At 40.2% G+C, this 288,358-nt stretch overlaps 5 protein-coding genes and 1 non-coding gene across 21 annotated transcripts; 4 read left to right on the plus strand and 2 right to left on the minus strand.

Moving 5' to 3' along the window:
- Positions 1-1,069: 1,069 nt before the first annotated feature.
- SKP2 (S-phase kinase associated protein 2) lies at positions 1,070-35,739 on the minus strand. Of its 6 annotated transcripts, none has more exons than XM_078365602.1 (11): positions 35,564-35,739; positions 34,781-35,080; positions 24,128-24,239; positions 21,188-21,331; positions 19,405-19,539; positions 17,398-17,496; positions 16,101-16,231; positions 7,711-7,762; positions 7,432-7,539; positions 5,929-6,134; positions 1,070-2,938 (listed from the first exon to the last, which is right to left on the minus strand). In XM_078365602.1, exons 2-10 carry the CDS (start codon positions 34,953-34,955, stop codon positions 5,933-5,935), a joined length of 1,158 nt encoding a protein of 385 aa, XP_078221728.1. In that variant the 5' UTR covers positions 34,956-35,080; positions 35,564-35,739; the 3' UTR covers positions 1,070-2,938; positions 5,929-5,932. The 6 variants fall into 6 exon arrangements, with proteins under 6 accessions (XP_078221728.1, XP_035147570.1, XP_078221726.1 ...); XM_035291679.3 differs by lacking the exon at positions 5,929-6,134 and adding an exon at positions 35,259-35,284 and having other exon boundaries at positions 34,781-35,052; XM_078365600.1 differs by having other exon boundaries at positions 34,781-35,052; positions 35,259-35,739.
- Positions 32,623-32,727, minus strand: LOC118151861 (U6 spliceosomal RNA). The gene has a single exon (XR_004740266.1). It is a non-coding gene; the product is annotated as a U6 spliceosomal RNA (small nuclear RNA).
- A 208-nt stretch (positions 35,740-35,947) lies between the features above and the next one.
- Positions 35,948-88,941, plus strand: LMBRD2 (LMBR1 domain containing 2). Of its 7 annotated transcripts, none has more exons than XM_035291675.3 (19): positions 35,948-36,286; positions 43,321-43,401; positions 44,829-45,059; positions 45,321-45,418; positions 46,756-46,851; positions 51,372-51,539; positions 52,597-52,807; positions 61,908-61,982; positions 63,121-63,234; positions 63,763-63,946; positions 67,344-67,525; positions 68,707-68,840; positions 71,881-71,986; positions 72,478-72,575; positions 75,549-75,652; positions 77,126-77,172; positions 78,471-78,576; positions 81,813-81,942; positions 82,906-88,941. In XM_035291675.3, the coding sequence occupies exons 3-19, from the start codon at positions 44,886-44,888 to the stop codon at positions 82,964-82,966; spliced, it is 2,088 nt and encodes a 695-aa protein (XP_035147566.1). In that variant the 5' UTR covers positions 35,948-36,286; positions 43,321-43,401; positions 44,829-44,885; the 3' UTR covers positions 82,967-88,941. The 7 variants fall into 7 exon arrangements, with proteins under 7 accessions (XP_035147566.1, XP_035147567.1, XP_078221725.1 ...); XM_035291676.3 differs by having other exon boundaries at positions 35,948-36,120; XM_078365599.1 differs by lacking the exon at positions 45,321-45,418.
- A 17,667-nt stretch (positions 88,942-106,608) lies between these two features.
- Positions 106,609-131,333, plus strand: UGT3A2 (UDP glycosyltransferase family 3 member A2). The gene is made up of 7 exons (XM_002745060.6): positions 106,609-106,811; positions 109,439-109,540; positions 115,424-115,538; positions 117,945-118,476; positions 127,266-127,497; positions 128,987-129,206; positions 130,109-131,333. The coding sequence occupies exons 1-7, from the start codon at positions 106,718-106,720 to the stop codon at positions 130,383-130,385; spliced, it is 1,572 nt and encodes a 523-aa protein (XP_002745106.3). The 5' UTR covers positions 106,609-106,717; the 3' UTR covers positions 130,386-131,333.
- Positions 131,334-160,751: 29,418 nt separating this feature from the next.
- LOC100399428 (UDP-glucuronosyltransferase 3A1) lies at positions 160,752-237,759 on the plus strand. Of its 3 annotated transcripts, none has more exons than XM_035291684.3 (8): positions 160,752-160,878; positions 162,851-162,952; positions 207,727-207,841; positions 210,224-210,755; positions 225,740-225,971; positions 227,284-227,503; positions 234,963-235,189; positions 237,491-237,759. In XM_035291684.3, the coding sequence occupies exons 1-8, from the start codon at positions 160,779-160,781 to the stop codon at positions 237,589-237,591; spliced, it is 1,629 nt and encodes a 542-aa protein (XP_035147575.2). In that variant the 5' UTR covers positions 160,752-160,778; the 3' UTR covers positions 237,592-237,759. The 3 variants fall into 3 exon arrangements, with proteins under 3 accessions (XP_035147575.2, XP_078221729.1, XP_035147576.2); XM_078365603.1 differs by having other exon boundaries at positions 210,224-210,248; XM_035291685.3 differs by lacking the exon at positions 237,491-237,759 and having other exon boundaries at positions 210,224-210,248; positions 234,963-236,345.
- Positions 237,760-251,282: 13,523 nt separating this feature from the next.
- Positions 251,283-286,127, plus strand: CAPSL (calcyphosine like). 3 transcript variants are annotated; one of them, XM_054252301.2, is made up of 5 exons: positions 251,283-251,313; positions 266,984-267,120; positions 271,553-271,730; positions 272,021-272,230; positions 277,451-279,236. In XM_054252301.2, exons 2-5 carry the CDS (start codon positions 266,984-266,986, stop codon positions 277,550-277,552), a joined length of 627 nt encoding a protein of 208 aa, XP_054108276.1. In that variant the 5' UTR covers positions 251,283-251,313; the 3' UTR covers positions 277,553-279,236. The 3 variants fall into 3 exon arrangements, with proteins under 3 accessions (XP_054108276.1, XP_078221730.1, XP_017825450.1); XM_078365604.1 differs by lacking the exons at positions 251,283-251,313; positions 277,451-279,236 and adding exons at positions 251,343-251,425; positions 285,535-286,127; XM_017969961.4 differs by lacking the exon at positions 251,283-251,313 and adding an exon at positions 251,343-251,425.
- The last annotated feature ends 2,231 nt before the right edge of the window (positions 286,128-288,358 follow it).

Below are 288,358 nucleotides of genomic sequence, written 5' to 3' on the forward strand. Positions count from 1 at the left end.
GCCAATAGCACTTCTCTTGTGATCACCAAAAATGTCTTCAGATGTTACCAAATATCTCCTGGGTCAGGGGAAGTCACCCCTGGTCTAGAGCTTTTGTTGCTAGATCTAACTATGAGTTTATGGAAATAGGGGACACCTTAACCTATCACTCCAGGGATAGATGCAAAATCCAGAATGTGGAACACAGAACAGATAACATTTTCTTTAATAAATTACAAGGAAGAAATCTTATGATTAAGATTTAGAGAATTTAAATCAAATGCAATGTGTACACCGTGTTTAGGTTTTGAGCAAAATAAACCCACTGAAGAATTGAGGATTTTTCAATATCATCTTGATATATAATGCTTCAGGATTCATGCAGGAGAATCCCTATCTTTTAGAGGTCTATACTGAAATAGGAAATTATGGGACTGGGTTTTGCTTCAAAATTACCTGTGTTGGAGGGGAATGGTTGAGATCATGGATAAAGAGAGATTGGCCAGGAGTCAATGATAGTTGAAATTGGATGATGGGGTTCATCATATTCTTTTTTTTTTTTTAAACATATTTGATGTTTTTCATCATTAAAAACAAGGCATAACGGTGATAATGTAAAAGGAATCACCATTCTACCATTCGAATGGAAAGGTTCAAAAGGAATGGAATTCTTGAAGGACCTCTGGGCACACAATGAACATTCAAATAGTTTCTGAATGACATTAAAACACATAGTATAGTCTGATCAAATATATTTAAAAACTGCTACTAGCTGACTTTTATTGATAGTACTTGAGTATCACCTTTGTCACTTGAATTCAAATGTTTTTGTAGATACATTACTACTGGATGCACTTTAAAGATAATGAGCCTGTATTAACCCCTTTTCAAAAAGCATTATAAACTATCATTTTTTTTTTTTATGTGACAAGCATATAAAGTAGATGGGTCGAAAAGGACCATCCCAGGGCTCTGTTTTGAAGGTTATTATTTAGAGGCCTCTATGGCATACCACACTAAATGCTTTCAAATTTTAATCACAGTACTTAAAATAAGAGAAAAAAGGAATACAACTTAGCTTAAGTACTCATTTTTATAAAAATGTGTTTTATTATTTTAAAACAAGTCTATAAAAGTAGAAATCACATACAAAAATACAGATTACTCTGACATGTTGGCAAAATAGCTTATGGCTGGACTTGAGTTTGGAAGTTCTGTATGTTTGAGGGCATCCGGATGTCAGAGTCCAACTGAATCCTAACCCCAGCTCTTGTCACTAATCTGTAAACAATAATTTCAAGTAGTATTTAGCACTGTTTACTAAGAAATTTAAGCATAATCATTTCCTGTGTAACCCAACTTTAAAATCTTCCTTAGGTCTAAGCAGATTAAAGCACTTCATACTATGTTTCTAACGTTAACAATTTTTGATTAAAAAAAAAGTTAATACAAATGATGGGTTTTGGCTTTTCTTGGCGTTACATTTTGAACCTAAGAAGAAGTCAATTTAAACTAGTTTTTTGTGATTTTTCAGAAGTAGAACTTAATCTTTTCACTTCTATGTACCAGTTTATAAAAAATATCACGGATGGTATCAAAAGGTCCCACATCTGGATTTTAACTCTTACATAGGTATAAGTAGTGCATACTACTGAAACTGCATGAAACATATACCTGCTTCTATTGTATATTTCTGATTGAAGGGAGTGCAGTTCCTCGGACTTTAGGTCCGATACCCTTATAAATAGATAGTTTCAAACAATTATTGGTGAGAGATCATTAAAAAAAAAAGAATTTAAAATACTTGATTTTAGAATACAAAAGTAACCTTAAGAACCTCAGCGCTAAAGGAAAACAGCAGGCAACTTCAGAATTCTTCCATCCAAATGTTCAAGAATAGAGACTAGATTAATAGCACCTTTCTAAAACAAAGCAAGTCATTTAAAAATCTTAAAGACCCATGTTCACATAATTTGATTATCAAGTTAGAAAACAATTATATTTCTCATCTAATTTAGAAGTCTGGAAACACAGTAACTTAATGAACATTATGAGATACTTCAAATTAACCTGTCGTAGAAAGCTGTCTCCTGGGCCTTCAAATCCTATACCAATTCTATACCTCTGGTTTTTGTAATGTTTGGTCTTTTGTAAGTTTTAAGGTGAATTAAGTGGCTACTAATTTCTATTAACATAATTTCAAATCTAAAGACAAAATTAAAACGCATTTTTCTCTTCCTCATTACCAGAAAAGATGGCCTCATATGCTACTATCCTATGATTCTCTTTTTGTTCATCTCATAATACAAATAGCTTATTGTTCTTCTAAGCTGTCTTATAAAGCAATACTATAAAATTAAATAGATAAAACTTATATAAGCTATGAAGATTGTTTGCTGGTGGTAATTTTTAAGCTTGATTCTTAATAGACTTAATAAGAAGGGTACTTGGAAAAGGTGGCTCAAATTTTGCTCTTTAAGGTATCTTGAAATTATAGGCTCACTCTCCCAAGATTTCAAAAGGCCTACAACTTTGGCTCTTAAGAGCAAAGCAGTGATAGAAGCTTTTAGAATCATTTCAAAAAGCAAGATTGCATAGTTTTCCCTCTCAAATGGTTCCCTAATATACTTGCAGAATGAAGGCAAAGGGAAAACCAAGAATAAAACTAGCTAAGTACTCCATCAATTGGGCTTCCTGCCTACTTTCCCTGTTCTAAAGAAGAGACACCATCCTGCAATAAATGCTTCAGAGACAACTGGGCTTTTGCAGGGTCAGTCGGCATTTGATGCCCCATATCTCCTGGTTCTTTTGGTTGTCAATAGTTGGCCTAGCAATGGTGGTGAAATGGGAGCAATTAATCTGTAGATGAGGAAGGGCTTCCTTTAACAGTTGAAGGGTACCATCTGGCACAATTCCAAAAACTTGTAGTGTTTTTAGTGTGGGAATTTCTCCAAGTTCACTGGAAAGGAAGAAAAGACTTTTAGAATAGCAGTATCTATGGAAGCTGTTTGACTAGAGTTATATGACCCAAATTTTACAATTTGTATCATCTACAAAATGCAGTCTGAAAATACAATTTATAATAAATGACTTGAGAAAATAGCAAATTAAACTGGAAAGCACAGACCATATAGCTTGAGCAACATGGTTTTAGGAAATGCACTGGTGCATTTTATTGAATGAGGCTCCTAATAACCTTAGAAACTCAGGTTTATTTAAAATCCAACCATATTTGCTTCCTTTCTCCAGCTGTCATTTATACAGTGATCTGAATGGGGTTACTGTGTTGTGAGAAGAAACTAGCAAGCTAGTGATGGTAAAAAGCAAATGTTTTACTGAGGTGCCAGTTGTAACCACCAAAGGTTACATGCAAATTAAGGATATAAACTTAACCTTTATGTGAACTAGGCTCACCTCTCAAAAGGAGATGTTATCAGGATTCATGAACTTCTTAATAATGGTTCATAGTCAACAAGTCCATTCTGTGTGATGAAAACTACCACTGACTTCCCTAAGATACTTTAGATAGGGTTAGGTAGTTGGGTACAGGTGGAAAACATGGGTGAAAAATCACATCCTTTAAGGAGGCAATAGCCATCTTACCTCTCTACGTATTATCATTTTTTTTCTGCATAGATAAGCCAGTCCCTTTAGGTATTTCACATGAGTTGAAATTCAACTCTGTTAACAGTGAAATTCTGTTTTACAAAAAAGGAAACCTATTTCTGCGAAGTAAACACTGTGTGGTGTTGGTAATGATGTTTTTCTTCTTAACTCAGATCTATGTGCCTAGAAATTCACCTCTCTGATCTGTATTTGCTGAAGGTTGGGACACACAGTACAAAGTCTTGGGAAAGGGAACATTTATTTTGGAATTTCAACAAAATCCTACCACAGATCAATGAGCACATCCATGACCTAGAGTCAGAAACATCCTTTGTATTTTCACATTGTCAATAATTACTTTTAAAAAAGCCCCAAACTTGCCTTACAATAACTGTCACCTGACCTTCAGTCTTTCTTCTTTCTAGCCTATTCTACATGCCAATTTCCAAGGCATCCTCCTAAAGCCTAGCTCAGATTAGTCATTCAACTGCTCCAAAACCTTGGATGCTTCCCTGTGTTTATAGAACCCAGGCTGTTCAGCTAGCCTGAAGACCTTCTGTGTTTAACCTGCTCTTCCAGTCTTCCCATGGCTCCCCTAAATGTATTTTACATTCCACAAGGTGTCTCAAACCCCACAAATGTTTATTATACGTTAGCTGAGTACAAGATGAAGGCTAATTTATAAAATAAAAGAACTCCAAATGAAATAAATATACTTGTTCACAAGGGGACAATAAGATCTAAAGGTACAACCAAAGAAAATCAGAAAGAACAAATTGTCATTCTTTAAGTAAACTGCTTTCTGGAATGTAGAAACGGTATCAAGGTAAGATCACAGTACACAGATGTTTATACTTATCACTTATAATGACAGCAATCCAGCTCCGACTTTGAATCCCTCATGTGAAATTTGAGAAATGTTATGAGAATTCTGGTTCTGGGATATCCAAATTAGCCAAATTGTGAGCCATTCTGCACTGGAGAATATTTAAAGGAAGAAACTGTAGGAGGAAGTAAGAAAAGGAGGAATGGCAGATGGCAGAGGAGGGAATGTTCTTGCAACAGCATTGGGAAAGAGATTTGGTGAGGAAAGAAATTAAGAGCAGACTCTGAGAACACACTCGAGTGTTATATATAAGAAGGGGCTTATATAAGATAAGACATAAGACGATGGATGAAGAACCAGTTCCCAAGTAAAAAATCCAGAAAGTCTCTAAAATTTTAAGGAGAAGACAAAAAATAAAAAATGCCTCCTGCTTTGTGCATTTCCTACAACCCAGAATAAAAACTTTGCAAGCATCTTTTAAAAACTACAGTGGAGAGACTGAAGAGCAAACTAAGGAATAGTAAATAGAAATAAGTAGCTCAAGAGCCATTATTTCTAATGTAAGAAGTATAAAATGACACCAATGTCTTCTGTTATCTTGAATTTTAGAAAATAAAAGATTTATGATCTCTTTCACGGGATTGTTCCTTACCTCATCTATATAATAATTTTGTTTTTCTTATAAAATCTTAAAGGCCTCAACTACAAATGCTCCTACCACAGAAGTTTTTTACTCTTCTGTAATCTCAGATTAGGTTTACTACCTCCAGCTTGGGTTTCTTACTTGAATGAGAAATAGGGAAGAATTAGGAGGAGTTTAGACACAGAGGAGAAGACCAATTAAGAAGGGAATAAATACAATGGGAAAGGTCCTGGGGAAGAAAAATTTACAGTTTCTCAAGTATTAAAACATTACTACAGAAGAAAGACATTCAAATTGTATTTTCCCACTTTCTGAGAAACAAATAGCCTTAAGTTCTTTAGCATAGATGGTTCTCTGGAAATTCTTACTGAAGCATCCTGGAATTTTTACTATAAACCTCAAATACATCAGCTGCCAAAATGATTGAAATTAGTCATTCTAATTCTCATTTTATCTTGAGAAACTTTTAAGTATCAACAAACTCATCTTAAGGATTCACAATGCAAATTAGTGTACAATTTACACAATGCCTAAAGAAATATACTCTTTAACCTTAAAGTTCAAGGACAGGATCTTTCTTCTTGTCTATTTAGTGGTCTGACTTGTAACTAAACTCCTAATGTCCCTGTTTCTCTTATTTCATAAGATTTGTACATAAAAGAAATAAGAATGCAGTGAAGGTTCACAGCTAGTTCTGTGACTTCAGGCCCATGTTTGTAACCATCAATTCACACTGCCTCCAGGTATTACCATGCGATTATTATGCAGGTATTACAATTACTGTTACTATTATCCCACTGGATAAAAATATTAAAATGAAGAGCTCACAGCCTTCCCCTTGGCTCTGCTTGAGAAAAAGCATTTGGGTAATTACCTGCTTAGCTTCTTTCTGCACAGGAACAAAAGCAAGACACATGGATAGATTCTCTTAAAAAAAGCAACCCAAAAAGAATTATCACCACACTCCCCAGGGGGCTGCACATGCAAAGAAGCAGGAGCCCAGATGACAAGAACAGGAAAGAATGGATGACAGGGAAGCCTTCTTGGATAGATGCTAAAAGCTCGTAGGAGTTCTGGATTCTAGAAAATAGAGAGGGCAGGGATTTCAATAAGTTTTATGCACATGAGTTTAAACCCCAACATTTGAGAGCTGGGAAAGTAAATCCTACCACCCTATTTTAGGCAGTCCTTTCCCAAATGAGATACCAGCTCAGACCCTGAACCCTAAAATTAATTAAAATGATTAACTGAAATGCATAATTACCAGATTTCCTAATACTACTAGCTAACTCTGTGTAGCTAAAGTATCAGATTTATTCATTAATTCTTGAAATGAACTTAAAAGATCCAAACTATGATTCTGGGGACTAAAATTCTTTGTTCAAATTCACCACTGTTCCTAGGTAGGAGCTGGAAGCTAAATTAACCATCATTTAAATAGTGAGCTACATAAATGAGTCCAGCAGCCGCACTGAGGGCATGCCGGGCACCTGACCTACTCTAAGATACCGACCTCTTGTGGTTTTCAATAAAATTGCTACAAATTTACATTTGCCATTAGGGAGACTTTTCCAGCCCTTTGGGATGAAATACAGGAAACCTTTTAAAACAATAGAAGTATGATTCCCAGGAGGAGTTGGGTATGGTGCTTCCCAAAGAAAAGATAGACCAGGCTGCTTCTTTCTTGCACTCCCTTGATTCCGTGGAAGTTGCTGAGCAGGTAAAACGAACCCTTGTGTGAACTACTGGATTACATAGTGACTATTTTGCTTCTGTCTAGGAGACCTAGGATTTAGACCCAGGTCAGTTACCAACTCACCATAAGGCTTGAAGAAGTCACTTCACTTTTTAGACCTTAACACAACCCTATTCAAAAACAGCATCAGACTTACAATACATACCATCTACAGGCTTATATCCTTCCTATTCCTTGACTATCCAGGATAGATCAGGATAAGATACAGAACTTTAAGCCCAGATGAAAGCTTCTGGGATAAACTGGAGTTAATCCAAAAAAATTGGGAAGAAAAAAAGACACTCACATTGGGTCTGCCTTCCTAATTATACTCTGAGTTTCCTGGAGGAAAAGGTTATCTTCTGCTTCTTTGCTAAGTCCTCTAACAGATACTAAGACAGCAGGCTACTCATTAAAACTGCTTACAGCTAGTCAATAAATGTTTAGTGAACCATCTGAATCAACTCAATTTCTCCAGACAGTTTAAGCAACACTCTGCTAGTCTTTCATAGCCAGTCTTTGGTATACTAATCACTAATGTTTCCGTTTCATATGTCTATTAATAATAATGGATTTTCACACCAAGGGGCAGCTCTGTTGTTTCCTGCCTTCTATTAAGCATTAAAAACAAAACATACTTACAGTAAAGTTTCAGGTATTATATCATAGCACCGACTGAGAGACAGGTGTTGGAGGTAGTTGAGCTGGAAAAATTCCGGGAAGCAATCATTCTTCAGCATGATACTGTCACTGTAAGAGACCAGAAAAAAAAAAATATTGAAAATCACACATTGATCCTAGATAAAGATAGAAATAACCCACTGCTTAGTTCCTTCAATTCAACATTATGATCCTTTCTCCATTAAATGAGAAATAAAAAATTTTCAACTTTTGATCTAAAATAAACAAATAAAAAAATACCTTAAGTCTAGGTGGACAAGATTGGGGCATCTTCTAACTAAAGTAGAGAGATCTAGGAAAAACAAACAAACATGATGGTCACTCTTAAGTGAGGAACAAGACAAGGATATTTGCTATCACTCTATCATTGAACATCCTGCTGGAAGTTCAGAACAATGCAGTTAGAAGCACACACTATTAGAAAAAATGATCATCTTGGAATATAAAATTTTCTACCACAAAAGCCCAAGAGAATCACCTGAAAAAGAGAACTGTGTAAAATGACTGGTTAACAACAATTTTTAGTTTATCTATGTATCAGAAATAGCAGGCTAGAAAAATAATGGGAAAAAAATCCCATTCACAATAGCAAAAAGCAAATTAAACACCAGTATATATAAGCAAACAATATATTACAAAAGTAACACCTCAGATCAACGAGAGAAATAGCCGATCAGTAAAAAGAAATAGGAGGTGGCTGGCAAGATGGTTGAATAGGAACAGCTCTGGTCTGCAGGTCCCAGTGAGATCAACACAGAAGGCAATGTACCTGAAAGTGTTGGGGAAATAAAACCAAGTTGGAAAACACTCTTCAGGATATTATCCAGGAGAACTTCCCCAACCAAGCAAGACAGGCCAATATTCAAATTCAGGAAATACAGAGAATACCACAAAGATAATCCTTGAGAAGACCACCACCAAGATACTAATCATCAGATTCACCAAGGTTGAACTGAAGGAAAAAATGTTAAGGGCAGCCAGAGAGAAAAATCAGGTTACCCACAAAGGGAAGCCTATCAGACTCACATCAGATTTTTCTGCAGAAACCCTACAGGCCAGAAAAGAACGGGGGCCAATATTCAACATTCTTAAAAAAGTTTCTTTAGGCTGGGCGCGGTGGCTCATGCCTGTAATCCTAGCACTTTGGAAGACTGAGATGGGTGTATGACCTGAGGTTCAAGATCAGCCTGGCCATCATGGTGAAACCCCATCTTATAAAAAAAAATTTATATATAAAAAAAAAGTTTCTACTCAGAATTTCATATCCAGCCAAACTAAGCTTCATAAGCAAAGGAGAAAGAAAATCCTTTACAGACATGCAAATGCTGAGAGATTTTGTCACCACCAGGCCTGCCTTACAAGAGCTCCTGAAGGAGGCACTAAATATGGAAAGGAAAAACTGGTACCAGCCATGGCAAAAACATACCAAATTGTAAAGACCATCAACAATATGAAGAAACTGCATTAACTAATGGGCAAAATAACCAGCTAGCATCATAATGGCAGAATCAAATTGACGCCTAACAATTCACACCTTAAATGTAAACGGGCTAAATGTCCCAATTAAAAGATACAGACTGGCAAACTGGATAAAGAGTCAAGACTCATTCATATGCTGTATTCAGGAGACCTATCTCATGTGCAAAGACACACACAAGCCCAAAATAAAGCGGTGGAGGAATATTTACCAAGCAAATGGAAAGCAAATAAAAAGCAGGGATTGCAATCCTAGTAGCTGATAAAATAGATTTTAAACCAACGAAGATCAAAAAAGACAAAGAAGGGCATTACATAACAGTAACAGATAAACAGAAAGCTAAATCATAAGTGAACACCCATTACCAATTGCTACTAAGAGAATAAAATACCTATTAATACAACTAATAAGGGGTGTAAAGGATCTCTTCAAGGAGAACTACAAACCACTGCTCAAGGAAATAAGACCCAAACAAATGGAAAAACATTGCATGTTCACGGATAGGAAGAATCAATATTGTGAAAATGGTCATACTGCCCAAAGTAATTTGTAGATTCAATGCTAACCCCTTCAAGCTACCATTGAATTTCTTCACAGAATTAGAAAAAACTACTTTAAATTTCTTATGGAACAAAAAAAGAGCCCACAGAGCCAAGACAATCCTAAGTGAAAAGAACAAAGCTGGAGGCATCATGCTACCTGACTTCAAACTATACTACAAGGCTACAGTAATCAAAACACCATGGTACTGGTACCAAAACAGAGATATAGACCAATGGAACAGAACAGAGGGCTCAGAAATAAAGCCAGGCATCTGTTCTTTGACAAACCTGACAAAAACAAGCAATGGGGAAAGAATTCCCTATTTAATAAATGGTGCTGGGAAAACTGGCTAGCCATATGTAGAAAACTGAAACTGGACCCAATTACACCTTATACAAAAATTAACTCAAGATAGATTAAAGACTTAAATGTAATACCTAAAACCCACAAAAACTGCAGGAGAAAACCAAGGCAATACCATTCAGGACATAGGCATGGGCAAAGACTTTGACTACAACAGCAAAAGCAATGGCAATAAAGGCCAAATTGACAAATGGGATCTCATTAAGCTAAAAAGCTTCTGCATAATGAAAGAAACTATCATTAGAGTGAACAGGTAACCTACAGAATGAGAGAAAATGTTTGCAATCTACCTATCTGACAAAGGGCTCATATCCAGAATCTACAAAGAACTTAAACAAATTTACAAGAAAAAAAACGACCCCATCAAAAAGTGGGTGAAGGATATGAACAGACACTTCTAAAAGAAGACATTTATGTGGCCAACAAACATGAGAAAAAAAAGCTCATCATCACTGGTCATGAGAGAAATGCAAATCAAAACCACAATGAGATACCATCTCACACCAGTTAGAATGGCAATCATTAAAAAAGTCAGGAAATAACAGATGCTGGAGAGGATATGGAGAAATAGGAATGCTTTTACACTGTCAGTGGGACTGTCAATTAGTTCAACTACTGTGGAAGACAGTGTGGCAATTCCTGAAGGATCTAGAACCAGAAATACTGTATAACCCAGCAATCCCATTACTGGGTATATACCCAAAGGATTATAAATCATTCTACTATAAAGACACATGCACACATATGTTTACTGCAACACTCTTCACAATAGCAAAGACTTGGAACCAACCCAAATGCCCATCAATGAAAGACTGGATAAAGAAAATGTGGCATATATACACCATGGAACTATGCAGCCATAAAAAAGGATGAGTTCATGTATTTTGCAGGGACATGGATGAAGCTGGAAACCATCATACTCAGCAAAGTAACACAGATCAGAAAACCAAACACCACATTTCTCACTCATAAGTGGGAGTTGAACAATGAGAATACATAGACACAAGAAGGGGAACATCACACACCAGGGCCTGTTGCAGGGTTGGGGGATGGGGAAGCATAGCATTAGGAGAAATTCCTAATGTAGATGATGGGGTGATGGATGCAGCCAACTGCCATGGCACATGTATACCTATGTAATAAATCTGCATGTTCTGCACATGCACCCCAGAATTTATAGTTAAAAAAAAGTGTTACTATAACTGGAAAAAATTATTTCTCCAACTCAAATAACATATTTAAATACTTTCCACCTAAGTAGTTCTAAATACAAAAATATTTTTGTATATTTAGGGCAACAATAAATACTAAAAATTATTAATAATTTAGGATGATTATTTAATTGAATCTTGGGATAAGGCATTTCTAAACATAAAAGAAAACATAGGGAACACATAAATTTACTACATAAAATTTTAAAACTCTACCATATTAAAACAAAATTTAAAAAGTATCAGAAAACTGGGAATAAATGTTTTCAACATACATTAAAAAGGGAGTTAATCTTAAAGAGAAAAAAGATAAATCAAAAATAGACAACAAACATAAACAAATCTACATTATAAAATACCAATAAAAAGGAGTAAGAAATACAAAAGAAAATTAGAAATATTGCTTCTCAGCCATCAAGTGAAAAACAATTCTATCATAAAGTATGCTACAGGTATAGATACTTGATTTTATTCATGGGCTTTCAGGAGCCTGAACTGATTATTTTTGGATAGCGAACTAATTTTTTTTTTTTTTATGAATTTAGAGAATTACACACTTTACTTTTGGTCCAGTTATTCCACTTTTAGAAAAGTATAGATGTGTATGAATGTATTCAGTGTGGCAACAGTTATATTAGTCCCTCCTCCAATTAGTTTAATATGTTAATCATATCCATTCCATGAAATACATGCTAATCATTATTAAAAAGTTTTCTGGGCTGGGCGCGGTGGCTCAAGCCTGTAATCCCAGCACTTCGGGAGGCCGAGGCAGGTGGATCACGAGGTCAAGAGATCGAGACCATCCTGGTCAACATGGTGAAACCCCGTCTCTACTAAACATACAAAAAAATTAGCTGAGTGTGGTGGCACGTGCCTGTAATCGCAGCTATTCAGGAGACTGAGGCAGGAGAATTGCCTGAACCCAGGAGGCGGAGGTTGCGGTGACCCGAGATCGCGCCATTGCACTCCAGCCTGGGTAACAAGAGCGAAACTCTGTCTCAAAAAAAAAAAAAAAAAAGTTTTCTGATAACATTTTATACGGAAAAAAATACTAAGAAAGATTGTAAACAGAATATATACAATGCATTATAATTTCAACTTAGCCAAAACACACTCCAACTCACATTTACACACAAACACATATACAGAAAGAAAGAGAAAAGAAAAAAAAAAAGGCTGGAAGAAAATACATCCAAAATGTTAACTTCAGTATTCAAAGGTGTCAGGATTACAGACAACTTTTCAGAATTTGGAAGAAAGTCAGGCGAACCACTTGGCAATCACAAAATAAATCAATAAATGTTACTTATTTAGAACCACAGGCAAACATTTGAGGGTTTTTTCATCTCACAGGTATATCCCCTCCCCTAAATGCTGAACTTGTATTTCCAACTGCCTCCTCAACATACTGTTTGGATATGTAATAGGCCTCCAAGTTTATGTCTAAAACCGAACACTCAAATTTCTCCCCAAAATTTCCTCCTTCGGTAAACTCTTTCCCATCTCAGCAAGTGATAATTTCATGAATCCAGGGGCTTCAGCCAAAACCCTTGAAATCATAGTGGACTGTTTTTCTCACATCCCACATTCATTCTGTGATCAAATCTCATGATGTTGGTTTTAAAAATCTGCCCAAATCTGATCATTTCTTACCACCTTAAGTGTCATCGCCCTAGTCTCCTAACTGGTCTCCCTGCTTCATGCTTCCCCATACAGCCTTTTCTCAGCACAGCACCAGCTTGAGTCTTTTAAAATTAAGTCAGTCATATCATTGTTCTGCTCGAAATATGCCAATGGCTTCCCATCTCACATGGAAAATTCAAAGCTTTTGTCTTGGCTTAGACAGCCCTTGGCCATCTCTCTCCTCTCACTGTTCTCCCTGCTCCCTCTCACAAACTGGTTCCCTGTCAAGGTCTTAGCACTCGCAGGTCCTTATTCCTTAAATATTCTCTCATTATATGCATGTGGATTCCTCTTTCACTAATCAGGTCCCTGGCTCCAGTGTAGCCTCCTCAGAGACCTGTCTTTATTCCATCTAAAAGTCATCCCCTTTCTCCATATTCTACCTGGTTACTCTGCTTTGCTTTTCTTCTTTTCGTAACATTCATGAAATATGTTCACTTTGGCTACCCTACTAGAAAGTAAGCTTCATAAGGGTGACTTTCTCTGTTTTGTTCAAGGCTACCTCTCCTGGGTCTGGAACAGAGCTTCAATCATTGTAGGTGCTCAATAAACATTTAATGAATGACCAAAACATAAAAAAAGCACACAATAAAGTTTTGAGGGACCGATCATCTAGCCAGCCAACTTAGCCATCAGCAAAATCAAATGCAATCATACTTTGACACCACTGGAGAAAGAACTAAACATTTGGGGATAAAGTGATTAGTCTCCTTCTCTGCCCCACACTTAAGCTCTGTCCTCCCTGGGCAGGAAGGGTTAGTAAACAGTAGTCACTGCCAAGCTTCCCTCTTCACTGTCCCCTTAATTTCACCACAACCTGAGCTAGAAGGGATCTTAGAAACCATGTAATCTAATCTGTCACTTCAAAGGAGAGGTGATTTCAGCTACATAAGTCAAGGTCAAATCCAAAACCAAAAGATTTCTGTGCCTCATCCATTGCTCCATGGAAACGTAGTGATGTGGGTAGTGGGGAAGGAGCAGTAATAACAGCCAACAGTAACTGAACTCTTACCATGTGCCAAGAAATGTTCCACATGCTGTACGTATCTAAAGTCATTTATTCTTTCCTGTAACTCTAAGAGGTGAGTTCTACTTATCTCCATTTTACTGTTGAGAGAACTAGGGAACAGGTAAGTTTAGCAACTTGCCCAAATCTACCCAGTAAATGGCACAGTGGATATTTGAACCCAGGCCATCTGGTACCAGTCTATGAGCTAAAACCAAATCCATATTATCTCTGACATAATGAAATGGTGTGTGCTATGGTTAGTGACATTAAAAACCTTTGTATCCCCATTGAATAATTAAAAAACAAACACTTCGATTTATATTGTCTCTCTTTCCTGAATGTATCTAGTAAGCAGAATTTTAATACCTACTATTTCTGCCAAAAACTCAGTAAACAGGCTCTCTGTTCTCTTTCTTGGAGAAACAAAGAGAAAGGTTTTAAGCCAAACTTGGACAAAACCAACAGTACTTTGCCTACAGCAGTTTCTCAACCTTGCACCCAGAGCCTCAGTTCATGTCAGAAAATCTTTCAGTAAAGTAGTGGAAGATCCAGATGTGGGCAAGAAATATAAACAAGGCACTGCCTTCCCTTCACCTGTGGATGAACAGAGAAGAGCTAAGAGTGATGGGATTTCACACCAAGAGGATGGCTCGTGGGTGGGAATTTAAACTCTTGGAGGAAAATTTGACAAAAGCTATCCAAAACTTGAGGATAGTACCTAATGCTGGACTCAGCAATTCCACTTTTAGGAATCCATCCTTAGAAATGCATCCAAAGATTTTTCTCTGTCACTCATAAAATTGTTTATAGGAGACAAAAACTGGGAAGATTCTGAATGTCAATTAGAAGGTGATCAATTGCATAAACTGTTATATTGATTTAATATAAATTATTCCATATCTATTTGATGGACTATCACATAGCCACTGATGATAATATAATGTAGCCACTGAAAATGGGGTTTTGGGGGGGGGGGTGGAGAAAAGCGTATTACAAAGTATTCCATGTATTATGTTCCATTTAAATAAAACTGCTTTTATACAGAAAAAAAGCCTAGCAAGATGTTAATTATTGGTGATTTGCTTCCTTTGTGTTTTTCCATATTTTACATACTTTTGAAAAAGACTACATAACACTATGATCAGGTTTAAAATAGTACTTATAAATACTGGGTGGGGAGATTGGTAAAAAATAAAGACATGATTCCTACTTTTATGGCTCACTAAAGAAAGTGTTTACTTGTCTGAAAATGCAAGTGTTGGAATGGCAGTAGCCCAGATTTGAGTCCCTGCACAGGCGAAAGACTCAAATCTCTACCCACCCATGAGAGTCTAGCAATTATTTTCTATAGCTTTATAACTCTTACTAGAGGACGTCTGTCCTAGAGAAGTAGTTTTACACTACTTAAATTTTAAGATATATTCTGCAGATGTTTGCTTCCAATTTTTTTCAGAATAATAAAAACTATAATAAACAAAACACACTCAAATAAGCTAGTACTAACATCAAGATATGGCGACGTGGGTGGCTGGTTTAACCAGGTTTTGTATAGCCCACAGACTGAATGTTAGCCTGAGATGGTGAAGCCATTTAAAAAACTTGCCATTTGCAAGCACTTGCCTTTACAAATCAGGATTTTCTCATTAACATACAAATAAAATAAAGTATAACTAAATATTAAGGTTTGTAAAGACCATTACCTGCTACCACGACTTCTAATGCCTGTCTTCATCTAAAAAACCTCATTGCCCTCTTGGACTGAATACAAAGTAAAAGTCATAAATATGAACTTATTAACAGGGTTTATAACAGAGTTTTTCAACCTTGCCACTGATGCTTGGACCAGATTATTGTGCGTGCTGTTCTCCTATCCTATACATCATCTGGCAGCATTCCTGCTTCCGCCCATGAGAGACCAGCAGCACTCCCATAGCTGTGACAACAAAAACTGTCTCCAGACATTCACAAATGTCCCCGTACAGACAAAATAGCCCCTAATGAAGAACCACTACTTCATAATAATCCAATGCTACATTTATGCATTTTTATGTTGGGATTTACCTCATCATTTAGTTGATTAAAAGTTTTTGTGCTTAAAAATACATTGTTTTTAAATACAAAGGTTTCTACTGTTCGATCCTGAATTCAAACCTTGGCTCTAGTTCACTAGCTGTGTACCTTTACCTAATCGTCAGATCTGCAGCTACCCCATCTGAAAGAGGGGAGTAACACAGGCACTGGATTAAATCAGAAAACACATGTGGAGGAACAATTAGGAGAAGCTCAATGAATCTAATCTGTTATGCTGTGAAGGCCTCAGTGGTCCAGGCTTGGAAGCTCTAACCTGATTTCTGGAGATTCTTTCTGTAGCCACTAAGATTCAGCTGGGTGATGGTCTCTGACACATGCGCAACAGCCACCTGCACATGCTTCTCAGTAAAATCAAAGCACCAGGAGAGGTTCAGCTCATCCAGTCTGCACAAAAGAGGGGCAACAAAGAAAATATGAAACCATCACATGGGAATGAGTTTGTCTTAAACCACAAAGAAAGAAAATGCAAAGCCACTGATTCCTTATTTCACACACAGAACACCCACTTCTTTAATGGCAGCTACTTTTTGTCACCTGAGTATACCCTGTTTACCCTTGAAAGTTGCCAGAGGGTCAGAGCAAAGGCCTTGGTGAATGCTGCCTCCTTCTGGAAATGGAGGGAAGCACTCGCTTCCTGATGGTTCAAACCTTATTCCAGTATTGCAGGTAGAAATGCTAGTCTTTTGTTTGCTTTCTCAAACTACCAACTACACAACACAGATGATCAATAACTTGGGATGTTTTAAACAACTGATGGAATGCACCAAGGATTCTTAATAAAGAGATGCTGACATTGCAAAAAGCCACTTCATCTTACTGTGCCTCTGCTAAGTAAGCAAAATTGAGTGTTTCAGAGACAACATACAACCATTAATCCCCACTCCCCATTTCCTGGCACTGCTGATGAAATACAGGACTATACATTTGATCTCAGTGATAACATTCATATCCGGAGGCAATCTATTTTAAATGGACCATTAACAAGACACACAGATACAAATGCTGTACCATGGAGACCAAGAGATATCTTTTAAAAACACACATATGCATAGTACTGTGTATTCCAAAAACCATATATTCCCCTCACTTAGCAATATTTGTAATTCTGTATCCTTTATGTGCTGACATTATTATAAGAGATATTGTTAATAGAACTGCCCAAATTTATTTATGGTATATATTTATAACACACCAAATTTCATAAAAAATTTTAAGTTAGGTCTACAAATACCATAGGGGAAAAAACCTGACTGTATAGTTAAGTGTGAGCAGATTTCTTACAACCATACAGTTGATAGACACTACTGTATTTCCCTTATTTTAACAGTTACAAATAAGCAAAAAAGAGATCACAATACTAGTAACACTTGCAAACTGAACTGACTTGGCTCCTGAGTTTGAACAGGAAGTCTGGAGGGCAAAATATTTTGCATTCACAAAATCAAGAGCCTGGAAAGTTGCAAAAAGCTCACAAAGTTCATCCAATTTTATATAGATGTGAGGGATCATTTGATATAAGAGTCTGTAATCAAGTCGCATATCTTTCGTACCTGGAACAGCCACTTAGCAAAGTCTGCAGGGCAAATTCAGAGAATCCAGAACACCCACAAAGGTTAAGTCGAACTAAATTTGAGTTTTGCGCAAGATTACTGGAAAAAGAGAAAAACATCAGAAGAAAAAGACCAATAAGATACTATTTATTCATCAACATTTACATGAAAGCAGGCAAGTGGAGTTAAGCTCACAGCTCTTTGAGTCAGAGTGAGTTGAAAATGTATATTATTTTAAATATACATTTAGTATTTAAATTATCTCACTATTTCTGAGACATTAAACAGGATAACTTAGTTTACTCATCTGTGAAATGATATTATCAAACCTTCTTGGTAGAGTTAAACGATAATGTAATAAAAGACTTACTACAAAGCAAATACACACGTATTTCAATCAGTGTATTTTTTGAGTTGAAAAGACAATGGAATAAACATATATCCATTTCATTCAGAATTAGCTTGCAGACAAACTTCTACTTCTAAAACCACAAGGTTCTTTTGACTATACATCTCTCAAATTTGCTATCTTCTCTACAACATCCCCAAATGTCCTGTAAACCTTGTGATTAAGAGCAAGAATTCTGGAATATTATATCGCTAGGTTCATATCTTGGTTCAGCCACCTACTAACAGTGTGACCCTGGAAAAGTTATTCAGTCTCCCCGTGTCTCAGTTTCCACAGCTATAAAAAGGAAACAAGTAAGATCATACTCCATGGGGTTACTGTCAGAATTAAATGAGAACACATTAACAAAATTCACTGTCTGGCACATAATACATGCCCCAAAACATTATCTGCTATTATTGCTATCTGTTTTATGTTAGACTTCATCTTTTCTCCCCTGAATGAACACAGCAGTATCCTTAACTACTCTAGCTTCTTCTATCCTCAGTGGACCCTTCATGGTGCCTGGCAGGTTAATTTCCTAAATTTCAACTCTTGACATGTTCCTTGCATTCTCAGAACCACTCTCTCCACCATGCTTCCCTCTTTTTTTTTTTCTTCTTTTTTTTTTGAGGCTGAGTTTTGCTCTTGTCACCCAGGCTGGAATCCAATGGCATGGTCTCAGCTCACGGCAACCTCTGCCTCCTGGGTTCAAGCGATTCTCCTGCCTCAGCCTCCTGAGTGGCTGGGATTACAGGCATCTGCCACTATGCCCAGTTAATTTTTGTACTTTTAGTAGAGATGTGGTTTTACCACGTGGGCCAGGCTGGTCTCGAACTCCGAATCTCAGGTGATCCGCCCACCTCAGTCTCCCAAAGTGCTTGCAGGTGTCAGCCACCACGACCGGCCCATGCTTCCCTCTTGATGGAAGAGTCCATTCTTCTTACAGTAAGACATACAGGCCCATTACAATCTGGTCCCTGACTCTCCTCACCTCCTGTCACTCCCCTTCCTGAGTCCTGTGCGCCAGCAACTTCCAACTACTTACGAGTTTAGAACCACACAGAAAGCTTTACCTAGGCTGGTTCCTTTGTCTTATTACCTGGAGATCTCCTACCTAGATATCTTCAATACTCAGCTTAAGAGTCACTTCCTCTAAGAAGGCCGCCCGTGTGTTGCCACATATTCACCGAAACATTTAATAAACACACTGCATGGTAATTATCTGTCTTGCTCATAAATAGTTTACCTTCTTGCAAGAGGAAACAGACATGTCTTGCTCAATGTTTCCTCTTGCAAGAAGGTAAACTATAGCTTAATCAGCATTCACTAACAACCTGGAAAACGTTTTGGAACATTCGTTTTCTTCCCAAATAATACACATGCATTATTTGTTCACCCTTGTATCTCTAGAACCTAGCACAGGGCCTGGCATATAGTTAGAATTCAAGCTTTTGTTGCTTCAACGAGTCCTGAAAAGTTCTGCAGAAGCTTGAGCACTGTACTAGATACTTTATGTATCCACCTGGATGTGGCTAGAAGGGCACCCTAGTTACATACAGGAAAAAATTCATACACATAAAAACAACTGCCTTTGTGACACTCTGGCTGCCACTCACTTGACAATGGGATCCGACAGCCGCAGGCCTTCCAGGCTTAGATTCTGCAACTTGGAACACTGAGACAGAATGCCCTGGAGGGTGGACACTTCAATAACCGAGTTTGACAGGTCCATGTGCTGCACACGAAAAGGGCTAAACAGGGAGAGAAAAAAGGGTCTCCATAGGTGGCTCTCACAGGTACATTCAGATCAAATCAGACCCCTCCTGCTCCCCAAATGAGCAGCCAATCACCAACAAGACCCGAAATACACACTTCAAGCATTAACTATAGCTTTCGTCATAAAACAAATTGCTACTAGTGTATTCCCACTCTCATTCATTTTAAAATTCAAGGGGATTTTTTGCCAAGTACAGATGTTGCTGCCAATATAGTCCCACATAGGAAACAATGAGTGGGCATCACAACAAGGAGCTGGATGTGGGTGATAAGGAGAGATTAAGACTATAATGGCTCCTGGTTTCTGGCAAGGGTGAGTGGGTGAGCAGCGGTGGAACAGGGAAGACAGTGGAAGAGCAAGTTTTAAACGGAGGCCAGGCCAGGCACAGTGGCTCACGCTTGTAATCCCAGCACTTTGGGAGGCAGAGGCGGGTCGATCACAAGGTCAGGAGTTTGAGACCAGCCTGGCCAGCATGGTGAAACCCCATCTTGACTAAAAATACAAAAAAGTAGCCAGGAGTGTTGGAGGACACCCATAGTCCCAGCTACTAGAGAGGCTGAAACAGGAGAATTGCTTGAGCCCAGTAGGCGGAGGTTGCAGAGAGCCAAGATTGCGCCACTGCACTCCAGCCTGGGTGACAGAGTGAGACTCCGTCTTGCAGAAGGGGAGGGAAAGGAAGCCAAATTGGATTTTAGTTATGTTAATATTGAAGTACTTGTAAGAAATTCAGGTACAGAAGTTTTTAGGTAATTAGAAATTTGGGAGTTTGAAAGAGGGCCAAGCTATAGATGAGGAACTGAGAGTCCTGGGCATAAATGTGGGTGTATAGGACACAGCTTGTCCAAGGACAGCATTTGGATTTGAAAAAGGCGGCAGCCAGGAACCAACCCTGGAGTAAACAAAGGAAATCACACGTGTGAAGGAGATCGAGAAGGTACAGCCACAGGAGAATGGGATTAAAAAGCAGAGGGAAACGTGATTCTGACTATAGAAAGAAAGGAAAAAGTATTGAAGTCAAGAGACATGTTTTATCTTTAGCTCTGCAGTCCTCAGTTTGTTTTCTGTTCAGTACCTAGTTATTCTACTCAAGTATGTGATAGCAGTAACCTTAGTATTACAACATTACCAGTAACAGAAAATTCTTTTTCAAAATATTCTACAAAACGAACAAAAAGAGGGCAATGTTTTTTCAGGTTCCAAATTTCTCCCCAACAAAATCATAAACCCCAAGCTACAAATAAGAAAACACTCCTCATTTTTTTTTTTTTTATCAGAAATGGGTGGTGGGAAAATATCCGGGCAGCCTTGCATCTGCCAGTGAGTGCTTTACTTGTGCCTGCCCTGTGGGACTCACGGCCCCCATCAGTTGAGGACTTGAGAAGACAACTGTGCTTCTTTTACCCTAGGAAGAGATTAACAATAACCTCGAATGAAATGGGAACAGTGTCATTGAAATCTATGCTGTTTCAGCACAAAGTCCTCAAAGTATAGTATGCAATTAATATCCCACACTGCAAAGATAACCTATCATAGGCTATAAGGCTGAATTAAGAAAAAAAGCTTTGATCTGTTTCTACCTCAAAATTTAGAAATCATCTTTTCCAGAGATTTTTCATCTTTACCTGAAATGTTCAGCTAATGGTTGGTCCATAAATGATCGTGGGCAGCGGAAGGCAATCACCCCTTGAGACAGCAACCGACCAGTAACATCCGGGTGCAGATTTTTACCTGTGAGGTCTAAGGTTTGCCACAGAGACTCGTCAAACCTAGAAAAGAGGAGGTGCTTAATTTGGCCAGTCAGTCACACTAAATGCTGGAGACCCTCAACATTACTAATAAGGAGAGCACTGCTGTTAAATCCCCTTTACGCACATTCTGAAAGAACCTTTGTTTTTAAGTTGACTATACAATTAGTTATGATATTTTTGAGGTACTAGAAAATTTTTCTCGATCTCACCAAGGATAAGCTTCCATCTTTCTCTTTCTATATATACTTCCAATTTAGATGGTTCAATGTGAATATTAGCACTGCCATAATCTAGAACCAGAGAATAATATTCCAGCATTCAAGCTGATAAATTTAAGAAATGATTGCTCAAATCAATTAATTATTATATTACTAGGCAAGTAGATTAAAAACTTCTTAGAGGATTCTATTAGCCACTTTTGTTAAGCAATTACCACGACTACTGTAGTAACATGAAAATATTACTAAACAAAGGAAAGTTAGCGTTATTTTATTGTGAAATAAGGTTGTCATAGATAGCCAGTAGGAACAGCCATAGTTCAGCTGTGCCTTATAATATCTTTTAAGCTTAACTAATGTGAAAACAGAAAGGAAAAATACAACTTTTTGTTATATTTTTATAAAAGATTATATAAAAAATGGTGTTTCTAAAACAAAAAGGACATTCAAAAACTGTACTGAATAGCACAGTAAGAGAGTTTTAATATCTTGAATTCAATTTAAAAAAAGAAAATGTAAAATACAAGCACATGAAGGAACTTTTTAAATGTTTAAGTGTTCTAGAATCTTCTTTTTTAATAGTGCTCGAAATAAGAGGACCACTGGCCAGAGTTATGAAATAATTTCATCATAGAGAAATTGTCAGTGTGTGATTTGACCTTTATCATTAAAAAGGTGGACTGTAGATAAGATATCCTTAAGAGAGTAGCACACTTTTGTATCTTTCTTGCCCAGACAGAAATCCATTTTGGCCTCCAAGGTCAGCACTGATAGGCACCAGATCAGCACTGCTCTGGTTGTCTTGAATCTCATGCTTGATGTCTCCTCTTGCAAGAAGGCAAACTATAGGTTAACTAGCATTCAATAACAACCTAGGAAAAGTTTTGGAACATTCATTTTCTTCCTAAACAATATACATTTTTCAGGAAGATGAACACCTCACAGAAAAGTGAATTTGGGAGCTACCTGAACCCTAAGCCAAGCAAAACTAGATATGCTGTGATGGTTAAGACTGGAATTAGCCAGACTTTAGATTCCTGTCTTTCCACTTATGTATCAACCCACTATTCCTGACCCAGTTTCCTCATCTCTGAAACTGAGATGATCAAACACCGTCACTTAAGTGACAAGGATTAAACTGCAAACACTGCAACTGTCACATAGCAAGTGCTTAATAAATGTCAGTTATTACTTTTATGCAACTGAGATGAAATTTAATGGATTCTGGGGGAGATGTAGGTCAAAGAATACAAAGCCACAGATACGCAGGATGAACACATCCCAAGATGTAGTGTACAACAGGAGGATTACAGTCAATAATACAGTATCGTAGTCAGGATTTTTGCTAAAAGAGTATATTTCAGGTGCTTTTGCCACAAAAAAGGGGTAACTGTGATATCATGAATATGTTAATGTATTTGATCACAGCAGCCATTTCACTTGCATACACACACACACACACACACACACACAATAAAATCTTAAAATGGGATTAATAGATGCTGCAAGAAGAGGACATATGCACAGCTGGCAGAAAAAGAAAGTGGGGTTCCTTGAGTGGAGTGAGGGTAAGTGAAACTTGCCTGCCACTTGCACTAGTATTCCAGGTGTGTAAACCTCTCTGCAGCTCTTCCAAGCAAAAACCCACACCTGTAAATACCAGCACACCCTTGAAGGCAAGAGGCTCCTGCTATCTCACAAAGGGAATTCTAGGTATGTGGAGAAAGAAGCCAGACGGATGGCCTTTAAACACAAAGCAAAGAACGACCAGAGAGTAGAATAGGGTTGAGAGGGGGTGAAGATAGTAAAAGTTCCAGTTGAAAAACAAAGCCTTTTTCTTGCTCCAGGCCTGTGATTGCCTCCCAGGTCACCAAGTCTTTCCACGGGCAGCTCACCTTCAACACCTGAAAAGTGTTGCCAAAAAAAATCAGCAAAACCGTACCGATGGCTACTCTGTGCTGAATATGTCCATGGGTCAGGTATTGCACCAGCATCTTCACATTTCATCCTCATAACCAGTGGTTTCATCTTCATAACCATTATCCCCATTTACATATGGGGAGACTAAGTCTCAGCAGTGTCAAGTAACTCGCTTAGGTCATGCAGAACGTAAGCAGCAAAGGCTGGGTGTGCACTTGGGTCTAACATCAAGCCTGTGTTCCCTCTCCCCATTGTGCTCACTGCTCAGCCCACCAGCGTGAGGAACCGCTGCCTGCATGCACCTCTGTAACTCCCTCTGCTCTTAGAGCACACTTTCTGGCCCACAGTCAGCATCCAATAAACACATGCTGCACTGAATACAGGGCAAAGAGGTTTCCAAGCATTAGTAAGTTTACACCTCCCAGGAAATTCCTCTTCCACTGAGAAATGGGGCACTTATTAATAAAAATATGAAGATAGGAGCCTTGTTAAACTTTTAAATAATTACCATTGGCTTTGTAGAATCTTTATTAGATCCCCTTCCATTTGATCTCCCCTAGTTTGCTTTGTGCTGCTCTATTTTTCTTGGTTTTTAGTTTCATCAGACCAAAGTGAATAAACAACCTTCCTCTCCTCTTCCTCCCCTACATATGCCAAAGGGGTGAAAAATACTTACGCTAGGCGATACCATCTCCTACAAACACCAGAGACCTTTAGCAGCTCAGGGAGGCACAGACAGGAAAAGATCCCCAAAAGCAGCTCATCCGGAAGGGAGTCCCATGAAACACCTTTGATGAGGGAAAACATGTTTGCCATCACCATTCTTTCACACTATCAAGTCTACTGAGTCTTTTCAATCGCATAATCTACAACATTTAGCTTAAATGGGGAATTTAGCACAAATTAAATTACTCATCGCTACAATTATCTTTCTGTTTAACACTCTCCCAGCAAATGAAAAGAGAAAACCAAGAAGACTTTTCCTATTCTTCTTCCCTTCAGTTCTAGCCGGCCAATCAGAGGCTGGGACATGAACAGTGGTGCAGAGCAAGTCCCACCCTCTCAAGTGTCGTTCAATGATGGCTAAGATATTGTGGTGCTCCTGGGTGCAAAGGAAGGCCTCTGATATGACTCAGAAGTGACCTTATTTAAAAGGCAAATAAATCTTTTTCCCTTTCTGATATGGTTTGGCTGTGTCCCCACCCAAATCTCATCTTAGACTGTAGTTCCCATAATCCCCATATGTTGTGGGAGGGACCCATGGGAGATCATCAAATCACAGGACGGTTATCTGGTGATAACCACCCCTATGATTTGATGCTGTTCTGGTGATAAGTGAGTGAATTCTAACAAGATCAGATGGTTTTATAAGGGGCTTCCTCACCCCCTTCACTGCACTTCTTGATGCTGCCATGTGAAGAAGGACATGTTTGCTTCCCGTTCCACCATGCTTGTAAGTTTCCTGAGGCTTCCCCAGTCATACTGAACTGGGAGTCAATTAAACCTCTTTCCTTTATTAATTACCAAGTCTTGGATGTGTCTTTATTAGCAGCATGAGAACAGACTAATACTCTTTCTTTCCAGTTTACAGAGAGCAGTTTACCTCAAAGAGCAATACAAAAAGGTGCTCTCATTTCTTAATTCAACAAGTATTTACTGAGCTCCTACTATGGTACCAGGTATCATTTTCGGTGTTGGGAAAGAGCAGTAAATCAGACCTAAAACACTACCTTCATGGAGCTTCATTCCAGTAATGGAGAACAGATAATCACACACCAAAAAGTAAGTACATCATATGATACAGTAAAATTGATCGGTGCTGTGCAGAAAAATTAAACAGGGTAAAGGAGAGAGCAGAGAGTTAGGGCAGATGATATTAAGTTTGAACACAACGGTCAGGGAAGGCCTGAGATAACAATCACTAAACAAAGGGTTGAACAAAGTGGGGGAATATGCCCTGTGTGTATCTGGGGTGTGTTCTGGATGGAAGGAACAGCATATGTGTTTTGAGGAATAGCAAGAAGGCCAGTGTAGAGGACCAGAGTGAGCAAGGAGGGTGGTAGAAAAGAAATCAGAAAGCAGCCAGGTCATGCAGGCTTCCTATGTCATGATAAAGCCTTTGGCTTTGACTCTGATCTTGATGAGGAGACAGAAGATTCTGAGCACAGGAACGACAGGCACTCATGTAAGTTCAAAAAGGATCACTCTGGCTGCTGTGTTTAGAACAGGAGAAAGGTGGATGTAGGAAGATCAGTTTTCTTTTTTATAAAAGCAATCTATAAATAACTATTAAACAAGTATGAAACTCTGACATATGAATATATAGAATAATCCCACAAAGTCAGGATAACATGACAACTGCCAAGAAGGAAATAAATGCACAATGAAGGACCCTGAAAAATGGTCAGATAAGTTCAATGACTACCTTCCCACTCTTTCCACCTCTGATGGATCTTCTACACCAATTCTGGTGATATTCACTCCTTCCACTCCCATTTAAAGATGCCAGTATTTACTGAGCATGTCAATTGTACCAGGCCCTGTGTAGGCAGGTTTGAGGACACAAGGCTGAAAAGCACTGAGGAGTGTGACAAATACCTGCTGCCCTGGGCAGACTTTCTAAACCACCATGTCTTTCTCTGAATTAGAATCCTTGAGTGGTACACCTCAGATATTTGGGCCAGAGTCCACAGTGCTTAGTACAGAGTTAAAAGCTTTCAGCCAGGTCCCAACTTGTTTTTCTAGGTTTGTTATCTAGAAATGTGTTCCAGCTGTTTGAAGCTACCTGTAATTCTTAGAATGAGTCATTCTGTGTCATATCTCAATGCCTCTGCACATGCCGTTCTCTCTTCCAACTGCTATTCATTTAAAATTAAATTGAAGCCCCAGTTCCTACAGAAGGCCTCCCACGATATCAACAAGGACAGGTCACTTATGTACCATAATTTCATTATTTACTTACTCATCTCTCTAGACCCCCAGGGGCTCTTGAGAACAAAACCCCATTTTTTTTTTTTTTTTTTTTTTTACAATTTGGTATTTCTAAGAACTAACATAAAGTTGATGCATTCATCCACTCCCATATTTATAAAATATGTACTATACATGGAGGTCTATTCTAGGTTTTAGGGACAAAACAATATATAAGGTACAATGCTGACCCTTATTCTGCTCAGAGTTTGAGAGTTATAGACAAATGAATAAACAGGAAATTTCAATAAACTATCCTGATGGGCTACAGTAGGATTCAGGATGCTGCGCAGTTTATGGGAATGATGCAGGAGTTAGGGAAGCTTTCCGGGAGGAAGGGGCCTCTCCTGAAGAATGAACAGGAGACACACAATTGCTCAATTAATTACTGTTCTCCTCGCATACCCTGCCCCCCAACCCACTACCCTTCAGGGATCAAAATTAAAGGACTGACTGAAACCCTGAAAGCTAAGGGTAGAAAGCTGAAGGCAGATAACCCCTGCTGACCTGGGGAGGCAGCTGGAAGTTGTGAGGAGGCTCCTCAATGTGGCAGCTGTTCCATGACTGCCACAAAGTTCCTCCAAAGTCAACATGGGCAGGGGACAAAGGTTCTCAAACCAGGCTCTTGCCCTGCTCACCAAATTGAAAACAAAGTTGAATGACAGGATTTTCTCCATTTTTCTCCCATTAATTCAACTCTCTTAGACCTCTGTTGCCTCTTACATATCTAGATCAGAATCTAGTAATTGAGCATAACTATATTTAGCTGTAAGTCTAGTCATCCACTCACATATTTATTAAATATGTACTATACGCTGAGGTCTGTTCTCGGTTTTGGGACATAACGATAAGAAAGGTACAATCCTGACCCTTATTCTACTCAGAGTTTGAGAGATATAGGCAAACAATTAAACAGGAAATTTCAATAAACTATCCTGATGGGCTACAGCAGGATTCAGGGTGCGGTGCAGCATATGGGAATGCTGCAGGGGTTAAGGAAGCCTTCCTGGAGGAAGTGGCCTCTATGGAAGAGTGAGCTTAACTATACTTAAATAACATACTTAGCTATTTTGAATCTAATATGTTGATATTTTACTATGATCTGTAAAAATCATACTGAAACCATGAGCTTGGCCTCCTCAACATGTCTGAGAACTACTGGACTGAGAAAGCAGCACAGCTTTGACTTGTCCCAAGCCTGTGACTTGGGCAAGTCACTTAATCTTTCTGGTCTCAGTTTCTTTACCTGTAGGAAAGGAAACTGACAGATTTATCTTGCAAAGTTCTTCAGTTAAGAGTAAATGAGATACAAGAAAAGATTAAATAATGCAGCAGGGAGTAAAACTTTCTTTTCTATGTTCCTCTCCTTTCCCACTGAAGTCTGCATATTTTCTTCATGCAATGTCCTTCCCTGTGCTGCTCTGAGTTTTCACTCATGAGCAGACATTCAAGGTCTGAATAGGGTTTGGACAAGGTCTGCATGGTATGACTTACCAAAACCCCATATCTGCCCTCTATTTAAGATTGGGTCTCCCAGAACCAGATTCTGAAGATCTGACTTCAAGTAGTTTATTTAGGAAATGATGCCTGGAAGCACTAGAAAGAGGATAGAAGGTGGAAGGGAAGAAAGCCAACCTGGAGTAGGCTAATAAGCAGATTATCACTATATGCAATTGGGGTTCAAAGCTTCTGTCAGTCACTGATCGGGGGTTCAAGTGCTGTCACTCACTATTTGGGTACTCCCCAGCATTCCTGCCCAGAGAAAGCTCTAAGGCATGGAATCTCATCTATGTGTAGGCAAGAGCTTTGGCATGTATGGGAATGGTGGGCTTCAAGGGGCTATAGATAGGGCACCAACAGAAATTCTAGCTGGGGAAAGGAAATTAGAAAAGCCTGCTATGAAGTACACGGCAGGAGAAATTAATTTAAAAACTTGGTGCTTTCTATTTTATTAGGAAGACATGAGAAATCAGGAACAATTAAAAGAGCAATAGCAGCTAGTAATTAAAGTGCTAGAGGAAAATTTGGCATAATGATGAATGCAGAGGTCAGCAGACCTAACCAATGAAGAACCGCACGTGGGACTCCAGAGTTTGGAGGACTTTGTGTTGCAACTTCCATCTTTGCCTTCCCAACTCCTCCAGATTCAGCTTAAATAGCATCTGCTTAAAGAAGCATTCCCACCCAGGATACCACCACAGATCCCATGTCCAGATTTACACATCCCTTGTCTAATACAATGCCTGGCACATTAACAGGAATCTATAAATATTTGCTAAATGTATTTATTGTCCCCTTTAATGCAAATGGTGAATGTGCTAATTCTTTATTAGTGTGATTGGCCAACCCTTGTTAACCCATTAACAACTACGTGCACAGCACTATTGGCATATGGAGGGGATGGGGCTGAAGACAAAAACCCAGAGCAGAAGGGAATGTCCTCTATCAGTATACCAGTAGTCTCTGGGAGATGGGGGCTGGGCTTCAAGAGAACATGAAACTATGACAAAAGAGACAAGGTCACACAATCAGTAAGTAACAGAGAGGGAATTCAAAATCAGGTCTGATTTCCAATCATGCCCTTTCCATCCTAGCGGGTTCTAATATTCTGTGCTCTCCTCTGTTGTGAGTACAAATTTTGAAAAGGTGAGAATTAATCCTAACTCGCTATGGAAAAAGAAATCAATCAGGGCTAGAGAGTGAGTGGAAGAGGAGACAGGAAATAAAACAAAGATGCTGAAAGATATCAATGGGTTCACCACCAAATGGAAGCAGCAAGGGCCTAGAAAACACAGAGCCTCAGCTAGCAGCCAAGTACCCAGTGCTCTACTCCACTGACCACAGGATGACACTAATCCTAGGGGCCCTGGGTGGGGGTGCCAGGGCCTGATATGGGCTGCTGTCTTAGCAAATGGGGCAGAAGTTTGTCTTTCATAGCTACTCTAGTAACAGGCATCCAGGCTGTGATATGCTTAATCTAATTTTCCTTGCCATATTTAATTCTCAAAACATTAGCCATCTGTTTCCTGAATTCTTGATGACACTGCTGCCTGGTCTGTTTTCAGAGAGCGGAAGGAAAAATCCAGGGGTCTTTTCTCCACTTGCCTCTGCTAAATCCAGCAAGGCTGCAGCTGCATTCCAGCCCCACATTAAAAGATATAATTACTGAGCCCAAGGTCTCCAGTCTTCAATGACATCGATAGAAGTTAAACGGACTTCAAGGCCAGGAAAGGGTGAAAACTGGGCCAAACCAGCAAACCTGCTACAATCACCCTCACCTACCACTGTTTCCAATTATTTCTCCATTGGAAACCCGGTTTCTCACTTCTGTAACTTTATCACCTCTCATGCTTCCTGATACTCTCTGGGAAGAGGGCCTTGTTGGAGCGTCTTCTACACATTCCATCTTTGCAGTGTAGGTAATTCATCTTACTTGATATATTTATTTTTCAGAACATCACTCAGATTCAAGAAAATCCAAAGTAATCCTAATCATAATCAAACTTTTGACTTCAAAAATTGCTCTTCTCTTTAAGCATAGACAATCAAATTTTACTTGCAGTAGAATTGTGCACTGAGGACCTGGTATTCACACTTGTTTGTGTTTGTGTACATTTTTTTTTTCAGGGAGTTAGGAGGTGCTCACCTCATTGCTTTTGTGGCTTGTTTTAAGTAGCAATACCCCATGCTTTCTTTCTGGGGAACTACAAACAGATTGTGCCATCCCAGATGAGTTCTCCTTCCTCTTTCCACAAACCATAAAGAACAAACTTGAGACCATGCTAGTTTTGGGTGTTTTTGGTGTTTTAGCTAGGTGGGCAAAACTGGAAAAAGCAAAACGCAACCAAACTTAACAAGGATTCCCCCACATACCCTTCAGTCCCACAACCCTTCAATTATATGAAAGACTTGCTCAACCCTGAGGTGTAGGGGGTGTAGTGAAGAAACAACAGAAGCTGGGATTTGGAAAAATATGGAACAATATATAAGCACTAGGAGGGCACGGTCTCTTGCCTGTTAGGTTCGGTGTTGTAGTCCCAATCCCTAGAATGGTGCTCAAGAAATATTTGCTTAATGAATGAATGAAAGGAAGCTGTGGAACAAATAATGACTGGGAAAGATTCCATAAAGGCTCTTCCAGTGCTGAGTTTAGTAACTGTAGGCTGAGATTCACATAGGTCATGAAATCAATTTAGTGAGTTTGACTAGCATATATATATTTTTTTTTTTTTTAAGGAAGGAACTAGAACAGAATAGAAAATATCTTAGTAAGGGGAAATATAGTTTTGTAAAACTGCTGTTTCAGACACATACCTAGGATTGCAATGTAAAATATGTTTCTTACTGGTTAAAAAAAAAGTTGGAGAAAAATGCTTGCCTAAGGGTATTAAGACACAGATTCCCAGGCTCAGGCCAGGACTTCCTGGATCAGAATCTCAGGAATTTTGCACTTTGAACAAGTTCCCGTGGGGATTCTGATATACTCTAAATTTTAGTATCTCCAGTCTGAAAGCCATTGTAGGATCTGAAATTTCAAGCATTTAACAGTCATAGAAGAGCTGATCAACAAATTAGTTCAATTCCATTTTCATGCTATCACCTGTTTAAAGGGTGGGAGACAGGCATTTCATGACCATAAATAAAATGCTATTGTCCTCTTTCCGCCTGTTACTGACCTCATTGCTGGACCATTTCCTCCCCAACTCTTTTCATACACTCACTTCAAGGGCCAATCGGACCTGTTGTGCTACAGGTTGGCAACAGAGCTTTCATCTTCCAAGATAAACAGATGAAGAGGATTTAGTTGCCAGATGTAAGGCTGGACTGGGGCCTGAGGGAGAGACTGCTTAGCAAAGAACTAACAAAAACTTGCAGCCCAGAACCAGTCATCAGATATCTATATACAGCAGGTGTGGCCTGCTCTACCCTAATCCTGGCAAAGCTAATAGCCACCTGTCCTGACAACTGCAGACAAAACTCCTTGGAATGACAATCCGGCTCCACTGGAGGCCAAGGCTTCCAAAGGCCCATTGGGAATCCTCTATACCAGCTGTCCCTCATCCTGCAACATGGGGTTCACCCTTCCCCCTCCATACCAATTAAGCAACCTCTGCCTAAGTCCACGTACATTGGTTTCCCTCTGTGCCTCTCCTTAGGCAATAAACAAAAAAGTCACTATTCTCTCTCTCTCACTTCAGATACATACTTTTCAAGTCAACTTAAAACAGTCAAGACACTGATGACACCATTTTCAGATACTTCTCTTTCCGCAGAACCTCCATTTTTGTTGAGTGGAAGGAGGAAGATCTTCCACATCCACCTGAATGGGAATCACTGCAGGAGGCCTCCGCCTCTGGGAGGCTTTGGGCTACTTGTGCACAGAAGGCTTCCTCCCTCTGGCCCCCTACAGCACTCACAGCCTAAGCTACTCATCTGCTGCTAATCTATTAGTCTCCATGTATTGTTTTGTGTGAACTGCTCTTATTTTTTATTGTATTTTCTACTCGACTTGCAAATCCCTGGGAGACAGCAAAGACTCCAGAAACTTCTATCTTGTTCCCACAGTGCCTTGCTTAAAAAAAAAGTTGTTTTCACTTGTGGAAGGGCATATGGCAATCACACTCTACGTCGAAGGGTATCGGCACAGGACAAGTTAATAAAAATCTGTTCATCTAAGCAGGAAGTATCTTTCACCATATTTGGTTGGTCAAACACAAAATTATTAGGGCTACATTCCAGACATGAAAAACAGCGGTGAGCATTAAATTTTGAAGGAAAAAAATTCTACACTAACAGGGTCAGACTAACAGTATTAAAAACAAAAAAAATAAAATAAAAGCCCATTAGCCTCCAAAATTGGTGTCAGGAATTTTGTTGGTTTATTTATTGAGCGTTACGGGTGAGTGGCATGCTAAGGGCTTTACGTCACTTTCATTTAATCTTCACAATGACCTGTGAAGTGGGTATTATTACAGAACTCCATTTCACAGATGAAGGAACTAAGGCACAGAAAGCAACATTCCAAGGCTGGTAAACAGCAGAATAAGGATTCAAACTCAGAACTGACTTCACTACAACCTTCTACTGCCTCTCTAATTAATCCAGTCAGTTCCTGATATATATTCCCAGACCATAAATTGGACAATGTTCTCTTTCCTAAAGAAAAGGCTGAAAACAAATTTTTTTTTTTTTTTAATTAAGAAAGTAGAGGAACACTTCACAAATCTGCATGTAATCCTTGCGCAGGGGCCATGCTAATCTTCTCTGTACCTCCACTTTTGGTATATGCGCTGCCGAAGCGAGCGAGCAACCAACCAACTAAAACAACCAATTTATCAACCCTTCTGCAAAGGAAACCAGATGGGAGGATTTATGAACATAATTAATTACCTTGGGTCTGCAAGACTTCATCTTTAAACCTTTAATCTGTTTCTGCGTCACCATCATCCTCCACCTGATTTCAATTTAGACTCTGATCACCTCTTCCACAGATAATTTCAATAGCCTCCTAAATTCTGTTGACTTTAACATCAGAATATATCTGGAATCTGACCACCTTCACCCCCAACAAGACTCCAAGCTTTGGCCAGGTGTGGTGGCTCATGCCTGTAAGCCTAGCATTTTGGGAGGCCAAGGCTGGAGGATTGCCCGAGTCCAGGAGTTTGAGACCAGCCTGGGCAAGATGGTGAGACCCCATCTCTATAAAAAATAAAAATTAGCTGGGTGTGGTGGTGCATGCCTGTAGTCTTAGTTACATGGGAAGCTGAGGCAGGAGAATCACTTGAATCCAGGAGGTGAAGACAGTGAGCCAAAAGCTGAAATCATGCCACTGCACGCCAGCCTCGGCGACAGAGCAAGACTCCGTCTTGAAAATATAAAATTTTAAAAAGCTCCAAGTTTCTACCCTTGGCACAACTGCAATTGAGTCTCAACACATCAGTGTGTCCTTTTTCAAAGGTTAAACTGGGTCCCATCACAACTCTGCTCAACATTACCTCCAGCCTGATCTCCCCGACTCTCCCCTTTGCTCCTTCCACTCTTAGAATACGGCCTCCCTGTTCCTGGAACAAGCATGTCACATTTATGCACCAGGGTCTTTGCAATGGCTGTTCCTTCTGCATGGAGCTCTTTTCTTCAAAATATTTGCATGGCACACTCCCTGGCCTCCTTTACATCTTTGCTTAAAGCTCACTGTCTAATTGAGGCTTTCCCTCAATACCTGGTTTAAAAGTGCACTCTATCTTCCCACCCAAGGACCTGCAATCCCTCTTGGCTTGTTCTATTTGTGTTTTTAGCCATAGCACTTATCACCTTCTAACATACTACCTCAACATATTTATTGTGTTTATTGTATTCTCTCACTAGAATGGATGCTCCCTGAGAGCAGAAATGTTTATGTTGTATTCACTCCTGTATTTCCAGCACCTGGAACACTGCCTAGCACATGGTATGTGCTCAGCAAATATTTGCTGTATTACTGTTTTAAACGTCTTACTAGCAAGAAAAACTGATAACCCCAGGTCAATGCCCTATGTTTACCCTATGGCTTTTGCATACTCCAGGGTTCTGGTTCACTCTGGGAGGCACCCGTTCACCTGCTTGAGAAACTAGGGGATGGGGAGCTATTAAGGAGGGAAGATATGGCGAGTTCTACATTTCAGTCAATCCATTCTGGTTCTGTGGGATAGATCTGGGGAGAAAAGGTTGAAATTATAAATCTACTCCAATAGTTCAGGCAAGAGATGATGAGAACTTGAGAAATAGTTACCAGAGAAGAGGACAAGATGTGATGAACGACTGGATATTGTGGGAAGGTGGGAATCTTACTGACTCCAGGTTTTTGGGTTGGGTAATTAAACAAGATAGTATCAGCAGTAATGGAGACAGAACACACAGGAGAAGCCAATATGGGAGTGGGAGCGAACCTGGGGAGATAAATCTCCTCCACTTAGGTAAACATTCACTTTAGCAATCCACTGATAAATACCTAAAGTGATTAAGACAAAAAGCTCACTCAGGGGTACAAAGCAAAAGGAATCCTACAAGAAGACCACTGTTTATGTTTCTATTCATCAGTGGCACCGAGCTGGCCTTTGGGCAGGCAGATTCCCTTCTAAGGATAAAGGCAGGAGTGTCTTCTCACGGGTTAAAATTTTCAAGGTGATTGTGCACCAGAACATATATACCCACCAAGATTCCTGCATATTTGACGACTTCCCCCATTTTGTTGAAAAAATAACTTCGGAATTAGGCAATCTTAAAAGGAACCCATGGTAAAGATCCCTGAACAAAGGTTTCCCAACAGCATAGCTAAATCCACCCTTTGCGTAACTGACATTTTTTACCCTCATAGCCTTACCTGGAAAGTTCTCTCGATTTAGCTTAGGCCTGCGGATAATCACAAAGTCTTTGTCACTCCCTTTGCTCTTCAGCCGTTTCCTTGGGGGGCTCTGCGGGATGCCCAGGTTTGAGAGCAGTTCCTGGGGGATGTTCTCACTGTCGGGCTCCTCTTTCTCCAGGGCGGAGACCCCCATGCCTGAGAGCAGTTCAGAAGTCTTGCTGGAATCCCATCCCCACGTGAAGCTAGTGGCAACGTTGCTACTCAGGTCTGGAATCTCCTGGAGGTGCTTCCTGCAGAAGTGCACAATACCCCCGGTTCCTTTCGAAAACACCCATAAATAATCCCAAGTGAGGCATTAAAGAAGCTGGAATTTATGCATTGTAGAGAACCTTCACAGTGGCTAACAGAATCGCCTTTTTTACATGCTCGCGGCGAGTTTTCAAGAAAAAAAAAAAAAGAAATTCAAAGAACAAATCGAAAAGGCTTTTTGACTTACGATCCTGCAGAAGGCCTCAAGAATTTCTCCCAGTGGAGGGAACAGACAAGGAAAGAGAGAGAGAGAGGGCAATCATACACTGATTGAAAACGGTGGCAGAAAAGCCCAATTAAGGAAGCCAAATAAAACCGCACGCTGATCCCCGCACTAAAGCATCCAACCATTCACACTTTTCCCAAGAAGGGGCTAAGCAACCATTCACTTAACAGCATTACTAACAATATTAGCCAGTAGCGATATTCGCGGCCTAAAAGAATTATTAAGAGGGTCCATTCATGCTCTTCCACTTTTTGCAATCTGTTTACCTGTGCATAGCGTCCTCAGGTTCGGGAGTTTAAAATACGTGCATTAATTGCAGAGCCTCCCGCCTCCCGGATTCCCGCTTTGGCGCGCGGCGGCTCCGAGCGTGGTGCTCGGGCCCCCAGCAGCTAGACCCGCTAAGTCTAGCAACGTTCCATCCCAGCAGCGCGCGCAAGACTCTGCAAGCCCGCTCTGCTTCGCGGGGCACTGCGGCCCTACGGCCTCCTGGGAATTGTAGTTTCCGTCCTGTTTCGTAGTCCGACTGGCTCGCCCTTACTTCCTTCCCTGGCAGTTTTGCCCGCCTTCGAGATACCCACAACCCCCCGCGGGAGCGGGACTGGCTGGTCCACGGGGTAGGCGGGGAGGCGGAAGCGGGCGGCGCTAAGACTGACTGGGAAATGTCAGCCACTTGACTGCAGACGGATATTCCTTTCCCGGGAGCCTGCAGGCCTTCTGGTGATCGCCAGCGCTGTCGTCTCTGAGTGTGGATCCCAGAACCTGGACAGCTGTGGCGGCCGCCGTTTCATGGTCCCATCCAGACGTTGTCTGGCGAGATCGGACGGTGAGCCTGAGAGGGAACGCGTGAGACGCTTTGGTGTCTGGGGACCGGGGCCGAGAGCAGGCGGCAAAAGAGGAGACCCGGGAGACCCCGAGTGGCCGCCGCCGCCCGCCGCGGGGCCCACGTCCCTGGCCGCTGAGTGGTGGCTGTAGCCCAGCTCGCCAGCCAGGTGAGAGGCTGCGAACCGCGGGCGTCACACCTGTTTGTCCCTTTGCCAGGAAGCTGCTTCCTCCTTCGGGGAGAAGGCGGCCCTTAGCATTGGGTCTGTGGACAGGATCCTTCCTTTATCTGTAAAATACGCACAATAGCTAAAAACGCAGTTGGTCTTGAACTCCTGACCTTAGGTGATCCACCCATCTCGGCCTCCCAAAGTGCTGGGATTACTGGCGTGAGCCACAGCGCCCGGCCTAAAAACGCAGTTGGAACGAAAAACAGTGGTTTAATTTTAGGGGAGCCGAAGACCCCAGCGGGTCCTGGGTGGTGGGAAGGCTGCGCATGCCCTTGCAGCCTTGACAGCTCTCATAAATAGTAGCATGGGAATAAATGAAAGGACTGTATTTTGCAACGGGCTTTACCCATGCAACGCAGGGGTCCTCCAGCAAAGACTTTTGGTTGCTCGCTGACGCTCAACGGGCTACGTGTGTTTGCGTCGCCGCCTAAAAGCGAGCTGTTTTCAGCCTATCTGCTGAGAAGATTTTGGAGGTGGTTAAAGTAGGGAGGGTGACATATTCTAGGTACAATGACCATGCGAAATCCATTGGGCAAACTATACTACAACTGTGATCCCGAGAAAACAGTGGAAGAGGGAAGGGGGATGAATTCTAAACCTCATAAAAAAGACTTATAAAGTTCCTAAGGAAGCATAACATCTTCATCGCATATTAGAATATTCGGTGATGCTGTATGACATACCCTCTGGTTTCCTTGAAAAAATGATTCTCTCTGTAGTGAAATTAAACCTCCCTTGCCCAGGTATGTGCTTGTTTCAGTCTTGGTCCTTAGCTTGAAAAGTAACTGCCTCTTGAGGGAGGAAGGAATTCATGAACCTTTAGCTTGTTCTTGAAAGGTGAGATTGGTGTAAATAACGAATCTGTTCACAACTTGATTTTGATTGGAATTAGGTGCAGAATACTAGGCTGAGCCGTTCATTAAACTAATGTTGCATGGAAAACATTTAAAAATGCAATATCCTTATTTTTTACACAAAGTAATCTTTATGTTACTTTGGCTAAGGAGAAAGCGGTTACCTTAGTTTGACTCTACATCCTTTCCCTTAAGATTGCAAATCATAGGAGAAAATATTGACACAAAAAATTATAATTTCCTTCAGGAAAGGGAACAAAACAGAACCTGTAAGCTAATGGAGGAGAAAGAATAAACAAAAATATGTAAGATGTCATAATATGCCAAAATAATGAGAATAAACAGTTTTGAGATGTAAAATAAATATAGATCTCATAAATATAGATCTATAGATATAGATCTCATAGATAGGAAGGTCTAATTGATGAAATGATTCTAAATTTAAAGATGAGAAATATTTTTGTTCAGTCTTGGTTTTACTAGGAAGTTTACCTGAGAACTAGAATACTTGCAACTTTTCTAGGAAGTTTACCTGAGAACTAGAATACTTGCAACATCTCAGTTAGTGAACACAAGGTCCTCTGTAGGACTTCAGGGAGAGCCTGTCAACTTTGAAAATTAGTCTAATAGTTTGCCCCAGTAACAGAAATACTTTGTCTTCCTAATATGGGAATAATTTTTTTGCATTCCTTCTAATCATGGCTATGACCTTAGTATAATTAATACAAGTTTAAATTGGTATAATCAATTCTTTTTAACTTAAGGAATTGTGTCCATTGAAGATGAGATTAGTAGGTACATAGAGGTTGCTCTCTGGTGACAAAGAACTGCGTTGTGATTGCTATTGATGCATCTTATTTTTTCTGATTAATTTCATTGGTTTCATTTTACTCAATGCACTCCATGTTCCGTTTTAATAAGAGAGATATACCATTTTTCTAGAATTGGAATTACTCAATCAGTATCCAAGACAAAAGCCATTTTTAAAATAATGCAAATGAAATTAGGATGAGTAATTACTAGTACCCTTTTGGAAGCTTCAGATAGAATACAAAGTGACTGTAAATCGGCAAATCTACAGTGACTGTTTATCATACAACATGAGATGCTTGAGAGAGGCAAAAGCAATGTCAGTTAAGCAGTCAAAACCACACCATAATTAAAAGAGGATCAATATCAGGGAACAGGAGGGGCCAAAAAGGACTGGCAACTGACTATAAGTTGTAAATATATATTCAGTAGGTATGCCATTATTGGAGATGAAATATGACAGAACAGATTTTATTTGAACAGAAGGGCTGTATATTTTTCTTTAGTTCCATCATAACAGGAAGTAAATGCTAAAATTTCTTTAGTTTTTTACTTATGTTATTTAGCTTAGGGGAGCAAATGGCTGAGAAACATTACGTATCAAGAAGTTTCTATCTGGCAATAAAATTTTAAGAGGATCTTTTTTCTTTGATTAATTTTAAAGTAGATCTTTAATTCATTGCAATTTAATGCTCTATGATAAGCAGATTGGGGCAAGAACAAAAGGGTTCTAATTTGCTCTGTGTTTTCCACTTTTCCCATGTAGAGTCGAGTCATATATTACCCTTAAATCAAGTAATGGTAGTATAATCTTAAGGTAAAAAGTTTGTGTTAAATTCTGTATTAAACACGACTTAGCATTCTGTCTTGCTATATCTAAAAGAATCATGGGATTTGTTTCTAATTTGTTCTCTGTGAAGACCGAACAAGATAAATCATTAAGGAATTTAAATTGCATTAAGAAGGTATGTCTAGATTGGAGAAGAGACGTGTAATTATAATTCAGGCTCTATGGTGACGATGCCTCTCTTTGAATCCTAGCTTTACCATTCACCAACTCTGTTAACTTGGACAAATTACTCACCCTCTCTACACTGTTTTTTTCTGTTAAGCAAGGAAACAAACAGTTCTTTCTTACTAGATTGTGATGTCTAATTTGATAAAGCATGGTAGGTACTAGTATTAATACAATGCTTAAAATTTAGTAAACACATACTAAATGTTAGATATTCATTTTTTAAAAATTATTTATTATTAGGAAACACTTTACAGATTATTCTCTATCAAGATGACTTGCAATTTCTATATATGAAATCTTTAAGAATTCAGTAAAATTTCAGTTCTTTTTTCTTATATGCTTACATGATTGCTACCTCTTCTCTTCATGCCTTGCAAAAGGTAAAGCAGTTTGTATGTATGCTTTACCTCAGGGGCTTGTCACATTTTCGAATTCAAGTTACCTGGTTGGTTTGCCAACTCAGCTCTTAGATACCTTTAAGAAATAATTATGACTTTTTTTTTCATTTTTAGAGTGGGAGTAATAGTCTTCTTGCAGTAGTCTATGTCTTAAACTGAACTCTCTCTGTACCTGAAATTTTTGAGAATAACAATTATGTTTGGAAGATTTAAATTTTGATTTTTGGTGGAAAATTGTTGACTTATTCACTTCTGGTTCTGGTTCTTTTGATTTTTCATTATGATTTTGAGTTGTCTCTTAGTTTTTATTTCGTATATCTGAGTAAAAATACAGACACATTAAGTTAGATAAAATTTCTGATAGGTCCCTAATGATCATAGACTCAGATATTTAAGTTAACAGTATTTGAGTCTGATGAATCATTAGGTTCCAATCATAAATTTTTCATTTGGTTTCAGGATCTTTGGTTTTGACAAAATTTTTGTCAGTGTTTTGCTTGTATTCTGATCAATTGCTACCCATTCTCTCTCTGTCTCTCAAAACATTTGGAATTCTTCAAACTTCGAAATTATCTTAACCTCTAAAATTCCATCAAAGGGTATTTGACCTGAAAAACTATTATCAGCCTTAAAGTACTCAGGGAACAGTACTTCAAGTCAGTAACATTAACATGCTAATTATGAAACCATTATAAATGCATTTGAAAGTAATCTTAAATAATATTTTGAGGATTGGAAAAAGATTGAATTGGATTTTAAATATTTAAGACTTTCAGAACTGATATTTTCAAGGGTACAATAAGCCCACACATCAGACACTAAAATCTGGTAGTTTTAATTAATTGGCATTTTGATTTCAAGTATAATCAAGTTTTGCTACTGTGGGGCTTAATCACATGGCACTGAATTTTTATTTGCCTCCTCATTTTAGTATCGTCCTTGTCGTCGTCGTCATCATCATCATCATCATCATCATCTCCCTTCTTCTTTCCTAAACCTTGCAACTCATCACTTGAATGTTGGTATAGGGCTAAAGATATGGACTTTGAAACTTTATTTTCTCATCTCAAGTTAGGAAAACCCCAATTTTTATCTCCAATTTCATGGGATCACTGGTCGTAGCTGTATGTCATAAGAAGGCAATATATTTCAGCCTCAACAGAAATAGATGGTATGGTAAACAGAATAATGTTTACCCTAAGAATGTCTGTCCCTTAATCTCTGGAACCAGTAAAAATGACTAGCTTATTCAGGTAGGCCCAGTGTAATGAGATGAGCCCTAAAAAATAGAGATTTCAGGCATGAAGAGAAGTTGACAAGCCATTGCTCTTTTGAAATATACAGGACCACACACACATACATGGAGAGACAAGTATGTTAGGACATAGTTATGTTAATTTGTTTGACTATGGTTAGTATTTCACTGTATATGTACAGTATATTAAAACATTACTGTTGTGTACTTTAAATGTATACAATTAGAAAAAGATATACAGAGCCATATGCAAAGACTGGGGAGAGGCCTCTAAAGCTAAGGTCAAATGCCAACTGTCAGCTTGCAGGGGAACAGGGAATCTCAGTCCTATAACCATAAAGAACTGAGTTTTGGCTTGGCTAGGTGGGTCACACCTGTAATCTCAGTGCTTTGGGAGGCCAAGGTTGGAGGATCACTTGAGGCCAGGTCATTTGAGTCCAGCCTGGGCAACATAGCAAGGCCCTGCCTCTACAAAAAAAAATTTTTTTTTTTTTTAAATTAGCCAGGCATGGTGGTGTGCACCTATAATCCTAGCTACTCTGGAAGCTGAAGTGGGAGGATCAGTTGAGTCCAGGAGCTCAAGGTTATGCTGAGCCATGATCATTTCACTGCACTCCAGCCTGGGCTAGTGTGAGACCCTGCCAGGAGCCTGAATAAGCTTCAGAATGGATTCTTCTTCAGAGAAAAATGCAAACCTGCTGACCTTGATTTTAAACTTGTGTTACCCTAAGCAGAGAACTAAACTGAACTATGCTTTGTTTGAATTTCTGACCTACGGAAACTGTAAGATATTAATAATAAATGGGTGTTGTTTAAAGTCACTAAGTTTGTAGCAATTTGTTACAGCTGTGGTAGGAGACCAACACTCTAAGTGTGGAAAGGGATGTAACCAAATCATTTATTACTAGAATAAAAGATCCATAATTCTATTTATTCATCCACAACCCTTTTAAGTGCTGACTATGAGTCAGACTAAAAAATTGAGTGTCATAGTAAAAAAATTAATAGCTAGTGTCAGGTTTATAACTGATTTTGTTGTTTGCTCTTTTTTTTTTTTTAAGACGGAGTCTCACTCTGTTGCCCAAGCTGGAGTGCAGTGGTGTGATCTTGGCTCACTGCAACCTCTGCCTCCCAGGTTCAAGTGATTCTCCAGCCTCAACCTCCCAAGTAGCTGGGACTACAGGTGTGTGCTACCACACCTGCCTAATTTTTTATTTTTAGTAGAGATGGGGTTTCACCATGTTGACCAGGCTGGTCTCAAACTCCTGATCTCAGGTGATCCGCCTGCCTCAACCTCCCAAAATGCTGGGATTACAGGTGTGAGCCACTGTGCCCAGCCTGTTGTTTGCTTATTATGCCCATATCTTACCACCTAAAGATTATTGATATTTTAATATATTTCATTGTTACTGTATTCTTTTTTATGCTTATGTAAAAATATGTGTTAAATTTTCAATTGCTGTTAGGGTAATTTTTAGATATTATTAAATCTTAACAAATATAATTTTTTATACTACAGTATTATGTCATCATTTGGCTCTGTCATACTTTACTTAGCATTCCTTTGGTAATCTCTAATATTTAGTCTTTTTTCCTTATGATTGTCATATTCCTTGCACTGGATAATTTCAGGTCTAGTTCACATCATAAAAGGATTTTCAGATAATAATTATATTTAAACATCTAATGGGTTTTTGTTAAAGGAAAAAAAAACCTAGATCTTGAAGATGGTTTTGTCATCAGCACATTCTGCATTGAGCTTTCAGCCAAGTGCTTAATCTATGGTTGGCTTAAAAATTTTGACTGGGTGCTGTCGCACATGCCTGTAATTGCAGCACCTTGGGAGCTGAGGCAGGTGGATCACTTGAGCTCAGGAGTTCAGTACCAGCCTGGGCAACATGATAAAACCTTGTCTATTTTTTAAAAAATAAGATTTGACTTACTCTTGTTGTGGTATAAGTTGTTCCATAGAATATGAAATTTGAGAATTTGAGTGGTATTTGGTAATGTTCACAATTTTAAGGGTTTTGAGTTGTAGTAAGTATTTGTAAAATTAGTTTACCATTACAAGAGTTTTACGTTGCCTTTGAAGTTAGCAGTAATAGAAAAATAGTGTATGTATTAAAGTAACAGTATTTTTTATTTCAACAAATATTTATTGATATTACTATATGCCAGGAACTACATTCGACTAGAATATAGTGTGGAATAAAATAGTCAAGTCTGTGCTCTCATAGAGTCTCTGGTGTAAGGGGAGAGGTTCAGAGAGACAATTAATAAATATAAAGAATATGTATCATATTAGATGGATAAGTGCATTGAAGAAAAATATAGCAGGATAAGAGGGTAGAAAGTGATGAAAGAGGTTCAATTTTAGACATATAAGAAAAATGAAAGTATTGATAGTTGAAATGGAAACTTCAACGATGTAAAGAAATACTGAAGAAAATTGTTTATTAAATGTGATTTTTGTTTGTGATATTTCATGTAGGAGTATTTTGTATATAAATTTAAATTTAATCCTTTAAAGTACTCAAACTTTCTTTTTTATTACTCTAACTAGTTTTAGAGATGTTTGTTGATTTTAAGTATTTTATTGATTCTCCCTTATTTTATTTTTTGTTTATTTATTTTTTGAGATGGAGTTTTGCTCTCGTTGCCCAGGCTTGAGTGCAATGGTGTGATCTCGGCTCACTGCAGCCTCCACCTCCCAGGATCAAGTGAGTCTCCTACCTCAGCCTCCCAAGTAGCTGGGATTACAGACGACCGCTACCATGCCTGGCTAATTTTTGTATTTTTAGTAGAGACAAGGTTTCACCAGGTTGGCCTGGCTGATCTTGAACTCCTGACCTCAGGTGATCCGCCTGCCTGGGCCTCACAAAGTGCTGGAATTACAGGTGTGAGCCACCGTGCCCAGCCCCTTATTTTATTTTGTTGCGTTGTATCACAATCTTGATTCTCTATGTTAGGATAGTAATCAATTCCTTGGAATATTGTAGTATGTAGATAAACAAAAGTCTAACAAAGGTGAAAAGTTTGTATTGCCTTCAATTAGTAAATTTTTTTAAGTATAGAGAGATATCAATTTTTTTTTTACACAGAGCTTTGCCCAGGCTGGAGTGCAGTGACATGATTTTGGCTCACCCCAACCTCCGCCTCCTGGGGTTCAAATGATCCTCCTGCCTCAGGCTTCCGAGCAGCTGGGATGCACCACTAGGCTTGGCTAATTTTGTTTTTTTTAAGTAAAGATGGGGTTTCTCTATGTTGGTCTCCCGGTCTTAGGTGATCTACCTGCCTCAGCCTCCCAGATTGCTGGGATTGCAGGTCTGAGCCACTTTGCCTGGCCTCAGATTTTTTAATTTTAAAATAGAGACTTTATGCTCTAATTTTTTTGAGTAGAGAGATATTAGATAAACTATTTGCTTATGACTGTATCATAAAATTAAGAATGTTTTCAAATTTATGACTTTATTCAATAGTCATTGATAAATTTTCTGCATATAAAATAGTAAAAAATTAAAAATGAGAATTTGTTAAAGTTTAAAGATTCATGTAGATAAATAGGAAGTAATAAATATATTTTGTGAAGCAGTGAGTAATAATTTTGAGTCATGAAAGTTGTTAGGCAAAATTAGCACTAAAGAAAAATACTGTTTCAAAGGAAAGGTTGCTTTTAAATGGTGTATTTCCATTTTTTCCTCCCTCTCTTTTAGACAATCTTATAGAGGATGAATAATCTTAGAAAAATGTATTTTACTAAGTATCTAATTTTCTAGGATTTAGTCAATGGCTTATTTGTATAAGCTATTCTGTTAGAACTTATAGCATTAAGAAACAAACTCCAAATGACACTGTATTAAAACTGTTGACATCTAAATTAAGAACTTCTGAATTTGTAATATTGTAAGAACTAGTATAATTTTTGTTAAGTTTTTGAAAATACAAGGCATATGAAAATTTTTAAGTGTGCTTTAAAAAATAAAATATAAGGGCTGGCGGATAGGAATTACTCTTTCAATCTTATTCATAGTCCAATATGAAGCATGACATTTCTCCAAAGAGTTTATTAATGTATTAATATTTAGGAAATTTCCAAGTGTCATTTCCTATGTTAATGCTGCATTTTAATTTTCTTTTCACTTCACAGATATGGTCCAGACCTGTACATGAATAACTTTGATTAGTCAGAGTGAAATATTTAATAATGAGTGGTGCAGCTTTGGGACTTGAAATTGTTTTTGTCTTTTTTCTGGCATTATTTCTACTTCATCGATATGGAGACTTTAAGAAACAGCATAGACTTGTAATTATTGGAACACTGCTTGCTTGGTATCTCTGCTTTCTTATTGTCTTCATACTGCCTCTGGATGTTAGTACGGTAAGGAGTGAAACTTATTTTCACAGTTTAAAAGACAATTGTAATCATACAGCATGTTGGAAATAATGTTATTTCTTAAGACAGTTAAGTTATGTCAATTTGTACTTATATTTTGAATTAAAAGATTATGTCGGCATTTGATCATTAAAAAGCATAGCCGGGAAGGTAAGTTTAAATAGATAGAATTATAAACTCTGATATCCTTTAAGTACTTGGTAACCTTTTGATTCTGATTTTTAAACCATACGTTCATTGCTTTAGACAATATACAACCGGTGCAAGCATGCTGCTGCAAATTCAAGCCCTCCTGAGAATAGCAACATTACAGGATTGTTCGCAACTGCTAACCCTGTTCCAAGGTATTTCCTTTTTTAAAAAAAATATATGAAAATTATAGGGGACAAATTCTTTAAAAATGGAAAGTTTTTACCATCCAGATTTTATATTTTTGTAAGTATTCTCATTTCTACTGATTCCCGCCACCTCTGTTCTTTGCTAGTAGACTTTTTATTACATCGTATTCTAATTAAATCTAATTTTTAATATTTTTTGGTCCACAAGGCCCTTCAGTAGATGGTACTGAGAAACTTGAAGAAGACCTGATTTTTTAGGTCTGGTTCTTCTTTACTGAGTGTGTAATTTCTAAAACCTATTTTTCCTCTCAGCCTATCTCTAATTTAAAAATGTGGCATGCATTTTCACTTTTGCATAATTTACAAGGTTATAATAAAGGACAAGTATTTCTGTACTTATGGTATTCCTTTCATATTGCACATCCTTCAAAAACATTATAGGTTTACATAAAAAATGAATCAAGTTCAAATTGTCCAAAGATTATACTGAATTCTCATCAAACTTTTAAGTAAAAAGCATATATATGTTGCCTGTAGCCTTTAAGAATGCTTTCAGTAGTATTTGCATGTTTCTTTATGCATATTTTTTAAAAAATATAACTTGAGAAAAGGTAAATTTAAAATACAGGTGTTACTTTCATTTGAAGCATTATTTAAAAAAATGGATAAAGATCAGCAGCAACTACAGATTGTTGGATGTTCTTGGGATAGCCTTATAGCTTAGGAATATGGCTACATGAATGAATTTATGATCGAGACTCATCATGTCTTCAGAAAGTTAAACAGAATTATGTATGGATGGTAGCATGCATCCCCATAGAAGCTATGGTATAGTGAGTGATTTAATTAGCATTCTAATTTTCAGGAATTAATCGCCTATTGTTTTCCCCTCCCAACCCCTGTGCCCTGCAAGGCGTTGGCGGGGGCGGTTTGTGTGTGGGGGGGAACCTAACCTCATAAATAGGGTGAGTGTGTATTTTAAAGGTAATCATCAGAAATGTTATTTTATAATACATTTGTTTTTAATGATTGTTGCACTTTTAATCTATTAGTTGAACATTAAGTTTTCTTTTTACCCAATGACTAAAAATACACTGAAAGTTGAAAACTTAAATGATATATTCAGAACAAAATATTTTGTTGACTTAGTGGGTTTTTTTTTTTAGTTTGACAGTAAGCTTTGAATTTTAAAATTTATTTGGAATTTTATGGGTTATTGATTATTAGAGTCAGTAATTTAAAATCTGAATGTAAATTAACTTGGCCACATGCAAATTAATTGTGTAATTCATTTAAGTAGTCATTGTTTATGATTAATTGGCTTTACATTTTTAATTTGACAGCCAGCATCCATGTTTCAAGCCATGGAGTTACATTCCTGATGGAATCATGCCAATTTTCTGGAGGGTAGTGTATTGGACATCACAGTTTTTAACTTGGTAAGTTACAGTAAAGGATAAAATTTTTAAAATTTTGGCTAATGGAATAAAACATTATTTTTCAGTGAATCTTTAACTTTTGGAATTTGTTTAATTTTTTCCTTAAATCTCTATTTTCTCCCTTTCTGCTCTCTCAAGTTTGACCCATCTTACAGGAAAAAGAAAAAGAAAAAAAACCACACAAATAGAAAATAGAAAACAGCAACAAAGGTTTTTTTGTTACTATTTCCTTCCCGTTATTGCCTTCTCTTTTGCCCTTCAGTCCAATCTTCAGCCCCATTATTATGTGAAATTTCCCTTGCTAAGGTCATTTTACTCTGGTTTTCTTTCTGTCGGCTTTCCCCAACCTTCTGAATTTCCTTTATGGATGCCATTTCTGTTGCCCATTTTCTAAATGTTGATCTTCTCTAGAGTCCTATCTTGGTCATCTTGTCAGACTCTCCCTGCATAGCTGTAATTATAGCCATGGTTTCATCAACCAATAATGGATTCTGAATCTACCAATTACAGCTTTATCTTTCTGCTATGCTCCAATCTCATACTTATCCACTGCCTACTAAGCATCTCTTAGATCTGCAAACAACTGCACTCTAAAACTGGAGGTACTGAACATTGCAAGAGAAAAATCACATAGTAGAGTAGTGCTCTTGTATATTCATGTCTATTAAATTCAACTGGGCCCTCAACATTGCCAGACTTTCCTACTTTGTTTTTTTAGTTTGCTTTCTCTCCATTTTCTACAAGAAATATTTCTAGTCACTTCAAACTTCTGTCCTCTTTGTGGCTTTCTCTCTTGTACTCCCTAACAGCAACGACAAGAACAACAACATAATCATCTTTACTTTTAGCAGATGACTACTTCCATCCAGCAGTGAAAACAGGAGTCATCAGATGGCAGCTCTTTCAACTTCTCACCAACAAATCTACATACCTACTCATCTTTTTTTCTTTCCCCTCCAAAGATGGAAGAGTCATGCTTGTTAAAGACAGTCCTTCTGTCAAAGGATTCTTAGGGGTGTTTTGCCAGCCGGAAACCTCTGTAGCCAGTAGTGCCTTTGCCTGAGTTTTAAGTAGGCTTGCTGGGCTCATTCCGCCCACTCACCCTGGCAGATTGCACTCAGCTCCTGCTTCTAGCTCTGATCCCACACCTACCAAGGGCGAGCCAGGCGTGGAGTGGCAAGGGATGTGTGTGAGCGAGTAAGCATGGGTTCCGGCCACTGAGCACAGCCAGGCACGCTGGCTGCTGTGGCAGGGTGGGCAGCTCCAGGCACCAGCACAGGCGCCAGCTCTGCAAGCCTGCAGCTGGGTCAGATGCACTGCAAGCAGCTTCTGCTGTGGGCACCCACATCAGGATGAGGAGAATGTGGTAGTATCCAGAAGCTTGGAGATGCCAGAAACCTCAGAGCCCCAAAGAGGGTGTCACAGCCCTGGCTTGGGGAGCCCCTAGGTCTGGGCTCCCAGAAGGGCCACAGCTCTTCTCTTCTCTCCTGCAACATGGCGAGTGGCAGGGGCGTGTTTCAGCCCTGTTTGTGTTATAGCTCTTTCAGTTCCACCATTCGGCGGGTCCTGAGTTCTTGTCCTGCATCCAGGAAGAATGAAGTATGCGGACAACTGGAGGGTGAGCAAGGTGAAAAGGTGCTTTTTTCAATGATAGTACTGCTTTCAGGAGACCCAAAGTGGGTAGCTCCTTTCTGTGGGCAGGTTGTCCTGACAATTGCAGCTCTCAGTGGAGAGGAGATTTATAGTGGGTAGCGCTCCTACTTGCAGGCTGGTTATCCCATTGTCTGTGCAGCCATCAGCAGAGAGGAGACTGGAGTAGATAGCTCTTATCTGAGACAGGTTGCCCCTTCATCTGCCTGAATCCAGCTTGGCTGGGGTTTTTATGGGCTTCAAAGTGGAGGAAGTGTGTGCTGATTGGGTCATGGGTGGGCCTGGAAAAAGCATCCTAAGTTCTCACTCTGGTCCACAGAACTGGTGGCCTGGCCCCCAGGCTTCAGCCTGTCCGTGGCTTGAAGGTGGGGCTTCACCTGAGACCTGCCCCCTTTTGCCCAGGAGCCTGTCTGCCTCCTGCCACCATCAATCATATCGTTCATGGCACCCAGGCTGTTCATACCAAATGGTTCCTGCAGGCCCACGCTGAGCTGCCCTCAGCCCCACTCTCAGCCTCCCTCCCATGCTTGTTGATGTCCAAATACCAGAGGGGCTGAGGCAGCAGGGGGCTGGTGTGTCAGTGCTCTCCTGAGTATGTGTGCACACCCAGCTGGGTTGCAACAGTGCCTAGATTCAGTCACAACTTTTTTCCAAAATCAGAGGATCTGTTAGGTGCAGAGAGAGGCCAGGCAGCAGGAGCAGGTACTTCCAAACCTGTGAGGGGCTTCCTGGGTCCCTGAGAGTGCAGGATGCCTGGGTCCGCAGCCACAGCTGGGCAGCTGCAGCTGTGCTCGAGAGGGCAGGGCTCCTGCCCCACCAACTCGGAAGTGGGTGGGGCTCCCACCTCTTTCCAGCTCCTGCCAACTCCATGGATCGCACAGCCCCCACCAGGCCTCCTCCGTTGCAGCCAGTATCTTTGCAGGGGCCGCTCCAGACAGGCTGCTGCTGCCATCACTTCTTCCTAAAATATGGATCCATCCCCTTCAGCTCTTTTTACATACTTGTAGCTTTCAAGTTCAACAATGCATGCACATTCATCCTTTGAAAGGAAAACAGGAACAAAAATAAGTCTCTTAATTCAGATCCCTTTCCAGCTCTGCCTTTTTGATCTGATCACAACTAAATTTTTTTAGAAACATTCTAAAATTGAAGCATAAATTCATACCAAAAAAATGCATGGATTGTGTTTAGTTTGACTTTTTTTTTTTTTTTGAGACAGAGTTTCGCTCTTGTTACCCACGCTGGAGTGCAATGGCGCGATCTCGGCTCACCGCACCCGCCGCCTCCTGGGTTCAGGCGATTCTCCTGCCTCAGCCTTCTGAGTAGCTGGGATTACAGGCACGCGTTTTGTATTTTTAGTAGAGACGGGGTTTCACCATGTTGACCAGGATGGTCTCGATCTCTTGACCTCGTGATCCACCCGCCTCGGCCTCCCAAAGTGCTGGGATTACAGGCTTGAGCCACCGCGCCTGGCCAGTTTGACTTTTTACAAAGTGAATACACTCATACACCGGCACTCAGATGATGATATAGAACATTAGCAATGCCCCAGAAGCCTTGCTCACACTTTCCTGTGTAGTCATCCCACACTCCCCAAAAGTAACGATGATTCTGACTTCCATCACCATAGATTAGTTTTTACCTGTTTATGAACTTTGTAACCATGATTCTGACTTCCATCACCGTAGATTAGTTTTTACCTGTTTATGAACTTGATAAGCATAGAATTATACACTGTGGACTTTTTTGCATCTCTCTTTGCTCACATATTTGGGAGACTCATCTATGTTGTGCTGTATGTATCATTATTCTGTTCTTTTCCATTTCTGTAAAATACCCCATTACATGTATATACCATAGTTTATCCTAACTTCTTAAATGGATTCTCTATATTTGATATCTCCACTTACTCATTGTTTACTTATTCCTCAACCCACAGTACTCTGCTTTCTATTCTCACTCCGCCACTCATACATACAGGCTCTTAATTTACTTCACCTCTTGGCAGCATTTGATTCTATTGTTCTCTGTCTCTCTCCACTTTCACTTTCCTCTCCTAGTTCCTAATCCACATGCTCTGATTTTCTTCCTTGCCCCACTACTATTCTGTCTTGTTTTCTTTTGCTGGTCCATCCTCCTTCTGTTGCTCTACCTCTATCTTAAAAGTTGGTATTTTTCAGAGATCTGTCTCAGTTCTTTCCTTCACATTCTCCATACTTATGCTTCCAGATGAGTATCTATTGATGTTATTTCAGTGCTGTTGATACAGTGATGACTCTAGAAGCTATCCATATTTTTAGTTCTCTCTCCTGAACTCTGAAGCTGGTAGCAAACTACTTTGTGTGCAGCTTCTCTTGGATGTCTCCTAGGGACTACTTCAAAGTCAGTATGCTGTCAACCAATCTTCTCCCTTTTCGGTTTGTACCACCATCACCACCCTTCCCCCTCTCAACTAATTCCAGCTTTGCTTTCCTTTTATCCATTCTCCATGCTGAAGCCTTAGAAAACTAAAATTTGATTCAAAATGTTTTCTTTGAATGCAGTCCAGACTCTTCATAAAGGCTTTAAAGGCCCATTTTAGACTCATCTTCAGTCATTCACACTTGCTGGTCATTGTAGCCTCCTTTGATTCCAGGAATGTGCCTTGCTTTCTCCTGCCTTAGAGCCTTTGCTTTCCCTAAAATTTTATATTACAAAAATACTTAATCATCTATTATAGTTTATTAAGTATTAATGATTAGTCATAAACATATTTATTAATGAAAAGAACTATACATTAAAATTGAGATTCACATATTTCTGGTGTTTTGAGATTAAACAGACATATCAATTGTTTTGATTTTTAATCATATTTTTTTCTATCCATCTAGGATTCTCTTACCTTTTATGCAGTCGTATGCAAGATCAGGAGGGTTTTCCATCACTGGAAAGATCAAAACTGCACTAATTGAGAATGCAATCTACTATGGCACCTATTTGCTGATTTTTGGAGCATTTTTAATTTATGTAGCTGTAAACCCACATTTACATTTAGAATGGTAAGAAAAGTAGTCTTCTTAACATTGCTTTTGTGTATGTTTGCATTTCTAAAAATTCATTTTTAACTTCATATGTGCAGATTTAAACAGACATTTCATTGAAAAACATTTTGTTATATAATTTTATTCAAAAGAATATGTGAATAATCTATATTACTAAGTGAGAAAATATGGAATGACATTTTTAAATGCAGATTTTAGACAAAAGATTAATGGTTAGTCTAATAGCTATATATTAAAAGTGATAACTCTTATGATTTTTTAATAGAATTTCAATTTTTTTTTTCCTGAGACAGAGTTTCACTCTTGCTGTCCAGGCTGGAGTCCAATGGTGCAATCTCAGCTCATTGCAACCTCCGCCTTCCAAGTTCAAGCAATTCTCCTGTTTCAGCCTCTCAAGTAGTTAGGATTATAGGCATGTGCCACCATGCCTGGCTAACTTTTGTATTTTTAGTAGAGATGGGTTTTCTCCATGTTGGTCAGGCTGGTCTTGAACTCCCGACCCCGGGTGATCTGCCCACCTCAGCCTCCCAAAATGCTGGGATTACAGGGGTGAGCCACCGCACCTGGCCTTCAAAATTTTTATATGATAAAATAACTGGTTTTATTTTTTATTGGAACTTGTGGGGTTTTTTTCCCCCCTTGTTTTGGTTATAATTTGAGGGCATATTTGTTCTTTGTTCTTACTGTTATCTTAGATTTAGATATTTCAATAAAATTGAAATCTGTTTTATACTTATGACTTGTAATATATGTGAAGGTCTACCTCTGAAAATTTAGGAATAGATTAGCAGTGCTAGGTCTCACTATTGCATTCATGAGATTTGCTAGGTAAGCAACAAACTTAATTTGAAACCTTTTGAGGCTTCTTAAGGAAGCACCTAATGAAAAATGTTTCCTTTGGGAAAATATATACATATTATCGCTATGAATTATTCTAGATGCTAATTTTAACTGCAGTGGAAGCAGTGGGTCTCTTTTGTAAGAGTTGGTTTATGCAGTCACATTTTATCTTTCCATTAAAATATGCATATTATATGCTGTTTCTCTTTCTTAGGAACCAGCTTCAGACAATTGGGATAGCTGCTGCAAATACATGGGGTCTGTTTCTTCTTGTGCTGCTGTTGGGGTATGGCTTGGTGGAAATTCCTCGGTCGTACTGGAATGGAGCAAAAAGGGGTTATCTACTTATGAAAACATATTTTAAGGCAGCCAAACTGATGACAGAGAAAGCAGATGCAGAAGAGAATTTAGAAGATGCCATGGAGGTAAACAAGTTTGAACCTTATAAACAATAGTCACCAAGTCATGTGAATCTTCTTTTAGTCACTTTTGGTTTGTTGTTGTTAGCGCATTGATGTGCTTCAGACTGCAAAACTGCTATTGTGCGATTCTTCAGGATGTCTCATCCAGGATGACTTTTTAGCCATTCAGCCTCATGATGTGTCTTGTCCATCTTCTATCTGACAAGGATTCATGGAAAAAAATTCAATAGTTCAGGGTTATGCCTATTATTTTGAGGTAACTTTTAATGGTACCCTCTTTTATTTTCAAAAGTCTCCCAGATTAAATGATAAATTCTATAGTTACCCTAACATAGTAGAAGTGAGAATAATGACCAGAGGACGCTTATTTCTAAAAGTTTAACCTAAGGTACTCCTACTAAGTCTGGAAACCTCTTTAAAGAACAATTCACATGGGAGTTTATCTACTAAGTTTTGTTTCCTATCTGTAATCTTAATCAGACACTTCATTTTACTTGATGACTTGAACCAGTTTCACAAAGTTGTTGTGAGTTTATCTTTCAATACTGTACATAAAAATATACAACAAATTCCCAGCACTTTGGGAGGCTGAGGCGGGTGGATCATGAGGTCAAGAGATCGAGACCATCCTGGTCAACATGGTGAAACCCCGTCTCTACTAAAAATACAAAAAATTAGCTGGGCATGTTGGCGCGTGCCTGTAATCCTAGCTACTCAGGAGGCCGAGGCGGGAGAATTGCCTGAACCTAGGAGGCGGAGGTTGCGGTGAACCGAGATCGTGCCATTGCACTCCAGCCTGGGTAACGGGAGCGAAACTCCGTCTCAAAAAAAAAAAAACAACAACAAATTATAAAATTTTTCTGTAAGTAAAAATTTTGTTATGGATTTAAAGAGATTATTACAGTCACCTTACATTTTTGCTCCCCTGGGAGAATATCCTACTCAGCTGATGTTACTCTCCAAACAAACTCCTGTTGAATGCTTTTCATTCATGTTAGAATAAGCTCCAAAATGTTTTAATGCAGCCTGCAGAAAAATAATTTGGCCTATATTTAGCTCTCCAGCTATATCCCACACCTCTGTCTTCCTCACACTGGTCATCTTTGGTTTCTCAAACTTGCTAATGGTGATGAGATAATAAACAATTTTATAGACTTAATATTTGCCTAACACTCAACTTTGGTTCTTCACGCTTAGTAATGGTGATACTTATAGTAAATAATTATATAGAATTACTAGTTGACTAAGACTTTCTAAGCACTATACATATATTTAATTCTCATGACTTTATGATAGAGATTTTTTTAAATCCCCATTCCATAAGTGAAGAATATGAGGCACAGAGAGATTAAGTAACTTCCCCATGTCTACATGGCTAAGAAGTGATAGAAGCCAGGCAATCTTTGCTTTAACAGGGACTGACAAACTTTTTCTATAAAGGGCCAGATAGTAAATATTTTAGGATTTGTGTGCAATATCATTTCTATTGCAACTACTCTGTCATTGCAGCATGAAAGCAGCCATAGCCAGTAAATAAATGAATGAGTGTGGGTGTGTTTCAGTATGAGAACAAATACTGGACTGAATTGATCTGGCTTGATGACCCTATGCTTAATCATTACACACATTGCCTTTCTTTTCTATCTTTGAGCATGCTATTACCAAACCATTAGAATGTTCTTTTCAGCACTTCCTTCAGCTAATTCCTATTTCATTTTTAGGTCTTAACATAAATGAGAATTCTTCAGGGAAGTTTTCTTTATTAGCTTCCTAGGGCTGCTATAACAAAACTACCACAAACTGGGTGACTTAATCAATAGAAAATTATTGGCTCACAGTTTGGAGACTAAAAGTTCAAGATTAAGGTGCCTGCAGGGTTGGTTCCTTCTGAGGGCTCAGGGAAAATCTGCTCCATGTTTGTCTTCTAGCTTCTGGTGGTTTGTGATCTTTGGCTTTCCTTGACTTTTAGACCTCTGCCTTCGCCTTCACTTGGTGTTCCCTCTGTGTGCCTGTGTCCAAACTTTATTGTTTTGTAAGGACACCAGTCATATTGGATTAGAATTCATCCCACTTTAGTATAAGCTCATCATATCTTAGCTAATTAAATCTGCAACAGCCCTATTCCAAATAGGATCCCATGTTAAGATACTGGAGGTTAGGTTTCAGGGGCACAGCTGAACCCATAACATCTTCCCTGGTCCTCCAGACTCTTAAACACTCAGCAACCATTTTTGAAGTGAATGAATAAATGAACAAATGAATGTATAGTGTGATTAGAAAATTTCATTTGGGCTTTGCAGCATTTATTCACTACAAAATGTAAGAACTACAGCAGAAAATATTGATTCAAATGTAGGAGTAAGTCTATGAATAGTATTATTTAAATTTATTATATTTCCTGTTATATTCAACATTCCTATGATGAATGTTATTACATCTTTTGAAAGAAGATAATTTATATTTGATAAATTTTATAATTATATTTGAAATTTTGAATTTTTTAAAAAATTGAAGTAGTTGAAAACTGATATTTTGATAAGATACTTATACTTGATAAAAGAAATTAATATATTTTAAATTTGATAGTGTTCCATCCAGAAGTTGGTATTAAATTAAGTTGTTTCAGATTAGAGGAATTTGGATTTCACTAATTTATTAAACATTCCTGCAAAAAAAATAAACCCGGTTATTATTTGAGCTCTGGATTTTCCCTAGGAGGAAGCTTTGCTCTCTGAATAAAATAGATTTTATTCTTGTTATTTTTAAATAGGACCCCTCTACTTAGAAATAAGATGTGGAAAATTAAGGGCCAGGATTGATTACTTCTGCTCTATTTTAGTATAGTATTCCTACGTTTTAAACTGTGTAAAAAATATTAGATAAGAAACCACTCTTTAAAAATGGATGTTTTGTAAATAGCAGTTGGAACACATATATAGCAGGAAAACTCTGAACCTCTTTCCATCAAAAACGGTGCATGATTTCTCAGGTATGAATTTCTTTTTTGTTTGTTTGCATTCCTGGGGTTTTTTAAATTTTTTGTATGTATCCATCACCTCAAACATTTATTTTTCTTGACGTTACAAATAATCCAGTTATACTCATTTAGCTATTTTTAAATGTACAATTACATTGTTATTGACTGTAGTCACTCTGTTCTATCAAATACTGATATTATTCACTCTAACTATAATTTTGTACCCATTAACCATTCCCATTTCCCACCCTCCCCCTACCCACATCCCTTCCCAGCCCTATAAATAAGTAGGAGCATGTGAAGTTTGGTTTTGTGCCTGGCTTATTTCACTTAACATAATGACCTCTAGCTCTACCCACATTACTGCAAATGACTGGATCTCATTCTTTTTTATGACCTTAGGGAGTTTGATTTTAAAATGGCTTGAGATAGTCTTATATGGGATAACTCTGCTTGGTGTTCTAGAACCTTCTTGTACTTGAATATTGATATCTTTCTCTGGGTTTGGGAAGCTCTCTGTTATTAGCACTTTGAATAAACTTTCTACCCTTATCTCTTGCTCTGTCTCTTCATTAAGGCCAGTAACTCTTGGATTTGCCCTTTTGAGGCTATCTTCTAGCATTTGTAGACATTCGTTATTCTTTTTTTTTAATTACTTTTTGTCATCTCTAACTGTTTTTTTAAATAGCCAAATTTTCAAGTGTCTTCTAGCTCACTAATTCTTTCTTCTGCTTGGTCAGTTCTGCTGTTAAGAGACTCATGCATTCTTCAATATGTCAGTCTGTTTTTCAACTCTAGAATTTCTACTTGATTATTTTTAATTCCTTCAACAGCTTTGTTCACTGTATCTAATAGGATTCTAAATTCCTTCTCTGTGTTACCTTCAATTTTGTTGAGTTTCCTCAAAACAGCTATTTTGAATTATCTATCTGAAAGGGCGTCTATCTCTGTGTCTTCAGTATTGGTCCCTGGTGCCTTGTTATTTATTTTATTTAATTTTTTTGAGGTAGGGTCTCACTATATTGCCCAGGCTGGAGTGCAGGGGCATGTTCTTGGCTCACTGCAGCTTCTACCTCCAGGGCTCAAGTTATCCTCTCACCTCAGCCTCCCAAGTAGCTGGTAGCTGCTACTATAGGCACACACCACCACACTCAGCTAGTTTTTGTATTTTTGAAGAGATGAGGTTTCACCATGTTGCCCAGGCTGTTCTCAACTCCTGAGCTCAAGTGACCTCCAGCGTCAGCCTCCCATTGTGCTGGGATTACAGGAGTGAGCAACTGTGCTCGGCCCTGGTGCCTTATTTAGTGTGTTTGTTGAGGTCATGTTTTTCTGGATGGTCTTGATTCTTGTGGATGTTCATCGGTGTCTGAACATTGAAGTTAGTCTTTGCAATATGGGCTTATTTGTAGCCATCCTTCTTGGGAAGCCTTTCCAGGTATTTGAAGGGACTTGGGTATTGTAATCTGAGTTTTTGGTCACTGCAACTGTCTCTATATTAGGGGACACCCTAAGCCCCTTAATGCTGTGGTTCTTATAGACTTTTAGGAATGTGCCATCTTCATGGTCTTGGATAAGATCTGGAAGAATTCTCTGGAGTACCAGACAGAGACTCTTGCTCTCTATTACTTTCTCCTGAATAACTAGAGTCTCTCTCTCTCTGCCCCAAGCTGCCTGGAGGTAGGGCAGGAGTGTCATAAGCACCTCTGTGGCCACCACCACTGGGACTGTACTGGGTTAGACCTGAAGTTATCATGGCCCTGGGTCTTGTCCAAGGCCCACGATAACCACTTCCTGGCTACTGCCTATGTTTGCTCAAGACCCTGGTTCTCTACAGTTAGCAGGTGGTGAAGCCAACTCAGCTTATGTTCTTCCCTTCGGAGTGGCAAGTTCTCCCTGAGTTGGGGTGTGTCCACAGAGATGCTGTCTGGAAGCTAGGGCCTAAAGCTAGAAACTATAGGAATTTACTTGTGGCTAAACTGGCACCCAAGCCACAAGACAAAGTCCTTCCCATACTTTCCTCCCCTTACAGAAGCAGAGGAGTCTCCACCCATGGCCACTACTGCCCCAGGGCCACGGTGAATACATCCTCACTACCCCCAGTGTTCATTCAACGCCTGACATCTCTTCAGTCAGCTTGTGGTGAATGCTGCAATGCCCAGGGTTTTTCCTTCAGGGCACTAGGCTCCCCTCTACCCAGAGAAGGTTCAACAATGCTGTCTAAGAGCTATAGCCTGCAATCTGGGACCCCAAAAGCCCACCTGGTGCTATACCCAACAGTGGCTGAGGTTGTACCTTGTGTTTTTGTTTTTTATGAAGGTAATTTTTGTGTGGATAGTTGCTTAATTTAGTGTTCCTGTAGGGAGGACAATCGGTAGACACTTCTTGCTCCACTTCCTGTGTATGAATTTCTTTGACCACATACTTCAAGGTTTTTTTGGGGATTCTTTCTGCCTTTCTGAACATCTGGAAACTTATAAACTTGATGATAAATATATTTATCATTTAAAAAGTACTTTTTGTCTTCCTTCCATGTTAAGTGCTATGCAGAACTGGTCAGAAGAGAAATTTCTGTTCTAACTTTTAGAGTAGAAAATTGGACAGAGCCCCTTATAGTATGTAGTCAATGTGGCATGAATGATAAAAAGAAAATGCTCTAGTATGGAGAGGTATCGCTTCTGAATAGTGGTCAGAAGACATGAAGTATGACCTGGGCCTTGAAAGATGGGTAGAATTTTGATAGCTGATGTCATTCCAGGCAGATATCAGAAGTCTTAAAACCAAATCAATTTGAGCATAAAGTTTACATTGGAAAGATAAAGCTATATCATGGCTTTAAATGCCATACTGAAAAGTCCAGTCATTTGACAGATAACAAAGTTCAATCACTTCATTGTTAATTATTTTTTCAGTTATCCATTTAATCTCCCAAATGAAGTTTTATAAAAACTGTTTGGTATTTTTATGATATATTTATTTCTAAAATTGATAGATGCATTTGTATGTCTATTACCTTTCTTTGAAGCATTAATAAAACTTATAAGCTACATTAAATCATTAAAAGTTATTTGCTAGAAGACCTAAAAGGTCACCTCTACCTTTTGTTATTTTCTAGATAATTTTAGGGAGGGAGAAACAGCTACTTATTTCCACTGAAAGCTGCCTATTAGCCTCCCTTCATGAATGTTGTCTGACCTGCTTAGAAAAGAATTTGACAAGGCACAATAATGAAAGAGCTCAGTTATGTTATTTTGTATGAAGAAAGCAAGTAGTATATTTCAAATACCTGCCATGCTTAATTTAAATTATGAACTTTTGAAGGAATCCTAAATTTATAACAGATATAGCAAATGTTAATTGTTTCAGTACTTGCTTTTTAATAAGCTAAATAATCTAAAGAATAAAAGCATAGTTCACATCATATATAAACAAATTGTATAGTTCATTTTCCAAGTGTGATAAATTTGTGCTAACAAGTCAAAAAACTTTAAGGCAGCTTAGTAATGGAAAATAGATGTAATGATGCTTCCATGTGACCTTTTAAAAACCCCAGTCTTATCTTGTCACTGTCATATGTAGGCCTCACACATTAACCTCAAAATAAACCACGATTAAGGCCTTCTAGGAGCACTTTGATCTTGCTCTTTCAGCCTGATCCAGTGCTATGCAGACCCTTGATCTTCCTTTCCATGTAATCACACTGGACTTTTTTCAGTCTCTTCAAGTAATGTGCTCACTTAGGCCTGGAGGCCTTTTTATGTGCTGTCTCTGTCTCTCTGCCTGAAATATTCTTGTCTCTCCCTTTGGTTGACTGAGTCCAGTACATTTTGTTTAATCTCATTTTAAATAATCAATTAATTAGAATATCTCCCAGTCTACATTATCCCTTGTCAAAGCATCTCATACTTTTCTCTGATAATAGTTTTCTATGTTTGCTTTCTTCATTAAGTTAAATTCCTGTACAAGAATAGTGTCTACTGGTGCAGATTATTTATAGAGTATACATATTCTAAATTTTAATAGATGTTGTGAAATTAAATAGAATATATTACTTTTTACTGTGTATAAGAGGGCGTGTTTTCTCACCTCTTTATATGGTATCAATTTTGAAAAAAAAACTTATTTTAAAAATTTGTAACTGTTTTTAGTGAGCTCAAATATCTTTTTAGACATTTATTGGCCAATTGTATTTTTTTAATGCTCCCATTTTCTGTTGATTTGTAAGAGTTCATCACATATTAAGGATAATAAGTCTTTGTCACATAAATTACAAATATTTTTTCACAGTTTTGTTTATGTGCTAGATGGCTTCTCTGCCTTCAGTTTTGTATCCCTTAAAACCCTGCTCTACTCTATGCCTCAGAATGTTCTTTTAAATATCCTGGGCAGTTCTCTTATGCTTTTAGGCTGTGAATATGCTATTTCATCTGACTAAAACAGTGGTTTCAACTTTTTAAAAATTTCATGAATATTATAGAATATTGTGATTCTGTAGGAACTACTAGTTCTAAAGAGTCTTTAACCCTTTTATGCCTTTTTATACTCAGAATTGTTTATATAATTATCTCATTACTGGACTGAAATTTTAAGACTGACAATTCCCTAGCTTCTCTCTCTACCTTCCAGTATGGATTATGGGGGCCTTACACTTAGTATAGTACTAGCAAATAGTGCATTGTTTTTTTTTTTTTTAATTGTACTTTGGGCTCTGGGGTACATGTGCACATCCTGCATTCTGCAGGATTGTTGCATAGGTACATACATAGCAATGTGGTTTGCTGTCTCCATCCCCCCTGCTGCTCCATCACCTACATCAGGTATTTCTTCCTGTGTTATCCCTTCTCATCCTCGCTGCCCCCCAACTGCGTCACTGTCTCTCCCTTCTCCTCCAACCCCTCCCCCAACCTAGCCCAGTGAATGTTGTTCTTTGCTCTCTTCCCTGTGCCCAAGTGTTCTCATTGTTCATCACCTGCCTATGAGTGAAAACATGCAGTATTTGGTTTTCTGTTCTTGTGTCAGTTTGCTGAGAATTATGGTTTCCAGATTCATCCAAGTCTCTACAAAGGCAGGAACTCATTGTTTTTATGGCTGCATAGTATTCCATGGTGTATATGCTACTTTTCTTTGTCCAGTCTATCATCCATGGGCATTTGGGTTGGTTCCAGGTCTTTGCTATTGTAAACAGCGCCACAATGAACATACATGTTCACGTGTCTTTATAATAGAATGATTTATAATCCTTTGGGTATATTCCCAGTAATGGGATTGCTGGGTCAAATAGAATTTCTATTTCTAGCTCCTTGAGGACTTGCCGCACTGTCTTCCACAATGGTTGAACTAATTTACACTCCCACCAACAGTGTAAAAGTGCATCTGTTGTCTCCAGATTTTTTAATGATTGCCATTCTAACTGGAGTGAGTTGTTTTTATTTTATTCTATTTTAAAATTTTAATTAATTAATTTATTTCGAGATCGAGTTATGAGATTGGCTAATGTTTGTATTTTTGGTAGAGACAGGGTTTCACCATGTTGCCAAAGCTGGTCTCAGACTCCGGGGCTCAAGCAATCTATCTGCCTCAGCATCCCAAAGTGCTGGGATTATAGGCCTGAGCCACTGCACCTGGCCAGCAGATAGTGTGCTCCTAATAAGCAAGTATGGAGTTAATCAATCACGACTGCTCTAGAGCACTCTTCTATTGGAAAGGAGCTGCAACTTTGTCACATTTGTAGCCTTTTCTACTTCCTCTGGTTTTTACTATATTTTAGATAATGAGATAATTGATCTTGATGAGTAAGGTGGAGGAACATAGCCCTTTTCTTTTAGAACCACAATGTTTGTCTGATTTTTTGCAGATTTTTAAATAATGCTTATTCTTTTTTTGTGTACCAAGTAATGAAGTGATGAGAGAGTGAATTTAGAAAGTAAGAAAAAGTTTAGGGTATGGAAATGCCTTACAGTGACTTTGTATTTTTACTTGTGTTCTTAAGAACTTTTATTCATGTAATGCAAAGTAATTTGGGTCAAACTTGAACTTGTGAGAAAATATATTGTACCTAAGGCATTCTCATTTGGAATATGTGATCTGTAGAAATAGAAATATTTTTATTTATTTTACTGTTTTTAATAGGAGGTTCGTAAAGTGAATGAAAGCATCAAGTATAACCACCCATTGAGAAAATGTGTTGATACAATACTTAAAAAGGTAATGAAATAATGTTTTCTTTTGAAATATGCATTTATATAATATTATACCAAAAGTATGAGAAAAGTATAAATACAGCCTATAGCTGAGTAACTCATTTTCTTCTAAACTAATTTTCATAGAAATATTAACCATAAACCATCTGTACTTTGAAGTTTTTTTTAATTACTACAAGTTTAACACTAATTATTGGCAGTATTTTCTGTTGAAATACGGAGATAGAGGTTGACTAATGCATAAGAATTGCCGTGACAGTGATGGAAATAAACCTTTAAAGTGTCATTTTATATGTTCACTAAAGGCGTATCTCCTATAAGAAAATAAATTAAGGCCTCCATTATAATCAGCTTCCAACATGTTATTTTACAAATATATTTCATTAATATATTCATGAAATATATCATAAAAAGAGTGACATTAACATAGGTATTTAATAAACCATACAGTTAAGGTTTTGATGCATTGGTATTGAATTAGGGATATTGCAGTTCCCCAATGTCTTAAACTTACAGAACCATGGAAATATTTATTTTCTTGGATTTTAATCTGTTATACTGATTGTTGTCTAGTGTTCTGTTTTGTTGAGATAATACTCATAGGAATCACTTTTCTAACTATTGGTCTCACATTTGCTACTTTTTGAGAACTACTAAGAGAGGTTAACTAACTTGCCCAAGTTCATATAGGTCATAAATGAGTAGTGGTGTGGAAGATGACTTTAAATTCATGTATTTATTTCTCTGTGCTATGCCTTTCAAAAATTCAGCATCTTGAATTTGTCATGAAGCTTCTTCATTCTTCAGCTAGAAAAATAATTTACCCTACTTAGAATAATCCTCTCAAATACAAGTTGCTTTCTGTAGGTAAGCTCCCTGCTGATTGCCATACATATATATCTAGTATATATGAGCATAAAGATTAATATAATACAGGTGAGAAGAAACTCAGTACACCTTTTAAGACATTTTCAAGAAAATATTAGCGAGTAGAAGTCTAACTAGAGATTACAATAAAGTAGGAAGAGGTTTTTGAGAAAATTAGAACTCAAAATGATGCTCAAGAATGAAAGATTTTTAATAAAAAAAATCTTTTACCTTTTTACAATTAAGATTTTAAAAAATCTACTTGTTCCTTTTAGTGCCCTACAGAGTATCAGGAAAAAATGGGTAGGAACATGGATGATTATGAAGATTTTGATGAAAAGCATAATATCTACCCAAGTGAAAAAAGTCTGGTAAAACTGCATAAACAGGTAATTTTGTTAATTATAAATATTTCACTTACTGATGATTTTAGTTAAACTTATAATCATTGCTGATCAAAAAAAGGAATTTTTTTTTTTTTTTGAGACAAAGTCTTGCTCTGTCTGTTGCCAGGCGCAAGGCTGGAGTGCAGTGGCGCAGTCTCGACTCACTGCAACCTCCGCTTCCCGCATTCAAGCAATTCTTCTGCCTCAGCCATAAAAGGAATTTTTAGTGAACGTGTATTTAAAACTTTATTTTGTTCCTGTCTTTATCATTATTCCTTGAAATCGTTTATCTTTGTGTATACCAACAGGAGTACTGTTGGCATTTGGGGAGGGAGAATTCTTCACTGAGCATAACTGTGACATTATATAAAACTGGTATATCATTTTAGAACATCTAATATTCTCAGTATGACCCAGTAAATGCACTAGCACTTCCCCATTGATGCGACAATCAAAACATGCTCCCTAGTGGGGAGGTGAACCACTGTTGGATCAGAACACTGTCAGGTCTACCCCCATTCTCTTTTTTAGGTGATTTATTCAGTTCAGAGACACCGTCGAACTCAAGTACAATGGCAAATTCTTTTGGAACAAGCATTTTATCTAGAAGATGTAGCAAAAAATGAAACTAGTGCTACTCGTCAGTTTGTTCACACCTTTCAATCGCCAGAGCCAGAAAATCGATTTGTCCAATATTTTTATAATCCTACATTTGGTATGTAATTTGATATAATATTATAAACTTTAATGATGAAAAGTTTTCTGTAGAAAAAAATTATGTATTTTCACCAATGCAAAGTTGAATTTTATTTGTATTATTTGATTTATACTTTGTGATATTAAGTATTTGATAACATTTCCCCAAAATAACTATTTTACCAGTTTCCAAAATAAACCAGTTTCCACTGTTACATCACAAGTAATAAAAATTCTATTTAAAAACATGTATACATGAAGCATATTTTGTATAATGCATAATGTATACAATTATGCATTACTTAATGACTGGAATTCATCCTGAGAAATGTGTAGTTAGTCAATTTCATCATTACAAGAGCATCATAGAGTATGTATGAAACCTAGATGTTATAGCCCACTACACATGTAGGCTATATGGTATGGCTTATTACTCCTAGGCTACAAACCTATACAGTATGTTACTATACTGAATATTGTAGGCAGCTGTAACCCAGTGGTATTTGTGTATCTAAACATAGAAAAGATAATCATAAACATGTAGTGTTGTAATTTTATGGGATCACCATTGGATATGCAGTCCATCATTGACTGGAATGTTGTTATGTGACACATGACTGTACTTAAAATAGTTAGAATTTTAAGTAATTTTATATCACAAGCATGGGACTCTTTTTCAGTCTTGACATACTACTGAAATATTCCCCTAAGTAGTCCTCTTTATTAGTCTTGTTATAAAACCTATACTCTGTAGTCATCCTTATTTTTCTCCTTTTTGATAATTTATGACACTCCCTTCAAGTGTTGTTAAATGTAGTGTGAAGAAACTTAATGCAAGTACCAAAGTGTCACAGTATTAAAACTTATTAAACCTTATTTATTCAAATAAATGGTTATATTCACGTGTTCCTCCTTTGCATGTTTGGTTTTTAGTATGAAGACCTAATGGCTATAATAAATATCTCAGAAAACTTCTTTAACAAAAATCCTTCCTAGTTAAATGAGGGAATGATGTAGTATCTGTTTTTATTCATTCAACAAATATTTGGGTACATTAGTGTAATATATTGTTGGGCGCTTGGTAGCTTGGCATATATCGATTTAAAAAGACAAAAGTTCCTGCTTTTGTGGAGTGAGGAAAACAGACAATGAACATATAAAGGCATAGAGATGCTGAATAGGCAGTTGATCAGAGAAATTGAAGTTCAGGGAAAAAGTCTGAACTGCAGGTATGAATTAGGGTGCGATCAATGTATAGCAAACCATGGGGTCAGGATCAAATCAATAAAGAAGTAATTGAGATAGAGAAAAGAGAAAAGTCTGAGGACCAAGCCTGAGGCACTCCAGAATTTAGAGATTAGGTCGATGAGAAGTAACCAGCAGAAAAGACTATAAAAGGAGGGAATGAAATAGGAAAATAAGGACAATGAAGTGTTTAGAGGAAAAGAGTATGTAAAGTACCTTTTCAAATGTTGCACATAGATTAAGGATCATAAATACTAAGACTTGACCATTGGGTTTTAGAGAAGTGAGGATAAAAAAGCCTGACTAAAGTTTAAAAGAAATAAGAAGAGGATCAATTGGAGACAGAGGAGAAAACTCTAAAAATGTTTTCCTTATAAAAGAGAACAGAGATAAGGTGTAGTAGCTGATAGAGGATTGGGGGCATAGTCAAGAGAAATTATCACATGTAATTAGTAAATGATATAATAGAATTTGATAAGACAATAGAGAATTTCTAGGACAATGTTCATGATTAGTAGAGATGAGATGGGAAATAGTGAACAATGAAGAGAATAGTGAGGTAAGGCACAGATATAACTAGATAAGAAGGTGTAGTGTTAGAAACTTCGGAAAATTCTGATCACTTCTATTTTCTCAGTGAAATGTGGAGAGTAAGTATAGGAGGGCAGATTTTAGAGATTTGAAGAAGGAAGAGAAGGTGCAAAATAGTTGCCTAGGAGAGTGGTCATGGGAGAAGATTGGGGAATTATAGTAGGCTAACTAGGTAATATAGTACGGAGGACCCACTTGAAGCTAGTGATTAAGAATTTAAAGTGAGACCAGTCAACAAAGTTGTGTGCCTTTTTCCTGCAATGTGCAGCTATGTGGATGCAGGCACAGACCAGCCAGGGAGTTGGATCTAACCAGATGTGGTTTAGCTAAGCAGGTACCGTGAAGCAAGGTGGGGCAAAGGAAGTGGGATACCGTCCTCAAAGACTGGAATCTGGGCCGCATGAGGAAGGAAGGACATCAAAGTGTTAAATAACAGTAAAAAGGTGATAGAATAAATTGATTTTTGGTCTAGGTGTGGTCAGTGGGTGTTGAAATATTGTACTAGATGAATGTATTGTTTGGAGACAAGGATGCTGAAATGAGATAATATGGAAGGGTTGGAGATACTGATAATAAAAGGTTTAGGCATTACTATGGCAGCAAGTAATTGAGGTAGGGTGGAGGAAAAGTTCATTAGAGGAGAGGAGGTCAAGGAAATGAGAGACAAGGGTATTGAAAGGGGAATCATTTACGTGGATATTGAAATCACTAGGAATTATTATGAGAGGAAGGTTGTAAAGAATTAAAGTGAGCCAGAAGTTCAACTATTTAATAAATGAAATAAAAATACAGCTTTTTCAATTTATTGAGCTTTCTTTTTTTAATTTTTAGTTTTACCTAAATTCAGACTTAAAACCAAAATAATATAAAATATTCCCACATAGCCTTCAACCAGGTTCTTTAAATGTTAACATTTTACCATATTGATTTGCTTTATCTGTATATATTTTTTCTTATGATTTTAGAGTTGTATGCAGCAGACACGATGCCTCCTTATTCCTAAATGTTTCAGTATATATTTTCTAAAATAAAAATATTTTCTTACGTAGCCAAATACAGCTATCAAAATCAAAAATTAATATTGTACTATTTACAGACCCTATTCAGATTTTGCTATAAATATCCCAATAATATTCTTTGTATAAAATTCCAGATCATGCATCACATTCAGTTGTTACGTTTCCTTATTTTCCTCTAATCTGACACAGTTTCTCAGTCTTTGTATTTTATGATACAGATGTTTTTGGGAGTATAGGCCAGTTTCTTGTTGAATGTCCTTGAATTTGACTTTGATGTTTCTTTAAAATTAGATGCAGGTTCTGCATTTTTTTTTTGTAGGAATACCACAGCAGCAATGTCATGTTCCTTTCAGTACATAATAGCATGAGGTACATGATATCAGCTTGTCCCATTATGGGTGATCATTCGGTTAGGGTGGTATTTGCCTGGTTTCTCCACTGTAAAATTGTTGTTTTTCTCTTCATAATTAAGTATCTTATTGGGAGATATTTTGAAGACAATGTAAATACTCCGTTACTCTTTTATAGTTTTCCTAATCATTTTTTTCTTTTATCTTCTAGAGTGGTACTGGGAATGTCTTTTGCGACCATGGTTTTACAAGATACTTGCTGTGGTTCTGTCCATCTTCTCTGTGATTGTTGTGTGGTCAGAGTGCACATTCTTTAGCACTACTCCTGTCTTATCCCTCTTTGCAGTCTTCATACAGCTGGCAGAAAAAACATATAATTATATTTATATTGAGGTCAGTTTATTTTATATCTATCATAAATAGATGTCACTTCATAGCATAATCCTTAACTGTTTTCTCCATGTATTTCTTCTACTGAAAATGAAATCAGTGAAGTTTTTGGCAGTGTTGTTATTCAGACTTCCAAAAATGTGCTTCATTGTTTTACCCACATTATAGAAACTAAGAACTGTATTTGAGGAGACGTAAAAAGTTGCAGGATAGTGCAAAAATCTGAGAATATTTTTTTCTTTTCTTTCTTTCTTTTTTTTTTTTTTTGGAGGCAAAGTCTTGCTGTCACCCAGGCTAGAGTACAGTGGCGTGAACATGGCTCACTGTAACCTTGACTTTCCGGTCTCAAGAGATCCTCTCACCTTAGCCTCCCAAGTAGCTGGGCCTACAGCAATGTACCCCCATCCCCTGCTAAATTTTGTATTTTTTGTAGAATCAGGGTTTCACCATTTTGCCCAAGCTGATCTGGAGCTCTTGGGCTTAAGTGATCCTCCTGCCTCAGCCTCCCAAAGTGCTAGGATTACAGACCTGAACCATCACACTCAGCCCTGGGAATACTTTGATTATATTTATGCCAGTAAAGCTACATAACTTATAGGCCTCATGTGAAGAGTTGCCAAGGGAATGGGAAAATAGGCTCACTTTAGGAGATAGATTAGAAACTTATGGATCTAAGATATTAAACAGTTTGAAGTATAGATTTTTTTCTATAATCTTAGTAGGTGATTAAAAAATTCTCTGTTACACCCATATTTCAATTACAGCGTCAATAAATGTTAGCTAGAAATGAAGGCTAGGCTGGGCGCAGTGGCTCACACCTGTAATCCCATCACTTTGGGAGGCCAAGGTTGGCAGATCACAAGGTTAGGAGTTTGAGACCAGCCTGGCTAACATGGTGAAATCCCATCTCTATTAAAGATACAAAAAATTAGACAGTCATGGTGGTGCATGCCTGTTATCCCAGCTACTCGGGAGGCTGAGGCAGGAGAATCATTTGAACCTAGGAGGTGGAGGTTGCAGTTAGCCGATATCATACCACTGCACTCCAGCCTGGGCAACAGGATGAGAGCATGAGACACTATCTCAAAAAAAAAAAAAAAAAAAGGAAGGATAATACTTATAATTGTTAAGTGCTAAAGTCTCTTTGTTTTAAACAAATGGTTTTGTTTTTGTTTTTTTTCCAGATTGCTTGCTTCCTTTCCATCTTCTTCTTAAGTATCTGTGTTTATTCTACTGTGTTCAGGATTCGTGTATTTAACTATTATTACTTGGCTTCACATCACCAGACTGATGCTTATAGCCTTCTTTTCAGTGGCATGTAAGTAGGATTGTGTTTAGAAACAACAGAAATTATTTCATTTAGTGTATTTTTATGGATCTTTTATTTTTTTGTTGTTTACAGGTGTTAACTACTAACATCTGTATTTCTATGAGCTAATAGATTAGGTTTAAATATTAAATTCATGTTTGTTGATTGCCAACTAACTTCTGCTTGAGGTTTAAGGTTAAAGTAGGTGTACTAGGTTAGGCTAGAAGGCAGAAAAAACAATACTTAGTGAGCCTGGATTTACCAACCAGAGATTAGCAAGGAGCAGGAACAATGGAGAGTTTAGAGACTAAGTCAGACCTAGATGGTGTTCTAAGATTCAGTGGTCCCTCACTGAGTTGATGAAGACTGAGAAAACCAACAAGAACAATTTTTCCTGCAGAATTTAGGGAGGATTTAGAGAGGTATCTTCAACTTGGGCAAGATTATACAATCCATTACTTGTTCTTATTGTTAAATGAGTCCTATTAGGTATTTATAAAGGATGAAATCCGATAATATAGGGGAATTGACATCTAAAGTATTTTTAAGCATCTTTTTTATTGTTTTCCAAATAATTATGGAATCACAGGAAGTTGCAAAAACAGTACAAAAAGTCCTATGTAACCTTTGCCACACTTTGATACCCCCAGTGATATCAAAACCAGGAAATGAGAGTAAAACATGATTATTAACTATACTACAAACTTTATTTAGTTCTCACCATTTTTTTATCCTTTATTCATTTGTGTGTGTGTGTCTGTCTGTGTATATAGATTCCTATAGCCACCAACACAAGATTTAGAACAGTTCTATCATCACAAAAGATTTCTCTCATTATGTCTTTTTTATTCATACCTGGGGTCACCACCTGCAGGGATCTGTCCTGCAGACCCTGACTTAGTGACAGATGTATAAAGTACACTGACACACAAATATGCTTTGCCAGTTCGACTGAGTGTGTCTGGGTGGCTTACAGACTCTCTAGAGAGTGCTATAAACAGTTGTGAATACCAGCCTGCACCAGCCAGTAAGACTCACATTTATTTTATTTTTATTTATTTATTTATTTATTTTTGTTGTACTTTAGATTCTGGGGTACATGTGCATGTTATGCTAGGTTGTTGCATAGGTGCATACATAACCAGGTGGTTTGCTGCCTCCATTTCCCTTTCATCTATATCTGGCATTTCTCCCCATGTTATCCCTCCCCACCCCCACTGCTCCCAGTGTGTGATGCTCCTCTCCCTGAGTCCACCTGTTCTCATTATTCAACACCCGCCTATGAGTGAGAACATGTGGTGTTTGGTTTTCTGTTCTTGTTTCAGTTTGCTGAGAATGATGGTTTCCAGATTCATCCAAGTCCCTGCAAAGACACAAACTCATCGTTTTTTTTTATGGCTGCATAGTATTCCATGGTGTATACGTGCCACATTTTTTTGGTCCAGTCTATCACTGATGGGCATTTGGGCTGGTTCCAGGTCTTTGCTATTGTACAACAGTGCTGTAATGAACATACATGTGCATGTGTCTTTATAATAGAATGATTTATAATCCTTTGGGTATATACCCAGTAATGGGATTGCTGGGTCAAATAGAATTTCTATTTCTAGCTTCTTGAGGACTTGTCACACTGTTTTCCACAATGGTTGAACTAATATACAATCCCACTGACAGTGTTAAGAGTGCTCCTATTTCTCCACATTCTCTCCAGCATCCGTTGTCTCCAGATTTTTTAATGATCGCTATTCTAACTGGCATGAGACGATAGCTCAATCTAGTTTTGATTTGCATTTCTCTAATGACCAGTGATGATGAGCATTTTTTCATATATTTGTTGGCCTCATATATGTCTTCTTTTGAGAAGTGTCTATTCATATCCTTTGCCATTTTTGAATGGGTTTGTTTTTTTTTTCTTGTAAGTCTGTTTTAGTTCTTTGTAAATTCCAGATATTAGCCCTTTGTCAGATGGGTAGATGGCAAAATTTTTTCCCATTCTGTTGGCTGCTGGTTCACTCTACTGATTGTTTCTTTTGCTGTACAGCAGCTCTGAAGTTTAATTAGATACCATTCGTCTATCTTGGCTTTTGCTTCCATTGCTTTTGGTGTTTTAGTCATAAGACTCACATTTATTCAGTAAAGTTTAATTGACAAAGGCTTGAGTCAACACCACTAGAGATTGAAGATTAAAGGAGAGGTTCCAATGCCCGAAGCAAACACTGTTAGCGGGTAATATGCCTGGTCAACCTCCCCCTGAGAGGGCCATCCGGCTCAAAGGTTAGTTTTAAGACCACATGAGGAAACAAGTTATTCAGATAAACTCCCCTACATACCCTAGCTATTTGCTTTTCTTATTAACTAGATGTAAAGGGGATTTAGGCTACCTTCAGCTGAAACTTCTACTGAAACTATGCAAACTTCTTGGCCTTCCAAGAAGGTTTGTGACTATATTCTATAACTCTCTCTAATATTTTCCTTTAATATTTTTGCTACCATCCTGAGTGAATCCCTATACATATCTACACTTTATTCTCTTCAGCCCCAATTCTCCAAGTCTGTGGGTATGTAAGGCACTGTTTTTATTTGGACAGAATTGAACAACTCTGTACCTATACTTGTCAGAATGACATAATGTTGATACAACTTCAGTTCTTTTATGTACTGAATACAATTCACCTTGAGGACGTTACTGTCCTTGTCATGCTGGGAGATGCATTTTATGGATGATTTAGTTGTAGGAGATGCATGCAAAGGCACTCCACAATTTGTGGGGGTAAAGCAATGGCAGAAACCGTAAAAGCAAGGAGCTTGAGGCTATAGTTATATAGGCATTAATATGACCATTTTCAGAATATCCTCCCAAGTAAGTAAGGGCAGGTCACATTAAGAATTTTCTAGATATATATATAAAACACACACATATATATATATAACAAATAGATGAATATTTTATATATAATTATTGGAAATGTCTTTAATACACCTCAGTATAGATAAAAATGTATTTTGCTGCTTTACTTTTTATATATGTATTTGTAAATGTTTATTGCAGGCTATTTTGCCGTTTGACACCTCCTTTATGTCTTAATTTCTTGGGTTTGACCCATATGGATTCATCCATCTCTCACAAGAATACTCAGCCAACTGCTTATACATCTGTACGTATGGTCACAAAACTAATTCCTTAGGTTCACTATCTATATGAGATGCTATTATTGTGAAATTTCTTTTAATGCTAGCAGAAAAGTTTTTTAGTGTTACTGGTAAAACTTTCTCTTAAATATTGTATATATATTACTATTGACTAGATGAACATGATTTTACTTCTCTTATTACATAAATGTGTTTTGGTTTGTATAGGTTGTCTAGATGAGCAGTATCAAAAGAATTTACCTATACTAACATTAACTTTATATTTATAGTCAATGTATATGATAATATTGAGTAATAATTACATTAATTTTCCTTAAGAGAAAAACCTCAATAAAAAGCAGATTTAAAAAAAATAGTTCATTTACTGCTTTGTTTCTACTTTTTAATAGGTTCAAGTGGGTTGGTATAACTGGTTTTGGGCAAATTTTCTAATGATGGAAAGGAATGGAAATTATAGAACTATTCCAATTTAACTTACTTTTTTCTTGCTCTTCAGATTATGGGTTCCATGAAAGTTTTATCCTTTATTGCAGATGGATTCTATATATATTATCCTATGTTGGTGGTAATTCTCTGCATTGCTACTTATTTTAGGTAAGAAACATATTATTTTTTTTTTTGCTCTTAAATCTGGATATCCTTTCTCTTTAAAGTTCTGTTAAGTATTTACTGATGGAGTTTCAGTTTGTTTTATTCTGGCTTTAGAGAAGCTGGGGATAGTTTGAAGAGACTACTGAGTGATCAGGTCACATTCTCCCTCTAAAAATTTTAAAGAAAGAAAAAAGAGGTAGAGTTATTATTCTATTACAATAAATAGTTTTATTTTAGCATTATTCTATTTAGGCTAAAAAGTGATAGGATTAATTTCAGAACGTTAACTCTAAGTCCTGGCTTTTGACATTCACAGCTAGTCTAGCCTGCAAAGCACCCTTATGTCCAGCTTCTTGCGGGCTGTCTAGTTGCTTTAGCCCATGGCCAGCACAAAGGGTCAGGGAGGAGCAATTGTAATCAAGTTGTACATTAAAACTAGAGAAGAAATTTTCTCCTGTGTCGGAAAGTACACAGGATGCTCTTTTCATGGAATTAGAATGAATGGTAGAATCTAGGCAGGGTTGAGATTCACGTGGGGTTAAAGGATAGGTGTACTTGACTTCTAGCATCTGTCTTTCCTAGTTTTTACATGTCAAGTTTCCTCATCCTGTACTCTGTCTACCCTCTTTCATTGCTTAAGTGCTCCATAACATACCCAAAATGCCACTTTTTCAAAAAACACTTAAAAATGTTCATTACTTACTCCTCTGAGAAAAATAAATTTCATCTACCTACTTTATTTAAATCTTCCAATAGGGGCTGGGTGCGGTGGCTCACACCTGTAATCCTAGCACTTTGGGAGGCTGATGCAGATGGATCACGAGGTCAGAAGTTTGAGACCAGCCTGACTAACATGGTGAAACTCTGTCTCTACTAAAAATACAAAAGCTAGCATGGTGTGGTGACATGTGCCTGTAATGCCAGCTACTCAGGAGGCTGAGGCAGGAGAATATCTTGAAAACCCAGGAGGCAGAGGTTGCAGTGAGCTGAGATCACACCACTGCACTCCAGCCTGGGATACAGAGTGAGACTCAGTTTCAAAAAAAAACTAAAGAAAAAGCTTTCAATATTATTTGATGGTTGTTACAGATAATATATACTAACAGGGTAATGAGTAAACAAATATTGTTTAAAATAAATTCTCTATTGCATTTAAAAAAATATATTTTACTTCCTTTAAAATAACTAAAAGATTATAACTTCAAATAATACTTTTAATATGAACTGATCAATAATATCAAATCTAGTATTTTGAATGTTTTCTTTAAAGTGGAGAAGACAGTAACAAATCTACAGTGTGAAAATGATGTATTAAAAGAAGAGATTAGTCATACTTTGTGTGTCTGAAACTAAGTTTTTATTACATGCTTACTCATTTGAAAAGTTTGTAAAGTAGAACATTAAGAACTTGTAATGTAAAATGATTTTTTAATGTTAGCAGTTATGTTGGCAAGATTAGCATTTCTTCTTACCTTATTAAATGGTTATATAGATCAAGTGATATGTGGTAGAGTAGTGCTCTGTCAACTATAAAATCTTAGCTATAAGGAATCACTATGTCTGAAAGGAAAATTGTTAAACTTAAGTATCATTAAAAGTGTCTTTCTAGAGTTAATCTGATAAATTTTGAGTTCTATTTTATCTTTAAGAGAAAAAAAGATTGTATTTTTAAATTTTCAGATTAACTCACAAAATAGATGTTCTGTTATAGAAATACATGGAACAATGCCTTACTGACATCTCAATGATAGGTTGATTTTATAAATTCATTTTCATTTGAAATGCTGCCATAATTAGATTGATTTCTACACTATTAGCAGTAAAGCCACACACAAAGTGAATATCCAGACTCACCTGCTTAGAGAGTATAATGTTGTTTCCTGACACTTAGACAAAGATAAAACCTTCCCAGAGAGGATGATCTAATTCTGAGCTTCTCATCTGGGAGTTTAGTACTCCCATAAGGATATGAAGATGGTAAGGAAATGTTTGAAGTCAGAGAATTAACATGATCATCTACAAAACCCCAATTTTACCCAATGGTAATACATAAAAATCATTTTTATATGAATGAAACAAGTAGATATATTCTGGATTAGCTAAATATTTACACATTTTGACTGCAAAATGGAATGGAGATCTTCACTTTTTCTGAATTGCTTTTCTGTTTTTCCTTTGTCTCTCTCTGTCTCTCTCCTTCACCACTTTCTCCTCCTTCCTTTGCCTTCCTCTGTGTACATCATTGAAAAATTTGAGAACTAATATAATTTTAAAAAGCTGCTTGATTTGTGTTTTGGCTGGGATAAGATATGTCATTTATTAAGTAATCTTTAGCAAAGTATTTACTTAACCACTTAGGCCTATTTTCTCATCTGTAAAGTGATATTTATCTCTTAGAATGATAGTAAAAATGAAATAAGAAGGCATCTGTAAATTGTCTGATGTATAGTTGGATCTTAACAAATATTAATCCTGTCTATTCACCTATCATTTCCTTCCTTGTGTTCCATATTTTCAGTATGATTGTCTTGAATGACAATCAAATTTAAAGTAAATAGCAAATAAGATACAATGTAGTAGTCTTCAGATAAGATATAGTAATCAATTGATAGTATATAAAGCTATTTAAATGGTTAACTAGATCAGAGGAAAAAAGTTGCTCTTACATTATTATAGTTATTATTTTAGTATCTTGGTATAATTGTTTTCTGAAGGTATGCTGATAACTTAATTGACATCTATAAGAAACCTGAATATAGTGCATACCCTAATCAGTGAAGTACAGGGCATACGCTTCTTAGAAAGGGAGATAAGTGGTACTTCCTGAAGCATGTCAGATGTGACTGTAGATAACTGTATGATAACAGATAATGAAGCATAGTCTTCTTTGGGAGTGACATTGCTAAGGAATAATTCATCTAAATACTTACAATGTGAAATAATGCTTGTCTTTTAAAAAAAATCTTCTTTTATTAGTTTGGGAACCCGTTGTTTGAATCTGCTTGGTTTCCAGCAGTTTATGGGAGATGATGATATGACATCAGACTTAGTTAATGAAGGAAAAGAATTAATCAGAAAAGGTAAGGTTTGTCTTTTAAAATAAATGAAGAGAAAATACTAAATGTTAAGCTCAAAATACAAAATTAATATTTGTATAATTTGTGAATAATTTGTACTCTATCCTAAAAAATTATAAACTAATGCAAATTTTTAGCTAAACATGTACATATAGCCTTCCTAGCAAAAATAATTTGTAAACATAAATAATTGTTTTATCTGTCTTTAAGAAATTCTGAAACTTAAGGCTGCGTGTGGTGGCTCACACCTGTAATCCCAGCACTTTGGGAGGCTGAGGTAGGTGGACCCACCTGAGGTCTGAGTTTGAGACCAGCCTGACCAACATGGAGACACCCTGTCTCTACTAAAAATACAAAATTAGCCGGGTGTGGTGGTACATGCCTGTAATCCCAGCTATTCGGGAGGCTGAGGCAGGAGAATGGCTTGAACCCAGAGGCGGAGGTTGAGGTGAGCCGAGATCGTGCCATTGCACTCCAGCCTGGGCGACAAAAGCAAAACTCCATCTCAAAAAAAAAAAGAAATTCTGAAACTTAAATATTAGTATGTTTGCAGCTAGATAACATCCTTGTATGGTCTTGGAATCATTTTCATGTTTACCTTGAAGCCTATTTGCCAAGTTCTGTATAACTATAAAACTCATAAATTTAAAGAATCATCAGTTTGATACTGCATAGAAGATCATTCAGGCAAAGACTACTTTTTTAGAATGTGATGATCATTAACAGCCTGTTAGAATACATGGCACTCTAGTAGAATCAAATCACAAAACTGAGTGTATTAAATTTGTTGATGTTCAAAGTGATGGTACCATGGAGGGAAAAAAATCTTGACTTTTGGGACATTGGTTCTTAGACATTCTCCCTACTTGAGTCTGGGGCTTTTGTGTGATTATGAGTTGAATATAAGCCAAAATATATTACAGCTCCCAAATAATCTAGTGTAGCCTTCACATGTTCTTCTGTTAGACCTCATGACATAACACATCCAGTCCTAGGTAAGATTTTAAAGAATAAGACTGATAAATTAGAAAGTATTTAGAGAAGGACAGCTAGAATTATGAGTCTGTAGAGTGTATCCTATGGGAAAAAAGTGAAAAATATCATGTCCGTAACCTAAAGAGAGTAACATAGAAAGAGACTCATACAGAAAGAAAGGAAGTATGAACTTAACTTAGAAGACAGGAATAAAAGAGAATATGATTTACAGAGAAATAAATTTCATTGTGAGAAAGAGCTGTCTCTTCCCTAAAGTTATTTAAACAGAGACTACAGGGTCATCTCCAACAAAAATAGAGAAGGCATTCACTATTTATTGAGTGAGGTAACTTCTCAAAATTCTTTCCAGCAATAACCTATAACATTTGATTTTGTGGTAATTTAAAATAAATATCACATAGTTCGATATCTTTAGTTCGGTTGCACTATGTCTGATTAAACCATGTTATGCCATATTTGACACTATTTTTCTGTGTTTAGAGAAGAGAAAAAGACAAAGGCAAGAAGAAGGTGAAAATCGAAGAAGAGTAAGTACAGTATTAATTTTCTGTAATCAAGATTAATTTGAAATAAAATTTCTTAAGATATTAATTTGGAATAATTAGCTAAAGATGGAAAAAAGTGGGACAATGTTAAAATATATATTTTTAAAGGAAGGGAATTGTAATACTTTCAGATGTACACACTAAGTATCCTGACAGACCTGTTCTAAAAGTCATTAGTAATAAATTACTTCCTATTTAACATCGAGCGCTTCTTGCCTAAAGTAGCTGCTCAATGAATATTTGTTGAATGAATAAATACATATATTCTTGCTGTTAAAGTGGCTTTGATTGCTTTAAAATTGTTTCTCTTTTTTGATGTGACATTAATTTTATTTCTCCTTAATTTTTCTTTAAGCCTCCATTTTCTGAGCTAAACTAACCTAGAAAGTGAAAAGGCAAAAAATGTGTAAAATCTAATTATAATTACCACACATTTTTAACAAATGGGTGTATATACTGGCAAAGACTAACAGGAAGCTTTATAGTTGTCTTTGTGTATCTTCATATATGTGTATCTTCTTTATTTTAGAAGGCAGAACTAGAACCAGAGTAGAAGTTACTAGAGATAGATTTCTCCTCTCTATGAGAATTTCTAATTTATGCAATTTACCAGAATTGCAATAGGCTTCTCAGACATAGAAAACTGCATGCTGTCTAGTCAGAGAGCCAAAAAGCATCTGGCGAGGAGGTTTTATAAAGAGACCCTGCGCTGCATGGAAAGTTGCCTTAGGTGACTTCTGATGTCCCTTTCAATTCTAAGAATTTCATGAGTGGAATCCAGTTAATGTGGTTTTACTGCATTTAGGATAACTCATAATGCCATGTGAGTCATAGACTATGTTTGTATACAACTTTAAGTGTTGATGTTTTACCTCTTTAATACTTTAGCTCTTTAATACTCAAATAGTTTATTTGAGTGAAAGAAAATTGTGTTAGCATCTATTAGTCATTATGGGTTCTCATAACTTTTGTATGGTCAAGGCAAACTTGTCATAGTAATATTGTTTTACATTTTAGATAGATGAGTAACAATCAAAGTTAGCAGAATGTCTCTATGTCTTTGTAAAAGTTAAAGTATATAGAGACTGTGACTTCAGTAAATCATGGAAAAATGAAAACATTGACCTATGATTTTTAAAGATGCTAGGATAATTATATTGATTACTAATGAATTTCTGATGAAAATAATTAAGTTATATTTCATTGCATATGTCATCTCTTGACATTAATGAATTATTTTCTGTTCTCTTGTTATATATTTACTTGTGTTTCTTTTCTAGGAATGGAAAGAACGTTATGGACACAATAGAGAAGATTCCACTAGGAACAGAAATATTCATACTGACCCAAAAGAGTCAAACTTCTCAGATGTTAATACCAACCGGTGTAAGTAGTTTATCTTCTAGTTCACTTGGAAAGTGTTTTCTTATGCTTGCTTGCGTAGAGATTGAGTATTAGAATACTCATCCAGAAATGCCTTTGTAGAATTATAAATGTGTATTTGCAGTGACTTTTTTTTTTTAACATTTCTCTGTATATAGAAGGAAGGGAAGTTCAAATATGTACTCTGGTAGGGAAAGGAGAAACTGGGGCATCAAATGAGTAGTTGTAAGTATACTAACCCTACGTAATGTAAGCACTCATCCCAGGTATTTTCTAGGCAGGTGTTTATTTCTACCATTTCCCTTGATGTTTTTCTTTCCTATTAGTAAGTTTAGGTTATTCGATCATTTTTATAATAATTTATTGACTGACCCATATAACTTAGGCATATTCCCAGGTATACAGAAATACAAAGAAGGTATATTTCTTGTCCTCAGGATGTCATAACTGAGTGAGGGACTGATAACGGACAGAAGTCATCTGCCATCAGGCGGATTAGGAAACCTTCCTGTATCACTGATCCCACACTGACACGGGGCAGAAGCTATTTAGGAGGTACCAAGAAACCAGTTTTTGCCTAGGACCTTGAGTTGAGTAGGAGGAGGAGGTTGTTTTTGGGAGAGATGTAAGATTGCTGAAAGAGCCCCACCAGTGAGGCTTTAGTGCACAGGATTTAAGACTGAGGATGGGGGAGGAAAAACTGAGCACCCTCTCCCACTCAGCTATGAGTTTTGCACTGAGTACCAATGGATGAGGAATAGAAACATGGAGAAGACTCCCTCTGTGGAATATCCATGCAAGGACTACTGAAATCTGACAGTGGAAAAAGAATGCTGAGAGAAACCATCTGACACTTGAGACCCTGCTAAGTACAAGGTCATAGCATTTCATCACTAGAGAAATGTGAAGTCTGTGGGGACTTAAAGAAACTAAAGCAATAACCAAGTCCAAACTCGGATCAACTATATCAGCTCTCAACAGTGATGATCTAATAGAAGGGGTGTGCCCAATTTGGGCATAAAACTTTGATTTCTCTACATTTTTTTCTTTCTTTACACATAATGTATGGCTTTTAACCCAAAATTATGAGAAATACAATAAAGTAAGATATTATGAGCCATTTTCAAAACATAAAATAGTGAACATACCAGACCCAGAGGTGGCTCAAATGTTGAAATTATCAGACAGTGCAGTGACTTTAAAATAACCAATTAGTATGTTAAATAATCTGATGGAAAGCTTGGACAATGTGCATGAACAGATGGGGGGAATTTCACCAGAGAGATGGAAACTATACAAAAGAGCTAAATAGAAATGTTAAAAGTATTTTAATTACAGACTATGTATGATATTGTAGACTTCTCATGACAGCTCTGATGGAAGGATGCACACCTGATGCAGAAGGAATTCAGCTTGGGGAATGGAAAAAGAGGGCTTATCTTAGGAAAGAGTTTTTATAATGAAGAAATATTTCTGTAATGAGGATATGCTTAGATGAGTATTTAGGAATGAATAGTACTTAGCCAGGTGAAGGGTATTTTAATTAGAAGGGAGACTAAGTACAGGACGCTGTGTCATAAGAGAACCTTTGGGAAAATGTATGTTTTTCTCTGCAACTAAAGCCTAAGCATGAAGAGGCTAACAAGAGAGGAGGTCATAGAGATAATTGGGGAACAGATATTGTCATGCTCCAAAGTTTGGATTTGGGGCCAGGTGTGGTGGCTCACACCTGTGAGGCTGACGTGGGCAGATCACCTGAGGTCAGGACTTTGAGAACAGCCTGGGCAACATGGTGAAACCCCATCTATAGTAAAAATACTAAAAGTAGCTTGGCATGGTAGCAGGCACCTGTAATCCCAGCTACTCAGGAGGCTGAGACAGGAGAATATCTTGAACCCAGGAGACAGAGGTGGCAGTGAGCTGAGATTGCATCACTGCACTCTAGACTTGGTGACAGAGCAAGATTCCATCTCAAAAAAAAAAAGGTTTGGATTTTGACCTAATGATAAGATTTCAATCTGGGAAGAAGCATGATAAGATTTTTGGTTTAGAAAGATGAATTTGATGGCAGTGTAAACCATAATTTTTAGGGAAGTGAGACGTAGAAACCATTTAAGAGACTGTTTTGGTGATGCAGTCAAGAAATGATTAGGGTCTAAAATAAGGCAGTGGTCCTGGAGATGAAAAAGATTTATTTGAAGGACTTCAGGGTAGAATAAATAGGAAAGAGCTAAAGCTTTAGTTAAATCTAGGAAATAGTGAGGATTCTGTAAAGGGATTTGGATACTTGCTTACCATAGAGTGGAAGGAAGTTTACAGAATGGAAAGCTCTGGCAATGCTTAGAAGGGAGTCACAAAGCTATAGGATGATAAATTAGAGGGAATCTTGCATGTATTGGGCAATTGCAATTTGCTGAATGAGTGAGAGAAAAGATGAAGAGACTTGCATTTAGGACAAAGTCCAAGCTTACAGAAATATAAAAATGTGATAGAATTGGCTTGGCTTAAGTTTTCAGAAAGAACTCTATCATAAAGCTAGTGTAAAGCTCCTTGGATTCCTCTGGACAACATTGTGAAAATTTGGTTTGTTTATAAAGAAATCGACATCCACATAGAGAAAGGAGAGTTTTCTATATCTGCTGTCTGGTATGATAATCATTAGCCACGTGCAACTTGAGCAGTTGCAACATATTGAAATGATAATATTTGGGATATATTGTGTTAAATTAAATATATTAAAATTAATTTCATTTGTTTCTTTTTACTTTTTAACATAGCTACTAGAAAATTTCTAATTAAATATTGGCATGCATTCTATTTATGTTGGCTAGTGCTACCCATACTCTTGCCTTATGGTAAAAAGACATACCTTTTTTTAAGAGTTTGAACTGATTACACCTTAAAGTCCTAGCCAAGAAATAAGGTTAACTATAAAACCAACTAAAACTACTTTTGTTAATGAACAGTTTCTCCATTGTGATACCATAGTTAAATGTTAATTCTGAGTTATATTATTGAAATGTTTGCACTGTATCTGCTTTTCCTTGCCATATTCTATCATACTGCTTATAATTTTAATCTGATTTTAAGTAAACATGTAGTTATCTTATGTTCTTTGTCTTCACAATTAAAATTCAGATTCCTTGGAATTTTGATTTTTCTCTCTGTAGCTCCATAGACTGTGACCCATAAATTAAAGGACAGTAGGGAAGTAGACATTTTTCCTCCTTCCTTTGCAGCTGCATTCAAATATACCAGGGCTAATAACAGGACTGAAAGGGACCGGATAGAACTTCTCCAAGATGCAGAACCTTTGGACTTTAATGCAGAAACATTCACTGATGATCCTCTTGAATCTGAATCAGGAAGGTAAGTTCTGGCTGTGACATTTTAGCTCTAGCATTCCTCTGCAATTTTAATAACTTATCAACAAGGTTGAAAACAAGCGAGTAAAGGCAAAAGTAAACAAGTTATAAGTAAAGGAAAATGTTCATTTTCTCTAATAATAAAAAATGTATTAAGTATTTTTTGATTTTTTTTAGACTTTCTAATGCTTTTATATTTTAAAAATTATTATCCAGTAGCGGTAAGTGAAATTGTTATCTGCACACAATACTAGTGGTGTTATAAATAAAAAAGAATAATTGAAATATATAGCAAAGGATGGGGACAATATTTATATGCCTATTTCTGACTGTGCCATTTGTGAAATTTATTATATTTAGTAACTGCCGCATCGCAGGGTCTAGATGCCAGAACTATTCTAAGCTCTTTAACAAAAATATTGTAATTGCATGGTTGCAAATTCAATTGGATTTAAATCCAGAGAGGCTCAGTAAACTGCCTAGAGTCACACAATTTGTAAATGGCAAGTCAGGCATTCAAACCCCAGTAATCTGGCTGCAGAGTCTGTTCTTTCAACCATTGTGCATTGAGGACATAATTAAATAAAAGCAAAATATCATGTGCATGAAAATGTTTACCATAGTATTGCCTATATGCAGTAAAAACCTAGGTTATATTTATATGCAACAATTGAGAGTGGTTATTAAATTGATTAATCTCCCAGATGTGTCTTACATCCCCGCCCCTTCTTTTTATATCTGTCACTCTGTCATGCATATATTCTAGGCTCTAAAACTGTTGGTGGTTGATTTATAATTAAGTCCTTTGGATAATGTAATTGGAGGGTAAGTTTCTGCTTTCAGCTACTGACTAGATTTTACAGTGCTTACAAATTATGTGGCCACTTCCTTTTAATGTATTCTTGTTTTTGTCTCTTCCTTTATTATTTTTGACCCTTCAGATTGTTTCTTTATGTTCACCTTTTAGGTATCAGCCTGGTGGACGATATCTCTCAATGTCTCGCAGTGACATATTTAATGATGTTTGAAGTCTGAAAAAGTTTGTGGGGCCATTAACCAAGGTCAACACATCAGATCGGTCTTGATGAACATCTGTGTACCCTAGAATTTCCTCTATACGCTCAGTAAAAAGTGTCAAGATAACAAAAAAAGCACTGAGAACTAATTATATCTTAGGAATAATATTTTAAGGTTCACTGAATACAGTATCATCTTTTCCAACAAGATTTATTACATATCATTTCCTAAGTATCTGCCTTAGAAGTACAGTTACAGTGGAAGAATTGTTTAAAAGATCAACATATGTTAAGAACATGCAGTTCAGTTTGTTTCAGATTAATTTTTTTTTCAGGAGAGTTATTTTAAAGATTCAAGAAAGCCATAAGTCATACTAAATAATATATACAGTTTTATTGTTACCTTTTTGTTATTTCTAAAAACTATATTCAACTTGTATTTCCCAAAGAAATGTGAGTGGAGACCTTAAATAATAACTGTTTTTGTAAAACTCGTGTCTTAAAAACAAGGCTTACTTACTAGACATAACTGAATGTTAAAAGTACTTTTTCAAATCTGTTTGCAAATTAGTGGGGGATTTTTGCATGTATAAGATTAAGATTATACTTCGACTGATAAGTGTTTGCGTATTTAGCATGTATACTGTAATCAGGTGATATAGGATTCCTTCAGTCTTTGTAGTAACTCGATTTTTTTCTGCTTCTGGTATTGCTTTATAAAAAGTTTTCAAATCAGAAAGCTATGTTCACATTTATCATTTAATATATTGATTTAAATCTTGCCATTCAAGGATAAATTCTAGGCATTAATGGAAAATAGTTTTTCTTTTTTAGTAAAAAGTCCAACAAAATTCTTTAATATTTAAATGTACCTGTTTATACTTTTGAGAAAAAATTTGGCTATTCAAAGGTAAAAAGTGAATCCATTTACTGTTATTACTGATACTTAATTTGTGGTTTATATAAAACAAAACTATATTAGAATGGAAATGTGTAATAACTTGTTGGTTATACATTCTTATTAGATTATTTTTTAACCTTTGTGTTTAAGCTAAATTTATGTATTATATTTTAAAGCACTAGTGTTTTATTGCAAAGTGAACATGTTTGATTACAGCATGCTTGCAGAGAGTTTTTTATGTTCCTAGAATATTTGCAACTCTTACTGAATCCATGCTACATTAGGTGACCATACTTCAGCTTGCTTAATACAGTCTCAGTGTAACACCTAGTATTCTGTTTATTACTAGTGCTCAGTTTCACCCTCAAGTATCCCAGTTTGAAAATGAATTATATGGCTCCCCTAACTTGAGGTTAATCTTTCTCCAATACATAAATTTAAACTTTTTACTTTTCTATTTAATAAATATTATGTGCGTTTTTAAAAAAGCATAGCTCTATACAGATATTGAAAGGAATAGAGCATAATTCTCATCTGAAAATTTTGATCTTTGAGTTTTTATGATCTTTGAGATTACATCCTTTTAAAAATAATTATCGGTGGATAGACTTACTCTGAATTGAAGGCCATATAGACAACACATGAGGACACATACATACAGTCTTTTAATGTGAAGTGTGGTCAGAGAGCAATATGCCAGGAGCAGAGATAATTTGATGCTGAGTTTGTAATTTCATGATTGACTCATTGAATATCTTGGGCAAATCATGTAGCTTTTCGGTGCTTCAAGAGCTTCATTCTGCACCTTCATTTGCAGAATGAAGATACTTGCTATTTACCTGCTGATCTACCTTACAGAGCTATCAAAAGGAAGTCGAGTTGGTGTTTATGTACTGCAGTTTAGAATTGTGCTGTTTTTCCTAGTGATACTTGAAAATATTAGATGGGGGAAATGATCATCCCAGAAAGGGGTCTAGTTTCTTGTTATTACAGAAAAGTTTACAAGTCCCTAAAGCCAAAATGCTTTTCGGACTAATTCATCAAAAGTCCTGTGAAAGTAGTTTTGTTTTATTTAGTCTTTGGGTTTACTTTGGAATCATTTCTTAAGTATAATGTGATTTCTCATCAGGTTTTGTCATGAAATTCAGATGCTGTTATTGAAATAGAAGCAGAAAAGGAAAAGAAATTAACCAATTACTTTTATAACTTTTATAATGCCCTAAGATAATTGATAGGAATGTATAAAGTAATGTTACCACTTTCCTTAAGTATTAAATTTTTTATGTTTATAATAATTGAAGTATATACATGCATATACTTCACAAACAGTATAGATTCCTCTATGACTTTAACGTTATATTTAAAATAACGTTTTGTTGTTTTAGTGATTCAGATTATTCAGCTTTTTAAGCAGAATTTGTCTTATAGAATATTACATATTATCATGTAAAAGTGTTATTTTATTGGATAAATTTGAATTCAGAAGGCAATGACTTGACCCCTGAAGACTGAGTTTATTGCTGGGGAACCAAGTTAATATTTGTTAAGCCACCTTGTGTAAAAAAAAAACTGTAGTGGGTACAAATTTTCTGTTTTGAGAAGCTTATTAAAATATAATGACATCTACTGTAAAATAGTACTACTAAATTCATGTACTTTACATGCAAAGTAAATTTCTTTCTTTTCTTTTTTTTTTTTTTTTTTGAGATGGAGTCTCCCTCTGTCACCAGGCTAGAGTGCAGTAGTGTGATCTCAGCTCAATCTCTGCCTCTCGGTTTCAAGTAATTCTCCTGCCTCAGCCTCCCAAGTAGTTGGGACTACTGGCACACACCACCACACCCAGCTAATTTTTGTATTTTTAGTAGAGATGGGGTTTCACCATGTTGTCTAGGATGGTCTCAATCTCTTGACCTCAGGCAATCCGCCCACCTTGGCTTCCCAAAGTACTGGGATTACAGGTGTGAGCCACTGTGCCCAGCTGGAAAGTACATTTCTTAAAGAATTATTTTCAGTAATTTTTGATGACTTTATTACTCGATAATAAATATCTGTTTAAAAATTTTCAAATTATTTTGTAAATAGTTGTTAGGTAAGAATTTCAGTAAGCCAATAATTCAGAATAACTATTGCAGAAAATAAGAATAATCTATGATTTCATGAATCATCTCTAAATTACTAATTAGCTTCATTTACAACATAAATAACTTGTTATCAATAGAGCATTTTTGCAAAAAAACAAAAGAAAGTATAAGTTTAAATTATTAAAATTTGCTCTCTTACCAAATGAATACAAAGGCTTTTGAATAATCTCATTGCATCAGAGGCCCTCATTTTACAAAAATGGTAAGAACAAAATCAAAACATTCAAGAGTTTTCCCTTTATAAAGAATAGATCAGAAAATTTGACAATCCAGACATTCAAAAAAAGATTCTGCCAGTTGTTTTTTTTTGATTACTATTTGATTAGATGATCAGTTCTGAAATTTAAGCTGGATGTATGCCCAAAGTAAATTAGCATAGGAAAATCAATGTGTGTTTTTTTTGTTTTGTTTTGTTTTTTATTGAGACGGAGTTTCGCTCTTGTTACCCAGGCTGGAGTGCAATGGCGCGATCTCGGCTCACCGCAACCTCCGCCTCCTGGGTTCAAGCAATCTCCTGCCTCAGCCTCCTGAGTAGCTGGGATTATAGGCGCGCACCACCATGCCCAGCTGATTTTTTGTATTTTTAGTAGAGAAGGGGTTTCACCATGTTGACCAGGATAGTCTCGATCTCTTGACCTCGTGATCCACCTGCCTCGGCCTCCCAAAGTGCTGGGATTACAGGTGTGAGTCACCGCGCCCAGCCCGTGTGTGTGTTTTTAAAAGTATATTTTAGCATATTAATGGAGAAGTTTAGTTTATGTTCAGTAACCTCATTTTTATAGCATTAATAGGCTTAGGAAACGTTCTTGATGATGTACTGATTACTATATTAGAGAAAAAATAAACTCTCCATATTGCAATTCACACTGTTTAGTAGGGTGAGTTTTGTGCTTATGATTTGAGTGGGTTATGCCTAAAAATTGTAAATGTATTTGCACTAAGTGACAAAATATGTCCCTGAAAAATCTTAGCATACTTGAATCTCCAAATGTAATAGATCTGTGTTAAATTCTGAATGTTAAGAAGTAAATGGATTTAGGGTTTTGTCATCTTTTCTTATGTCCTCTCTCATTCCTTTATACCTTTTTCCTTTCTGAGGCCTATGTTTATAGATGACTTGTGCTGAAAGATTTCCTTCTGTTTTGTGTAGGTAGTTGTTTTTGATGAGTGGTGTACTAAGAAAAATTTCTTTTAGGTCACTAAAAGAAATGTCCTTCTTAGTGACCTAAAAGAAATTATTTTCAGTGTAGTATTTTTACAGAAAATAGATTTCAAAACATTTTAAGATTTATTTAGATTCTTGAGACATGTTTTTATGAAGAGGAATTAATAAATGATATACATCATCAAAACTTTTATTAGGAAAGTTGAAACAATATAAGAAGGTTACAGAAGGCCTTCTAAAATATGAATTCCCCTCTATATGAGGTACTTCTTTCCAACTCAGTGACTTTTTACCCAGAGACTCGGAAGACCAGGCAATGTTTTCCCCTTTCCCAATTCCTAGAGGCCAGGGCCTAGGAGCTATTTCCCCCAGCAGGGCAGGCTGTAGTCCAGCTCTCTCTTCCTTCCCACTGCAGCAGGAACATGTCTTCACCTCTGATTCCTTCCATACCCAGATTGATTTAACTAAAATTTTATTTCTGTTTTCAAAAGATTTGTCCATTGAGGTCAATTGAGGACTCATTGTAATTTTTAAAATCTGTTAATAAAACAAGAATATTGGCATGTTCCTCTTCTCATCAATATCCTAAAAGACATTTGTTTTTTACATACTCCTTGGGAAAAATTAAAATTCTTGGTCTCAAATCATTTTGTGGAAGAATTTTACTGTACTTAGTTCAAAAGAATAGAAAGAATGGTTTACTATGGCAGACATATGTAGGGTAAAATCATAATTTATTTAAACTGACTGTATAACACCATTTAGAGTTGATACTGACATAAATGTTATTAGCCTACTCATTTGGAACTGTATTTCTCAACAATGCTGGCAAGCATCTTCCCTATTTAGGATACCAAGTTGTAGGGGAGAGACTGTATTTATTTTTTAAAAGCAATCCAATGGATTTGTTTTTGTTCATATTTTAAAAACAACTTGAAGGATTTTTCTTATTTTAGAAGGTAGAAAATATGTGGTTCTGTGTTTTAAATTACTATAATCTAATATGTATTTATAAATTATAACATGGAATAATACCAGAGTTCTAATACTGATGTTCTCACTTTCTGATATTTAATTTTTATAAATTTTTTTTATAAGTAACTAATTGTAGCATTGCTTTTAAATAGTTTTAAAATCTTCTTCAAATAAGTTCTGCCCAGACCTATTTCCTTAGGATTATATTCTAAAGTTCAGTAGTCCAGAATGAGCTTAAAATACTCCTATTTCCCTTGATTTTTATGTATACCAATATTCAAGCAAATTATTAATATATCAAAAACCTAATTTCTGCATTGCATTAATAAAATACTTGTTGTTTTGCCTTTATCTAATTCAGTTGATTAGGTGAAATGAAAAAGTAATCTTTTCAAATGTGCATATGATCATAATTTTTCAAAATGTTACTGTAGTCATTCTTGGTGCATGATGCCAAATTTACCTTTAGTCAGCCATTGCTACCTGATATGTAATGACAAATGTTTTATTATCTGATCATTGAGTTGTAGATTTAACTATTTTTTTCTCTGTTGATTCTCACTGCGTTTTCAAATATGTATTTGGAAAAAGCTGCAAAGTGCTACCTATAAGCAAATTAGTAACTTTAGCCTTATTTATGCATAGTGTTCTCTCAGTTTGGTTTTGATAAATTCATTGACTTGCAGTTCCTTTTTAGTATTTTAATTTATTGTGATGTAATGAATTTTTGAAATGTTCGATTAGCTGTTAAAATATATGAAAGTATGTAGCTTTGCATGAAATAAACTACATTTCTGCAAGTTAATAAGAATTTTGCTGATTATATATTTTACTTCATTTGAGGTTAAGGTCTTTTTTTATTGCATTTTAGGTTTTGGGGTGCAGTGAAGAACATGCAAGATTATTGCATAGGTACACACATGGCAGTGTGATTTGCTGCCTTCCTCCCCATCACCTATATCTGGCATTTCTCCCCATGCTATCTCTCCCCAACTCCCCACCCCTTGCTGTCCCTTTCCTATTTCCCCTCAACAGACCCCAGTGTGTGATGCTCCCCTTCCTGTGTCCATGTGTTCTCATTGTTCAACACCCACCTATAAGTGAGAACATGTGGTGTTTGAGTTTGCTGAGAATGATGGCTTCCAGGTTCATCCATGTCCCTACAAAGGACACAAACTCATTTTTTTTATGGCTGCATAGTATTCCATGGTGTATATGTGCCACATTTTCCCTGTCCAGTCTATCATCAATGGGCATTTGGGTTGGTTCTAGGTCTTTGCTATTGTAAACAGTGCTGCAATGAACATTTGTGTGCAAGGTCTTTTAAGTAGATTCAAGCATTCTTTGTTCCTTACAAATTTATTAGCAAGTATCACAAAATAAATGTTTTAAAATAAATACGTGTACTTTAGTTTCCACATTAATTTTTCTTAAATTTAAAAGTAATTATGTATTGAAACATACTGTACCTCATAAATACAGATACTTATGTATCAATTTGAAACTAAATATTTTAAATATTTTTAAAAAGAGAACCCCCTCACTACAAGATATTTAAAGAAAATTAGATCAGAAACCAACGAAATGAAAATGGGAGAACAGTGGAGAAAACAAAACCAAAACCTGGGATTTAAAAAAGATCAATAAATTTGATGAAATTTTAACCAGGCTAACCAAGAAGACAGAGTAGGCTACTTTCCTGTGTACCAAAAATGAACCATTGGAATTTAAAATTAAAAACACAACACCATTTGCATTAGTCTTAGCTAATACAATAAGAGAAGAAAGGGAAATAAAAAGTGTACAGATGCTTTTTTACTCACAGATGACATAATTGTCTACGTAGAAAGTCCAAAAATAGAGACAAAATAACTCTTAGAACAATAAACCATTATAGCAAGGTTACAAGAAACAAGATTAATATACAAAAGTTAATCACTTCCTATGTAGCAGCAATGGACAAGTGGAATTTGAAATTAAAATCACAATAACAACCATATTGTCATCCCCAAAAATAAAATACTTAGGTATAAATCTAATGAAACTTCTATGGGATCTGTATAATGGAAACTAACCAAAGAAGTAAATAAATGGAGAAATAGTCCATGTTTATGGATAGGAAGATGCAGTATTATCAATATGTCAGTTCTTCCAAAATTGATCTATAGATTCAATGCAAGTTATTTTGTGGATATTGACAGGCTGATTCTGAAGTTTATATAGACAGGCAAAAGACCTAGGAGAGCCAACACAACATTGAAGAACAAAGTCAGGACTAACACTACTCAATTTCAAGTCTTACTATAAATCTCCACTCCAGAAGTTAAGGCATTGTGGTATTGGTGAAGAATTAACAGATCAATGAACCAGAATAGAGAGCCCAGAAATAGACCCATATAAATGTAGTCCATTGATATTTGACAAAGGAACAAAGACAATTTAATGGAGATAGTCTTTTTAACAAATGGTCCTGGAACATCCACATTCAAAGAGATAAGGTAGATACTGAATAATTCAAAGCTGATCATAGACATGAAAGTAAAACAAAACTACAAAACTTCTAGAAAATAAGAGAAAATGTAGATGATCTTGGGTTTGGCAATGAGTTTCTAGATACAGCACCAAAATCACAATCCATGGAAGAAAACTTGCAAGTTGGACTTTACTAAAATTAAAACTTCTGCTCCACAAAAGACCCTGTTAAAGGAATAAAAGCTAAAAAGCCAAGCCACAGACTGAGAAAAATATTTGCAAAATAGATACATCTTATAAAAGATTTATATCCAAGATATACAAAAGAACTCTTAAAACTCAAAAATAAACCCAATTAAAAAGTGGGCAAAGGATCTGAACAGACACCTTGCAAGATATATGGATGGCTAATGAGCATATGAAAAGATGCTTAAGGGAATATATGATAAGGTAATTGTGAATTAAAACAACAGTAATATACCACTTACTAGAATGGCTAAAATCCAAAACACTAAATAGCATCGAATGCTGGCAAGGGTGTGAAGCAACAGATACTGTCATTCATTGCAAGCCACTTTGGAAGACAGTTTAAGAGTTTCTTACAAAGCTAACATGTTCTTTCCATGCGATTCAGCAATCATGTTCATAGGTATTTACCCAAATGAATGGAAAACTTATGTCCACTCAGAAACCTACACACAAATGTTTATAGCAGTTATATTCATAATTGCCCCAGACTGGAAACAACCAAGATGTCCTTCAGCAGATGAATAAATAAACAAACTGTTGTACATCCATAAAATGGAATAGTATTCAACCCAAAAAATGAACCATCAAACCATAAGAAGACAAGGAGGAATATTGAATACATATTACTAAGTGAAAGAAGCCAGTCTGAAAAGTATATACACTGTGTGATTCCAACTATATGACATTCTGAAAAAGGCAAAACAATGGAAGCAGTAAAAACATCAGAGTTCCAGTGTTGGTAGGGTGGAAGTGAAAGGATAAATAGGTGGAGCTCGAGATATTTAGGGCAGTGAAATTATTTTCTATGATACTGTAATGGTAGATGTGTGATGTTACACATTTGGTAAAACCCATAAAATTGTCCAAAGCATGAACCCAAATGTAGATTGTGTGCTTTAGTTAACATATCAATATTGGCTTATCAAAGGCAACAGATATACTAACGCAAGATGTTAATTAACAGGGAAACAGGTGGGGGTTTGCCGCACTTTCTGCTCCATTTTTTTGTAAACCTAAAACTGCTCTAACAAATAAAGTCTCAGCCAGGTGCTTACATGAGATTACAAGCTCATGCTTATAATCTCAGCACTTTGGGAGACTGGGGTGGGTGGATCACTTGAGCTCAGGAGTTCCAGACAAGTCTGGGAAACACAGTAAGACCCCCATTGCTACAAAAAAAAAAAAAAAAAAAAAATTACTCAGGCATGGTGGTGACCATCTGTAGTCCCAGCTACTGGGGAGGCTGAGTTGGGAGAATGGCTTGAAACCTGGAGGCAGAGGTTACTATGAGCAAAGATCCCACCTCTGCACTTCAGCTTGGATGACAGAGCAGGACCGTTTCTCAAAATTAAAGAGAATAACCATTTTTAAATCTCTTAACTTTGAGCCGGGTGAAGTGACTCACGCCTGTAATATCAGCACTTTGAGAGGTTGAGGTGGGTGGATTGCCTAAGGAGTTTGAGACCAGATTTACTTTCAAGCTACCTATTATGAAGGCAGTATGATATTAGGATAAGCTATCAAGGTCAATCAATGAAATAGGACAGTAGTATTCAGAAATAACCCCACAATAAACGATCTTTATTTACGTATTTATTTATTTATTTTGAGATGGAATCTGGCTCTGTAGCCCAGGCTGGAGTGCAGTGGTGCGATCTTGGCTCACTGCAACCTCTGCTTCTTGGGTCCCAGTTCAAGCAATTCTCCTACCTCAGCCTCCCAAGTATCTGGGATTACACCATGCCCAGCTAATTTTTGTATATTTTAGTAGAGATGGGGTTTCACCATGTTGGCCAGTCTGGTCTTGAACTCCTGACCTCGTGATCCTCCCGCCTGGGCCTCCCAAAGTGCTGGCATTACGATCATTTGTTTTACGACCAAAACCCCAATGCAATTCAACGTGAAAATAAAAGTTTAAAAATTTTTCCCAATAAATGTTGCTGAAGCAATTATATATTCATGTGGAAAGAATAGCCAGCACTATATACAGAAAATTTGAAATGAATCATAGAACTAAGTATAATAGATAATAAAGAGTTTTGAAAAAGCAAGTGATACATTTTTGAACTCAGAATATGCAAGGTATTTTGTATTGGTCAGTATAAAAAGCACTAATCTAAAAATAATAAATACCTTAGAATTATGATTAGAAAATTCCATTTATCAAAAGATACCATTAAGCAAATAAAGGACCGGCCATATTAGGAGAAAACAATGCCCAATGTATATTGGACAAAGGACTCTGATCCAGAATATATATAAATTCCTACAAAAAAAATAAGACAGGCCGGTGTGGTGGCTCACACCTGTAATCCCAGCACTTTGGGAGGCTGAGGCAGGCGGATCACCTGAGGTCGGGAGTTCGAGACCAGCCTGCCCAACATGGCGAAAACCTGTCTCTACTTAAAAAAAATACAAAAATTAGCCAGGCATGGTGGTGGGTGCCTGTAATCCCAGCTACTCAGGAGGCTGAGGCAGGAGGATTGCTTGAACCCGGGAGGCAGAGGTTGCAGTGAGCCAAGATCACACCACTGCACTCCAGCCTGGGCAACAGAGTGAGACTGTCTCAAAAAAAAAAAAAAAAAAAAAGACAAAAAATCCCACATAATTTGAAAAATGAACGAAATGCTTTATTAGGCATTTCATAAACAAGGCTACTCAAATTGGCAATAATATATTTCAGAAGTATGGAACATCATTAGTAATCAGCAAGTTAAAACAAGGAGATATTAATAACTAACACTAAAAAGATTGACAATTCCAGAGTTGGCAAGGTTGTGGGGCAAGCTGAACTCTCATATATTGCCGGTGGTTGTGGAAACTGGTACAAGCCTTAGAATAACACTTTAGTAATATCTAAGAAAGCTTAATCTATCCTACCTTGTGATCAAGGAATTCCACTTCTAGATTTATACTAAGATAAATGACTGCAGATTTCCAACAAAAGGAATGCATAAGAATGTTCATTGTAGCTTTATTTATAATGCTAAGAATTGGTAACAACTAGATTCTCATTAACAATAGAATGGGATGAAGGGTGGGGTTCAACTTCCCCTCCCTACATAGAGCAGCCGTGCCCTGGCAACTGAGGACACATCATGAAGTTGCCTGCCCTGGACTGGGGGAAGTTCTCCCCTGAGCCGCATACTAGTGGGAGCCATCAGAGAGGTCAATCTACAGTGTATAGTCACACTGTGGCTGGGAACCAAAGAACAAAGCCTTTGTAAATGGGTCGTGAGCGCTCTGACAGGGGCATGATATGAAAGCAGATATATCGCGTTCCTGCCAGCTCAACTCAAGGGGCTGGTGCACTTCCTGCTCCACCTTCCCCTGAAACTTCAGCAGACTCCAACAGGATCTTTTCCCACTACCCGCATCAGGGAGCGGTGTACACTGGGTATCAGCCTACCTGGTAGCTCTTACTCTTTAGCGCCATCTACTGGGCAACTCCACAGCTAAACAAAAATAGATCTCTACAACAAACAGCGTCTGAGATAGGTTCTGGATAGGTTCCACTGCCTAGAACCCATTCACAACCCCGTACAAAATAGTTGCCTCCTGAAAGTACGTAGAAGCTAAGCCAAATGACCATACACAATATACACCACAGTCGTACACTCCCAAGGGAAAAAATTAAAGCCTCACCCAAATGACTGCAAATTCAAAACAAAAAGTTACAGTATCTTTAGATGAGAAGGAATCAGCACAGGAACTCCAAAAAGCGACGGTGTTTTAACACCTCCAAAGGATCATACCAGCTGCCTAGTAATGGATCCTAACTAGATGGAAATGTCTGAAATGAAAGATAACCTAAAATATGAATTGCGAGGAAACGCAATGAGATCCAAGAGAAAGTTGAAATTTAATACAAAGAAATCAGGAAAATGATCCAGAATATGAAAGCTGACATAATTATATTAAGGAAGAACCAAACAATTTCTGGAATAGAAAAATTCAGTACAGAAATTTAAAAATACAGTTCGAAGACATAACAATAGAATAGACCAAGCAGAAGAGATGGCTCCAGATGGCCTGCCACTGCCATCATGCAGGCCGCAGCAGAGAGGTGTGGCCAGAGTTGCAGGATCCAGGAGCAGGCAGGAGCCACAGGCCCCATGAAGCAGGCAGAGCTATGGCCCCACGGAACAGGCAGATCTAAGGCTCACTGTGCTCTTGAGGACCAGGAGCAGGCCAGGAACCCTGCCCTCCCATGTGCCAATGTAGCTGCCCAAACTGCAGCTGCAGACCCAGGCCTCCTGCTCCTCGGAGCAGGCTGAAAGGAATTCTAAACATGGAACAGTACCTGCTCAACAAAAGTACCTATAAGTAAAACCCATAGACTCTACCTAAAGCTACTACATAATTGAAACTACAAAGCAACCAGCTAACAACTAGCAACTGGCTAACAATTCCACAACAGAAACAAAACCTCACATATTAATATTAACCTTGAACTAAATGGCCTAAATGCACCCCTTAAAAGAGATAGAATGGCAAAATGGGTAAAAAACAGATCTAACTTCTGCTATCTTTAAGACATCCATTTCATGTGTAATGACTCCCATAGGTTCAAAGTGAAAGAATAGGGAAAGATCTATCACTGAAATGGAAAACAGAAAAGAGCAGGGGTAGCAATTCTTGTAGCAGATAAAATGGACTTTAAATCAACAATAGTAGAAGAGAACAAAGAAGGGCATTATACAAAGGTAAATGGTTCAATTCGACAAGATGATTTAAACATCCTAGGTACATAGACATTCAATATTGGAGCACCCAGATTTATAAGACTATTACTTCCAGAACTAAGAGATAAACATCCATATAATAACATAATAACAGCATTAGATAGAGCACAGAGACAGAAAACTAACAAATTCTGTACTTAAATTTGATACTTGACCAAACAGACCTAATAGACATCTAGTGAATACTCCACCTAACAACCACAGAGTATGTATTATTCTCATCTGTACACAGAACCTTCTCAAAGATTGGCCACATGCTCAGTCATAAAGCAAATTCTAATAAATTTTTAAAAATTGAAATTGTACCAAGTATCATAATGGACTGCAGTGGAATAAAATTAGACATCAATACCAAGAGGAACTCTGAAAACCATACAATTACATGGAGACTAAACAACTTGTTCCTGAAAGATTTAAGAGTACACAACAGAATTAAGGGAGGAATAAGAAATTATTTGAAATGAATGAAAATAGAGGCATAATATACTGAAATCTCTGGAATACAGCACAAGCAGTGGTAAGAGGAAAGTTTATAGTGCTAAATGCCTACATCAAAAAGATAGAGAAATCTCAAATTAACATTTAATGTTGTACCTGAAAGAACAAGAACAAACAAAATAACTAGAACAAACATACAAGAACAAACTAAACTCAAAGCTAGCAGAAGAAAAGAAATAACTAAAATCAGAGCAGAAATAAATGAAATTGAGAACCCCAAAGCCATACAAAGGATCAATGAAATAAAAAGTTAGTTGTTTGAAAAGATAAACAAGATTGATAGACCACTAACAAGATACAGGAAAAAAGAGAGAAGAGCCAAATAACTACAATCAGAAATGGTAAAGGTGACATTATGACTGATTCCACAGAAATACAAAAGATCCTCAGAGACTACTATGAACATCTCTGTGTGCACAAACAAGAACATTTAGAGGAAATGAATACATTCCTGGAAATACCCAAACTCCAAAAGTTGAACCAGGAAGAAATAGAAATCATGAATAGACCAATAATAAATTTTTGAGCTGTGTAAATAATAAAAAATTAACCCACTTTAAAAAATTGGGTCAGGTGCAGTGGCTTATGTCTGTAATCCCAACACTTCGGGAGGCTGAGGTGGGTGGAATGCTTGAACCCTGGAGTTTGAGACCAGCCTGGGCACCATGGCAAAACCCCATCTCTACAAAATATACAAAATTTAGCCAATCGTGGTGGTGTGTGCCAGTAGTCTCAGCTACTTGGGAGGCTGAGGTAGGAAGATTGCTTGGGCCCAGAAAGTCAGGGCTGCAATGAGCTATGATCATTCCACTTCACTGCAGCCTGGGTAACAGAGTGAGACCATTTTTGCTTGTTTGTTTTTGTTTTCTTTTAACTCCTGGAGTAGATGGATTTACAGTCGAATTCTAGCAGACATACAAAGAAAAGCTGGTACCAGTCTTACTGAAATTATTCAAAAACGTAGAGGAGGATAGATTTCTCCATAACTCAGATTCTAAGAAGCCAGTGTCATCTTGATACAAAATCTTGCAAGGACACAACAAAAAAAGGAAACGATAGGCCAATATCACTGGTGAACATAGATGCAAAAAATCCTAAACAAACTACTAGCAAACCAAATCAGCAGCACATCAAAAATATAATTCACCATGATCAAGCAGGCTGTATTCCTGAGAAGCAATGATGTTTCAAGATGTGCAAATCAGTAAATGAGATTCACCACATAAACAGAATTAAAACCAAATACCATTCAATATACACAGGAAAGCTTTTGATCAATCCAACATCCCTTCATGATAAAAACATTAAAGAAATTAGGCATTAAAGAAGCATACATGAGAACCGTCTATGATAAACCCACACCCAACATCATACTGAGTGAACAAAAGTTGAAAGCGTTTCCCCTAATAACTGGAAAAAGGAAAGGCTATCCACTCTTACCATTTCTATTCAACATAGTCCTAGAAGTCCCAGCCAGAGCCATCAGGCAAGGTAAAAAAATAAGACATCCACATTTTAAAAAAGAAAGTAAAATTATCTTTTTTCAATGGCAATATGATTCTATGCCTAGAAAATCCTAAAGCTTATTCCAATAGGCTCCTAGACTAGATAAATGACCAGTAAGGTTTCAGGATACAAAATCAAAGTACAAAATTATTAACATTTTTACACATCAACAATGTTCAAGCTGAGAGCCAAATAAAAAATGCAATCCTAATTATTATGCATTGCATGTCTATACCAAAATACCTTATGTACCCCATAAATATATATACCTACTATGTACCCACAAAAGTTAAAATTTTAAAATTAAAAAAAAATGCCCTAGGCCAGGCACAGTGGCTCACGCCTGTAATCCCAGCACTTTGGGAGGCCAACAGGGGCAGATCACATCCCTTGAGGTCAGGAGTTCGAGACCAGCCTGACCAACATGGTGAAAAATTAGCTGGGCATGGTGGTGGGCACCTGTAATCCCCACTACTCAGGAGGCTGACACAGGAGAATTGCTTAAACCTTGGAGATGGAGGTTGCAGTGAGCTGAGATCATGCTGGGTCTCCAGACTGGGTTTCAAAAAAGAAGGCAATCCTATTCACGATCACCAATAGAACTCCACAAAATACCCAAGAATACATCTAAACAAGGAGATGAAAGATCACTACAAAAAGAACTACAAAACACTGCAAAACAACTCATAGACAACACAAACAAATGGAAAAGCATGCCATGCTCATGGATTAAGAATCAATGTTGTTAAAATGTCCACACTGCCCAAAGCAATCCACAGATTCAACACTATTTATATCAAATTACCAACATGATTTCTTACAGGATTAGAAAAAAACTCTTCCAAGATTCATATTGAACCAGAAAAAGAACCCAAACAGCCAAAGCAATCTTTAATGAAACAACAACAAAGCCAGGCATCACATTACCCAACTTCAAACTATACTGCAAGTCTATAGTAATCAAAACAGCATGGTACTGGTACAGAAATAGACACATAGATAAATGGAACAGAATGGAGAATCTAGAAATAAAGCCACACACCTATAACCAACTGATCTTTGGCAAGTGGACAAAAATGAACAGTGGAGAAAGGATACTCTATTCAATAAATGGTGCTGGAAAATTGGCTAGTGATATGCAGAAGAATGAAACTGGACCCCTACATCTCACCATGTACAAAAATTGACAAAAGATGAATAAAATGCTCAGTGTAAGATCTGTGACTATAAAAATCCTAGATAAAAATCTAGATAAAACTTCTGGACATTGGCCTAGGCACTATGTCCTCAAAATCAAGTGCAATAAAACAGAAATTGACAAATAGGACCTAATGAAACTAAAGAGCTTCTGTACAGCAAAAAAAACCCAAACCAAAACAACAACAAAACTATCAACAGAGTAAACAAACAACAGAGGAAGAAAGTATTTGTAAAAGATTCATCTGACCAAGGGTTAATGTTCACAGTAACAAGAAAAACACAAATAACCTCATTAAAAATTGGGCAAATGACATGAACAGACCCTTCTCAAAGGAAAATACACAAACAGCAAACAAACATATAAAAAATTGCTCATCTATAATCATCAGAGAAATGCAAATGAAAACTACAGTGAGATGCTATCTTACACCAGTCAGAATGGTTATTACTAAAAAGTCTAAGAATAACAGATGTCGATCAGGATATGGAGAAATGGGAAGGCTTATACACTGTTGGTGGGGATGTAAATTACTTCAGTCCCTGTGGAAAGCAGTTTGTTCTGCCTAGGGACCTAGACTCCACCCTTGACTCCCTGCATCACCAGACCACCAGCCAGACACATTCCACAGCCTATTATGACTCTTACAAGCACAGGAATTGGTATATCACCAGGGTGTTGTGGGTCTCCTAGTGACTTAACCCTTGGCTGGGACTGGCCCTAAGGTATGAGGGAGCACAGCCTTTCAAAATCCCCCTTGACGCAAAGGAAATGTGGATGCAGTGCTGGTAGTTGAAGGATATATCACCAAGGCCTGGGAGCAGACTCAGAAAATAAATCATTTCTCACCCCTGCTTCCCTTCTCCAGAGCACTGTTGCCAACGTACTGTACAACAAAAGGGGTGCCTGGCTGAGGAAGAACCTGTCTGTGGGCCTTACATTAAGTGCCATCTACTGGACTGCAGCTTGAATTACACCACCAAACAAGGCAATGCCTCTGAAACCCAAGGCAGGAACCCATCTACAACCTAGGAACCCATTCAGAGCCTCGGCCCTCTGAAAGCACCCAGCAAGGAAGCAACCAACTAAACTTAACATTAATCGCATTCAAACACTCAAGGGAAAAAAGAATATAAAAACAAAAAGGCCCATCCAAATTCAAAAAGAAAATGAAATCCCAGTTGAAAAGGAACCAGTGCAAGAACTCTGACAATTGGAAAAGTCAAAGTGTTTCCTAACCTCCAAAGAACTGCACTAGCTCCCTAGCAATGAACCCTAACCAGCTTGAAATGTCTGAAAAGATGGAGGCCCAATTCAGAATCTGTGAAAAATTTCTTTTTCAAAGAAAGCTCAATGAGATCCAAAAGGTTGAAATTCAATCCAAGGAAGCCAGAAAATCAATCCAATATATGAAAGACATCATAGCTAGAAGGTTAAAACCAAATTGAACTTCTGTAATAGAGAAAAACACTGCAGGAATTTCAAAATATATTTGGAAGCCTTGACAACAGACTATTCTGAACAGAGGAAATAATGTAAGAGCTCAAAGATGGATCCTTTAAATCAACCCAGTCAGACAAAAATAAAGAAAAATTTTTTTCTAATGAACAGAGCAAAAGAATTTATGACTAAGTTCTCAAAAGCAATTGTAACAATAGCAAAAATTGACAAGTGGGACCTAATTAAACCAAAGAGTTTCTGCACAGCAAAAGACACTATCAACAGAGTAAACAGGCAAGCTATGGATTGGGAGAAAATATTTACAAAATATCCCTTTGACAAAGGACTAATATTCACAAGCTATAAGGAACTCAACAAGATCAAGCAACTAATTAAAAAGTGGGAAAGGACATGAATAGACCCTTTTCAGAAGACATACGAGCAGCCAGCAAACATAGACAAAATGCTCAGCATCACTAAATATCAGAGAAATGTGAATCAAAAGTACAATGAAATACCATCTCACATCAATCAGAATGGCTATTTTTAAACGGTCTAAACATAACAGATGAACATAAGGCTGTGGAGAAAAGGGAATGCTTATATACCGTTGGTAATGTAAATTACTTCAGCCTTTGTGGAAAGCATTTGGAGATTTCCCAAAAGCTGAAAACAGAACTACCATTCAACCTAGCCATCCCATTACTGGGTATATATCGAAAATAAAAGGAATAATTCTACCAAAAAGACACAAGTGCTTGCATGTTCATTTTAGGACTATTCACAATAGCAAAGATGTGGAGAAAGAGATGTAGAGATTTATATATGGAATATCTATAAGCACATCTGCATGTATAAACGTCCTGACTCTATCCACTGACAGAACTACTAACAGCAGTGCTTCCTTAGCAAGAGCACACGTAGGAACCGTACAGGTGTTTCTTGGTCTAGCAGATCATAAGCTCCATGAAAGCAGGAACTGACTCATGCGCATCCTTACCTTTCAGCATTAAGTTCAATTTCATAAACATGGGGATCTTTAGAAAACTGAATGGTTTGTAGGCACCCAGCTAGTGAATTTCAGGGTGCCTTCAGGCTATAATTGTCTGAAAATCAGCCTCTGTGTCAAGCCTAAACTGCTGAGAGCTGTCACTGAATGCTGCTCCCACCCTTCTGTTTCTGAAAACAGGTGCAAATCTGCAGCCATGACCACCAGCATCATCAGGTGTTCCCAAACTCTGAGGCCATCAGTGGCTGGTGGGGTGGAGTGACTACTACAACCTCCAGATGGGGTGGGGACGAGGGATGAGCAGCGCACCTCAAGTTTTATGCCTTCCTGCAGCCCTGGAATGAGGAGAACCTGCTCGACATCTTTATGTTCCTCCTGGGGCTCACTCTGGGCACTATATAGCTTCGTGGGAAGCTGCTGGGCATGGCCTGACAGCTGGGTGGCTGCCTGGGGCTAGAAAGGTGATGGGGATGTGAGACCAGGTACAACCTTGGCAGAGTGTGTTTCTTGGGCATTGTCACCATTTCTCAGGGCTTCCCACCAGTTCTGGCAACCCTGTTCTCCACATCATCTCCTCTTGCTAATTTTGCTACAAATTCCTCCTCAGGAGCTCCTGCCTGTTAGCAGAATTCTTTCCAGTCTCCTAGTTCTCCTTGATTTGCCATCAGCAAGGGCTGTGCTGTGATTCTTTCTCTGAGTGAGTTGGACCGTTGACCCTCAGATTTCCAGCCTTAAAATCCACCTTCCTTCTCATGCGCCTCCGCCTCTCTGAATCACACCCTGGCTGTTCCAGCCTCCATGTCCAGATCTTCTCAGTCTCTTTCCATCACTCCTGCCCCTACCATCTGTCACAGAGCAACATCTGAGAAAGACACCTTGCATATTCTTTCAGTTTGTGTTTGCTTCTCCCGCATATTCTCTTCAATGCTCAGGAAGCTTGCCCTGTGCTTGTGAGTTCAGGGCCAGACATACACTTGCAGGTCTCCACATTGGGTCTGTCTCTGGTGCCCACAGAGAACTCCTTCTTTGCTGATCAGGCATGGAGACTATAGGTTTCCAGATTTCCTGAAAAGTAAAATTTTACAGGCTTATCTCTCCACAGCCTCACTAAATGATTGGCCAAGAGATTTCTGTCCTAGTTGCTCAGAATTCTGTCCTCTGGCTACTCAAGGCTATTGGGAAATGGAGAAAGTCTGCACTGGCAGCTGGCCAGGAAGAAGGCTGCTCGATGTGGGTGGAGAGTTAGCCAACCTGTAGGGTCTAAAGAATGAAAAAGTGGCCAAAAATCCTCCAGAATGCTTGACCTGTCGAACCAGAATGTTTTTCTATTTAGTCTTGGCCTATATTCATGCACTTACGCAGCAAGTAATCATGGGCATGCTGACGAAGAAACACTTCTGTTTCCTGGTTACCGTCTCCAGCTGGACCTCAGGAAGCACTAAGTTTGCTTCATCGACTTTTTTTTTTTTTTTTTGAGACAGAGTCTCTGTCGCCCAAGCTGGAGTATAAGTGGCACACTTTCAGCTCACGGAAACCTTTGCTTCCTGGGTTCAAGTGATTCTCCTGCTTTAGCTTCCTGAGTAGCTGGGATTACAGGTGCCCACCACCATGCCTGGCTAGATTTTTTGTATTTTTAGTAGAGATTGGGTTTTATCATGTTGGCCAGACTGGTCTCGAACTCCTGACCTCAGGTTAACTGCCTGCCTTGGCCTCCCAAAGCACTGAGGTTACAGGTGTGAGCCACTGCACCCAGGCTTCAATGACTTTCTAAGTGTGATGGGGACAGCGAGGTAGGCAGCCAAAGCAGATGGTTTCAATCATGGAGCCCCAGATCCATGTACATAAGAAGGTGGAAGGCAATTGTAGCTTTGGTTCCAAGGACAGCACAGAGAGGACTGTGTATTATCCCTTGAGGGACCATTGCTACAAACCAGTGAGTGCTAAACCTTAAGTCCTATAAGAAAGGTGAAACCCACTTTATTTGGGTTCTGTAGAAAATGTAATTTGCAAATGGACTCTCTTTAGTCTGTGTGGTTCTGAAGTTCTCTGTGCAAAGGATTTTGTACTGAGTAGGAGGTATGTATCCACATCAAAATGTCCCCACGTGTACACGAGAATGGAGACTTTAGGCTTAGTAAGAGGTGCTGAATTAATCTGAGCATTCATGTGTACCGTTCCTTTGTGATTCCTCTGCCACTCTTTGGCAATCTCCCACGTTTTGACTGGTATTAAGGTTTAGAAAATGCGTAGGCTGGTATCGGGATGGAGCAAAGAGAGTACACTGTAGGGAGTTTCCCTTCTGGGGCCTCCACAATCTGCATGTAATTAAATGCTGCGTATAAGATAAACATAAACAAGAAGAGTACATAACACCCACAGAACCCATAGCTGCCCATAAGTAGAAAAGAAGACACCAGATTGTAGCAGAGCGATCTCCTGAACTCCTGCCGCAAGCCTTCATGGAGACCTAATGAGTCTGGAAATATTGTACATAGGAAGCAGGTTCACTGTGAATGGGTTATCAGTTTGTGTGACTCCAGTGAGATGAAGCGTCCTCCAAGTTATATGAAGGGAATTAGTGGCCTAAAATAATAAAGTCTTCAAAGGAAGCCAAAAAGTAGAGGAAATGTAACAGACTAAGTGGGAGAAATAGCAACCTGGTAGACAAGCACATACACTAGGATTGAAATATAAGATTGATAGGCTTGAATAAAAATTTCAAGCTGATTGCTCTTTCAAGAGACATACCTAAAATATGAGGATACAGGAGGGTTGAACAGGAAAGGATAGGAAAAGATAGCTCTTTTTACACAATGGAAAATAAAATTGGAATGGTTAGCAGTAATGGCAAACCAAATAGACTTTGGGTGCAAAGTATTACCAGACGCAAAATAGGTCCTTTTATAATGAGAATTAACTTCCCTGGAAGGTATAACACCTAAAACTATAATTGTTCATATATATGCATTTAATGAGTAGTCTATGTGTATAGAGGAAAAACTGCTGTAACACCAAGACAAAATAGAATTATAGTGGAAGAGCTATAAAAACATCTTAATGAAAAATTTCAAACATTCACAGAAGTAGAGCTCTGTTATGCCAAACATTCAGTTTCAATGATTACTAACTCCTTGCAAATTCTCTTTTCTTGTATTACCACCCACATTTAACCTTGTTTACCCCCAAAACCTATTAGTTTGAAGCAAGTCTCAGAAATCATAAGAGTGAATCTGTAAATGTTTTAGAATGTATCTTAAGGTCCAAGAATTTTCTTTCTTTCTTTCTTTTCTTTTTTTTACGGGGAGAGGAAGTCTCCTTCTGTTGCCCAAGCTGGAATTCAGTGGCGCGATCTCAGCTTACTGCAACCTCCACCTCCCGGTTTCAAGTGATTCTCTCGCCTCAGCCTCCTGAGTAGGTGGGACCACAGGCACACACCATCATGCCTGGCTAATTTTTGCATTTTTAGTAGAGATGGGTTTTCACTATGTTGGCCAGGCTGCTCTTGAACTTCTGACCTCATGATCCCCCTGCCTCAGCCTCCAAAAGTGGTGCTGAGATTACAGGCATGAGCCACTGCGCCCAGCTGGAATTTCTTTATTTTTACAACCATAATTACTTAGAACTCTTCTTCAAAGCAACAATAACTACTTAATATAATCAAATTTTGGGTTCAAGTATCTCTGATACTCCTATAATATTTTAGAGTTCTTTGGAATCATGCTATTTAAAACATTAATGAATCTGATAACTAACTCTTCATATCTCTTTCCATTTGATTTTTCTTAGTAACATTTGCCATTAATGTACTATATATTTTATTTCATAGTGTGTTTAGTATCAGTTTGCCTGGCAGAACAATGCCTTGTATAATAAATAGCTATCAGTTGGGCGTGGCAGTTCACGCCTATAATCCTAGCACTCTGGGGGGCCAAAACAGGTGGATCACTTGAGGTCAGGAGTTCAAGACCTGCCTGGCCAACAATGGTGAAACCTGTTTCTACCAAAAAAATACAAAAATCAGTTGTGGTGATGGGCACCTATAATCCCAGCTACTTGGGAAGCTAACACCAGAGTATTGCTTGCACCTGGGAGGCAGAGGTTTCAGTGAGCCGAGATCGTGCCATTGCACTCCAGCCTGGGTAACAGAGGAAGACTCCATCTTCCTCCCTCCCCGGCCCCCCAAAAAAGCTATCAATATAATTTTTGAATAAATAAAAATCTTGGCGTTTGATAACAAATCCTTCATTTTGCTAATGTATTATGAGCAATACAAGAATAATAGACGAACTGGAGCCCCGTGATATCTGGTAAACCTTGCCCTTCTCACACTTCTCTCTCTTTTTAGGCGTGGTTAGGTGACGGATGCACAAATGCATAAGAATGTAATGCTTTAAATTCCAATGAGAAAAAATAACACCTGTAGACTGAAGAAGGCAGGGAGAATACAAGCAGAATTCAAGGACCCACTGCAATCAAGGATTTCTCTGCTTGTTTAGAGTTGCACTGAAAGCCTTTCCTAAAGCAAGTTTTAGTTCGAGGAGAGAGTGTGTAAAGGGGATACCGGACACAGAGATCTCTGCCCTCCCTAGGGCTGACATTGCAAGGAGGCAGAATTACAAGCTGTCTTGAGCATGTGCTCTTGGAAATTATGGAAAGATTCACCAGTCCTATTTCAGGATACTCATTCAGAATGATAGTCTCAGCTTTTGAATTTCAGCCCCCAGGTACAGACCTAGATTTCCAGAGTTAGGACTCTAGCCTTCGGGAGGTTACCTTCTAAAGAGGCACTAGGAGAGATGGTAGACTGATTTCCCTTGGGGATTCCCTTCTAGGGTGGTCTTGGGCTTAGGACATCAGCTCAAAATTAAGATTTTTTTGGAGAGGACGTCTCATTCTGTTGCCCAAGCTGGAGTGCAGTGGTGCAGTCTCGGCTCACTGCAACCCCCACCTCCCGGTTTCAAGTGATTCTCTTGAATTAAGATTAAGCAAGTGTCTCAGGAAGTAGATCATGGGGCTGGCAGTATAAGGTAATAAATAGAGGCAGTTAGACGGGAACTAGAGGAGGTAAATTCACACAGCCTTGGCAAAAGAGAATTGGGTCCCAGGGAGATAGAGCTTTCTTCAGCGCGATTTACTGAGGTCCCTGCTATTCCTGGCTCACAGTAAGGATTTTCCAGGCGGGAGGCCTGTGATCGGACGGGCAGAGAAGGGTTAAGGATGGGCTCACCGACCCCTCCTACTGACTGCTGGTAGTTTGGTAGAGTGGGAATAGATTATCCAATGGAGCACGAGGGAGGAGGGGCAGAGGGCAAGAGAGGATGGACAGAACAGAAGACTGGCAGGATCCTCTCTCTTACTTTCTCCCCCAGCCAGTGACTTTGGCGCACTAAGGTGCACTGGATCCCTTAGCCCGGCGCAGAGCGCGCAGCCCAGGCTGAGATCCGCGGCTCCTGTGGAAGTGAGCATGGCTGGGCAGCGCGTGCTGCTTCTAGTGGGGTTCCTTCTCCCTGGGGTCCTGCTCTCAGAGGCCGCCAAAATCCTGACAATATCTACAGTAGGTGAGTGCTTGGCCAGAGAATTCCCAGATAGGCACATCCCGGATACCTGCACTGCCAGGGGTTCCGCGAACAGCGCTTGATCAGAGTCATCCAAGTGATTTTCCAGGCTAGGCTTGCGGACCCGGCTGGAGGACGGAGAAGCCTATCCAGCTGTGGGACAGAGAGGGGCCTCTCTTGCTGAGAGGGGGGAAATAGTTTTGGAAAAAAGAGACCCTCCTCTCCTATCTCTTCCTGTTCAGGACGCGCTCCCCATCGGACAGGGCTGGGGCCAGAAATTTGAGATTAACCCCAGAACTTGAGACCCTGGGCTGCCTTCTCCAGGGTGCAGTGGGACTTTCAGAGGCTCACCCTAAGCTCCACAGGGTGTGTGTTTGGGAGTGCGCAGTAGCTTCCAGTGCAAACAACAGGGAGTGTTTTCAGGCTCTTGGAGACCAGGGAAAGGCGCTCTTGAGGGCAGCACTGCAAATTCTGCGAAGCTCATCCGGAGCCAGGGTGGCGCAGGCAGGTATTTCAGGGCTGCAAGGCCAGTGGAGTGTTTTCCTCCAGAGGAGACCTGGAGAACCGCCCAGGGCTGAGGAGAGGACCCAGGTCATTCGGATCTTTCTTCCTTTTACCTGTGCCGCTGACAGTTTTTCAGCGATTCATGGGACTATTAATTCTGCATTTTGGGCCTCAGCTTTATTTCTTTTATTTTTACCCCAAAGGGAATAGAAGATGAAAGAGAAACATATATGAGCATAAAGGGATCATCCCAGGAACGAGCTTCCCCAAGACTTTACTTCAATCCATAGTGGATTCTAATGGATTCCTTTTAGATCACAGAGAATCAGGTCTCATTGAGCTGGAAGAACCCACAGATCATCTAATTCAGTGCCAATTTTGATTTCCTGAGAGGGCAACTGAGGGACGGGGAGTGAGATGCATTTCTTAAGAGTACATGTGGCCTTCCTAATGTCCCAAGAGGAATTAACTTAGGGTTTCTTGCCGCGAGACCACACTCCGGAACTTCCACTCTGAAGCCCTTTTCACTGGGATTTTCAAAAATCACTGTTTAAGAAACCATGCCAGGGCCGGATGTGGTGGCTCAAGCCTGTAATCCCAGCACTTTGGGAGGCCGAGGCGGGTGGATCACGAGGTCAAGAGATCGAGACCATCCTGGTCAACATGGTGAAACCCCGTCTCTACTAAAAATACAAAAAATTAGCTGGGCATGGTGGCACGCGCCTGTAATCCCAGCTACTCAGGAGGCTGAGGCAGGAATTGCCTGAACCCAGGAGGCGGAGGTTGCGGTGAGCCGAGATCACGCCATTGCACTCCAGCCTGGGTAACAAGAGCGAAACTCTGTCTCAAAAAAAAAAAAAAAGAAAGAAAAGAAAAGAAAAGAAACCATGCCAGTCCATCTGAAGACTCTCCCCTCTTTCTGGGTGTTAGTAGCAGTAAAGCAACAGAACTTCTTAACTTCTTGAAAGTACATGGCCCTCCTCCCTCAGACTCCCAAGAGGGAGATGGTGTTGTTCCTGAGGTGCTGGAATCCTGGTCTTTGCCCCAGAATGCCATCTGACTCCCCAGGTTCCACCATGAATGGGTGTTTCTGTGGGACCCCCTTTTTTCCTGACCACCTGTTCTCACATGGATTAAAGTGAGCAAGAGCCGTGGCAGATTTGTACTTGTTGCTTTACATTATTCAAGTCTGGGTATAAGTAAACTGAGTCATTCAGAGAGCTGCACACCACTTCTCTACTCCCCTTGCACCCCCACCCCCAAACGTCTGGTGTTTACCATTATATTACCTTCTCTTCTGATCTTCCTTTCTCTACTCTGAGATCCTTAGAGTCAAACGAAGGCTGTGTTATTAGAACATGTACTAAGAGAAGACATTGATTTCATGAAACTTGTACCTCTTTTGAGGATCAAGTTTCTCTTTCCTTAGAATGGTAGGACTTTTGTGGAATCAGTGGTTCCCTAGTCTCTTGTGCAACCAGGATCCAGCAGGCCCACCATGAGGGCTCCCCAGTTGTCCTCAAATGTTTTAATTAGAACTTGATCATTGTTTGCCTAAATTAAGTACATTCTTTTCAAATACATTAGAATCTTAAGGATTTTGGTTCTAAGTAGTGGTCCCACATTCCTTCTGTCCCAGTGATGATTTCTTGGACTGATCTCTTAAGATTTCTATCTCCTATAGCAGCATAAATGTCCAAAGAGCGGGATCTCAGAAACAGCTCTCATTGATTGTATTTTAGGAACCATTCACATTCATATGTACAATGCCATACCTGTATTTCCATCAACGCAGTTATTTCTTTTGGACTCTGTGTCTCCATAAGGCCTCAGTTAGAATGTACATGTACCTTAGGATGAGGAACTCCCACGGCCTAAGTACATAGTAGCTCATTACACTGACATGGATGCCATGAATCACAAGAGGTGGCAAGCCACAGATAAGGATTTGCGCAGCCATGCTCTGGGTGAGTGGGCTGAGTTTTACCCAGAGGGATATGAGACTGGTTTCCTCCACTCACTATCCACGTCCTGTTTCCCTACCTTTCCTCTCCTGGAGTTATCACTACTGACTTCAGACACTGTGTTCCAATCATTACAGAACTAAAGCTGTTCATTACTCCTAGGTGGAAGCCATCATCTACTGATGGACCGGGTTTCTCAGATTCTTCAGGATCATGGTCATAACGTCACCATGCTTAACCACAAAAGAGGGCCTTTTATGCCAGGTATCTTTCCTCAATTTTCTTGATTTCTCCTACTCCAAGCAAAGAGCAAAATGCCTTTTGCATAGAAAGGCTTAGCAAAATATTTTTTAAAAATGGAATTCAATTGGAAAAATGAAAAGGGTGTGTGTGTGTGTGTGTGTGTGTGTGTGTGTGTGCATGCATGCGTGCACATAAAGTGCCAAAAAGCTTCTTAGGCTCTGATTACCAGGACTCAACACTCCATACTCCCATATTTTTTTCCCTTTAACTTGACTTCTACTCCATCCCAAGCAGCCATCTGCTCATTATTACAGATTATTTTAACAATACTACTTTATCATATGGCTTAAAAAATATATTGAGCAGGGATGGGTGAGATGTAATCCCAGCACTTTAGGAGGCCGAGACAGGTGGATCACTTGAACCCAGGAGTTTGAGACCAGTCTGGTCAATATAGGGAGCCTTTGTCTCTAAAAAGATACAAAAATTAGCAGAACATGGTGGCACCCACTTGTAATTTCAGCTGCTTGGGAGGCTGAGGGTGGAGAATCATTTGAACCAGGAGGCAGAAGTTGTGGTGAGCTGGGAATGCACCACTGCACTCCAGCCGGGGCAACAGAGAAAGACTCCATCTCAGACTCTCTCTCTGTATATACAGATGGAACAGAAATATTCAGCCTTATTTAACACTTCTTTTGTGTAAGAATCACTTTTCTTTTTATAGATTACTGTTCCTCTTTTTGTGATACCTGGAATTTAAGTAAGCTTTCTCAGGGGGCCCCTTATTTCTGCAGCTGAGTTAGCAGTCTATCACTGAGATGGTCTTGCATCCTTAAAAAATAAATGGCTGCCCACGAGTTTCCACATAGTGATTTCAGATGGTCTTAATGGAGTCATTGAATCCAAAGAATCTCAGCCAAAATGAAGCTCGTAAATCTTATCAACTCTTCTGTTGATCCACAAGGAAACAGAAATCCTGAGAACTTAATAGATTTGCTCAAGATTTGGTTGATAACAGAGTTCGGTGGATTTAGGAATTTATGCTCCAAATTGCTCGATATGGAAGTGTTGCTCAGGGAAAAGCCCAAACCCCAGCATCATGCAGTATACCCATGCAACACACCTGGACATGCCCCTCCTAAAGCTATAATTTAAAAAAGAAAAAAAATCCAAAAGTTAGCATCTTTGAGGAACAAAATTCTGAGATATTATAAATCTTTGAAGGTAACATCAAGCTTTGCTATTGTTCATTTTTTTTTTTTTTTTTTTTGGTGACAGTCTCACTCTGTCAGCCAGGCTGGAGTGCAGTGGGACAATCTTGGCTCACTGCAACTTCTGTCTTCTGGGCTCAAGCAATTCTCCTGCCTCATCCTCTAGAGTAGCTGGGATTATAGGCATGCACCACCATGCCTGGCTAATTTTTGTATTTTTATTAGAGACAAGGTTTCACCATGTTGCCCAGGCTGGTCTTGAACTCCTGACCTCAGGTAATCCGCCCGCCTCCGCCTCCCAAAGTGCTGGGATTATAGGCATGAGCCACCATGCCTGGCCAAAACTGTTTTTTAATCTACATTTTTTTCCTTTAAATTTTAAAATTTCATTGTGGTAAAATATGTATAACCATTTTAACCATTTTCTTTCTTTCTTTCTTTTTTTTTTAAATTGAGACAGAGTCTCTCTCTGTTGCCCAGGCTGGAGTGCCATGGCGTGATCTTGGCTCACTGCAACCTCCGTCGCCTAGGTTCAAGTGATTCTCATGTCTTAGCCTCCCAAGTAACTGGGACTGTAGGTGGGTGCCATTAGGCGTGTGCCACCATTCCCAGCTAATTTTTTTGTATTTTTAGTAGAGACAGCATTTCACCATGTTGGCCAGGCTGGTCTCAAACTTCTGACCTCAGGTGATCTGCTTACCTTGGCCTTCCAAAGTGCCGGGATTACAGTCAGAAGCCACAACACTGGGCCTCATTTTCAAATGCACAGTTTAGAGGCTTTAAGGACATTCACATTGCTGAACGACCATGGTCACCGTCCTTCTTCAGAAGCTTTTCATCATCATGAAGTGGAGCTCTACCTATTAAACAGTGACTTTCATTATTTACCCTCTACTTTCAGCCCCTGATAACCATTATTCTATCTATTTCTCTATTAATTTGACTATTCTGGGTACTGCATATAAGTAAAATGATACAATGTTTGTCCTTTTATGTCTGGCTTGCTTCACTTAGCATAATATCTTCCAGGTTCATTCATATTGTAGCATGTGTTAGAACTTCTTTTGTGTGGTTGGATAAATATTCAATTTTATGGATACAGCACATTTTGTTTATCCATTAATCCACTGATGGATATAGCAAAAGGCTGTTCAGCCACGTAATTGGCTTTCTCTATTGTGACTATTTTTTGACTATTATGAACAATGCTGGTACGAACACTGGTATACAAATGTCTTTTTGAGTCCCTGCTTAAAACCATTTTAATATCTTTTAATTAGGTTTCATATTCTCCACTGAATGTCATTTAGTTCCCTTCATATCTGCCTTAACTGGATACTGATTAAATAGTTGCAGTATGCTCATTTTGAAGACAATTATTTCTTAATTTCAAAAAGTGTAACTAAATTAAATTGATTTAAATTAAAAGTTTGATTAAAAATGAATGGTGGCAGTTCCAATAAACTTTGAGAAACTACTGGCCAGGTGTAATGGCTCACATCTGTAATCCCAGCACTTTGGGAGGCTGAGGTGGGAGGATAACTTGAGCCCAGGAGTTGAGACCAGCCTGGGCAATATAGTGAGACTTCATCTCTGCTAAAAATAAAAATAAAATATTAGCTGGGCATGGTGGCATGCTCCTGTGGTCTCAGCTACTTGGGAAGCTGAGACAGGAGGATCGTGTGAGCCCTAGCGGCCAGAGCTGCAGTGAGCCATTATCACACCATTGCGCTCCAGCCTGGCCAGCATAGTGAAACCCACTGGATGGATTGCAGCCAGACTCTCACCCACACTTGATGTAGATTATTCGGATGATGTGATTTAGGAATTCTGAGCTGATGAGCTTTAGATGAGATTTTTCACTTTGAACTGATGATATAATTGTTTGAGACTTTGAGGGATGTTGGGATAGAATGAACACATTTTCATTCCATGAGGGATGTATATGAATGTCTGGGATCTAGAGAACACAGTGTGGTAGGCAAATAATGTCCCCCCTGAAAGTAAACATGTCTGAATTCCTGTAATTATGATTGTGCTATTTTGCATAGCAAAAGGATCTTTGCAGATGTGATTAATATAAGGATTTTGGGACAGGGAGATTATCATGGATTCCCCAGGTGAGTCCAATGTAATTACAAGAGTTCTTATAAAGCAAGCTTGTCCAGCTCATAACCCACCAGCTGCAGGCGGCCCAGGACTGCTTTGAATGTGGCCCAGCACAAATTCATAAACTTTCTTAAAACATGATGAGATTGTTTTTGCTATTTTTTTTTTAGCTCATTAGCTATCATTAATGTATTTTATATGTGGCCCAAGACAATTCTTCTTCTTCCAATGTGGCCCAGGGAAGACAAAAGATTGGACATCCCTGTTATAAAGGAAAGAAAATGGTAGGAGAGTTAAAGAAGTGATGATGAAAGAAGAAATCGGAGCGATGTGATTGACTTTTGGAAGTGGGCCATGATCCAGAGATGCAGTCAGCGTCAAGAAGCTGGAAAAGGCAAGAAAATGGATTGTTCCCTAGAGCCTTCAGAAGAAATGCGGCTCTTCCCACAGCTTGATTTTATTCTAATGAGACCCATTTTGGACTTCTGAGCTCCCAAACTATAAGATAATATCTTGTGTTGTGTTAAGCCAATGACTTTGTTGTAATTTGTTAAAGCAACAATAGGAAATGCAAACAGCCATAACAGGTGCTCAGAAGAACTCCAGGTGGCATGAAAGGAGGATGGTAAAGCTTTACAGTGCAGATGTCTCTGGGAGGCCCTGATGAGAGAGCCTGTTATAGTGCAACTTGGATAGATTCTGGAGCCTTCTGTTACAGAAGATCCTATTCAATGTGGGCTGGTTTTTAAGTAATAAACATGAGCGGACCTAAGTAAAACTTACAAATAAGGACTATGTTGTCTTTAGAATGCAAAAAGGCCTAAAAGATGTTGGACTTGTAACCTTATGGGCACAGGGAGGCTCAATAGTTGTTTCTTAATAGTATTGGGGATGGAGAGGTCTTCAACTAACCAAATGATCATTTGGAATGTAATTGAGGGCCTGAGTCTGATACTTTGCATAGGACAATGGCTTATCCTCTTCGTGAGCTCCTTTTTGAATGTTTCTATGTCTTAAATGAGTGTGGCAAATGAATCTCCTCAGAGGAGGACACCCTCAATGTAATATTATATCTATACTCCTGAAGAAAACTAGAAGCAGTAGATCTTGCTGGCAGATTGTGGGCAATAGTAAGGCTGCTGAAGTATACCATGGGTAGCCATGCATTGTGTTTCTTCCAAGGTAAAGACACACTGTGACTGTTAAAATCAGCATGGAAAAGAACATACTAGCTAACTCTATGACTGCAAAGGATTTACCGGTAGACACTTGAATAGAGTCTTTCATTTCAATTAGCTTGAGTGTAAGGACCTTAATATGTGTGGGACTATGTGTTAATATACTCACAATCCTTACACAGAATTTGGTTTGGATGTCATCTGATGAAGGCACATTATGAAAGGTTTATGATTCATAGGGTGAGGGTATTGTTTTTCCTTATTTATTTATTTATTTATTTATTTTTGGAATAGCGGGACAGGCTACCAGGCAAATCCGAAAAATGGCTTTAGAGAACAGGGAGGGATGACTGGCTTGAGTTTTTATTGTGAGGAGGGGTTAGGATGGGCTGATGATTTCCCTTCATTGTCCTGACTTGCATGGGTTGAAACTCCTACCAGGGATAAGAGAGAAGGTGTAGGTTTTCTTACCAGTTTGCTCAAATGAAGCATAGGAAGGGGAAGGGGAAATAGGGCTTGAAATTTGTCAAGAGGCAAACAGCAAAAATGGAGTCAGACTTCTTATTACACGTGGGTAATGAAGAAGGGCCAAGCTTGTCAGTCGAGGTGATGGGGACTACTCTTTCAATGAAGTCTGTTAGTACTTTTTGACTGAATTTAAAAATTATTTGCATGTATCAGTTTAAATAATAAAAATAATTGTTTTGTAAAACAGAAAGAACAGAGGCTCTGGAATCAAACAGACATAGTGTATTTAAATACAAACTCTACCACTTTCTATGCGTGTAATTTTGACAAATTATTTTAAACTAAATTAACCTTTGTTTTCTTGACCTGTAAAATGAAACAAATAGCTATACTTTTAAATTGAAACTTCTATAACTAAACTGAAAAGGAAATCTTGAATTACTGTAACAATTTCAATAAATTTTCATCAGTTTATAAGATTGAATGAGAAAGCAGCGAAATGAGATAAAAAAGGAAGGCTGGGCCCAGTGGCTCACACCTGTAATTCTGTGGTTTGTGAGGCTGAAAGCAGGAGAATCACTTGAGGCCAAAAGTTTGGATCCAGCCTAGGCAGCATAGCGAGACCGTGTCTCTACAAAAAATTTTAAAAATTAGCCAGGTGTGGTCATGTGTGCCTGTATTTCCAGCTACTTGGGAGACTGAGGTAGGAGGACTGCTTGAACTCAGAAGCCTGAGACTGTAAATCGTGCTATTGTACTCCAGCCTAGATGACAGAGTAAGACTCTGTCTCAAATTAATGAATGCATACGTTAAAAAACACTTAAAGAAGCAACCATTCAAATAAATAATCTTTGAAATAAGTTTTGATATTGTTACGCTAATGTCACTCTTTTGTGTAGCATATTTAACTTGCTTTAACCTGTTACTGCTTTATTAAGATTTTAAAAAGGAGGAAAAATCTTACCAAGTTATCAGTTGGCTTGCACCCGAAGATCATCAAAGAGAATTTAAGAAGAGTTTCAATTTCTTTCTGGAAGAAACTTTATCTGGAAGGTAACTGTTTTTTTAATTCTTTGAACCAAAGAGTCACTATTTTAATTATACAAATGAATGGATGGATGCATAGGTACTTGGAAAGAGGATAAGAGGAAGTGATGGATGGGTGGATGAATGGATGGATGATGCATAGATAGATGGATGGATGGATGGATTGATAGATGGAGAGACAGATGATAGGGGGAGTAGATGAGTATTGTATGCCACATCATCCAGTAAAGTCACTGGAAATTCTTTACTCTGTACCGTCTTCCTTACACGTTTTCTGTAGAAAGTGGGAAATTGTTTCTTCTGCATTTCCTTGCAACATTTCACCTACAATCATTGCCTGTAATTTCCCCAACACAGAAATGTGGATAGGCCCCTCAACTTTTCATTGTTGGTGGGAAAATTAGAGTCACCTTTTCCCACTTACTGTCTTCCTTTCTTCTCATATATATTCATAAATACAAAGAAGGCTTATGAATATTGCTTTTATAGAAGTTAAACATATAGCCATGCAAAGTTCTTTTAAAAAATCAATCAACCTGGTACAAAATGAAACATGAAACAGACTCATTTTGCTTAACCTGGATGGGAAAGAACACGTAACTTTTTAATTTTAGACATAAAAGAGAAAACACAGAAATCCAGGCCTATCTTTGTTAATCACAGTGGCCTTACCTACTCGTCTTTCCTTGAAAATTCTACTCAGTAGTCGAGGTAGTGCTCATATCTGACTTTTTCCATAAAGTCTCCCTCCTCACCCAAGCTGGAGCACTACATTCTCTCCTCTATACGTCAGATATAACCCACCTATTTGACACTTAGCCTTATCATCTTGCATAGTTAGTTACATATTTTAAGCATATGCCTTGCTCTTCTTACCCAGTTTAATATTTTTAAGGACAGGTGTGGTAAGAGTGCATTCTTAAAATATTTTATTAGCTTAATTATAAATATGACTAATGAACTACATTCTAATAAGTTTTACTACATTACTAAATTTTTTTTTTTTTTGAGATAGAGTTTTTCTTCTGTCACCCAGGCTGGAGTGCAATGGTGCGACCTCGGCTCACTGCAACCTCCGCTTCCAGGGTTCAATCTATTCTCCTGCATCAGCCTCCCAAGTAGCTGAGATTACAGGTGTGCACCATCACGCCCAGCTAATTTTTGTATTATTAGTATTGATGAAGTTTCACCATGTTGGCCAGGCTGGTTTTAAATTCTTAACCTCAGGTGATCCACCCATCTTGGCGTCCCAAAGTACTGGGATACAGGCGTGAGCCACCGTGCCTAGCCCATTACTGAAACTTTAAGAAATGTTTGGCAACCATTCCTTTGTTATGTGAATCTTTAAACACGTACAGCAGAGGATGATTTCAGCCAATCTGCATATCACTAGTGAGAGACCTTCTCTAACTGGAGGGCAATGGTACAGTGGTGTACGGGTTACAGGTGTGTTAGGGAATTGATTCTCTCAGTCTTCCATGCAGTCAGTAGTTTTCTGATATCTAGAGCTCTTGCACTTATTTCAGCTGGCCTAGGCATCCTCAACTGTTTCTTCAACATTCTGTAAAATAGAATCATATTCTATGCAGGCATTATTGGAAATGCATTGCAAAAGAATTGTCCCTTTGCATAGGCACATGTCAGTAAAGCTTTGACATTATCTTATCTGAATACTACAGGTTGCATTGAGGTGGAAAGAAATAGTAATAATAAATAATTAAATAAATAATAAATACAAATTTGTAAAATAAAAATATAAGTAAACAATAAAGAAATAAATAATAAAGAAAACAAATAATGTGTTTCAAAAATCATGTTCCCTATGTTTTTGTTTTTTCCATTGCTTAACTCCCAGGGTTGGAAAGGTGGAATTCTCATTTTCAGCTGAGATTTTTGGTTGTAATGTAATCAAAGAGTTCCTTGGTTGAGGAAATCTCTCATATGCAAACACACAGTGCTAAAAACATAGCACATATCAATACTGACAAACTCTATCATCAAGTTACTTACACAGTTTGGCTGGGTAAATAAGAAAATCACTCATAAAAAGTGTGTATGTAAATGAGGGCTAAACAGAATGTCACCTAATTTATCAAGGAGACAGAACTGTGAGATCTGCTACAGTCTGAGATGGCTATCAGAGTAGAAGGACCTTGAATCAGCATGGATGGTGGTTGGAATTTGGATGAGGGGAGAAAAGGAGAAGGGAGAGAGGTATGCTCTAGGGAGTAGAAGCATTTCAGCCAGGATGATCATGGCAGAGAGTGTTTGTGGGAAACTGGTTGTATATGTGGGTGACTGTTAGAAAGGTTGTTGCTTCTCTGGGATATTTTTCTTTGTATCTCAAGGTACTTTTATGTATTGTAAATTTAACACTTCCATGAATATTCATTACTTATTTTTTTCTTACAGAGAAAAATTTGAAAACTTATTAAACATTCTAGAATACTTGGCGTTGCAGTGCAGTCATTTTTTAAGGAGAAAGGATATCATGGATTCCTTAAAGAATGAGAACTTCGACATGGTGATAGTTGAAACTTTTGACTACTGTCCTTTCCTGATTGCTGAGAAGCTTGAGAAGCGATTTGTGGCCATTCTTCCCACCTCATTCAGCTCTGTGGAATTTGGGCTACCAAGCCCTCTGTCTTATGTGCCAGTATTCCATTCCTTTCTGACTGATCACATGGACTTCTGGGGCCGAGTAAAGAATTTTCTGATGTTCTTTAGTTTCTGCAGGAGGCAATGGCACAAGCAGTCTACATTTGACAACACCATCCAGGAGCATTTCACAGAAGACTCTAGGCCTGTTTTGTCTCATCTTCTATTGAAAGCAGAGTTGTGGTTCGTTAACTCTGACTTTGCCTTTGATTTTGCTCGGCCCCTGCTTCCCAACACTGTTTATGTTGGGGGCTTGATGGAAAAACCTATTAAACCAGTTCCGCAAGTAAGTGAATCCTTAGCATTCAGTTTGGAATTCACACAGAGGCCTTCAGTGCATAGTTGGTGGCTGCCACCTGCCTTGGGATCCTGAGGCTGAAGTGGGGATAGGCAAGGGAGCACCTAGGGCATGATTTTAAAGGAAGTGCTGAATTTCAGGGTGGGGCAAGTACAGTGTTAGGCCTTGCACCATCTTGAGATCAAGGGCAACTTCATATGAGTTCCTCTGTCTCCTCTCTTGCCACACCCTAGTTCTAGCCTTGGTAAAACAAGCCCTATAGTTAAAATTTTATTTTTTGTTTGCATTTTTATTTTGTATGATCACGTGTACAATAAATATGTAGTTAGTGCCCATTACATGCAATAATTATTAAGGAGATAAGTTACTCACAATGAAACAGACAACAATGTGGATTCAGAGTAAGCAGGGTGGGACTGGAGGGACTGACAGCAAGAATTTCCAGTGTTATCTGCCTATAGAGCCCTGGCTCTGGGCTCCACCTACATCTTCTGACTTGATTTGTCTGGGGTGGACCCCTGCCACTGTAATTTGCAATTCAGGTGATTTGAAAATGCACAGCAGTTTCACAACTCAGAACCTCTGCTAGAGAAATTTTCCAAAGGGAGGAGAGCTAAGATGAGTTAACCAGCTGTTGCCTCTGAGCACTGGGTTCCCATTTTACAGAAGTTATCATATTTAATATCCTGCCACCAGTAGGGAGGTGTGATCATCTTTTATAAATGGAGAAGGACAGAAGCTCAGGTGATGTAGGTAACTTTCCCACCACCATGTATTTCAGAGGCCCTGCGGGCCTGGGCTTTCCAGATACCAAAATGTTCATCCTTCCTCCTCTGAACTTGCATTGGGTGAGCAGGAAGAGTTGGAGAATGATCTATGGGTGATATCAGCCTTGCATTGGTGGCAGAAAGTTTTAAGAATGAAGCCAAGAGGGAAAGCACCCCAGGTTGGGGAGCAGGAGGCCCAGTGTGTGATGATGTAATTGACATGGCCATGAGGCTGGGTTCCCTGGGCAGTGCTGGCTAGACTAGTGCAGTAGAAGATTCAATTGCATGAGTAAAACTGGGGATTTACCAGAAACCTTAGCTATCAGGTGAGTGGGTCAGGCCTCCACCATGGAGTAAGGGGAGGACATTGTTAAGAGGATAACAATGGGAGTAAGTGTTGTAATGATTGTGAGACAATATACATTAAAAAAAAAAAGTTTCTTCACTGCATTTTCCAATTTTTATATAATGGTTTATGTTGCCTTATAATTATAAAAATAATGACAAGGCTGTTTCAAAGAGGTCCTTTGGAATGGTAAGTGGTATGCTGGCTGGAATCCAGCAGGGGCTGAATCACTTAATAGAATGATGGGTTGGGAGCTGGGGTGAGCCCCTATAGGGCAGAGAGAATTAGAATCAGAGTTGAAAGAAATATTTGGAAGTAAGAATTGACAAAATTGTGCTCAACACAAAATTAAGACATCAGATACTGTGAGCCCAAAATATATGTCACTGGTCTTAACAATTTAGAAACTTTATTGGTCAAGGTTAAGGATGCACCCATGACAGCTTCAGGAGGTCCTAACGACATGTGCCCAAGGTGGTCAGGGCACAGGCTGGTTTTAGATATTTTAGGGAGACATGAGACAACCATCAATATGTGTAAGATAAACATTGGTTTGGTCTGGAAAGGCAAGAGAGGGGGATTCTAGGTCACAGGCATACAAGAGACAAACGGTTGCATTTTTTGGAGTCTCTGATTAGCCTTTCACTGAATGCACAATTTACAGATATAGTCACTTATGCCTAGTCTGGCTTAGTGAAACAATAGGGCAAAGGAAGCAAGTTGACATATATTTGTCAGCGAGCAGTGGGATGCTTTTGAGTTCCGTCTACACTTTGTCCACAAGGAATTTTCTTGTGGGCAAATGGTGAAGGAGGTATGCAGCTTTTTTTTTCCCCAAATATTTGTAGCTACCATATTTAGGAATGGAATGGGAGGCAGTTTTGCCTGATGAGTTCCCAGCTTGACTTTTCTCTTTGGCATAACAATTTAAGGATCCTGAGATTTATTTTCCTTTCACAACACTAACTTTGTTAAGCACTGCCGAGGGGACTTTGATATAAGCTGCCCAGGTCTGCTTTTGAGAAAGAGCATTACTGCTTTTTGTGTGTGTGTGTGTGTGTGATCCACCTCCTCAAGGCATTGATCATTTCTTTATGTTATGAACATTCCAATGATAGGCTTTTAGTTACTTGAAAATGTATCATAAATTTTTATTGACTGTAGTCCCCCTGTTGTGCTATAATGTGCTATAATGTTGTTGTAAATGACAGTATCCCTTTCTTTTCATGACTAATGAGTACTCTATTCTGTACATATACTATATTTTCTTTATTCATTCATCTGATGTTGAACATTTAGATTGATTCTATATCTTGGCTATTGCGAATAGTACTGTAATAAACATGGAATTGCAGATATCTCTTCAATATAGTGACTTCTTTTCTTTTGGATATATACCTAGCAGTGAGATTGCTTAATCATATGGTAGTTCTATTTTTAATTTTTCAATGAGCCTCTAAACTGCTCTCATAGAGTTGTTTGAGCTTTTATGTATTCTGGTTATTAATCCCTTGTCAGAAGAAGAATTTGCACATTTTTTCCCATTCCATGGGTTATCTCTTCACTTTGTTGATCATTTTCTTTGTTGTATAGAAGCTTTCTAACTTAATGTGAATTCATTTGTCCATTTTTGCTTTGGTTGTCTGTGCTTTAGAGATATTACACAAGAAAAAGAAATCTTTGCCCAGATCAACATCCTGGAGTGTTTCCCTGATGTTATCTTTTAGTAGTTTAATAGCTTGAGGCCTTACAGTTAAGTCTCTTTCTATTCTTTTTCTTTCTTTCTTTTTTTTTTTTTTTGAGATGGAGTTTTGCTCTTGTTGCCCAGGCTGGAGTGCAATAGTGCAGCACTCTTGGCTCACTGCAACCTCTGCCTCCTGGATTCAAGCGATTCTTTGCCTCAGCCTCCTGAGTAGCTGGGATTAAACGCACCTGCCAACACATTCACCTAATTTTTTGTATTTTTATTAGAGACGGGGTTTCACCATATTGGTCAGGCTGGTCTCGAACTCCTGACCTCAGGTGATTCACCCACCTTGGCCTCCCAAAGTGTTAGATTTAAGTCTTTAATACATTTTGATTTGGTTTTTGTATGTTGAGATATAGAGGTCTAGTTTTATTTTTCTGTGTATAAACATCTAGGGGTTTTTTTTGGCATCATTCATTGAAGAGATTGTCCTTATGTTCTTGGCACCCTTGTCAAAAATGAGTTCACCATGGACGTATGAATTTATTACTGGGTTATCCATTCTGTTCTGCTGGTCTATGTGTCTGCTTTAATGCTAGTACCATACTGTTTTGGTTACTATAGGCTTGTAGTATAACTTGAAGTCAGGTAATGTGATTTTTCCAGTTTTGTTCTTTTTGCTTGGGATAGTTTTGGCTATTCTGGGTCTTTTGTGGCTCCATATAAATTTTAGGATTATTTTTTCTCCTTCTGTGAAGGATGCGACTGGTATTTTGATAGAGATTGGGTTGAATCTGTATATTGCTTTGGGTAGTATGGACATTTTAACAATATTGATTCTTCCAGTGCATGAACGTGGAATAGCTTTCTATTTTTAAAAATGTCCTCTTTGATTAATTGCATCAATTCTTTATAGATTTCGTTGTAGAGATCTTTTACTTCTTTGTTTAACTTTATTCCTAAGTATTTTATTTTGTTTGTGGGCATTATAAATGAAATTCCTTTCTTGATTTCTTTTTCAGATTATTCACTGTCGGTATATAGAAAGGCTACTAATTTATATATGTTGATTTTGTATCCTGCAACTTTACTGAATTTGTTGATCAGTTCTAATAATTTCTTCAATAGAGTTTTTAAGTTTTTCCAAATATAAGATTACATCATCTGCAAACTAGGATAATTTAACTTCTTTTCCATTTTAACTGCCCTTTATTTCTTTCTCTTTTCTGATTGCTCTAGCTAGAACTTCCAGTATTATGTTAAATAACGATGGTGAAAGTCAGCATCCTTGTCACATTAGAGGAAAGGTGTTTAGTTTTTCCCCCATTCAGTGTGATACTAGTCTGGGATCTGTCATATATGACCTTTATAATGTTGAGGTATGTTCCTTCTATTCTCAGTTTTTTGAGGATTTTTATCATGAAGGGACTTTGAATTTTATTGAATGCTTTTTCAGCATCAATTGAAATGATCATATTTTTCCCTTCATTCTGTTGATATGATGAATCACATTAATTGATTTGCACATGTTGAATTATCCTTGCATTCCTGGTATAAATCCCCCTTGGTCATGATGAATGATCTATTTAATGTGTTATTGATTTTGATTTGCTAGTATTTTGTTGAGGATTTTTGCCTCAATGTTTATCAGAGATATTAGCCCGTAGTTTCCTTTTTCTATGTGTATTTGTCTAGTTTTGGTATAAAGGTAATACAGGGCTTGTATTTCCTTCTCTTTAGAATTGTCTGAGTAGGATTGGTATTAGTTCTTTCAATGTTTGGTAAAATTCAGCATTGATGCCATTGGGTCCTAGGCTTTTCTTTGCTAGGAGACTTTTTGTTACAACTTCAGTCTCGTTACTTGTTATGGTCTGTTCAGGTTCAGGATTTCTTCATGGATTGATTTTGGTAAGTTGTATGTGTTTAGGAACATATTCATTTCTTCTGGGTTTTCCAATTTATTGGCATATAGTTGCTCATAGACGTCTCTAATGATCCTTTGAATTTCTGTAGCGTCTCTAAAAAAAAGATGCTAGAGAATGTCTTTTTTAGCTCTGATTTTATTTATTTGGGTTTTTTCTCTCTTCTTAGTTTGGCTAAAGGTTTGTTTATTTTGTTTATCTTTTCAAAAAACAAACTTTTCATTTCATTAATCTTCTATATTTTTAAATTTTAAATTTCATGCTGTGATCTTTATTTTTTCTTTCTTCTATTAATTTTGGGTTTGGTTTGCTCTTGATTTTCCAATTCTTTAAGATACATCCTAAATTGTTTATTTGAAGTCTTTTACTCTTTTGATGTAGGCACTTATAGCTATAAATTTTCCTCTTAGTATTTTCACTGTATCTCATAGGTTTCGGTATGTTGTGTTTTCATTATCATTTGTTTCAATAATTTTTTGAATTTTCTTCTTAATTTCTTCATGACCTACTGGTCACTCAGGAGCATACTGTTTATTTTCCATGCATTTGTATAGTATCCAGAGTTCTTCTTTTTATTGACTTATAGTTTTACTCCATTGTGGTCTAAAAAGATACCTCATATAATTTCAATATTTTGAATTTCTTAAGAGTTGTTTTATGGCCTGATGTATGGTCTATGCTTAAATATGGTCCATGTGCTGAGGAGAAAAATGCCTTTTTTACAGTCATTGGAAGAAAATTTCTACAAATATTATTAGGTTCATTTAATCTGTAGTTCAGATTAAGTTTAATGTTTCTTTGTTGATTTTCTGTCTGGATGATGTGTCGAATGCTGAAAGTGTTACGTTTTCCATCTGTTACTGTATTGGGGTCTATCTATCTCTCTCTTTACCTCTAATAATGTTTTCTTTATATGTCTGGGTGCTCCAATTTTGAGTGCCTGTATATTTATAATTGTTACTTGTGCTTGCTGAATCAACCTTTTTAAAATCATATAATAACCTTTGTCTGTTTTCATGGTTTTTGTCTTGATATCTATTTTATCTGATGTAAGTATAGCTACTCCTTCTTTTTTCTTGGTTTCCACTTGCATGGAATAGATTTTTCTATCCCTTTATTTTCAGTCTATGTGTTTTTATAGGTTGTATGTTTCTTGAAGGCAACAATGTTAAGTCTCTTTTTTCATTCATTCAGTCAGTCTCTTTTGATTGGAGAGTTTTAGTCCATTTACATTCAATGTTATTATTTGTAAGTAAGGTCTTACTCCTGCCATTTTGTTATTTGTTTTCTGGTTGTTTTGTGATCTACTCTTTCTTCTTTCCTTTCTTCTTGTCTTCCTTTTAGTGAAAAAGATTTTCTTTAGTTGTATGTTTTAATTTCTCACAGCTTTTTTTGGTCTATCTGTTGTAGGTTTTGTGATTTGAGGTTACTACAAGTAGCATATAACCCATTATTTTAAACTGATGACAACTTAACTTTGATTGCAAAAAGAAACAAACTAATAAGCAAAAAAGAACAGTAATAAAAATTCTACACTTTAACTTTATATCCCAGTCCACTAAGGTTTTGTTGTTTCTATTTAGATCTATATTGTCTAAGCTCATTTATTCTTTCTTCCACTTGATCAATTCTTTTAAGATACTCTGATGCATTCTTCAATATGTCGATTGCATTTTCTACTCCAGAATTTTTACTTTTTTATTTTTAATTCTTTCAATCTCTTTGCTAAATTTATCTGATGGGATTCTGAACTTCTTCTCCGTGTTATCTTGAATTTCATTGAACTTCCTGAAAATGATTATTTTGAATTCCCTGTCCAAAAGATCACATTTTTCTTTGTCTCCAGGATTAGTCACTGGTGCCTTATTTGGTTTGCTGGGTGAAGTCATGTTTTCCTGGATGGTCTTGATGCTTGTAACTTGTTCATCAATGTCTGGGCATTGAAGAGTTAAGTATTTATTCTAATCTTTGCAGTCTGGGCTTCTTTGTGCCTGTCCTTGAGAAAACTTTCCTATTCGAGGGAATTGAGTGTTGTAATCTAAGTCTTTTGTCACTGCACCTGTGTCTGCATTAGGGTGCACTCCAAGCTCAGTCATGCCAACTCTTGCAGACTTGCAGAAGTACTGCCTTGGTGGTCTTAGTTAAAAGCCAGGAGAATTCCTTGGATTACCCGGCAGAGTCTCTTGTTCTCTTCCCTTACTTTCCCACACATCAACAGAGTTTCTCTCTCTCCCTGTGCTGAACTGCCTGGAGTTGGGGGAGGGGTGACACAAATACTCTCATGGCCACCTCCACTGAAACTATGCTGGATTACACTTGAAACCAACACAGCACTAGGCCTCATCTAAGGCCTGTGATAACTATTGCCTGGTTAGTGCTGATGTTTATTCAAGGCTCAAGATCTCTTTAGTCAGCAGGTGGTGAATTCTTCTAAGCTTATACCTTTCCCTTTAGGGCAGTAGGTTCCCTTCTGGCCCAGGTTGGGTCTAGCAAATCTGTCTGGGAACTGGCTCCTGGAATTGGGAATTGTAGGGATCTACTTACTCTACCTCCTCCCTTTCTAAAGCGGGAGTCTTTGCCCATGGCCTCCTCACACCAAGCCCATGAGAAGTACTGCCTGGCTACTGCTGATGTTTATTTGAGGCCCAAGGGCTTTTTAGTTAGCAGGTGATGGATCCTGCCAGGCTTAGGTCTCTCCCTTCAGGGCAGCAGGTTCTCTTTTGACCCAGGGCATATATAGCAGTGTTGTCCAGGAGCTAAGGCTGAGATATGGAGATATTAGGATTCTTCTTGGTGCTTAATTTTACTGTGGCCAAACTAGTACCCAAGTTGCAAGACAAAGACTTTTTCACTCTTCCTTTTCCTCTCCTGGAGGAAAGAATCTCTCCTGGAGCTGTGAGCTGTCCTGTCTGGAGTTGGGGGAGGGGTGACACAAGCCCTCTCTTGGCTGCCCTGGCTGGTTTCTCACCAGGTCACATGCACTCTAGGAATTTTAGTTCTTGTGGCCTAGATAGCCTTTCAAGTTTATTTAGAACCCCAGAGCACTTTAGCCTGCGGTGGTTGGTCTAACAAGCACTGAGGTTCCTACTGCTGAGGTGGATGCTTTTCCTCTGGCAAAGGCTGATCTAAATGCTCCCTGCATGGGTGCCAGCTGAATTCTTCCCTGTGTTGCTTTGTTCTGTGACTGCAGGGCACTGACTTCCAGTGCAAAGTGTATAGTCACTGGGCTCTGCCTCCCTAAGCACACAGATTCTCTCTCTGCACCACGTGGTAATTCAAGTCTGTCTTTCCTACCTTCTCAGTGCCTCATTCCTCGTTATGATGTTAGGACCAGGAATGGTGGTTGCTCATCTGATTTTTTTGATCTTATGAAGGTGTTTTCTTGTGGATAGTTGCTAATTTCGTTTTCCTGAGGGGGGCACAATCACTTCAGGCCTCTATTCTGCCATCTTCCTCCACCTCCCTATGACATTGCTGCTTTTAAAAAATCTTTCTCTGTGGTTATAATTTGTAGTCCTGTGAGTGAACTACTGAGGTACAGGATGAAGTATACACAAAAAGATCAGTGACTGAGACTATCATAAAACACTGGAGGAAAACACACTAAAATGGTACCTTTTGTGTAGATGGAGAGGAGCCTTATCTTATTCTGCCACCATTTCTGCCTGCAGCAGAGCTTCTCCATTCCAGCCTCCGGAAGTCCCACTCCTCATGTAGGACCCTGGCTACCTAGTAATGCTCTTCCAGATACTATTACCTCTAGTGTGACCTTGGAAAACTCCTGTGACTCCCTGGGCCTATAATGGGTGGAAGATCAAGAAAGGCCCGGAAACGAGGGTCAGGGCTTCAAGGAAGAAAGATGTTCTTCCTTGTCATGTTCACCAACACATGACCACAATGCAGCCAGTATTGAGCTATACTAAGAGCTATGATAATAGCTTTGGGACAGTGAGGACAAGGCACTGTGTTAGTAAATAATCTGATTTTCATTTTGTGGTCAACTAAGCTTTCACCAACAATTTTGTCACCTCTCTACCTTGGTAATCTTTCTCCAGGACTTGGAGAACTTCATTGCCAAGTTTGGGGACTCTGGTTTTGTCCTTGTGACCTTGGGCTCCATGGTGAACACCTGTCAGAATCGGGAAATCTTCGAGGAGATGAACAATGCCTTTGCCCACCTATCCCAAGGGGTGATATGGAAGTGTCAGTATTCTCATTTGCCCAAAGATGTCCACCTGGCTGCAAATGTGAAAATTGTGGACTGGCTTCCTCAGAGTGACCTCCTGGGTAAGAGCTGCCAAGGTCTGCTCCTCTCCTTACACTGACCTGTCTTTGGGGCTCAGTGGGGCTCTGACTTTTAGCTGAGCATTTGTACCAACCTCAGAAGGAGCTATTGAAAGGTACAGGTGAGGCTCAGTGGACAGAAAAGTAGCAGCCAATTAGAGTTCTTGGGAAACCAGGCTTTACTTCCAGTGGGATCAGATGCCAAAACGGCCATCCTTCCTTCATTCTTTTCTATCCCAGGCCTGATGTCTGTAGCCCTATGTGATATTCCTGTCAAGTCTCTTTAACTACTCCATTTGGTCTTGGACAATGTCCCCCCAAACAAAATTCAAGACAACCTGTCAACTCTGAATGTATATAGCAGAGGCTGGGAGAGTTAACCACTCTCTTCAGTGATTTTGTGAGCACGAGTTTGGCTACCTGCACCCACAGAAGCACACATCCATCCATAAATGTGGACACATCCTCTTAATTTACTAAGGGTCTGAGCAGCTTCTACCATCACATCATTAATGCCAACGATGTCTTTAGGATGTGCCAATATACCTGTGTGCCAAGCTTGACAACTTCACAGTTGGTGATTTTGTCTACTGAGTTGTTTGGGACCAGAGAGAGCTTCCTCGCCCCAAACAGGTTTTCTCTGTGCCCAGTGCAGCTTCTTAAAGACACCACACTGCCATAGCCACTGGCTAGAGCAGAAGTTCACAACCAAGATTACGGCTCAAAAGAATCTGGGAAATTTACGTTGCAGATTCCTGGTCCTACTTCTGTAAATATATTTTTTAAAATTCTAGGGTGGGGCACTTGCCTTCCATTTCAGAGAAAAGACAAGGAGTGTGATGCACACTGCAGTTGAGTGACCCAGGTTGAGACGTGTTTGTCATTATCAACAGCCACTTCAGTTAGCTCTAAGTAATGCTGGCATGGAAAGACAGGAACTGGAAATACAGGGGTGAAGGATCCAGTCTACTTTCAAGGGGCTTCTTTTCTAATTGAGGATACCATACAATCAATATGAGTTTTATGAGTGACACATGAGTTGTGATGTCAACGAATATGTCAGGAATACAAGAAAAGGGAAATCAGCTGTCATTGGGTAAAAAAGGGCTCAACATAGACAAAGGAGGTAAAAACAGAGAGGGACACACAGAATAGAGGTGAGGGAAACAGAGGTACAGGGAAGACACAGAGAATGAAGAATGGATGGACAGATAGAGATGTGTGCCTTGCTCAACACTCTTCTCTATAGAATCACTCAATGCTAAGCCTGAGCTGAATTTCTAGCTGAGGAGAGATGTTTCCATGAGATAGCAATGCTTGGAATCCTGTATCTTGGAACTGTAACCTTGGATGTGACCCAAGCACAGTCATGAGATGCAATGGCTCCAACACATCACTAGATCCCCTTGGCATTTTCTATGCCCTGAATTTCTGCCTGATGTTTTGAAAGTTTCATCCTGAAATGTCCCACCCTCTTTCTTATTTACAACAGCTCACCCCAGCATCCGTCTATTTGTCACTCATGGTGGGCAGAATAGCATAATGGAGGCCATCCAGCATGGTGTGCCCATGGTGGGGATCCCTGTCTTTGGAGACCAGCCTGAAAACATGATCCGAGTAGAAGCCAAAAAGTTTGGTGTCTCTATTTCGTTAAAGAAGCTCAAGGCAGAGACACTGGCTCTGAAGATGAAACAAATCATGGAAGACAAGAGGTATGCAGCTCTCTGGGGTTGTGGTCATAATGATGAATGAAGGCAAAACACTAAGGGCACTATGGGAGTCTTTTTTGTTATTGTTGTTTGGTTGGTTTTGTTTTGCTTTAGATTAAAACTGTATTTTCTAGGACATGGAATAGTATGTGTGTGATGCCAACAGCTGACCTGTGTTCTCTGAGAGCAAGAGCATTTAAGTTAGATGCTAAGAATCATTTCCTACCTTTTCATTTTGGGGAAATGCGAAGCCTGTGCCTGATATTCCCCAGGATGAGGTTTGCCGCCCCATTTAGAGACTGGCACAGTGTCGGTGCTCCATGTATACATATAATAATTACATTGACATACTTTTCCTAGGCTGCATCATAAGACTCCTTGTGGACTTAGTTACTTTTTTTGTAGTTTAAGACTTAAAAAAAAAATTTCTTTTTTAAAGATGAAATCTTGCTCTGTCACCCAGGCTGGAGTTCAGTGGCTTTGGCTCACTGCAACCTCTGCCTCCTGGATTCAAGCTATTCTCCTGCCTCAGTCTCCCGAGTAGCTGGGATTACAGGCATGTGCCACCATGCTCGGTTAATTTTTGCATTTCTAGTAGAGACCGGGTTTCACCATGTTTGTCAGGCTGGTCTCAAACTCCTGACCTTGTGGTCCACCTGTCTCAGCCTCCCAAAGTGCTGGCATTACCGCGCCCTGCCATAGTTAAGACTTTTAGCATTAAACATGGATCTTTGCATGTAGGTGTCATGATTAAACTTTTCAAGGGAGCCCAGATAGATTATTGCAAAGCCAGGCCAACAAAATTTCCTTGAAACTCAGTCTTTAGTGCATCATATAGAATGGATCACACATTCTAACTCTCGTGAGGTCACATTAGTAATGCCCCTCTCTTCCTCTCCCAACAGGTACAAATCTGCAGCAGTGGCTGCCAGCGTCATCCTGCGTTCCCACCCTCTCAGCCCCACACAGCGGCTAGTGGGCTGGATTGACCATGTCCTCAAAACAGGCGGGGCAGCGCATCTCAAGCCCTATGTGTTCCAGCAGCCCTGGCATGAACAATACCTGTTGGATGTCTTTGTGTTTCTGCTGGGGCTCACTCTGGCCACTCTGTGGCTTTGTAGGGGGCTGCTGGGCATGGTTGTCTGGTGGCTGCGTGGGGCCAGAAAGGTGAAGGAGACATAAGGCCAGGTACAACCTTGGCGGGGTCTGTTTGGTGGACAACGCCACCGTTTCTAGGGGGCTCCCCACTAGTTTTGGCAGCTCTGTTCTCCAGTCCTTCTAGTTAGCTCCTGTTTTCTTGAAGAACAGAAAAAACAGCCAAAAATCATTATCTCCACTTGCTAATTTTGCTACAAATTCCTCCTCAGGAGCTCCTGCCTGTTAGCAGAATTCTTTCCAGTCTCCTAGTTCTCCTTGATTTGCCATCAGCCAGGGCTGTGCTGTGATTCTTTCTCTGAGTGAGTTGGACCGTTGACCCTCAGATTTCCAGCCTTAAAATCCACCTTCCTTCTCATGCGCCTCCGCCTCTCTGAATCACACCCCGGCTGTTCCAGCCTCCATGTCCATATCTTCTCAGTCTCTTTCCATCACTCCTGCCCCTACCATCTGTCACAGAGCAACATCTGAGAAAGACACCTTGCATATTCTTTCAGTTTGTGTTTGCTTCTCCCGCATATTCTCTTCAATGCTCAGGAAGCTTGCCCTGTGCTTGTGAGTTCAGGGCCAGACACACACTTGCAGGTCTCCACATTGGGTCTGTCTCTGGTGCCCACAGAGAACTGCTTCTTTGCTGATCAGGCATGGAGACTATAGGTTTCCAGATTTCCTGAAAAGTAAAATTTTACAGGCTTATCTCTCCACAGCCTCACTAAATGATTGGCCAAGAATTCTGTCATCTGGCTACTCAAGGCTATTGGGGATTGGGGGGGGAGTTGTACACTGGCAACTGGCCATGAGGAAGGCGGCTGGATGTGGGTGGAGAGTTAGCCAACCTGTAGGGTCTGAAGAATGAAAAAGTGGCCAAAAATCCTCCAGAATGCTTGACCTGTCGAACCGGAATGTTTTTCTATTTAGTCTTGGCCTATATTCATGCACTTATGCAGCAAGTAATCATGGGCATGCTGACGAACACTTCTGTTTCCTGGTTACAGTCTCTGGCTGGTCTTGAGGAAGCACTCAGTTGTCTTCAGTGACTTTCTAAGTGTGATGGGGACAGTGAGGTAGGCAGCCAGAGCGGATGAGTTCAGTCGTGGAGCCCCAGATCCGTGTACATGAGAAGGGGGAAGGCAGTTGTAGCTCTGGTTCCAAGGACAGCAAGATAGGACTATGTGTTATCCCTTGAGGGACCATTGCCACAAACCAGTGGGCACTAAACTAAATAGGATAAAAGACACCCTATTTAGTGTTCTGTAGAAAATATAATTTGCAAATTGACTCTTTTCAGTCAGTGTGGCTCTGAAGTTCTCAGTGCAAAGGATTTTGTACTAATGAGTAGGAGGTATGTATCCACATCAAAATGTCTCCACAGGTATGTGAGAATGGAGACTTTAGGCTTACTACTGGGTGCTAGAATTAATCTTAGCATTCATATTTACTGGTTCCTTGTGAAGCCTACCCACTCTTCGCTTATCTCCTCCAATTTGACTAGCATTAAGGCTTAGAAAATATGTAGGTTGGTATCGGGGTGGAGAAAGGAGCACACCACTGGGACTTTTTTCTTCTGGGCCCTCCACAATCTGCATGTAATGAAATGCTGAATGTGTGATAAAGGTAAACAAGAAGAGCACATAACACCCACAGAACCCATAGTTGCCCAAGAGATGAAACACCAGATTGTAGCAGAGCTATCTCCTGAAATCCTGCTGCCAGTTTTTATGGGGAGCTAATGAGTCTGTAAATATTGTGCTCGTGAAGCAGGCTCACTGTGTGCTGGTTCCCAGTTTTTCTGAGTCTAGTGAGACAGCTCATTTCTACACACACAAGTTAGATGAAGTGGGCCTGTTATTTACAGATTGGCAGCAGGGGACAGCAGAAGTCTGGGCTTCATTGCCAGCTGATGCCCCAAGGCTCAGGGACTTCCCCAGAGTGGATGGCATCTCATCTGCCTGTGCCTCATTTGCACCACAGCTGAGCCACACGGGGAAGCAGCCCACCCTGGTTTTATACTGCAGGAACAGCATGACATACTGGGCTACAGTACTGAAGGACCTCCTGTTTTGGGGGGACTGGAACAGAGCTCTGGCTGTTTTAGCCAGACCCTCCCTATATCCAGATGTTGCAGACCCAGTACACTCTCCATTATTCTTGTGACCTGCAAAGCAAAGCTACACTACTGTTCACCAGGGCCAAGTGGACTACTACTACAAGGAGGATGCGCAGGCCTGCCTGGGGGCAGTAACCTGGCCTGGAATCCCTGGGATCTGGGTTAGAAGTTGCTAAAGGGCTCAGAGAAGATTCCTTCAGTGGCCCCACTGTCCGCAGTCAGATCTGCTCTACTTGTGTTTGAGCAATGCCTGAGTTGTTTATCCAGGTACAGTGGGAGGTGTTGGCAGTTGCATACACTCTTCCCAGTTGGGCTAAAAGGCAGTCTAGAGCAATTGTGTTGTCTAAAATAATCTTCCCAGGAGAGTTCAAAGCTACCAAAGTAAAGGAAGCACCACCTGCCATGGTCAGGGACAGGTTACGATTATTTCTTTAGGAGAGCTGACTCCTATGCATGCTATCGAAGATCTCATAAAGAATGTAAACCTAGAGTCAGTGATTCCTTCTGATATAGCTCTAGGCGTCCTGGTGTACAGCTTTAGGCTGCTGGCCCAGTGATGTGTCTCATTCCCAGGAGTGGTTTATATGGGCACGCCCAGCATACAAGACCCCACCAGCCACTAGCTTTTCAGGCACAGACATTGCCCATCTCATTTTTTGGTCACCCTCAGACTGCCCATCGAGAAATATGTAGCTCCCAGGTGTACATAGCACCCTTTCTCCCAGTTTGTTGTTCAGTGACCTACCCATGGGTATGGAGGCATAGCCATTCACAGCTAAGTCATGTTGCATGAGCTCAGTTTCACTCCGACACTGTTGTTTATAAAGTCCCTTCAGAAGGCTAGCATTGTTGCAGTCCTTGTGTTCGTCATTGCCCCTGGGACACTTATTGTTCACGTAATCAAATGAAAGTAGTGTGTTGAGCTGGGCGTGGTGGCTCACACCTGTAATCTCAGCACTTTGGAGGCTGAGGCTGGTGGATCACCAGAGGTCAAGAGTTCAAAAACCACCCTGGTCAACATGGCAAAAACCTGTCTCTACTAAAAATACAAAATCAGCCGGGTGTTGTGGTGCAGGCCTGTAATCCCAGCTACTTGGGAAGCTGAGGCAGGAAAATCACTTGAACCCAGGAGGCAGAGGTTGCAGTGAGTTGAGATCATGCCACTGCACTCCAGCCTGGGCAACAGAGCAAGATTCCATCTCAAAAAAAGAAGAAAACAAGAAAGTAGTAAGTTAAACTCTTAGCCCATCATGGTTTTACTAATTGTGCTTATGACATTTTGCCACCTTAGGCCAGTTAAGTTAAAATGGGGCACCTCTGGTTCCCTTTCATGAGGCAGGTGCCAGATCCTTACTTGGCAAGCTAGGGCTTGGTGCCTGTTGGTTTGCCCTACGGTGTTAGGAATGCTGGTGTCATTTGCCACTGGCAGGATGAGAGGACCACTGTGGTCTGTGACAGAATAAGATCCAGGATGGCCAGTCCAACACTTCATCCGTTGATCCATGGTATTAGGCCACTCCTGCATCACTATGAAGGAAAATCTCAGACTGGGCACCTTACAAGAGAAAAATGTAATTGGCTCATGATTCTGCAGGTTTTACGGGAAATATGGCATCAACGTCTGTTTCTGGGGAGGCCTCAGGAAGCTTTCACTCAGGGCGGAAGTTGAAGTGGGAGCAGGCACTTCACATGGCCAAAGCAGGAGCAGGGTTGGCGGGAGGTGCCACACTTGACAACAACCAGATCTTGTGAGACCTCACTCGCTATTGCGAGGCAAGGCCAGCACCAAGCCTTGAGGGATCCTCCCCCGAGACTCAAACACCTCTCACTGGCCTGTGCCTCCAACACTGGGGATTACATTTCAACATAAGATTTGGTGGGGACACAGATCCAACACCTATCACCCATGGTGACCACAGCTTGGGAGGACCTAAAGAAGGCATTGTGCTTCTAGGCCTCTGCTGCCATGTCTTTGTGGAGAAAATAGAACGACAGGTTGGTGCCCCACCACCACCCCTTCTGGAGTATCTCGTGTTCCCTATCTATTGGATAGGAGTTGGGCTCAGTTGGTGCAGCACCCAGTCCAGAGTGTACTACCTCTTTGGGACCCACTGTCCTTTTTGGTTAACTAAGACCTTTCAGCCTCTGTCTTTCAGTCCAGAAAGGGAGGAAATATCCTGTATAAACTTGACATGTCTGAAAACACCACTCACCCGACTAGAAAGATCAGATATCCCTGGAGCCAGTAGAGGAACCTGTGCACTGTGGTGTTCCTTGGTCCCATGTGTTACTCTATGAGTTTCCATATATGAGAGTGTTCAGGGGGAAGCCTCACCTCCAGGTTAGATTTCACAAGGCCTGTCTGGGGTACTATGGAGGCCCAAACCACAAGCCAACCCTGGGAAGTGCACTCTAAAGGGAGAAAGGAAGAAGAATGGTTGAGAATACAGTGATTGGGATTTCACAGGTACACCCTCATCAAGCAGCTGCCTGATCCACCTGCAGCCTCACCAAGCCCGATATTCCCCAACATGCGCTCAGGGCTGTGCTTCCCTGGTACTGGAGCGCAGTGTTTAGTGGCCTTACTGCCTTAGTCGGATAGGGGTCCTATCCCACTAGCAGACCATTCCTTGGTCAGAGTGAAGTCCTGCAGTGTATGCAATAAGATGATATAAATTCTTTTCATTGGTGGCCATAGTAATTCCAGCATCCACGCAAGTGACAGATATTTCCCCTTTTCGGCAGCGAACTGGCTGTAGTCTTTGTTCTCCACATATAATTCCTTTAATAGTTCAGTCACTCAGTGGCCATTTTCCTGATCTGATAGTGAAGCTCTTAGGAAACAGAAATGATGGGTCAAAAAATATGTATTAAGATATGGTAGCAGGGGTGGCTGGCATGGCCATCACCACTGTGTGAAGTTGGCCCATCCAGGCTGGCATGGATGCCTTCTCTCCTCTGGGAGGGTAGGGAGAGATGATCTATGTCCAGTATAAGTCAAGAGGTGGCCATTCACTGGCTGGCCATCTGTAAATTATATCTGGGAAACTACAAGAGTCCCCATCTGCTTGTAGTTTCCCAGAGCCATCTGTAAATCAAGAAATGCCAAGTAGCCTTGGCATTCAGCCTGCAATAATCCGTTGTTAGTCTTCATGCCCCGAAGGCCTTTATGACCAGTCAAATTGGGCTGTTACATTGCAATAGGTTGTTTTGTATCAAATCCAGAATTAACAAAGCAATGTGCAGTTCTGCACTCAGTATGCAGTTTGGCTTTTGTTGAATAACCCACTGGGACTTGGGGAGCTTAGGTGACAGGCAGGAGTGGATATGTCCCATTGTTATGGCTGAAATTCTTGGCTGTGAGGGCCCTAGCTTCTCAGGCAGCAGTGATGTTCTGTACCCGAGCAGCCAGTGTGCCAGTGCCTATAATAATGCACTCAGGGGATAGGAACCACAGTCACTGGCACACAAAACGGCACGAAAAACCCTCATCCAAAGCAAATAAGCACCTTCAGTCACTGTGTTCATCCTAAAACTTCCTGATGTCATCAGTTTAATTTTTCTCTTTCCTCCTTTTAGCTTGACAGCAGTATAGGACCACCGGTCTCTGGTGGGCACCTGGAGACCTTAACCTTACCTCTAATTGCACCATCCAGCTAGAGTTTGAGTCTGCATTACCCCTTATCAAACAACCACACTAACCATGCTGTGCGAGACTTCCCTGGGCTTTCTCCGTATCTGCCCTTTGAAAAGGAGCTCTCCCTCTTGTTCAGGTCCCACATGTCGTGTTGGTTCTCACTCAGAGACCTCAGGGATCATCTGAGACTCTCTTTCTTATTCCTTCTCAAGTGCCTCAGTTTGCTGCTGAGTTCCCACTCCACCCTACCACATAGAAGATTCTTAAAATTGAAGGAAAAGCATCAGTGAAAATCCCAAGTGAAAAATGGGCAGGAAGCCAGGCTCCTTGCCACCATGTCTCAGCTGGAGCAGCCACCAAAGCTTTGTGGGTCCCTGAGTCCAAGGGAATGCCCACCTTGCCACCTGTCATGTCCCAGAGCCTGCTGGAGTCTCTGAGGGCTCCCAGGCTCTCAGGCCTGGCTTGGTGCAGGCCTCCTCTTTTCTTTGCCACCGCAGGCTGGCATGGATGCCTTCTCTCCTCCGGGAGGGTGGGGAGAGATGCCTGGTTGTTGCCTCATTCCTCTGATGAGGATGGGGGGGACAGGAAGGTGAGGGTCACTGGGTGCTCCCCAGGCTCCCTGCCAACTTCTCCATAAAAAAGTTGTTGGTGTTAAACAAGAGAAAATAACTAAACACTGGTGGGTCTGTTCTATTCTATTGTGTTCTGTTTTAGGGTGTGCAAGGGTGGAAGAGGTGTGACCTTGCTATGGTGTGACCCTGATGAGGAAGCAGCCTACCAGACCTCGTTTCAGAATCTTGCTGGATTTTGCTTCCTCAGGCCCGATGCTGAACTCTACTGGGCCTTACAATTGAGCTGAAGCAGACATTTGGATGGTTCAATCAAATCTGCTTTCCACAGCTTCCAAGCTCACTGAGCACAGAGACCATCTGTTTTCTGGACACTCTGTTTATCTAACTGCAATTGTACTCTCGTTTGAGGATTCTCGACACTAGAGTTATTCAGATACCCTAATAGACTAACAAATGAGAAGAAACCTGAAAAAAATGGGCAAAATCTAAGAGCATAAAATTTACACACTCACGTCTCCTGTGCACATACACATCACATAAGTGCCCCTTAAACATGTGAAACAATGCTTGCCTTTGCTCACTTTGAGAGCAAGGCAAGTTAAAACTACATTGTGATACCATTTTTCATCAGATTGGCAAAAATTACAAAGATTTAGTAACCCTCTGTGGTGAGGCTGCGAGGATACAGGCTCTGTTAGCATTGCTGGTGGGGAAACAAAATGATAAAACCTTATGGAGGAGAACTTGGAGATATTTAACAAAACGACACAACACATGCATTTATCTTTTGACCCAGGATTCTCACATCTAGGAATTTTTCTTGAAGATATACCTTCAACAAGATCCAAATACCTCTGCTTATTGCAGCATTATTTACCATGCATTGAAAACTACTAGGAACAACTGAAGTGCCCATAAATAGAAGGCTAGTTGAAGAAACCATGGTGCAACCACACAATGGAATACTATACAGTCATGTAAAAGAATTAGAAAGATTTCCACAGAGTGAGGTGTTGTGGGTTCTAGGAGTGGTTTATTCTGTGAAAGAATATATAATACCTTTCGTGTATCTGCTTATTTTTGCAAAAAAAAATAAGAAAGAATAAATTAGAAAAGAATGAGACTGTTTATCTCGAGGGGCTGGGTGGAAACAGGGAAAGGATTGGGGAGGAAGTGACATTTCCTTTCTAGATAGGTTTGACATCTATAATTATATTATTATTTTACATAGTTTTAAGCTTAAATGAACAAGAATGGAGACTAAATGGAATAAAAATAAAAATAAATTGGCTATATTTAAAAAATAATATAATCTTACTTAAAAAGAAGATAAGTAATATATGTAGATTTTGAATCTATCTATCTATCTATCTACCTACCTACCTATCTATCGCTCCATCTTTTCCCAGTCTAAAGACAAAAACAACTACAAATAAATCTTGAAGTCTAACCAGTGTTGTAGTGTTGTTTAAATCAGGATAAAATATGCATTACGTAGAATTTACTACTTCAATCATTGAAAAGTGCACAATTCCGTGGCATTGCATAGAGTCTTATTGATTGTAGCCATCACTACTATCTATCTTCAGAACGGCAACTTTTTACCTATTAAACAATAACTACCCTTACTTCTCCCCGCTAGCCCCTGGTAGTCTGCAGTCTACTTTCTGTCTCTATGAATTGACTATTCTCCATACCTCATCAAATAGAATTAGGTTTGGTTTTACCAGTGGCATGAGTTAGAAAATTTGGCACTCTGTTCTGATTATAGGATTGAGCAAATGTGTAGATATATTGAAGATGTCAGGAGTCAGGTTGCTCACTGTCAGAAAGAAGACACAATATAGAAAGAAAGAAACAAACCCTGTGGTGTTGAATTGGAATAATGGAACTTGAGTTGTTAGTATGAACTCATGATTTTTAATAAAGATATATAAATAGATGTAAATATATTTGCGTATCTGTACACTTCAGAGCCTAGAGCTTTTTTTCTGACTAGAAAGTAAGAAAGTGCTTAAAAACAGAATAAGGATCTTAGCATACCTAACAAAAAACCATAGGGGTCAGTTTTGTGAGGTTACAACAACTCAAATCTGGGACAATCTTAGCATTAAAATAAATATGATAGTTCTTGCACTGCTGACTTGGTAGTGGTGAATTCTCTCTGCATTTCTTTGTCTGAAAAAGACTTTATCTTTTATTTATTATGAAGTGTAGTTTCTCTGGATACAGAATTCTTGGCTGTAAATTGTTTTGTTTCAGGAAGCTAAAGATAGGTCCCCAATCCCTTCTAATAGCTTGCAGCGTTTCTGATGAGAAATTGGGTCATCTGATAGATTTTCCTTGATAGGTTACGTGGTGCTTTATCCTCACAGCTCTTAAGATTCTTTCCATTATCTTGACTTTAGATAACATGAGGATTATGTGCCTAGGTGATGATCTTTTTGCGGTATATTTCCCAGGTGTTTTTTAAGCTTCTTGTAGTTGGATGTCTAGATCTCTGCCAAGGCTGGGGATGTTTTCCTCAATTATTCCCTCAAATATACAAATATATTTTTCAAATCTTTAGATTTCTCTTCTTCCTGGGGAACACCAATTATTCTTAGGTTTGGTATTTAACATAATCCAAAACTTCTTGTAGGCTTTGTTCATCTTTTTAAGTTCTTTTTCTTTTGTCTTTGTGGGTTGGATTAATTTGCAAGTCTTGTCTTTGAGCTCTGAAGTTATTTCTTCTACTTATTTGATTCTATTGCTAAGACTTTCCAGTGCATTTTGCAATTATCTGTGTCCTTTATTTCCAGAAGTTGAGATTGTTTTTATTTATGCTATTTATTTCACTGGAGATTTTTCCATTCATATCCTGTATCACTTTTTGATTGCTTTAAGTTGGGTTTCACTTTTCTCTGTTGTTTGCTTAATAGTCAACTTTTTGAATTCTTTTTCTGATAAATCCGAGATTTTCATCTTGGTTTGGATCCATTGCTCATGAACTAGTGTGATCTTTTGGGAGTGTAAAAGAACCTTATTTTGTCATATTACCAGAATTGTTCTTCTGGTTCTTTCTCATTTGGGTAAACTATGTCAGAGGGAAGATCTAGGACACAAGGGCTACTGTTCAGGTTGTTTTTTCCCACAGGGTTCTCCCTTGATATAGTGCTGTCCCCTTTCCCCTAGGGATGTGGCTTTTGTTACCCAGGCTGGAGTACAATGGCGCGATCTCGGCTCACGGCAACCTCCGCCTCCCGGGGTCAGGCAATTCTCCTGCTTCAACCTCCCGAGTACCTGGGATTACAGGCATGCACCACCATGCCCAGGTATTTTTTTTTTTGTATTTTTAGTAGAGACGGGGTTTTACCATGTTGACCAGGATGGTCTCGATCTCTCGACCTCATGATCCACCCACCTTGGCCTCCCAAAGTGCTGGGATTACAGGCGTGAGCCACCGCACCCGGCCCAAGACTGGGTAATTTATAAAGAAAAGAGGTTTAATTGGTTCATGGTTCTGCAGGCTGTACAGAAAGCATAATTCTGGCATTTTCTTAGCTTCTGGGGAGGCCTCAGGAAACTTACACTTTGAAGAAGGCAAAGGGGGAGCAAGGCATTTCACATGGTGAGAGCAGGAGCAAGATAGTGGGGAGGTGCTACACACTTCTGAACAACCAGATGTCATGAGAACCCACTATCACTGTACAGCATCAAGGGGAAATGTGTTAAACCATGAGAAACTGCCCCTAGTACCCAATCACCTCACACCAGGCCCACTTCTAACATTAGGAATTACCGTTTGAATTAGATTTGGGCAGGGACACAGATTCAAACCATATCAGAGAGCATAATACAGGATGTGGGCACCAGGGAATGGGAACCTCCAGAGCCATTTTTATAATTCTTTCTGCTAGAAATATGAAAAAAATCACAATTACAAAAGCTGTTGTTGTAAAAACACATAGAAATTGCAGATTATTTGCTATATAATTCTGTATGTCTCTAGATATCTATATCTGTCTATCACTCTCTGCAAATCATTTAATTTGTTCTCAGACTGGATGAAGAAATACCTGAGAGTAAGTAATTTATAAATGAAAGGGTTTTAATTGATTCACAGTTCTGCATTGCTTGGGGGGAGGCCTCAGGAAACTGACAATTATGGCAGAAGGCAGCTCTTCACAGGGCATCAGTGAGAGAATGAGGGCCAACAGGGAAAACGCCAGATGCTTAAAAAACCATCAGATGTCATGAGAACTCACTCGCTATCATGAGAACCGCATGGGAGAAACTGCCCCCAAGATTCAATTGCCTCCCACCAGGTGTGGATTACGGGGATTACAATTGAAGATGAGATTAAGGTGGGGACACGGTCAAATCTTATCATACATTATTCATGTATGAATGAGGGGATGCTTGGAACTTCCTAAAGACTTGTTAAATAGTTGTGACCAAAATGCTAATTGTGATATGGACAGTGAAGTCCTGGCTGAGAAGGTCTCAGATAGAAATATGTAACTTACCGGGAACTGGCTCAAAGGTAACTTTTGTTATTTATTAACAATTAACTTGGAGGCATTGGACCCTTTAGGAAACTGAAACTTTGAACTTGAGAGTAATGATTTCAGGTATGTGGTAGAAAAAAATCTAAGCAGCAACGTGTTCCAGAGACAACCTGGCTGCTTATAATGTCCTATGCTCATATGTGAGCAAATAAGTTACCTTATAAGGTAATTTAATATATAAGCCTTATGCTATAAGGTAATTATAAGGAACTTATAATTTTTGAGTCAGAGTCTCACTCTGTTGCCAGGTGAGACTGAGTCAGAGTCTCACTCTGTTTCCCTTTGGAGGGGAAGCAGAGTGTGAAAATTTGGAAAATTTGTAGCTTGGTTACGTGGTAAAGAAGAAAAAGATTTTCAGGGAAGGAATTCAGGGAGGCTGCTGAAATATGCATAACTAAAAGGAAGGAAAATGCTGGTAGACAAAACAATGGGGAAAAGGACTCCAAGACGTTCCAGACCTTCCCGGAAGCCCTCCCATCACAGGCAAAGAGGCCTAGAAAGGAAGAATGGTTTAATGGACCAGGTCTAGGGCTTCACCATCCTGTGTAGTATCCAACACTGTGTCCCAGCTGCTCCAGGTTCAGCCATGGCTAAAAGGTGAGCATTAACTTTGATGTTAATGCTGAAATGAGTTACGACTTTGGAGGACTGTTGGGAAGACATGATTGTATTTTGCAACGTGAGAAGGACATGAGATTTGGAGGAGCCACGGGGTGGAATGATATAATTTAAAACTTGTCCCCACCCAAATGTCATGTTAAATTGTAAATCCAATGTTGGAGGTCGGGCCTGGTGTAAGGTGACTAAATCATGAGAGCAGATTGTCATCTAGGTACTGTGTTGCAATATTCAGTGACTTCTCAATAAATCTGGCAGTTTAAAAGTGTGTGCCACCTCCCCGCTGCTCTCTTCCTTTTTCTCTGGCCACGTTATTATTGGCTGATTCCCCTTCACCTTCCACAGATATTGTAATATTTCTAAGGCTTCTTCAGAAGCAGAAGCAACTACGCTTCCTGCATAGTCTGCAGATCTGTGAGCCAATTAAACCTCTTTTAAAAAAGTACCCAGTCTTGGCTGGGCATGGTGGCTCACATCTGTAATCCTAGCACTTTGGGAGGCCAAAGGGGGCGGATCACGACGTCAGGAGTTTGAGACCAGCCTGGCCAATATGGTGAAACCCCGTCTCTACTAAAAATACAAAAATTAACTGGGTATGGGGGCATGTGCCTGCAGTCCCAGCTACTGGGGAGGCTGAGGCAGAAGAATCGCTTGAACCTGGAAGGCAGAGGTTGCAGTGAGCCGAGATTGCACCATTGCACTCCAGCCTGGCAACAGAGTGAGACTCTGACTCAAAAAAAAAAAAAATTACCCAACCTCAGATATTTCTTAATTGCAACATGATAATTTTCTAATGCAAACAATTTTTGATGGGCCATGGTGGTTCATGCCTGTAATCCTAGCATTTTAGGAGGACTCGGCTGGTGTATCACTTTAGGTCAAAAGTTCATGATCAGCCTGGCCAACACAGTGAAACCTTGTCTCTTCTAAAAATGTAAAAGTAGTCTGGGCACAGTGGCTTACGTCTGTAATCCCAGCACTTTGGGAGGCTGAAGTGGGTGGATCATGTGGTCAAGACCAGTCTGGCCAATATGGTGAAACCCCATCTCCACTAAAAATACAAAAATTAGCCGGGTGTGGTGGTATGAGCTTGTAGTCCCAGCTACTCGGGAGGTTGAGGCAGTGAGGCAGAAGAATTGCTGAAACCCGAGAGGTGGAGGTTGCAGTGAGCTGAAATTGCGCCACTGCATTTCAGCCTGGTAGACAGAGTGAGACTCCGTCTCAAAAAAGAAAAAATTACCTGAGCATGGTGCTGCATGTCTGTAATCCCAGCTACTCAAGAGGCTGAGGCAGGAGAATCACTTGAATCCAGAAGGAGGAGGTTGCAGTAAGCTGAGATTGCACCACTGCACTCCGTCCTGGGCAATGAGAGTGAAACTCATCTCAAAATAAATAAATAAAATGAAAATATAAAAACTAGCTGTGCATAGTAGTGCACACTTGTAATTCCAGATGCTCGGATGGCTGAAGCATGAGAATCACTTGAGCCTGGGAGGCGGAGGTTGCGGTGAGCCGAGATGGCGCCATTGCACTCCAGCCTGGGTGACAAGAGTGAAACTCCGTCTCAAAAAAAAAAAAAAGTGGTACTGAAGAGGGGGTGTTGCTATAAAGATATCAAAACATATCAAAGCAATTTTGGAACTGGGTGATGGGCAGAGGCTGGAAGAGTGTGGAGGACTCAGAAGCATATAGGAAGACAAGGGAAAGTTTGGAACTTCCTAGAGACTTGTTGAATGGTTGTGACCAAATACTAATTGTGATATAAACAGTGAAGGCCACACTGAGGAGGTCTTGAAAGAAATGAGAAACTTACTGGGAACTGGACAAAAGGTAACTTTTATTACAGATTAGCAAAGGACTTGGAGCCATGGACCCCCTTTCCTAGAAAACTGTGGAACTTTGAACTTGAGAGTGATGATTTAAGGTATCTGGTGAAAGAAGTTTCTAAGCAGTTAAGTGTTCTGGAGGTAGCCTGGTGGCTTGTAACATCCTATGCTTATGTGTGTGAGCAAACAAATTACCTGAAATTGGAACTTTATAAGAGAAGCAGAGCATAAAACTTTGAAAAATTCTCAGCTTGGCCATATTGTAGAGATGAAAAGCTCATTTTCAGGGGAGAAATTCAAGCAGGCTGCACAAATTTGCATAATTAAAAAAAGTAAATGCTCATAGCCAAAACAATAGGAAAAAGGTTTTGAAGGCATTTCAGAGACCTTTGTGGCAGTGCCTCCCATCAGGGGCAGGAAGGCGTAGGAGGGAAGAATCGTTATGGACCAGATCCAGGTCCTCACCACCCTGTGAAGCCTTGGGACACTGCTTCTCACAACCCAGCTGCTCCAACTCCAGATGTGGCTAAAAGGTGCCCAGGTACACCTTAAGCCATTGCTTCAGAGGGTGCAAGTCATAAGCTTTTGGAGCTTCCACATGACATTAAGCCTGTGGGTGTGTGTAGTGCAAGAGGTGAGAATTAGGAGCCTCTGTATAAATTTCAGAGAATACATAGAAAAACTTGGATGGCTAGGCAGAAGCTGCTGCAGGGTGGAACCCTCATTGAGAACCACTTCTAGGGTAGTGTAGAGGAGAAATGTGCAATTGGAGCCTCCACACAGAGTCCCCATTGAGGTACTGCCTAGTAGAGCTGTGAGAAGAGGGCCACCATTCTCCAGACCCTAGAATAGTAGATCCATTGGCAGCTTGCACCCTGCCCTGGAAAAGCTATAGGAATTCAATGCCGGCCCATGAGAGCAGCCTTTGGTGTTGAATCCTATAAAGTCACAGGGGTGGATCTGCCCAAGATGTTGGTAGCCCACCCCTTGCCCCAGTTACTTGCCCTGGATATGTGATGTAAAGTCAAAGAAAATTATTTTGGGGCTTTGAGGTTTAAAGACTGCTCTGCTGGGTTTTGGACTTGTGTGGGGCTAACAACCCTTCAGTTTTGGCTGATTTCTTTCTTTTGGGATGCGAGTATTTAGCCACTGCCTGTACTGTCACCGTATCTTGGAAGTAACTACTTGCTTTTGATTTTACAGGATCGTGGGTGGAAGGAACCAGCCTGGACAACATAGTGAAACCTTGTCTATACTGCAAATATAAACATTAGCTGTGCATAGTAGTGCACGCCTGTAATAACAGATTCTCAAATGGCTGAGGCATGCGAGTTGGCTTGAGCCTGGGAGGCGGAGGACTTCGCTTTTCTCAGGTGAGACTTTGGACTTGGAACATTGATGTTAACTTTGGCATGAATACCGTGGCAGGCCAGTCCTCACTAACAACTGTTTCAGCACTGACTAAATGGTTAAGTTAAATATTAAAAGCCAGTGCCCTTATACAAAGACTGGGATGTAATGAAAAAACATCAAGGATTTTGCCCAGACCTTTCCTGGGCCTTAAAGCATGACAAAATAATGAAGGAAATCTGAATAGGACCCAGTTAGGATTAAACAATGTTTTATTATGAGTCTGAAGAAACTCCCCAGGCTTCCACAATCAAGTTTATTGAGGGTCTGAAGGAACTCCTCAAGCCTCTGTGATTTAGTAGGAGACAAGATAAGGATAATCACCCCAGCACCTGGATCCATTCAGATTAAATTTACTGAGGCCCGAGGGGAAGGTCTTCAGGACTCAGACCTGAGTTATATATTAAAAGAAGTTAATCACTTATGTCTTTAGATGAATGCACAGTTACATGTAGACATATAGCTTAGAATGTATATAAGCTCTGGAAAACTTTGTAATTTCGAGTTGGTCTGGTGATAATTTCCAGGCCTTCTCACTGTAAGCAGCTACAGAAATAAAAACTTTCTTCCTCCCCAGTTAATCTGCATCTCAATTTTGGGTCATGAGAAAAAGCAGCTTGATCCTCAGTTTGGTCTGGGAACATTATGACTTCGGAGGACTGCTGGGAAGGCATGATTGTATTTTGCAATGTGTGAAGGACATGAGATTTTCCGGGGCCGGGGGTGGAATGATATTGTTCGAATCTGTATCCTTTCCCAAAACTCAATTCTAATTGTAATCCCCAGTTTTGGAGGTGGGGCATGGTGGGAGGTGATTGGATCATTAGGGTGGATTTTCTGCTGGGTACTGTGTCACAGTATTGAGTGAGTTCTAGTGAGACATGTTAGTTTAAAAGTGTGTGGCATCTCCCCTGCCCCTTCTTCTTTCTGTTCTGGTCATGTAAGATGTAGCTGCTTCCCCTTCACCTTCTACAATGATTCTAAGTTTCCTGAGCCTTCCTAAGAAGTATAAGCTGCTATACTCCTTGTACAACCTGCAGAACCATGAGCCAATTAAGCCTCTTTTTTTAAAAAAAAAATATATATACTGTCTGGTCTCAGGTAACTCTTTATAGCAGCGTGAGAGTGGCCTAATACAGCTATATTGCCCGAAGTGACTTAGCTGGAGTTCTGGCTCCAGAAACATCAGGCCAGTCACCTCAGTAATTGAGCTGGTGTCTCTCAGCTTTGATCCCACCTTTCCATGTCCTGCTTGTGAAGATAGAGTGAAGACTCTGAAGACTGCATCCCAGTTCACTTCCCACTGGGCTCTGTTGATAGTGGACATATAGGGATACTGGGTGGCTTCAGGGGCCAGAAAAGTGTTTTTATTTTAAATTTATTGTGGCAGTGATGGTTTTAAGACCAGGAGCTTTTTTCTGTTTGCAGCTTTTCTAAATAACTGGAGCTAGCCTCACTGGGCCCATTCACAGATATTAGAACTGGCAGGCTGGTGATCCCTCCTCAGAGGTCTAATTTCAGCTCTGTGGATTCCCTCTCTGGGTTCCTAAGGCATTAGTACTAGCTAAGCAGGATTATTCTTCTCTTTCCTCACAAGCCTTGCAGAACCCATACGTGCAAGGCTCTAACTCTTAACAATTACTTCTTCTACCTTTTGTTTCCTTAGCCTTAGGAGTGATAGTTGCTTTCTTTAGCTACTAACTCTAATATCTCCGTGTCTCTCATTTACCTTCTCAGTTCTCCAGTATCTATTTAAGGAGTCTTTATTTTAAATTTCCTTGGTTAGAATAATTGAATAGTTAAATAATTGAATGTGGCTTCTGTCTATTACAGAGTTCAAAAACTCTGTAAAATATTTAAAAAGATTTATTCTGAGCCAAATATGAGTGACTGTGGCCCATTTCACAGCCCTCAGGAGGTCCTGAGAACATGTGCCCAAGGTGGTTTGGGTGCAGCTTGGTTTTATACATTTTAGAGAAGCATGAAACATCATTAAGAAATACATTAGTTTGGTCCAGAAAGGTGGGACAACTTGATGTGGGGGGCGGTGGGAAGTGCAGGGATGGTGCTTCCAGGATGTAGATACATTTAAACATTTTCGGGTTTACAAATGGTTGAGTTTGTCTAAGGACCTGGGATCAAAGAAAGAAATGTCTGGGTTGAGGTTGTGGAGACCAAAATTTTATCATGCAGATAAAGCCTCCAGATAGCAGGCTTCAGAGAGAACAGGTTTTGACATGTTTCCTCTCAGACTTAAAGTCGGTGTTGATGTTCATGCTGGAGAGGTAGAATGAGGCATGTCGGATCCCCACTTCCTGACATGGCCTGAGCCAGTCTTTGAGGTTGAGTGTTAAAAGAACCTTGGCTGAGTCAGATGGCTTATGGCGGGGGTGGGGGTGGAGCCCTTAGAATTTCATTTTTGGTTTACACTTCTCTCTTCATACTGAAGTTCAACTGAGATATCAAGTTATTCAGACCATTCTTCCACAGAAAATAAAGTTTAAAAGCTGGATAAAATAGAAAAAAAAAAATCTTAAAAGCACCAAAGAGCTAACAGCATAATAAAAAATTAACAAGCCAAATTCAAAAGAAAAGCTAAAATTCTTGGAGGGAAAAGGAGGAAGACCCTTTGCCCCAAGGGTTTGTTGATCCCTGGTAGACCTGGACTTAGGTTTTGGTTGCGAGAGGAGTAAAAGTCAAACGCAGAGACGAAACGGCTGCGTTTTCAAATTAACGGTGAACTAGAGATAATTCTATCCCTCCTCCCCTACCCCTGTGGATCTGCGGGGGTAAAGTAGGAGAAAAAATAAATAAATAAGAAAAGAAAAAAGAAGAAAAAAGATATCTTATCCCTGAGAAGCTGTCATTACGAGTGTGGAAGGAAAGATAAAATGGGACAGAGAATTATGTAGAGGAATAATAAAAATGTTTGGATAATTTTCTAGAACTGATAAAATGATACCAATGCATAGATTCAAGAGGACAAAGTAAGAGACACATTACACAGAAATTTTAGAATCCCAACGACAAAAGAAACTTCTTTATAGCTGCCATGGGTGGGGGCTGAGGGAGATAGATTAAATTTGCAGAGCCCCAGTTAGGCTCACAGAAATTTTTCATGATACACAAAAATGGTAGCAAAAAAGATAGTGGAAGAATATTTTCAATGTGCTAAAAGCAGTAGTAAATTTTTCTTTTAATCAATTACAAGATGAAAAAAGTCATTATCAGGGAGAAGAAAAGGAGAAAATTCTCACTGGCCGACTCTCAATAAACGAAACACCATAGGATGTACTTTAGGAAGAAATGATCCCAGAAAGAAGGTCACGGTGGAAAGAAATAAAAGGAATGGGCAGGGCACGGTGGCTCACACCTGCAATCCCAGCATTTTGGGAGGCCAAGGTGGGTGGATCAATTGAGCTCAGGAGTTCAAGACCAGTCTGGCCAACATGGTAAAACCCCATCTCTACTAAACATACAGAAAAAATTAGCTGGGCAGGGTAGTGGGCACCTGATATTCCAGCTACTTGGGAGGCTGAGACACTCTTGAACCCAGGAGGCAGAGGTTGCACTAAACCTCAGCAACAGAGTGAGACTCCATCTTAAAAAAAACCAAAGGGAATGAAAAATACATGGATAGACCGAAGTAAGCATTGGGAGTACAAACTGTAAGTAATAATATATGATGAATAAAATCATTAAATTATATATAATTTGATTGGGTACAGTAGCTCATGACTGTAATCCCAGCACTTTGGGAGGCTGAGGCAGGTGGATTGTGTAAGCTCAAGAGTTTGAGACCAGTCTGGGAAACATGGTGAAACCCCATCTCTACAAGAAATACAAACATTAGCCAGGCATGGTGGCTGGCACCTGTAGTACCAGCTACTCGGGAGGCTGAGGTGTAAGGATGAGCCCGGGAGGCAGAGGTTGTAGTGGCATGAAATCATTCCAGTGCACTCCAGCCTGGGTGACAGAGCCAGATCCTCTCTCAACACACACACACACACACACACACACACACACACGCACACTTGACATAATATAGTTCATAATAAAGTTTATACATTAGGTATTCCAATGGTGTGATTACTTAGCTTCAATCTTTGTACCACAGATAATTATTGAAGATGTTAAATGGCATATGGGGCATTAACAAATTATACCCCCAAATCCCTAAATGATAGCTGCATGAGTATCTATCTCTGCTAAACAATGAGGTCATGCTTATGAAGAAAGCTGTGCGGCTATGGCTTTAAATAGACAGCACCAGTGGGAACCTGCGTCATCATAGAAACAGAATATTGTGTTTATATTCCAGATGAGTCTAAGAACATAACCTGACTTATGACTAATATGAAAACCTACTTAACCAATCTGTTAGATTCAAAACTCTCACTAGTCAATTGGTTGAATGGTTGGTTTGAATCCTGGGGAACTTGGTGGCAGAAGCTAAGTGATCATACCATTGGAATACAGAAAGTGTCCAACAAGATTGTAAATGAAGAAGGTTTGCTGATTTTATCAGGGTTTGAATTACTTGTCCTTGTGTCCAAGTGTAACCTAAAAAAACATTGTCTTAACCACCCTGGAAGTAACCCAGCCATAAGTTAGTGCCACATAGCCAATGTGTCCTATTTGGAGCTAGCCGACAAATACCTCCTCGCTGCACCCAATCAGTGGCATGCCACTCAGTGTCTTGTAATATGATAATGTGGTCACAGCATTCTCCAAATGCTGGATTGGTTACATTCAATTAAAAGTTGGGTTGGCAAATGGAGAGTAAAAATAAATAAATAAATAAAAAGCAGGAGTTGCAATTCTAGTATCTGATAAAATAGATTTTAAAGCAACAAAGATATAGTGGTAAAAGGATCAATGCAACAACAAGAGTTAACAATCCTAACGCCCAGATACATAGAGACTTAGACTCAATGAGACAGAAAATTAATAAGGATATGCAGGACTCGAACTCAGATTTATAAGTAAACTTAATAAATATTTATAGAGCTCTCCACTTTAAATACACAAAATATACATTCTTGTCAATACACATCACACCTACTCATAGGTTTAAATGAAATATTGATTGGCCATTATTAGTACCCATTTTTTTTAGAAAAAAGCAACATTTCCGTTCTCTCTCCCTCTTTTTCTTCCTCTTTCTTCCTCTCCTTCCTCCCTTTTTTTCTTTCCTTCTCTCTCAAAAAAAAAAGAAAGAAATCAACTTGTAGACCTCTAGATCCAGGTCGACAATGTCTCTCTCACTGCCTGATTTCCTTCCTTCCCTTCTCGGGAGAATCTTTTCCTCCCTCCCTCCCTCCCTTCCTCCTTTCCTCCCTTCCTCCCTTCCTAAAAAAAAAAAATAAAAGTTGGGTTGGTTATATTCATTTCCATACACATGGGTCTTCCTGTTCCAGGTGTCCACCCATATCTCTTGTACTTTTTGGCCATAGGTCCTTAGGTGTAATTTCTTTGCTCCCAGTACAAATAAGCATTTTGGCTGAGTTGGTCAAATGAAGGGGTGAGCCAGAAAAATCTATCCCAAATTTGCATTATTCCATTTTGAAATGGGAATAATGTTTGTTTGGGATCTGGTTACTACCTCCTGTTTTTGTTGGGATATGCTAAAGTGAGAGTTAATGAGCTGATCCTTTCCATTGAAGAACTTTTCCTATGTCCCTTGTTCTTAAACGTGTTTTTAATGGGCCAATTATATATATTGTCTTTTGTTATACCACTACAAAGTATACCAGGCCATTTCTGTGGTGTAATAAATATTTGGTATTCTGTCCAGTCCTGACCTTGGAAGGGGGATACCCACCATGGCAGACCAGAGCCTCTGGAAAGAGGCATGAGTCCACATATCCAGCAGGTGTTCTTTTGTAATCTGTCTGCATAATCCTGAGCCCATTGTAGAAACAGGTTCATTTCACTGGCATCTGCGAGTGGCAGTGGCAAGAAGGTGTAGAGACATAAGATAATGATAGCAAGATTGTGAAAATCACTGTGGTTACTAAAGGATGTAAATTAAATCAGACAATTTAAGTGCTCTGTTCTTTATAAGACAAGAGTTGCTATTACATATAGGATAATAATTGTAATGGTTATTATATAATAAACATAGGCATTCCTTTGTATGCAGACCTGGTCCTGTGTCTTGGGGTTAAGCAGTCCACAACAGCTGCCATCTGCTTCTAATCCTGGGTTGAAAGTTGATGTTTAGTAAACTGGAGGTAAAGGTCTTTGTTTGGAGTTACAGTCCACTCAGGAGGTTGTGCCTTTCTAAGATGAGAGATGTGAATCTATGAATCTATATCATCTAATTTTGCAGCACATGGATTTGTCAGTGGTACCTGGTCCGGGACCTTCCATCATGGTTGAAGGGAATCCGTTATCAGATGTCTTTTCCAATAGACAAAATCTCTGGGTTGCAGATCATGACCAGGCACCTCACCTTCAGGGAGCGCACTATAAAGGGAATTCTTTACCAAATCTTGGCTTTTTAAAGAGATGATAAATGAATCCCTCACAATATTGCAATACATCTTCCTTGAGAACAGTTGGGTTGGTTATATTCATTTCCATACACATGTGTCTTCCTGTTCTAATTTCATAAGGGGACACTTAATGTTTACCAAAAAGGTTGGATTGGATGGAATATAAGCAGCACTGGGGGGGGTGCTTTGGGTCAGGGTTGACGAAATGTCTTCGTAAACTTAGATAAATATGTTTTAATTAATCCATTGGTCCTCTCCACCAGGCCTGAGGACTGGGAATAGTAGACACAATGAACATGTTAAAATGTGGGCCGAATTTTACAAATATTTTGAATAACCTGCCCAGTAAAGTGAGTTCTCCTGTCACTGTGTAGTTCACAGGGGACTCCCTAAGGTGGAATACTTTTTTTTCTAATAGGATTTTTCCAACTGCCATGGCTGTTGCTTGCCTGCAGGGAAAAACTTCAACTCAATGGGAAAACATGTAGACCATTACTAAAACATACTTGTAATTTTGAGATGATGGCAGCTGGTAAAATCAATCAATACCTCAAAAGTCCAGCTGGAAAAGGAAAATGACACCCTGATCCCATGGAGGGAATTTCCTGGGTTATATTTGGGGCAAATAACACATCAAGGGTAAACCTTTTGTGCCACTGTAGAGGATGGTTTCCAGTAATGTTTTTTACACCGGGGTTTCATTTTATCTGCATCCCAATGGGTTAGATTATGAACATATTCCATAAGGGCACCTGATATCCCATTGGAATAATGGGTTTATTATTAGGTCCACATCATATTTTAGTTTTGGGAGATGAGTATCCCCCTGCTTGTTTCCACGTAGATTTCTCTTTTGTAGGCACTATGCTCCGGGTTTCTTTCAACATGTTTTTGAGTGTTTTAGGTTTTATGGGCATTTCATGGTTTGGGGTTGGTGGCTCGAATGCTGCTCTTTCAGCTGTGGCATCAGCCAGTTGGTTACCCTGACTTTCTGCGGTATCTAGTTTTGAGTGACCTGGGATTTTTATAACTCAAACATTCGGTTTTAGAATAACTCTAACAGCACTGATATTTATTGTACATTTTTTACGGGTTTCTTTGAGTAGGTGAAATATTCTCTCTCTTTCCATAGCATCCCAAAGGCATGAGCAACCCCGAAAGCTGTCAGTGTAAATATTTACAGCCTTCTCTTTTACCAATTGACAAGCTCAGGTCAGTCAGGGCAATCAATTTGGGCACTTGAGCAGATCTGGCTTAGGGAAGAGGACCACCTTCAATTACCTCTAGTAAGGAAACCACATCATATCCTGCTCTAAAATTTCCATTCTCTCCTCTTAAATAAGATCTGTCCATGTGTATTGCTGTCCTTTCCAAGTAAAGGCAAACAGATCTCTGCTGTCTGGATCTATGGGATTACTAAAGAAGTTGCTGCAGAGACAGTAACTGAGAAATACTGGCTGTAGTGGGTATAGTTGACAGGAGGGTATGTGGGTTGGGGACTAATGGGTGGCTGAGTATTACGACATTGTTTATTGCCCTCAAGTCCTGCACAAATCTCCATCTTTTCCCACTTGGTTTCTTTACAGGGAATATAAGGCTGTTACAGGGGCTTGTGCAGGAAATAATGAGCCCCTTTTTCAGATAATCTTGTGTGATGGGAACAATTTCATCTATGGTTTCCTATCATAGAGGATACTGTTTAAGATTGAGTAGAGGTTTCTTTGGGTTTTTCTCTGTCTTTATTGGAGTGACTGAGAATATTTTTTCTATATCTATTTGATTAAGACCATAAGTGGGGAAGGACGTCCTTGAGCAAGGGCTCTGCTTCTGTTGTTAACAGGAAGATAGGGAAGCTAAAAGGAGTTTTACTGCTTTCTGCTCTTTATTCCAATGTTCTTTCTTCCCCCCTAATACTTCCTTCTCTGTCTCCACTTCACTTTCCTGGTCCCAAGATGATGTTTTAACATTACTGGTACTAAGTTGTGGTACATTGTCAGGACATTTTTTAATTTGGTATTTTTGGTCTCCTGGCTCAAATTCTTTGAAATGTTCACCTTTTGATGCAAAAGAGATAGGGTGCTATGAATGTTGAGGAGATCATAGGCCAAAAGGTTGACAGGGGTCCCAGGGCATATTAGAAACATATGGGACCTACTAAGCGTGTCACACTGAGAGACTGGGGTAAGGATCTGATTCCCGTGAAATTATAAGGTATAGGTTTTGACTTAAACATGAGATTGTTTTGTTAGACACACCCAACATGTTAATTATTTCATTACTCTGAAGAATGGGGCTTCTAAATAAGGTGGGATTTATCAGCGAGATAGTCATGCCTGTGTCAATGAAGGCAGTTATAGGCTCATGGTTTATTATTATATTAATCTCTCCCAATTTGTTTGTCAGTGTAAAATATTTGGAGAGGTGAAACCCCTGTACTTCCTCAAAGCATCCCTAGTCTTCCTGAGTTGCATTCTCCTGCCTTTTCTTTTGTTTCGGTCTAAGACGATCTTTCTTAAGGTGTCCTGGTCTTTTACAGTAGTAACAGACTGGGAGGGAAAAGTCTTCAGTTGTAGGGAATTGAAATCTCTGTGGGGTTGAGAGGTTTTGAAGCAGGAGGGATTGCAAACAAACCTCTCAAACACTAAACTGGGAAGAAAATGGCGTTTTATTTGGCCAGCAGCTGTGGCGGCATAGATGCCTAACAACTGAGCTCGCCAACAGAGAAAATCCTTGCCCTTTAAAAGGCTTTCAGCTCTAGAAATGACATGTGAAAGGGTCTTGATCCATGAAGTAGGTGTGCGGTATGTGACTTAGGGGGGAGTCTGATTGTGCTTAAGCAAAAACAATGCCTTCTGGAAAGATTCCTCCTTACCATATCTGTGATCTATAGATGGGATTGTGGTTAGCAATAGGGGTCTTATCCTTAACCTGGCCCTCCTCTGGCTGACTTCTAACTCCTCCTTTTGAGATGCAATGTAGAAGGCTGAAGGGGAAATGGCCTTAGAAGCTGAAGAGGATTAAGGGTCTCCTTCCTCAGTTTGAGAAGTCAATTTTTTTTTTGAGACGGAGTTTCGCTCTTGTTACCCCGGCTGGAGTGCAATGGCGCCATCTCGGCTCACCACAACCTCCGCCTCTGGGTTCAGGCAATTCTCCTGCCTCAGCCTCCTGAGTAGCTGGGATTACAGGCACACGCCACCATGCCCAGCTAATTTTTTTGTATTTTTAGTAGAGACAGGGTTTCACCATGTTGACCAGGATGGTCTCGATCTCTTGACCTCGTGATCCACCCGCCTCGGCCTCCCAAAGTGCTGGGATTACAGGCTTGAGCCACCGTGCCCAGCCGAGAAGTTAATTCTTTAGCTGTGAATGCATTACTCAGGATATCTTCTATTTTTTCTTTTCCTTTTTTTTTTTTTTTTTTAGTCATACTGCAGGATAATTGCTCAGCTAAGTTAACTAGTTCATTAGTTCTGGCCATGGCCCAATATATCATGTTGCATTTTACATCATCTAGTGGCTAAATCATCATCCAGTCTGTTTAAGAAATATGCATTTTATAATGTATCACTTTTATTGATTTCAAAGCAAACAGCTGACAACCTGCATTACTGTCTTAAAGTTATCGAAATGTGTTAAATAATTTAAAACTGATTCATTTGCTCTTTAGTAGCATTGTTGGATTTTACTCCAATTCACAACCCTTTGGAACACTGAATGAATAATATTTAACAGAGCAGTCACTCACTCATTCCTTTGTCTCTTTATGCCTGTCATCTGGATTTTGGGGGGACTGGTTGTTGTGGCTCTCTTGGGACTTTAGGGGTTAAATCTGCTATAGGGTCTAACCACTGTGCTTTTCCTAGCCATTCCTTAGCTTTAGCTTTTGAGACCAACATGTGGACTGAAAGGTCTGAATGACCTGGGTCATAGGTTCTGATAATGAGCTCATATTCTTGGGAAAAACCAACTGGATCTTTATCCAATTGGATAAAGGTCAGGAAATTCTCCAACTATGCCTCATAAGTCAGCCTCTGATCAGGGTTTGTATACAATAGCTAGGGATCCCCTATCTCTTACTGGTTGTTCCTGAAATGGGGTGATCATGAGAGATGTCTCTGCAGGGTCCCCCTTTTTCACATCTTCCAGATGAGACACTGCCATCGGGGCTGTGGGAATCGTCAGGGAGTGGGGTCTTTGGAGTCGCATTACTGACTGCCTTCCCTTGAGTGAGCGGTAGACATGCAGGAGAAGGGGAACCAGATCTGATCTGGGAAGTTCCAGAAGTCAGGGTAGAGTGTGGGTGGAGCTGGAGGTGAAGGAGGTGCCAGTAGGGAAGTAAAGGATTTCTTTAAGAGAGATAAAAGGTTATAGAGTTCTTGATTAGCATTTCTAAGTTGTTTGTTGGCCTCTTGTAGGGGGATGAGGCAGTCTTCCACACTTTTGCTGCTCTCCAGATACCACTAAAAGTAGCCCCCCCATTCTGGTTGTTTAGTTTTAGTGCCTGCATTTTCCATCCTGGTTCACAGGTACACTAATCTGGGCATCTCAAAAGATCCCCACTTAGGCCATTGTAATTCAGAATCTGCTTTAGATATAGTGGTCCACTTGGTTAAATATTTGCAAGACTATTTGCCACACGTATTTTGCATATACCCATCCAGAGTTTCTGAAGGGGGAATTTTATGTTCATCTGGGGTCTTAGAGATCTCATTCCCCAAAATTTAGAGTTCCTTTTTGGATTTCACCAAGTCGGGACATGTGTTGGACCTCAAATGTGCTACTTGCAGACCTAGCTTTTCAGGGTCATTACACCCTGAACTGGTTTGGTCCACCCATGTCACAGCTATCTGGTATATGTGTCAGGGGCTCAAGGTGTGGGAGGGATCAGCTCCTTATATGCACCTGTCAGCTCAGATTAGACCCTAAGTATGTTCTTCTGAGGGGGAAACCTATTTAGAGACACTGCGCAGCTTAGGGAGCATTTCTCCCAGTCACCCTCACGTGATTCTCAGTCAGCTGAGAATGCCCCAAGAGGCCGAGGGGAGCAAGGTGCTCTTATTTCTTTTTCAGAGTGGAAGATTCCACCTTCATGAGCTAGAGGGTTTGGAGTTGGTCAGATCTGATAGGGGAAATAACGGACACACACACACACACACACACACACACACTACACACTCCAAACAAGCAAACAGAACTAGAAACAAACAACAAAACAGTTAAGCAAAACTGACAATAATGACATAAATTACAGGATTTCTGAGTGCTCTAAGTGTTAAGTGGGAAATTAACCCAGCTGGTTGTTAATGCTAATTTTAGTCATTTAAAAGAGTTTGCAGGACACAATCCCAAATCAGTTCTTTACCTAGTGATGGAGGCACAAGCTGAAGACCACTTTCTGCTGACAGAGAAGCAACAGAAGCAGACAGGCTCACCCTCCTTGATGAAAACGAGGGGAAACTCCCACAAAAAATGAGTTTTATGTATTTTTTTATTTTTGTAGCAAATAAACCTCAGACCCCCGGATCCTGGAAAAACTTGGAAGATCAGGGATCCCTGGAGGAAAGAGGTCTTGGACTTCAGAAAATTGTCCTATTGGTTTGGGCTATGAGGTGCCCAAGTAGGTAGCAAACATCGAGAGATGAGAGGTTGCAGGCTGGGTCACTTTGACTCAGGATTCCTCCATGGTTACCAGATGTCAATAGAGAAAAATGATGAGACAAACCTCAATCATTTTAGGAGATTTATTTGCCAAAGTTAAGGGCACACACCTGGGAGATAGGCTTATGCTTTTCTGCAAAGATGACTTTGAGGATTCCAAATTTAGAGTGGAAAGGGTGGGATATTGAGAAGTACCCAATTTTCATGTAAGGGGGGGTAGGGAAAAATAGTCGTTCATGCCTTTGTCTGCCTCAGTGAATCTACGTTTTTAACATAAGATGACATAAAACAAACGGGACAGAGAAAAAAATGCAGAGAATTTTCCATTACATGGGTGACTGCACCTGTAAAAATAAGCTATCAATTTGCATTGCCATAATGAAATTTTAAGAGCTCACTAGGAATTTCCTTGTGGGAAACATATGGGGGAGGTGTATAGCTTTCCATGTTGCAATCATCGTATTTAGGAACCAAAAGGGAGGGGCAGGTTTGTGTGACCCAGTTCCCAGATTGGCTTTTCCCTTTGACCAATGGGTTTGGGGTCCCCACATTTAATTTCCTTTCTCAATAACATAGAATTCTTCAAAGCAATAGTAACTACTTAATATCATTAAATATTGTGCTCATATTTCTCTGATACTCAATTCATTTTTTCAGAGTTGGTTTAAATCATACTATTTAATCTAATACCTGAACTTTCATATCTCTTTCCTTGTTTGTTTTTTCTTACCAGCATTTCCCATGAATCTATTAAGTATTTCACTTCTTATTGTGTTTAGCCTCTGTCTGTCCAGCAAACAATATCTGGTATAATAAGTACCTGTCAAAATAATTGTTGAGTAAATGAAGAGCTTGGAGCTTAATAGCAAGTCCTTTATTTTGCTAGTGCATTTTGAAAGGTATAAGAATAGATGGACTGAAGTCTTGTGATGCCTGGTAAACCTTCCTTCCTCCCACACTTCTCCCTTTTGCTCCCCTCACCCTGAGTGTGTGTGTGTGTATGCGTGTGCGTGCGCGCGTGCAGGTGTGTGTGTGTGTGTCTGTCTCTCTGTCTGTCTCTCTTTGTCATTTCCTCCCTCTCCACAATGGACATGGCTAGGTGAGGGATGCACAAATGTATAAAAATGTAATGCTTTAAATTCAGATGAAAAATATAATACCTGTAGACTGAAGACAGGAATAGTACAAGCAGAATTCAAGGGCTCCATAGCAGCCTGTCGATGTAATCCATTGAAGGTTTTCTCTGCCTGTCTAGAGTTGTACTGACAGCCTTTCCTAAAGCAAGTTTTCGTTTGAGGATAGAGAATGCAAAGGTGACTATATCTGGTGTAGTGATCCCTGTCCTCCCCAGGGTTGACCTTTCAAGGGGGCAGAATTACAAGCTATCCTCAGTTTGTGCTTTGGAGATATTATCAAAATAACCCCAGTTTTATTTTATGATACACATTCAGAATCATAGTCTTTGTGTTTGAATTTGAATTTCCGTCTCCAGGTACAGACCCATAGTGACTTTCAGAATTAGTACACTAATTCCTTTGTAGATTCTGGATATCAGCCCTTTGTCAGATGGGTAGATTGCAAGTTTTTTTCCCATTCTGTTGGTTGCCAGTTCACTCTAATGATTGTTTCCTTTGCTGTGCAGAAGCTCTGGGGTTTAATTAGGTCCCATTTGTGTATTTTGGCTTTTGTTGCCAATGCTTTTGGTGCTTTAGTCATGAAGTCCTTGCCTACTCCTATGTCCGGAATGGTTTTGCCTAGGTTTTCTTCTAGGATTTTTATGGCATTAGGTCTTATGTTTAAGTCTTTAATCCATCTGGAGTTAATTTTAGTGTAAGATGTCAGGAAGGGGTCCAGTTTCTGCTTTCTGCACATGGCTAGCCAGTTTTCCCAACACCATTTATTCAACAGGGAATCCTTTCCCCATTGCTTGTTTTTGTCAGGTTTGTCAAAGATCAGATTTACAAGAAAAAAAACAAACCCATTCAAAATTGGGTGAAGGATACTTTTGGGTGAACAGATACTTTTCAAAAGAAGACATTTATGAGGCCAACAAACATATGAAAAAGTACTCATCATCACTGGTCATTAGAGAAATGCAAATCAAAACCAGATTGAGATACCATCTCACGTCAGTTAGAATGGTGATCATTAAAAAATCTGGAGACAACAGATGCTGGAGAGGATGTGAAAAAATAGGAACACTTTTACACTGTTTGTGGGAGTGCAAATTAGTTCAACCATTGTGGAAGACAGTGTGGTGATTCCTCAAGGACCTAGAATAGAAATTCCATTTGACCCAGCAATCCCATTACTAGGTATATATCCAAAGGACTATAAATCGTTCTACTATAAGGACACATGCACACGAATGTTCATTGCAGCACAGTTTACAATAGCAAAGACCTGGAACCAACCTAAATGCCCATCGATGATAGACTGGACAGGGAAAACGTGGCACATATACACCATGGAATACTATGAAGACATAAAAAATGATGAGTTTGTGTCCTTTGTAGGGACATGGATGAATCTGGAAACCATCATTCTCAGCAAACTGACACAAGAAGAGAAAATCAAACATCACATGTTCTCACTCATAGGCAAGTGTTGAACAGTGAGAACAAATGGACACAGGGAGGGGAGCATCACACACTGGGGTCTGTTGGGGGGGAATGGGGAGGGACAGCAGGGGGTAGGGAGGTGGGGAAGGATAACATGGGAAGAAATGCCAGATACAGGTGACGGGGGTGTGGAGGCAGCAAACCACATTGCCATGTATGTACCTGTGCAACAATCCTGCATGTTCTACACATGTACCCCAGAACCTAAAGTGCAATAATATATATATTATAATATATATAATACATATATATATAATATATATAGAGGTTCTGGGTGCAATAATATATATGTGTGTGTGTGTGTGTATATATATATATATATATATATGAATACTAGCTCCTCTTCATGAATATTACCTTCTAAAGAGGCCCTCAGGGTAGATCAAATTCCCTTGTGGATTCCCTCTAAGGGACGACTTGAGCTTGGGACACCAGTTGGAGATTTCCAGCAGTTTTCTGGGGGAAAATGGGGCATGAAGATGGCAATTGAGGTAACAGAGGCAGCTGGGATGGAAGTAGATAGAGTACCATAAGTTCAGACAGCTCCACAAAAGACGGGTGGTTTCCTTGGGGATGGAGCCTTCATTACGGTGGTTTACTGAGGCCCCTGCCGTTACCGGCTCTTAGTAAGGATTTTCCACGTGAAAGAGCTGTGATTACAGGGGCAGGCAAAGGTTAAGGATCAGATTACCCATTCCCTCCTAGTTGACTTCAGGTAGTTTGATAGGGCAGGACAGATTATCCCTTGGAGCATGCACTGAGGGAGGAGGGGTAGAGGGAAAGAGAACAAACATGAGAGCAAGAGAATTGGCAGGATCCTCCCTCCTACCTCTTCCTAGGCCCACACCCAGTGAGTTTTGCGCGTTAAGACGCCAAGATCCCTTAGCCGCGCCCAGGCTGAGATCCGTGGCTCCTGTGGAAATGAGCATGGCTGGGCACCGCGTGCTGCTTCTAGTGGGCTTCCTTCTCCCTAGGGTCCTGCTCTCAGAGGCTGCCAAAATCCTGACAATATCTACACTGGGTGAGTGCTTGGCCAGAGAATTCCCAGACAGGCGCGTCCCGGATACCTGCACTGCCAGGGCTCCAGCGAACCGCAATTGATCAGAGTCATCTAGGCGGTTTTCCGGGTTGGGCTTGCGGACCGGGCTGGAGGAGGGAGAAGCCCATCCAGCTGTGGGTCAGAGAGGGGCCTCTATTGCTGAGGTAGGGAAAATAGTTTTGGAAAAAAGAGACTCTCCTTTCCTCTCTCTTCCTGTTCAGGACGCGCTCCCCATAGGGCAGGGCTGGGGCCAGAAATTTGAGACCCACACCAGACCTTGAGTTCCTGGGCTGATTTTCCAGAGCGCAAGCTCATCCGGAGCCAGGGTGGCGCAGGCAGGTATTTCAGGGCTGCAAGGCCAGTGGAGTGTTTTTCTTCAGAGGAGACCCGGAGAACCGCCCAGGTCATTCGGATCTTTCTGAGCCTCCTTCCTTTTACCTGTGCCATTGACAGTTTTTGAGGGATTCATGGGACTGTTAATTCTGCATTTGGGGCCTCAGTTTTATTTTGTTTTTATTCCAAAGGAAGTAGAAGATGAAAGAGAATCACATATGAGCTTAAATCGATCCTCCAAGGATCGAGCTTCCCCAAGACTTTATTTCAATCCACAGTGGGTTTTAATGGATTCCTTTTCGATCACGGAGAATCAGTCAGGGCTCAAGACAGCTGGAAGGAACCATAGATCATCTAATTCAGTGCCCTTTTGATTTTGAGAGGGCAACTGAGGGATGGGGAGTGAGATGCCTTTCTTAAGAGGACATGTGTCCTCTCTAATGTCCCATGAAGAATTGACTCAGGGCGTCTTACCCCAAGACCACACTCACCACAGCTTCCACTCTGAGGCCCTTTTCACTAAGAATTTTGAAAAATCACTAAGAAACTGTTAGTCCATTTGAAGACTTTTCCCTCCTTTCTGAATGTTAGTCGCAGTGAAGCAATAGAGCTTGCAAATTTCTTGAAAGTACACTGTCCTTCCTCAGACTCCAAAAGGGAGCTGGTGTAGTTTCTGAATCCTGGTGCTGGAATCCTGGTCTTTGCCCTAGAATGCTATCTGACTCCTTAAGACACACCATGAATGGCTATTTCTGTGAGGACCCCCTTCTTCCGGGCGCCCTGTTCTTACATGGATTAAAATGTGAGCAAGACCTGTGGCAGATTTGTACTTTATATATCCCTTGTTGCTTTAGACTATTCAAGTCTGGATATAAGTAAACTGACTCATTCAGAGAGCTGCACACCACTTCTCTACTCCCCTTCCACCTCTACCTTCAAACTCTTGGCATTTTTTTTATAAATTTCTCTTCTGATCTTCCTTTTTCTGCTGCTGAGACCATTAGATTCCAGTGAAGGCTCTGTGTTGGAACAGGTACTAAGAGAAGACATTAATATGACCAAGCTTCTCTTTTCCTAGCTTGGTGGAATTTTCCGAGAATCAGTGATTCCTTAGTTTCTGGTCCAACCAGGATCTAGTAGGCTCATCCCAAGGGCTCCACAGTTGTCCTCAGATATCTTACTTGTAAGTTGAATACTGGCCCAAATTGAGTAATTTCCTGCTAAGTACATTTGAATCTCAATGATTTGGGCTCTAAGTAATAGCTTCTGTCCAATGGCTGTTTCTTAGACTCACCTTGTAACGTCTATATTTCTGTCTCCTACAATAGCATACATTACCAGAATAGGACAGCAGTTAGCTCTGACTGATTGCCCATTAGGAACCCTGTATACTAATGTGCACACCTACTGTACTATATTTTCTACCATTGCACTTATATTTTGGAGACAATGTCTCTCTAAGACACCAATTAACATGCAGCACGTACCTTAAGATGAGCAACTTTTACAGGCCTTTCATCTTCCCTGTATTTGTTCTACTGGATTTCCATTCCTCCCTCCCATATTGTCATCAGAAACTCTATTTTCATTTTTACAAAACGACACTGTGCTTTGTTTCTAGGTGGAAGCCATTACCTACTGTTGGACCGGGTGTCCCAGATTCTTCTAGAGCATGGTCATAATGTGACCATGCTTCTTTTAAGTGGAAAGCATTTAGCTTCAGGTAACGTTTTTTAAAACTAATTTTTATATTCTTTTACTCTAAGCAAAAAGTGACAATATCTTTTTATAGGACTGCATAATAAAAACATCTTTGAATCTAGTCTTATTTCGGGTTGAATAAATGTGTGTGTGTGTGTGTGTGTGTGTGTGTTCATGTTAAGTATTGGAAATCTTATTGGGGTCTGTAGACAAAGACTTCATATGCCAAACTTCCATATTTTACCACTTACCTGGGTGTCATTCTATTCTAGGCAACTCTCCACACATTATTATTAATTACTTTGAGAAATACCACACAATAGTATGGCTTAAATTTTTTTTGAACGGAAATGTTTAGCCATATTTAAGGCTTTTACTATGTAAGTATAGATGTCCTTCCTATCCCACAGGTTACTTTCTATTCTTGTGATCCTTAAAATTTATGAAATATTTCCCAGGGAGCCTCTTAATTATGAACTAAGATGAGAATATATAATTAATATGACCTCACATGCTTGAAAAATTAGTAGCTATGCATAAGTTGTGCATAATGATGTCAGAAGTTCTTAATTGATTCATTGCCTCCAAAGAATTGTAACTAAAATGAAGCTCATCAGTTCCTGTTGACAGATAAGGACACAGAGGCCCAGAGAACTTAAGTAATTTGTTTAATGTCAAATGGAAAATTGATAACAGAGTTGGGTGAATCTGGGACTTCAGGCTCTGGCTTTCTCAATCTGAGTGTTTCGGAAGCTTTGAACAAAATCTGAAATTAACCATCTCCAGAGAAAAAGTCTGAGTAATTATAAAGTTCTGAAGGTAAACTTCAGGCTTTGTTATTGTTCTGATAGTTTGAAAGCACTTTTGATCACCTTCTAAATTGAGTTTCATAATGTTCACAGAATATCCTTTTTACACATTTCCCTTTTATCTGCCTTTATAGTCAGTCTGATTTCCCAGCAGTAATATATGGTCATCTTATTTTGGTGGTTCTAATAGCCTTTGAGTAACTGCTGAAAGCTATAGACTCACTACTTTAGCGAAACATGCACACCAAAATCTACAAACAATTCTGTGCATTCATGGATCCGTTCAGTTTTATCTTTGGGTTCAAAGTGTTGGGGTTCACGTGTTCTAGAGTTTCTTTCAGTATTCCTCAGTCTTTGGACATTTTTGAGGTTGAGATGAAATATTCTTTCTTCTATTTTGCAGTAGTATTTGGGTAGAGCTCTTAAACTAGGAAAAACACTTGATCGAGTTGTTTTCGTTAGTCTGATAGCCAAATCAGTGTATCAAAATATTTGAACATGTGTTTACTACATGTTTCCATCACTTACTTATTTAAAACTTTAGTAAATAAATGACTCTGGAGATACTAAAGAAGTGTGGGTTTCTGGTGTTCACATGTAATGTTTTTCCAATTCATAACTGAAATTTCAAGTGTGGGATAGCAGCCTAAAGGAGAACTTAATTATTTGAGGTTCTGACTCCTTTCCTTTTTTTTTTAAAAAAAATTAGTTTTATATTGCTAGATAATAGATGTACATATTTTCAGGGTACATGTGATAACATAATACACTTTATATAATTTGTTACAATCAGTGTAATTGGGATACGCATGACCTTGAATATTTGTTTTTTCTTCTAGAAGCATTTAAATTATTCTCTTCTAGCTACTTTGAAATATACAATAGATTATTGTAAACTATAGTCACCCTACTGATCTATCAAACACTAGATCTTATTTCATCTGTAAAGCTATAGATGTGTACTCATTAATCAACCTCTATCCATCTCCCCTCTCCAGTACCATTTCTAGTCTCTAGTAACCGCCAATCTACTCTCTATTTTTATAAGATCCACTTTTTAAAGCTGTTACATATGTGTGAGAACATGGGATATTTTTCTTTCTATGCTTGGCTTATTTCACTTAATATAATGGCCTTCAATTCCATCCATGTTGCTGTAAATTACAGTATTTCATTATTTTCTATAGCTGAATAATATTTCATTGTGGATTTAAATCACATTTTCTTTACCTATTAGTCCACTGATGTGCACTTAGGTTGATTCCTTTATTTTGGCTATTGTAAACAATGCTGCAATAAACATGGGAATGCAGCTGTCTCTTCAATATATTGATTTTTTAAAATTTTGAATTACATATCCAGTAGTGAAATTGCTGCATCATATAATAGTTCTGTCTTTAGTTTTTTGAGGAACCTTGATAGAATTTTCCATAGTGGCTGTACTAATTAAGAGTGTATGAGGATTCCCCTTTCTCGGCTTTCTGGTCAGCTTTCATTATTCCCTGTCTTTCTGATAAAAGCCATTTTAACTGTGATGAGATGATACCACATTGTGATTTCGATTTGCATTTTTCTGATTATAAACGATGCTGAACATTTCCTTATATACTGTTGGTTATTTGTATGTTGCCTTTTGAGAACTGTCTATTCAGATTTTTTCCCCATTTTTAACTGAATTATTTATTTGCTATTAAGTTGTTTGAGCTGCTTATATATTCTGGTTATTAATCCATTATGAAATGGATAGTTTGCAAATATTTTTTCAACTCTTTGGGTTGTCTTTTCATTTTGTCGACTGTTTCCTTTGCTGTGCAGAAGCTTTTTGGCTCAATGTACTACCATTTGTCCATTTTTGCTTTGGTTGCCTATACTTTTGACGTATTACTAAAAAGTCTTTGCTGAGACCGATGTCTTGAAATAGTTCCTCAATGTCTCCTTCTAGTAGTTTCATAGTTTCAAGTCTTAGAATAAGTTTTAAATCCATTTTGACCTTATTTTTTTGTATGAGAGGTAGTGCCTTGGTTTTATTCTTCTGTATATATTCAGTTTTCCAGTTTCTCCAGCACCATTTATTGTAAAGACTCTCCTTTCCCCATTGTATGTTCTTGGTGTTTTTGTTGAAGATGAGGTTGCTATAAATGTGTGAGTTATTACCTGGGCTCTTCTGTTCTGTTAGCCTGTGTCTGTTTTCATGCCAGTACCATGCAGATTTGGTTACAGGTTTGCAGTATATTTTGAAGTCATGTAGTTTGATGCCTCTGGCTTTAATTTATTTGCTCAAGATTTCTTTGGCTACTCAGGGTCTTTAATGGTTTTATATACATTTTATAATTTTTTTCTATTTCTGTGAATGATGTCATTGATATTTTGATAATAATTGCATTGCATCTGTAAGTTTTCTTTGGGTAGTATTGTGATTTTAACAATATTGATTCTTCTAGTCCATGAATAAGGAATAGCTTTCAATTTCTTGTGTCCTCTTCAATTTATTTCATTGGAGTTTTATAGTTTTCCTTGTATCTGGCTTTTACATCTTTTGCTAAATTGATTTATAGGTATTTTATGTTTCTTGCTGCTATTATACATGGAATTGTGTTATTGGTTTCTTTTTTAGATTGGTATATAGAATTTTTGTATATTGATTTTTTAATCCTGCAACTTTACTGAATTTGCTTATGAATTCTAATAGTTTTTTTCTGGCATTTCTAGGTTTTTAAAGTGTAAGATCATGTCTTCTGTGAACAAGGCTAATTCCATTACTTCCTTTCTAATTTGGATATCTTTATCTATTTCTGTTGCCTAACTTCTCTGTCCAGAACTTCCAATATAATGTTGAATAAAAGTAGTGAAAGTGGGCATCATTGTCTTATTTCAGATCTTAGAGGAAAGGCTTTCAATTTTTCCCATTTAGTAAGATGTTAGTTGTGATGTGTCATATATTGCCTTTATGATTTTGAGGTATGTTCCTTCTATACCTAGTTTGTTGAGGGTTTTTAAAAAATTATATAAAGGTGTTGAATTTTACTGCATGCTTTTATGCATCTGTTGAAATGATCATATGGTTTTTGTTCTTGGTTCTGTTACTGTGATGTATCATGTTTGTTGATTTGCATATGTTGAACTACCCTTGCATCCCTGGGATGAATCCCACTTGATCATGGTGAATGATCTTTTTCATGTGTTGTTGAATTTGGTTTGCTAGTATTTTGTTGAGGATTTTTGCATCTATCTTTGTCAGTTATATTGGCCTATAGTTTTTGTTTTTCTTATTGTGCTCTTGTCTGATTTTGGTATCAGAGTATGGCTTGTGCTATAGAATGAGTTTGAAAGTAGTCCCTTGTCTTCAATTGTTTTGAAGACTTTGAATAGAATTGCTATCAGTTATTTAGCTCTTTGGTAGAATTTGTCAGTGAATTCATCAGGTCCTGGGCTTTTATTTAATGGGAGATTCTTTATTATGGCTTTGATCTCATTCCTCATCATAAGTTTGTTGAGGTTTTCCTATTGCTTGATGGTCGGTCTTGGTAGGTTTTATGTGCCTTGGAATTTATCCTTTTCTTCTAGGTTTTCCAATTCATTGGCATACTGTTGTTTGTAAGAATATAGACTTTTAATGATTCTTTATATTTCTGTGGTCTCAGTTGTTATATCTCTTTTTCTGTTTCTGATTTTATTTATTTGGATCTTCTCTTTTTATTTTTCAGTCTGGTGTACTAGTCTGTTTTCACACTGCTCTAAAGAGCTACCTGAGACTGGGTAATTTATGAAGAAAAGAGGGGTAATTGTCTCACAGTCCCACAGGCTATAGAGGAAGCATGGCTGGAAGGCCTTAGGAAACTTACAATTATGGCAGGAAGTGAAAGGAAAGCAAGCACATCTTACCATGGTGCAGCAGGAGAGACAGAAGGCAAATGGGGAGGTGCTACACACTTTCAAACAACCAGACCTCATGGGAACTCAACACTGTTACGAGAACAACAAGGAGGAAATCTGCACACATCCAATTACTTCCCATCAGGACTTTCCTCCAACACTAAGGATCACAACTTGAGATGAGGTTGGGTGGGGACACAAAGCCAAGCTATGCCATTCCACTCTGGCCCCTTCCAAATCTCATGTCCTTCTTATAATTCAAAACAAAACCATGCCTTTTCAACAGTCTTTCAAAATTTTAACTCATTCCAGCCTTAATTCAAAGTCCAAGTCCAAAGTCTCATCAGAGGCAAGACAAGTCCCTTCTGCCTATGAGCCTTTTAGATCCAAAACAAGTCAGTTACTGCCAAGATACTATGAGGATATAGGCATTGGGTAAATACTTTCATTCCAAATGGGAGAAATTGTCCTGAACAAAGGGGCTATAGGCCCCATGCAAGTCTGAAACCCAGCAGGGCAGTCACTAAATCTTAAAGCTCCAAAATCTCTTTTGATTCTATGTCTCACATCCAGGGCATGCTGATGCAAGGGGTGGGTTTCCAGGGCCTTGGGCAGCTCTTCCTTTGAGGGTTTGTAGGGTAGAGCCCCCATGGCTGCTTTCATGATCTGGTGTTGAGTGCCTGCAGCTTTTGCAAGAGTATGGTGCGAGCTATTGGTGGATCTACCATTCTGGGTTCTGGAGGACAGCTCCACCAGGCAGTGCCCCAGGTTAGACTTTGTGTGAAGGCTCCAGCCCAACATTTCTCCTCTGCACTGCCCTCCTAGAGTTTCTCCATGAGCACTCCACCCTTGCAGCAGACTTCTGCTTGGACATCAGGCATTTTCATATATCCTCTGAAATCTAGGGGGAGGTTCCTAAACCTCAACTCTTGTCTTCTGCACACCTGCAGGCCTAACTCCACACGGAAGCCACCAAGGTTTGGGGCTTACACCCTCTGAAGCAATGACCTGAGCTGTACCTGGGCCTCTTTTAGCCATGGCTGGAGCTGGAGGAGCTGGGTCAAGGTGTCATGTCCCAAGACTCACAGAGCAGTGGTGTCCTGGGCTTAGCCCACAAAATTTTCCCATCCTAGGCCTCTGGGCCTGAAATGGGAGGGGTTGCCAGGAAGTTCTCTGACAAGCCCTGGATATATTTTCCCCATTGTATTGTTTTGGTTATTTACATTTGGCTCCTCTTTACTATGCAAATTTCTGTAGGTATCTGCTTGAATTTCTCCTCAGTAAATAGGTTTTTCTTTTCTCCCACATGGTCAGGCTGCAAATTTTTCAAACGTTTATGCTCTACTTCCCTTTGAAATTTAAGTTCTCTTTGCTTATCCAAATAAATGTAGGCTTTCAGAAGCAGCCAGACCATGTCTCCAATGCTTTGCTGCTTAGAAATTTCTTCTGCTGGATACCCTAATCATCTCTCTCAAGTTCAAAGTTCCACAAATCTCTAGAGCCAGGCACAATGCCTCGTTTCTTTGCTAAAGCATAGCAAGAGTGACCTTTGCTTCAGTTCCCAACAAGTTTCTCATCTCCACCTGAGACCATCTCAGCTTGGACTTCATTGTACACGTCACTATCAGCATTTTGGTTGAAACCACTCAACAAGTCTCCAGAAAGTTCCAAACTTTTCCACATCTTTCTGTTTCCTTCTGAGTCTTCCAAACTGTTCCAATCTTTGCCTGTTACTCAGCTGCAAAGTCACTTCTACATTTTCAGGAATTTTTATAGAAATGCCTCACTTTTCTGGTACTAGTTATCTGTATTAGATTGTTTTCACACTGCTATAAAGAACTACCTGAGACTGGGTAATTTATGAAGAAAAGAGGTATAATTGACTCACAAGTCCAAAGGCTGTGCAGGAAGCATGGCTGGGAGGCCTCAGGGAACTTACTATTACAGCAGAAGGCAAAGAGGAAGCCCATATGTCTTACCATGGTGGAGCAGGAGAGAAAAATAGCAAAGGAGGAAGTGCTATATACACTTAGAAACAGCAAGATATTTCGAGAACCACTTACTTTTATGAGAATAGGCAGGGGGAAATCTGCCCCCATAATCCAATCATCTCTCACCAGGTCCCACTTCCAACACTAAGGATCACAACTTGAGATAAGATTTGGGTGGGGACAAAGCCACATCGTATCATCTGGCTAAAGGTTAATTGATTTGTTTATCCTTTCAAAAAGTCAACTTTTTGTTTTATTGATCTTCTGTCTTTGATTTATTCTCAATTTCATTTATTTCTGCTCTGATGTTTATTACTCTTTTCTTTCTAGCAATTTTGGACTTGTTTTGTTCTTGTTTTTAGAGTTCCTTTAAGCGTATGATTAATTGCTTATATGAAGCCTTTCAAATTTTGAGTATAGGCATTTATTGCGATTAACTTAACTCCAGTGTTTCTTTGTTGATTTTCTGTCTGGATAATCTGTCGATTACTGAGTGTGGGATATTGAAGTCTCCTACTATTATAGTATTGCAGTCTGTCTGTCCCTTCAGATCTATTAATGTTTGCTTTGTATACTTGGGAGCTCTTGGTGTAGGGTACATAGATATTTAAAATTGTTACATATTTTTGCTGAATTGACCTTTTAATTATTCTATAGAAACCTTCTTTATCTCTTTGCACAGTATTTTATTTAATCTGATATGTAAGTATAGTATTCCTGCTCTTTTTTGATTTTCAGTTGCGTGACATATCTTTTTCTGTCCCTTCACTTTTACTCTACTGTGTGTAGTGAGTGTACTGGGTGTAGTGAGTTGTTTTGCATTCAGCATATAGTCGAGTCTTGTTTCTTTCTCCATTCAGATACTTATACCTTTTAAATGGAGAACTGAGTCCATTTACATTCAGTGTTTTTTTTTGATATGTAATTACTTACTATTGCCATTTCTTTGCTTGTTTTATGGCTGTTTTGTAACTCTTTTCTTTCTTCCTTCCTTTTTGTAACTCCTTTCTTTCCCTTCCCTTCCCTCCCTCCCTCCCTCCCTCCTTCCCTCCTTCCCTCCTTCCCTCCTTCCCTCCTTCCCTCCTTCCCTCCTTCCCTCCTTCCCTCCTTCCCTCCTTCCCTCCTTCCCTCCTTCCTTCCTTCCTTCCTTCCTTCCTTCCTTCCTTCCTTCCTTCCTTCCTTCCTTCCTTCCTTCCTTCCTTCCTTTTCTGTTGTCTTCGTTTGTGAATAAGTTGCTTTCTCTGGTAGTATGTTTAATTTATTGCTTTTTATTTTTAATGAATCCATTCTACATTTTTTCATTGTGGTTGCTGTGAGGTTTCTAAAAAATCTTATAGACATAACAAATTATTTTAAAGAAATGACAACTTAGGTCACAAAGAAAAGAATACGAACAACCGAAAAAGAGAAAAAAGACCTCTGTCTTTAACTTCATCTCTGCTTCATTTTGACTTCATGCTATCTCAATTTGTATACTTTTATATTGCCTATCTATTAATAGATTGCTGTGGCTATTATTGTTTTCAATAGATTTGTCTTTTGGGCTTTATACTAGAGTAATGAGTGGATTTCACACAACAATTACAGTATAGAGTACTCTGGGTGTGTCCATGCACTTAATTTTACTAGTGAATTTTATACCTTCAAGTATTTGGCTTTTGCATGTTAATGGATTTTTTTCCAGATTGGAGAACTCTCTTTTACCTTTCTGGTAAGACAGATCTGGTAATCTAGTGGTGGTGAATTCTCACAGCTTTTGTCTGGGAGATATACCAGTTCAGCAAATGTGTTTCTCAGTTCCAATATTTTCTTTTTTTTCCTACTACTTCATTGGAAACATTCTTTAGAGATAAGTCTTTCTCTGTCAGTTTGGCTGGAGTTCAGTGGTGGTGCAAACATAGCTCATTGCAGCCCTGAACTTCTGAGTTCAAGAGATTCTCTGCCTCAGCTTCCTGAGTAGCTAGGACTACAGGCCTGTGCCACCACATTCAGCTAATTTATTCTTAGATTTCTTTTTTTAAAAGATGGGGTCTCTTTGTGTTGCTCAGGCTGGTCTTGAACTCTTGGCCTCAAGCAATCTTCCCATTTCAACTACTGAGTAGCTGGCATTATAGGCATGAACCACTGTGACTGGCCTAATTCAATTTTTTAAAAATTAAATTTATCTGATAAATTTTTGAATTGCTTTTCTGTATTATCTTTGAGATTGCTGATTTTTTTTTTTTTTTTGATTTCTCTTTTGACTTCTTGGTCAGAGACTTTGCATACAGCTATCTTATTAGGGTCAGTCACTGATTTCTTGTTGTATCTGTCTAGGGAGGTCACGGTTCTCTATTTCTTGTTGTTTCTTGTGGATATAGGTCTATGTCTTTGCACTAAAGGATTAGTTATTTTTTCCAGTTTTCTTCATTTGTCTTGTCTTGGTTTCAGTTGGATATGTTAGGTTAGAGGTTCTTTGCATTTTGCCTGTTGATTTTTTTTTTTTTTTTTTTGCTTTTTTCCTTTTACCACTAGGTTACTGCCTCCTTTCAGCTCTAGATGGCACCTTAATCCCAGGTTTGACTTGGTTCTGGCACAGAGTGCCACTCATCCTGAATGGGGAAAGTCCCAAAAGGGGTATCTTCATAGTGTAGGAAGGCTGGTTAGGGATTTGTGTTCAGAAGACCTGTGGAATGGACCTTCAACAGCGTGATGCTGCTGAACATCCACTCTGATTTGGCATCTCCTTTTTCTGAGTTACAGAGCAGAGTATCCAGAGCAGGGAGTGGCAGTCCTCTCTGGGTGTCCTCAAGGATATTTCTCCTTTCAGACACTCTCAATGCTTCTTGTGGGTTGAGGTAGGGACAGATCTTCTGCCAGGGTATCCAAGATGGCAGGAAAGTTGGTTGTCCACTGCAACTTCACTTTTTTCAGTGAAGAGAAAGGGGAAAATTTTCTGCATGCTTGGTGCTGGGCAGATATGGGGGAGGAGCATAATAGATATGAATTTCAATTCTCTTAATGTCTATTTGGAGTTTTTTTCATTTTTCTTTGGCCCTTGGGATTGTCTCATTCTCATATTTGAATTCTGGAATATTGCAAGTGATAATCTTAGTGCTGTATATTTATTTTTTGTTTTCTGTAATTGGGAAGCTAGCTTGAATCTCTGATACCATTTTGGAACCAGAATGGTTTCTTTAAGACAGTTTTCTGTACCTCACTGTCCGCCTGGCATACTTTTCTCCAAGTGACAGATCCTCATTGTTTTTGGGTGACTGCCCAAGTTACATCAGTGATCTTTGTGGGCTGGCTCCAAACATTCAGGCCAGTGATTTTCTTCTCCTGGCCAGAAAATTCTCATCCTGACCAGCAGGTCTGTTTTGGCTTTTTTTTTTTTAGTGACTAGGTAGGAGAACAGATCAACAGCTAATATAAGGAAATCTCTAATTATAATTCAGGTTTCTAATTCAGCCACCAGGCTTTTCTCTTTCTCGGTAAGTGGTGTTCACTGTAGCCCTGAGGAGGTGAAATGTACAGTGTTTTTATCTGCCATAAAAGGTAAAGTAAATTTCATATTGTTAAGATTTATGGAACTTAATAAAGTAAAATTGTGTTTCTTCTGAATATCAGAACCCATGGATAGGTAATGACAGGAGTTAGACAGATGATGATTAGAATGCCACACCTTTTCCAGCTGCTTGGAAAGCTTATCTTTAGATCTTTACTAAATATCAAGTGTTGAATCAAAGATGATTAGGAGTTTGGAGAGAGGCCTTGTATGATGCACGGGCATTATTCTACCTGATTATTTCTGGTAGTCATTCCTGGCATCGGTAGTCTTCTGGCATATATGTACTAAACTGTTCTCTGGAACACTCTAGTTTGAATTTTCTCTCTGTAGCTCTCTCTCCTCTGGTATTGTTTTGTGAATTCTGTCTGCCTTGTTCTCTCTGAAATCTGAATTTTGGTCTCCTCCATTCAGGGAGAAGGCCCGGCCCAATGTGGCTACCTTCTCCATGAGCTCTATTATGAAAATTTTCTCCAGTCAGTCATAAATGTTCTGCACTCTCTGGTGTTCAGTGTTTAAAAACATTTTTTTTCCATAAATTGTGTCTTCTTTTGTTTTTAGTTGTTTAAATGAGGAAGGTAAATCTGCTCTATTATTTCCTCATGACCACAGATTGGACTTCCTTTTCTTCATTTTTAAAACATTTTACAGAGTAATATTGACTTATAAATAATAAACTGCATATATTCAAAATACACAATTTGAAGCTGGGCACAGTATGATATGGTTTGGCTATGTCCCCACCAAAATCTTATCTTGAATTCCCACATCATGGAAGGGACCTGGTGGGAAGTAATTGAATCATGAGGGCAGGTCTTTCCTGTGCTGTTCTTGTGATAATGAATACATCCCATGAGATCTGATAGTTTGAAGAAAGGGGAGTTTCCCTACACAATCTCTCTCTCTGTTGCCTCTTGAAATGTAAGAAATGCCTTCTGCCTTCTGCCATGACTGGAGGCCTCCCCAGTCATGTGAAACTGTGAGTCTATGAAATCTCTTTTTCTTTGTAAATTACCCAGTCTCAAATAGGTCTTTATCAGCAGCACGAAAACAGACTAATACGGTAAATTGGTTCTGGTAGAGTGGGATGCTGCTGTAAAGATATCCAAAAATGTGAAAGCGACTTTGGAACTGGGTTACAGGCAGAGGTTGGAACAGTTTGGAGGGCTCAGTAGGAGATAGGAAGATGTGGAAAAGTTTGTAACCTCTGGAAACTTGTTGAATGGTTTTGACCAAAATGATGATAGTAATATGGACCATGAAGTCCAGGCTGAGGTGGTTTCAGATGGAAATGAGGAACTTATTGGGAACTGAAGCAAAGGTCACTCTTGCTATGTTTTGGTAAAGTGATGGGGGCATTTTGCCCCTGCTCTAGAGATTTGTGGAACTTTGACCTTGAGGGAGATGATTTAGGGTATCTGGCAGATACCCTAAATCATCTAACAAATTTCTAAGCAACAAAGCAGTCAGAAGTAATTTTTAAGCAATAAAGCAGCCAAGAGGTGATTTGGGTGATGTTAAAAGCATTCAGTTTTATAAGGGAAGCAAAGCATAAAAGTTCAAAAATTTGTGGCCTGGCAATGCGATAGAAAAGAAAACCCCATTTTCTGAGGAGAAAGTCAAGAGCTGCAGAAACGTGCATAAATAAGGAGAAGCCCAGTGTTAATCCCAAAGACAGTGGGGAAAATGTCTCTAGGGCATGTTGGAGGTCTTCACAGCAGCCCCTCCCCTCACAGGCCCAGAGGCCTAGGCAGAAAAAATGGTTTCATGGACCAGGCCCAGAATTCCAGTGCTGTCTGTAGTCTAGGAACTTGGTGCCCTGCATCCCGGGTGCACCAGCCATGACTAAAAGGGGCCAAGGTATAGCTTGAGCCATGGCTTCAGAGAATGCAAGCCCCAAGCCTTGGCAGCCTCCATGTGGCATTGAACTTGCAGGTTACAGGACTCAAGAATTGAGGTTTGGGAACCTTTGCCTAGATTTCAGAGGATGTATGGAAATGCCTGTATTTTCAGGCAGAAGTTTGCTGTAGAAGCAGGGATCTCATGGAGAACCTCTGCTAGGGCAGTGTGGAAGAGAAATGTGGGTTGAAGCTCCCACACAGTCTCCACTGAGGCACTGCCTAGTGGAGCTCTGAGAAGGGGGCCACCATACCCTGGACCCTAGAATGGTAGATCCACTGATCGCTTGCACTGTGTGCCTGGAAAAGCCACAAACACCCAACAGCTGCCCATGAAACCAGCCAGGAGAGAGGCTATACCCTGCAAAGCCACAGGAGCAGAGCTGTCTGAGACCATGGGAACCCACCTCTTGCATCAGTGTGACCCGGCTGTGAGGCATGGAGTCAAAACAGATCATTTTGGAGCTTTAAGATTTGACTGCCTTGCTGGATTTTGGACCCACATGGGGTCCCCTTTGTTTTGGCCAATTTCACCCATTTGGAATGGCTGTATTTACCCAGTGTCTGCACCCCTATTGTACATAGGAAGTAACTAACTTGCTTTTGATTTTGCAGGCTCACAGGCAGAGGGGACTTGCCTTGTATCAGATGAGACGTTGGACTGTGGGCTTTTGAGTTAATGCTGAAATGAGTTAAGACTTTGGAGGACTGTTGGGAAGGCATAATTGGTTTTGAAAAGTGAGGACATGAGATTTGGAAGGGGCCAGTTGCACAATGATATGAGTTGACTGTGCTCTCACCCAAATCTCATCTTGAGCTCCCACATGTTGTGGGAAGAACCTGGTGGGAGGTAATTGAGTCATGAGACAGGTCTTTCCCATGCTGTTCTTGTGTAGTGAATAAGTCTCACAAGATCTGATGGTTTTATAAAAATTTGTGTGTTTTGCTGCACAAGTTCTCTCTTTCTTGCCAGCTGTGATGTAAGATATGCCTTTTGCCTTCTGCCGTAATTGTATGGCTTCCCAAGCCATTCAGAACTGTGAGTCCATTAAATCTTTTTCTCTTTTTATCAGCAGCATGAAAACTAACACACAGTGGTTCACATTTGTAATCCCAGCACATTGAGAGACCGAGGCGGGTGGATCACTTGATGTCAGGAGTTCAAGTCCAGCCTGGCCAGCATGGCAAAACCCCATTTCTACCAAAAATACAAAAATTAGCTAGGCCTGGAGGTGTGTACCTGTAATCCCAACTACTCAAGAGGCCAAGGCAGGAGAACAGCTTGAATCCAGGAAGCAGAGGTTGCAGTGAACCAAATCATACCACTGCACTCCAGCCTGGGTAACAAAGTAAGACTCTATCTCAAATAGAAAAAAAAGTAAAAATATGTACAGTTTGATGTTTGAACATATGTATATACTTGCGAATCCATCAACATAATTAGGATATGAATATATCCATCATTCAAGGAAAATTTCTCTTATCCCTTTGCAATCCCCATTATGGCCCACCTTCCAATTCCCATTTCCTGCTAGTCACTAATATATCACTGTGTATTAATTTGTATCTTTTAAATTTTATGTAAATGGGATTATAAGGTATGTATTCTTTTATTTTGCCTTGTTTTAATTAACATTATTGTATTAGTCCATTTTGCATTGCTATAACATAATGTCTATTGCCTGAGGCATAATTTATAAAGAAGAGAAGTTTATTTGACTTATAGTTCTGTAGGCTGTACAAGCATGGCACCAGCATCTTCACAGCCTCTGATGAGGCCTCAGGAAGTTTACAGTCATAGCAGAAGACAAAGGGGGAGCTGGCTAGTTACATGATGAGAGAGGGCACTAGAAAGTGTGGGTAGAGCTGCTAAGCTGTTTTAAATAACCAGCTCCTATGTGAATTCACTACCATAGTGACAGCAGCAAGCCATCCATGAGGTAGATTATCTGATCTCAAAACTCAAAACACCTTTCACTAGGCACACCTCCAACATTGGAGGTTACACTTCAATGAGATTTGGAGGGGACAGACATTCCAAAGAAATCAATTATTATTTAAAGATTCATTCATACTGTGTTTATGAGTTCTTTTTTCATTTTTATTGGTTACTAGTATTCTATTGTGTCCATTACTATAATGTGTTTATTTAGTTTTCTGTTGATAGACATTTGGGTTATTTTCAGTTTGGGACTATTACAAATAAACCTGCTTTGATTGTTTTGTGTACAAGTCTGTTATAACTTACTTTTTCTCTCTTTCTTTCTTTCTCTCTCTCCTTTTTTCTTTTTTTCCTTTCTTTCTTTCTCTTGTTTCTCTCTCTCGGTTTTTCTCTCTCCTTTCTTTCTTTTCTCCCTCCCTCCCTCCCTCTCTCCCTCCCTCCCTCCTTCCTTCTTTTTTCCTTCCTTTCTTTCTTTCATCTTTCTTTCTCCTGAGACAGACTTCTGCTCTGTTGCCCAGGATAGAGTGCAGTGGCACCATCATAGCTCACTGCAGCCTCAAACTACTGGGCTCAAGCTATCCACTCACCTCAGCCTCTTGAGTAGCTTAAACCAGAGGTGTGCACCACCAAGCCCAGCTAATTTATTTTTTGTAGAGTTGCTGTCTAACTATGTTGCTCAGGCTACTCTCAAACTTCTGGTCTCAGGTTATCCTCTCACGTTGGCCTCTCAAGGTGCTGGTATTACAGGCATGAGCCACTATGCCTGACCTACATTACTTTCCCTGGGTTAACAACTAGGAATGCAGTGGCTGAATCATAAGGTAGGTGATTGTTTAACTTTTTCAAAAATGGACAAACTTTTCCCAAAGTGGCTGTACCATTTTAAATTCTCACCAGAAGAGAAAGTAGGGAATGAACCATTAGCTATCCTTCTTAAATTGGGTTGTTGAAGTTTTTTCATTAATTTTAATCACAGGGCATATTAATACTTAGAAATGCCCTAAGAGAGCTTCTATATTGCAAACTTACCCTTTTTCTAGCTTCAATGTGTAGGAGCAACACAATTTCAACTTGATAATGAGGATCACTGATTCCAACCAGTACAGTAACTACTTTATTTGCCGTTTGATTTAAAGGCATGGGGAACCAAAAGCGGCTGGATTACATTCTTATTTTTCTGTTTAATAGCATTATTTTTGTGTCTCTTGATGGAAACACTCCTCCCTTTGGAACTAAAACCTCTAGTCTGAAAGAGTATAAGGCGGCAGGAACAGGAAACAAAAACATTGATAGTGGATCGCTAGGTGAAACAGTGCGTGGCGATGCTTCTATCCCTTGATACCTGAACCCATGAATCCTGGCTACAGGAGAAGCAACATCATATATTAGATGTGATTAAGCACATATATAGTCTCCTGAAGAACACTGCTCCAGCCTTGCAATGTATTTCCACCACCTGGAGCTATAACTGTGTCTTTAAAAAGTCCTTCACTGTTTCATTAAGTCAGCCACTTTAGGATGGTGGGGAACATGGTAGGACCATGAATTCCATAATTATGCCCTAATGCTGTAGTTCATTTGCAGTGAATTGATTTTCTTTGTCAGAGTCAATGCTGTGTAGAATTCTATGTCAGTAGATAGGGCATTTTGTAAGTGCATGAATGGTAGCTTTGGTGGAAGCATTGCATTAAGGTAAAGCAAGTCCTATCTAAAGTAAGTGGCTTTTTGAGTAAGAACAAAGTTCTACCTCTTTCATAATGGAATTGGTCCATTGTAATCAATCTGCTCTCAGATAGCTGACTGGTTACCCTGAAGAATGATGCCAATCAGACAATCAATGTTGTTCTCTGTCACTGGCTGATTGGGTATTCTACAGTGGTAGTATCCAGGTCAACTTGGTGAGTGGAAGTCCGGTTTGATGTGCTTATACATAAACTCCATCCCTGCTACCTTGGTCCCTATATTTATGAAACCATTAGGTAAATGTCAGGGTTGGCTGAAGACGGAATCTGGCTATTATCCACAGAACAGGCCAACCTCTCCACTTGATTATTAAAGTTCTTGCCTGCTGAGGTCATCCTTAAGTGAGCATTTACATAGGACACAAATACGTTTACCTTTTGCCCATTCAGATAGGTCTTAGCATATACCTCTTCCTCTTCTTTCCACCAATTTTTAAGTTATGTTCCTTGCAAGTCCATGGTAAACTGGCAAAACCATTGGCCACAGGCAATGCAATGACCAAGTGTTGTGATGTGTTGTGGAAGAGAAATGTGAACAAGTTCCATGCAGTCTAAATGATGTCACAGGGCTGGGGTATTGATATATCCTTGAGGTTAGAGAGTGAAAGTGTATTGCCGGCCTTGTTAGATAAAAGCAAACTGCCCTTGATGGCCTTGACTAATGGGTGTCAAGAAAAATTTGCCAGATCAATAGTTGCATATCAGGTGCCAGGGATTGTGCTAGTTTGCTCAAGCAATGAAACTATTATCTGGAAGAGCAACTGCAATTAGAGTTTTCTATGTGGTTATGCTTATAACATCTATCATTCTCCAAGATCCACATGTTTTCTGCAGAGGTCAAAAATGCAAGTTGAATAGAGATGTGCTGGGACTCACCACTCTTGCAATCTTTAAGTCCTTAATGGTAACACGAGTCTTTGAAATCTCTGTAGAGTGAAATATTGCTTTGGTTTTTTGTTTTTCTAGATACAGGTCATTCTAGTGACTTCTACCTGGACTTTCCAACCGTGATAGCTTACACTCCACACTTCAGGGAACCAGCATGATTATTCTGCCAATGCTGAGTATGTCTACTCCAATTATGCATTTCAAATCTGGAGAAATAATTACAGTCAGTTTGGGGAATTAGACCCTTGGAATTAGGGTCTAATTCTAAGATCTAATGTTCAGTATTCTCTCAAAAATAGAATTATTTATATTTCCCCAGTGCACAGCCACACTGTAAAAAGCTGTAGGCTCCTTTGGAGAAGGCAGGAGAAAGATTAACAGTATACATGTCTGGTAGTGCAATGGGGTCTTTTCCCAAGAGACTTTGCCTCCTCTTGGTTCCAGGGCTTCTGTATCTATAAATTGTCTAGTCTGTGTTTTTATAATTGAAATTATACTTTTGTTTAATCTATTTAGGACTCCTTTCCTTGTACCAATCAAGTAACAATTTGTAAACTGCCATTATTCTTTTCTTTTAGGGACACCATAATTAATTAGCTAATGCTTTGACTCTACTATTTCTCATAGTGACCATGCCTACCTTGATTTTAGTGCTTAAGTTCTACTGCTTGACCCCAGACACCCTAAGATGCAATTAACTCCATTACATTTATGAATCACGCTTCAATTTCATCATAATTTCTGACCTATGAAGAAGAGAAAACATAGAGTTCTCTGGTGGTGCTGGGGAGCCTCTCACAAATTTGTTTCTCACAGTCATGGTGAAAACATGTGTCCTCTGGTTCTATTTCCTTCTTGCAGTGGGTTAGCAGTCCTTACATCTTCATTTCCCTAAGCTGTTTGATACTTTTCAGGGTACCAAGGCAGATCTGGTATTTTATTTTTATTTAGTGTAGGCCACTATTTCATCCATGTTTAATTCAACTAACCAAACAGAGCCCCTTTTAACCTATTGAGCTACAACGATGTGTCAAGAATCTCTGTTTGGTGGCCCCATATCAACAAATTCAATCTAATTAAACTTTTCATACAGTTCACCATCGCCTCAATACTTTCTGGCACATGTACCCCAGATATTTGTTATATGTATTTTTTGGTATATATTGAACCTTCTTATGTGTAACCTTTGATACTTCCTGGAACTTGAGTTTATTTTTGAATCTAAAAATAAACAGTGATACTAAAACAGTATCTTTCAGCAAAATAACTCAGAAAGAGACTGTATAGTTTCTCATTTGCATGCGATGAAAAAGAAGATTCAGCAGAAGTTAGGGGTTCAGTATCCCCAGATTCATAGGATCAGCCCGTATGTCCCCATCCCAGTTTTTAGGATCTTCTTTCCCAATCATTGCATGGAATTTAGCAGAAAATACCTTGCAAGGTGGGGGATCAAATTTCATTGTAATTCAGCCACTGTCAGGAGGAGACTCTGGGTTTGATTTTCAGAAACATCTGCTCTGTAGCTACAGGAGACTTTTTTTGTTTTTCAGGACAAAGAAACTTTCAGGTCATTAATGTGGAGACTGAGCTTAGAATTTAAAGCCTTGGTCTCATTTTTTTTTTTCCATCCTACTTTCTATATCAAATTAGGAGTTGCCAGCTACCCTTATTATACTCATTAGTTTGATTTAAATGTCCTGGAACATTGCATTTTATAAGCATTTGCTTAGGAGTATCCAATGAAGATATTTTGCCACATCTCTATTGCCAGTTAATGCCACAGGATGAGTGGCCTCTTTACCACTGAAGAGTTACTGATTTCAAATATAATCAGTGTTTAAATCAATTGGTTCTCATAAGAGAGAACCAATAATAGGAAACCACATCTCATTAAGAATTACAGTAGCAATTGAAGACACACACACACACACACGCGCACACACACACACACACTTCAATAACTTGATTTACCTAATTTGAAGTGTTCAGAGGTTCAAAGTCTATAGGTCAGGTAGGTAGGCTGGAAAGTCTCAAGCAAGATATGATGTTGCAGTCTTTTTAAAAATATTCTTTACATTCTGGGGTATGTGTGCAGATTGTGCAGGTTTGTTACATAGGTATACACATGCCATGGTGGTTTGCTGCACCCATCAACCTGTCATCTACATTAGGTATTTCTCATAATGCTATACCTCCCCTAGCCCCCCACCCCCTGACAGGCCCTGATGTGTGATATTCCCCTCCCTGTGTTCATGTGTTCTCATCATTGAACTCTCACTTATGAGTGAGAACATGTGGTGTTTTGTTTTCTGTTTTTGTGTCAGTTTGCTGAGAATGATTGTTTCCAGCTTCATCCATGTCCCTGCAAAGGACATGAACTCATCTTTTTTATGGATGTGCAGTATTCCATGTTATATATGTGCCACATTTTCTTTAGTTTATCATTGATGGGCATTTGAGTTGGTTCCAAATCTTTGCTGTTGTGAACAGTGCCACAATAAACATATGTGTGCATGTGTCTTTATAGTAGAACGATTTATAATCCTTTGTATATATACCCAGCAATGCTATTGCTGTTTCAAATGGTTTTTCTAGTTCTAGATCCTTGAGGAATCACCACACTGTCTTTCACAATGGTTGAACTAATTTACACTCCCACTAACAGTGTAAAAGCATTCCTATTTCTCCACATCCTCTCCAGCATCTGTTGTGTTTTGACTTTTTAATGATTGGCATTCTAACTGGCATGAGATGGTATCTCATTATGGTTTTAATTTGCATTTCTCTAATGACTAGTGATGATGAGCTTTTTTTCATATGTTTGTTGGCTGCATATATGTCTTCTTTTGAGAAATGTATGTTTATATCCGTTGCCTACATTTTGATGTTTTTTTTCTTGTAAATTTGTTTAAGTTCTTTGTAGATTCTGGATATTTTCCTTTGTCAGATGGATAGATTGCAAAAATTTCTCCCATTCTGTAGGTTGCCTGCTCACTCTGATGATAGTTTCTTTTGCTGTGCAGAAGCTCTTTAGTTTAATGAGATCCTATTTGTCTATTTTGGCTTTTGTTGCCATTGCTTTTAGTGTTTTAGTCATGAAGCCTTTGCCCATGCCTATGTCCTGAATGGTATTTCCTAGGCTTTCTTCTGGGTTTTAGGTCTTAGGTTTAAGTCTTTAATCCATCTTCAGTTAATTTTTTGTATAAGGTGTAAGGAAAAGATCTAGTTTCATCTATCTGCATATGGCTAGCCAGTTTTCCCAACACCATTTATTAAGTAGGGAATCCTTTCCCCATTGTTTGTTTTTGTCACATTTGTCAAATATCAGATAGTTATAGATGTGTGGCATTGTTTCTGAGGCCTCTATTCTGTTACATTGGTCTATATATCTATTTTGGTACCAGTACCATGCTGTTTTGGTTACTCTAGCCTTGTAGTATAATTTGACGTCAGGTAGCATGAGGCCTCCAGCTTTGCTAGGAAAAAGCCTTTGCTTAGGGTTGCCTTGGCTATGTAGGCTCTTTTTTGTTCCATATAATATTTAAAGTAGTTTTTTCCAATTCTGTGAAAAATTCAACGGTAGCTAGATGGGGATAGCATTGAATCTATAAATTACTTTGGGAAGTATGTCTATTTTCACGATACTGATTCTTCCTATCCATGAGCATGGAATGTTTTTCCATTTGTTTGTGTCGTCTCTTATTTCCTTAAGCCATAGTTTGTAGTTCTCCTTGAAGAGGTCCTTCGCATCCCTTGTAAGTTGTTTTCCTAGGTATCTTATTCTTTTTGTAGCAATTGTGAATGGGAGTTCACTCATGATTTGGCTGTTTGTCTGTTAGTGGTGTATAGGAATGCTTGTGATTTTTGCACATTGATTTTATATCCTCAGACTTTGCTGAAGTTGCTTATCAGCTTAAGGAGATTTTAGTCTGAGATAATGGGGTTTTCTAAATATACAATCATGTCATCTGCAACAGAGACAATTCGACTTCCTCTTTTCCTATTTGAATACCCTTTATTTCTTTCTCTTGCCAGATTGCCCTAGCCAGAACTTCGAATGCTATGTTAAATAGGAGTGGTGAGAGAGGGGCTTCTTGTCTTGTGCCAGTTTTCAGAGCGAATTGTAAGGCCGGTTGCCTTGCCGGGAGTCAAACGAACACATTCATCACTCTCCGCACCTGATAAGTGTGTCATCACCCAAGCTCATTATCTGGCTTCCCCACAAAGCTTCCCCGCACCCACCTCTGCATACCATGCCCAAGCCCACACTCAGCACTAAATTATGCATCCAACCTCCAGCCCACTGTTAAAAAACCCTGCAGAGAAATTTTTTTTAAAGAAGCCCCACCATTCCCTGCCCAGCAACAGCCTGCCCTGTACACCCCCGGCAGGCCCACGTACCCAAGGTCCTGCCCACCTACCAATGGCAGCTAGTCTCATGTACTTCCTACTTTAACTCCATGTACTTCCTGCTCCTCAACAGCCAATAGAAATGCCTTCTCTTTGTTTCCCCAGTAACCAATCAATTGCCTGCACTCCCCATAAAACCCCATGCCCTGAACAGCTGGGTGCGACTTCTCTGGCCCCCACTTGGGCCACTGAAGTTTGCCCAAGATTTATTCACTGGAGCTGAATAAATTGGCTTCTCACTTTTTTATACCTGCCTCAGTTTCCTCATTTTACCTCGGCAATAAATCTTACATTTGGTGCCGAAACCCGGGACGAGTTGTGAGACCCCCCCCCCCCCGGGGAGGGAAACTGACTCCTCCACTCGAGGCCAGATCAGGAGCCGCTCCGCCACAAGGTAAGACTTCTGTTGCCCATACCTTTTCCTGCTGCCTGCTCTCTGGACTCCCTGCTCATAATCGTGGCTGCATTGGGGACTCCTTCTCATTACTCGCCATGGGCCCAGGGCCCTGGCCTCATTCCGAGGACCTGAACATAGTGGAGACGTCCCTATGCTCTTGTCTTCTCCCCATAAGGGGTCTCTCAGGGCCAGGAATCTGAGGGAGATGTCCCCACCTTCCTGAACCCTCTCATAATCTCCGGTGTTTGGGGGGACAGCCCAGGACACTGAGCTGCTCTTTGGATCATCACAACAGTGGCTAAGGTTTGGGTGATAAGAAGCCCTGTTCACAAGCCCAGGCTCTGCCTGCCCAGGACTGAAACAGACCTCTGGCTTTCAATCTCAGATTTTCCCTTTGGCAGGTCAGCTCCCACTTAGGCACTTTTAGTTCGTTCTCTCTCTCTCTCTCTCTCTCTCTCTCTCTCTCTCTCTCTCTCTCTCTCTCTCTCTCTCTCTCTCTCTCTCCCTCTCCCCCCCCCGAGCGAGTGTGTGAGTAAGTGAGTCTATGTGTAGTCCCACAGCTTAACGGCTACGGGGCTTGTGTAGGCCTCCACCCGTGGTTCCACGGGAATGTCATAAGGCATAACGGTGATTCACCTCAGGACCAACAGTACTGAAGTGACCATCAGACTGGTCTCCCATCTGAGGGGGGGCACCCACCCATTGTTCATCAATTCTATATGTGGCCCTGTCTTTATTGTAGATTCACCAGCTTTGTTAGGCTCTTACTTGCTGATATACACTGGTTCAGGCCTGCCTCCCTGAAGGTACTGGATATTCTGCAGGGGGTAACAGACCACTAGCTTCAGGGGACCTTCCTTGAGTTCCTGCCTCTACACATAACTCTGTTCTCCTTTTTCCTTCTATTCTTCTTCTACCACTGAAACCCCACTTCCCACTTCCACTAGTTTCACTTCCTCTAACTCTACCATGTGGCAAATAGCTCTAGCCCTGTCCCTATTTATTTTCTTCCTTATTGTCATCATTGCAGCCTGTAAGTTCTCTCAGCCTCCCCCTCCAGGAAAGGACCTTTTCTGCCAGTGTTGGGTTTAATTGCTTTTCGTGTCCACTTCTTGCCCTTAAGCAACAGAAGAAGATAAAATATGGGTAATCAGAACTCCCGCCCAGACCCCAAGTCACCACTAAGATGCCTAGTCCAAAATCTACCTAAACTGAGTCTTTCTATAGAAAAGAAAAGATTACTCTTCCCCTGCTCTATGGCCTGGCCACAGTATCCTCTAGAAAACCAGTCCAAGTGGCCTCCTGGGGGCACCCTCGACTTGAACATTCTAACAGATTTAGACAACTTCTGCCAAAGAAATGGCAAGTGGGCAGAGGTTCCCTATATTCAGGCTTTCTGGCACCTCTGTTCCCACCCCAGCCTCTGCTCATCCTGCAGTATTGGCCAAGTACTCCTGGCAAAAAAACGTCCCCCCACTGCTCTCAGACCCTTTGCTGACCTCCTTCTCTTCTTTTTCTGACCCCAATCTGCCTGAAAAACTCTTCTTACCCTCCACTCAATCCACTAATCCCCCACCATATGCGGACCCCCAACCTCCTGCTCCTCTTCCTCTTCCAAGTTCGGATGTGGACTCTCCTGTTAGTGCTCACACTCACTCATACAGCATTCCCAGTGACAAAAACTCCCTCCTTTGTTCTCTCTGTGAGGTGGCCGGAGCAGAGGGTGTTGTCCGAGTGCACATTTCCTTCTCCTTTACTGATCTGTCCACCATTGAGAAGTGCTTAGGGTCATTCTCTGCCAACCCTACTGCTTACATTAAGGAATTTCGTTATCTCACTCAGGTATGACTTAACCTGGCATGACACTTATGTAATCCTGTCCTCTACCCATACTCCTGACGAGTGTAACCACATCCTCATGGCAGCCAGGGCACACGCTGATCAAGTACATCTCACTAATAATCAGATGCCAGTAGGTGCAGTGGCAGTCCCTGAGGCCAATCCTAACTGGGACTATCAAACTGGACAAAATGGCCACCGCCGCCAAGACTAAATGCTACAGTGCCTCCTAGCGGGCATGCATGACGGAGCCCAAAAAGTAGTTAATTATGGTAAACTGCAGGAAATAACTCAAGGTCCTATTGAAAATCCAGCTGCCTTCCTAGACTGGCTAACTAACGCTATGGTCCTTCATACCCTAGTAGATCCAGACTCTTTAGCTGGGGCTACCCTCCTACCGGCTCATTTTATTTCCCAGTCAGCACCAGATATTAAAAAAAAAACTAAAGAAGGCAGAGGAGGGCCCCCAAACTCCCATACGAGACCTGGTAAACATGACATTTAAAGTTTTTAATGGCTGAGAGGAAAAGGCTGAGGCTGCCCGTCAAGCCCAGCTACAGCAACAGGTAAGCCTCCAAACCCAAGCTCTTGTAGCAGCTCTGAGGCCGGCAACTCACCAAGTGTCTGGTGTAAGGGCTCCAAAAGGGTCCTTCAGAACCCTCTGGACCCACCCAGACTGCTTCCAAGGTCCTGCCCAGGCCCTGTTTCAAATGCGGCCAGGAAGGACACTGGGCCCGACAGTGCCCCTGTCCGCGTTCAGCCCCTGGACCCTTTCCTACCTTCAAATGGACCAGACATTGGAAGGTAGACTGCCTATCCCAGACTACAGGCTCACCTCCATGTGAGGGGCAGGCTGGTTCGAAGGATACAGTCCCTATGTTTCAACTCCTCAGCCTCCTGGATGACTGATGTGGCCCAGACTCAGAGACCCCTATCACCCTTGCTGAGCCCAGAATAATGCTACAGGGAGTGGGTAAGTCCATTTCCTTTTTAGTGGATGTGGGGGCTACCTATTCTGTATTGTCTTCCTACTCAGGACCTAGCACACCTTCCCAGGTGTCAGTTATAATTGATGAAAAGCCCTCCTGCCCCAACCAGACTCCTCCCTTAGCCTGTAACCTTGAGGGGCACCCATTCTCTCACTCTTTCCTAATCATGCCTTCATGCCCAGTTCCCCTACTAGGGTAGGACATCCTCCAAACTCTAGGGGCCACCCTCCAACTCATTAGCCCCTCACAGCCAAGCTCATTCCCCACCCATCTTCTAATACCCTAAATGGCAATGCCCCTAGTCATAACCCTTCCCCTCAACCCCCTATCTCTCCTGAGATAATTAGCCCCTCAGTATAGGATATCTCCAAGCCTGTAGTGGCCACACATCACACACCAGTTAAAATATTTCTCAAAAACCCTACCCACTTTCCCTCCCGTCCTCAGTTTCCCATCTCAAAAACCACCATCAAGGCCTAAAACCAATCATTACTCGACTTTTGGCCCAGGGACTCCTTATCCCCACCAGTTCCCCTTGTAATACTCCTAACTTACAGCCATCCAGCAACTACCACTTAATTCAAGACCTCTGTCTAATCAATGAGGTGGTAGTACCTCTCCACCCAGTAGTACCCAATCCTTACACCCTACTATCCAATATTCCTTCCACTACCTCTCATTTTACAGTTGTGGACCTCAAAGATGCCTTCTTTACTATTCCCCTTCACCCAGAGTCTTACTTTCTCTTTGCCTTCACCTAAACCGACAAGGTATCAACATGTTAAATTTAGCCAAATACAAAAATTTCACCAACTGTTTTTTATGTGCCTCCCTCAACAAAACCCCTTAACAGACATCCCCCTGTTTAAAGTACACTCTCAAGGACTCATTAAAAAAAAAAAAAAAAAAGAAGAAAAGAGAAAAAAGAAAAAGCCTTAAGCCACAGTTTCCTATTTACCAAATGCATGGCAACCTGCAGGCCCAAGACTGGCAAATTAATTTTACTCATATGCCCACCCACAAAAAACTTCACTACCTCCTAACCTTTATAAATACTTTTTCTAGATGGATTAAAGCCTTTCCCACCTCCGGGGAAACTGCAGACACAGTGGCCTCCCTCTTAATTCAAAAAATCATCCCTTTTATCATTATTTGTCTTTTACTTAATGTTAGCCCCTTTCTTTCTCAGGTTTTTACAAACTCACGTAAAGAAAATTTCCAGGGTAGCCATAAATCAAATGCTGCTTCACCTCTCCATCCAACTCACAACCGAGACACCAACCAACTGAACCCCCATTCCGCCTCTGTTCAGCAGGAAGTAGTCAGAGAGTAGCGGCATCCTATATCATCAAAAAGGTCAGAATGTAAGGCCGGTTGCCTTGCCGGGAGTCAAACGGACACATTCATCACTTTCCGCACCTGATAACTGCGTCATCACCTGAGCTCATTATCTGGCTTCCCCACAAAGCTTCCCCGCATCCACCTCTGCATACCATACCCAAGCCACACTCAGCACTAAATTATGCATCCAACCTCCAGCCCACTGTTAAAAAACCCTGCAGAGAAATTTTTTTTTAAAGAAGCCCCACTGTTCCCTGCCCAGCAACAGCCTGCCCTGTACACCCCCAGCAGGCCCACGTACCCAAGGTCTGCCTACCAATGGCAGCTAGTCTCATGTACTTCCTACTTTAACTCCATGTACTTCCTACTCCTCAACAGCCAATAGAAATGCCTTCTCTTTGTTTCCCCAGTAACCAATCAATTGCCTGCACTCCCCATAAAACCCCATGACCTGAAGAGCCGGGTGCGACTTCTCTGGCCCCCACTTGGTCCACTGAAGCTTGCCCAGGAGCTGAATAAATTGGCTTCTCACTTTTTTATACCTGCCTCAGTTTCCTCATTTTACCTCGGCAATAAATCTTACAAGAATGCTTCTAGCTTTTGCCCATTCAGTGTGATATTGGCTGTGGATTTGTCATAAATAGCTTATTATTTTGAGATTCATTCCATTAATGTCTAGTTTATTGAGAGTTTTTAGCATAAAGGCTGTTGAATTTTGTTGAAGGCCTCTTATGCATTTATTGAGATAATCATGTGGTTTTTGTCATTGGTTCGATTTATGTGATAGATTATGTTTATTTATTTGTGTATGTTGAACCAGCCTTGCATCCCAGGGATGAAGTCGACTTGATCGTTGTGGAGTTTTTTGATGTGCTGCTGAATTCAGTTTGCCAGTATTTTATTGAGGATTTTTGCATCAATGTTCATCAGAGATATTGGCCTGAAATTTTCTTTTTTGTTGTGTCTCTGCCAGGTTTGGTATCAGGATGACTCCGGCCTCATAAAATGAGTTAGGGAGGATTCCCTCTTTTTCTATTGTTTGGAATAGTTTCAAAAAGAATGGTACCAGCTCCTCTTTGTATGTCTGGTAGAATTCTGCTGTGAACCATCTGGTCCTGGACTCTTTTTGGTTGGTAGGCTATTAATTACTGCCTCAATTTCAGAACTTCTTATTGGTCTATTCAGGGATTTGACTTCTTCCTGGTTTAGTCTTGGGAGGGTGTATGTGTCCAGGAGTTTATTCATTTCTTCTAGATTTTCTAGTTTATTTGTGTAGAGGTCTTTATAGTATTCTCTGATGGTAGTTTATATTTCTCTGGGTTCAATGGTGATAATCCCCTATATCATTCTTTATTGTGTCTATTTGATTCTTCTTTCTTTTCTTCTTTATTAGTCTGGCTAGTGATCTCTCCATTTTGTTGATCTTTTCAAAAAATCACCTCCTGGCTTCATTGATTTTTTTGAAGGTATTTTTGTGTCTCTATCTCCTTCAGTTCTGCTCTGATCTTAGTTATTTCTTGTCTTCTGCTAGCTTTTGAATTTTTTGGGGTTTGCTTCTCTAGTTATTTTAATTGTGATGTTTGGGTGTCTATTTTAGATCTTTCCTGCTTTAGTCCTATAAATTGCCCTCTACACACTGCTTTAAATGTGTCCCAGATATTCTGGCATGTTGTATCTTTGTTCCTTTTGGTTTCAAATAACATTTTTATTTCTGTCTTAATTTTGTAATTTACCCAGTAGTCATTCAGGAGCAGGTTTTTCAGTTTCCATGTAGTTGTGTGCTTTTGAGTGAGTTTGTTAATGCTGAGTTCTAATTTGATTGCATTGTGGTCACCCGCCTTCTGTGTTGATCTCATTGGGAGCTGCAGACAGGGGCTGCAGACTGGAACTGTTCCTATTCAGTCGTCTTGCCAGCAACCTTCTCCATCTTGCCCAATGTTGCAGTCTTGAAGCAGAATTTCTTCTCCCTCTGGGAAACCTCAGGGTTTGTTTTCAGTCTCAACTGATTGGTTAAGACCTAGGTACATTATTGAGGGCAATCTATTTTACTTAAAGTCAACTGATTGTAGATAATAAAAATAAAATATTTTTATATCAACACTTAGATGACTGTTTGATTAAATAACCATGTACTCTATCCTAGCCAAGTTTACACATAAAACTAACCATCATAGAAGAAAATTTGGAGTGCTCTGTTTTATGGCTTTCTTCTCTAGCTGGGAAAAAATCTTTGAAATACAGCTCTGGACCTAAGGGTGGTGCGCTTCTTTTGGAATTATCTCTACTTTGGGATCTGAGTGCAATGTGGAGGGGTAGACAGTAGGACTAGGTCTCCTTACTTTCCTCCCCCAGCAGGAAACCTCACACTTACAAGGTAAGGCATGGTTAAGTGGCACCCCAGTATTCACTACAGTGCTGTGCCCAAGGTAGAGCTCATGCCTCACAAGTAGGGGCTGGTTGGTAGAAAGGGAGCCCCCACCTCTTGGACACATTTGGCTAGAACTTAGCTACAGCAACAGGTAGAAGAGGGCAGAGTGAGACACATTTACATCCTGCCCCTCCCAGAAAAATACCTCTCTGGCTGAAAGCTGGGGTTGGGCCAAGAGGGAGGGAGTCTGCATTCTTAACTACAGTTTGGGAGTTGGAGGGAGCAGGTAGAGGAAGTCTGCCTCTCAGAGTTGGTTGAGTAAAGGAAGAGAGTGAGTCTTCATTCAAATACCAGAGACCATAGCCTCAGTTTTCAGTGAATTTTGGTAGATTTTCTTGAATAAATATTTCTTCTTTTTCTGGATGCCCTAGGACCATTTCCAGCATATCTCTCTCTCTCTCTCTCTCTCTCTCTCTCTCTCTCTCTCTCTCTCTCTCTCTCTCTCTCTCTCTCTCTCCCTCCCTCTCCATGTGTGTGTAGCATCTGTGTGTGTGTGTGTCTGTGTGTGATTTTCACCAGTTTTGGTATGAACAATGTCTGGAGAGTTACTCATGCTATTATGCTGGGAGTGGAATGCTAGTAATGATGGAGCATTGTTAAACTTACCAAGCAATTCTTCTCAGGAATGTAACTGATGCCTTCTCCTTTTTTTTAATTGCATTTTAGGTTTTGGGGTACATGTGAACAATGTGCAAGATTGTTGCATAAGTACACACATGGCAGTGTGATTTGATGCCTTCCTCCTCTTCACCTATATATGGCATTTCTCCTCATGCTATCTCTCCCCAACTCCCCATCCCCCACTGTCCCTCCCCTATTCCCCCCAACAGACCCCAGTGTTTAGTGCTCTCCTCCCTGTGTCCATGTGTTCTCATTGGTCAACACCCGCCTATGAGTGAGAACATGTGGTATTTCATTTTCTGTTCTTGTGTCAGTTTGCTGAGAATGATGGTGTCCAGCTTCATCCACGTCCCTACAAAGGACACAAACTCATCGTTTTTGATGGCTGCATAATATTCCATGGTGTATATGTGCCACATCTTTTCTGTCCAGTCTATCATAGATGGGCACTTGTGTTGGTTCCAGGTATTTGCTATTGTAAACTGTGCTGCAATGAACATTCGTGCACATGTGTCCTTATAGTAGAATGATTTATAATCCTTTGGATATATACCCAGTAATGGGATTGCTGGGTCAAATGGAATTTCTATTTCTAGGTCCTTGAGGAATTGCCACGGTCTTCCACAATGGTTGAATTAATTTACACTCCCACCAGCAGTGTAAAAGTGTTCTTATTTCTCCACATTCTCTCCAGCATCTGTTGTCTCCAGATTTTTTAATGATCACCATTCTAACTGGTGTGAAATGGTATCTCAGTGTAGTTTTGATTTGCATTTCTCTAATGACAAGTGATGATGAGCATTTTTTCATATGTTTGTTGGCCTCATGTATGTCTACTTTTGTAAAGTGTCTGTTCATATCCTTTGCCCACTTTTGAATGGGCTTGTTTTTTTTCTTGTAAATCTGTTTTGTTCTTTGTAAATTCTGGATATCAGCCCTGTGTCAGATGGGTAAACTGTAAAAAAATTTTTCCCATTCTGTTGGTTGCCAATTCACTCTAATGACTGTTTATTTTGCCGTGCAGAAGCTGTGGAGTTTCATTAGGTCCCATTTGTCTATTTTGGCTTTTGTTGCCAATGCTTTTGGTGTTTTGTTCATGAAGTCCTTGCCTATTCCTATGTCCTGAATGGTTTTGCCTAGATTTTCTTGTAGGGTTTCTTTGGTGTTAGGTCTTATGTTTAAGTGTTTAATCCATCTGGAGTTAATTTTAGTGTAACGTGTCAGGAAGGGGTCCAGTTTCTGCTTTCTGCACATAGCTAGCCAGTTTTCCCAACACCATTTGTTAAACAGGGACTCCTTTCCCCATTGCTTGTTTTTGTGAGGTTTGTCAAAGATTGGATGGTTGTAGATATGTTGTGTTGCATCCGATGCCTCTGTTCTGTTCCATTGGTCTATATCTCTGTTTTGGTACCAGTACCATGCTGTTTTGATTACTGTAGCTTTGTAGTATAGTTTGAAGTCTGGTAGTGTGATACCTCCTGCTGTGGTCTTTTTGCTTAGAATTGGCTTGGCTATGTGGGCTCTCTTTTGGTTCCATATGAAGTTTAAGGTAGTTTTTTCCAGTTCTGTGAAGAAGGTCATTGGCAGCTTGATGGGGACAGCATTGAATTGGTAAGTTACTTTGGGCACTATGGCCATTTTCACGATATTGATTCTTCCTAACCATGAATATGGAATGTTTCTCCATGTGTTTGTGTCCTCTCTTATTTCATTGAGCAGTGGTTTGTAGTTCTCCTTGAAGAGGTCCCTTACGTTCCTTGTGAGTTGTATTCCTAGGTATTTTATTCTGTTTGTAGCAATTGTGAATGGCAGTTCATTCTTGATTTGGCTCTCTTTAAGTCTTTTATCAGTGCATAGAAATGCTTGTGATTTTTGCACACTGATTTTATATCCTGAGACTTTGCTGAAGTTGCTTATCAGTTTCAGGAGATTTTGGGCTCCTGAAACTGATAAGCAACTGATTTACAAGATGATGGGTTTTGTAAATATACAATCAGGTTGTCTGCAAATAGAGACAATTTCACTTCCTCCTTTCCTATTTGAATATGCTTTATTTCTTTTTCTTGCCTGATTGCTCTGGCTAGAACTTCCAATACTATATTGAATAGGAGTGGTGAGAGAGGGCATCCTTGTCTAGTCCCAGATTTCAAAGGGAATGCTTCCAGCTTTTGCCCATTCAGTATGATATTGGCTGTTGGTTTGTGGTAAATAGCTTTTATTATTTTGAGAAATGTTCCATCAATACCTAGTTTATTGAGGGTTTTTAGCATAAAGGGCTGTTGTATTTTGTCAAAGGCCTTCTCTGCATCAATTGAGATAATCATGTGGTTTTTGTCTTTGGTTCTGTTTATGTGGTGAATTATGTATATAGACTTACGTATGTTGAACCAGCCTTGCATCCCTGGGATGAAGCCTACTTGATCATGGTGGATAAGCTTTTTGATGTGCTGTTGCAATCAGTTTGTCAGTATTTTATTGAAGATTTTGTGTCTATGCTCATCATGGATATTGGCCTGAGGTATTCTTTTCAAAACCTGAGTTTCTGCTAGGTTTTGATATTAGGATGATGTAGGTTTCATAAAATGATATGGGAAGGAGTCCCTCTTTTTGGATGGTTTGGAATAGTTTTAGAAGGAATGGTACCAGCTTTTCCCTGTATGTCTGGTAGAATTCAGCTGTGAACTCATCTGGACCCAGGCTTTTTTTGGGTGGTAGGCTTTTCATTGCTGCCCCAACTTCAGACCTTGTTATTGGTCTATTTAGGGTTTTAACTTCTTCTTGGTTTAGGTTTGGGAGGGTGCAAGTGTCCAGGAATTTATATATTTCTTCCAGGTTTACTAGTTCATGTGCACAGAGTTGTTTGTAATAATCTCTGATGATGGTTTGTATTTCTATGGAATCTGTGGTGATATCCCCTTTATCTTTTTTTAATTGGATCTATTTGATTATTCTCTCTATTTTTTTTCTTAATCTGACTAGTGGTCTCTCTGTTTTGTTGATCTTTTTGAAAAACCAGCTCCAGGATTTATTGATTTTTTTAAAGGGTTTTTTTTGTGTCTCTATCTCCTTCAGTTCTGCTCTGATCTTAGTTATTTCTTGTATTCTGCTAGTGTTTGAGTTTTTTTGAACTTGCTCCTCTAGCTCTTTCAATTTTGATGATAGGGTGTCAATTTTAGATCTTTTCTTGCTTCTCATGTGGGCATTTATTGCTATAAATTTTCCTCTAGAGACTGCTTTAAATGTGTCCCAGAGATTCTGGTACGTTGGGTCTTCGTTCTTATTGGTTTTGCAGAACATCTTTATTTCTGCCTTTATTTCATCATTTAACCAGTCAACATTCAACAGCCAGTTGTTCAGTTCCCATGAATCTGTGTGGTTCTGTGTTAGTTTCTGAATTCTGAATTCTAACTTGATTGCACTGTGGTCTGAGAGAATGTTTGTTATGATTTCTGTTCTTTTGCATTTTCTGAGGAGTGATTTACTTCCAATTATGTGGTCACTTTTAGAGTAGGTATGATGTGGTGTTGAGAAGAATGTATATTCTGTGGATTTTCAGTGGAGAGTTCTGTAAATGTCTATTAGGTTCGTTTGGTCCAGGTCTGAGTTCAAATCCTGGATATTCTTGTTAATTTTCTGCCTCATTGATCTGTCTAATATTGACAATGGGGTGTTAAAGTCTCCCACTATTATTGTGTGGGAGTCTAAGTCTTTTTGTAAGTCATTAAGAACTTGCTTTATGTATCCGGGTGCTCCTGAATTGGGTGCATATATATTTAGAATCATTAGCTCTTCTTGTTGCATTAATCCTTGTACCATTATATAATGTCCTTCTTTGTCTCTTTTGATCTTTGTTTGTTTGAAGGCTGTTTTATCAGAAATGAGAATTGCAACTCCTGTTTTTTTTTTTTCCTCTCCATTTGCTTGGTAAATCTTCCTCTATCCCTTAATTTTGAGGCTTTGTGTATCCTTGCATGTGAAATGCATTTCCTGGATAGAGCACACCAATGGGTTTTGGCTTTTTATCCAATTTGCCAGTCTGTGTCTTTTGATTGGGGTGTTTAGCACATTTACATTTAGGGTTAATATTGTTATGTGTGAATTTGATCCTGCTATTTTGATGCTAGCTGGCTGTTTTGCCCATTAGTTGATGCAGTGTCTTCACTGTGTTGATTCTTTTTACCATTTGGCATGTTTTTGGAGTGGCTGGTACTGTTTTTTCCTTTCTATGTGTAGTGCCTCTTTCAGGAGCTCTTGTAAAGCAGGCCTGGTGGTGATGAAATCTCTGAGTACTTGCTTGTTCATGAAGGATTTTATTTTTCCTTCACTTATGAAGTTTAGTTTGGCTGGATATGAAATTCTGGGTTGAAAGTTCCTTTCTTTACGGATGTTGAATATTGTTCCCCACTCTCTTCTGGCTTGTAGGGTTTCTGCTGAGAGATCAGCTGTGAGTCTGATGGGCTTCCCTTTGTGGGTAATCCGACCTTTCTCTCTGGCTGCCCTTAGCATTTTCTCCTTCATTTCAACCATGGTGAATCTGACGATTATGTGCCTTGGGGTTGCTCTTCTTGCAGAATATCTTTGTGGTGTTCTCTGTATTTCCTGGACTTGAATATTGGCCTGCCTTGCTAGGTTGGGGAAGTTTTTCTGGATAATATCCTGAAGAGTATTTTTCAGCTTGGATTCATTCTCTCTGTCACATTCAGGTACACCTATCAAATGTAGATTAGGTCTTTTCACATAGTCCCATATTTCTTGGAGACTTTCTTCATTCCTTTTTACACTTTTTTCTCTAATCTTGCCTTCTCCTTTTATTTTATTGAGTTGATCTTCAACCTCTGATATCGTTTCTTCTGCTTGGTCAATTCAGCTCTTGAAGCTTGTGCATGCTTTGTGAAGTTCTTGTGTTGTGTTTTTCAGCTCCATCAAATCATCTATATTTCTCTCCAAGTTGTTTATTCTCATTAGCATTTTTTCAAATCTTTTTAAAGTGTTCTTAGTTTATTTGCATTGGGTTAGAACATGTTACTTTAGCTCAGAGAAGTTTCTTATTACCCACCTTCCGAAGCCTGATTCTGTCAATTCATTGCACTCATTCTTCATCCAGCCTTGTTCCCTTGCTGGGGAGGAGTTGTGTGATCCCTTGTAGGAGGAGAAGTGTTCTGGTTTTGGGTGTTTTCATCCTTTTTGCACTGGTTTCTTCCCATCTTTGTGGATTTATCCACCTGTCATCTTTGTAGTTGTTGACTTTCAGATTGGGTCTCTGAGTGGATGTCCAGTTTGTTGACCATGTCTTTCCCTTTCTTAGTTTTCCTTCTAACATTCAGGCCCCTCTGCTATAGGAATGCTGAGGTCCACTCCAGGTCCTGCTTGCTGGGGGATCACCTGAAGCTGCTGCAGAATGGTAAGGGTTGCTGCCAGTTTCTTCTTCTGCTATCTTTGTCCCAGAAGGATACCCACCAGATGTCAGTCTGAGCGCTCCTTTGTGAGGTGACTCTTTGGATATACAGGGGTCAGGGAGCTGCTTGAAGAGACAGTCTGTCCTTTGTAGGAACTTAGGTGCTGAGCTGTGAGCTCCATGTTTATTCAGAGCTGCTGGGCAGATATGTTTAAGTCTGTTGTAGCAGAACTCATAAACCCCTTTTATTGTTTTCCCAGGAGCTCTTTCCTGGATATTTAGGGCTTTATTTATGAGTTTCTGTTGTGCTGCTGCCTTTTTTCAGGGCTGCCCTGCCCAGCCAGGAGACAGCCTAGTCAGTTACTGCCTGCAGAGGCTTTGGTGAGCGCCCAGCTGCCATATGAACTTCCCTGCAGTCCTGTTTATATGGGTATAGTTAGAACTGCCTTGGCAATGGTGGCCCACCTCTATAATGGCAGACTCTCTCTGTAGTAGTGGACTGCCTCAGTAATGGCAGATGCCCCTCCCCCACAGAGCTGACCATCCCAGGTTCAGCTGTGCTTGCTGTGAAACTCTCAATCCAGAGCAATTCAGATTGTTGTTTTTTTGTGAGGGGGTGGGGCCAGCCAAGCCTGATCGCCTGGTTCCCTGCCTCAGAGCCCTTTTTTTTTAGTTGAATGGGTGACTCTGTTTTCCAGGTGTTCCAGTCGCTGGTCGAAAAGGCACCAGGATCTGTGTGATTTCTTGTGCAGTGATGCAGTGCATCAGCTGAAACAGCTGCGCTGAGATTCACGGTGCTTCTTTGCCCGGGAATCTCCTGGCCTGGCTCCCTGTTTCAATCCCCCCTTTTTTTTATCTGTTGATTGGTTGACTCCGTATCCCAGGAGCTCCAATCAGCAGCTAAAATGGCACCTGGACTTATGTATTTTGTGTGGAAAACTGCCATACTGGCCAAAACTGCCTGCACCAGCAAAAACAGCTGCACTGGTGACCTGTGGGTCTCCACTGCCTGGGAATCTCCTGGTCTTTGGGCAATAAAAATCCATCTGGAAATGCGGCATCCACTCACCCTCTGCACTTTCTCTGGGAGCTGCAATCCAGAGCTGCTCCTAATCGGCCATCTTGGATCTGTCCTCCACATCTTCTACTTTGTATGTGGCAATGACACATCCCTTTTTGTGAGTTATTTGTTTATATATAGTATGTCTTGAATAAGTGCACCCTATGTATATCTTGAATAATTGTGCTGGATGAGTCTCCTCCAAGGAGGATGTCCTCATTGTAATGTCATGACTGCTCCTGGGGAAAGTTGGATATGGTGATAGTCTTGCTGGCAGTTATTGTGGGTCAGGATATTGAAGTACTCCATAGTTTGCCAGTTATAGGTGATTTATGGCCTTTTAAAGATAAAGAAAAAGGGAAACTGACTGAGATCTTGTTGAAATAGGCATTGAATGAAGCATACTTATCAAATATATGATTGCAAAGTATTTGTTAGTATTCAAATATATTAAGAAGTTTTTAATAACCATGGGTATGAGGTTCTAAATATGATGAGCCCTGGAATTAAGACTATAGTAAAATGTGAGGAATCATTAATTCTTGCTAGTTTTAAAAATAGTTCAGGTTGGGCTTTTAAAGGGAGAAAGAATGGAGACAATCAACACTTTTCTAAATAGATCTTTCATAATGGAGTTTAATCCTTAAAGGCCCCATTTAAATCTATTTTGTACAGTGCTAATAATTTTAATATGTTGAATCAGATCCATGGCATCCCTTTTTGTCAAGCCAATTCTAAAGAAATAATTTTATGTTAGTTTATTAATTGTTAGATAAGAGTAGCCATGCCTAGAATGGAATGGAATATTTTAGGAAATGAGTCTTAAGACTATGGAGTATATGGTTTGGCTGTGTCCCCACCCAAATCGTATCTTGAATTCTCACTTGTTGTGGGAGGGACCTGGTGGCGGGTAATTAAATCATGGGGACAGGTTTTTCCTGTGCTGTTCTTGTGATAGTGAATAAGTCTCATGAGATCCAATGGTTTTATAAGGGGGAGTTTCCCTGCACGAGCTTTCTCTTTTTGCCTGTTGCCATCCAAGTAAGACATGACTTGCTCCTCCTTGCCTTCTGCCATGATTGTGAGGCCTCCTCAGTCATGTGGAATTATAAGTCCATTAAATCCTTTTTCCTGTGTAAATTACCCAGTCTCAAGTATGTCTTTATCAGCAGCGTGAAAACAGACTAATACAGGTATTTAGTACTAATGCTTAAGATGGGACATATGCATAATAATGTCTATATTATATTGGGTAACTCCTCAAGAGTACAGAAGTGATATTACTTAAATTTAATGAAATATTCTGATCTACCTGCAACTTTTGCCCCATTGTTAATTAAGGCTATTATGGTTTACATTGGTGCATCTGATCTGATGTTAATCTAGAACCTATGATGTGGAAAGAAAATAGCCAATCAGTGTCCTTTTAATTTTTCTGTAAAAATAAATGTTAGATTTCCATAGGGTTAAATTTTAAAGCACTTTGAGAGGCCAAGGTGGGTGGATCACAAGGTCAGGAGTTTGAGACATGCCCGACCAACATGACGAAAACCCATCTCTACTAAAAATACAAAAATTAGCCAGGCATGGTGGTGCATGCCTGTAATCTCAGCTACTCTCAGGAGACTGAGGCAGGACAATCGCTTGAACCTGGGAGGTGCAGGTTGCAGTGAGCTGAGATCACACCATTGCACTCCAGCCTGGGCAACAGAGCAAGACTCCATCTCAAAAAAATTTTTTTATTTTTTATTGGATTATAGGTTTTGGGGTACATGAGCAGAGCATGCAAGACAGTTGTGTAGGTACACACAGGGCAGTGTGCTTTGCTTTTCTTCTCCCCTTCACCCACATTTGGCATTTCTCCCCAGGCTATCCCTCCCCACCTCCCCCTCCCACTGGCCCTCCCCTTTTCCCCCCAATAGACCCCACTGTTTAGTACTCCCCTTTCTGTGTCCATGTGTTCTCATTTTTCATCACCCACCTATGAGTGAGAATATGCGGTGTTTCATTTTCTGTTCTTGTGTCAGTTTGCTGAGAATGATGTTCTCCAGATTCATCCATGTCCCTACAAACGACACAAACTCATCATTTCTGATTGCTGCATAATATTCCATGGTGTATATGTGCCACATTTTTCCAATCCAGTCTATTATCAATGGGCATTTGGGTTGATTCCAGGTCTTTGCTATTGTAAACAGTGCTGCAATGAACATTCGTGTACATGTGTCCTTATAGTAGAACGATTTATAGTCTTTTGGATATATACCCAGTAATGGGATTGCTGGGTCAAATGGAATTTCTATTTCTAAGGCCTTGAGGAATGGCCACACTGTCTTCCACAATGGTTGAACTAATTTACACTCCCACCAACAGTGTAAAAGTGTTCCTTTTTCTCCACATCCTCTCCAACATCTGTTGTCTCCAGATTTTTTAATGATCGCCATTCTAACTGGCATGAGATGGTATCTCAATGTGGTTTTGATTTGCATCTCTTTGATGACCAGTGACGATGAGCATTTTTTCATATGATTGTTGGCCTCATATATGTCTTCTTTCGTAAAGCATCTGTTCATATCCTTTGCCCAATTTTGAATGGGCTTGTTTGTTTTTTTCCTGTAGATCTGTTTGAGTTCTTTGTAAATTCTGGATATCAGCCCTTTGTCAGATGGGTAGACTGCAAAAATTTTTTCCCATTCTGTTGGTTGCCGATCCACTCTAGTGACTGTTTCTTTTGCCGTGCAGAAGCTGTGGAGTTTGATTAGGTCCCATTTGTCTATTTTGGCTTTTGTTGCCAATGCTTTTGGTGTTTTGTTCATGAAGTCCTTGCCTACTCCTATGTCCTGGATGGTTTTGCCTAGATTTCCTTCTAGGGTTTTTATGGTGCCAGGTCTTATGTTTAAGTGTTTAATCCATCTGGAGTTAATTTTAGTGTAAGGTGTCAGGAAGGGGTCCAGTTTCTGCTTTCTGCACATGGCTAGCCAGTTTTCCCAACACCATTTGTTAAACATGGAATCCTTTCCCCATTGCTTGTTTTTGTCAGGTTTATCAAAGATTGTATAGTTGTATGTATGTTGTGTTGCCTCCGGTGCCTCTGTTCTGTTCCATTGGTCTATATCTCTGTTTTGGTACCAGTACCATGCTGTTTTGATTACTGTAGCCTTGTAGTATAGTTTGAAATCCGGTAGTGTGATGCCCCCCGCTGTGTTCTTTTTGCTTAGAATTGACTTGGCTATGCGGGCTCTCTTTTGGTTCCATATGAAGTTCATGGTGGTTTTTTCCAGTTCTGTGAAGAAAGTCGATGGTAGCTTGATGGAGATAGCGTTGATTCTGTAAATTACTTTGGGCAGTATAGCCATTTTCACGATGTTAATTCTTCCTAACCATGAACATGGAATGTTTCTCCATCTGTTTGTGTCCTCTCTGATTTCATTGAGCAGTGGTTTGTAGTTCTCCTTGAAGAGGTCCCTTACGTTCCTTGTGAGTTGTATTCCAAGGTATTTTATTCTTTTTGTAGCAATTGCGAATGGCAGTTCGCTCTTGATTTGGCTTTCTTTAAGTCTGTTATTGGTGTAGACGAATGCTTGTGATTTTTGCACATTGATTTTATATCCTGAGACTTTGCTGAAGTTGCTTATCAGTTTCAGGAGTTTTTGGGCTGAGGCAATGGGGTCTTCTAGGTATACTATCATGTCGTCTGCAAATAGAGACAATTTGGCTTCCTCCTTTCCTATTTGAATACCCTTTATTTCTTTTTCTTGCCTGATTGCTCTGGCTAGAACTTCCAGTACTATATTGAATAGGAGTGGTGAGAGAGGGCATCCTTGTCTAGTGCCAGATTTTAAAGGGAATGCTTCCAGTTTTTGCCCATTCAGTATGATATTGGCTGTTGGTTTGTCATAAATAGCTTTTATTACTTTGAGATACGTTCCATCGATACCGAGTTGATTGAGGGTTTTTAGCATAAAGTGCTGTTGAATTTTGTCAAATGCCTTCTCTGCGTCAATTGAGACAATCATGTGGTTTTTGTTTTTGGTTCTGTTTATGTGGTGAATTACGTTTATAGACTTGCGTATGTTGAACCAGCCTTGCATCCCTGGGATGAATCCTACTTGATCATGATGAATAAGTTTTTTGATTTGCTGTGCAATCGGCTTGCCAATATTTTATTGAAGATTTTTGCATCTATGTTCATCATGGATATTGGCCTGAAGTTTTCTTTTCTCGTTGGGTCTCTGCCGGGTTTTGGTATCAGGATGATGTTGGTCTCATAAAATGATTTGGGAAGGATTCCCTCTTTTTGGATTGTTTGAAATAGTTTTAGAAGGAATGGTACCAGCTCCTCCTTGTGCGTCTGGTAGAATTCGGCTGTGAACCCGTCTGGACCTGGGCTTTTTTTGTGAGGTAGGCTCTTAATTGCTGCCTCAACTTCAGACCTTGTTATTGGTCTATTCATAGTTTCAGCTTCCTCCTGGTTTAGGCTTGGGAGGACACAGGAGTCCAGGAATTTATCCATTTCTTCCAGGTTTACTAGTTTATGCGCATAGAGTTGTTTGTAATATTCTCTGATGATGGTTTGAATTTCTGTGGAATCTGTGGTGATTTCCCCTTTATCATTTCTTATTGCATCTATTTGGTTGTTCTCTCTTTTCTTTTTAATCAATCTGGCTAGTGGTCTGTCTATTTTGTTGATCTTTTCAAAAAACCTGCTCTTGGATATATTGATTTTTTGAAGGGTTTTTCGTGTCTCAATCTCCTTCAGCTCAGCTCTGATCTTAGTTATTTCTTGTCTTCTGCTGGGTTTTGAGTTTTTTTGATCTTGCTCCTCTAGCTCTTTCAATTTTGACGATAGGGTGTCAATTTTGGATCTCTCCATTCTCCTCATATGGGCACTTATTGCTATATACTTTCCTCTAGAGACTGCTTTAAATGTGTCCCAGAGGTTCTGGCACATTGTGTCTTCGTTCTCATTGGTTTCGAAGAACTTCTTTATTTCTGACTTCATTTCGTTGTTTACCCAGTCAACATTCAAGAGCCAGTTGTTCAGTTTCCATGAAGCTGTGCGGTTCTGGGTCGGTTTCTGAATTCTGAGTTCTAACTTGATTGCAGTATGGTCTGAGAGGCTGTTTGTTATGATTTCAGTTGTTTTGCATTTTTTGAGCAGTGCTTTACTTCCGATTATGTGGTCAATTTTAGAGTAGGTGTGATGTGGTGCTGAGAAGAATGTGTATTCTGTGGATTTGGGGTGGAGAGTTCTGTAAATGTTTATCAGGTTTGCTTGCTCCAGGTCTGAGTTCAAGCCCTGGATATTCTTGTTAATTTTCTGTCTGGTTGATCTGTCTAGTATTGACAGTGGAGTGTTAAAGTCTCCCACTATTATTGTGTGGGAGTCTAAGTCCTTTTGTAAGTCATTAAGAACTTGCCTTATGTATCTGGGTGCTCCTGCATTGGGTCCATATATGTTTGGGATCGTTAGCTCTTCTTGTTGTATTGATCCTTTTACCAGTATGTAATGGCCTTCTTTGTCTCTTTTGATCTTTGTTGCTTTAAAGTCTATTTTATCAGAGATGAGAATTGCAACTCCTGCTTTTTTTTGCTTTCCATTAGCTTGGTAAATCTTCCTCCATCCCTTTATTTTGAGCCTTTGTGTATCCTTGCATGTGAGATGGGTTTCCTGGATACAGCACACTGATGGGTTTTGGATTTTTATCCAATTTGCCAGTCTGCGTCTTTTGATTGGTGCATTTAGTCCATTTACATTTAGGGTTAATATTGTTATGTGTGAATTTGATACTGCCATTTTGATGCTAAGTGGCTGTTTTGCCTGTTAGTTGTTGTAGATTCTTCATTATATTGAAGCTCTTTAGCATTCAGTGTGATTTTGGAATGGCTGGTACTGGTTGATCCTTTCTATGTGTAGTGCCTCTTTTAGGAGCTCTTGTAAAGCAGGCCTGGTGGTGACAAAATCTCTGAGTACTTGCTTGTTCGCAAAGGATTTTATTTTTTCTTCACTTCTGAAGCTCAGTTTGGCTGGATATGAAATTCTGGGTTGAAAGTTCTTTTCTTTAAGAATGTTGAATATTGGCCCCCACTCTCTTCTGGCTTGTAGTGTTTCTGCCGAGAGATCTGCTGTGAGTCTGATGGGCTTCCCTTTGTGGGTGACCTGACCTTTCTCTCTGGCTGCCCTTAGTATTCTCTCCTTTATTTCAACCCTGTTGAATCTGACGATTATGTGCCTTGGGGTTGCTCTTTTTGCGGAATATCTTTGTGGTGTTCTCTGTATTTGCTGCATTTGAGTGTTGGTCTGTCTTGCTAGGTGGGGGAAATTTTCCTGGATGATGTCCTGAAGAGTATTTTCCAGCTTGGATTCATTCTCTTCGTCCCCTTCTGGTACACCTATCAAACGTAGGTTAGGTCTTTTCACATAGTCCCACATTTCTTGGAGACTTTGTTCATTCCCTTTTGCGCTTTTTTCTCTGATCTTGGTTTCTCGTTTTATTTCATTGAGTTGGTCTTCGACTTCAGATATTCTTTCTTCTGCTTGGTCAATTCGGCTATTGAAACTTGTGTTTGCTTCGCGAAGTTCTCGTATTGTGTTTTTCAGCTCCTTTAATTCATGCATATTCCTCTCTATGTTATCCATTCTTGTTATCATTTCCTCGAATCTTTTTTCAAATCTTTTTTCAAGGTTCTTAGTTTCTTTGCATTGATTTAATACATGATCTTTTAGCTCACAAAAGTTTCTCATTATCCATCTTCTGAAGTCTAATTCCGTCATTTCGTCACAGTCATTCTTCGTCCAGCTTTGTTCCCTTGCTGGTGAGGAGTTTTGGTCCTTTCTAGGAGGCGAGGTGTTCTGGTTTCGGGTGTTTTCCTCCTTTTTGCACTGGTTTCTTCCCATCTTTGTGGATTTGTCCGCTGGTCGTTTGCGTGGTTGCTGACTTTTCGATTGGGTCTCTGAGTGGACACCTGGAATGTTGATGATGAAGTATTTCTGTTGCTTGGTTTTCCTTCTACCAGTCTAGCCCCTTTGCTGTACGACTGCTGAGGTCCGCTCCAGACCCTGCTTGTCTGGGGTGCACCTCTAGCAGCTGTGGCACTGCGAGGGATGCTACCAGTTTCTTTTTCTGCTATCTTTGTCCCAGGATGATGCCTGCCTAATGTCAGTCTTTTGGATATAGAGGGGTCAGGGAGCTGCTTGAGGAGACAGTTTGTACTTTATACGAGCTTAATTGCTGAGCTGTGCGCTCTGTTGTTCATTCAGGGCTGTTAGGCTGCTATGTTTGATTCTGCTGCAACACAGCTCATTAAACAACCCTTTTTTTTTCTCAAATGCTCTGTGTTGAGGGGTTCAGGCTTTATTTTTGGATGTTCGATGAGGTGTCCTGCCAAGCTAGAAGGCAGACTAGCCACTGTTTGGCTGCCGAGGCTCCGCCCTGCTGTTGTGTGATTCGCCCTATTCCTGCAGGCTCTGCTGTGGTCTCCGCCATGCCCTGTAGCGGAGTCTCTTCATTGTAGCGTGTTGCCTCAGCAATGGCAGGCTGCGTCAGCAGTGGGCATGTATCTCAGTAGGAACGGGTTGCCTCGGCAACGGCTGGCTGCGTCAGCAGTGGGCGTGTATCTCAGTTGGGGCGGGTTGCCTCGGCAATGGCTGGCTGCGTCAGCAGTGGGTGTGTATCTCAGTTGGGGCGGGTTGCCTCGGTAGTGGTGGACGCCCCTCCCCCACAGAGCGTCTCGGACCATCTGCTCTGGATAGTTTGAAATCGTGGTTTTGTTCGTCCCACTGGGTATCCCAAACTATCTGTCCCTGCAATCCCCTGGGCTGGGCTACTGTCCAAGTCTCGTTCAGTCTCAAGTCCAGCCCTCTCAAGTCTCAGGTTGCCGGTTCAACAGGGCACCTGGACACGCGCGCCCTGTGGGGATTGCTGGGTAGGGCCGGCCGCCGCCGCCCCGGCTGCCGGCTTCGCCAGGCAGACCTACTGCCTGGCGTCCCGTGTCTTTTTGTACTTGGGAGTTTCCCCGTTCTGTGGGCAACAAAGATCAGTCTGTAAATGCAGCTTTGACTCACCGTTTGTGGATTCAACGCGAGCTCCAATCCTGGGTTGTTCTCACAGCGCCATCTTCATTCAAAAAAAAATTTTTTTAACCTTTGTTTTAGATTTTGTTCTTGCATCTCACCTGCTCCCCTCACCACCCCTACTGGCTAACCTAATTCTCTCTTTCTCTTTTTGGTTGTTATCAGGTATACTTTGGTGGTGGTGGGTGGGTGTCCTCTCTAACACACTCATCTTTGTAAGTTTCTTTCTGAGAGAGTTTCCATCAGTATCAGCAAGGTGAGAGACTTTCTTTTTGGTAATTTTTGATAGACCCAGGTCTTAAATTGGGTTTGAATGAACTCCTTGGCTGTACAGTGTTGTATGGGTGCTCTTCCATGTAACTCTGTTTATCAGGACCATTTTTAGCTACACAGATATAATCAACAGGAGTAGCAAAGGCATTTTCTGAGGTCCCAGTGGACCATCTATATTTAGGAGTGTGGATGTGAGTATGCCGCACAATGACTACCATTCTTCATACCATTCAGTGGGATCATATATTGCACTGATGTTAGTCTTAACCCTGAGTGCTCTTTACAGTGATGTATGTGTGTGTGTGGGGGGGGGGTAATATCTGGTTGAGACACATAGCCAGTGCTCACAGGGTAAGAGTTATTCCACTGAGCTAGTGTCAGCCACAGCTCATGCTGTAATTGAGAAACACAATTCCATCTGAGACATATAGATAGCTTTGGTTTGAGTCACATGACCCAGAGCCACTGAAAGGAGGGTCCCAGTTTGTCATTCCTGTCTCACAGTGAAAATTACTGAAACTTCTGATTGAAACTTGAATTGAGGTGAGAATTCTTCCACTTTGGCCTGGCTTGCTTGGTTTGAAGTTCTCATTGGTAACAAGGGAGAAGGAGTTGAAGCTTTGTTCTCAGTTTGCCCAGATGAGGCACAGAAAGTAAAGTAGGAGCTGGGTCTGGAAAACAGTTAGCAATCAAACTCCAAGAATGGAGTCAGACTTTTTACTACACATGGATTATGGGGGGAGTGGGGGCAGGGCTGGCAAGCAGAATAAAGGGGACTACTATTTTTTTTATTTTGCCTTTTAGAACTTTTTGACTGAATAAAAACCTATTTGTAGTATCATTTTAAGCAATGAAAATGAATTTTTCTAAAAGAGAAAAGAGAATGGGCTCTGAAATCAACCTTAGCTATATGTAAACACAAGCCCTATAGCTTATTATGTGTGCAAAGTGGACAAATAACCTCACACTGCTTTAGTCTCTGTTGTCTTACTTATAAAACAAGTGTAATAGCTGTTTCTTTAAATGAAAGTTTTAAGTGGAAACTTTTATAACTTTAAATTCAATAAAAGTGCCTATATAATTATCAAGTCTCAATAAATATTAGGTTGTCCAATTGAATGAATAAAAAAGAAAAACAAAACCAAATCAACACACAACTTTAAAAGTAAACATTTCCATAAATGTAAAATTAATAGAATAAAACTTCAATGTCATCATACTAATGTCAATCCATGTTGTATGATATATTTACCTTTCTAACCAATTGGTGTTTTCTTAGATACTAAAGACAAGGAAAAATCATACCAAGTTATAAGGTGGTTTCCTCCTGAAGATTATCAAAAAACAGTTAAGGAGCGTTTCAATAACTACATAGAAAAAGCTTTGGATGGCAGGTAACTTCTTTTTATTCTATGAACCAGAGTCACTATTTTAGTGATACAAATGAATAGAGAGATGCATGGTATTTGGAGTGAGATTTAGAGAAATGGATGGGTGGGTGATGGATAGATGGAGGAATAGATGATGTGTGAGTGGATGAATGAATAGATGAATGGATGGTTGGATAAATGAGGGGATGGAGAAATAGAGGACACGTGGATGGTTGGATGGATAGAGCAGTCATGGTTTGCATTCCCAACAATTGAGTCTGTATTGTCCTTCTTCCATCATAAGGGTTCTATAGAAAGTGGGAGATTGCTCCTCTGAGCCTTCCTTACAACACTTCACCTATAATCTTTCTATGTATTCTCCCCAACATAGAAGCTAAGATCTTCAACTTTACTGTTTGTCAAGGAAAAAGAAACACCTCTTCTCACTTATTTCCCCTCCTTTGCCTCTCATAGATTCATTAATGGAGAAAACTCTTATGAACATTGATTTTTTCACACCTTGATCCTTCACCTTTTAAACTCTTTAAGAACAATCAAATACCCTGTTGATACACAGTGAGAGATGAGCCTGAGACGTTTTGCCATCATCTGGAATACAAAGAATCTCCATCTGCCTCATAAAAGAGAAGAAACACAAATCCATGCCTCTCTTAGTTAATTACAGTGGCTTCATCCTCTTTTCTTTCCCTGAAAATTCTACTCAATAGTCAAGGTGGTGCTCAAATCTAATTTTTCCATAATGCTTGCTTCCTCACTCCAGCTGGAAGACCACATTCTCTCCTCTATAGGTTTGTCATATAGCACTCATTTGATACTTAGTCTATGGCATCTTGTGCTGTTAGTTATATTATATTTTTAAAGGATATGTCTTGTCTTTTCTCTTTAGCCTGATTTCTCTGAAGACAGTTTCTACATACATGTTAAATGTGGTCTAAGTTACTGGGATTATTGCTTTTCTGTGATTTGTTTTCACTTTATTTACTTGAAATATGAATAATGTTATACTCTTGAGAATTTTATCCTGGATATATTGAATTTATCCACAATATTTAAAAATCATTCTTCATTTAAATTATTTTAAGAAATGAAGTAGCAGGTAATTTCAAAGAATCACTCTTGTTGTAATTTAAAGTTGATTCTAAAGAACAGGCAGAGATCTGCCTATCACTCATGAGTTCTCAAGCTGTAAACCTGTAGGCCTCCTTTTTTTAAAAACAATTTTACTTTAAGTTCTGGGGTACATGTGCAGATCTTACAGGATTGTTACATAGGTATACATACGCCATGGTGGTTTGCTGCCTCCAGCCCCCGTCACTTACATTAGGTATTTCTCTTAATGTTATCCCTCCCCAACCTCCTCACCCCCTGCTATTCCTCCCCTAGTACCCCACTCTACCTGTAGGCCTTCTTTATGTGAAGTGACATGGCATTGCTGGTGTATGGGTTACAGGATTGCTGGGCTATTGCTTCTTTCCATTCTTCATGTGGCTAGGAGGTCTGTAGCCTCCTGAGTACCTGTACCTATCACCACTGCTCATGAAATTCTTCATCTGTTCTCCTGTATTCTATGCATTCTATCATTTTATACATGCAAGCAAAGATGGGAAGACATTGCATAGGATCATTTTCTATGCAAGCAACCATGGGAAGACATTGAAGGGCAACAGCTTCTGGAATAGTGCCATAGGCAACACTCTCAACTCAGTGTCAGTAAAACTTTGGCATTATTTTATATGAATGTTCCAGGCAGTATGAAGTGAAAAGACTGATAATAAACTTCAAGCCAGGCTTTTATTTTATTTTATTTTTTTTACTGCTTAACTCCTAGGCTAGGAAGATGAATTTCATTTCAGCTGAGATTTTGGATTTTAATATTGTCATCAAAAAGTTCATTGCATGAGACAATCTGTCAAATGCAAGATATACAGCATTTTGAAAAAGACTACATCATCAATATTTAAGGAAACTGTCAAATTACTTACGTAGACTTCTAGAGAAAAGATAGTCACTCATACAAAGTCAGTATATAAATGAGGGTTAACAGAGCATCACAGGAGCTATAAAAAAGACATAGAACTCTGAGATCTGCTACAGTCAGAGATGGCTCCCAGAGCAGAAGGATGCTGAATTGGCATTAATGGTGGATGGGAATTGGGCCAGAGGAGGAAACAGAATGGAGCAAGTGGGAACATTTTAGAAAGCAGAAATATCTGGAACAGAGTGACCAGAGCTGAGAGGATTTGTCGAAACATTGTAGAATGAATGAATGGATGGATACTGATTATAATCTTACATACCTGAAATATTTTTTTAAGTCTAACATTCTCCCAAATACTGTAGAATTATACCTTCCCAAATATTTATTATTTATTTTCTTTATTACAGAGAAGAAACTGAAGGCCTTGTAAAGGTAATGGAAATATTTGGGACTCAATGTAGTTATTTGCTAAGCAGAAAGGACATAATGGATTCCTTAAATAATGAGAACGTTGATCTGGTATTTGTTGAAGGCTTTGATTTCTGTTCTTTCCTGATTGCTGAGAAGCTTGAGAAGCCATTTGTGGCCATTCTTCCCGCCTCATTTGGCTCGCTGGAATTTGGGCTACCAAGCCCTTTGTCTTATGTGCCAGTATTCTATTCCTTGCTGACTGATCGCATGGACTTCTGGGGCCGAGTGAAGAATGTTTTCATGTTCTTTCGTTTCTCCACGATGCAACGGTGCCTACACTCTACATTTGACAACACCATCAAGGAGCATTTCACAGAAGGCTCTAGGCCGGTTTTGTCTCATCTTCTGCGGAAAGCAGAGTTGTGGTTCGTTAACTCTGACTTTGCCTTTGATTTTGCTCGGCCCCTGCTTCCCAACACTGTTTATGTTGGGGGCTTGATGGAAAAACCTATTAAACCAGTTCCACAAGTAAGTGAACCCTTAGCATTCAGTTTGGAATTCACACAGAGGCCTTCAGTGCATAGTTAACTGGTGGCTGCCACCTGCCCGTGGGATCCTGAGGCTGAAGTGGGGATAGGCAAGGGAGCACCTAGGGCATGACTTTAAAGGAAGTGCTGAATTTCAGGGTGGGGCAGGTACAGTGCTAGGCCTTGCAGGATCCTGAGACAGATCGCCTTACATTGGCTCCTCTCTTGCCATGCCCTGGTCTTAGAATCAGTGGGATGAGCCCTTTAATTAAAGTTGCTATTTTCATTTTACTTTTTATTTTGTATGACTATGTGTAAAATACATATGTAGTTCATGCCTATTACATGCAATAATTGTCAAGGAGATGAGCCGGTGTAGTGGCAGGTGCCTGTAACCCCAGCTACTCGGGAGGCTGAGACAGGAGAATCGCTTGAATCCAATGTGGCAGAGATTGCAGTAGGCCGAGATTGTGCTACTGCACTTCAGCCTGGGTAACAGAGCGAGACTCCCTCTCAAAAAAGAAAAAAAAAAGAGATCAGGGGAGGAAGAGTTTCACAGTGAAACAGACAACACTGTGGATTCGGAGTAAGCAGGGTGGGACTGCATGGGACTGACAGCAAGAACTGCTGGTGTTATCTCTAGTGTTCCCTGCCTGTAGAACCCTAGCTCCTGGCTCCAGCTAGACTTTCTGACTTGATTTGTCTGGGGTGGGCTCCTGCCATTGTAATTTGTAAATGCTGCCCAGTTGATTCTAATGCACAGAGCAGATTCAGAACCACCACTATAGAAGGTTTTCAAAGGGAGGAGAGCTAAAATGAGTCGACAGTCTATTGCCTCTGAGCACTGGGTTGCCATTTTACAGAAGTCATATTTAATATCTTGCCATCTATATGGAGGTGTGGTTATCTTCATTTTTATTAATGGCGGAGGACAGAAGCACAGGATGTAGGTGACCTTCCCACCACCGTGTAGTGCAGAGGCCTCGAGACCCTGGATTTGGCCTGGACTTTCCAGGTACCGAAGTGACCACTCTTCCTCCCCTGATCTTTTTTGAGATGGAGTCTCACTCTGTCACTCAAGCTGAAGTGCAGTGGCACGATCTCGGCTCACTGCAATCTCTGCCGCACTGGGTTCAAGCAATTCTCCTGTGTCAGCCTCCCAAGTAGCTGGGATTACAGGCGCCTGCCACCGTACCAGTTAATTTTGTATTTTTAGTAGAGATGTGGTTTCACCAACTTGGCCAGGCTGGTCTTGAACTCCTGACCTCATGATCCACTTGCCTCGGCCTCCCAAGGTACTGGGACTACAGGCATGGGCTACGTGCCTGGCCTCCTCCCTTGATCTTATATTGAGTGAGTACGAAGATTTGGGGAATGATCTATGGATGAGATGGACTTTGCATTGGTGGTAGGTGTTTTTAGGAATGAAGCTGAGAGGAAAAGCACTCCAGGTCAGGGAGCAGGGGGGCTAACTTGTAGAGGTGCAAATGAGATGGCTATGACACTGGGTTCTCTGGGTGACACTAGCTAGATTATAGTAGTACAAGATTCAATTGCATGAATAAAGCCGTGGGGACTTACCAGAGGTCTTACCTATCAGAAGGGTGGGTCAGGTCTTGGCATTGCGTAGTTGTGGAAATTGTTAAGAAGAGAATAATGGCAGTTGAGACTTTGAGATAACAGATGCTTGTTTTCCATTTTGTTCTCTTCTTTTTGATTATTTTAATTGTGGTCATATATATAATATAAAATATACCACATTACTTATTTTTAAGGGTATGCTTCAGTGGCATTTAGTACATTTATATTTTTGGGCAACTATCATTATCTTCTATCTCCAGAATTTTTTTTATATCCCCAAATGGAAACTTCGTATGCATTAAGCAATGTATTAAATAGAATGAGCATTTCGCTCAGTCATCACAGGTGCGATTTAGAACAACGTGGTTTCCATTTTTTTCTCGGCAATGCCATCCCCACGCCCACTCTGATAACTAAAGTGCACAGCACCTCCCCTTCTCATCCCCTCCCTTCCCAGCTTGGTACCTGGCTGTGTCCACAGCATGTCCAACAGCCACAAGGGGTGGGAAAAAAAAATGGGGCTGCCACTGGGGCCCCATGAACCAGTTGGCCAGCGCCTCCCAGTGGAACTTTTTCTTCCTTGGCGAAGGAGTTCAGCCTGGCCTGCTCTGGGGGAAGGCTACAATGATTAAAGGAATCCATTTGTGCAGAGCAAGAGGTTATTTCCCCCAGTGCCTCCCCCGTTTTACTCCTTAAGCTGTTTTTTTAATTTCTTTTCTGTTTTTCCTTTTCTAAGTGAGAGGGTTCCTGTCCTCAGCAGGCAGCTTCTGATAGGGAAAATAATGGAGGAGCGACCCCTGCTGGCTGATAACTGCAAATTCGGCAGGGCCCATTTGAGACAATCTAAACAGACACATGCAACCCCTGAAATGCATTTTTGTCCCAAACTCAATTCCAAGTCTCAGACTGAGGCCCTAGAAAGGAAAACCCGATCTGAGGGATCAAAATCTGAACAGGCACAATGTAAATGGCATGACCAATTCCTGCCGACTAAACCCCCCATTTCGTGGAGGGAGGCCATGCTCCATGGCATAAATGAGGCCCAGGGAACTCAAAAGTTTTCAACAGCAGAGAAAATGAAGGCATTTCAATAACAGAGAAAAAGGGCCGATAATTACTATTCTCTAGGCACCCTTGCTTCACGGGTGCAAACCACAATGGCACCTTTGGGTGGCATCCATCTAAGGTTACCCGGACTTGGGGACAAAAAGATGGAAGAGAAAGTCTCTCGCTTTCCCTCTTCCTTACATCCTGATTTTTCACAGAAAGAAGGAAGGGAAATGAGGGATGCTTCTATTTCCCTGTCTTTCAGAATGGGCAACCAGTTCCCTTCATCACCCCCAGCTTATTCTCCTCTGGAGTGCATCCCGAGACACTGAGACTGCTTTGACCCTCAGAATCTGGGGGAAAAACACCTCATAGCCCTCTGAACAAAGATTTGGCCGAATTATTTCTGTCTTGGCCTCAGGAAGGAACCATTCATTTTGATACCATTTGGCAGCTGGATCTTTTCTGTAGTCGCGAGGACAAATGGTCTGAAGCCCCATATGTGCAGGCTTTCTATACCTTGCAGGGAAATCCAGACCTTTGCCAACAGTGTAGGATTGATCCAGCCCTCCTACTTGTCATTTCAGGAGAGACTGCAAAGGGCAATCCCGGGGAACTAAAGAAACAAATCCCAGAGGCACTCCCAACAGAGGAGCCAGTTCCCTCCAGCTCTGCTCTTCCGGGTCCACGTCAACCTCACTATCTAGCTTCAGTCTCTCGCTTGCCTGCTCCTAGAAAGCCTCACCCTAGACCAGCCCCAGTTTTACTCCTGCCCTTCCCACAAATGCCTGGTGAATTTGGCCCCAGTAAGGTCCAGGTCCCCTTCTCCCTACGGGACTTAAAGTAAATTAAGGATGATTTTGGCAAGTTCTCACATGACCCTGACAGATATATAGAGACTTTCCAGAATTTAACACAAGTATTTGAACTCTCTTGGAGAGAAGTTGTGTTACTTTTGAATCAGACCCCGATAAACACTGAAAAGCAGGCTGTTCTGGAAGTAGCAGGAAGATTTAGGGATGAGCTTTCTATCACACTGTGTCAGGAAAGGAGGCAAACTTTATCCAACTGGAAGAGAAGCAGTACCGGTAAATGACCCTGGATGGAATCCCATTGATGAGATGGGGGACTGGAAGAGGAGACGCTTTCAGGTGTGCATAACGGAGGGCTTATGTAGGACTAGGACCAAGCCTCTCAATGATAGCAAGCTAACTATGACAGACTAGGAATTAAATGAAAATCCCACTGCCTTCTTGGAGAAGGTAAGAGGAGACTTGTTAAAGCACACCTCTCTATTTTCTGATTCTGTTGAGGGACAACTAATTCTGAAGAACGAATTTATTACTCAGGCAGCCCCTAGTATCAGGAGGAAGTTGCTGAAATGGGCCCTGGGACCAGACAGTACTTTAGAGGACTAATTGAAAGTGACTACCTTGGCCTTTTACAATAGAGATGGGGGACACAAGAAAGAGGCAGATGCTTTAATGGCCACCATGTAAGCCCACAAACTCCAGAATTCCCAGGGTATACATGTTAACTGCTACAGATGTGACAAGAACAATTAAATCTTTTCTAAAGTTAAACCACTGCCATATCAGGTTTAATTTCTTTCACCAGGGTGAAACAGCTTGAAGCACAATGTTGTTAGTATTTTCACTTGTTATTTCTGTGATCTTTGGCACTAGATTATTTCCTTGTACAATGCACATGTTTAACCCATGCATACTCAACCTTATAAAACTTGTTTTTTCTCTCATCTAGGAAATGGTCAGGCAAGTTTTCTCTCAAACTCCAAATGGTCAGGCAACTGGAACCTCAGACAATGGCTCTCTTTTGCAAAGACCCTTAGATAAATCTCTGGGAGGAATCTGACTGCATTTTCCCCAAAATGATGCCCCCTGTCAGCAAAAATTAGCTAAATTGGTCACTGTCCATATTCTAATGATAGTTAGATGTGCCTCTTCAGAGAGGGGAGATGATATGGCTAGGAGACAGGGAAATACTTGGTAGAAGAGGGCAGTTCCCTGGCAAAGGTCCCACCCTCAAGCCTGGAAACCTGTGGCTCTAAATGAGAACATGCATTCCTATTTTCACACTCAAAAGTGGCCTTTTGGCTGTCCACACCCCTCTCTCCTTTACCCATTTAAACCTCAGACCCTAGGCTCTGGAAGCAGATGAAAAGGAGATGAACAGAGAACAGAAGACTGGCAGAATGGTGTGGCAGAGAGAAGAGAGGAGAGTCTGAACATTAAGAGGAATTTGGCTGGGGGCAATTGGAGAGGAAATTGGCCACTGGATGGCTGAACTCCAGGATGACCACCTTCTCACTCCATCTCCTTTCCAGCTCTCCATCCATCCCATTGAGAGCCACCTCTACCACTCATAAAAACCCCACATTCACCATCTGCAAGTCCATGTGCCACCTGATTCTTTCTGGATGCTGGACAAGGACTTGGGTAGTAAAAGCGCATTGAGCTGATTAACTCTTAAGCTGTCTGTAGACAGCAAAGCTAAAAGAGTGCACTGTAACACATGCCATGCTCACTTAGGATTTAGGAGTTGCAGGCACCCACCCTTATACACTGCTGTGGGGCCAGAGCCCCAAAGTGCTTACCCAAACTCCTGCACCTCCCCATCTGCATGCTCTCCCTTCTGTAGAAGGTTTGAGCAGCAGTGGTGCAGCCAAACTGACAAAGCCACACCTTTGTCACATATTTGTGAGGGGGGTCAGGGAAACTTCCCATTTCACTGTCATCAAAATTTATTTGACCATAATGCAAGAATCTATTTCTGGGCTCTCTCTTCTATTCCACTGGTCTATGTGTCTATCTTTATGGCAGTACTACATTACTTGGATCACTGTAACTTTGTAATATGTTTTGAAATCAGCAAGCGTGAGAACTCCTTCTCTGCTCTTTTTCAATATTGTTTTGGATATTCAGGGTTCTTGATAGTTCTTATACATTTCAGAATAATTTTTCTGTTGCAAAGGAAGTCATTGGGATTTTGATAGGGTTTGTATGGAATATGTATATCCCTTTGGGTAGTACTGACATCTTAATAAGTTTTTCAATTCATGAGGCCAGAATGCCTTTCCATTTTGTGGTATGTGTCTTTAATTTCTTTGAGCAAAATATGGATGTTTTCAATGTAAAATCTTTCACTTTCTTGGTTAAGTTTATTTTATTATTTTTGATGTTATTGTTGATGAAATTGCTTTCCTAATTATTTTTGAATTGTTAATTGTTAGTGTATAGAAATGCAGCTGACTTTGGAGACGACTTTTTTTCGCTTCAACTATGTTAAATTTGTTCATTAGTTCTAACAGATTTTTAATTTTTAGTGTGTGTGTATATGTTTTCTTTAAGGTTTTCAATATATAGAATCATGTTATCTGCCATTATTTCTTCGAATGGCCTTTCTTTACCTTTCATTTTCTCTCATATTGCATATACTGTTCCACATGATAATATCCTATATATTCTTTACATTTTGTTTATTCTTTTTTCTTTTTCTTTCTCAGACTTGACAGTTTCAAATAATTTGTATTCCAAGTTTACTGATCATTTCTTTTGCCTGTTTGAGTTATCTACTGAAACTCTCCAGAAAAAATTACAGTTTAATTATTGCATATTTTAGCTCCAAAAATTACTTCTTTTTTAAATTAAAAAACTTTCTCTTTGCTGATATTCTAAATTTGTTTGTATATTGTTTTTCTTGTTTATTTTATTTTTTTCCCCATGTTTTCCTTGAGCTCTTTTGGCATATTTAAAAGTTTCTTTAAAAATCTTTGTCTAATAAGTCCAATGCCTGTGTTTCTTCAGGGAGGGTTTCTGGAGATTTATTTTATTTTTCTAAATGGTGCATTTGGATTAGTTCTTTGCATGCCTTGTGACCTTTTGTTGAAAATTGGGCATTTGGTGCCAAATAGGAACAGCTCTGGAATGCAGTTCCCAGTGAGAACAATGCAGAGGGTCAGTGATCATTGCATTTCCAAACAAGTTGTTAGTGCCCACAGACTAGGAGATTCCAGGGCTGAAAATTGCCTCGAGTTTCCAGCACTGCTGTTTCTGCCGGTGCAGCAGGTCTCCCCACAAAAACTCACACAAATCTGGGTGGCCATTTCAACTGGTGCCTGGAATGGCTAGGAGACAGGGCTGTCCATTCAACTGAAAGAAAGGGGGCTGAAACAGGGAGCCAGATGATCTGGCTTGGTGGGTCCCACTCCGACAAAGACCAGCAATCTGAAACGCTCTGGATTGAGAGTTTCCCAACAAGTGCAGCTGGACCCAGGATGGTCTAGCTCTGTCGGGGGAAGGGCATCTGCCATTACTGAGGCAGTCCATCACTACTGAGGCAGTCTGTAATTATGGAGTCAGGGCACCATTACCAAGGCAATCTGCCATTATTGAGGCAGTCTGCCATTACAGAGGCCATTCTAACTATACCTCTATAAACAAAACCTCAAGAAAGTGCACACAGCAGCTGGCAGAGCCCATGGTAGTTCAGCAACACCTCTGCTGACAGACTGAGTAGGCTGCCTCCTTTCTGGGCAGGGCATCTCTGAAAAAAGGCAGCAACACATAAGGAACTTATAAATAAAGCCCCACCTTCCCAGGACAGTGCACCTGGGAAAAAAGGTGGTTATGAGTTCTGCTGCAGCAGACTTAAACATACCTGTCCAGCAGCTCTGAATGGAACAGTGGCGCTCACAGCCTAGCAGCTGAGCTCCTACAAGGGACAGACTGTTTCTTCAAGCAGCACCCCAACCCCTGTGTACCCAAAGAGATACCTCATAAAGGAGAGCTCAGGCTGACATCTGGCAGGTATCCTTCTGGCACGAAGATAACAGAAGTAGAAACTGACAGAGGCCCTTACTGTTTTGCAGCTACCACAGGTGATCCCCAGGCAAGCAGGATCTAGAGTAAACCTCCAGCAGTCCTACAGCAGAGGGGCCTGTTAGAAGGAAAAGTAAAAAACAGAAGGAAATAACTTCATCCTCACAAAAAAGGGCATTCACTCAGAGACCCCATCCGAAAGTCAGCAACTACAAAGAACACAGGTAGGTAAATCCACAAAGATGGGACAAAACCAGCAGAAAAATGATGAAAACACCAAAACCAGAATGCCTCTCCTCCTCCAAGGGATCACAACCCCTCAGCATCAAGGAAATAAAGCTGGATGGAGAATGAGTCTGATGAATTAATAGAAACAGGAGCTGGAAGGTGGGTAATAACAAACTTCTCTGCGTTAAAATAACATGTTCTAACCCAATGCAAAGAAACTAAGAACCTTGAAAAAAGGTTTGATGAAATGCTAATGAGAATAAACAGTTTGGAGAAGAATATAAATGATCTGATGGAGCTGAAAAATACAACATGAGAACTTAGCGAAGCATACACAAGTTTCAATAGCCAAACTGACCAAGCAAATGAAAGGATATCAGAGATTGAAGACCAACTCAGTGAAATAAAAGGAGAAGGCAAGATTAGAGAAAAAAGAGTGAAAAGAAATCAACAAAACCTCCAAGAAATATGGGATTATGTGAAAAGACCTAATCTGCATTTGATAGGTGTACCCGAATGCGATGGAGAGAATGAATCCAAGCTGGAAAATACTCTTTGGGATATTATCCAGGAGAACTTCCCCAATCTAGCAAGCCAGGCCATCATTCAAGTCCAGGAAATACAGAGGACACCACAAAGATATCCCTCAAGAAGAGGAACCCCGAGGCACATAATCATCAGGTTCACCAGGGTTGAAATGAAGGAAAAAATGCTAAGCACAGCCAGAGAGAAAAGTCAGGTTGCCCACAAAGAGACTCACAGCAGATCTCTCAGCAGAAACCATACAAGCCAGAAGAGAGTAGGACCAATATTCAACATACTTAAAGAAAAGAACTTTCAACCCAGAATTTCATATCCGGCAAAATTAAGCTTCTTAAGCAATGGAGAAATAAAATCCTTTATGAACAAGCAATTGCTGAGAGATTTCATCACCACCAGGCCTGCCTTACTCCTGAAAGAAGTACTGAACATAGAAAGGACCAACCAGTACCAGCCACTCCAAAAATGTACCAAATGGTAAAGCGCATCGACACAATAAAGAAACTGTGTCAACTAATGGGCAAGACAACCAGCTAGCATCAAAATGGCGGATCAAATTGACACATAACAATATTAACCTTAAATGTAAATGGGCTAAATGCCCCAATAAAAAGACACAGACTGGCAAATTGGATAAAAAGTCAAAAACCATCAGTGTGCCATATCCAGGAAACCCATCTCACATGCAAGGACACACATAGGCCCAAAATAAAGGGTTGGAGAAAGACTTACCAAGCAAATGGAGAGAAAAGGAAAAGCAGGAATTGCAATCCTGGTCTCTGATAAAATAGACTTTAAACCAACAAAGATCAAAAGAGACAAAGGCATTACATAAAGGTAAAAGGATCAATGCAACCAGAAGAGCTAACTAACCTAAATATATATGCACCCAATACAGGAGCACCCAGATACATAAAGCAAGTTCTTAATGACCTACAAAGAGACTTAGACTCCTGCACAATAATAGTGGGAGATTTTAACACTCCACTGTCAATATTAGACAGATCAATGAGAAAGAAAATTAACATGTATATCCAGGACTTGAACTTAGATCTGGACCAAGCAAACCTAATAGACATTTACAGAACTCTCCACCCCAAATCCACAGACTATGCATTCTTCTCAGCACCGCATCACACCTACTCTAAAATTGACCACATAATTGGAAGTAAATCACTCCTCAGCAAATGCAAAAGAACAGAAATCATAACAGTCTCTCAGACCACAGTGCAATCAAATTTGAGCTCAGGATTAAGAAACTGACTCAGAACTGCACAACTTCATGGAAACTGAATAACTGTTGAATGTTGACTGGATCAACAATGAAATGGGCTGGGTGTGGTGGCTCACGCCTGTAATCCCAGCACTTTGGGAGGCTGAGGCTGGTGGATCATGAGGTAAAGAGATCGAGACCATCCTGGTCAACATGGTGAAACCCCGTCTCCACTAAAAATACAAAAAATTAGCTGGGCACGGTGGCGCATGTCTGTAATCCCAGCTACTTGGGAAGCTGAGGCAGGAGAATTGCCTGAACCTAGGAGGTGGAGGTTGCGGTGAGCCGAGATCGCACCATTGCACTCCAGCCTGGGTAACAAGAGTGAAACTCCGTCTCAAAAAAAAAAAAAAAAAAGAAATAAAGACAGAAATAAAGATATTCTTCAAAACAAATGAGAATGAAGGCACAATGTACCTGAATCTCTGGGACACATTTAAGGCAATGTCTAGAGGAAAATTTATAGCAATAAATGCCCACATGAGAAGAAAAGAAAGATCTAAAATTGATATCCTATCATCAAAATTGAAAGAGCTAGAGGAGCAAGATCAAAGAAAACCCAAAAAGCTAGCAGAAGACAAGAAATAACTAAGATCAGAGCAGAATGGAAGGAGATAGAGACACAAAAAAACCTTCAACAAATTAATAAATCAGGATTATGTCTTTTGAAAAGATCAACAAAATAGACAGACCACTAGCCAGATTAATAAAAAAGAAAAGAGAGAAGAATCAAATAGATGCTGTAAACAATGATAAAGGGGATAACACCACTGATTCCACAGAAATACAAACTGCCATCAGATTAGTACTAACAATCCTATGCACATAAACCAGTAAACCTGGAAGAAATGGATAAATTCCTGGACACTTGCACCCTCTCAAGTCTAAACCAGGAAGAAGTTGAATCCCTGACTAGACCAACAACAAGGGCTGAAGTTGAGGCAGCAATTAATAGCCTACCAACAAAAAAAGCCTAGGTCCAGATGGATTCACAGCCGAATTCTATCAGACACACAAATAGGAGCTGGTACAACTCCTGAAAAAATTCCAAACAATCCAAAATGAGGGAATTTTTCCCAAATCATTTTATGAGACCAATATCATCCTGATACCAAAACACAGCAGAGACTCAACAAGAAAAGAAAACTTCAGGCCAATATCCATGATGAACATAGATGCAAAAATCTTCAATAAAATACTGGCAAACCAATTGCAACAACACATCTAAAAGCTTATCCATCACGATCAAGTAGGCTTCATCCCGGGGATGCAAGTCTGGTTCAACATATGCAAGTCTGTAAACGTAATTCACCACATAAACAGAACCAAAGGCAAAAACCACGTGATTATCTCAATAGATGCAGAGAAGGCCTTTGACAAAATTCAACAACCTTTATGCTAAAAACTTTTAATAAAGTATGTATTGACAGAACCTATCTCAAAATAATAAAGGCTATTTAGGGCAAACCCACAGCCAATATCATACTGAATGGGCAAAAACTAAGTATTGCCTTTGAAATCTGGCACTAGAGAAGGATGCCCTCTCTCACTACTTCTATTCAATATAGTATTGGAAGTTCTAGCCAGAGCAATCAGCAAGAAAAAGAAATAAAGTGTTTTCAATTAGAAAAGAAGTCAATTGTCTCTATTTGCAAATGACATGATTGTGTATTTAGAAGACCCCATCGTCACAGCCCCAAATCTCTTTAAACTGATGAGCAACTTCAGCAAAGTCTCAGGACAAATCAATGTGTGGAAATCACAAGCATTCCTATACACCAATAACAGACTTAAAGAGAGCCAAATCAAGAACAAACTGCCATTCACAATTGCTACAAAGAGGAAAAAATACCTAGGAATAAAACTATAAAAGGATGTAAAGGACCTCTTCAAGTAGAACTACAAACCATTGCTCAAGGAAATAAGAGAGGACACAAACAGATGGAAAAACATTCCATGTTCAAGATTAGGAATAATTAATATTGTGAAAATGACCATACTGCCCAAAGTAATTTATAGATTCAATACTATCCCCATCAAGCTACCTATGACCCTATTCACAGAACTGGAAAAAACCACCTTAAACTTCATATGGAACCAAAAGAGAGCCTGCATAGCCAAGACAATTCTAAGCAAAAAGAACAAAGCTGGAGGCATCATGCTACCTGACTTCAAACTATACTACAAGCCTACAGTAATCAAAACAGCATGGTACTGGTACCAAAGCAGAGATATAGACCAATGGAACAGAAAAGAGGCTTTGGAGGCAACGCCAAACATCTACAACCATCAGATCTTTGACAAACCTCACAAAAACAAGCAATGGGGAAAGGATTCCATGTTTAATAAATGGTGTTGGGAAAACTGGCTATCCATGTGCAGAAAGCAGAAACTGGACCCCTTCCTGACACCTTACACTAAAATTAATGCCAGAGGGATTAAAGACTTTAACATAAAACCTAACACCATAAAAACCCTAGAAGAAAACCTAGGCAAAACCATTCAGGACATAGGCATAGCCAAGGACTTCATGATTAAAACACCAAAAGCATTGGCAACAAAAGCCAAAATAGACAAATGGGATCTAATTAAACTCCAGAGCTTCTGTACAGCAAAAGAAACAATCAGTAGAGTGAACCAGCAACCAACAGAATGGGAAGAAATTTTTGCAGTCTACCTATCTGACAAAGGGCTATTATCCAGAATGTACAAATAACTAAAACAGATTTCAAAGAAAAAAACAAACCCATTCAAAAGTGGGTGAAAGACATGAAACAGACTCTTTTCAAAAGAAGACCTCTAACAGGCCATCAAACATATGAAAAAATGCTCATTATCACTGGTTATTAGAGAAATGCAAATCAAAACCACATCAAGATAACATCTCACGCCAGTTAAAATGGTGATCATTAAAAAATCTGGAGACAACAGATGCTGGAGAGGATGTGGAGAAATAGGAACACTTTTACACTGTTGGTAGGAGTGTAAATTAGTTCAACCATTGTGAAGACAGTGTGGTGATTCCTCAAGGACCTAGAAATAGAAATTCCATTTGACCCAGCAATCCCATTACTGGGTATATATCCAAAGGATTATAAATCTTTCTGTTATAAAGACACATGCACACATGTGTTCATTGCAGCACTGTTTACAATAGCAAAGACCTGGAATCAACCTGAATGCCCGTTGTTGATAGACTGAACAGGGAAAATGTGGCACATCTACATCATGGAATACTATGCAGTCATAAAAAACGATGAGTTTGTGTCATTTGTAGGGACATGGATGAATCTGGAAACCATCATTTTCAGCAAACTGACACAAGAACAGAAAATCAAACACTGCTTGTTCTCACTCATAGGTGGGTGTTGAACAATGACATCACATGGACACAAGGAGGGGAGCATCACACATTGCAGTCTGTTGTGGGGGGATAGGGGAAGGACAGCAGGGGGTAGGGGGGTTGGGGAGGGATAACATGGGGAGAAATGACAGATATAGGTGATGGGGGGATGGAGGCAGCAAACCACATTGCCATGTATGTACCTATGCAACAATCCTGCATGTTCTGTACATGTACGCCAGAACCTAAAGTGCAATAAAATATATATTTTTTAAAAAAAAGAAAATTGGGCATTTGAACAACTAGTTACTTTTTTAAGTCTTTGCAGTCTGGCATGGAAGAGCATGTTTTGAGTCTTTTGATCAAGGTTAAGTTCTTCTTAGGTATTTTTTGGTTATGTATCACATCTGGACATTTGTGTGTGCTTTCCTTTCCCCAATTCCCTCTGTATACTCTACTGTTTTAGAATGCCTTAATTTCCCAAATGAACCTCACCCAGACTCTTCTTGGTCTTTAGACATCTATTATATTCTTCTGCCCATAATCTCTTGACCCAAGCCTTCACAGGTCTGCAGTATCTCTGAAGCTTTCATATATCATGGTACCTACCACTGCCTTCTATGGCTTCTGTTAGCTTCAAATCTGAGCTATGTCACCATTCCCAACGTGAGCTCTGAATCAGGTGAGACAAACCTGTCACTAAGTAGCCAACAGACAGGTTAAAATGTTGTAAATAGTTTCTATTCCGCTCCTTCCGACTGAGGGAGGGAACTTGGAATTGAGGTTTTGCCTGTGGACTACGGCCAGTCACTCCAGGGCAAAGGTAAATAAAATGCATTAGAAATGTATACTGTTTGAAAGTGGCTTTTTCTTGATTGGGCATTTGGTTGCTTGCTGTATTTGACTGGTCTTCAAAATTCTTATGGTGTTACTTTAGTCAGTCTCTGGTTGATTTTCTAATGCTTCCCTGAAAGAACAAGGGCATGAAGCTTGTGATTCACATTATTTCTCTGCTTCTTTTGATTTTATTTAATGATTTTATAATTATAAGGACAACAAAGCTGTTTTCAGTTTGTTTATTAAGCTGGTAGTTCAGGCAGTTTTATGTTGGATGGAATCAAGTCATCCTACAGAATGACCCAGTAGGATGAGGGGCTCAGAACTAGAGACAATCACAAAAATGCTGAGAGAGGAAGAGTCTGAAGAAATGTTTGGAAGTAATAATTGATGAAACAGTGCTAAAACTAAGTTTTAGGGCATTAGATCATAATCTTTCTTAAGAATTACCTGAGGACCAAAATAGGCTGGGGTGGCTATGCTAATATCAGACAAAATAGATTATATGTCAAAAATATTTACAAGAGATAAACAAGGGGATTACATAACAATATAAAATTTTATGTTTGCATTAACACAAATAATTATAAGTATCATTTAAAAATAACATATGAAATATCATCAATAATATATAAGCACTATAAATATATTTGCACCAAATAACAGAGCACCAAAATATGTGAAGCAACAATTGATGGAATTGAGGAAGAAATAGACATTATTACAGCATTAGTTTGAGACTTCAATACCCCGTATTTAGTAGTGGAAAGATTATCTACACAAATGATCAATAAAGAAATAGTTATCTTGAATGCTGTCATAAATCAACTGGACCTAATAGAAATGTAGAGAAAACTCCACCCAACAACAGCAGACTACACCTTCTTCTCAAACACACACAGAATATTCCTCAAGATCGTCTGTACGTTAGGCTACAATATAAATATCAATACATTTCAGAAGATTGAACATATCAAAGCATTTTCTGTGATCACAATAGGATGGGATAGACATCAATAACAGAGAAGAAAACTAAAAAAAATCACAAGTTTATAATTTATATGCAAAATCATGTTCCAAGGTATCAGAAAAATGACTTCTAGGTCATCTAGACACAATATGAACACAGTGCAAAGGACACTGAGCTGTGCCAGGAGCTATAATAACAGCTTCAGGACAGTGAAGACAAGACACTGATAGGAGGATATGTTTGGTAAATAGTCTGGGTTTCATTTAATGGCTACCTAGGCTTTCCCAAACAATTTTGTCACCTCCTCTCTTTTGTCATCTCTCTCTAGGACTTGGAGAACTTCATCGCCAACTTTGGGGATGCTGGGTTTGTCCTTGTGGCCTTTGGCTCCACATTGGACATCTATGAGTCTCAAGAAGTCCTCAAGAATATGCACAGTGCCTTTGCTCAACTCCCTCAAGGGGTGATATGGAAGTGTCAGAGTTCTCGTTGGCCTAAAGATGTTCATTTGGCCACAAATGTGAAAATCATGGACTGGCTTCCCCAGAGTGATCTCCTGGGTAAGGACTGCCCAGTTCTGCTCTTTTCTTTCCATTGACCTGTCTTTGGGGCTCATCAGTGTTCTGATCTCTAGCTGGGCATTTGTACCAGCCTAGGAAGTAGCTACTCATAAGTAAAAATTAGGCTCAGAGGGCAGGAAAAGAGCAGCCAGCTAGAGTTCTTTGGGAATCAGGCTAGCCTTCAAAATGGTGAAAACAGCCATTTTCTTTTTTTCTTTCTAATTGAGGCCAGGCCTGACATCTCCAACCAGAGATGATATCTGGTCATGTTGCCTTGACCCCACTACATTTGACACTGAACAGGTTCACCCCAACACAATCTAAGACAATATGTAAACTCCAAGAGCATGTATCTGGGGGTATGTTGCTCCTGTTCAGTGGCCTCCTGACCACCTATTTAACAGTGTGCCGTTACACAAACACACATATACCTGTATAAATACATCTTCCTTATCTACTAAGCACATGAAGAACTCATACGTTCATACATTGATGGCAGCATTGAAGGATGTACCAAAATATTTGTGCCAAGCTGTGTAATCACATAGTTAGGTATTGAGTCATTTGGTAACAGAGCTCCTTACACTTCAATAGGTTTTATTATCCTTATGATACTTTTTGAGACCTCTAGCTGACATATTGAGTGACTGGATCAGAGGTTCATAACAAAGTTTATGGCTCAAAGTCAACTTGGTAATTTAAGATACAGATTTCTGTATATTTAATTTTTAAGACATGGGGCAGGGAAAAATATTTTCATTTTCAAAGGGATACAAGTAGGTTCTAATCCACATTTCTGTTGAGAAACACAGATTTAGCTCTTCATTATAAAAAATCACTAGCTTGCTCTAAATAAGGGTGGTACAGGCAGACGTGAGCTAGAAATACAAAAGTAGAAGTGTATGGTTTATTATTCCTTGCTTTCATAACTTCTCTTCAAATGGAGAAAACGGCATATACAGTGTAGGTATTATGAAAGAACAGGAAGCAGAAAGTAAAGGGAGAGACGAGGTGGGGAGAGAAGGATGGCTGCATGGATAGAGAAATATGCCTCGCTTATCATTCTTCTCTGCAGCTTTCCCTAGATTCGGAGTCTTGGATGGGTGGGGTTGAGGTGAGGAATCTCTACAGAGAGGGAGGCTGGAATCTTGTATCCTAGAATGTGTACCCTTAACTGTCTTCCACGCAAAATCAGTGAATTCATTTTCTCAACAGACGATTCCATTGTTGTTTTGTCTGCCCTTTCTTCTTTACCTGGTGTTCCAAAATTTTTCATCTTGAAATGTTCCACTCTCTTTCTTATTTGCCACAGCTCACCCCAGCATCCGTCTTTTTGTCACCCATGGAGGGCAGAACAGCATAATGGAGGCCATTCGGCATGGTGTGCCCATGGTGGGATTACCAGTCAATGGAGACCAGCATGGAAACATGGTCCGAGTAGTAGCCAAAAATTATGGTGTCGTTATGCAGTTGAATCAGGTCACAGCTGACACACTGGCACTTAAGATGAAACAAGTCATAGAAGACAAGAGGTATGTGGCTCTCTGAGACATGTGGTCACTAAGGCTGAATGAAGATAGAAAACACAAGGGATACTCTGTATGCATTTTGCCAATAATAGCTGAAGCTTCTGTGACATGGAATAATATGTGTGTGATGCTAACAGCCCACCTGTGTTCTCTAGTAAGTCTTTAGGAAGACTCATTTAGGTTAGATGCTAAGAATTGCTTTCCTTCTTTAAGGTTGTGATGGTGACAAATTATATACACAAGATGTCTTTGACTGGTATTATATTTGGCAGTCCCTCTAGTAGAATTCCAGCTGAAGCAGGGGGTTTCTTCGTGTATCCCCAATGTGCCTGCTCTTCTCACCTCTGACTTCCTTTTTCAGTGCTGCTCCCTAGAACATCCTTCCCTTTTGTTCACAGGACTGGCTCCTTCATGACATATAGGTCTCTTCTCCAACGTTTCCTCCACAGAGAAGGTGGTGTATTTGATAATCCTAACTAGCCTCCTCCTCCACTCAGCCCAATCATAATATACTATTTCCTTCTTTACACTTTTCAAGATTTGTAATGACTCCACTTATTTATGTTTTTGTTAATTGTCCCCCAACACTAGAGAGTAGAGTCAGCTTCATAAGTACAGCAATGTGTCTCCCTTTCTTTCAACTATGTTCCCAGTACTTACTGCAGAGCCTGCCACAAAGTAAGTTTCCATGAATTTCAATTAAAGGAGGAAATAAAAGAGACTGGTGACCCCCCTTTTTTAAAATTTTTTATTGCATTTTAGGTTTGGGGGTACATGTGCAGAACATGCAAGACAGTTGCATAGGTACACACATGGCAGTGTGTTTTGCTTCCTTTCTCCCCTTCACCCACATTTGGCATTTCTTCCCAGGCTATCCCTCCCCTCCTCCCCCTCCCACTGGCCCTCCCCATTTACCCCCAATAGACCCCAGTGTTTAGTACTCTCCTCTCTGTGTCCATGTGTTCTCATTTTTCATCACCCACCTATGAGTGAGAATATGCGGTGTTTCGTTTTCTGTTCTTGTGTCAGTTTGCTGAGGATGATGTTCTCCAGATTCATCCATGTCCCTACAAATGACACAAACTCATCATTTCTGATTGCTGCATAATATTCCATGGTGTATATGTGCCACATTTTTCCAATCCAGTCTATCATCAATGGGCATTTGGGTTGATTCCAGGTCTTTGCTATTGTAAACAGTGCTGCAATGAACATTCGTGTACACGTGTCCTTATAGTAGAACGATTTATAGTCCTTTGGATATATACCCAGTAATGGGATTGCTGGGTCAAATGGAATTTCTATTTCTAAGGCCTTGAGGAATCGCCACACTGTCTTCCACAGTGGTTGAACTAATTTACACTCCCACCAACAGTGTAAAAGTGTTCCTTTTTCTCCATATCCTCTCCAGCATCTGTTGTCTCCAGATTTTTTAATGATCGCCATTCTAACTGGCGTGAGATGGTATCTCAATGTGGTTTTGATTTGCATCTCTCTGATGACCAGTGACGATGAGCATTTTTTCATATGATTGTTGGCCTCATATATGTCTTTTTTCGTAAAGTGTCTGTTCATATTCTTTGCCCACTTTTGAATGGGCTTGTTTGTTTTTTTCCTGTAAATCTGAGTTCTTTGTAAATTCTGGATATCAGCCCTTTGTCAGATGGGTAAACTGCAAAAATTGTTTCCCATTCTGTTGGTTGCTGATTCACTCTATTGACTGTTTCTTTTGCTGTGCAGAAGCTGTGGAGTTTCATTAGGTCCAATTTGTCTATTTTGGCTTTTGTTGCCAATGCTTTTGGTGTTTTGTTCATGAAGTCCTTGCCTACTCCTATGTCCTGGATAGTTTTACCTAGATTTCCTTCTAGGGTTTTTATTGTGCCAGGTCTTATGTTTAAGTCTTTAATCCATCTGGAGTTAATTTTAGTGTAAGGTGTCAGGAAGGGGTCCAGTTTCTGCTTTCTGCACATGGCTAGCCAGTTTTCCCAACACCATTTGTTAAACAGGGAATCCTTTCCCCATTGCTTGTTTTTGTCAGGTTTATCAAAGATTGTATGGTTGTAGATATGTTGTGTTGCCTTTGTTGCCTCTGTTCTGTTCCATTGGTCTATATCTCTGTTTTGGTACCATTACCATACTGTTTTGATTACAGTAGCCTTGTAGTGTAGTTTGAAATCCGGTAGTGTGATGCCCCCCGCTGTGTTCTTTTTGCTTACAATTGACTTGGCTATGCGGGTTCTCCTTTGGTTCCATATGAAGTTCGTGGTGGTTTTCTCCAGTTCTGTGAAGAAAGTCAATGGTAGCTTGATGGGTATAGCATTGATTCTGTAAATTACTTTGGGCAGTATAGCCATTTTTACGATATTAATTCTTCCTAACCGTGAACATGGAATGTTTCTCCATCTGTTTGTGTCCTCTCTGACTTCGTTGAGCAGTGGTTTGTAGTTTTCCTTGAAGAGGTTCCTTACATTCCTTGTGAGTTGTATTCCAAGGTATTTTATTCTTTTTGTAGCAATTGTGAATGGCAGTTCGTTCTTGATTTGGCTCTCTTTAAGTCTGTTATTGGTGTAGAGGAAGGCTTGTGATTTTTGCACATTGATTTTATATCCTGAGACTTTGCTGAAGTTGCTTATCAGTTTCAGGAGTTTTTGGGCTGAGGCCATGGGGTCTTCTAGGTATACTATCATGTCGTCTGCAAATAGAGACAATTTGGCTTCCTCCTTTCCTATTTGAATACCCTTTATTTCTTTTTCTTGCCTGATTGCTATGGCTAGAACTTCCAGTACTATATTGAATAGGAGTGGTGAAAGAGGGCATCCTTGTCTAGTGCCGGATTTCAAAGGGAATGCTTCCAGTTTTTGCCCATTCAGTATGATATTGGCTGTTGGTTTGTCATAAATAGCTTTTATTATTTTGAGATACGTTCCATCGATACAGAGTTTATTGAGGGTTTTTAGCATAAAGGGCTGTTGAATTTTGTCAAATGCCTTCTCTGCGTCAATTGAGATAATCATGTGGTTTTTGTTTTTGGTTCTGTTTATGTGGTGAATTACGTTGATAGACTTGTGTATGTTGAACCAGCCTTGTATCCCCGGGATGAATCCTACTTGATCATGATGAATAAGTTTCTTGATTTGCTGTGCAATTGGCTTGCCAATATTTTATTGAAGATTTTTGCATCTATGTTCATCATGGATATTGGCCTGAAGTTTTCTTTTCTTGTTGGGTCTCTGCCGGGTTTTGGTATCAGGATGATATTGGTCTCATAGAATGATTTGGGAAGGATTCCTTCTTTTTGGATTATTTGGAATAGTTTCAGAAGGAATGGTACCAGCTCCTCTTTGTGTGTCTGGTAGAATTCGGCTGTGAACCCGTCTGGACCTGGGCTTTTTTTTGTGTGGTAGGCTCTTAATTGCTGCCTCAACTTCTGCCCTTGTTATTGGTCTATTCATAGTTTCAGCTTCCTCCTGGTTTAGGCTTGGGAGGACACAGGAGTCCAGGAATTTATCCATTTCTTCCTGGTTTGCTAGCTTATGTGCGTAGAGTTGTTTGTAATATTATCTGATGATGGTTTGAATTTCTGTGGAATCTGTGGTGATTTCCCCTTTATCATTCTTTATTGCATCTATTTGGTTGTTCTCTCTTTTCTTTTTAATCAATCTAGCTAGTGGTCTGTCTATTTTGTTGATCTTTTCAAAAAACCAGCTCTTGGATTTATTAATTTTTTGGAGGGTTTTTCGTGTCTCAATCTCCTTCAGTTTAGCTTTGATCTTAGTTATTTCTTGTCTTCTGCTGGGTTTTGAGTTTTTTTGATCTTGCTTCTCTAGCTCTTTCAATTTTGATGATAGGGTGTCAATTTTGGATCTCTCCATTCTTCTCATATGGGCACTTATTTCTATGTACTTTCCTCTAGAGACTGCTTTTAATGTGTCCCAGAGATTCTGGCATGTTGTGTCTTCATTCTCTTTGGTTTTGAAAAACTTCTTTATTTCTGCCTTCATTTCATTGTTTATCCAGTCAACATTCAAGAGCCAGTTGTTCAGTTTCCATGAAGCTGTGTGGTTTTGGGTTGGTTTCTGAATTCTGAGTTCTAACTTGATTGCACTATGGTCTGAGAGGCTGTTTGTTATGATTTCAGTTGTTTTGCATTTGCTGAGCAGTGCTTTACTTCCAATTATGTGGTTAATTTTAGAGTAGGTTTGATGTGGTGCTGAGAAGAATGTATATTCTGTGAATTGGGGGTGGAGAGTTCTGTAGATGTCTATCAGGTTTGCTTGTTCCAGGTCTGAGTTCAAGCCCTGGGTATCCTTGTTGATTTTCTGTCTGATCTGTCTAATATTGACAGTGGGGTGTTAAAGTCTCCCACTATAATTGTGTGGGAGTCTAAGTCTCTTTGTAAGTCTTTAAGAACTTGCCTTATGTATCTGGGTGCTCCTGTGTTGGGTCCATATATGTTTAGGATCATTAGCTCTTCTTGTTGTATCGATCCTTTTACCATTATGTAGTGGCCTTCTTTGTCTCTTTTGATCATTGTTGCTTTTAAGTCTATTTTATCAGAGATGAGAATTGCAACTCCTGCTTTTTTTTGTTCTCCATTTGCTTGGTAAATCTTCCTCCATCCCTTAATTTTGAGCCTTTGTGTATCCTTGCATGTGAGATGGGTTTCCTGGATACAGCACACTGTTGGGTTTTGGATTTTTATCCAATTTGCCAGTCTGTGTCTTTTGATTGGTGCATTTAGTCCATTTACATTTAGGGTTAGTATTGTTATGTGTGAATTTGATACTGCCATTTTGATGCTAGCTGGCTGTTTTGCCCGTTAGTTGTTGTAGATTCTTCATTATGTTGATGCTCTTTAGCAATTAGTGTGATTTTGGAATGGCTGGTACTGGTTGTTCCTTTCTATGTGTAGTGCCTCTTTCAGGAGCTCTTTTAAAGCAGGCCTGGTGGTGACAAAATCTCTGAGTACTTGCTTGTTCACAAAGGATTTTATTTTTCCTTCACTTCTGAAGCTCAGTTTGGCTGGATATGAAATTCTGGGTTGAAAGTTCTTTTCTTTAAGGATGTTGAATATTGGCCCCCACTCTCTTCTGGCTTGCAGAGTTTCTGCCGAGAGATCTGCTGTGAGTCTGATGGGCTTCCCTTTGTTGGTGACCCGACCTTTCTCTCTGGCTGCCCTTAGTATTTTCTCCTTTATTTCAACCTTGTTGAATCTGACGATTATGTGCCTGGGGTTGCTCTTCTTGCAGAATATCTTTGTGGTGTTCTCTGTATTTCCTGCAATTGAGTGTTGGCCTGTCCTGCTAGGTGGGGGAAATTTTCCTGGATAATGTCCTGAAGAGTATTTTCCAACTTGGATTCATTCTCTCTGTCACATTCTGGTACGCCTATGAAACGTAGGTTAGGTCTCTTCACATAGTCCCACATTTCTTGGAGACTTTGTTCATTCCTTTTTGCACTTTTTTCTCTGATCTTGGTTTTCGTTTTATTTCATTGGGTTGATCTTCGACTTCTGAAATTCTTTCTTCTGCTTGGTCAATTCAGCTATTGAAACTTGTGCATGCTTCGCGAAGTTCTCGTATTGTGTTTTTCATCTCCTTTAATTCATTCATATTCCTCTCTAAGTTATCCATTCTTGTTATCATTTCCTTGAATCTTTTTTCAAGGTTCTTAGTTTCTTTGCATTGATTTGAAATATGTTCTTTTAGCTCACAAAAGTTTCTCATTATCCACCTTCTGAAGTCTAATTCCGTCATTTCATCACAGTCATTCTCCATCCAGCTTTGTTCCCTTGCTGGTGAGGAGTTTTGGTCCTTTCTAGGAGGCGAGGTGTTCTGGTTTTGGGTGTTTTCCTCCTTTTTGCACTGGTTTCTTCCCATCTTTGTGGATTTATCCACCTGTAGTCTGTGTAGTTGCTGACTTTTCGATTGGGTCTCTCGGTGGACACCCAGATTGTTGATGATGAAGTATTTCTGTTACTTGGTTTTCCTTCTACCAGTCTAGCCCCTTCGCTGTATGACTGCAGAGGTCCACTCCAGGCCCTGCTTGTCTGGGGTACACCTATAGCAGCTGCGGAACAGTAGGGATGCTACTAGTTTCTTTTTCTGCTATCTTTGTCCCAGAATGATGCCTGCCAAATGTCAATCTTTTGGATATAGAGGGGTCAGGGAGCTGCTTGAGGAGACAGTCTGTACTTTATAGGTGCTCAAGAGCTGAGCTGTGAGCTCTGATGTTCATTCAGGGCTGTTAGGCTGCTATGTTTAATTCTGCTGCCACAGAACTCATAAAAAAGCCCTTTTTTTCTCAGCTGCTCTTTCTGAAGGGGTTGGGGCTTTATTTTTGAGTGTCTGCTGGGTTGTCCTGCCCAGCTAGGAGGCAGTCTTGTCCTGCCGAGGCTCCACCCTGCTGGTGTGAGGTTCGCCCTGTTTCTGCAAGCTCTGCCCTTCTGCTGCGGTCTCCGCCCTGCAGCCGCGGGCTCCGCCCTGCGGCGGAGTCTCTCTGTTGTACCGGGTTGCCTCGGCAACGGCAGGCTGCATCAGCAATGGGCGTGTACCTCAGTAGGGGCTGATTGCCTCGGTAATGGTGGACGCCCCTCCCTCACGGAGCTGCGCTTTAAGGTAACCTCCTAACAGTGAGCGTTTGGACTCGCCGTTTTGTTTGTCGCACTGGGCTACCCCTAACGCTTTGTCCTGGGCTGGCTCACTGTTCAAGTCCTGTTCAGTCTCAAGTTAAGCCCACTCAGGTCTCCGATTGCCAGTTCAACAGGGCACCTGGCACAGTGCGCTTTTGTGCGGACCTCTGTGGAGTGCCTCTGCACTCCAGCGCGGGCCTCAGCCGCACCGGCTGCTGGCTACACCAGTCAAGATCTCTGGCTGGCGTCCCGCGTTTGTTTTATGTCTGGGAATTTCCCCGTTCTGTGGGCAACAAAGGTCCATCTGGAAATGCGTCCCTGACTCACCTTCTCCATGCATCCAGCGAGAGCCTCAATCCTGGGTTGTTCTCACAGCTCCATCTTGAGTCCTCTGGTGACCCCCTTTTTTACTGCCCATCCAGCCCATGATCTTATAATCAAGAAGGACAGAATAGCTTATTATGGTTTCAGGAACACAAACCCTGAATCAGGTATATATTCTCTCATATATGGTTATATGTATTTTTTCCTTTAGCATACCACAAGCATCCTAGGGATATCGACTAATTTTTAGAGATTTAACCACTTTCCTACAGTTTAATACTTTTAGAATTAATCATTGATCTGTGTATGTTGGTGTTTTTATTGAACTTTTCAAGAGGATTCAGCTAGACAATGGCAAGACCATGCCAACAAACTTTCTTTGCAGCCCAGCCTTGGTGCCTGTGTTAGAAAAGTGTTTGTATGCTTGTGTGTGTGCTCACACAATACAAAGTCTCTAAGTCTTGTGAGGCTATGTCAGTAACACACCCTCTTTGTCTCTGCCAACAGGTACAAGTCAGCAGTGGTGGCAGGCAGTGTTATCCTGCACTCTCAGCCCCTGAGCGCACAACAGCGGCTGGTGGGCTGGATCGATCACATCCTCCAGACCAAAGGGGCGGCGCACCTCAAGCCCTATGCCTTCCAGCAGCCTTGGCATGAGCAGTACCTCATCGACGTCTTTGTGTTTCTGCTGATGCTCACTCTAGGCACTGTGTGGCTTTGTGGGAAGTTGCTGGGTATGGTGGCCAGGTGGCTGTGTGGGGTCAGGAAAGTGAAGATGACATGAGGCTAGGTGCAGCCTTGAGAGAGGGGAGGGGGGTCCCTGGTGCTTTGAAGGTTCTCCCCACCCTAGCACAGGCCACCCCTGTTTTCTCTCTTTAGCTCCAGCTGCCAATCGTCCTGCAACTTGCTTCTTTCTATTATCTGCCTCTGTTTAGAAATCTTCATGCACTACTCAGGCTTCTTGACTTGCCCCTTTTGACTTGCCTCTTTTGACTTGGAGCCCCTAAATCAGATGCAAACTTTCACCTGCCAGTCCTGCATCCTCCTTTCCCCCTTTTTCTAGAGACAGGACTCTGAAAACTTCATCCTTCTTGTTTAGATGACTTCTCAGTCTCCAGTCCCCATTTCTCCTTCTATCATTTTTCATAAAAAACACAGAAAATATTTGATATATCTTCCATTTCAAATGCTTCCATTTTATGCATGTATCTTGCTCTTCCTATAAGTTCTCAAAGCTCAGGAAGGTTGGTCTGCTCTCCTGCATTTAGGCAGAGAGAGCCCCTGCTGAGACCTTTGCTCACTGCCTGAGACCCCTTCTTTGGAGAGCACCTCCTTTGCTGGTCAGACATGGAGACTGCAGTTGGTCCCAGCTGATACTGCTTTATTTCAGTTTTTACAGTTTCCTTCTTAAGATTCCCATCTTATAAATGGATTTCAGGGAACCTCAAGTAGCGAAGTGGAAACCCGTGTGTAAGGTGTTGTGGCCTCAGGTACCAGCGGCTAAGGTAGTTTTAAACTTTGTTGATTGAAGAAAAATTCTATCTTCTATCCCCTACATGGCAGTTAATACCCTTATAGGTGGTAAAACCTTAGAGATTACATTAATCTGCTAGGAACAGAAGCAAGAAAAACCATGGCATAAACACCCGCAGAGTTTTTGTTTGTTTCATCTTTCTTGATCAAGCCCAAAGGTAGCCATTCAGGGCTGGCGTGGTTGGTTGCTCCATCGTCTCATCAATAGCCCATATTTTTTCTTTTTGATCTTCCTTAGTGTAATACCAAACTACCTCTCTAATAGCTGGTGTTCATGAAATATTTTACCTTAAAATGATTGTACCTTTTTATTTGCCTTAGCATTCTGAAATAAAATGAAATTCCATTGTAATGAAACTGTGACATGCATGGTATCTGATGAGCTAGAAACATAGAGAAGAAAACAGGCATATGGAGTGGGCCTGGAAGAACCATAGTTTTAGATTGTTTAATTCTAGATTTGTGAAACAGATCTTGAAACAATTCAGATTAAAAGATGAAACTGTTACAAATACTCCTGCAGAAATGGAGAGTGCCCCCCACCAAAACCTTTGCCAATTCCACCAGATGATCTGCCTGCAAGTCTGCAAGCTGAGTGCCGCATGTCTATCCATTTTGTGAATTCTCAGGACACAAGATCCAGAAGCATGAAACATGCAGAAGTACATTAGAGTGTGTGTATATAACATAAAGTTTTATTGTTATAATTCTTATGAAACCACATGAATTGATCTATGGCAATACGCCCATGAAGGGCAGACATGGAGCCTTCTCTGTGTTTTGTTTTGAATCAACAGCTACGATTTCACTCCCCTCATGAATAACATAAGGTTCTATGGATAAGGCTCCCTGGCCAGTAACTTCTTCTCTTCAACCCTAGCACATAGTCTTTCCCCTAACACGTGGTCATCGAGGTCAACTTTGTGCCAGTTGTATATATTTGCATCCCTGAAATCTGATCATAAGCAGCCAGTCAGCCAGAATGATGCTTCCAGTCTTGTTCCCTCCAAGCACCCTCCACAGGGCTGCAAGCGTGGCCCTGACAACCTAGAAATCTGGTGTTATCCCTCACTGTTTAAAATCCTTCTTTGTTCCCACTGTGTGGAATATGAGGAATCTGTGATGTGTTCCTGGCTACCTCTCTAGGCACGTCTGGAGCAATTCTCCTCCCACTCTTTTCCAAGTGTTCACTACACCCCCTCAGAACACACTTTGCTGTTTTTAGCCTCTGGGCTTTGTCTATGCCCTTCCCTCTCTCAGAAATATCATGCTACTCTTGCCAGAATAAGAAACTTCTGCTTATTTGTCAATATCCAGTGTTATTGTGTTCACATTGGTAAGCCTGTGCCTGACCACTACACCCATAAAGGAGCTGACTGCATTCTCTTTTGAAGCATTTTTCTTACTATATTTTAATTATGCATTACAATATCTGTTTCCCTATTTAGAAACCATAAGGTCATAAAGACAGTAACTGGTTCCTATTTATCTTGTTATTACAGAACCTGGCATAGTGTCTGGAACAAATACGGCTGGGACAACTGGATATTATTTAGAAAAAAGGCAATATTTGATTGAAACTTCACATCATATTCAAAACTGAATTCCAATACACTAGAGACCTAAGTACAAAAAATCATATTGTGCTGAGTCTGAGAGAAAAAGTGAATTTTTCCACCTGTGTGTAGGGAAAGACTGTCTCAATGTTTGCTAATGTATTATTGGAGGTCCAAAAATAATAAATGGGCTGGAGCCTTGTGATGCCTGGTAATGCCTTGTGATGCCTTCCCCTGCCCTCCGCATCAGCTCCTCACTACAATGGATATGGCTATGTTGCAGAAATGTTTAAGGATGCAATACTTTAAATAATTCAGATTTGAAAAAATATCTGTAATCCTTTTTTAAAATTATTATACTTTAAGTTCTGGGGTACATGTGCAGATCGTGCAGGATTGTTACATAGGTATACACATGCCAAGGTGGTTTGTTGCATCCACCCCCCGTCATCTACATTTGGTATTTCCCTTAATGGTATCCCTCCCCTATCCTCCCACCCCCTGCTATCCCTCCCCTAGCTCTCCCACCGCCCCCAACAGGCCCTGGTGTGTGATATTCCTCTCCCTGTGTCCATGTGCTCTCATTGTTCAACACCCACTTATGAGTGAGAACATGCGGTGTTTAGTTTCTGTTCTTGTGTCAGTTTGCTGAGAATGACGGTTTCCAGCTTCATCCACGTCCCTGCAAAGGTCATGAACTCATCCTTTTTTATGGCTGCATAGTATTCCATGGTGTATATGTGACACATTTTCTTTGTCCAGTCTATTATTGATGGGCATTTGGGTTGGGTCCAAGTCTTTGCTATTGCAAATTCAGATTTTTTTTAAAAAAGACTTATAGACAGAAGACATGTAATAGTACAAAGCAGAATCCAAGGGCCCACTTCCTCTTGTAGGCATCAAAGCATTTCTCTGTCTTTCTGTTGTTTTTTAGATACAGGATCTCAACATGTTGCCCAGGCTGACCTCAAACTCCTGGACTCTAGCCATCCTCCTGCCTCAGCTTCCCCAGTAGCTGGGATGACAGGTGCATGCCACTGTGCCTGGTTCTGCCTGTTGGGAACTGCGCTGAAATCCTTTATTTAAGGCAGCACTATATTGATGATAGAGAATGCAAAGATGATATTTGGGAGTAGTGTGCCCACGCCTTGCCAGGACTGATATTTTGAGGTGGCAAAATTGTAAGCTGTTTTCAAATTGTCCCTGAGAGGACTGTGGAAAGAGCCCCAATTCCAGTTTATGATACTTATTCAGGATTATAATCTAAACTCTAGAGATTCATGCTTTCAATGAAGAAGTGAAGTTATGGGGGGCTTAAACTGTTTGGACACTAGAATCATTTTATGAATATGGTATCTTCTAGAGAGGCTGCCTGAGTAATAATCGTAGGCCATTTCCCCTTGGTAGATCGAGTTCTCTTGAGGATTGGCTTCCAGAGTTCTTGAGCTTGGGACACTAGTTAGAAATTTTATGCACGTATCTGGAAAAATGGAGCATAGGGATGTTAGTATAAGGTTGTGAAAGTTGTCAAAATCAAAATGGAGTCACCTGTGTTAAAACCCTAACCAGTGGAGCCAGGAAAGGCCATGAAGGGAGGTTCTCATGCAGTATGCCTGATAACAAGAACTATCACATAAGAGTCCAAAAACCACAACCTCGCAGTTAGGCCACTGCACCCTTACACAAAAATATACATCTCTGAGGATATCTGCCCAGCAACTGCTATCTTACTTTGGACTGATAGGTAAGATGTCACCCTTGTTATTGATCCTTCTAGCCAAGGATAATTGTCTAAAAACAACGTATCTAACCATTCTCATTTTTCATGTAAAAAGCCGTATCTTCCTTTATCTCCCTGAATATGCCCATGTGTATTCCCATTGCGATGTCCATTTCTTTTAAAGATGGCCTCCAAAAGGTTTCTTTTAGAGAGCCTCTCTCAGTGAAAGTTATTTGAGTCTGACAAGGTCATCGGAGTAAGAAAGGAAGTGTGGCAACATTAGTTCAGGAAAGGATCCATAAAAGGGAGATGGTCCTTGTCACCTCAAGGTGCAGCTGTCATCCATGTGGTTTCTTAGGGTCCCTACTGTTCTTGGTTCATACTGATATTTAGGAGGGGAGACTGGTGCTTGCATGGTTAGGACAGGGTTAAGGGTTCAGTTCACCAATTCCCTTTTTCCACTGCTCCTGGTTTGGGAGGGTGAGAATAGTGTATCTCATGGATCAAACTGAGGAAGGGGCAGAGGGTGAGAGAAGACAGACAGACAAAAGAGAGACAGGATCTTCTCTCCTACCCTTCTCAAGCCGATAGCCAGTGCCTTTGGTGCACAGCATCCCTTAGGCCGGCACAGGGCACACCGAGTCCCTTAGGCTGGGGCAGGGCACACAGCCCAGGGCTGGGCTCCAGGGCTTCTGCAGTAGGGCATGGCTGGGCAGCTGGGCGCTGCTTCTAGCGGGCTTCCTTCTCCCTGGGATCTTGCTCTCAGAGGCCGCCAAAATCCTGACGGCATCCACAGTGGGTGAGTGCTTGGCGGCAAAATCCGGAGACAGGCATGCTCCAGGCGCCTTGCACGGGCACTGGCAGTTCTGGCAGAGGGTCATCCTGGTAGTTTCCCATCCTGGGTTAGCGTCTTGGGCTGGAAAGAGAAGAGGCTGGCGGGGTCCATGGAGCCAAGAAGGGCCTCTAACCTGGGGTGGAAAAGACAGTTTTGGAGAAACCGGAAGTCTCTTTCGTCTCTCCCGCAAGGCTGGAGCCCCCATTTTAATTTCCCAGTCCAGTGCATTCGCCCCGGGCCGCCTTCCTAACAGTGCTGGAGGGACGTTCAGTTGCTCATTCCATTCTTCTTGGTGCGTCCACGGTGGTTGCCAATGGATATTGTAGCAAGCATTTTCAGGCTCTTGTAGGCCGAGGAAAGGTGCTCCTGGCATGAAACAGCAAATTGGGATTGTTTTCGTCCACAGGAAACCCGGAGAACTGACTGGGGTGATGAGAGAACCCCTGGACAATCGGGTCATTGGAAGCCCTTTTGCCTTTCATCTAAGCTACTGGAAGGTTTTGAAGGGTAAGTGGGGCAGTTCGTGTTGCATTTTGTGCCCCTATTTTTGTTTCTTTTACTTTTATCCCCAAAGGAATAGAAGATAAAAGAGAAAATATATCAAAGGAAACAAGGGAGTTCCCCGAGAACCTTCTTCAGTCCACCCTGAAAGGACAGTGGGCTCTCTTAAATCAATTTAAGATCATTGAGAATCTGGGATTCCTGGAGCTGGATAAAAGCAAGGAGTTCATTTAATTCGGTCTTTCCCTTTCGTTTTCCTAAGGGGGGAAATCCCAAGGATTAAGGAAATTGAGGCACCATTTACAACAGCACACCCAGCTTTCCTAATGGCCCATGAGGAGTTGACTCAAGATTCCTTACCCCGAGGCTGGAGCGGTGGCTCACCCCTGGAATCCCAGCACTTTGGCAGGCCAGGGCGGGTGGATCACCTGAGGTTGGGAGTTTGAGACCGGCCTGAGCAATATGGTGAAACCCCTTCTCTACTAAAAATACAAAAATTAGTTGGACATGGCGTGGGCTGTAGTTCCAGCTACTCCGGAGGCTGAGGTAGAATAATTGCTTGAACCTGGGAGGTGGAGGTTGCAGTGAGCCAAGATAGCCCCACTGCACTCCAGCCTGGAAGACAGAACAACACTCCATCTCAAAACAACAACAACAGCAGCAACACAGTTTTAGAAAGCTGTGACACCGTGGTAACCTTTTTTTGCCTGTTTGTTTTTCCCGACCATTAGGAGAAATTAGGAGCTTATCTCTTCAATTGTATTGTTCCCCTGCCTCAGACTTCAAGAGGGAGTTGATGTGGTTTGTGAAGTGCCAAAACCCCCCCAATCATCAGCTGATTGCCGTATTATCAGTAATCTAGTATAAAACAGGTTGATCCAATAAAATTCAGATTCCTTTAAAAAGATAGTTTTTAAAGACAATGTTTGAGATTTTTTTTTAGACCTAAGAAGGGCTCCTCCCAGCTGTCTCTTTTCCCAGTTTCCTCTGGCAAGTTAATCACCCTACCGTTTAACTTGTTTCTCCAATGAATCTACCCATCTCTTCCCAACTGCCTTTTACTGCTAAGTCCATTGTTCCTTTGTTTTTTCTGTTTGGGTGCTCTTGTCCTGGAGCCACTCCACAGTTTTTGTTGAAGACAGAGTCAATTCCTTTGCGAGGTCCATCAGTCAGGGTTCCTTATTCAAATAGAGCAGTAGGATATCTTTGTTTTTTTCAAGGAATTGGCATATATGATTTTGGAATTCTAGGAGTTGGCAATCTGAAATCTGTAGAGTAGGCTGGAAAGTCTTGGGCAGGAACTGATATTGCAGTCTTGAGGCAGAACTCCAGATAAACTGTAGATATTGATCACATCCAAAAAATAACAGCGCAACACATAAATTAGGGTTTGATTTAATAACTAGGTACAACGGCATATGTCAAGTTGACATAAAAAACACAGTTTTATGCAACTCTTCTATAGCATCTGGGAATATGTTTGGAAAACTCTGCCCCTACCGCGAAAGCTCTCTCTCTCTCTTTCCCTCCCCCACAAAGAGGCTCCCTTATCTCTCACTTTACATACCGGCCCTAGCCCTCCCGCCGCCCAGCTTCCCGCCCAGCAGTTCAAACTGACCAACAGTTGCCCACCACCTCGGCTTTTGGCTTCCCCACCCCCCAGCCCTTCAGCCCCCTATAAAACAACCCTGCCCCTCTGAGCAGCGCGGCCATTTTCCTTTTCATCCCGGCTGGCCCGCCCGGAGGCTCTTTCCTCTCAATAAAGCCTGAACTTAAGGAATTTCCTCTAGCCTGCGGTCCGGTTTCTTTCCCAATGAGCCCAGTCTTCCCGCAGAGGGTATGTCGGACAAATGGTGCCGGAAACCTGGGACGGGAGCTGAGGCCATTGGCCCGGCCATGGCCCCCCTCCCCGACCTACCCAACACTGGCCCTGCCACCTCCACGTTCTGATTAAGGTAAGCCAAGTTTTTTCTTGCTTTGCCTTCCTCTGCTTCCCGTCTCCTCTTCGTACGGCACGGTGCAGTTGCTCCCTCTCTGGCGTTCCACACAGACTCCTTGCATAGTCTAGGCCGAGCCAAGGTAGTCTTCCATTCTGGCTCCAGGAGCCTTCCGAGGGACAGCCGCCAGATGGGGGACGCCCCTCTGACCGCTTCCCTTTCCGTACTTAATTGTACTCCGGGGAATTTGCAACAAACGGGGATGCCTTTTCGTTGCATCTGCTCATCCACGCCGGAGGGTCTGTAGTTGCGCCTGCCATGGGAAATTCGGAGTCCAAAATACCTCTGAGCACCCCCCTTGGGTGCTTGCTGTGAAATTTTACCAAATTGGGATATTCCCAAACCCTCAGAAAGAAAAAGCTTATCTTCCTGTCTCAGGTGGCTTGGCCCCAATACAAACTCGGTAACCAGTCACATTGGCCCCCGACTGACACTTTTGATTTAAACACCCTCTGAAATCTCAACGATTTTTGTCGCCGCGTGGGCAAGGACAATGAAATTCCTTACGTCCAGGCTTTTTGGGACCTCCGTACCCACCCCGACCTATGTTCTTCCTGCTCTACCTACCAAATCCTCTTAGCTCGAACCCCTCGTAAATCTTCCTCCACTACCTCTCCCCCTCCCTACTCCTCACCAGAGGATCCGCCTGAACATCTGTCCTCTCCTGCCAATCTCAGCAACCGGTCGCCATCAATGGCATGCCCTTTCCCCACTCCCTCTGCACCTCCTACCTCAGAGGCCATGCCTCACTTTTCCTCTACTTCCTCCGAGCCCCCTCCCTCAGAGGCCTCACTTCCTCTTGCCTCTCTGGTGGCGGCCCACACCTGCTCTCACCAGCCAGCTATCCTGGCCCCACTCCGAGAAGTAGCAGGTGCAGAAGGTTTAGTCAGGGTCCATGTTCCTTTCTCACTCCAAGACCTGTCCCAAATTGAGAAACGTTTAGGATCCTTCTCAGCCGACCCATCCACCTATATTAAAGAATTCCAATACCTCACTCAAGTATAAGAAGCCCTAGTCCGGTACACTCGACTAGATCCAGCCTCCCAAAACGGGGCCACTGTATTAGCCTCCCATTTTATCTCCCAATCAGCACCCGACATAAGAAAGAAACTAAAGAAAGCAGAAGAGGGGCCAGAGACTCCCATCCAAGACCTGGTAAAAATGGCCTTTAAAGTATTCAATGCCAGGGAAGATGCAGCTGAGGCTGCCCGCCAAACTCGTATGAAGCAGAAGGCTGCCCTCCAGACCCAAGCCCTAGTGGCGGCTCTAAGGCCGGCAGGGAACCAGAAGCCCAAGGCCGAAACCCATGCCCCTCCAGGGGCATGTTTCAAATGTGGAAAGGAAGGACACTGGTCCCGAGCCTGTCCACAACCACGGCCACCAACTAAGCCTTGCCCTATCTGTCGGCTCCCGGGACACTGGAAGTCAGACTGCCCCAGCTTCCCCAGGGTGCCGGTTCCTCAAAACAGACACACTGGCGTTACGCAGCTGGCAGTCACCCTCAGTAGGGAGGAGCCTGCTTGCCAGGAGCCGACCTCCGAGGGAGCTCCGTTCCCCAGTCTATTAGGGCTGCTAGACGACTAGCGGGGCCCTGGCTTACCGACTCTGGTTACCCTCGCTGAGCCTAGGGTCACAAGACGTGGGGGCTACCTACTCCGCACTTCCTTCCTATTCTGGCCGTCTCACTCCTTCCCAGGTCTCGGTCATGGGAATTGACGGGACCCCGAGTATCCCCTACCAAACCCCACCACTCATGTGCTCATATAACTCTACTCCATTTACCCACTCTTTTTTAGTAATCCCCACCTGCCCAGTTCCCCTTCTGGGGCCAGACATCCTTTCAAAGCTGAAGGCTGTCATAACCTTCCCCACCGCCAGTCCACACAGCCTTTTTCTCCTAGCCCTCAATACTCTACCTCAGAACTCCAGGCCCTCCAGTCTACCCCCGGGGTACAGTTCAGGGATGACTGGGCCTTCAAGCATAAGCTCCTCATCCTCCCCGAAAAGCAAAAGTACCAGATAATCCAAGACATCCACAATTCACTCCACATTGGGCCTAAAGCCTTATACCGGTTCCTCAACCCACTTTTTCACCCTCACCATCTCCTCAGTACCATACAGGAAGTCCAGTCCTCATGTACTGTCTGCGCGAAAACTAATTCCCAGGGTTCCTGTCATCCTCGGCGCCAGCTTCATCAGCTACGCGGGTTCCTACCTGGCCAAGACTGGCAAATTGATTTCACCCATATGCCAAAGCACAAACAGTACCGGTATCTGCTAACCATTGTTGACACTTTTTCAGGCTGGATTGAAGCTTACCCCACAGCCTCTGAGTCTGCCGGGACAGTAGCCACTCATCTCATTCAAGACATCATCCCACGCTTTGGACTCCTGGCTACCATACAGTCAGACAACGGCCCAGCCTTTATCTCCAAAGTCACTAATGCCGTTTCTACCTCTCTAGGAATTCAGTAGAAGCTACATGCCGCCTAGCATCCCCAGTCCTCTGGTAAGGTAGAACGGGCCAATGGCCCAATAAAGGAGCATCTGACTAAGCTCATGCTTGAGCTCCGCCAATCCTGGGTAACCTTACTTCCTATCACCCTCACCAGGGTAAGAGCAGGCCCCCGGGTCCCATCACAGCTTAGCCCATTTGAGCTGCTGTATGGTTGCCCCTTCCTACTTTCAACTCCCCCACCGCCAGAGACTACTCCTCTAGACAGCTACCTCCCCTACTTTACTCTCCTTCGCAGCCTTCTCCGAGAACACGCCAACGCTTCTCTTCCCCAACCCACCCAACCATCTGAAAATACACAGAAAGTCTCCCCTGGGGACTCAGTTCTTATCAGGTCCCTCTCCCCAAAGCCCCTCGCCCCCAAGTGGGAAGGACCATACACAGTCCTCCTTACCACTCCATCAGCTATAAGAATTGCTGAAATCCCATCTTGGGTTCACCTCTCTCGGGTAAAAAAGGCCCCTCATGGACCCTCCTTATGCTGGAAGGCTGTTCCTACTGGCCCTTTATCTGTCAAACTTACCAGGGCCTAGCAGCCACACCCCCTACAGATGGAGATTCTTCCTAACTTAAAACTATACCAAAACCACCTTCATCTGTAATACCCCCCCATACAGCCACAACCATCTAGCAACTTCCGACTGCCCCGCAGCCGGATGCCAAAGTGCCATATATCTGAACTTCACCAAATTCCGCAACATCCATACTACTATACCTCTCATGTGCTTCAACCATGACCAACCATCAGGAGCATGCAATAATATTCCTTGGCGCTCCTGCATGGGATGTACTTGGATGAACTGTCGACTACATATAGCTATCGAGTCCACAGTACCTGCCCGATCTCAGCTCAAAATCATCCCAGATGTAGATGGAGAAGGAAACACCATTATCGGTTCTACACGGTATTCCCTTCTCATACCTGACCCCTGGGACAACCGGTGGAAAAGCCCCCAGAAAGCTGCTGTGTATGACCACATAGATACCAAATATCCCTCTTCCCACCTGTACATCTGGCGGGCATACGTACGTACAGTCCACCAAGTCCACTCTGACATTAGCCTACAAGAAAAATCTCTGAATGACCAATTGCAACCACATTCGCCTCCATTTTCCTGGTTAACCTTTCTCCAAGAAGGAATCAAGTTAGCTAACCTCTCAGGATTAACTGACCTAACCTCATGCCTCATGTGTGCCTTCTTAGGACAGACTCCCTTCGTTGCAGTCCCCTACCCGATTCCTCTCAACCTTTCAGCCTCAACTTCTTCCTTCTCCCCCGTCAGGGAAGTCGATCTCTACACTCCACCTGATTTTGAACAGCTACCTGTGTGCTATTCCCTAGGCCGAAACTTCCCTAGCTGTAACAGAACTATACGGGTAACCACTAATATAACAGCCCTACGAGGAACGTTTTTCGGGTGTAACAAGACCTTAACAAAAACTCTCTACATTGGCCTTTCCTCATCTCTTTTATGCCTCCCGGTAACCCTAGTCCCTCGACTCACTATATATTCCCCAGCCGAATTCCAGATGCTGCAAACTCCCCATCGCCGCACCCGACGAGCTGCCTTCCTACCCATTGCCGTTGGAGTCTCCCTTGCTGGTTCAGCACTTGCAGCAGGATTAGGAGGAGGGGCACTAGTCCACTCTCACCTGGCCATAGCCCGACTGACCTCGCAATTCCAAGCGGCTATTGATGACTCTACTGAGTCTTTAGCATCACTCCAACGACAGATCACCTCAGTTACCCAAGTTGCCTTGCAGAACCGAAGAGCCCTGGACCTGCTCACTGCTGAACGAGGAGGGACCTGTATCTTCCTACAGGAAGAGTGCTGTTACTACATCAATGAATCCGGCCTAGTAGAAACCCGAATCGAGAGCCTCCAGAAACTCAAAACTAACCTGCAGAGTCAGAAGTTCTCAAAACAAACCTGCAGAGCCAGAAGTTCTCAGCTGAAGCCACAGCGTGGTGGTCTTCCTCTATGTATACCCTCTTGTCCCCGTTGCTTGGGCCCCTAGTAGCCGTTTGCCTAATCTTACTTATTGCTCCTTGCTTTCTACAGTTCCTACAGCGGCGCTTTCAAGAACTGACTCGAGTCACCATCCACCAGATGCTGCTCCAACCCTACCCTGAACGAGTGCAAGAAACAGACCTCTCCCTGAACATCCAGGCTCCTTAAGAAAAGAGACCTCTTCAGAACCCCCCGTCGACCCTTGTCAGCAGGAAGTAGCTAGAGAGACAACCGACGCCCCGACCCCCTCTTTTTCTTTTCTTTAAGGAGTCGGGAATGTTTGGAAAACTCTGCCCCTACCGTGAAAGCTCTCTCTCTCTCTCTCTTTCCCTCCCCCACAAAGAGGCTCCCTTATCTCTCACTTTACATACCGGCCCTAGCCCTCCCGCCACCCAGCTTCCCGCCCCCCAGCTTCCCGCCCAGCAGTTCAAACTGACCAACAGTTGCCCACCACCTCGGCTTTTGGCTTCCCCACCCCCCAGCCCTTCAGCCCCCTATAAAACAACCCTGCCCCTCTGAGCAGCGCGGCCATTTTCCTTTTCATCCCGGCTGGCCCGCCCGGAGGCTCTTTCCTCTCAATAAAGCCTGAACTTAAGGAATTTCCTCTAGCCTGCGGTCCGGTTTCTCTCCCAATGAGCCCAGTCTTCCCACAGAGGGTAGGTCGGACAGAATATACTGTTTTCCCTATAGTGGAGGTCATTGGGTGATGTTCGCTCTTATCCTTGATGTTCTATAACATAAATACTGTGAAGTAATGTATTAGGTTTTAAGGAAATAGGGTGAAAAGAATATGATAGTATTCCACACACACAAATTAATAACAGAATAAAAGGTAAATATAACATTTACAGTAATTTTGCAACTGATCATATAGCTAGCATTTATATTTCATATGCATTTGCCCTCAGCAAGCACCTCAATTGATTTTTTGCCTGACTGGGAAGGGGATTCAAATATTCATTCTTGAAGAGTTGGGGTGATTAGTTTTCCTTCCTGAATTGGGTTACTGTAGATTTTTTTTGTTGACTTTAATAAAAGGACATGGGCATACTTAGTGATGTGCTAACAGAATCCCTATATTCCAGACTTACTCTTCTTTTTTATGATTTATAACAGTAAAGCAAAGAAATTGCAGTTGTGACAAGTGCTACAAAGAAAATAAAAACATAGTATTTGCTTCTTTTTTTTTCCAACTTTTATTTTAAGTTGGGGGGTATATATGCAGGTTTCTTACATAGGTAAATGTGTGCCATGGTGGTGTGATGCACAGATCCTCCCATCACCTAGGTAGTGAGCCCAGCATCCATTAGCTATTCTTCCTGATCCTCTCCCTCCTCTCCCTAGACCCTCTGACAGGCCCCAGTGTGTGTTGTTCCCCTCCATGTGTTCATGTGTTCTCATCATTCAGCTCCTACTTATAAGTGAGAACATACAGTGTTTGATTTCCTGTTCCTGCATTAGTTTGCTGTGGATAACGGCTTCCAGCTCCATCCATGCCCCTGCAAAGGACATGATTTCATTCCTTTTCAGGATTGTTTTTTACACCAATTGTGTAGAAGGAACCCAACTTCCCTTGGTAATCAGGTCTTGCATGATAAATCCAGTCCAACATTTCAATCTCCCTAAGCATTTAGATACCTTTCTCTACAGTGACCCAAGGCAATTCTTATATTTCAGCTCATTTAGTGTAGGCCACCCTTTGTTTCATCTTTAACTAAACAAAACAAACAAAGCTTTATATAACCCATTGATCTGCACTCTATATTGAGAATTTGTACTTTGTGGGCCTGTATCAATAAATCAATCTTGAGTCAATTTTATGTTCCTTCAACCATTATCTCACACTATTAACTTACGTTTTCACATGTATTCACCAGATTTTTTGTCTGTATAAACTGAAAAAAATATGCATTGCTTTTGGTATGTAGTATGTCTCTTATTCATTCACAATTTTAATCTCTGTTTCAAGCCTGCTGGGACCAGAGTTTATAGTTCTACAAGCCAAGAGGTTTGGTGAAGTAGGTTCCAAGGAGAATCAGCAGTGTCTTCAGATTAAAATACCTCAGAGGCGCTAGCATTCTTTCCTTTGAAAAATCAGGATGAGCCTTCTCAGACATGAATAGCAGGGTTGCTTCTGCTGGCAAAGAAGATGCAGCAGAACTTAGAGGTTGCGTGTACTCATCTTCATCAGGATCTACCCCATATATTTCACTCCAATTGTCAGAATGTCATTCCTTCCCAATCAATCCCCTCAGTTTAGCAGAAGATATTTTGCCTGACTGGGAATTCAATTTGTATCATAATTCTGCCACTTGCAGGATAACACTCTGGATTGGATTTTCTGAAACCTCAGGCTGATGACGACGGGAGATAAATACATTCCTCAGGGAAGATACAGAAGATTTCAGATCATTTATGTGGAGTTTGAACTTGGAATTTCAAGCCCTGATCTCTTCCTTTTCTTTCCTCACTTTGTCAACCACAGTTAGGAGTAGTCATCCTCATTACATTTATCAGTTTGACTAACATATTTTAAAGTATAATGATTACCCAGAGACTTGCCTTTTATGAATATTTGATTAGGAATCTAGTAGTAATATTCTACATATCTTTTTTACCACATCACACTATAGACTATCACTGCCTTCTTTACCAATGGAAAAAAGCCTTATGCCGTAAAATATAATCAATTATGTCAGAAACTCAGTACCACAAACCCAGATTCAGTTTTCTGAACTGGATCTGGAAGATACTATCTGTACACGTGGTAAAACCCTTGGAATTACACCAGTTGCTAGCAGCAGAAACAAGCCAAGTGTTGCTTAAGTACTCCAGAGATTTCGTTCTTTTTACTTTCTTTGACACAGCCTGGAGGGAGACTATGGAGGGCTTGCACGGTGATTCCATCATGCTTTCCATAGCACCCCCTTTCCTGTTTATTTTTTTGTTAGTTTTTTATCTTTGGTCTCTTTTCTTAAATTATTGTATCAAACTTGATCTCTGGTAGGTGATTTTTAAGAAATACTTCATATTTAAATGCTTGTGCCTCGTATTTGCTTTTGCATTCTCAGATGGAATTAGGTTTCTTCTTAAAAGTTTCAAATGCTTGATATCTTGTGGGTTAAGCCACTGAAAAGAAAACATTAGAGAGCTGAGGTTGCCCTGGAAGAACCATAGTTCTAATTGCTTAACTCTGGTTCAGACAATTCAGATAAAAGGATGAAATACCTACTATGTATACTCCCTGCAGATATAGGAAAGGACCCAACCTCTTGCCAAATCCATGAAAGAACTTGCCTGGTAGTCTGCAGAGCTGGGTGCCTGGCATCTACTAAGTTCTGTGAGTTCTCATACTGTAAGGATGTTGCATACAGCCAGGATCATGTTATATACAGCGGGGTGTGTGTGTGTGTGTGTGTGTGTGAGAGAGAGAGAGAGAGAGAGAGAGAGAGAGAGAGAGAGAGAGGCGAGGGGAGAGAGAGATGTAAGGTTTGAATCACCAGTAATTATACCTACCTGCAGGACGTGCAGGAGTGGGAATGGCAAGGGTAGTGTAGATGACATAGATACACAATGAAAGAGAGCATAATGTAGATCTTTTTCTCTCAATAAGCCCCTAGATTTCTTCTTATCTGGAGAAGTAACTGCCAGGGAACATGTGAAAAACAGAAGTAAAAAGAGACAAAGAAAGAAAAGAAGAGAAGAAACCAAGGATGAAAACAGTAGAAATGAGTCTCTGCAAATGCAGAGAAGGAGGGAGAACCTTGAATCACCTATAATTACTCCTGCCTGCTCCCAAGAGTTGTGGTTTAAAGTCTCACCTGGTAACGAGTCACCCTAGCAGTAAGCTTTCTGGGGAACACAGAAGGGCAGGAAGGTGCTTTCTGAAAGAAAGAAGACAATCTGCTGAATGCTACCTTGCAAAACATGGGAGTCAAGTTCTGATGCTGTTCTAGAAACCCAACCATTGCAGCAAAACTTCCGGCTGGCTTCTCTCCCAAGTGCAAAAGGCTTGAGCTTTCACAGTCACTGAGATTTCCTAGGCAACAGGAGTGTAAACTTGAGAAAAGGCAGAACCGGAATAGAGATTGGCAGTGAGCTGAGCCAATCAGACTGAGAGTCTGCAGCAGTGATTCCAGGCCATCCAATTAATACTAAGAGAGTGAACCAGGACCTCTAAGGAAGACAGGTAAGAGGGAGGAGGCTAAGGTGGCTTGGGAGGGACCAGTTTTCCTAGATGCAGGAGAGAGCGTCCATAGTTTCAGTTCAAAGAAACTGGTGGCAACAGATTAGCATTTAAGGTAAATCGATGCTTTTTATCTATTCTATGATTTGATTTTTTTTCTTAGTCTAAGCCAAGAAAAGAAAACAGTAGACGTTACTCTCTAAAAAGAAAACCTGAAACTTGTTGAGAGTTCCTGGACTTGAGAAGCCATCACTAGGCTGTCAGTGCAAAGAGGAAAGAGCTTGGTACTGGGAAAGGTTTTCGTAATCTTTGCAAAAAAGTGCTTAGCTAAAAATGTACAAATATTAATTTCATTCTGTAAAGGAGAAGGAAGTAAACAGTACTGAACAGTCACTAGGTACTAGGTAATTGGTTGTGAAGGGTTTGGGTGAACTGCTATATCGATCCTTCGGGGAGGTCCAACATTTCCAGGGCACAAAACAATAAAACATTTGAACTTTCATGCAGACCTCGCTTTGTCTGATGCTTAAACTTATGCTATTTCTGCTATACACTGACAACTGAGTATCAGAATAAATATCAGAATGCTCATTGAAGTCTACTTAATGGCTTGTTAAAAAACTACTTCAGATAGTGGATTTGATTCATCAGAGACTTGAGTGGGTCCTTTACGTTCTCAGTAAAAGACAACACCAGTGACCCAGGCATCCATTTCTATTGCCTTTGGTCTGGGGAGTATTTAAACTGTATTAAATAAATGAAATTCTTTTCTGTTTTTTTTTTTTTTTGACTTTTTTTTCCCTCAAACCCTACAACCACAAAAATCTATTTTGTTACTGAAAGTTTTAAATATTGAGATTTGAATTTCAGGCACACATTTGTATTTATATTCTGATAGCCATTACCCAATAGCAATGGCAATGATAAATTATAATAGCAATCTAATAGCATCCTGAGAATCCCTGATGATGTGATGACAGAAAATGCAAAGGATACAGCCCTTGCTCATAGGGACCTTATACTCTAGCAGGACAGATAATTCTGAAAACTATGAATTACATCATTGTGCAATGTGAATGCTATTTGGACTTCACCACGTGACTATGGAAGGATGGGTGGGACTTCTCTGGGCCAAGAGGAAAGGCAAGGTGCTTCTGAAAGTGTGACTGCATGTACAAAGGCACAGAGATATAGAATGCTATGGTGTGTTTGGGGAATGTGAATGAGTAGAGAGGCAGAATAGATTCTGAATGGATGGAGAATTACTAGAAATGGTTGGAGACATAGGAAGGCCGATGCATGAATTCAATGTTAAGAATTTTCATTTTACCTATATACAACGGGGAACCATCAAAGGGTCTTAAACTAGATTGTGAAGCTTATGTTTTCATTTTCTAAAGATTGCTCACACAATCTTCTGAAAGACAAAGTAGAGAGGGCAAACCTAGGGGCAGGGAACCAGTTAGGAGACAGTTGCAACGGTGGAAATGAGACCGTGTCCTGGGCTGAGGCAGTATCCATGGCGATGGAGATGAGGGAATGGAAGTGCGGGATGGGTTAAGACAGTGAAACTCTACAGGACTTGGCTGCTAATTGTATGTAAGGGGTGAGGAAAGGTATAGGATAATGGCCAGTTAATGACCCTGGTAAATGGTATTGCTGTTTCCTGAAGCAAGGAGTAAGGAAGAAAGACAATGAATTTGGTTCTGGAATATTAAACTGGAAGTGTCTGTAGGTCATCCAGGTGCACATGTTTTGTGAGAAATCTGGCTCCGGAGAGTGGCGATGTTGGAATAAAGATTTGGTAGTCATCACTGTATCAGGGGATATGGCTGACATCGCCACGGGATAGTGACATAGTGAGAGGAGAATAGACAACTGAAGCCTGAGAAACAGCACTTAGGAAGCAGGTGAAGACAAGGAAGAAACAAACAGGACAGATCCAAGAGGGAGGAGGAGAGACAAAGAATTAGATTTATAGCCATTGAGAGAAAGGATGTTAAACAGGAAGAATGGCCAATAGTCAACTGTTGGGAGAAATGAACTAAGGGCTAATGACTGTTGAAGTTAGCAATCAGGTTAACAGTGACTTATTGAAGAGTATATTTGCTGGAATATACTCCAACCTCCTGTCTGCTCCTCTCCTCTATCTTCTGCTATTGCTGCCAAGTGGTGGAATCTAGCTGGAAGCCAGCGAGCAAGGAAGTGTGGTTAATGCAGTTCATGGAGGTCAACCTCTTGTAGCACTGATGTGGGTGGGGAATGGATCAGGAGAAGCACATGGGCAAACAACATTCAGTTCAGAGTGATGACTGCCGTTCAGAGGTCGATCAAGATGAGAAGGCTTATAACTGAATAAGGAATAGAGGAAAGTCTGGGTGTCTGTGCATGGAAGGTGTGCTTGGTCCCAAGAGGGGCAACGTCTCCTCGTAACTTGTGGAGGTGGTGATGAGGTGCTCAAGAGCAAGGAGTAGGGGTGTTTAGCTTGTGGAATAACACTTTTGGCGTCAACTGTTGCTTTAATCTTATTATGAATGAAATAAGAATTTTCCTTGTAAAATTTTGCTCTTTATGCTGATATCAGACAGCTTTGTATGAAGAAAACATATCCAGGTTCACAAGAGCAGTTTTCTATATTTCACGAGTCAACAGATTGGCATTTGGGAGAAGATGATATTACAAGCCTCTGAATTGTAGAAATAGCCATGTGTTGGCTTCTCGTGGGATTCCTAATGCCCATGAAAATTTGTTCCAGTCACGATATTCTATGGAGAATATTGTCTCCCATATTGTTAGCTATAATTCCATTGCCACTCAGCATCTTGTTTTTCCTCCAATCTGAAAATAGTTTTAAAATTCTTGTATATTTTCTTGTAACCTAAAGTCAAGTAGAATTAAAATTTCCCAGATATAAAGTGTAGCTTGAGAGAGAGGACAGTCTTTGGTTGAGAGGTAGATGACAGCTCTTCTTACTCTATTTGGAAGCTCTGCTTAGTGTGTGTCCCCTCTGCAGTTACCCCTCTAGCCTCGACAGGAGTTCTTCACACAGAGGGAGGAGCAGGCAAACACTCTGCAGTAACAAACAACATCAGTCCTTCTTACTTAGTGTGCTTTGAACTCAATTACCCAATTTTTATAAATGAATGTCCTGTGGTGACTGCAGGGATTTCCTATTTAAAAAATAGGATCATTTTCTGAGATGTTGTGGATAATTTACAAAAGATGGCTGGGGAACTGGCAGATGCAGAAGACCCTGTGCAGAATCTTGGTTTTGCTACCTATGTGTGAACTGAGACAACCTTGAAATCTCTTTTTACCTCTCTTTGTTTCCTTATTTTATAAAAAGTGATATAGGTAGGTCCGTAACCTATAATAATTGTTATCAAGACTGACTTTATGCCGGACAAATTTTCGCTCTAAACGAATGGACTGTGAAAAACTTGCAACACGCAGGCAATCCATTAGCAGAGAACGTGAGACAGAGTTAGTGTGGAGTAAATGTTTCCTATTGCCGTTGTTCTTATCTGCATAATCCTAGAGGTCAGCAAACTGTTTCTATGTAGGGCCAGAGAGTAAGAAATTTAGTCTTCATGGTCCAGAAGGTCTACAATGCAACTATTCAACTTTTGAGTTGTAATGTGAAAGCAGCCACAGACAATATATAAACACATGTATGTGGTGTTTCCCAATAAAATGTTATCTTCAAAACCAGGAGGAGGGCCAAATTTGGCCCAGGGGGTGTGCTCTGATGTCCCCGGCCTAGATTATCTTAGCTTATGTTTGCCTGCACCGAGGGCATCCTTCATAGCTGACCATGGAAAAGTGAGCCTTATTTGCTTTGGGTGAACACAGGTGAAAAAGGAGAAACCATCAAAGTGTTGACATCTGGCCTTAGGGCTTTCCTTAGTCTTCTGCATGGAGTGATCCGGTTGCTCCCTATGTTTACAAAGCTTCAGGCTCCTCGTTTTGTGAAATAAGCTGATCTAGACATGCTCACACTCTTATTTTTTGGAATAAAAATATTCCTTCTGCCAACGGAGGCAGAAACTGTAAGTTGCCTCCTCAACAGCCACTGACTTATTATTTTGTAAACAGAACCTTGGGGGTGGCAAGGTATCCAGCCAAAAATCAGATTTCCCAGACTCCATTGAAGTGACTGATGAGATTTAAATAGAAGGAATTTGGTGAATCTTCTGGGAACCTCTTCAGAAAGGGGTCATTTAGCTGGGAAGACCATCCTTCTTGCCTTTTGCCCTTTTTCTCTTTTGCTTGGAGTGTGGATGTAATAGCTGGAGCTGGTATGGCTATTATGTACCTTTAGACAACTTTAAGGATAAAAACTGTGCTAGGGTAGAAAGACAGTAGTGTCTGGAAACACTGATGACTACTTGAAGCACTTCCAGACTTCCTTCACGTGAGAGCAAAGTAAATCTCAATCATTTTCAGAGACATGACCTGCTTCTATTATGAGTCGCTGGATACGATTCATAACTGATATGCTGATTCACACTGATGTTGTCACTATGACATTGGATTTCTATCACTTAACACTTTTTGGTTTTCTGGAAGTATCAGTTAACAACACCTAGGATACAAATAATTGTATTTTTAAGTGGCCATAAAATAAACATTGAAACAGACAAATGACTCCAAAAGAAGCATTCATTCTAAGGGACTGCAAGATAGTTACCAAGTGATTTTGGTGACTAATGGCTCCAAAAGGGCAAATATTCACCAGAGCTGTGGCTTTGCCTGCATCTAAAGGGGGACAGGAGATGCACCCGTGGGCTTTGTCCTTGCAGTGGGTTTGAGATAATTCTCTGAGGTCATGACTTCGTGGCAAAAAATGGAATATTTGAAAGTTAACCTGGTTGGTCTTAAGAGCATAGCCACTGAAACCAACAAAAGTTTTTATTTTTCTTTTGTCTTGGTTTTATTTATTTGCTTATTTATTTCCCTATTTTGCAATCCAGCTAAACCTTTGCTTACCTTTGCATAGTGTAGGTAGCTTCTTACGTTGTTTCTTTAAGATGTTGCATCGAGCAGGTTGACCTAACTCAGAATAGATTGTGAGTTATTTCTTGGTAAAAACCCCAGAGACTCAAGGCACAGCAAAGGGAAAAGCAAGATGGAGAAGGCAGCAGGAGAGAGCTACTAGGAGAGCGTACGCCGCTTCGCATTCCCAGTGGATGCTGGTTATGACGAGGACCCTGGAACCTTGGGGCCTCTGTACTTTATTAAACTTGGGTTTTTTGTTGTTGTTGCTGCTGTTGTGTTTTAACCACATCGTTTCAGTTACACAGGTTCTTGAATATTATGCTAAGATGCTTATTTTACTCTCATAGTCAAAGTGCTGAAGAAGCTGCTACTTGACAAAAATTCTTCTGAGAGAAGAGGTTATAATGGAGTGACTTTCTTTCTCCTCGTGATTCTCTGGGGTAGTTGAGTCTCTCCTCACACTGGATTGCTAGTTATTTTACCCAGCTAAAGGCCAATATTTAGGGTCAGCCCAAACATTGCAGAAATTAGCTTTTTGCCACCTGTATCAGTTAGGAATATTTTGGACTGCAAGTGACTGAAAACCTGACCAACAACAGATTAAACAGATAATTCAAAGAGATTATGTTTCTTATAAGACAGGAGTGTGAAGTCAAGAAGTTGCCAACATTGATACAGCAGCTTGATGTCAGGGCTCTAAATTGGTATGGATATAATTCCCTTGGCCCTTCCCTCAGGATTGTATAGAGGCTGCCATAGCTCCAGACATCACATCCTCACTCAAGGCATGAGGAAGGCAAAAAAGATGAGAGAGATACTTCAGAGTTCTCAGCACTTTCCTTTGGGTCTCTTTGGCCAGAACTGGTTCCTGTGCCTTCCCAGTAGAAAGTGGACTACAGCTGAGAAAAAGGGAAATAGAATGACTTTGTCTGAGCCAGATGGCAGTGTCTAAAAAATTACCTGTAATTCAAATTTAACAAAGGTAAAACTACTTCTAGGAATGTAAACTTCCAAGGGTTGGAAGCTTGGCTGTCTCATCCATTTCTCTTGTATGGCACATTCTAGGTGCTTAATAGACATATGTTAATGCAGAACCAAGACTAGAGTGAGGCAAGGTAGGTGTTTTTACCTACCTTGGTAGGTAAAGGCACTATTTAAGGAGACACTCATTCTCAGGCTTGGGCAAGTGTAGGGTTGACATTTGCATGATTCTGAGACTGTGTGCCTCTTTAAACATTGTGCTTTTCTCTTACTTAGCCCTAGCCCCAACCCTGGTTCCGTGAATAAAATGAAATATGAATATGTATGAAGTACACTTTTTCACAATATTTATAAAATATGATTATTAAAATGTACCATATCACAAACATTAAAATAAGGACAGAATTCGCATCTCAAAGATCAGTAGAAAGAAGTAAAGGCTGTGGTTTAGCAGAAATGGGCTCTATGCAAACCTGCCTGTTGATGGCGGCTGCAACATGCATTTTAAGCATTTTGAGAAAACATATGTTGATGCAGAGAAAATGTGGTCAGATGCCAGACTTCAGTGACGTCTTATTTCTGCAGTATGCCATGTCGCTTAAGTATGGATGAAATACCTCCCTACTTTATATGGTATGTGGAAGTTGGCAATCCAAACAGAAAACAAATGTTTTCTAAAATTCATACATTTTAGAAAAAAATTTTTAAAATATGTTGTGGGAAAATAGTAAACGGTATGAAAGATACTCCATGCAGGAGTTTGAGTTTGGTTTTAAAAACCTCATGCATCATTTTAATCAAAACAAACAGAAAAAATAGCTGCTGTAAGAGATGGAGACCAGGTAACATTTTTCCTCTTAGCAAGAAGGTATTTACACTGAGCCTTAGCGATTTGAAAACCCAAGCAAGGACCTGGGATGGGAGGGGTCATGTTTAGCAACTGGTAGTGGCCCGGCTTTGCTGTGCACTGCCGTCCTCACTCTCTGCTGGCATGAAATCTAGCAGTACTCCAAACAATCTTTTCCCTGAAGCTTTTCCTTTCCTAAATCTCTTATTTCGTGGACCTTCTTTTCGTCCCCAAAGCAATTTATCTTTTTTTTTTTTTTTTTTTGAGACAGAGTTCTGCTCTTGTTGCTCAGGCTGGAGTGCAATGGTGCCATTTCAGCTCACCACCAACATCCTCCTCCTGGGTCCAAGCTATTCTGCTGCCTCAGTCTCCCAAGTAGCTAGGATTACAGGCATGAGCCACCACACCTGGCTAATTTTGTATTTTTAGTAGAAAAGGGGTTTCTCCATGTTGGGTCAGGCTGATTTGAACTCCCAACTTCAGGTGATCTGCTCGCCTAAGCATCCCAAAGTGCTGGGATTACAGGCATGAGCCACCATGCCTGGCCAGCAATTTATCAGTTTTAAGCAACATTACAGCATATCTGTTGAATGCAGTGACTTAGAACTGTGTTCAGCCCTGGCTCTGCTACTCCCTAGTGGCACATTCTCAGGCAAGTGACCTGGGTTCTTCAGGTCTCTGCTGACTTCCTGTAATAGGACAGTAATATTTGATAGAATCCACCACATGAGGCAATGTGTGCGTGGATGTAAAGTCCTTAGCCAAGGGCTTGGCCCCCAGCATAGTTACAGGTGTATTTTTACAAGAGGATGACCTTGTATTTCCTATAGCTTACGTTATCAAACTTAGGTATACATGAAAACCAACTAAAACAATAAAATGCCCAGCCACAGCATCTACATGAAGAGAGTCTAATTTACTGTGCTTGGTGAGGGCTGTGGGCATCTTTGTTTTTCAGCAGCTCCCATGGTGGTCCCAGGTCTTTCTCCATAGCAGGGCTTCTCTCCTTCAGTCGACATCTCTGACTGGTAATTCCCTTTTTTTTTTTTTTTTTGGACGGAGTCTCACTCTGTTGCCCAGGCTGGAGTACACTGGTGCAATCTCAGCTCACTGCAAACTCCGCCTCCCGTGTTCACGCAATTCTTCCTCAGCCTCCTTAGTAGCTGGGATTACAGGTGTGTGCCACCACGCCTGGCTAATTTTTGTATTTTTAATAGAGATGGGGTTTCGCCATGTTGGTCAGGCTGGTGTCAAACTCCTGACCTCACGATCTGCCTGACCTGGCCTCTCAAAGTGCTGGGATTAAAGGTGTGAGCCACCGCACCCATCTCTGACTAGTAACTCTTTGTTGCCAGAGGCCATCTTGTGCATCTGGAGCAGGATGTATAGAAGCATGCTTGGTCTCTGCCTATTAGCTGCCAATAATACGCTACCCTAATTCCACTGTAACAACCAAAAATGTCTCCCAGGAAGGATTATCCGATGTCTCCTGGGGTGGGGGGGATTGTACCCAGTTGAGAAGCACATCTCTATAATTATCACCTGAAGAATTAGCACAGTGCCTTGCATAGCTAGTAGTGCTAGGGCATGTTCAGTTGACTTGAGCTCAAATGGCTCCTTGAAGTAACTCTTACGATGTCGACAATATGGACTCACACTCTTCAGAAAATTCTGTGTACTGCAGAAACCATGTCTTCAAACTGTCTGGTCTTCAGTTTCAGTTTCTAGGGGAGGACATCACTGTTTATTCACTTCCTGGCCACCTGCTAGGCTAAACTCAACACCTAGTGCTATGGTTTGAATGTCTGAAATTCATGTTGAAACTGAATTCCCAGTACAATACTATGAAGTGGTGTGGTCTTTAGGAGCTGGTTAGGTCACAAGGGTTCCTCCTTCTTGAATAAGATTAAGGTGCTTATAAAAGTGGTTTTGCAAATTGTTCGGCCCCCTTTTCCCCTTCTGTCTCTTCTGCCATGTGAGGACACAGCATTTGTCCCCTCTGGAGGACCCAGAGTTCAAGACACCATCTAGAGAGCCGAGAGAATAGTCCTTTCCAGGCATCAAATCTGCTGGATCTTGATTTTGAACTTCCCAGCCTCCAAAACCACGCGAAATAGATTTCTTTTGTTTATAAATTACCCAGTCTATGGCATTTTGTTCTGGCAGCACAACTGTACTAAGATATCTGGAATGCAGTATTTATTTCAGAGGGGCATTTTCTAAGGGGAAACTTACTGAGGGACTATGGGTTTTTGCCATCTACCATGTAGTAATAACTAGTTTATGGAATGGATTAAAGCCAGTGCACACAGTTTAATTTTTTCCATCTATTGCCTTTAGACATGATCTGTTGTATATCTCTCCCCATCCGGGATGACATTTCAAGTATTAAAAGGTCCATTGAGTCTTAATCAAAATTTCAATCTTATACCCAGTTTCCAAGTACAGACAGAAAGAGCAAAAAGCACATTAAGTTTACCATCCACATGGGGGACTGGTCTTGGTGCTCAAGAACAAGGCTGAGATAGCAGAGATGGACAATATTTTGTCTTGGATGAGAATTTAAAAGAAGGCAAATGTTTTCGACCTCCTCGGAACTAGCTTGATGCCCTACAAGCCTCATCAATAGCTGCTTACTCTATACTCTCTCCTGTCTTCTCTCCCCATGGTAGAATGTTTTAAAAGCACATGGAACCATTAGAGCAACCCTAGGTTCCTTGCTGTTGAAAGTAGCTGATGTAATGGCACAGGTATCTAACAATTACAGAAATGCCCATAAATGTTCTTAAGGCAAAAATCATGACATGATATGGCTTTGGGAAAAATGAGCTTAACAGCGTTGAGAGGTGGGACAGGTGCTCAGAACAATTGGACTGCTCTCTAGTTGGCTGCTGTTGTTACAGGGCTGGACCTGCAGAACTTCCTCAACAGGACAGCTTCCTCACAGTACCTGCTGTCCCCGTGTCTCAGCATCCCAAGCAGAGGGGTGCAAAGGAAGTCTGCCCAGGCAAAATCTAGTCCAGCCATCATGATTGCACATCTCTGTCAGCGAGGACGCCTCCTTTTCCTCCTCAAGCACATCTCGCCTCTGTCCCCTATGCCACATTCCCTGCCTCTTTCTATTTGCCTAATTCTGTCCCTCCCTCTCCATTTTAACACAGGTTAACCCTACTCTTCTCTAAAGTTCTTCCGAGCTGACTAAACTTGCTTCAGTTCCCTTGGCTCTTTCAAGGAACTATCGTTCCCTGAAAAAGGAAAACCAGAAATGTAGTGTCAGAGAAGTCAAAGGAGGAAGGGTTTCTTGGAGGGTGAGGTGAGAAGTTTCCTTTGGATTTTGCAACAAAGAGGATGTGAAAGCGTTGGTGCCTTACGGTGTCTGGATCAATGATCTCTATGGTTGCCTCCTTAGCAGTAAGATCCACTTCTGTGTTTGCAGCAGTTGGCTGCAGACAGAGAGAGGGACAAAGGGGAAGAGAGAGAGAGATGTAATTCAGCCTATTGCCACCAGGGAACAGCAAAGACAAGTCAATGGATGCAGCCTGCGGCTAGAGCATTTCCCTCTTCTAAGGGTCTACTTAAATCTGTCTCTGAATCTTATACAGAAAACCATGAAGATATAGACTGCATGCATTTTCAGCTTTCCACATCCATCCTACAATAATTTGAAAAATCCAGGCAGACAGAACGCTTTGGCGTGGCAGTCGGTTGTGCACCAGGAGGAGAGTGGAATGAGACAGCCTTAATGGGACCAATGCTACTGTGGCTCCACTCTGCCTCTGCCCCAAATCTCCAGGCTTCTGTGAATAACCCTTCCCGCCAGCCGCTGGAGGGACGGGGGTGGGGAGTGCAAGCAAGAACTCTGGATGCCAGCCCCAAGTAACTGCACATTCTGCCACTGGCCATCTTGTATGTCTTCCTCTCCTCCATATCATCCAGGCAGCATAGCTGGAAACAAGTCTCCCACTGGCTAGCCTGTCCCATGTTCTTATCCATTCTTCTCACTTTACAATGCAAATGGCCATTCTGTTTTTTTAAAGAAGGCTTGTGGTCTCCTGTTGCTCTCGAAATCCAAACCCCACCCTGGCACCCCAGTATCTTTGGGATCTGGTGGCTGTCCGCCTGGTCAGTTTCATTTTACCTAACATTCCCCTTTCCCTACTCCCTCTGAATCTCCACGACTGTTCATCTCCCCCTGCCACCTATACCTCTATTCTCCAACCATACTGAGATACTTGTCCTTTCCTAATGATACTGCTTTTTCTCTCACCTTGGTCTAAGTAGTTGGTACATCTGCTATCTAAAATCATCTCCTCCACTTCCTCCTCCTCCTCCTCCTCCTCCTCCTCCTCCTCCTCCTCCTCCACCACCACCAACTTTCTCTCTTGTTGCCCAGGCTGGAGTGCAATGGCGACATCTCAGCTCACCGCAACCTCTGCCTCCCAGGTTCAAGCGATTCTCCTGCCTCAGCCTCCCAAGTAGCTGGGATTACAGGCATGAGCCACCACGCCTGGCTAATTTTCTATTTTTAGTAGAGATGGGGTTTCTCCCCGTTGGTCAGGCTGGTCTTGAACTCCCAACTTCAGGTGATCCGCCCACCGCGGTCTCCCAAAGTGCTGTAATTACAGGCGTGAGCCACCGAGCCAGGCCTAAAATATCCTCCTGTCCACTGCGTCCCAGCCTCAATAACTACCACCGTCCATTAGGATGAAAGCTCAGACATCACCTCCTCTGAGAGGTCCTCAGAAAGTCCCACTCGCAGGCCAGGTAAGCCAACCGTCCTCTTGTGATTGCATCCCCCACTCAGCCCCCATGCTGTAAGCCTTGTCTTGGTCCCTCTTTCATCCTACCCCTAGCACAGAGCGTGACTTTTTGAGCACTTAGTAGACTTGTGTGGGAAGCAGAGACTGAACCGCGCGCCTGGCGGGGGCATGTGCAGACGCCTGAGGACACTTGGTGGCCCTGCGGCCATGTGCGTCTGGAGCACAGCCTCTTCTCCCCTTGCACCGCGATGCTCTCCGTTACCACCACGACGGATCCTTAAGGTTCAGATAGGGTCTTTCTGTGGCAGAGACACTTTGTGCACTGCTGTGAAGTCGGTGACATATGTTTGGGGACCAACTCTTGCCCTGGTGCCTGGAGCCTTTATTGAAACTTCAAAGCTGAGCATCTCTCTTCTTCACTTGCGATCCTGTGCAATCCTGTCTTCCTCAAAAGCCCCGGTGCTTAATAAACTTTATATTTTCCATTCTGCTCAAATACAGGAGATCAGGATTCAAACTAATGAAGACTCTAGGCTATTCAAGGGCTTGCTCCTCTGAGAAATTCCTCACGCTCCCACACTCTGTCCCAGCATAGAGCCTTGAAAAGAGTCCAATAAATTTAGCTAGTGGTTGGTGAACTGGGTGACTGAATGATTAAAAAGGATGGTTACTAAAGGCATTTCAAATTTCATGGTAGACTAGCAGGAGAGAATGGACTCCTCAACCCCCCTCCGCCTCGAATTTATCAAATTAGACTCCAGAAGAAACTGCCTACATCATCATTGGGTAAGGTCAGCCTCAGGAGGCCGGACAGCCTGAGGTACTGGGCTCACTGTTTCTTGCCTTGCTGGATTCGATCCCATTTTCCTACGAGAAAGCACCATCGAACTGTGTTTTGAGATTCTTACACATCATTTCACAAACCACAAACATGATGAAGCAGAAAGAGACCTGCTTGGGAATCAGGAACCCTCTGTTTTGGTCTTGGCTGGGACTTTTGGGCAAGTCACTTTGCCAACCCAAGGCTTAGTTTCCAAATCTGCAAAATGAGGCTGAACTAGAGGATCTTCAAGGGTCTTACATCCTAACAGTGTGTGGGTTACTGTGAGCCACGTTTCCGTGTGACTTGGGCAAGTTATGTGATTTCTCTGCATCCTAATTTCTTTATCTGTGAAATACCAATAATAGTAGTAACTAGCTCATGGGCTTGTTTTTCTTTTTTGACTTTCATTAATTTACTGAGATGACCATGTGCCCGGTATTTTTTAAACTGACAGATAAAGTTGTATGTGTTTACCTTGTATACACGATGCTTTGAAGTGTGTATAATTATGGAATGACTAAATCTAGCTAGTAACATGCACACGGGTTTTATTTTATTGAGATGAATTCGTATAACATTAAATTAGCTATTTTAAAGTGTGTATCACATTCAAAATGTTGATGAACCACCACCTATATCAAGTTCCAAAACATTTCATCACCCCCAAAGGAGACTTTGTACTCATTAAGTAGTCACTCCCCACTGGCCCTCCCACCCCTGTCCCTTGCAATTATTTAATTTGCTTTCTGTCTCTATGAATTTGCCTATTCCAAATATTACACATAAATGAAATCGTACAATGTGTGGCATTTCGTGTCTGGCTTCTTGCACTTAGCATAATGTGGCCAAGGTTTATCCACATTGTGGCATCTATCAGTACCGTCTTCCTTTTTGTGGCTGGAGAGTATTTCATTGCATGGCTATACCACAATTTGTTTATCCATTTGTCCATGGATGGACACTGGGTTTGTTTCTACCTCTTGGCTGCTGTAAACATGGGTATACGGGCAGTTGTTTGAGTTTCTGTTTTCAGTTCAGCTCACAGGGTTTTTGTGGGAACTGGATACAGGCTTACTACCTAGTGGGGGCACCCCTAATGCCTTTAATATTATTCTGAAGGTGTGCAAAGAGGGTCCCACTGGGAATCTGTCCCAGATCCGGGAGCCAGACTCACTTTCTCTGCACTACTGGTTTTTAGTCTCTGTTTCTCTTGAGTCTCACTTGCTGTCATGGATGGCAGGGAAAAACCAGAGCAAAGTGAATACAGTGGGCAAGGTAGGGGAGATGTCATGGGAAATGAGAATGGGAGGTGAGTGGCTGGGGGCAACCACTGAGCAAGTATCATGAAGCAAGGCGGAAGGTCAGCAAAGACAATGGCGGTCCTGGGAAGGATCAAGAACTCTGAGGTGGGTTTAGAGAATGAGAAGGGCATGTCGTCGACACCAGTTCCTGCTTCCATAGGGGTTGGCGTGGGGATGGGGCTCATGCCACTAGCAGAATATGATCTGGGCAAGAGAATGACTTAGACAAGTTTGAGTAAGGCTGTAGGAGACAGCTAGATGAGTGAATTGGTAGTCTTGTCCATGAGCTCAAGATTCTGGCTGTTAATGAGGGAGAGCTAGTGCTGAAGCTGGAAATGAGCTCTGGGAATTGTCAGCTTGAGGTCAGGACAAAAGAGTAATAAGCAAATGCCAGTTATAAGAAAGGTAAAGCTGCCAGGAAGGCCACAATCTGGGCTGCAGGTGTCCCTGTTAGATGAGAATCAGAACATGCTCCTTGGGTATGCCTGGCAAGAACAGAGATGGAAGTCTCTAAGAGCAGTACATGCCACTGTCTGGAATTCCAGGGAACCTCTCTTAGGTGCCAGAGGAAGCAGAGGAAGACTGTGTAGCTTTAGACAAAGCTAATGAGGGGTAAAGCAGCTGAGACCTAGACAGGTCTCCTTCTTGACTGAAGGTTCAAGAGAACTGAAAGGAATTCCTCCCATCTTCACCTACATACTGGGAATCTGGATACAGGGCAAGAAGTAGGGATCCTGTACGTGGGCTCAGGGGAGGCTGCAAGAAAGTGGCCATGTTAAGTGTGTGCAACCCTGGATTGTGTATTCTGGTCCCAGTTATTGGCTTGATGAGACTCCTGTTTCCAAATGTCAAATAGTGAGTACCCTGTGGGGGAGACCTTTCAGGTTGTGTAGGAGAACAACAGTCTTGGCATAGAAGAGGTTGTGAGTCTGCTGGCTGCTGTCTTTGATGAAAACAATTCCTACCTAATGTAGCACTTAGGGGAAGTGCCAGAATTTGGCCGGGGAGGGAGACTTGAAGCCAGGGTAGAACCATATTCTAATAATTTTTATTTCTGCACCTTGCATGCTGTTCTTTCCACATTCTTCAAGCCTCTTGCCTCTCATTCTTTTCATTCACCACTTACTATGTCATGAGAATTAGTGTTTTTTGAAGGTGGGGTAGAATTTAAAGACCATCTTATCCAATCCTTCCATTTAACAGAGGAGGAAACACAGGCTATGAAATTCACTCAAATGTTCCCAGGCAGATGAAGGTGAGGGGTGGGGGGAGTTGGGGGGTGGGGATTGAAAAGTCAGGACTCGAGCCTGGGTCTCCAGGCTCCCAGTCCAGTGCTCTTCCCACTGCTCTTCTCAAGTTTTGAGAGCTCGAGTGTGGCTACAGAAGTTTGTACGTCCCTTGGGGACCACTCAGGAGCTAGCACTTCACTGCACCCATCCTGAGAATGTTGTTAGGTGTTAGTGAACACTAACCTGTGAATCAAGGAGACCACACCCATTGCTGGGACAAATCATTAAGGATCAAGTGCTGAAATCTCATTCAAGACAGAGGGAACAGGGTCTAGACCAAAGAGGAGAATATTGAATGTGAGGGTTAAGGGAATATGGAAAATTCTACATAAAATAATATGGCATATAAGGTTGGTTCAAAAAAGAGACTATTGAGAAATTGGACTTCTTTTATGGAGGGAGGAGGCTTCAGAAAGATCAAAGAACCTTGGGAAATAGTGATATATTTAAGACTATTGTCTAGGCTAGGGAAACCAGATGTCCTCAGGACCAGATAAGTAAGTTATAAATATGCCAGGCACACAGTTGGCATAGAGAAAAATTGAAAATTCTAAGAAGTTTTCTGACATAGAAGGCTGTACATTTCCTTCTCAGTGAGGCTGCTGTCATCCTGCCCAGCCAGAGGCAGCGGCAAGGCCTGGACTCTGCTAACATGCTATGGCTTCCCCCCTCAGATGGCAGGGACAGCGCGCCATGACCGAGAGATGGCGATCCAGGCCAAGAAAAAGCTTACCACGGCCACTGACCCCATTGAAAGACTCCGACTGCAGTGCCTGGCCAGGGGCTCTGCAGGCATCAAAGGACTTGGCAGGTAGGAGGACCCAGTGAGAGGTGGCAGGGAATGGAGTGGGAAGGCACGACTCGGCCAGGCGAGGCTGACGTTGGCCACGTGGTCTTGGGCAAGTCATTTCTCCCCAGGGGCTCAGTTCCTTATTTGTAAAATGTAGAATTTAGAAGAGTTGATCTCTGAGGTCCCTTGTCACAGTTTTTGGATCTTAGTCCCAGACTCAGCAAGACTCCTATCTGCTACAAGACAGTGTAGCTCTGGGAAAGTATGAGGTAAAGGGAGAAGCATGGCCCTGGCGTGGAGATGCCCACTGGGATAAGTCTCTCTGCAGCTGTGATAATAATGGCCAGGACGGAAGAGGGAGGAAGGAACAGCAGCGATTTAGCTCTAGTCGCAGAATTTGGAGTTTTGCTCTCAGGCAATCGTATCTCTGTCACTTCTAGGGACACTGGTATTGCTTGTCAGATAACTGACAGCTCACTGCCAATGGGGTTCTCTCAGCTGGGTAGCTCCTGTTCTCCCACCCTCTGGCCTCCTACAGTGTGAATAGTTTTAAGGACTGAGAAACCCAAGAAGAAAGGAGACTGTGAGCCTCCTGAGGGCAGGTCCTGTGCATTATAACAAACTCCATCAAGAGTCTGCCATGGGCCAGATATTGGACACATCTTAGGGACCCATGTGTGAACAAGGCTTCTTAAGCCCCCATGGAGGACTAAGACTACGGAGCATATGAGTGAAGTAAATGGTCTTTCCACCAGCCTTTCCACTAAGAACCAGCCAACGGTGAACAGACACCATTCCATCCTAAGCCTTTTGCAGAATGTGCTGTCTGCCTCCCTTACTGGCCTTGGCCTTGTCTAAGTACCTCCTAACTCAAGTGGAAGATGCCCCTTCCCCTCCACTCCTATCTTAGGGGCAGTTGAAGACTAAACACTCTACTTCAGTCTAACTCCAAATCCCAGGTCATATTCCCCCACTTTGTTCATTTATTTATTTCCCATAAATCCTGTCTTAGAAGGGCATCTCGTCAGGTTAGGCTCTGCCTTTCCCCCGCAGGCACAGCACTCGGCACTGGCTCCTGGAACCATCTTTCCACCCTGTCTGAGTCTTTATCCTAACTAAGATCAAGCTGAATCTATTTTTAACTTTGACACCTTCATTTTTTGACACCAAATTCTTGTGGTTTTCAATAGTATATGTTCTTTCTTAGTCATTTCTAATTGCCTTGTAAATGTAGATACTTCTCTAGAATCTAAATTCTCAAGATTCTTTTGCCAGTATCCTTTATTTATCAGACATCTTGGCTACAGTTGAGTTAGCACATTCTACCCTGGCCCCTTGCCAAATTCTTGGCAAGATACCCATTCCTGAGATCCAAACTCATTTCACAATTTATGTATTTTCTTTTATCAGGAAAGATACTAGCTGATTAACCAATTAACCAGTGAATATCTCTATGTAGTTGGCTTACTATCCAAATGAAACAAATGTGTTTTGTTTTTTTTCAAACAGAGCTTCCCCAGCAGCCCCTACTGTTTTAATGGTATTACGACTCTTCTAGGTCCTTGAGCTGAAAACTTTAGAATTATTATCATTAGCCCACCATATTCACTCCTTTATTTCTATAATATCTTGAGAACTTTTTTTTCTTATTTTCATTCCAATCACTTAAGTGTAGACACTCAAACTTTTTCACTGGACTCTTATTGGTTCCTTTGCTTCTAAGTTTTCAGTCCTCCAATTCATTTCTAAAGTTCTCATTATTTTGATAATGTCACATCAAGTCAACCATTTAATAACTTTAAAAATAACTTGCTAATAAAGTTCAAGCTCTTTAGCATTTTAGGACATTTAAAGTCTTCAGGTTCTGATTAATCCAACTTTCCATTTTTTAAAATTATACTTTAAGTTCTGGGTTACATGCGCAGAATGTGCAGGTTTGTTACATAGGTATACACGTGCCATGGTGCTTTGCTGCACCCATCAACCCATCATTCACATTAAGTATTTCTCCTAATGCTCTCCTTCCCCTAGCGCCCCCCTCCCCCCGCAGACAGGCCCTGGTGTTTGTTCTCCCTGTGTCCATGTGTTCTCATTGTTCAGCTCCCACTTATGAGGGAGAATATAGAATATTTGGTTTTCTGTCCCTATGTTAGTTTGCTAAGAATGATGGTTTCCAGCTTCATCCATGTCCCTGCAAAGGACATGAACTCATTCTTTTTTATGGCTGCATAGTATTCCATGGTATCTATGTGCCACATATTCTTTATCTAGTTTATCCTTGGGCACTTGAATTGGCTCCAAGTTTTTGCTATTGTGAATAGTGCTGCAATAAACATACATGTGGATGTGTCTTTATAGTAGAACGATTTATAATACTTTGGGTATATTCCCAGTAATGGGATTGTTGGGGTAAATGATATTTTGGTTCTAGATCTTTGAGGAATTCCCACGCTGTCTTCCATGATGGTTGAACTAATTTACACTCCCACCAACAGTGTAAAAGCATTCTTCTTTTTCTACACCCTCTCCAGCATCTGTTGTTTTCTAACTTTTTAATGATTTTTGAAAACCATAGGGTTTTCAAAGTACTTACCTACATTTTCTGCTTTCCTTTAATGAGAGATGGGAAGACTTTGGGACCTTTGAGTCTATTAGCAAAGATGAAAGCTTAAAAAAAGTTACATTTTTATTTCGTAAATAGACTACTTTAAAAACCAGTACCAATCCGTTATTATTAACTAAGGCCCATCGTGTATTCAGACTTTCTTAGTTTTTACCTAGTGTCCTTTTCTGTTTCAGGATTCCCATCTAGAACTCTGCCTTCCATTTACTTGTCATATTTCCTTAGGATCCTGTTGGTGATGACAGTTTCTCAGATTTTCCTGGTTTTTGATGAATGTGACAGGTCAAGTATTTTGTAGGATCCCTACCTATTGGAATTTCTTTGATTTTTTTTCTTCATGATTAAACTGGGCTTACTGGTTTTAGGGACCGTAGGTGCAAAGCACCATTTTTATCACATTACACCGAGTATGTGTGTGATAAATATGATTTACTACTGTTGGTGTTGACACTGATCACCTGATTGAAGTAGTGTTTGTCAGTCTTCTCCAGTGTAAAGTTACTTTCCTTCTCCATGGTATACTCTTTGGAAGGAAACCTCTTTCCAGAGCCCACACTTAGAGAATGGGGAGTATGTGTTCCCTCCTTGAGAGCAGAGTATATCCGTAACTTATTTGGAATTTTTCTGCAAAAGAAATTTGTCGTTTTCCTCACATTTATTTATTCTATCATTTATTTAAACCAATATGGATGTAGGGATTTCTTTTTTTATGTTTTGGGTTATAACCCAATGTTGTTTTATTGGTTAAACTGTTCCAGCCTTGGCCTTGGGAGCTCTTTAAGTTGGCTCCTATATCCCTGACTTATTCCCATCAATGTGTTGTTTGTTTTTTGGCACTTCCTTTCTTTTTGGTACTACAAAATGTCCTATTTTGTATATTCATGCCCTCGGCTGTACACGTGCTTATTGTTACTGAAGCATTATTATTTCTAGGTCTTAGCTGACAAAATAAGGACATATATGTGTGTATAGTAACCTGTGTATAAATATTTTTATACGTAATGATTTATGTCTATATTAAACTAAACATGAGTTCACACTATGTCTCCAACTCTAATCCATGCCTCTTTTCCTATCTTATCTGTAAATTCTCACTTCCACTCAAAGAAATCTGGTTTCCATCTTTGTTATTCATTTACTTGATGGTTCAACTTAGTTATACATGTACATCAGTATCAGAATGGCTAGCCTGTATCCCCGTGGGAAACAACTTTATCAACTGTACAGTATAGTAATTGTGTGCAGTTTCTGTGTTCTTACAGACTCGACTCATTTTCAAAGTACTTAAATCAGCACCTTTCTCTCTTATCCCTTTACCCCTTCTGGGGATGTTTCATTCTTTTATAAAACAGTGAAATTCTGTTGTCACAGTTTGCATTCCTTCCTGTGATTTTCTGACTTCCCAAATCATTTAAAAAAATTCATATGCATTAAGGTTTACACCTTGTTCTATAAAGTTCTATGGGTTTTAGCAAATGCATAATGTCATATATCTACCATCATCGTATTATAAAGGCTAGTTTCATTGACCTAAAAATCCCATGTTTCACCAATTCATCTCTTTCCTCTCCCTTCTTCTTTTTACTGTCTCCACAGTTTTGTTTTTTTCACAATGTCATTTAATTAGAATTACACTCTGTGTGTGTATGTGTGTGCATGTGTGTGGTGGGAAGAGGCTCTCCATTTTTGGAAGGGAGGGTGGAGAGAAGAATTTAAGACTTTTGTATTTTAATTTGACAAAACCTTGAGTGTGAATTTCTTTTTAAATCTTTACACTTACACCTTGTTCTTCATAAATTTCTTCTTAATTTTTGCATGTATTTTTTTCAGAGTATTCAGAATTATGGATGACAATAATAATCGAACCCTTGATTTTAAAGAATTTATGAAAGGGTTAAATGATTATGCTGTGGTCATGGAAAAGGAAGAGGCAGAAGAGCTTTTCCGGAGGTTTGATAAAGATGGAAATGGAACAATAGACTTCAATGAGTTTCTTCTCACATTAAGAGTAAGTGGCCCCATTAATCAGTATATCTGCTGAGTTTGGCTTTCACGTGGTTTGCGTTGGCTACTTTGAGATTTTGTTTTTAGAAGTTGTTAGTGCACTATGGGGAGGGCTGTGGGCAGAAGACTGTGAACAGACTTAGAAAATTTTTGGAGCAATTGTAGTGCCTATTATATGATAGCACCCAAATATTACTTCATATCATTGACGGGAATAAGATATTTATCTCATAGGATACAAAAAAAGCTCATTTGCTTATGTATGTCTTTGCACATATTATTCTGTTTTTGTAGCCTCCAATGTCCAGAGCCAGAAAGGAGGTAATCATGCAAGCTTTTAGAAAGTTAGACAAGACCGGAGATGGAGTTATAACAATTGAAGACCTTCGTGAGGTGTATAATGCAAAACACCACCCGAAGTACCAGAATGGGGAATGGAGTGAGGAACAAGTGTTTAGGAAATTTCTGGATAACTTTGATTCACCCTATGACAAAGATGGATTGGTAAGTGTAAGGGCTCAATCTAGGAAACGTTTCTTCTCTTTAATTTGAAATTGTAAATGGGAAATAAGTCCAAAATCTTAAAAATTTTAACACATGGATGCCATATTTGTTGTAAATAGAAGTAAACTATTTCCCTAGGAACCACCTAGAAACTTCCCTATTGCCAGGGGAAACTAAGGTAATAAAATGGTTACTTTGAAAACTAAAGTAACAAAATGTATGTATGTGCCTGCACATACTCATAGATATATATTGAAATATATTTGTAGGGGATCCGCATAAGCCGATGACCTGTCATCTGGGGAATGTTGTTTTGATTAAACACTCCATTTTATGGTTATCAATTCACTACACTCAGCTAGTTGCATTCCAATGAACTGACTATAATAAACATATTTAACTTGGAAATGAGATCATAATTTAATTTTGGGGAACAGATTTACAAGGTCTTTCAGGATGTTTTAGTGCCTTCACAGTCATTCTTATGGGCCTCATTTGTCATCAGAGTTTGTTATGTGGAAATGCCATTAAAAGTAGTTTTTGGTAAAGGGGATGCTAAATAACAGAATTTACTCTGATTTATTCTTCAGTGTGCTTTGAAATTAACTTACATTTCTAAACTGTGGTGAACTTGAAAACAAAAGCACCCACCTCATCTTCATTAATTTTACCTTCAAGTTACAAATGCATAGCTTGGTAGGATAAGGAATTATATAGCTTTATGACTGTGTCTAGGCTGAGATGAAAATGTCATCTATCAACAGCCATAAATGGACTTTTTAGAAAAAACAAAACAAAACCCAGAGCCAGTTCTGTTATTAGGAGACCTAAGGGTTTTGGTGATAAGGAAAGGGGGTTGTTCCTTTGGTAACAGTCAGCCAGAGCACAACCCCAGGGTTCCTTGTTTCTTAAGCTTTTTATAGCACAGGAAAAGATTAATGGGCCAGTGGACAAGAAAAGAGTGGTTAAGGGAAGAACAAATAAACCTTCCTCTTCCGAAGGCAATTTCCTCTAACTTTGTAAATGAAACTGCATGATGAGTTTCACTAGCAAGGGGTAGGGGATACGAAGGTGATTTTCAGTCCATCCTGCTGACATTTCCCAGTCAGGGATGGAGTGATACCCTCTATTTCAGGCTGAGGATTGTGGATGCAGGCTTTCAAAAGGGCTAAAATTCAGTAGGGCAGCAAAAACCTTAGGGAAAAAAATAGAAACTATGTGTTTTCTACCAGTATTGCTGGCCTTTGATCACTGAGATGTCAATGGAAAAATAGCCAACTGCCATTTCCCCAAATTAGCCCGCCCCTTTGTGGATCCCAGAGTGTGTGCTTCTTCTCTGCAGGTGGTTCCTCCTCATTGCTGGGGGAAACCTCAGCTACTCTTTTGTCTAACAAAAGTCAAAATAGCCAGTTGTGATTCGGCTGGTTCAAGTCTGAACATCATCCCTTTTGATATTTATCTTAAGAAGCCACATTAAGCTCTCAAAAACTCATGAAGGTTATTGAGGTTTTTAGCAGTTACAGCACTTGATGTCATCTGAATGTTACAGACCCTGTATTGATACTCAACTCTGGATGCTCGTAATCGTCATCAGGGAGTATTTATTGATAATGTAGACTGCTAGTGTACTGCAGAGCCACATTATCTGATTTTTTAGAGGGTGGGGTCCAAGGATTTACATTTTAATATGTATCAGATGACTCTTATACTCACTCATATTTGTGATCCCCAGCTCTAAAAGATTCAGAAATGACTGTTTTAAAATTATTAAATATAATACACGTATGAACCCCTATTAGCATAATAATGAATCTGGGCAACATTTTTTGAGCACATATCAACTGGGCATTTGCTAAGGGCTTAAAAGGGACATCTCCTTTAATAGACATAATAAAAAAGTTTCTGAAAAGTGATTTATAATTCAAACTTTTGCACATTGAATTGCATTTTAAATGCACGAGAAATTGTTGATGTAGAGGAACTCCCTGGTAAATACTTTTATGAGAAGAATAATTAGCCTCTAATTTACCTCTTGCAAATTGACTTATTTTGCATCTTAAGATTTCTTGTAATGAAACATGGCTGTGCTTGAAGCCAGTGTGCTCCTTTATGGTTAAAAACATTCCATGTAAGACACAATTTAAAATAATGCAAAAAATTTAGCATAGTTAAGGATAATGTTCAAACGTGATAATCTAGGTGAAACTCTCAAATACCCATAAAGGTTGCTGGAGTTTGCAGCAGTCTTGGAATGTGGTCTTGCACTAATACCCCACTGGACTCCCACAGCAGCTGGAAGACATTTGGGCGGGATGTGAAACAAATAGCGTGTGAAACAGACTTTCCTCACCCCTTTTCTATTACTAAACCCCACTCCAGTTTGGTGCGACTTCTACTTCTTATTTTTTAATATCTAAGTTTTGAATTCTTCATGTGTGTATATGACTTTATAATCATCATATTTTTAAAAAGCCTCTTAGGACTTTAGCCCTTCAGAGAATATCAATCTATTGACCCATCCATCTCATATAAAAATTTGTAAATAATTGAAAATATTTTAGGTATATTACTGAGTGTATGTATTAATAGCAACCTAGATTTGTTTTAGGATTTCTCTAATGAATTTGGAGCTGAGAAAAAGGGATTGAATTGTGATTTCTGTTACCCCCATCTGGGACCTTCCCTTGTGTATATGATATACACCTTATCACATGAAGGTAGCTTAGGCAAGAGGCCTGCTAAAAGTAGGATTGCCCACTTTCTCATGTTTTCTGTCAAATAAAATGAGTAAGGATAGTAATTATTGCTAAACAGCAATTTACTATGATGAGGGTGAATTTATGGGAGATTAGAAAAGTTGTGATTCAGGCCATTCCCAATATAAGTTGAGTCTCAGAAAACAAGCAAACATCTAGCTAAGAGTAATTTCAGAAATGATCAACTATGTTAGGTCTGACCTCTGGCTTGACATACTCTAACTTCCAAGTGAGGTTTAAAACTTCCTTTGTCTTTTGCCCATCTTGGATTCCTTCTCCATTCTCCATCAGAGCCAACTCAACTCCAGGTCACCCCACACCATTGAAGGAGCTTGGGATTGAAGGATGGGGGTAATGATATCAGTCTCACTCAACTGGTGGCTCAGTTAGAGTTTGGTTTCAGTTGCACAGAATAACAAATCTCATTAAACATCGGAATACACAAATTAGGTTTTATTTTATATCTACTTGATGTTCTCACTTGAGTGGCTTAAAGAGAGCAGAGCTGAGGTCTTTGTGATTTTCATGGCCTTTCCTTCATGATCTGAAGATGGTTGCCTAACTTCAGGCAGCACATCTGAGTTTCAGGCAGCAGGACAAATGAGGAAGAAGGAAGGAATGAGAAAGGGCTAGAGCCTGCATCAGGCAAACAAAGGCTTCCCTAGAAATTCATGTCAGATTTCTGTTGTATTTTATTGGTGAAAACTCTATCACTTGGCCATCCCAAGCTGCAGCTGCAAGGGAGTCTGGGAAAGTGAGTTTTGAGTTTTTCAACTTTTGTGGGAGAGAAAAGCTAGGGACAAGAGTATCACAGTGGATGTAGACGGCATCTCTCTCAATGGCTGTCACCCCAGTCAACCAACAAACATTAGAAACAACAAACTAAAAATATTAGGAATTTGATACTTTTTAATTAAAAAATAATTCGCTGCAAAAAATGTTCCTCAAACTGTCACAGTAAAGTGATCAAAATGGCTCAGGTTCTCGTGTACAACTCTCTGACTTTACTTGCTATTTGCTGTTAAAATTATCCACTTACTTTGTTGGAGTATTTCACCAGCCTCCAATCTTTTTGAGGACTGAGACTTTAGCTTAATTATCTTTGATATTCCCAGTTAAATTATTGCAGTGTGCACAACAATTAACTGGAATGTTTAGATTTTACAAAAGTAAATTCCACAACCACTTGCTTCAGAGATTCTGATTCAGCAGGTGTTGGTTAGAGCCTGGGGACCTGGGCTTCTGACAAACATCCCAGGTGGTCCTGATGCAGGCAGTGTGGACTACACTGAGAAACATTTCCCTGGAACCTCACACAGCATCATAAAGATAGAGAGAGGGCAATAATGATGTGTGAAACTTAATATAATCCCTTAATGAGGGAATTGGAAAGCAGAGGCTGAGGAATTCAAAGGAGAAGAGGAATAAAAAAGTTCATAGAACACAGGCTGATCTGATTGCTAGTAAAAAAAAGAAGGAGAAGTTCAAGAAAGAGGGATGCTAATGGTATCCTAATTTTAACAGAGGCTCTATGCGTGCATTGTGGATGTATATTTGCAGTTCAACTATGAGCTGAGTTCAAATGCCTTTCTTCCTACTGCTCTTCCTTTTTTTTAGTGGGAAGGGGTGGTATGAGACTTCTTTTTTTCTGTTCACTTATAATTTCAGCAAAAAGGCAAGTGAGTCAGTCATCTGTTATGATTCTTGTAAGGCATAGGTTTGTCCCCAACTGATCATGTCGACCAACATGGTTAAAATGTACATATTATCTAGACCTGTTAAAAATAATACGAATAACTGTTTTTTCTTCTTCCCCAAAGGAAAGTATTATAAAATCCTAAAATAGATAAACACATTAGTCAATATTTCAAAGAGATGGTCACGGGTGTAGAGTGCAGAGAAGCCAGGATGGGTGGAAGACATGAAACAGGGTTAAGCTTTTTATTCACCCTGGACCTTGAATGAGTTATTTATGTGTTAGAAAAAACATACAACCCAGGAGCGTTTAACTAGAAACCCGTTTCTTCATCCGCAGGGCAGAAATCCATTTTTGGAAAGGGAAATCATCACTTATCCTGACACAAAGACATGACATGTTGTTTCTGACATGTCGCAGAAAGATAAAATTAACTACAGCTTACGGAACACTTCCTTCTTACTCTGTTTCAGTCTCCCTTATCTGAACTGGTGGGATCTCACCCTTAGAGAAAAGATGACAACCCATGTGTCACTTTACATTTATGTTGGCCTAGAAACTTTCAAGACTTCCTTTCTCTCCTTCTAGGTGCTGTTCTCACACCTTCCTCAACTTCACTTGTTCTTTTGTTTTAGATCAGTTCCTCAGCCATGATCACACACACAGAGGAATCCTCTATTTCCTTCTATTTACAGATGCACAAGGTGGGCCCCCACTGACAGAGTGAGAAGCAAAGTTTTGTTTTTATTTCTAACTTTTCCACTGCAGGTGACCCCTGAGGAGTTCATGAACTACTATGCGGGCGTGAGCGCATCCATTGACACGGACGTGTACTTCATCGTCATGATGAGAACCGCCTGGAAGCTTTAAGCATGTGACCTGGGGGCTGGGCCTTGGGACAGCCATGTGGCTCCAAATGACTAAACCTCAGCTCAAAAACCAGTATTGTGTTTGATTTCACACTCATTGTAATGTTTTTTTCTGGTCAAAATACTGCGTTTTCTGGGGCCAAGAAACAGGCAGAAATAAAAGACACTGAGCAGCCAACTGTGAGCTTGTTTTCCCTGAGACTGTTTCCTTTGCTCTAAAATAGGACTTGGCTAAAATGAGCTCTGTAAAGCTCCTAGTGCTGTGCTGAAGGCTCCTAATGCAGGTGTCTAATCAGCTTTAGGTTTTTTCCCTTGGTCATTAATGAAAGCTTGAGCATTTTAATTAAAACCCTCACTCATGCACTCATAGTTTTTCTCTACCTCCTTTTAGATGATCCATTTCTAGGTGAGATGATAATTTATCTCTTTTTATGATGGACTGTAAGTCTTTAAGTGTTTCAGCCTCATTTGGGTACCATAAGAAGACTACGTGTTAGCCTCAATTTCTACAAGCAAATCTTGAGTTTTACTGCCTAGGGTTTAGGGAAGCCACAGTTTGACAAGTAGATTTAAAATGATTTTTTAAATAGTCATTTTAAAGACTGGTGTGAGAGGGGAGGCTATTTCTTTGAGCAGCAGATCCATGACTATTGACAGTACTCCTGTGGCTGAAGTTTTGAAACTGGGCTGGGCTCTCAGGTTTTATGTGGAACATCTTGTACTGTGAGTGGGCAGGCTGTACCAGAAAGCCTTCACCTTGTGGAATGTTTATCTCTCCCCTCTCTGCTTTCTGTCAATTAAGTTGAAATTCCCACCAGTGCAGGCTGAGCAGTGGCTCATGCCTGTAATCCCAGCACTTTGGGAGGCCAAGGAGGGTGGATCACCTGAGGTCAGGAGATCAAGACTAGCCTGGCCAACATGGTGAAAACCCAGTCTCTACTAAAAGTAAAAAAATTTGCTGGGTGTGGTGGTGCACACCTGTAACCCCAGCTACTCCAGAGGCTGAGACATGAGAATCATTTGAACACAAGAGGCAGAGCCTGGGCGACAGAGCAAGACTCTGTCTCAAAAAAAAAAAAAAAATAAGAAAGAAAAAAAGAAGAAAGAAATTAATTCCCGCCAGCATGAGGAGGTTGGATGTGACTGGGACTAGGATCACAAGAATATTCCAGAGCAAGTTTTCCATCTTGATGCTTCGTGGCTTAACGCCTCTTCCTCCCAGCACTAAGCTTTGGCTTCACATTGTTAATGTGTGGGACTCCGCCCATGAAAGGTTACTAAAAGCAAAGGTTCCCAGAGACTGGAAAATAGATAAGGAAACTACAGCTCTCCCTCTGTGTGTTTTGTATCTGGGGCCAGAGATGAAAGCACAGTGACCAGCCTCTGGTTATGGTGCTGGAGACAATGCCCACCCACCTTGCTGCTAGGTGCAATACCTCTTTCTGCCTCTGTTCTTGGCTGCATCATCCTCCAGTTTGGAGACATGGATTGGGTTAATAGTCTGCTTTAAGATCTTATATATTTAATTGGTTCTGGGTTTAGGGTTTGAACACACTTGCCATATTTTGTATCAATTCGCTGTTTAGGTTTTATTTCATAGACTTGGAAGTTGAGATTCTATTATGTACTGATTTAAAATATATGAAAACCAGTGCTGCCAGATAAGCATTATAAAAGTTATTCAATAGCTTGTTGAGATGCTCGACTCTTATTTATCCTAGTGACAGGCTGGAAAAAGGACCTTTTTCTTGAGGATAGGTGCATCCCCATATTACCAAATACTAGTTTTGCATGTGTGTGTGTGTGTGTGTGTGTGGTGTGTGTTTTACTTAACTGCACAAGTCTGTTTTGTATTGGATTTATTATCTTGGCTCATATAGAGATTGGTTGGGCCAAAGATACCAAGGGTTATGAAGAAATGTGTAGAATTATGTAGAAAGCCAGAAGAAATTGTGAAGAAATGTATAGAAAAAAAAATCCATGTTTTTCGTAGCCTGCACTTTGCAGATTATGGCTAAGGAGAGCTCTCCTATTTCCTGGACGTGGTGGGCTTCAAGCCTTTTGCTCTAGAAAGATTCTTGTCTTTGATTCTGGGCATGACTCATGCCTCTGCTTAACTGGGTAGAGTGAGCATGTGATTCTGATCAAAGACTAGGTGGCAGCTATCAGGTTAGTCTTTTCCAGTGATATTTCGCTTCCTGTCTAATGGGGGCACAGGGCACAGCTATCTGATATCAGATAACCCATACCTCATAGTGCATTTGGTCACATTTATTTGCTTCCCTTCTAGCGGTTTGAATTCTGGGCCCATGAGCAAATTTCCACCACAGCCCTTTCACCCTCTGAAAAAAAAATCTGCTAATTACCTGATGGTCAAGGGTCACTCACTCCAATTCTCATTCTCCTCTATGGCTTCTGGCAGTCGGGAATTGTGCATTATTTAGCTCTACTCCTTCTGGCAGCAGTGAAAGGAGCAGAGAAGAGACATTTAAAGAAAACATTTATTAACACTCTTCTGGATATATTTTTTGTTTATTTAACTGGCAGATTTTAAACCTTACTCCATTTACAATTTAAAAAGTAAGCCCTTAGTTCAGAAGATAAAACACAATAAAAAGTTGCCAAAACATCACTCAGGAAAACCTCACCTGTTGGGTCTGGACCTCAGATCAAAAATTAAACAAGCCAAAGAAAAGAGATTGAAATTAGCAACTTTTTATGAAACAAGAATGATATATGCAAACATTCTGAGAATGAGGATTTGTCAGAACAAGCCACCCATAACAGTACTGGATTTGGATTTCTAACTCCACCAAAGGCAAACCCATGTAAGGATGGCCAGAGACTCTGATTCTCTGCTGCTGTGCACATAGTACCTGCATTCCATTCACAGTGCAAATGAGAAACCCAGAATTTGCAAACTAAACTGTAGACCGAGGGAGAATTCTTTCTGCGGGTCTGTCGGGCTGGTTTTCACAGTGATTTAAATCATCATAGAATCTTCCCAGGCACAGATGGCACTTTGGAGGACCATGTACTTGTTCTGCATGGTCTGGCAGCAGGCATGGAGTCACATTTCACACCCTAATCATGTTTTTCAAAGGCAGAGCTGGGTGTACTCCAAGTAGGTTACAGACTGACTTGGCAAACATCATGGCTTGCAGGTGGAAATACGTCCCATCAATATTTATTGAGATACATGCTTTTTTCTAGGCTGTGGGGACAGAGCAGTGAATTAGAATAATTGCAGGCTAAATCACGGGCTTTCAAACCAAACTAACCACCCACAGTTGTTAAGATATCAAAGAGGGTGTAGAGGGAGGGGAAGAACAGACACTGAAATTCCCCTCCCAGAGTCTCACTCAGCCTCTGAAGCCAGGACATTTGGAGCCCTTTCTGCGGCACCGTGTTGGGGAGTGGCATAGTATATTTCATGAACAGAGACAGCCTATCAAGACAATGCAAGGAAAATCCCCCTCTAAATTTGGAGGCAGATAATTGTCTTGGCCCTTTAATTCCTCTTGGCCAAAGCAGATTGTCTCACTGATCCATGAGAGTACAAGTAGGTAATAATTCCACTCTCACTAAACTACCTGCAGATGCGATCTATGTTGATGTTTAATCAAGTGGAGAGCTTGAATTTATCAGATGTATTCACGGATGATGTGTGGGTGCCCTTCTACACCTGCTTCATGAAATTCTATTAACCTTTTCTGAGTAGTGTATCTTTTTTGGATTTATGCATATCTATTTTGTTATTATTATTATTTTTGATATGAGTCTCTGTCACCCAGGCTGGAGTGCAGTGGTATGCGATCTTGGTTCACTGCAACCTCTGCCTCCCAGGTTCAAGCAATTCTCCTGTCTCAGTCTCCTGAGTAACTGGGATTACAGGCAGGTGCCACCACATCCAGCTATTTTTTTGTATTTTTAGTAGAGATAGGATTTCACTGTTTGGCCAGGCTGGTCTCAAACTCCTAACCTCAAGTGATCTGCCCACCTCGGCCTCCCGAAGTGCTGGGATTACAGGTGTGAGCCACCACACTCAACCATGGATACCTACTTTGGGTACAGAAATGAAGAACCTCGTAATTTCCAATTTTCCAAATTGGTCAACGAACTTGCTTTCCTGGAGATTAATGATTGTTCTTTTAAATTAAGATCCTGTTGAATAAAGCAATAAAGATTTAAATCCTAGAAATGCTTGTGATTCAAAGGAAAAACCAAGGCATCAAGGGTCTGAAAGATCGTCATATAATGTTATTGATTTTCATGTATTTGATTCTTTTGAAAGCCAATGTTTCTCAGGATGGTTTTACTCCTCCAAATCACTTATATGAAAGGTATATAACTTTGATAAAGATAGCTAGTTCTTTTATTCTGAAAAAATAGAATTAGTTAATCCCTAAAATTATGTCTTCTAAAACAGATGATGGGTGAGATCTGTTGAAAGAAACATAAATAAATGATTGATGGGGGTTGTGAGAACATTGCTGTGTGAGAAGAATTCTTTTTGCCATTTCAGCTGGTGTGGTGAGAGGTTGTGGTGAAACAGCTCTTCCTCTCTGAGAATAGCATGACCTTCTTGTTTAATTCTCACACCTGCCTCGCCAAAGGCATTTCTTTTCCCCTGAGCAAAATAGATCCTCTCCAGGAGTGAAACCTACTGAAAATATGAGCTGCTAACCAATAGACAAGGTTTTAATATGGACCTTTCAATGACCAGAAAAGTGGAGTGCATCAGAGAAAAAAATAATCTCAACATGTAATGGCATTTTTTCCTTTTGCATTAGATTCTTCTTTTGATCTGCTTAACGAAATTTATTTATTCTTTCTCTGGAGTATTTAAGAAATTCTAGCAGCCATCAAACATTGTTGATGCCATGTGAGTTTCACCAAAGTCCCTGTGAGTACCATGGGCTTCCGGCTCCAGCTCCTGACACTGGAGATGTGACGATCAGCTCGAACACTCCAAGGATCACATCCAGCTTTACGTTATAACACCATATAACTGTCAGTCATTTCCAATTTCATTCTGCTCCAGACCCTGTAATACATGTACCAGGGACCTTGTGAAGCAGAGCACAAGTACCTGAAATTTGAAGCAAGGGCTGAGTATATAGTCGTTTGTTATTCTGTGCTCAAAGACTTGAGTCACTCTTTCTTTTCTGACCTGAATACTTGGCATCCAGAGCCTACTATTGACTTGGGAACATCTTAATCTTAAGCTCGAAAGGTGTGAGTTGCTGAACTCCTGGAAACGCTCAGGACACATGTGAAACTGATGATAATCTGCAACCCAAGAGAGGGTCTTAGAACAGAATAAGGACCCGGAATTCAGAGAAAAATGACACATGGAGGAGTGCCTTGCTCCTTGCAGGGTTACAGTGAGTCTCAGAGTGCTTCCCGTTGATGGGATAAAGTGCTACACAATTGCAGGCTATTATCAAATGTTAGCCATTACCTTACTAAACCCTGGTCCCTCCTTTTGTTTCCAAGGGAACTGGGAAATAAATACCATTCCACAAATGTCATTCTTAGTCATGAAAATCTCATTTAGCAATATTACTCAAAATCCATTTACTTAAGATTATTATAGAAGCTGCTAAGTGTGTATAGCAAATCATCACGAATTCAGGTTCTACTAATTGAGGTCATTTAGACAGGTTTTGAGTGGAAGTTTACTTCTATTTCATCTGTACCAGAAAAAGAGAGAGGACGGAGGTTGTTAAACAAGCCAGTAATGCAGATTGTAAGGACTGTGCCTACTTAGGCCAAGTACCTGCACATAAATATATTTGCATATATTCGTATATTTTTACAGGTACTTGGAGCTATCTATTTGCATACAAATGTAATTAGTATTCTAGTCATAAAGAGTTTTCACATATCTTTTAAAATAGTACCAAGTTAATTGTTAATTGACAGTAGCTTATTAGACAGCTATAACTTAAGCTGTTTTCTAGATAGTGAAGTGTTTCTATTATGTAAATCCTATCTTGATAATATTTTTAAATAGAAATTGAATAGACATTGAAGCTGAGAACAACATTCTGCTTTACAAGGAAACATTTTTATGATATGATATAAATTTTTAAATATTTTATTTGAAAAACTGTAGATGTCTTTAGTGGTAAGCTATGTATGCATTGAAAGTAAGAACTTGGCTTAATAGCAATAGCTGAAATATCATTTCTAGGGATGAAAAATTGAGAAGTTCTTGAGTTACAAAGTTAGATATTATTTAATTTATAATACCAGCTTTGTCATTTTTTTTACATTATCATTTTTTTACATTATCAGACTGAACCATTAACACGGTTCTAATTTAATATCGTCTCTTCAATTTAAGGTTTGAAGCATTGGCACCTATTGTAATAAAAGAGTACATCTGGCCGGGCGCGGGGACTCATACCTATAATCCCAGCACTTTGGGTGGCTGAGGTTGGTAGATCACTTGAGGTCAGCCTGACCAACATGTCTCTACTAGAGACCAGCCTGTCTCTACTAAGAATGCAAAATTAGCTGGGCATGTTGGCACACGCCTGTAATCCCAGCTACTTGGGAGGTTGAGAGGCAGGATAATCACTTGAACTCAGGAAGCTCAGGTTGCAGTGAGCAGAGATCACACCATTGCAATCAAGCATAGGCAACAAGAGGGAAACTCCATCTTAAAAAAAAAGAGTATATTTAGCTTATGTATTTCAGTTTTTAAATATTTCCAAAAGATATTTCTTCTTACTAGCAAACATTTTGGATCATTTAAAAACTTTTGGATCATTTAAAAATGTTATTTGTGTGGTGTTTCACTTACAGGTGATAAAATTTCTTCTTTGAAAATGATAAGGCCCTGTTGACATTGTATTCCTCATGTTTTTAAAAGAGCAAAACATAATTACTCGTAAAATGATTATTTTGACAGCCAAGAATGAAAGTTCGAACATTTGATGTTAATATTACTTTTCTTGCAGGGATGAACTACTTCCATCTAGCAGGCCAATCAGGTTTGCAGAATGCCCAGCCTTTGAGGGGTGCTTCTAGGACTGTGGGGAATAGTATGCATGTATATGCTGGGATTAAGGAATTGGGGCAGTTAAGAAGGGGAAGAGAGAGATGGAATTTAGAGGCTGATTCCTATTCTTTGCATCTTTGCTCTTAACTTCATTGTCCAGCACAGGAAGTGCAAGTCCAACCGTAAAGTATTAACACATATCCTGGCCAGACTGAGAATGGGTGGAGCTGGCCTTCTAGTATCTCCTACAGGGCTAGTACCTCTGCGCTCTGCCACTGACTGTCAGCTATCATGTACTTCTGGGCACTCAAGGATTCTGGGAAGTACCCGTTCTCTGCTTCTATTCCTAGCTCTGTGTTTGGTGTAGACTCCCTTTTATTAAAGCACTTTTTATCTGTTCTCTTACACTACAAATTTCTATACCCTAAAATGCTAATAATGGTCACAAGAGTGACTATACAATGTCCACTCTAAAGCACTGCTGTCTCACAGAACTTTCCATAATGATGGAATTGTTCTATATCTGTGCTCTTCAACATCACTGCCACTAGTCAAATATGGCTAATAGACAGTTGGAAAGTGGCGAGTGCAACTGAGAAACTGAAATTTTTATTATATTTAATTTTAAAAAGTGCAAATTTAAATAGCCACATGTGGCTAGTGGCTACCATATTGGACAGTACAGTAGAGATCTAGAAATCTTTATCTTAATGTACAAAGTGATGGCCATGAGGGAACTGTAGCTGGCCAGTGAGCAGGTGAATCTTAGGCTACCCTTGCACATGTCCTGTCTCAGTGAGTTACCTCAGGGGGCACAGGCAAGCCAGGCTATCTTTGCCTAACTTGACCTTGCTTGATTGAAATGGCAAATGACACTCAATAGAAAATATCTTGTAGAATGTAAAACGCTTTACTATAACTCACATATTTTGACACCATTTCCATCTTTCTTGCCTTTTTCTTTTCTTTAGGTTTCAAAAGAAGACTTTTTGAATTATTATGCTGGTGTTAGTGCTTCTATTGACACCGATGCCTATTTCATTTTGATGATGACAAAATCTTGGAGATTATAACTTCTGCCTATTAATTCTTTTGGAAATCAGGGACTCCCAGAGTGGCATGAGTTTGAAAGAATTCCAAGCTGTGGGTTTGGATCAGGTGTAAACTAAATTTCCTAAACAATCTGGAATTTTAAAAGGAATAAATAGATATTTGGTCATCTTACTTAATTATCTGGAATGTGTTTATTTTTATAAATGCCTGAGATTACATTTTTAAGTCATGAAGAAAGAAAGAAGGGAGGAAGTAAGCAGAAAGAAAGAAAGAAAACCATGAAGTGATATTGGGAAGCGGTTCCTAGATAAAACAATCTACTTGTCGTTACAGATGTTCCTCTCATAGGTGTACATGTAGCTGCTTCCTCATACCTTCACTTTACAGTCTTGGAATTCTGTAGCAGAAGGTGGTAATAAAGGGATTAGAGGAACCTCTGTGTAAAATGTCCTGAACTTATTTATTTTAATCTTGGTGAATACAAATAAAAAATATTTATTTTATTCTGAAATATATGAATCTTTTTCTATTTTCAGATTTTAATGCAAATTTTCACATGTGTATAAAAAGGGAACATAAGCGCCTCTGTTGGAAAAAAAAAAGGTGAGCTCAGCTGGCCCACTTGGCTGAAGGCTGGGCTTTCCTGGAGTGGTCTCATTTACTGGGTCAAGCTATGAGGATAAAAGAGAGTGCAAGGGAAAAAGGAAGTGCCTATTGCAAATTTCAGAGGCTTTCTGAAGCTTCAGGTTAAAGTGGAGAGGAGGACTCTAAACCTCCTTTGGGGAATTCATCTTTCTGAACCCACTTTTAGACTCCTTCTCCAGACAGGTGATGTCAGGTTTTTTGACTGATTTCTTTCCTCTATAACAGCTTCAGAGGTAACAAATGTAGCTGTAAGTTGATTGCACACACCTATAAACCCTTTACCTTTGAAAGGGTGAAAGTGTGGGAGAAGAGATGGAAGGTGAAAACTCTGCTTCTCAGGCTTCATTGAGTACATAGGTCACCTGGGGGTCTTGGTAATTTGCTCAGTGTGTTTCAGAAGTCTGGGTGGAGGTGATAATACTAGGAGGTGGGACCTTTGAGGATGTGATTAGGTGATGAGGTCAGAGCCCTCATTAATGGGACTAGTACCTTTATAAAATAGGCTCAAAGGAGCTTGTTCCATCATGTTGAGGACATAGTGAGAAAGTGTCAAGTAGGAAACAGGTCTTTGCTAGACACCAAATCTACCAGTGCCTTGATCATAGATTTTCCAACCTCCCAAACTGTGAAAAATACATTTGTGTTGCTTGTAAACCACACAGTCTGTGATATTTTGTTATAGCAGCTGAACAGATGAAGATAGTTTTATTCTAATGTATTGTACATAAATTATCACAGTAATTTTAATGTTTCTCTAGGGCTATATTTTTCCATGTCATTGATATTTGGAGTATACCTTAATGTTGTGCCACTCAACTGACTGCAGAAATCAGATGCTTTCTCATTGCCATAGTAGTGGGAAAAATTACGAATCAGTAAAATTTCGTAAGTCACTAGAAAGAGACATAGGCTTGCACACATAATAAACATAAAGTTGAATATAATTAAAGGTGGAAAATGTAGGGGAAAAAATTAGAATCAAATTGAGTTAAAAATAAGATTATTAAGATATTAGATCCAACACTTAATGTTGGTTACCAAAAATGTAGGATGGAAGATTTACTTTTTTGGTTGTAAAGGCCCAGAAGATAGACATTGTATAAGTTGCTCATTTTCACTTACATTAAGCACAGCCAAAATAAAATTCATCATTCTTTTCTCTCCACTAACTCTATCCCATCTTCCACTTATGTCAAGGATGCTTCTAGGTCTGAGTATCTCAGAACTACTCTTCCAACTGCCTGGGCTTGTAACCCCATATCTTTGTTCCCCATCTTGCCAAGAGACAGAAAAATAATGGTTAAGAGTAGAGATGCTGCTGGCGGATTCAAGATGGCACGGTAAGAACAACTCAGGATAGCAGCTCTCAGTGAATGTGCAGAGGGTGAGTCAAAGCCGCATTTCCAGATGGATCTTTGTTGCCCACAGAACGGGGAATTTCCCAGGTGTAGGAGAGACACGGGATGCAAGCACAGCTGTTCTGGCTGTTGCGGCCGCTTCGGCTGGCACCACAGAGCAGCGGCACTCCACAACACTTTGCACAAAACACACTGGTCTTGGTGCCCTGCTAAACTGGCAGCCTGAGATTTGGGAGGGCAGATTAGCATATCCATCTGATTAAACGGGACTTGGACAGTGAGCCAGACCAGGAGATTCCTGGGAAGTGGTGTTTAAGCCAGCGCAGTGGCTCACTGCACGGGAAATCACACAAATCCCGGTGCCTAACAGCGGGTGAACGAAACACCTGGGAGAGAGCCATCCGTTCAACTTTAAAAAAAAAAAAAAGGCACTCTGAGGCAGAGAGCCAGGCAAGCAGGCTCGGTGGGTTTCACCCCCACAGGGACAAACAAAATGACAATTCGAAACACTCCGGGTGGAGAGTTTCACTGCGGGCACAGCTGAACCCAGGATGGTGCAGCTCGGTGGGGGAGAAGTGTCCGCCATTACCAAGGCAATCCGCCCCTACTGAGGTACACGCCCATTGCTTACACAGCCTGCTGTTGCCGAGGCAACCCACCATAACAGAGAGACTCCACCGCAGGGTGGAGCCCGTGGCATCAGGGCGGAGCCAGCGGCAGAGCCTGCAGCAACAGGGTG

The sequence above is a fragment of the Callithrix jacchus genome, chromosome 2 (genome assembly GCF_049354715.1).
Source record: "Callithrix jacchus isolate 240 chromosome 2, calJac240_pri, whole genome shotgun sequence".
NCBI classification, from domain to species: Eukaryota; Metazoa; Chordata; class Mammalia; order Primates; family Cebidae; genus Callithrix; species Callithrix jacchus.

Excerpts from the sequence above, each read along its gene's own strand:
- UGT3A2 (XM_002745060.6), top strand. The coding sequence starts at position 106,718 with ATGGCTGGGCAGCGCGTGCTGCTTCTAGTGGGGTTCCTTCTCCCTGGG. Across the intron at positions 106,812-109,438 it reads CCTGACAATATCTACAGTAG|GTGGAAGCCATCATCTACTG; the intron begins GTGAGTGCTTGG and ends CATTACTCCTAG. Across the intron at positions 115,539-117,944 it reads GAAGAAACTTTATCTGGAAG|AGAAAAATTTGAAAACTTAT; the intron begins GTAACTGTTTTT and ends TTTTTCTTACAG.
- CAPSL (XM_054252301.2), top strand. The coding sequence starts at position 266,984 with ATGGCAGGGACAGCGCGCCATGACCGAGAGATGGCGATCCAGGCCAAG. Across the intron at positions 267,121-271,552 it reads GGCATCAAAGGACTTGGCAG|AGTATTCAGAATTATGGATG; the intron begins GTAGGAGGACCC and ends TATTTTTTTCAG. Across the intron at positions 272,231-277,450 it reads CCTATGACAAAGATGGATTG|GTGACCCCTGAGGAGTTCAT; the intron begins GTAAGTGTAAGG and ends TTTCCACTGCAG.
- LOC100399428 (XM_035291684.3), top strand. The coding sequence starts at position 160,779 with ATGAGCATGGCTGGGCACCGCGTGCTGCTTCTAGTGGGCTTCCTTCTC. Across the intron at positions 227,504-234,962 it reads CAAGTCATAGAAGACAAGAG|GTACAAGTCAGCAGTGGTGG; the intron begins GTATGTGGCTCT and ends CTCTGCCAACAG. Across the intron at positions 235,190-237,490 it reads GCTTTGTGGGAAGTTGCTGG|AACCTGGCATAGTGTCTGGA; the intron begins GTATGGTGGCCA and ends TTGTTATTACAG.
- LMBRD2 (XM_035291675.3), top strand. The coding sequence starts at position 44,886 with ATGAGTGGTGCAGCTTTGGGACTTGAAATTGTTTTTGTCTTTTTTCTG. Across the intron at positions 67,526-68,706 it reads ATAATTATATTTATATTGAG|ATTGCTTGCTTCCTTTCCAT; the intron begins GTCAGTTTATTT and ends TTTTTTTTCCAG. Across the intron at positions 78,577-81,812 it reads AGATGTTAATACCAACCGGT|CTGCATTCAAATATACCAGG; the intron begins GTAAGTAGTTTA and ends CTTCCTTTGCAG.
- SKP2 (XM_008992166.5), bottom strand. The coding sequence starts at position 35,422 with ATGGTTGGATGCTTTAGTGCGGGGATCAGCGTGCGGTTTTATTTGGCT. Across the intron at positions 7,763-16,100 it reads AAAGAATCTCCAGAAATCAG|ATCTCTCTACTTTAGTTAGA; the intron begins GTTAGAGCTTCC and ends TGTTTTTCCTAG. Across the intron at positions 7,540-7,710 it reads CTTGTCCACCTAGACTTAAG|TGACAGTATCATGCTGAAGA; the intron begins GTATTTTTTTAT and ends GGTCTCTTACAG.